Source organism: Balaenoptera ricei, chromosome 19 (assembly GCF_028023285.1).
Source record: "Balaenoptera ricei isolate mBalRic1 chromosome 19, mBalRic1.hap2, whole genome shotgun sequence".
Lineage (NCBI taxonomy): Eukaryota > Metazoa > Chordata > Mammalia > Artiodactyla > Balaenopteridae > Balaenoptera > Balaenoptera ricei.
The window spans coordinates 6,835,933-7,050,267 of record NC_082657.1 but is presented as its reverse complement, the minus strand read 5'-3'; the positions used below and the strand labels follow the sequence as shown (position 1 = coordinate 7,050,267).

The 214,335-nt window shown below is 53.0% G+C and overlaps 11 protein-coding genes and 3 long non-coding RNA genes across 26 annotated transcripts; 7 read left to right on the top strand and 7 right to left on the bottom strand.

The window, feature by feature from the left end:
• Positions 1–9,649: 9,649 nt before the first annotated feature.
• Positions 9,650–23,485, bottom strand: TSKS (testis specific serine kinase substrate). Its single transcript, XM_059905109.1, has 11 exons — positions 23,316–23,485; positions 22,852–23,065; positions 15,242–15,337; positions 14,952–15,035; positions 14,536–14,619; positions 13,682–13,962; positions 13,032–13,226; positions 12,003–12,176; positions 11,191–11,326; positions 9,951–10,075; positions 9,650–9,819 (listed from the first exon to the last, which is right to left on the bottom strand). The coding sequence occupies exons 1-11, from the start codon at positions 23,483–23,485 to the stop codon at positions 9,663–9,665; spliced, it is 1,716 nt and encodes a 571-aa protein (XP_059761092.1). The 3' UTR covers positions 9,650–9,662.
• LOC132353718 (uncharacterized) lies at positions 13,007–15,979 on the top strand. Of its 2 annotated transcripts, XR_009499074.1 has the most exons (3): positions 13,007–13,240; positions 15,291–15,358; positions 15,552–15,979. It is a non-coding gene; the product is annotated as an uncharacterized LOC132353718 (long non-coding RNA). The 2 variants fall into 2 exon arrangements; XR_009499073.1 differs by lacking the exon at positions 13,007–13,240 and having other exon boundaries at positions 14,753–15,358.
• LOC132353719 (uncharacterized) lies at positions 22,098–24,132 on the top strand. The gene is made up of 2 exons (XR_009499075.1): positions 22,098–22,807; positions 23,236–24,132. It is a non-coding gene; the product is annotated as an uncharacterized LOC132353719 (long non-coding RNA).
• Positions 24,133–30,371: 6,239 nt separating this feature from the next.
• Positions 30,372–67,607, top strand: AP2A1 (adaptor related protein complex 2 subunit alpha 1). 3 transcript variants are annotated; one of them, XM_059905102.1, is made up of 24 exons: positions 30,373–30,602; positions 44,327–44,395; positions 44,526–44,668; positions 44,925–45,118; positions 55,366–55,495; positions 56,027–56,128; positions 57,535–57,643; positions 60,693–60,843; positions 61,327–61,495; positions 61,648–61,785; positions 61,924–62,106; positions 62,551–62,648; positions 62,797–63,028; positions 63,145–63,312; positions 63,395–63,558; positions 63,878–63,943; positions 64,288–64,344; positions 64,450–64,532; positions 64,635–64,735; positions 65,942–66,063; positions 66,152–66,268; positions 66,361–66,430; positions 66,662–66,796; positions 67,168–67,607. In XM_059905102.1, exons 1-24 carry the CDS (start codon positions 30,536–30,538, stop codon positions 67,243–67,245), a joined length of 2,946 nt encoding a protein of 981 aa, XP_059761085.1. In that variant the 5' UTR covers positions 30,373–30,535; the 3' UTR covers positions 67,246–67,607. The 3 variants fall into 3 exon arrangements, with proteins under 3 accessions (XP_059761084.1, XP_059761085.1, XP_059761086.1); XM_059905103.1 differs by lacking the exon at positions 63,878–63,943; XM_059905101.1 differs by lacking the exons at positions 63,878–63,943; positions 65,942–66,063; positions 66,152–66,268; ... (1 more) ...; positions 66,662–66,796; positions 67,168–67,607 and having other exon boundaries at positions 30,372–30,602; positions 64,635–65,157.
• FUZ (fuzzy planar cell polarity protein) lies at positions 67,381–72,743 on the bottom strand. 5 transcript variants are annotated; one of them, XM_059905108.1, is made up of 12 exons: positions 72,649–72,743; positions 71,889–72,010; positions 71,526–71,610; positions 71,236–71,304; positions 70,906–71,010; positions 70,189–70,239; positions 69,880–70,077; positions 69,638–69,733; positions 69,181–69,287; positions 69,041–69,105; positions 68,885–68,959; positions 67,381–67,877 (listed from the first exon to the last, which is right to left on the bottom strand). In XM_059905108.1, exons 2-12 carry the CDS (start codon positions 71,969–71,971, stop codon positions 67,651–67,653), a joined length of 1,161 nt encoding a protein of 386 aa, XP_059761091.1. In that variant the 5' UTR covers positions 71,972–72,010; positions 72,649–72,743; the 3' UTR covers positions 67,381–67,650. The 5 variants fall into 5 exon arrangements, with proteins under 5 accessions (XP_059761091.1, XP_059761090.1, XP_059761087.1 ...); XM_059905107.1 differs by having other exon boundaries at positions 72,621–72,732; XM_059905104.1 differs by lacking the exon at positions 72,649–72,743 and adding an exon at positions 72,270–72,577.
• A 5,556-nt stretch (positions 72,744–78,299) lies between these two features.
• Positions 78,300–96,394, top strand: MED25 (mediator complex subunit 25). Of its 2 annotated transcripts, none has more exons than XM_059903890.1 (18): positions 78,300–78,496; positions 78,592–78,637; positions 78,864–78,988; positions 85,315–85,413; positions 85,835–85,955; positions 86,211–86,373; positions 86,511–86,641; positions 86,882–86,969; positions 87,062–87,255; positions 87,692–87,820; positions 88,235–88,320; positions 88,399–88,456; positions 88,558–88,665; positions 90,897–91,085; positions 91,415–91,486; positions 91,614–91,820; positions 92,072–92,255; positions 94,572–96,394. In XM_059903890.1, the coding sequence occupies exons 1-18, from the start codon at positions 78,363–78,365 to the stop codon at positions 94,814–94,816; spliced, it is 2,379 nt and encodes a 792-aa protein (XP_059759873.1). In that variant the 5' UTR covers positions 78,300–78,362; the 3' UTR covers positions 94,817–96,394. The 2 variants fall into 2 exon arrangements, with proteins under 2 accessions (XP_059759873.1, XP_059759874.1); XM_059903891.1 differs by lacking the exon at positions 94,572–96,394 and adding an exon at positions 92,718–92,849.
• Positions 96,395–106,700: 10,306 nt separating this feature from the next.
• On the top strand, positions 106,701–115,944 carry PTOV1 (PTOV1 extended AT-hook containing adaptor protein). 2 transcript variants are annotated; one of them, XM_059903893.1, is made up of 13 exons: positions 106,701–107,057; positions 109,943–110,080; positions 110,219–110,301; positions 110,370–110,427; positions 110,571–110,678; positions 112,227–112,382; positions 112,901–112,987; positions 113,086–113,159; positions 113,236–113,293; positions 113,465–113,569; positions 115,148–115,345; positions 115,460–115,531; positions 115,816–115,944. In XM_059903893.1, exons 1-12 carry the CDS (start codon positions 106,887–106,889, stop codon positions 115,469–115,471), a joined length of 1,248 nt encoding a protein of 415 aa, XP_059759876.1. In that variant the 5' UTR covers positions 106,701–106,886; the 3' UTR covers positions 115,472–115,531; positions 115,816–115,944. The 2 variants fall into 2 exon arrangements, with proteins under 2 accessions (XP_059759876.1, XP_059759877.1); XM_059903894.1 differs by having other exon boundaries at positions 106,702–107,057; positions 115,223–115,345.
• Positions 115,945–116,766: 822 nt separating this feature from the next.
• PNKP (polynucleotide kinase 3'-phosphatase) lies at positions 116,767–123,016 on the bottom strand. The gene is made up of 17 exons (XM_059903892.1): positions 122,899–123,016; positions 122,480–122,643; positions 121,794–121,840; positions 121,136–121,447; positions 120,286–120,365; positions 120,149–120,206; positions 119,949–120,056; positions 119,497–119,568; positions 118,409–118,457; positions 118,221–118,291; positions 118,050–118,142; positions 117,866–117,962; positions 117,728–117,789; positions 117,336–117,445; positions 117,169–117,256; positions 117,022–117,083; positions 116,767–116,940 (listed from the first exon to the last, which is right to left on the bottom strand). The coding sequence occupies exons 2-17, from the start codon at positions 122,628–122,630 to the stop codon at positions 116,823–116,825; spliced, it is 1,578 nt and encodes a 525-aa protein (XP_059759875.1). The 5' UTR covers positions 122,631–122,643; positions 122,899–123,016; the 3' UTR covers positions 116,767–116,822.
• An 817-nt stretch (positions 123,017–123,833) lies between these two features.
• On the bottom strand, positions 123,834–132,156 carry AKT1S1 (AKT1 substrate 1). Of its 2 annotated transcripts, none has more exons than XM_059903896.1 (5): positions 132,059–132,156; positions 127,746–128,131; positions 126,566–126,643; positions 126,303–126,472; positions 123,834–124,889 (listed from the first exon to the last, which is right to left on the bottom strand). In XM_059903896.1, exons 2-5 carry the CDS (start codon positions 128,122–128,124, stop codon positions 124,746–124,748), a joined length of 771 nt encoding a protein of 256 aa, XP_059759879.1. In that variant the 5' UTR covers positions 128,125–128,131; positions 132,059–132,156; the 3' UTR covers positions 123,834–124,745. The 2 variants fall into 2 exon arrangements, with proteins under 2 accessions (XP_059759879.1, XP_059759878.1); XM_059903895.1 differs by lacking the exon at positions 132,059–132,156 and adding an exon at positions 131,417–131,480.
• A 230-nt stretch (positions 132,157–132,386) lies between these two features.
• TBC1D17 (TBC1 domain family member 17) lies at positions 132,387–145,412 on the top strand. The gene is made up of 17 exons (XM_059903625.1): positions 132,387–132,556; positions 132,997–133,095; positions 133,305–133,379; positions 137,868–137,991; positions 138,769–138,976; positions 139,451–139,562; positions 139,666–139,824; positions 140,191–140,319; positions 140,407–140,510; positions 141,049–141,143; positions 141,603–141,719; positions 141,813–141,913; positions 141,992–142,091; positions 143,582–143,679; positions 143,846–143,962; positions 144,510–144,596; positions 144,679–145,412. The coding sequence occupies exons 1-17, from the start codon at positions 132,536–132,538 to the stop codon at positions 144,883–144,885; spliced, it is 1,953 nt and encodes a 650-aa protein (XP_059759608.1). The 5' UTR covers positions 132,387–132,535; the 3' UTR covers positions 144,886–145,412.
• A 266-nt stretch (positions 145,413–145,678) lies between these two features.
• IL4I1 (interleukin 4 induced 1) lies at positions 145,679–191,128 on the bottom strand. 3 transcript variants are annotated; one of them, XM_059904107.1, is made up of 9 exons: positions 191,070–191,128; positions 157,900–158,018; positions 155,286–155,432; positions 151,261–151,499; positions 150,457–150,569; positions 149,642–149,843; positions 147,473–147,541; positions 146,983–147,119; positions 145,679–146,625 (listed from the first exon to the last, which is right to left on the bottom strand). In XM_059904107.1, the coding sequence occupies exons 3-9, from the start codon at positions 155,320–155,322 to the stop codon at positions 145,716–145,718; spliced, it is 1,707 nt and encodes a 568-aa protein (XP_059760090.1). In that variant the 5' UTR covers positions 155,323–155,432; positions 157,900–158,018; positions 191,070–191,128; the 3' UTR covers positions 145,679–145,715. The 3 variants fall into 3 exon arrangements, with proteins under 3 accessions (XP_059760090.1, XP_059760091.1, XP_059760089.1); XM_059904108.1 differs by lacking the exons at positions 155,286–155,432; positions 157,900–158,018; positions 191,070–191,128 and adding exons at positions 151,589–151,623; positions 151,942–151,976; XM_059904106.1 differs by lacking the exons at positions 157,900–158,018; positions 191,070–191,128 and having other exon boundaries at positions 155,286–155,559.
• On the bottom strand, positions 159,384–191,158 carry NUP62 (nucleoporin 62). Its single transcript, XM_059904109.1, has 2 exons — positions 191,070–191,158; positions 159,384–162,099 (listed from the first exon to the last, which is right to left on the bottom strand). Exon 2 carries the CDS (start codon positions 162,033–162,035, stop codon positions 160,485–160,487), a length of 1,551 nt encoding a protein of 516 aa, XP_059760092.1. The 5' UTR covers positions 162,036–162,099; positions 191,070–191,158; the 3' UTR covers positions 159,384–160,484.
• Positions 191,065–194,904, top strand: ATF5 (activating transcription factor 5). Its single transcript, XM_059904119.1, has 3 exons — positions 191,065–191,144; positions 192,400–192,696; positions 193,571–194,904. Exons 2-3 carry the CDS (start codon positions 192,519–192,521, stop codon positions 194,233–194,235), a joined length of 843 nt encoding a protein of 280 aa, XP_059760102.1. The 5' UTR covers positions 191,065–191,144; positions 192,400–192,518; the 3' UTR covers positions 194,236–194,904.
• Positions 194,497–198,045, bottom strand: LOC132353149 (uncharacterized). Its single transcript, XR_009498959.1, has 3 exons — positions 197,025–198,045; positions 196,566–196,659; positions 194,497–195,861 (listed from the first exon to the last, which is right to left on the bottom strand). It is a non-coding gene; the product is annotated as an uncharacterized LOC132353149 (long non-coding RNA).
• Positions 198,046–214,335: the final 16,290 nt, after the last annotated feature.

Here is a 214,335-nt window from a genome sequence, read left to right as displayed (position 1 = left end):
CAAATTAAAAAGAAAAAAAAAAAGGTTAAAATTGTAAATTTTATATTATGCGTATTTTGCCACAATTTATTTATTTGAAGTATCATTGATTTATGTTAATTTCTGCTCTGTATCAAAGTGACTCAGTTATACATATGTACATTCTTTTTTTTTTTTTCCTTACCATGGTCTACTGGCTGAATATCAGCATGTCAGTTTACTTCTATTGTTTTAATTGTTTTCATTTTTGTCTGTGTTGGGTCTTTGTTGCTGCGCGCGGGCTTTCTCTAGTTGCAGCGAGCGGGGACTACTCTTCATTGCGGTGCGCAGGCTTCCCATTGCGGTGGCTTCTCTTGTTGCGGAGCACGGGCCCTAGAGCACTTGGACTTCAGTAGTTGCGGTGCATGGGCTCAGTAGTTGAGGCACGTGGGCTCTAGAGTGCAGGCTCAGTAGTTGTGGCACATGGGCTTAGTTGCTCCGCGACATGTGAGATCTTCCCACACCAGGGATCAAACCCATGTCCCCTGCATTGGCAGGTGGATTCTTAACCACTACACCACCAGGGAAGTCCCCATATATATATTCTTTTTCATATTCTTTTCCATTTTGGTTTGTCACAGGATATTGAATATAGGTCCCTGTGCTGTACAGCAGGACCTTGTTGTTTATCCATCCTATATATAACAGTTTTCATCTGCTAATCCCAAACGCCCAATCCTTCCCTCCACTACCCGCCCCCTTGGCAACCACAAGTCTGTTCTCTGTATCTGAGTCTGGTTTTGTTTCACAGTCGTGTTGATTTGTGTTGTATTTTAGATTCCATATATGTGATATCATACGGTATTTGTCTTTCTCTTTCTGGCTTACTTCCTTAGTATGATAATCTCCAGGTCCATCCATGTTGCTGCAAATGGCATTATTTCATTCTTTTTTATGGCTGAGTAGTATTCCATTGTGTATATATATGCCACATCTTATTTATCCATTCATCTGTTGATGGACATTTAAGTTGTTTCCATGTCTTTTGCCACAGTTTTAAAAGCCAGCCATTGCATTTGCTCATGCCTGGGTTGAGTTGGACTCACTGGCCTTGCTGTGGTCGTTGGCCATTGGTCACTGCATCAAGCTGAAGTGTCAGCTGGGAAATGGGATGGCAGGACTCTCTCTCTCCATGGGGTCTATTTCACAAGCTTCTCTCCTACAGGGCAGCCTGACTTGTTCTATGGCAGCCCAAGGTTCCCCAGGGTACAAAAATGGAGGAGCCAGGCCTTCTTAAGCTTAGGTCTAGAACCATCCTAGCATCATTTCCACTGTATTCTTCTGGTTAAAGCACGTCACTAGGCCAGACTGAAAGGAAGGGACCTACAGAGAGTATGAACACTAGGATTTATGGTTCACTGAGCCTCTAATGAAACTGACTACCCCAGTAGTTATGTCTGTGTTATTATGCTCCTGCAGCCACATGCTGTGGGCTGGGGTGTGGGAGCTCCCTAGTTCCTGCTTTCACGATTGTAGGAGATAGCAGCTACCCTGTAAGGGTGCTTTGGCAGTGCTGTTCTGAGAGACTTTCCCAGAGATGTAGCCCAGGGTCCTCTCCTACAACCCTTCCTGACAGTTTCTGTCTTTATTTCCTTGTATTCAATCTATTCTGCTTAAAAGAACTAGGGTAGCTTCTGTTACCTTCCCTTAAATTTTGACTAACTTGTAAACATTGCCAGGAGGGCTTACTGCCAGAGGCAGGGGAGTATATTAGTTTCCTGGGGCTTTTGTAGCAAAATACTACACACTGGGTGGCTTAAACAATAGGCCTTGATCATCACACAGTTCTGGAGGCCAGAAGTCCAAGATCAGGGTAAAGGCAAGGTTGGTTCCTTCCGGGGGCTGTGAGGGTGACTCTGTTCCAGGCCTCTCTCCTAGCTTCTGGTGGCTGTCTGGCAACTTTTGGTGTTCCCTGATTTGTAGAAACATCACCCCAATCTCTGCCTTTATGTCCACATGGCGTTCTCCCTGTGTGTCTTTGTCCAAACTTCCCCTTTTATTATAAGGACACCAGTCATAATGGATTAGGGCCCATTCTCATTACCTCACTTTTTAAAAAAATTTTATTTATTTATTTTTGGCTGCGTTGGGCCTTCATTGCTGCACGCGGGCTTTCTCTAGTTGCAGCAAGCAGGGGCTACTCTTCGTTGCGGTTTGCAGGCTTCTCCTTGCGATGGCTTCTCTTGTTGTGGAGCACGGGCTCTAGGCGCGCGGGCTTCAGTAGTTGTGGCACGTGGGCTCAGTAGTTGTAGCTCGCAGGCTCTAGAGTGCAGGCTCAGTAGTTGTGGTGCACCGGCGTAGCTGCTCAGCGGCATGTGGGATCTTCCCAGACCAGGGATCGAACCCGTGTCCCCTGCACTGGCAGGCAGATTCTTAACCACTGCACCACCAGGGAAGTCCCTACCTGATTTTAATTTGATTACCTTTGTAAAGACTCTGTCTTCCCATTCAGTCACATTCTGAGATACGGGGATAGGGGTTAGGACACCAAAATATATTTTTGGGGGGACACAATTCAATTTATAACATGGAATAACACTTTTCAGGGGAAAAGTTTGATGAGTTTCACAGATCTACCCCAAGAGGGCTTACTCAAATAAGTTCATTTCAATTTTCTTCTATTTTTCCTAAGATCTATTTGGAATTTATTTTACAGTAATATATCAGAAAAGGATCTAAATTTTATATATTTTAAGCAATAACACTGTGGTTTGATAAAAAGTATTTGGTCTAGGGCTTCCCTGGTGGCGCAGTGGTTGAGAATCTGCCTGCCAATGCAGGGGACACGGGTTCGAGCCCTGATCTGGGAAGATCCCACATGCCGCGGAGCAACTAGGCCCGTGAGCCACAGTTACTGAGCCTGCGCATGTGGAGCCTGTGCTCCGCAACAAGAGAGGCCGCGATAGTGAGAGGCCCGCGCACCGTGATGAAGAGTGGCCCCCACTTGCTGCAACTAGAGAAAGCCCTCACACAGAAACGAAGACCCAACACAGCCTAAATAAATTAATTAATTAATATTTAAAAAAATGGAGTATCATTAATAATAACTAAGTATTAAATGCTTATTCTGTGCCAGGCCTTGTGCTAAGTGCTAATCAAATATTAAAAAAAAAAAAAAAGTATTTGGTCTTTGTCGTTAATGCCTGGTGTAGGAGAGGGAAAAAAACACAACACCTTTTTTTCCTCTACCCTCTTATGTTCAGTACATGGGGCCCTGCAAATTAGACTGATAAAGAGAGAGTAACAGGGAAAAAGTTTTAATATTAAGTATGCATATGGAGGCCTTCATAGAAAAGTGAAGACCCAAAGAAGTGGATAGGACTGAGAGCTTATATACCTTTTTAACAAAGAACAATAAATTGTGGAGATGCTATGTGACAAAAGAAAATGTTTTAGACTAGGGGTGATAAGTTGTGGGAAAGTGACTAGGATATATATATGGGCAAAACTAATGGAAGATAAGACCCATCTTGGTGTCAACTTTCCATATTCTTCATGGTCATAAAACTGCCCTGGGGGGACCTCCCTGGTGGTGCAGTGGTTAAAAATCCGTCTGCCAATGCAGGGGACATGGGTTCGAGCCCTGGTCCGGGAAGATCCCACATGCCGCGGAGCAACTAAGCCCGAGCGCCACAACTACTGGGCCCGTGCTCTAGAGCCCACGAGCCACAATTACTGAAGCCTGCGTGCCTAGAACCCATGCTCCCCAACAAGAGAAGCCACCACAAGGAGAAGCCCGCAAACCGCAACGAAGAGTAGCCCCCGCTTGCCGCAACTAGAGAGAGCCCGCGGACCGCAATGAAGACCCAATGCAGCCAAAAAATTAATTAATTAATTTTTAAAAACTTCCCTGGGAGGGGGATTTATGAAAGTCTTCATTTCTCAGAAATTTCTGCTTTTAGTCAGATAAGAGTAGCTCTGAGAAGGCTTCTTTCTGCATCTGTTGATTCTCATTTGCCTCCAGTTCAAAATAATCCTTATGCCAAAGTGGTGTATTTTGCCCCTTCATTGCCACAGAGGTCCTAAAAATTCCTAAAAGACAATATTCCTTGGAATGTCTCTGAGTGATAAAAGTGTTTTTGGTATGCTAGTGAGATGGCTCTTGGCTGAGGGGCCTCTAGGTAGCTTCAGGAGGGGGCCTGGTCTCCAAAAAGACCAAGCAGTGATTAGAGTGTTGGGATTGTCAGCCCCACCTTCTGGCCTCTTGGGGATGGGAGAGGGACTGGAGATTGAGTTCAATCACCAATGGCCAGTGATTGACTCAATCATGTCTAGGTAATGGAACCTTCATAAACCCCTGAATTGTTGAGCTTCTCAGTTGGTGAACGTATGGAGGTGCTGGGAGGGTGGCATGCCCAGAGGGGGCACGGAAGCTCTGCATCTCTTCCCCCATGCTTCGCCCTATCTATGCGTCTTTCCCCTTTGGCCCTTCCTGTGTTGTATTCTTTATAATAAGCCAGTAATAGTAACTGAAGTGCTTTCCTGAATTTTGTGAGTTCTTCTAGCAAATTATTGAACCTGAGAGGCATGGATCATGGGAACTCCTGAATTTGTAGTTGGCTGGGCAGCAGTGGGGGAAGACTGGGCACCCCATTTGCAGCCAGCATCTGAGGTCTTAACCTGCGGGGTTCGGGCTAACTCTGGAGGGTTAGTGTCAGAATTGAATTGAGTTGCTAGACACCTAGCTGGTGTTGGAGAATCAGAGAATTAGTTAGTGTGGAAAAACTATTTGATGTCAGGGGAGGAAAAAAACTTTCACCCCCCCCCCAATAATATTTTGAATAATTTCACTGTTCTTTGTTGCTTTATAATAACATATTTGTCAGATATTATTGTGTATGAAATTTTAATATGTATCTTTTTTAATATTTTTAAAATTTCTTTACTTATATTTTTTATTTTTGGCTGCATTGGGTCTTCATTGCTGCACGTGGGCTTTCTCTAGTTGCGGCGAGCGGAGGCTACTCTTTGCTGTGGTGCACAGGCTTCTCATTGCGGTGGCTTCTCTTGTTGTGGCGTACAGGCTTTAGGTGCACGGGCTTCAGCAGTTGTGGCTCATGAGCTCTAGAGCGCAGGCTCAGTAGTTGCGGCACACGGGCTTAGTTGCTCTGCAACATGTGGGATCTTCCTGACCAAGGCTTGAACCCGTGTCCCCCGCCTTAGCAGGCGGAGCCTTAACCACTGCGCCACCAGGGAAGTCCATTTTATCATCCTTTTAATCTTCCTTCAGAACCACATGATTAGCGTTACCTTATATTTTAATATATTGGCTTTAGACCCATCTTATTACTCTTCTGTAGAAAAAAAAAACTTTGCTTCTCTCATCTTATTTCTTCAGAAGACCTTTAGAATAATTGGATCAAATTCTTTAAAAAATAATCTCATTGGGGTTTTGATTGAATTTGCATTAAAACCACAATGGAACTTGGATAGAATTAGCATCAGCACAACATTCAGACTAGCTATCCAGGAAAATAATTACTCTCAGGTATTCAAGCATGCTTTAAAAGATATATTTGGGCCTCAGGGGTACGGAATTGGATTACTCATAGCCGCTAGTCCTTGGCACACACTACAGTTATGTGGGCACAGTTATTAAGCTATTATCTCTTGGTTTCAAATTCACTCCCTTGTGAATCTGGGACTCTGGGACTCTGCAAACCGCACTTCTTCTTTGCCGACTGGCTGTGTTCGACTCTGCCAACAGGGGGCGCCAAAGGGACTGAAGAAGCCTGGAGGAAGCAATGGGACTGGGCTCTTCCGGTTTGCTCTCTGCTTATTTCCTGTTGGTTTCTTGTTCTCATCAGCATCACCCAGCACAGCTTCTTTACCCCAGCTGAGGCAGTTCCTTCCTGTAGCAGCTGCTAAATCTAGTTTTCAGTTTTTCCAAATCTTGCACACCCTCACAGATGCCAGCACCATTTCAGGGTGCTTCCAAGGAAGACCGTAGTCCCTGGTGGTCCTCTGAGGTCAGATACACCTGCACCATCTGAACAATCCCCTCCTCCTCGTGGTCTGAGTTTCATCTTCAGTGAGCCTCTCATCCAAGTGTTTAGTTTTCATAATTCTAACCTATATCCTTTGTTTTTCCTGCACCAGTGGTGTTAGCTGCTTCCCATAGTTACTATGACCATGATAGCATAGGGCTCTCTTTTTGCCTTTTCAGTTACCTGGTCACCAACACTTCATACCTAAGTAACATTTCTTTATATGAAATCATCTCTGTGAAAATAACTGGTGTGACTTCTGTCTCCTGAATATATCTTGACTGACCTCAATATTGGCAAGAAGAAGCAAATTGTCAAAAGATGGGGTTTGGAGGTGGTTTAGTTGTTTTTTAGGATTTGAACGCAGTGATGAGCTCCTTGCCAAAAAATGGGATGCTAGTAATCCATACTCTGCAGTGGCATCATGGTAAATCATATATTAGCATCCGTGTTGACTGTGATGAGGTTCCAACTGAAATAAGTGACTTGGGGGATCAAGTAGCTACTGCAATTAACCTTTAGGGCACTAAAAATGGCCACAAGGATAGTGATATTCAGTTGAGTCTTTTACCGTGTTTACCTTTTTTTAAAAAATATTTATTTATTTATTTATTTATTTATTTTTGGCTGTGTTGGGTCTTCGTTTCTGTGCGAGGGCTTTCTCTAGTTGCGGCAAGCGGGGACAACTCTTCATCGTGGTGCGCGGGCCTCTCACTATCGCGGCCTCTCTTGTTGCGGAGCACAGGCTCCAGACGCGCAGGCTCAGTAGTTGTGGCTCACGGGCCTAGTTGCTTCGCGGCATGTGGGATCTTCCCAGACCAGGGCTCGAACCCGTGTTCCCTGCATTAGCAGGCAGATTCTCAACCACTGCGCCACCAAGGAAGCCCACCTTTTTTTTAATTTTTAAAATTTTCTATTTTTTGGCTGTGCCATGTGGATTGCAGGATCTTAGTTCCACGACCAGGGATCTAACCTGTGCCCCCTGCAGTGGAAGCGTGGAGTCTTAACCACTGGACTGCCAGGGAAGTCCCTCAGTTGAGTCTTGACTGCTGTGGTTCTTGGTGCCAAGAGTGACCTCAGGAAACAGATCCCCAAAATGGGATTCTGGGATTAGGTGTTCATCTGCTTGAACTTCAAAGAAATGATATCTATGTAGGGGGAAAATGGGATTACAGTTATCCCTAGAATACATTGTCTCTAGGAGGAATATAAAATGTGTTGTAATTCTGGTTCTTTCACCCACTAACTATGTATCCTTGTGTAAATAATTTATCCTCTCTGGACCTAGTTCCTCCTCTGTAGCTTCCTCAGTTCGGGCTGCTATAACAAAATTCCAGAGACTGGGTAGTTTAAACAATTTATTTCTCACAGTTCTGGAGGCTGGGAAATCCCAGGGCAAAGTGCTGGCAGATTTAGTGCCTGGTGAAAAGCTTGCTTCCTTGTTTGCAGATGGCTGCCTTCTTGCTGTATCCTCATATGGTAGGGAGAGAGATTGTCTCTTCTTAAAAAGGCACTAATCCCATCATGAGGCTCCACCCTCATGACCTCATCTGATTACCTCCCAACGGCCCCATCTCTAAATACCACCACATTGGGGATTAGGGCTTGAACATATGAATTTTGAGGGACACATAAAGTCCACAGCACTATATAAAATGAGAATAATTATTCATCCTCTGAGAGATTTTAGATCCCACAGTTCCCATTGTCATGTTGGTACAAACAAAACCACATTAATAAATCTCGTATCTGCTATCTTCGAATCTATAAATCAATTGGAGAGAAGTAACATCTTTATAATGATATCTTATAAACCATGAATATGGTATAACTCCCCATTTGTTAAGGTCTTTAACTTCTCACAATAATATTTTAAAGCTTGATGTAGAGATCATAACTTATCTTTTGTTGGATTCCTAGACATTTTTTAGTTTTATGCTACTTAGAACTAGCACCTTTGAAAGTTTTTCATTTTCTAAACTTTCATCACTGGCATACAGAGATAATTTTTTTATGTCACCTTTTATTCAGCTTCCTTGCTAAGCTCACTGATTTTTAGTAATTTATAGATTCTATTGGATTCTCTATGATTATATGTACAGTTATGCCATCTCAGAATAATGATAGTTTTCTTCCTTTCCTATCCTATAGTCTCTCTTTTCTTACCTTATTGCAATGCTGTTAGAAGAATAGGGGTTACCTTTGGGGTAGAAGGAAAGGGTAGTGATTGAGATTCAGGGAATGCTGGTCAGGTGTAGTTTCTAAATCTCGGTGGTGGTTACACAAACACATCAATTTCATGATAATTCATTGAGCTGTTCACTTTTTTTTAAACGACTGGCTTTTTAAAAAAATTTATTTTTGGCTGCATTTGGTCTTTGTTGCTGCGCACAGGCTTCTCATTGCGGTGGCTTCTCTCGTTGTGGAGCACAGGCTCTAGGCCCGCGGGCTTCAGTAGTTGTGGCACACGGGCTCAGTAGTTGTGGCTTGTGGGCTCTAGGGCACAGGCTCAGTAGTTGTGGTGCACGGGCTTAGTTGCTCCGTGGCATGTGGGATCTTCCCCGACCAGGGCTTGAACCCGTGTCCCCTGCATTGGCAGGCAGATTCTTAACCACTGCGCCACCAGGGAAGTCCAAGCTGTTCACTTTTAACTTGTGAACTTTTCTGTTTATATTATATTTCAACTGTACATTTAAAAATAGTATTAGTGTGGTGGTTTAAAATATCTCCACAAATTGACATTCTCTTCAAAATATGTCTGCAAATTCTTTGACACACCATGTGAGTATGATCTGGACTTAGTGACTCAGTTCTAGTCAATATAAAAAGAGAAAATGATGGTATGCAACTTCAAAGACTAGGTCATTAAAGGCACCTTAGCTTCCTGCTTGTTCTTAGACTGCTTGCCCTGGGGGAAGTTAGCTGCCATGAGAAACTGAGGCCTCCAGCCAAAATCCATGTGAATGCGCCATCTTGGAAGTGTAACATCCAGCCCCAGGCAAGCCTTCAGGTGACAGCAGCCCCAGCTGACATCCTGACTGCAAACTCATGAGGACCCTGAGCCAGTACCATCTAGCTACACCACTCCCAGATTCCTGACCCTCAGGAATTATGTGAGATAATATGTTATAAGCAGCTAAGTTTTTTGGAGGGGAGGGTACTTTTTTTACACAGTGGTAGACAATATCATTATCTAGTAAAAGTCATCCTAAAAAATGTTGGCTTGACAGGTTCAAACTGCACCACACAACCTTATTTCTACCCTCTGCCTCCTTTTCAAAGAACTGTACTGGACTTCCCTGGTGGTCCAGTGGTTAAGACTCTGAGCTCCCAATGCAGGGGGCCTGGGTTCGATCCCTGGTCAGGGAACTAGATCCCGCATGCCACAACGAAGATCCCACATGCCACAACTAAAAGATCCTGTGAGCAGCAATTAAGATCCGGTGCAGCCAAATAAAAAAAGTAAACAAATAAATAAATATTAAAAAACAAAAAAAACCCCAAGAAATTAAAGAACTGTACCACCATCGACACCCTGTTGGCTGAGGATCAAAGTCATAGTGAGCACAGAGGCTGGTGCACGGTGTGTGTGCAATTTTACTAGCCCTCTTTTGGTGCCAAAAAGGAGATGGAATTCATGCCAGCATGAGGGGCCATTTATTGCTCAGGGGTTGGGCCCCCACGTTTTGGGGGAGTTCCCCCACCACCCCCTCCCCCCATTGTCCCCGTGGACCCCTCAAGTGGTAGGTTGCTGAGTTGATCGTGGAGGGAGCACATCTTCAAGTGTAGATAGTCCAGAGCGGCCACCTTCTCCCTGTAACGAGAGGGTGGGCAGTTAGTGCTCGGGAGGCCCGATGCCTCGGGGCTGGTGTGGAAGCCGGGGGTAACTCAAGCCCTTTCCCCAGGACCTCACCCTCCTCCCATGCCCTCAGCCTCCTTCCTCACTCCGGCTTCATCTTGTCCGTCAGCAGCAGGTTCTTGGCCCGCAAGGCTTCGTCTTGGGCCAGCCGAAGGGTGGAGCTCAGGGCCTCTGCCCTGACATGTTTGGCCAAGGCCTGGCGCTCCAGCTCCTGGGGAGAGGAGTGTAGGTGCTGCTGGGCTTGCTGGACCGGGCTGGGAGTGGAGGGGGATCTGGATCGCGGAGGGCAAGGGGCAGGGTCCCCTAGGGCCCGCATTCCTCCCCCAGAGTATCCCATCATGCCTTGAGCCTGAGGCTGACCCCAGCATCCCACGGTGCACTGGGCCTCCCAAGTCCCACTGTGCACTAGACTTGTGTCTGTCCCACTGTCTGTCCCCTATTGCACTGGCCTTCTTTGTCCCTGTAAGCACTAAATCAGCATCTATCACATTGTCCCCTAATGCCCATGAGCCATCATGCATTTGATGTCTGGGCCCCGGTATCCCATCACATGGTGATCATCTACATCCCATAATTCACATTATGGGATGTGACCCCCACATCCTATCTATTAGGCCAGCCTCTCGGTCACAATAATAGTCCTCAGTGCTCTGGTTCCCTATATCCCACAATGTACCAGCCCCCATGTCCTATCATGTCTTAGTCCTCTAGGTCTGCCACATGACTGTCCGTTACTGCCTCATTTGTCTGTTTCACCCACTACAACTCATATCCCATCATACATTAGGCCAATATCCCATAATATACTAGATCTCTATATTTCAGAATGTACACCAGCCTCAAGTTCCATCAGTTATTGGTCCTGAGTCTGTGTGCAATGCCTCACGAAGAGCTGCGGTTCCATTTCCCATAATGCATTAGCTTACTGTGACCTGCTACTCGCTGGGTCCACTGTCTGATCTCGGTGATCCCATATAATGCACTGCCTCTCTTAAGGCTTATTGAAAATCAGGCTTATATTCCATGACGCTATAGACTGGTGTTTGTCTCCTCTGTCCCACAGTGCACCAGATCCGTGTCCCTTCATGCTTTGGGCCCATATCCATCACCCAAGCTTCCCTAATGATTGACCTATGACTCACTAAACACCAAACAGCTCCCCTCTCACCCTGTCCCGACGTATTAGAGCCAAGTGTTCCCCCAACACCTGCTGCCCACAGCTCATCCTTCCCATCCTGCCACACACCAGCAGTATCCTTGTGCCTGGGGCTCCCCCGCCCTGCCCTGACCAAAAAGTGGGGCATGGTGGCCCATGGTCCTTGGTACCAGAATCTTCTTGTGCAGCCTCTGGCAGCTGGGGCAGGCAGGAGCCAGGCCCCTCTGCTTCACCTCGTCCACTAGCGGGGTCAGCGCTCGCTCCAGCAGCTGCTGCAAGGACTCCGTGGACAACTGCTGTCCCTGGCTGGGGGAGGGGTAGTCACCAGGTGAAAGAGGCCTCGGACCAACTCCATTCCCAGGATACACCATGCCCATCTGCCCAGCCTCCACCCAGGTCCCGTTTCCACAATGCACCCAGGCAACTTTCCCACCATGCACTGGGCCCAAACTACAGTTCATCCGGTATGCTCTGGTTTCCACAGCGTGGGGAGTTACCACAGTGCCTGGGGATTTCCACCACACGGTCCTCGGTTCATCAGAAACTCACATTTCCCACAATGCACTAGTTAAAACCGATCCCATGTTGTATTGGAAGTGCCCTGCACCCTTCCCAATACAGATCAAGCATGGTATCTGTCGGCTTCCAACACCCCAAGGTCTCATTTTCCTACGATGCACTGAGAAAACCTGCCTCCCACCCAGTACCACTGCCCAGCCTTCCCACAATGCACTGGAAATCCAAGATGCTCGAAACATAACAAGTCTTTCTTGCGTTCCACAAGACACTGACTTCACCTTGTGGGGAGGGAAGAAATGTGACTCCCATAATGCCGCGAGACTGGCCCATCCTACAATACGTGGGGATGCCCTGTCTCCCACAATGAATTTCCCTCTCCACTCTTGCTAAAGTCTCATCTCCTTCAATGCTTGGTCCTCAATACGATGCAGAATGCACCTGGAGCCAGGCGCTGCCCCCTTACCTGGCACAGCGGGCACAGGAGCCTTGGGGAGCCCGATCCAGGTTCATAGAGAGGTCAGACCCTCTACGAGAGCTCTGAAATTGCCGCCCAAGCTCCTCCAGAATCGGTTTCACTGGGCCCAGCGCCTCCAGTTCGCTCCTCAGTGAAGCCACAGACACTGCTGACCGCTCCACCCTGCGGTGTGAGAGTAAGCAGTACAGTGAGGTCGCCTCTCCAACAGTATACAGGCATCCTCCGGTTTTTGAAAGTTCGCTTTACCCCACTTCATTTTTACAAAAGGCCTACATTAGTACCTGTTTTCACTAACCAAAAGAAGTCCGAAGAGGATTTTCCCTTTTATGAAGAAAAGCGCAAAGCATTTGTTTTGTAGCAAGCTGTTACCGAAGCAGGACACACTCCAAGCAGCGAGAGTGGCGCCACCAAGCCCCTTCTCTGAGAACTACACTCAGTATCTCAGCACCAAGCCACCATAGCTTTGAATTGTGTTGTCTATGGGCACCTGTGCTTTATCTCAATTTATTTTGTGCATCTGTTAGCAAGATGTATTCTAAGGTAATTGCTTCTTCGCTTTATGCTATTTTGGCTTACAGAAGGTTTCACAGGAACTGCTCTACTTTTGGATGGCAGGGAAACCTGTAGTCCCAGCAAGGCTCCACCCAAAATTAGCCCAGCACCTCTGTCTCCATCCAGTTTGCAATACCCCGCTCTGCCTTGCCCCCTCTGCTCTGACTGGTACCTCCTTTTGCGTTTTATTGTCGGGAATGTACCTCCCTGTTCTCTAACTGGTTTCCCCTGTTCCTACTTGGCTCCGTCCCTTGCTTTTAAGGTGTGGAACTCACCTCTTCTCTAAGTGGCTCCGCCCCTCAGTCCTTCTTAGGTATAACACGCCCCTCCCTACTCTCTAATTGGGGCTTCCACCTGTCAGTATATGCGCTCCCACCCGATTGGCTCCAGCTGATTGACCCACCCCTTTCCCTCAAGGCTCCGCCCTCCTACGTCCCCGCCCCGTGCGCGCATCTGGGCCCTTACATGGTGTACAGCTCGTCCGTCCGGCCCCGCAGCTCTTGCAGGCCCCGCGCGGCCTGAGCCTGCTCGCGCTGCGCCCGCTCCCACTGGCCCAGGAAGCCGTCGAGCCTGCCGCCCAGGCCCCCGAGCAGCCGTAGGGCCTCCTGCACGGCCCCCTCCTCCTGATGCCACCGGGCGGTCAGTGAGGACACCTCCCTCCTGTAGGCGTAGAGGTAAGGAACGCGTCAGGGCTAGGTTTGGACACGCCCCCGGCCGCCGCGCCCCGCCAAGACCACGCCCGTGGCTCCGGACCCACCCTGTCCCCGAATTCTCCTGTCCTGTTCATTTACTGGGATCCTCTCATGTCCTCCAGAACCCTGCCTCTATCCCCTTATCAGGTATCCTGGCCTTCTCTCGGCCTGCCTCCCAGCCCCACATCAGCTCCTCCAGACACTGCCTCCTCAAGATACCGCTCGCGCCAGGGAGTTGGAGCCTCCAAAGACCTGCCACGTCCCAAAACCCGCCCACCTCATTTTCACCCGACGCGGACCTCCCTGCCACCTGCCCTATATTCAAAACTCGGTTCTTCGAAGTCCTGCCCTTCCGGGTCACCGCCCCCAGAACACTCCTCTTCGAGGCTCCACCCCCTGGGCCCATCCCAGGATCCCACTCACCTCAGCTCATCAAGGGCGGCAGAGACCTTCTGCAACTCCTGCTCGCTCACGACGGGGCCCTCCCCTGCCCGGGGCCCCATTCCCCAGCCGCCTGGGGCCACGCCTCGCCGTCGCGGGGGTTCGTCGGGGCTCCCCGGCGGGCTGGAGCAGCCTGGGGGCTGGGTGGCGAGGCCCAGGCCGTGGCGGGAGAGGCCAGCCTCCAGTTTCTGCTCCAGCTCCTGCAGCTCAGCCTCCTGCCTCCTGGGCGTCTCATCCTGCATCTGGAGGTAGCGCAGCTTCTCCTGGGTGGGGAAGGAGGGCAGGGTTACTGCGTCCGGCCCCTTGCCTCCCACCACTACCACCCCCTCCACCACCAAATCCGCCCAGTAAATTCCTGAGGCTAGAAAGTGAATGGATGTGGGGACGGGATATCGGGAAGTCCCACCTGAAGTCTTAATGGACTCCCGCTTGCTGTTACTAGGGAGGGATGCCCCATTCGAAGCCCAGCTGGAGTCCAACTCACCTTGGACTGAATGCCTGCCTCTGTGTCTCCATCTAGCCCTCCACCCTCACTCTAATCCTCGAAGGTATCCAATTCCAGTCCCTCCTGTTTAGGAAGAACAGCTGAAGCTTTTCCAACACTTTGGTGGGAAATGAGTGGGTATGTGGGCAGGACAGGCATTCCCACTCCAAGTCCGATACGAATCTCTCTCTCCGGGACTTGAATATGACTGTGCATGGAAAAGTATGACCATGAACATGAAGGGGCAGTGTGGTGGTGGTGGTGGCAGGGCGGGAAGTCCCACCTGAAGTCTACCTCAAGTACCTCGGTTACTTGAGTACCTTCCTCAAGCCCTTAGACCCCTCCCCCTTACCTCCAGCAGGGCAGAGTTCTGCTTCAGGACGTTGGTTTTTATTTCAGCATCTTCCACCGACCGGGTCACCTTCCAGCAGTTCTCCTGGGTCAGGACACCAGGACGGGGGCCCTGCCTTCCCATTCCAGTTCCGCCTCCCAGCCGTTACCCTCGCTATTTTCCATACAGCTTCCACCCCCCGCGTTTAAGGCACGCCCCCTCCTTCCGCAAGGTCTGCCTTCTGGTTATTGGTCTGCCCTTTCCCGGCTCGGTTCCCTTGGCTAAAGAAATGGTTCTTCCTCGGACCTCTCCCATGCTCCTTTTCCACTTCACCCCACCTCTCTCCTGTCCACCACTCCATTCCTCCCCACTTCCTCTCACCCTCTTCCTACTTCCGCTTCCTACTCCCGCCCCGCTCCTGCCCCACAGCAGCTCACCTTGAGTTGACTACAGTACCCTTCTAGTTCTTCCGCCTCTTGCCGCCTTCTCTCTAGGTTCTCACTCAGCACAGAACACTCACTCTGGAGCATGGAAGGGAGGAGGGGTTAGCCGGGACCTCAAGGAGACACCCCGTGGGGAGGAGAGGCGGGAAGCTTCCTTTCCCTCCTGAGCCTAAGTCTCCCCAACTGGGCTATGGGTGCATTGAGTTGGAGGTTAGCTCTAAGAGGGCAATGTGACCCTGGAGGAAGAGGAGATGTTGCGGGAGGGGGCGGGTGGTCCTCACGACCTGCAGCGTCTGCACGTGCTGGTTAACCCGGGTGGTCTTTTCCTTCAAGCTGGTGATGGAATCTTTGGCGTGGACCAATCCACTGTTGACCCAACTCTGGGGAAGAACGGGAGACAGGTGGGTCAGTGGGTGCATGGGAGCAAACCCCAACCCCAAGAGAAAGTCTAGAACTAGCTTTACACCTTGATTCTGCCCTGGAATAGCTGTGGAATTTGGGGCCAGGGCTGCGCCTCTTTGATTCTTGGTATAAAACCAGGGGGCAGGGGCTTCCCTGGTGGTGCAGTGGTTGAGAATCTGCCTGCTAATGCAGGGGACACGGGTTCGAGCCCTGGTCTGGGAAGATCCCACATACTGCGGAGCAACTGGGCCCGTGAGCCACAACTACTGAGCCTGCGCGTCTGGAGCTTGTGCTCCGCAACAAAAGAGGCCGCGACAGTGAGAGGCCCACGCACCGCGATGAAGAGTGGCCCCTGCTCGCCGCAACTAGAGAAAGCCCTCACACAGAAACGAAGACCCAACACAGCCAAAAATAAAAATAAATAAATTAAAAACCAAAAAAACAAGAAAAACCAGGGGGCAGCCTTGTTTTCTGCTTAGCGGATGGCAAGAAAAATAAGTAGGATCCAGGAGGGAGTGGGGGTGGGAAGCTCAGACATGTGGGAGAAGGAGGATGGTCTTAACCTGAGATAAATGCCTTTGGGGTCCACAGACATAAATAAATAAGATAAACTGTTGAAACACATGCCTTGTCTTTCTCTCCAGGCAGTGGAGATTTCTAAAGATAACCCACTTTCCAGATATAAGCACTCACTATGCACCAAGCCAAGCCCTTACCCACATTTTCCTTTTTATTCACAACCACACCTCTTGAGGTTATTTGCCCCATTTTGCAAGTGAGGCAAATGAGGCCCAGAGAGGTGATGTCCCTTGTACTCCTGGGTACATGAGACAGGAGGTGGCCTTGTCAGAATTTATGCTCAGAGCCTTTGTTTCAAACCATGATGCCATATGGCCTCTGTTCATTGCTACCTTATGTCACCATAAAATGCTTTGTGACTCCTGTCAAACAAACTGGCTCAGGAGGGATGCATGTGACAGGATCTCCACCCTCCCATTTCCACATTTATAGAAGAGTTAGCCTGGTACATCACTGCTCAGCCAAAGACTACAATTCCCAGGTGCCCTTACAGCCAGGTGTGGCCATGTGACTAAGTTCTGGCCAATGGAATATGAGTGGAAATGATGTAGGCAATTTCCAAGTCATGCCTTTTAATAAAGGAAAGTAGGGAGCACACCTCCCTTTCTCTCTCCCTACAATGTTGATGGCTAAAGCCAGAGCAGCCATCTTGGACCATGAGATGGAGGACACAATATAAAAGAAGACTGAATCCTCAACCCTGTGACGCCGCCATACTCAATTCCAACCACTTATGAATACTTTTATACACGTGACCAAGAAAACATTTTCCGTCTTGTTTATGCTACTTTGTGCCTTTTTGTTACAGCAGCCAAACTTGTGACTTAATAGCTGAGCCCCCAGAACACTGGAGCCTCTAACCTACTGCATTTGAAGAGACCTGCTGTACTTGAGACATTTATGGGAGCAACAAACTATCCTGCTTCAACCAGATATTTTGGTTTCTTTCACAGCTGCTGAACTAATACACAAAGAGAAAAGAGAGAACAAGCTTCCTTCATTGTAAAATGGGAACAACTTCACATTTCTTGCATAACTGCTCTGGAGAACAAGTGTGATAAGAAATATTGTATTAAGGTGACATCAGCAAAATGGTGGAGTCAGAAACCCCCAAATTCCACCCCTCCAAACTGGCCAAAACTATGAGTCAAGTCATTGAGGGGATTGTAACAATCATAAATATATATGTACCTAATAGAGTTTCAAAGCACATGAATCAAAAACTGATAGAATTGGGAATTCCCTGGCAGTCCAGTGGTTAGGACTCCACGTTTTCACTGCTGAGGGCCCAGGTTCAATCCCTGGTCAGGGAACTAAGATCTGCAAGCCCCATGGCATGGCCAAAAAGAAAAAAAAGACACTGACAGAATTGAAGGGAGAAATTGACAATTTAACAGTAATGGTTGGAGACTACAATACCTCACTTTCAAGAATGGATTGAACAACTAGAGAGTAGATCAAGAAGGAGATAGAAGACTTGGACAACACTATAAACCAACCAGACCTAACAGGCATCTACAGAACATTCCACCCAACAAAAGAATATACATTCTTCTCAAGTGAAATTAAACATTGTTCATATAGTCGAGAACAGACCATATATTAAGTCACAAAACAAGTCTCAATAAATTTAAAAGAATTTGAAAACAAAGTATGTTTTCTGACCTCAATGACCTCAGTAGAATGAAATCAGGAATCAATAGCAGAAAGAAATTTGAGAAACTCACAAATATATGGAAATTAAACAACACACTCATAGACAGCCAATGGGTAGAAGAAGAAATCACAAGAGAAATTATACTTAGGAATGAGGGAAAATGAAAACACAACATACCAAAACTTGTGGGATGCAGCAGAGGCAATACTTTGAGGGAAATTTAGAGCTGTAAACACCTACATCAAAAAAGAACTTAAAATCAGTAACCTAATCTTCCACCTTAAGAAACTAGAAAAAGAAGAGACAACTTAACTCAAAGCTAGCAGAATGAAGGAAATAATAAAGATTAGAGTGGAAAAAAATGAAATAGAGAATAGAAAACAGTAGAGAAAAATCAACAAAACCAGAAGTTGGGTTTTTGAAAAGGTCAACAAAATTGACAAATTTTAAGCTAGGCTGACCATGAGAAAGAGGAAGAAGACTCAAATTACTAAAATCAGGAAGGAAAGAGGAGACATTACTAGCAATCTTACGGAAAGAGAAAAGATTACAAGGGAACACTATGAACAATTGTATGTCATCAAACTTGATAACCTAGATGAAATGGAAAAATTCCTAGCAAAACACTAACTCAAGAAGAGCTAGGACACCTGAATAGACCTGTAATAAGTAAAGAGGTTGAGTTAGTAATTTTAAAACTTCCAACAACAAAAGCCCAGATGGCTTCACTGGTGAATTCTACCAATCATTTAAAAAAGAGTTGTTGCCAATTCATCTCAAACCCTTCACCAAAAAAACAAAAAACAAACAAAACAAACAAAACAGAAGAGGAGGGAACTAACTCATTCTATGAGGCCAATGTTACCCTGATACCAAAACCAAAGACATCACCAGATAATAAAACTACAGATCAATATTCCTTCTGAAAGCAGCCACAAAATTTTCAACAAAATACTAGCAAACCAAGTCCAGCAGCATATAAAAAGGATTATACACCATGCCAAGTAGGATTTATCCCAGGAATGCAAAATTGGTTCAACGTGAAAATTAACCCATGTAACATTCCATATTAGTAAAATATCGGGGGGAAAAATACAATCATGTCAATGAATAGAGAAATAGCATTTGACAAAATCCAATGCCCTTTCATGATAAAAACACTCAACAAACTAGAAGCACAAGGGAACTTCCTCATCCTGGTGAAGGGCACCTACAAAAAAAAAAAAAAATTAAAAAGCAATAAAACCCACACAAAACCATGGTGGTTTAAAATATGCCCACAAATTTTTTGAGGCTCTTTTAAAATGTGGAGCCTTATTCCCGTCACTTGAGTGTCAGCTGGACTTAGTGACTCATACCTAGTAAATAGAATAAGGCAGAAGTGATGGTATGTGACTTAAGAAATGAGTTCATAAGAGGAACCATGTCTTCCTTCTTGCTCACTCTTAACTCTGGAGAATGATAGTTGCCATGTTCTAAATAGCTACCTATGGAGAGGCCCGTGTGGCAAGGAACTGAGGCCTCCAACCAAGAGCCATGTGAATGTGCCATCTTGGAAGCCCAACCTCTAGCTCCAGTCAAGCCTTCAGATGACTGCAGCCCCTGCCAAAATCTTGACTACAACCTCATGAGAGACCCTAAGCCAGAACCACCCAATTAAGCCACTCCAGGTTTGTTGTTTTAAGGTTGGGAATCATTTGTTTCACAGCAATAGCTGTGATATTTTTAAACTGAAGACCCAACGGTCTTGGATTTCCCATAGGTAGCTGCTCTGGGAAACTAGGGGAGCGGGTTCTGGAGTCAACTCAGTTCTTCCACTTACTAGCTGTATGACCTCAGGGAGGGGACTTCACCTCTCTAAGCCTCTGTTTCCCTACCTGTAAAATGGGGAGGGACTAATAACGACCTTCACAGGGCTGCTGTTGGGAGGAACACAGGCTAATCCAGAAAGGCCCTTGGTCAATACTTGGGAAAAGAGAAAGTGCAGCTGGGGTCACTGGAGGTGAGTTTTAGCTTCACTGAGAGCAGATTTCGGGAATGGTGAAGGCAGAGGCTGCTAGCCTTGGCTAAAAAAGCGAATGGCACGGTGGTGGTGGGGAGCCAAACCTGGGGATAAACGTCTCCTTGGCCGTCCACATGCCATGCAACTGGGCAATCCAATTCCCCACTCCGAGCCTGCCTCGGTTTCCCTTCTTGTCAAATGGGAATGAGAATACCTTGCTCGGATGGTGGTGAGGAAAGGTCAAGAAGATGATAGGATCCATAAGCCAAGCGCAGTGATTAGTGTCAGCATCGTTAAACATAAAAACAACACGACAGGACCTACCAGGAAAGGGCTTAGCACCAAGACCCTACAGCAGCCTCAGGGAAATCTGTAGACAGCAGGACAAGTTCCAAGCAGGGCTCAGAACACCTGCTCTGGCCATTTCCGCATGGAGGCACTGACCTTCCCCCAAAGCAATACTACCTCCTCAGTTGCATCCTTTGGCCTCATAAAGATTTCAGAGCTTAAGACAGGAGCCAGGGAATTCCCTGGTGGTCCCGTGGTTAGGACTCCATGCTCTCACTGCCAGGGGCCTGGGTTCGATTCCTGGTCAGGGAACTAAAATCCCACAAGCTGCACAGTGCGGCCAAAAAAAAAAAAAAAAAAAAAAAAAAAGCCAGGAGCCAAAGCTGTCTGCTTCACCATTCTTCTGCTGACCCTCCATCCAGTCTGGGAATTATCACTCTCTCACCCAGGGTCTCCATCGCTCCCGTGTTCTCTTCCTTTCCTCTCTAGTTCTCTGTCCCACCTCTCTCTCTGGTGTCCGTTCCTTCCTTCTCTGGGTCTCTGGCCCCCTCCTCTATCTCTGGTTTTCTGTCTCTGTCCCCCTCCCCAGGTCCCCGTCCTCCTCTCTCTGGGTCTCTGTCCTCCTTTCTCTCTGGGTTTCCGCCCCCTCCTCTCTGCCCATCTCCAGCTTTCTCTCCCGATGCAGCTCAGATGCTGTGTGTCAGCCTGTGTTCTTCCTGACCACCTCCTCACGGTTCCTGCCTATACCCTAAGGTGTTGACTGACAGTACTTTTTCCATTTTATGGAGAAGCCCCGTAGAGGCTGATTCTCCCCTGCAGCCCCACAGTGAGCCACAGCTGCATCAGACCTTGATCTTGGCCGCCCAGGGCTCTTTCTCAGGCATCACAATCCTCTGGAGGATGTGACTCAGAAATAGCTCCAGTGGGAGGCGGACCTCTGCAAGTGCTGCCTGAGCGATGCTGGAAGAGAAGGGGAGGAAAGTGTTCTGGTGGGAGGGGATGCCTCCCAGGCCATCCATCCCACCTGGACTCTCTCTCTCTGCCTGCTGGCTTCTCTCCACCTGGTCCTCTTACCCTGGACCCTCGCCCGGCCTCCTCTCCGGCCTGCCTGCCTCCAGTCTCTCCCCTCCAAACGTCTCCCACCCGGGGCCAGAGGCATCTTCTAGGGAAAGAAAGCATCACACTCGCTAAGCTTCTTGTCCTGACCCTGCTTCTTACAAGCTGTCTAACCTTGCATGGGGTCACTCCACCTCTCTCTACCTCACTTATTTTTGTTTTCATCTTCCTTGCAGAACCTCTAAGAGGGGAAAATGAGACACCCCCCCACCACCACCATAGGGATGTAGCACAGTGCCTGGAACATAGTAGATGCTCAGTAAATGGATATGGATCCCAAATGCCGAGTTGTTCCTCTCCCCTCCCCAGGAACCCTCAATGGCTCCCCATTGTCCTCAAGAGAATGGAGAATGCCCACATTTCTCAGCCTCTGTGTCCTGTGCCCACCCCCCGCCAGCCTCACCTCTCCCACACACCACAATCTAGCCACAAGGACATGTTCCCCAGGCTCTTTTCAACTCCTGCCCTTTTGCATATGCTGTTCCAGCTAGGTGGAATACCCTTCCCTGTGTTCTGCCTTCCTTATCTTCAAGATCCAGCTTGTGTGCTGCCTTTTCCAGAAAGCCTTCCTTGACCATGGTCAGCTGGGCCAAGGCCTTCTTCTTCAGGGCTCCCACAGTGACCTCTACTGCCCCCAGCAATGCAGGTGCTGACTCCTAAGCCCGGCTCCACTACTTAGAAGCCGTATGACTTTGGATATGCTAATTAACCTTCTAGTCCCTCAATATCTTCATCTGTGAAATGAGGATAAAAATAATGACTAACTATTCCGTGCATACAGCTGACTATTGTGCTAAACATTTTACATGAATGAATTTCATTTCATTGTCATGACAACCTCATGAGATGGGTGCAATTCTCTCCAGAACTCTGTCTTGGGTGCTGCTATATTTCCTGTTCCTAGAGCAGTGCCTGGCACATTGTAGGTGTTCAAGAAATATTTCTTGAAAGAACAAACACATGCATCTCCATTTTACAGATGAGGACACTGAGGCTCCTGGAACACAGAAAGTGCTCAGTATATGCTAGTGAATCTTTTTTTTTTTTTTTTTTTTTTGACCATGCCGTGTGACATGCGGGATCTTAGTTCCCTGAGCTGGGATTGAACCCATGTCCCCTGCAGTGGAAGCTTGGAGTCCTAACCACTGGACCGCCAGGGAATTCCCGCTAGTGAATCTTATTAGTATCATTATGGCCGTGATTATTGTTAGTGTAATTCTCAGTGTCCATGTCAAGCCAAGTTCAGGGTCTGACCCAGGAGAAGCCTGGCAGGGGGTGGAGGTTGGTGGGAGAGTTAAAGGACCAAGCTGTAGCATTCTATGCTCTAGTCAGGAATTCTCTAAATTCTCCTAGATCTTGTTCATCTCCCAGTTTTTCCCCACAGTCTGAGGTGGTCTGCTCAGAGAACTCCTACTCATCCGTCAAAGCCCAGTTCCAACACTGCCTCCTCCAGAAGTTTTCCCTGATACCCCTAGCCTGGTTTGAGGGGCCCTTTTCTTGGATCCCCAGTGTTACCTCCATTATGGAATTTGTCACCCCAGTCTGTATCTGTCACTCCCACCAGACTGGGGGCTTTCCTGGGGCAGGGACCTGGCCTGATTCCTATCTGTGACTCCAGCTTCACCCAGGACATTTGGAAGTGACTGAATGAACAAAAGACCAACTCGCAGGCAGCAGGCAGCATTCACCCTGGATGGAGCAGATTCATGGCTGACTGTAGGGCCTCAAAGGGTGACAAGAACCTTCTCATTCCAAATCAAGAAGACACCCCCCCAAACCCATCCTCAGTATTTGCCTACCACCAGGGTGAGAACCCTCGTATTCCCCAGCCCGGCCGAGGGCCCTCTCACCAGTATTTCCGTGATGTCTGGGTCATCTGGAGCCCAGGGTGGGATGGGCACGGGCAATGCCAGCAGGCCGCAGTCTTCCACAGTTGAGTCTGTCCCCGAGGAGTCGGTGGGCTCCATGGCGGCCAGGTTGAGCAGGGACACATTGGTGCAGGCTGAGGACCGTTTGAGGTTCAGGCACCAGTGCATTGGCTCATGGGACATCCGAGGCTCCACCCTGGGGAGGAGAAACAGGCAGGAGGGTCAAGATGCCACCCCAGCAGGGTACGGCCCCCCCCACCCCGCCTCCCTGTCTGCACATTCCCTACTCTCTCTGACTTCAACCTCGCAGCCTGCTTTCTTCTTTCTCCTCCATCCCTGCTGCCTGTTTTCCTCCCTTTCCAACAGCACCCACAGGGGGACTTGTGCTCTGTCAGAGGCAAGGGCTGGGTGGTGGAACCGCCCCCGACAGGGTGCTACAAACCCACCCGTGGAAGGACACGGCCTTCTTTTTCTTCGCGATCCCTTTGACTGGGCTGGTCACTCCCCCAGGAGCCTCGGGAACCAGCTGGGAGCGACTCTCGACCCCCGCGGGGGGGTCCCCGGCCTCATGGATCTCTTTGGACTGCCAGATCGTCTTCACCACCACGCTCGCCATGGCCTGTGGAGGGCCCGGCTCCCAGGGGCTCCTTCCTCTGAGGCTTTCCACCTACACTGACCACTGACCCTCAAGGTCCCCTGTCCCCACAAGCCTGCCTCATAAAGGACCCAACCACTGGGCCCCAGTAAGGGGGGGGCACAAGGGTGGGGAAACGTGACTTGGCACGTTCCCCCGGGGGCCTCAGTGAACTCTTGTTCAGGATTCTAGTTCTACCCTGATCTGTCCCTCCCCTTCAGAAACACAGTGAAATTCATTCTAGTCCAGAACTTACAGTGGACGGACCCACTGGTTCTTGGGAGGGGTCCAAATTACCTTTCCCTGAAACTCACTGTGGGGTCACCCAGCCCCTCCATTCAGACTTGATTCATCATGTAATACATTGGATTTGTCACTTTCCCAGGATCTGGGGGACGACGGGGATTGAATACCAGCGCTGGAGGATCTTACATTCTATGGGGGGTTGGAAGGGGACAGGTGGGCAATAGAAACAAACCAAAAACACCAGATGTCCGAACGTGATATAAAGGGAATCAAAACTGGGTGATGGCCATGTGGACGTCTGTCAAAGCTTGTCGATTTGTGCACCTGGGATTTGAGCCTTTTACTGTGTGTGAATTCTACCGATTAAAGAATCTAAACAAGCACTGAACTATAGTTCATGATGTGCATGTTGAATATTTGGAGTTGTGTTAGACCCCGGGACTGCTGTAACAAAGTCCTGCAGACTGAGCGTCTTAAACTATAGATAGTTATTGTCTGGAAGTTCTGGAGGCCAGAAGTCCAAGGTCAAGGTGTCAGCAGGGTTGGTTCCTTCTGAGGCTGTGAGGGAGAATCTGTGCCTCTCCCCTAGTATCTGGTATCCTTAGGTGTTCCTTGGTTTGTAGATGGCCATCTTCTCCCTGTGTCTTCACACTATCTTCTCTGTGGAACTGTTTATCTCTGTGTCCAAATTTCCCCCCTTTTAAGAAACTGCACATATTGGATTAGGGCCCACACAAATGACCATGTCTTAACTTGATCATCTGCAAAGACCCTATTTCCAAATAAGGCCAAATTCACAGCTACTGCAGGTTAGGACTTGAGCATCTTTTGCAGGACATAATTCAACCCGTAACAGGGTTGATGAGTACTGATATCTGCAACTTTGTTTTATTCTGTTTTTTACTTGTTTTTTTAATTGAATAAATTTGACTTTTTTGTTGTTGTTGTTGTTTTGTTTTTTGCTATGCTGCACGGCTTGTGGGATCTTAGTTCCCTGACCAGGGATCGAACCTGGGCCAAGTCCTAACCACTGGACTGCCAGGGAATTCCCAGACATATAGTGTTTATAAATTTAAAGTGTGTCTTACTTTGATACATTTATATATTATAATATGATTGCCGTTGTAGCTATATTATCACATCATTATAGTACAATATTGTTATCTGTATTCACTATACTGTGTATTAGATCTCTATGGCTTATTTATTATTTGTTGCAAGTTTGTACCCTTAAACAACATCAATCTTATCTCCCACACCCTACCTGCTGGTAACCACCATTTTAATCTTTTTTTACAGGTTAGACTTTTTAAGATTCCACATATAAGTGAAATCATACAGTACTTGTCTTTCTCTGTCTGGTTTATCTAGCTTAGCATAATGTGCTCAGGGTCTGTCCACGTGGCTGAAAATGGCAGAATATCCTCTTTTCTCATGGCCAGATAATATTCCATTGTGTGTATATACCACCTGGTTGTTTCCATATCTTGGCTATTGTGAATAGTGCTATTTGCAACTTACTTTGAATGCATTAAAAATACATGATGGATTGGGACTTCCCTGGTGGCACAGTGGTTAAGAATCTGCCTGCCAACGCAGGGGACATGGGTTCAAGCCCTGGTCGGGAAGATCCCACACACTGCGGAGCAACTAAGCCCGTGGGCCATAGCTACTGAGCCTGTGCTCTAGAGCCCGCAACCACAACTACTGAGTCCACTCGCCTAGAGCCTGTGCTCCACAACAAGAGAAGCCACCGCAGTGAGAAGCCCGTGCACGGCAACGAAGAGTAGCCCCTGCTTGCCGCAACTAGAGAAAGCCCGTGTGCAGCAACAAAGACCCAACGCAGCCATAAATAAATAAATAAAATTAAAATAAAGAAATAAATAAATTAGGATAACTTGAAAAAAAAAAAAAGAGACTCCTGCGCTCCCAATGCAGGGGGCTTGGGTTCGATCCCTGGTCGGGAAACTAGATCCTGCATGCATGCTGCAACTAAGAGTTCACGTGCTGCAACTAAGGAGCCTGCAAGCCACAACTAAGGAGCCCACCTGCTGCAACTGAGACCCAGCGCAACCAAATAAAATAAATAAATTTTTTAAAAATTAAAAAAAAAAAAACACATGATGGATTGATGGATGGAGGAAGGGAAGGCCAGATGGACCTGTGATAAAGCGAGTGGAGTAAAATGTTAATGCCAGCATTGGGGCGATGGGGTATATGGGTGTTTGCTGTACAGTTGTTTCAACTTTCTGAATATTTAGAAATTTTCATTGTGAAATGTTGGAGAAGAAACTGGGTGATGGGGATGAAATGATATCATGGGGGGGGGCTTGCTTTAAAATAATCCAGTAGGGGGTAGGGAAGTCAAATGCAGGGGATCATAAATGAAAGAATAAAGGTCATATGTTGATAACTGTTGGAGCTGGGTTTATGGGGGTGCATTATACTCTTCTGCTTTGCAGGGGTATATTTGAAAATTTCTATAACACATTAAAAAAATTTTTTTTTGTTTTTATTTTTTGGCTGCGCCGCGTGGCATGTGGGATCTTAGTTCCACAACCAGGGTTTGAATCCAAGCCCTCTGCATTGGGAGTGCAGAGTCTAAACCACTGGACCACCAGGGAAGTCCCTTGAAATTTTTTTTAATTGAAGTATAGTTGATTTACAATGTTTCAGGTATACAGCAAAGTAATTCAGTTATATATATATATATATATGTATATGTGTATATATATTCTTTTTCAGATTCTTTTCCATTCTAGGTTATTACAAGATAGTGAATATAGTTCCCTGTACTATATAGTAGGTCCTTGTTGTTTATCTATTTTATGTAAAGTAGTGTGTATCTGTTAATTTCAAATTCCCAATTTATCCCTCCCCCCTTCCCCTTTGGTAACCATAAGTTTGTTTTCTATGTCTGTGAGTCTATTTTGTAAGTTCTTTGTATCATTTTTTTAGATTCCCCATATAAGTGATATCACATTATATTTGTCTTTCTCTGACTTACTTCACTTAGTGTAGTAATCTCTAGGTCCATCCATGTTGCTGCAAATGGCATTATTTCATTCTTTTTCATGGCTGAGCAGTATTCCATTGTATATATGTACCTCATCTTCCTTAGCCATTCATCTGTTGATGGACATTTAGGTTGCTTCCATGTCTTGGCTATTGTAAATAGTGCTGCTATGAACGTTGGGGTGCGTGTATCTTTTCAAATTAGAGTTTCGTCTTTCCCAGATGTATGCCCAGGAGTGCGATTGCTGTAACACATTTTTTTTTTTTTTAATACTGGATAACGTGTTCAAGTACGACACGGATAGGTCACTTTATTTCTTTATTTCTTTATTTATTGGCCACGATGCACGGCATGTGGGATTTTAGTTCCCTGACCAGGGATTGAACCCATGCCCCTTGGGGTGAAAGCACAGAATCTTAATCACTGGACCGCCAGGGAAGTCCCGAGAGGTCACTTTAAATCCCTAAATCCAGAAGTTCTCTCCTAAGAGGGGACATTGCATTGAGACCTGAAGGATGAGCCAGCCATGGGGAAAGCTGAGGTGGGCAGGGGGCAGGAATGAGTCTGGAGGGTCTTAATGGCCAAGAGGAGGCCAGTGTGTCTGGTGCATTTAAGCTGCGGAAGGACACAGCTGACTGATGTTGCAAAAAGCACCCTGAGTGGCCAGGATGGAAGCAGGGAGAATGGCCAGGGATGTCACTACAAGGTTCCAGGCAAAAGATGATGGTGATGGTGGCCTGCACCAGGTGAGGCAGTGGTGATGGGAGGAGGTGACCGGCTTTGGGGTGTGTTCTGGCTTTGGTTTGGGGTGAAGGACAGGAGGGGGTCTGTCCTGGCAAGAGTGCCTGGGTGATTGATGGCGGGCCCAGCTGCCAAAATGGGAAGACTGGGGATGAGTCCAGTTTTTCTGGAGAAAATCAGGAGTTAATTTGTTCAGGTCAAAATCTTAAAAGCTATTGTGGTTCAACCCCTGAGCAATTCGAGGAGCTCCTGGGGTTCCCTCTTAATGCTCCATCTTTTTTTTTTTTTTTTTAAAGATTTGATTTGATTTTTATTTTTTTGGCTGTGTTGGGTCTTCGTTGCTGTGTGCGGGCTTTCTCTAGTGGGGGCTACTCTTCATTGCACTGCGCGGGCTTCTCACTGCGGTGGCTTCCCACGCTGTGGAGCACGGGCTCTAGGTGCGCAGGCTTCAGTAGTTGTGGCACGCGGGCTCAGTAGTTGTGGCCCGTGGGTTCTAGAGCACAGGCTCAGTAGTTGTGGCGCATGGGCTTAGTTGCTCCGCGGCATGTGGGATCTTCCCGGACCAGGGCTCGAACCCGTGTCCCCTGCATTGGCAGGCAGATTCTTAACCACTGAGCCACCAGGTAAGTCCCAACGCTCCATCTTGAAACCAAAAAGGACTTGTCTAAGCCTCATCTGTACCCCCATATATGAACTTGTTCATGACCTGGTCTTAAAACTTAGCAATGGGTCACCTCCTCAGCCCCTGAACCCCAGAATGGTCTTACTCAAATCCGGTCCTGTAATTTTATCTTTCCAATAATGGCCTTGTGGCTGCTGAGCGCTTGTGACGTGGCATGTCTCAGCTGAGCTGTGCTATATGTATAAACACCAGATTTCAAAGACTTAGGAAGATAAGAATGTCAACTATGTTGAAATGATAATATTTGGGTATACGGGGTTAAACGAAATATATTATTAAAATTCATTTCACCTTTTCTGTTTACTTTTTTTTTCTTTTTAACGTGGCAGGAGTATACTGAAAACTGTATTTGTGGCTCCCACTGTACATCTTCTGGAAAGTGCTGCTCTAACTGGGCAGGGATGAGTCCATGAGCTCCTGTGGGTGGCGCCACATCCACCCCCCACGCAGGATGGGACAGTCTCGGGGTTTTTCAGGTTAGGGTGGCTCTTCCCAATCTGACTCCTCATGTGTGCCCGGAATGCCTTTGCTTTACAGCCAGTCTTAAAAATTAACTTTTGGCTAATTTATGAACTCTAGAGGGGGTTGGGAGAGGACTGAGTTCCCCCACCTACCCATGACAGGACTTAGAATCAGGACATCTTTCACCCCACAACAAAAACCCAGAGTTTACTCTATCTGGCTCCTGGTGGGCTCTGGGTGAAGGGTTAAAGGTGGTGGGTGAGAGGGAGGTGGATAGTTAAAGCTGGGAAGAGGGTCGCTTTTCCCTCTTCCTTAGGGACAGAATTTTCCTGTTCTTCAGACTCTGGATGTCTCTCTTTGCATCCCTTGAAAAGCAGACTAGTACCAACCCCACTACTAATATATATATTTTTAATGGTGTTATCCATACCCCCAGGATTCAGAGTGGATGTTCCCAGCACCCGTGACACTCCCCCAAGGCTCATTCCAAAAATACTAGGCTTCTGAGATTGGAAAAGGCTGGCGGGTGGGGCTTAGTTCCTCGAGGTGACAGAAGGACTCTCCCCGTTCCTTTTGCCCCAAATTTCTTTTTAGCCCTGGTCGTTGGAGTTCCGGAGGCTTTGCCTTCCCCAAAGCCAGTCACCCAAACGTCTCTGGGGCGCCAAGGGGTAGTGGTTGGGCGAAACAAAGCGGATTCACCGATTCCTTCCCTTTAACCAACGTTCTTCATTCAGTACCAGGTCTCCTTCTTGTTCAGGAGGAGCTCCAAGCCCAATTTTTTATTCGATATCTGTTTAATGGTGTTACGGTTGAAAAAAAAAAAAAAGCCATTGTTCATTGAAAAGTGGTTAAAAGCCAAAATATAGTTTACATCCAGGCTCTACCACTTCTGAGCTGTGTGACCTTGGGCATGTCATTCGGGTCCTCTTTGGACCTCAGTTTTAACCTCTGCTTAATGGGAACAGACTTGAATTACTGGGTCCTCCCCTCTGGGATACTTGGTCTCCGGACAAGTTAGGTCCCAACATCTTGGCCTCTAGAGAAGGGAGGGGATGGGGGAAGGGATGTCTTCCTGGAAGAAGATTTAAGGAGTCGGGGGTGAAGGAAAGAGAGAAAGGGGAACAGAAAGACGCTTGCGCAGTAAATACCTCACGCTCTCCTGCCCCTCCCAACCCCTTCTCTGCAGCAAGGAATTGCAGGCGCCACTCCGCCTATCCTAGCCCAGCCGACGGACAACCCCCTGCTCCTTCCTTCTCTACGGATCGTCGCCCTCCTCCCGCCCCCACAACAGCCCAATCGGGGATGGGAGTAGGACCGGCCCGGCGAATCCGCGACGCCTGCGGGGGCGGTCTACCCGCCCATGGGCCTCAATCAACGTAAGTCCCGCCTGCTCGAGCCCGCTCCCCCTCCTTCCTTCACGTCAATCCCTCCCTTCTAAGAGAGCGACCGGATCCAATCAGTATCGGAGCCGGCCGAGCGGAGGGGGCGGTCCCACTGTACGTATCCGAACTCCGCCCGTCTCTCAGGCAACGCCCCCACCCCCACCCGAACGGAAATAGCCGGGCTCTGGGCCAATCGTAGCGGCGTGCCTTTGTCCAGGGACCAATGAGAGAGGGAGTGGGGATGAGCCCGAGTCTGAGCGGCAGTAATCCAAGCCAATAGGCGGCTGAGAGCTCAGGATGGCGGAGGGGAGGGGAGGGGCCGGGGGCGGAGCCGCGGCCTGCCAGCCCGCCTGCCTGCCAGCCCGCTCGCCAGCCCGCCCTCCCCTCTTGGCCGGCTCGGCTCCTCGGCGCCGTCTGGGGTCCTTCCCTCCCGGTCCCCGCCTGCCAGCCCCCGCTGTGCTGTGCCCTGCCCGGCCAGGCCTGGAGCCGACACCACCGCCATCATGCCGGCCGTGTCCAAGGGCGATGGGATGCGGGGGCTCGCCGTGTTCATCTCCGACATCCGGAACTGTGAGAGCGCGGCCGGGGGGACACCGGGCGAGGGGGAGCGTGGGATTGAGGGGTTCGGGGGTTACAGAAGGGCCCAGGGGATAGAAATCCATTGCGGTCTTAGAGTGAGAGGATAGAGAGGCCCTGGGGGTACTTTAGGGTGGGGGGGATGGGAGGGCTTAGAGTGTCATAGTGTGCCTCTTGAGGTGACGACACGGAGTGGCTAGAGGCGTCCGGGAGGGTCTTAAGAGAGAGGAGGCTAGTAAAGTCCCGGGGATGGGGCATAGAGTTGTCCCTGGGAATGGAAGAAAGGTTGGGGGATCGTGTTAGAGATGGGGTTAGAGAAATCCCTGATGTAGATAGAAAGGGAAAAGGGTGCATGGGTGGGTGGGTGGGGGTACCCTGTGGAGAGATAAAGTGGGAGGAGGCCAGAGAGGACTGGGAGGACGTGAAACACAGGAAGCCTAAAGGGACTGGGCTTGAGGGCCTGGGTGAGGGGGTGTCATAGAGGGGAAGGGGCTAGGTAGGTTACCGAGGCTCCCAGCTAGTTCATAGGGAGGACTTGAGAATGATAGAAAGTCCCAGGGGTTTGGGGAGGAGAGACGGGAAGGTGGGGGACTGTAGTGGGCCCCTGGTGAGGGATAGAGGGGCTCCAGGATGGAGGATTGCTTAGGAGACATGGAGGGCAGTGGAGAAGGGGCTAGAGGGGGTACTGAGAGGAGCACAGAGGAGAGGCGCTGCAGGTGGAGAGTCTTGGGAGAACCTGAAATAGGGAGCTGGGGGGCCTGCAAAGGAGAGGACATTATAACGCGGGGTCTTGGGGGATGTGCCAGAATGGGGAGAGCTCAGATCTCAAAGAAGGGGCCAGGGGGCCTTAGGAATTTGTGGGGAAGAGATCTGGAAAGCTGGGGGGTGGGGGAAGCCTGGCCCCAGAGAGGGGTCATGGGTCAGGGAGCAGGACAGCCCTGAATCTGGAGCGCTCTCCCCTCTGACCACATCAACATGGGGGCAGCCATCACCAGCAGGAAGAATGGTCGTGACTGTGGGAGGCCTGGCGCCAAGTCAGCTCCCAGCTCCTGCGAGCGGGTGTTGGTGTTTGGAGCTGCCAAAAGCTTCACAGGCTGCGTCCGCACGGGCTTTGGGGTCAGCCAGACTTGGGTTTGAGTCTGAGCGCTCTCACTCCCTAGCCGTGTGACCTTGAATGAGAGACTTCGCCTCTCAGTTTCCTCATCTGTCAGGAGGGACTGCTGATCACACCTTCCTGATGGGGTTGTTATGATACCGAATGTGAGTGAGGCCTTTCACACGCTCCAGGCACTAGATAGCCTGACTGCTGTTTTTGTTATTTGGACGGATCTGAGGAGCGGCCTCTGCTGGGTGCCCAGTGATGATTTTAGAATTTAGTAGGTATGGAAGGATCTGGCATGTAATAGGTGCTCAGCGAGCAAGAGGGGTGGAAACTGTTGGGTCTCAAGTGGTGGAGAGAGGTTAAGTCTGTTATGAAAGGGGTGGAGCTTTGAGGATTTGTGGGTTGTGGGGGCCAGCTGTTAGCAGCAGGTGGGCATTGCCTCTGACACCTACCTTGTGACCCTTGGCAAGTCATTCAACCTCTTGGAGGCTCCCTTTTCTTGTCGGCTGACTCCCATTGATCAGAACATCTTGCCTCTGAAGGTTCGTTCGTTTGTTTATTCATTTGACAAAAGCTTTTTGATCACTCCAGTGTGCCAGACGCTGTTCTGGAGACTGGGGCTATAACAGTGAACAAAAATTCCTGCCCCTGGGAGCACCCATGCCAGGAGGGAGATTAACAAGTAAACACAGAGAACCGCAGGGTCAGACGATGACTAGTGCTGTGAAGAAAAATAAGGCAGGCAAGTGGGGGAGGGGAGGGACCAGGATTGAGAGGGATCGAGCCCTGCAGATTTTGGAGGAAAGAGGGGTCCAGGCAGGAGAATGGTGCATTCAAAGGTCCTGAGGTTGTAGCACGCTTGGTGTGGGTTCAGATAAATGCGAGGGGGCTTGTGTGGCTGTAGCCAAGAGAGGGAGGGAGGGAGAGTGGTGGGAGATAAGGACAGAGAGGGGACAGGGCTTTGTGGGCCACTAGGAGCACTTTGGCCTTTCTCTGAGTGAAGCAAGAGCAGCGGGAAGGTTTTGAGCACAGGAGGGACAGGAGCTGATTGATGTATTAAAATAGTTCCTCTGGCTGCTGGGAAGAGAACAGAACCAAGGAGGTACGAACAGAAACAGGGAAGGAATTAGAGGGCCATTACAGGCATCCCAGTGAGAGATGGTGTTGGCTCGACTAGGGTGAGAAGGAAGCGATGAGAAGTGTTTGGTTGGAGATAGATTTTGAAGGATCTGCAAAGGGATTGGATGATGGGGACAGGGCAGGAAAGAGAAAACAAGTGGGCGTCACTGCAGGACCCCAGAAGGAAGCCAGAGGACGGAGGGGAGGCTCCAACTTGGGGGCAGTGGAAGTAGTTTAGCCAAATGAACCAGGGCTGGAGAATCAGGGCTTCCCCTTGTCCTTGGTTTTCTCATCAAGTGTAGGTTGAATGACTGGTATGTTTCAAGCCTTATCATGGGCACTGGGGAAACAGTGGTAAATAGGATAGACTTGTCTGTACCCCCATGAAACTCCCAGCCTCTCAGGGAGACAGGTGCTGCATAAAAATTGCAGCTGTCCATCTCCCAAGCACTTGTATACGGATGTTCATACAGCAGCATTCATGATAGATAGCCAAAGAGCGGAAACAAACCCAAATGTCTGCCAGTGGATAGATGGAGAAACACAGTGTGGACACCCATACGATGGAATAGTATTCAGCCATTGAAAAGGCATGAAGGGACTTCCCTGGTGGTGCAGTGGTTAAGAATCTGCCTGCCAATGCAGGGGACTTGGGTTCGATCCCTGATCTGGGAAGATCCCACATGCCGTGGAGCAACTAAGCCCGTGAGCCACAACTACTGAGCCCCCGTGCCACAACTACTGAAGCCTGTGCATCTAGAGCCCGTGCTCCGCAACAAGAGAAGCCACTGCAATGAGAAGCCTGCACACCATAATGAAAGAGTAGACCCCACTCGCCGCAACTAGAGAAAGCCCACGCACAGCAACGACCCAACACAGCCAAAAATAAATAAATAAATAATTAAAAAAAAAAAAAGGAGTGAAGTACCGTAGAGGCTACAACACGGATGAAGCTCGAAAACATCATTTTAAGTGAAAGAAGACAGACACAAAAGGCTACGTATTGTAGGATTCCATTTCTATGAGATGTCCAGAATAGGCAAATCCAGAGAAACAGAAAGTAGTTGAGTGGTTGCCTAGGGCTAGGGGGTGGTGGAATGTGGAGTGACTGCTAATGAGAACAGGGTTTCTTTGGGGGGTAATGAGAATGTTCTGGAATTAGATGGTGGTGATAGCTGAACCACACTGGATCTGCTAAAGACCACAGAATCGTACTATCAAATGATGAGCTGTGTGGTATGTGAATTGTATCTCAATTTTTTTCTTAAATTGAAGTATAGTTGATTTACAATATTGTGTTAGTTTCAGGTGTACAGCAAAGTGATTCCGTTATACATATATATATATATTTTTTGTCATTCTTTTCCATCATGGTTTATTACAGGATGTTGAATACAGTTTCCTGTGCAAATCCTGGTTGTTTATCTATTTCATATATGCCACTGTTAGATGATATATTAATTTTATTTTCTTTACCTAAATTGAGGAAGAAACCTAAAATCAGATATAAATATATTACAAGACATTCAGGGAGGTATGTTTTGTTGCCCCCCAGAAAATTACCTGAAATTTACTTTCAAAATTAGATCTGCTTGTTTAAAAGCCCTATCCTGGCTCCTTTCTTGTTTGCATCAAGTTTTTTTTAAAGTGGAAAAAAATTGTAGCTGTCCTAAGTCCAGTGAGGGAGAGAGCCACGATGATGAGAGGACGGGGGCTCTGTCTGCTTGCGTTGCCCAGACAATGGGGAGGGGTTAGCCAGGCCAAGGGAAGGGGAGAAGAGCTGTGAAGGCAGAGGAACAGCAAGTGCAAAGGTCCTGAGGCCCCGTCGAGACTCTGTGCTAAGGCCTATGTGGCTGGTGCAGAGAGGGGTGGGATCTGACATTGGGGAGGTGGGCAGAGGCCAGGCTGGTGTTTGTCCCGAGAGCACCGGAGAGGGTTTCAAGCTGGAGTGAGGGCAAAAGAAGGGATGAGGGACATGGATGAGGCCGCGCTCGGAGCTGAGCAGGTGGAGGACGGGGAGGAGTGTGGAGCCATCCTGCTGGAGGATCTGAAGGGCATAGTGGAGTTCAGGGGGAAGGAACTAGAAGGAGATGAAAGGCAGGCTTTGAGAAGGAGAGCCAGGAAGGGCAAATTCTGCAGATAAGAAAGGGAGAGGTGAGGCTGGGCCCAGCCTGAGGGCGTAGTCCTGTCCTGTCTGGAGGGGAGTCAGCCTCCCAGACACTTATCTGACTGGGAGCTCCCTAAGGCAGGAGCTGGGGTTGCCTCCTCTCTAGGGCCCAGCTCCCCCCAAGCCCGAGGACAGTGTGAGTGAATGAATGGGAAGGGGGTTGCTGGGCTGCCACAGTGCCCCGAGCTCTCCATGAGGGCACATCCCACTCCAAACTGTGACCCATTCTGTTTGTGGCATCTCCCCGAGCCCCTGGAGCACAGGCCCTGGTCTGATCCCTCCCCAGGTCCCCAGTTCCACTTTCTGCAGGGCCTGGCCCACAAGAGTCCTTGGGAGGTGTTTGCTGATTGAATGGATGAATGAATGGGCAAATCAGTCTTTACTGAGCACTGACTGAGTGCCAGACACTTTCTAGGTGATGAGACTAAAACAGTGAGCAAAAGTCCCCTCCCAATGGTGCTCACATTCTAGGGGGGAGATGGACCAGTATACAGGTAAATATATAGTGTTCAGGTGTTCAGACAGGTAGCAGTGAGTGTTGGGAGGAAATAAAGCAGGGAAGGGGTGTAGGGGTGTAGGGATGGCGCTCTTATATAGGCTGCTCGGAGCGTCTCTCACTGAGAAGGTGACATTGGAGCAAAGAAAAATTGGGTGGGTGAACTGGCCTGCAGAATCTGGGAGAAGACATTTTTGGCAGCGCAGACAGCCTGTGCAAAGGCCCTGAGGCAGGACTGTGCTTGAGGTATAGGAGGAATGCGGGGAGAGGGTGGGAGTTGTGGTCAGAGAGGGAACTAGTGGATCCAGTGACGACTTGTTTTTACACTGAGCCAGATGGAAGCCAGGGAGAGAGTCAGTGCAGAGAAGGGACAGGATTTGACTCAGGTTTTCACAGAATCCCTCTGGCCGCTGTGGAGAGAGAAGGAATGAGTCCCACGTTGGTGGTGCTCCAACATCAGTGTGCCGTTGGGGACAGCGCCCCTGCCCAGGGCACTTAAAGGAACCAGCTTTAGGTTATGAGTGACATCCAGATGCTGGCAACTGACAGATCCAGGCCTGAGCCGCATCCCTTTCTACCTGTGTGTCATCTGTGACCTCGGTCCACAATCGCATTCAGCACCTCCCCTGCGTCAGGACTGCTCTGGACCCTGTGTCAGGATGCTACACGGAACGCAGCCACCCACCCCTGCCCTTGGGGAGCTGGCATTCCCAGCCAGAAGCCGAGGGCTTACAGAGCTCAGGGAGGTCTTTGCAGCTCCGTTCAAGCAGGGGAATGACAGGGTGTGACTTGGTTGCTCAAGGAGAATATTTTCTCTCAGAGATGTTGACAACTTTGATAACATCCAACCCAGGGTTGTCATGCGGCGATCCACATACGTACGTTTTTTTAGAATTGAGGTACAGTTAATTTACCGTGTTATGTTAGTTTCAAGTATACAGCAAAGTGATTCCGTTATACATATATATATTGAATACATATACGTGTGTATATATATCCTTTTTCAGGTTCTTTTCCATTCGAGGTTATTGCAAGATATTGAGTATAGTTCCCTGTGCTATACAGTAGATCCTTGTTGTTTATCTCTTTTATGTATAGTAGTGTGTGTATGTTAATCTCAAACTCCAAATTTATCTACCCCCCTCCCCCCCACCCCTGCAGTTTCCCCTTTGGTAACCATAAGTTTATTTTCTGTGTCCGTGAGTCTATTTCTGTTTTGTAAGTCAGTTTATTTGTATCTTTTTTTTAGATTCCACAGATAAGTGATATCATATGATATTTGTCTTTCTCATGTGATATTTGTTACTTCACTTAATATGATAATCTCTAGGTCTATCCACATATGTACATTTAAATTTTCCAGTAGTCACATTATAAAAGTAAAACCAGGGAAATTAACTTTAATATGATTTATTTCCTTTACCCCAGTATGCCCCAAATATTATCTGAATGTGTAATCGATATTTTTTCAATGATTAACAAGACAGTTTATGTTCCTTTCTCAACTCGGAGGCTACAGTTTCTTTGGAAATATTTTCTCTGTCTTAAGAGTTCATAAAACTTATGGTTAAAAAAGAAGATTCACAAAGGGTCCAGGTCGTTCCAAACATACTTTTCCAGTGACTGAGTGGAGGATTGGTTTTTAATTTTTAACTTATTACACTTAAATAAAATTAGGAATTCAGTCCCTCAGTAGCACCAGCCAGTTTTCAAATGTCCAGTGGCCACATGTGGCCAGTGGCTCCGGTGGTGGACCGCGTGGGCCAACATGTTCTGAACTTTATAGGGGTCCAGAGTCAACAAGCATTATCTCCCAGAACCCTCTTTGAGGACTCAGGGCTGTTGGGACTTGTGTGGGAGACATCAGAGCACATCCTAGTAGAGAGGAACTTTTGTTGCTTTGTATTGTAAACAGTACTTGTCTGGAAGGCAGTGAAGGGTCTTGCAGTGAGGTGCCAGCCAGTGCCTGGGTTACCGCCATAAAAGCATGTCAGTCCCTTCATGGTAGTCCAGGTTTGTTAGGTTGCCTTTTGTGGCAGTGACAGCCCCACCCCGATGCCCCGGGTTAAATGCTTAGGGAAGGCTTATCTCCCCTACCCAGAAGCCCCAAGGTCCCTCTGGAGCGGTCAGCAGTAACCTGCCCTGGCCTGTAGCAAGGGGGTGGCCTCTTTTCCACCTGCACGGCCCTCACAGCAACAGCTGCAGGCAGAATGGGGCCCCCTGCCCTCCCGTGGCTCGCCGGCACCCTCAGAAAAGCCAGGAGGTTGCTCGGTCTGTCCCCGCCTGCTGTGCTAGCCCCCAGGCCTTTGCACAAGCTGGTCCTCATGCCCAGAGCACACCTCCCCTTATTTCTGCTTGGTCCATTTCAGCCTCGTCTTTTGAGCCTGAAATCCCAGGAGCGGGGAATTCCCTGGCGGTCCAGTGGTTAGGGCTCCATGCTTCCACTGTAGAGGGCATGGGTTCGATCGCTGCTGCGGAACTAAGATCCCACGTGCTGCAGCGTGGCCAAAAAGGAAAAAAAAAACAAAACAAGTCCCAGGAGCTGGCCAAAAAAAAAAAAAAAAAGTCCCAGGAATTGGGTACCAGGAAGCCTTCCTCCCCGCATCTGATTCCAGCCTCCCAGCCCCCACTGTGTTTGCCTCTGTGAAAGTTTTCCCCATTGTCCCTGTCAGCCTCTCCTCCAATCAAGGAGCACCCCCAGGGCAGAGCAGGTGTGACTCATCCCTGAGCTTGGCCCAGGGAATGTTTGAAGATAAAGGAATCTCTTTAAAACACCCTGAAATGCTTGCATGCCTCCTGTGACGGGGAGCTCGTCCCCCTGTCGCAGGCTGGCCGAGTGATGGAAAGTTTCTTCCATGAGCCCAGTTCTGTCACAGCTGCCTTCAGCCCCTTTCTCCCATGCGTTACCCCCAGCAGCACCCAGGTGCTGTCTCTGGGCACCCAGGCTCTAGATATTTGCAGAGGTTATGTGCTCTGCTGGGATGCACTTCCTCTAGGGCCATAGAGCATTCTCGTTTGGAGACCTGATGCTTTGTTCTTTCTGTGAATTCTTTTTTGTAGCAAAGTATATTGGTGGTACAGAAGACAATATCAAATAGACGTGGACAATTTAAAGACTAAGGAAAAAACATATACACACACAAGCATATATTCTTTGAATATTCCTTACTTTAAATTTATTTATTTATTTATTTATTTATTTATTTATTTATTTATTTATTTATTTATTTATTTATGGCTGCGTTGGGTCTTCGTTGCTGCGCGCGGCCTTTCTCTAGTTGTGGCGAGCAGGGGCTACTCTCGTTTGCGGTGCGCGGGCTTCTCCTTGCGGTGGCTTCTCTTGTTGCGGAGCACGGGCTTTAGGTGCGCGGGCTTAAGTAGTTGTGGCTCACGGGCTCTAGAGCGCAAGCTCAGTAGTTGTGGTGTGCAGGCTTCATTGCTTCACAGCATGTGGGATCTTCCCAGACCAGGACTCGAACCCTGTGTCCCCTGCACTGGCAGGCGGATTCTTAACCACTGCACCACCAGGGAAGCCCTAAAAATTTATTTTTAATTTTTACACATAGCAGGCACTAATAATGTTTTTTTATTAAGTGAGCGAAACGTCCAACTATAGCATAATAATTAAATAAATTACTGGATAATTCACTCAGCCGACTATCATAAATTCTTTTATTAGGAAACAGATTCTCATACCGTGATGGTGGGATATAAACTGGTTCATTATGGGAGAGCCATTTGCCTTCATATATCAGAAAAATTTGAAAATGGGCATACTCGTTGCTCTAAGAACTTTATTTCCAGGACTTTATTCTAAAAAAAAATTACATACGTGTTATCATTTAGCTATAAAGAGGTGTATTGAAGAACACTTCCAATTAGCCAAAATTTATGAACTATGGCCATTATTTTTCTTTTCCATATTCTCTGTCATGTGCTTATTTTATCTTTGAATCTTTTTTTGTTGGCCACACCGCGCGGCTTGCAGGATCTTAGTTCTGCCACCAGGGATCGAACCAGAGCCAAAGTGCCGAGTCCTAACCACTGAACCGCCAGGGAATTCCTGCATATTCTTTAAGTTGTCCATATCTGTTTTTTTTTTTTTTTTTTTTTTTTTTTTTTTTTTTTTAGAGAGAGGACTAGCTATTTTTTTTAATAAATTTATTTATTTTATTTATTTATTTTTGGCTGTGTTGGGTCTTCGCTGCTGCACGCGGGCTTTCTCTAGTTGCGGCGAGCGGGGGCTACTCTTTGTTGTGGTGCGTGGGCTTCTCATTGCGGTGGCTTCTCTTGTTGGAGCACGGGCTCTAGGTACGTGGGCTTCAGTAGTTGTGGCACAAGCGCTCAGTAGTTGTGGCTTGCGGGCTCTAGAGTGCAGGCTCAGTAGTTGTGGCGCACGGGCCCAGTTGCTCCGCGGCATGTGGGATCTTCCCGGACCAGGGCTCGAACCCATGTCCCCTGCATTGGCAGGCGGATTCTTAACCACTGCGCCACCAGGGAAGTCCCATATCTGTTTTATATTCTCTTCTACATCATTGATATACTTCACTATAAAAATGTATTAACTTGTATATTCACATATACATATATAGTAGATCTATAAAAAAAGCTCACAGATCAGAAGTGATGAATTTTGATGAATTCGTCATCAAAATCTGATGAATTTTCCCCGACTGAACACAGCTGCGTAACTGGCTCCCAGGGGCAGAAACAACATCCCTAGCTCCCTGGCACCCCCCTCCCCACTGCTCAGTCATCCAACACCGTCAGTTAGTTTTGCCTGCTTCTTGAAACTTTTAATAGAGGTAAACGAAGGCCAGAGAGGGCTCTAGGCTCAGTAATTTAATTGCCGTTCAGATATCCGTCTATCTGTGGTAAAAGTTAGGCAGCCGCTGTGTGCTATATGGTCCATTTATAAAAGCTGTTTGGTTTTTTTTTTTTCTCGTCCCTACAGAATAGCTTTAAGGCAACTGATTAGAGCAATTGTGTGGTCATCCTCAGGTTAGGAGGAGAACGGAACATGCGCACCAGTTTTGCGGAGCTGCCATGCTGGTCACTGCCCCTGCCCTGCCCCCAGAGGGAGGCGCTGTCCTGACCCCCTGGCCACCCTCCGGTGGGCACACCTCAACAGTGTGACGTAGTTCTGGCTCAGTTCTCGCTGGTGAACTGCTCCTGAACCCTCCTCATCTTTCACGGTCCTCCTCAAATGTCCCCTATTCTTGGCAGCCACCAGCAAGGCCCCTGGGGGTGTCTGGGTGACCTCCAGTCGCGCCCATCTCGCTCAGGTGTGGGGACAGGGCCCCGCTGCCTGTGCCCCACCAAGCCAGGAGTCCCTGGGGGAGGATCAAAAGTGCCAGATCTGCGTGGGTCCTGGGTGCCCAGCGTCGCCCCACTCAGGCCTGGCCCACAGGGCTTAGGAAACGTGTAATTAATAAATGAAGCATCAGATGGCCTCTGGGCCACAGAGGCCAATTCAGCCTCATCACTGAGGTACTGGCCCTTCATTGCCTGGGTCCCAGAGACCTCCCACCCTCCCTGAGGCCTGGGAGTGGGTCACTCTGTACCTCTTCAGACCCTTTTTTTTTTTTTTCACATTTTCATGCCTTTCCTGAGCTCAGGCACTCAGTAAGCCTGTGGAAAGTGGAGTCACTACCCAGAAAAGTGGCAGACGCCGGCCCTACCCTCAGGGGGCTCTGGTGTGGTCTGGGGACAGCAGGAGACCCAGACATGCACAGCAGCACTGAGAGAGGTGACCCGGGCAGTGTGGGAGCCCAGGAAAGGCCCAAGAGCAGCGCTACCCAGAGTGCAAGCCGCAAGTGTGGTTTTTAACTTCTTCAGGAACCACTTTTTTGTTAGTAGAAAGTAGAACGGAATGGACCAAATTAATTTTAATAATATATTTGTATAATCTGATACACCCCCAATATTCTGTTTTTAATATTTATTTATTTATTTATTTATTTATTATTTTATTTATTTTGGCTGCCCCAAGTCTTAGTTGTGGCACATGGGATCTTTTTAGTTGTGGCATGCAGGCAACTAAATATTCTCATTTCAACATGTATTCAATATTTAAAAATTTTTTTGATTAAAAAATTTTTAAACAGTTATATTTTTAACTTTGTAATGAGATAGTTTACATTTCTTTTTTAAAATTAATTAATTTGGTTGTGCTGGGTCTTATTTGCAGCAGGCAGGCTCCACAGTTGTGGCATGCATGTGGGATCAAGTTCCCTGACCAGGGATTGAACCCGGGCCCCCTGCATTGGGAGCACAAAGTCTTAACCACTGTGCCACCAGGGAAGTCCCTACATTTCTTTTTTTTTTTTCAACACACAATCTTCTAAATCCTGTGTGTCTTTGCCACTTACTGCCCATCTCAGTTGGGAACAGCCACGTTTTAGGTGCTTGAGAACCACCTGGCTGATGGCTGCCAGGACACGGCAGCTCTAGCGTCTATTTGGAACTGATCAGGAGGTGCTAATCAGAAGGGGCTTCCTGGAGGAGGTGATAGCTGAAGTGAGGCTTATGGGAGCTTCCCCGGAAGTTGGGAGTAGGTGGTGAGGCAGGATTTCTAAAGAGAAAGAGAGCACATACCCTCGCTTTCTCCTTCATTCATTCATTCATTTGAACCTCCCAGTTGCCTGGCCACATGTGGATGACACAGCCATGGGTCAGAGCAGACTCCACCATTCAGGTGACCAGACATTTGTTAAGCACCTGCTGTATTCTGGGCACCGTTCTACAAGCTCCCCTGTGATGCTTATAATCTGAAGAGGGAGCCGAGGTTTGACAGTAAAGATAAATAAAATAGTTACATGGTATGAAATGAGCCAGGGAAGACTTTTTTTTTCTTTAATATTTATTTATTTGGCTGCACTGGGTCTTTAGTTGTGGCATGCAGGGTCTAGTTCCCTTACAAGGAATCAAACCCGGGCGCCCTGCATTGGGAGCACGGAGTCTTTTTTTTCTTTTTCTGTTTTAATTTATGTTTTAGAAATTTATTTTATTTATTTTATTTTTGGCTGCATTGTGGTCTTCGTTTCTGCGCGTGGGCTTTCTCTAGTTGCGGTGAGTGGGAGCTTCTCATGGCAGTGGCCTCTCTTGTTGTGGAGCACGGGCTCTAGGCACTCGGGCTCAGTAGTTGTGGCTCGCAGTCTCTAGAGCACAGGCTCAGTAGTTGCGGCACACGGGCTTAGTTGCTCCGCAGCATGTGGGATCTTCCTGGACCAGGGATCGAACCCATGTCCCCTGCATTGGCAGGCGGATTCTTAACCACTGTGCCACCAGGGAAGCCTGGGAGCCCGGAGTCTTAACCGCTGGACCACCAGTTAAGTCCCAGGACATTTTTTTTAAATGATGGAAACAGAAGAAGAAGGCATTGACTTTAAAGAACTGGCCAAGAGGGAATTTCCTGGCAGTCCAGTGGTTAGGACTCCGCACTTCCACTGCCAGGGCCCCTGGTTTGATATCTGGTTGGGGAACTAAGATCCCGCAAGCTGTGCGGCACGGCCAAAAAATAATAATAATAAATAAATAGAGAACTGGCCAAGAAAGGCCTCTTGGAGGAGGTGACAAGAGCTGAGACCCAAGTGGTGAGAAGATAACTGGATAGATGGGCAGGTGGAGGGCACAGCACGTGCAAAGGCCCTGGAGGTGGGAAGGAGTGTGAGTTGTCCCTGGAACTGACGGAGGCTTGCGAGGTGGGGACACACAGCAAGATGGTGAGGGGTGACACTGGTGGGGTGGCCAGGGCAGGGCCAGAGGGCTTGGTAGCCACGGGGTGGAATCCCCCCAGTGGGAAGCAGGGATGCCAGGAAGGAGGCTGCCACAGTGATCTGGGTGGGCGGGCATGGGGTCTGGATGAGGGGGTCGTGGTGGAGGTGTGTGGTTACATGTTCTGAAGGTCGAGCCAAGAGGACATGGCGACGGCTTGAGTGACGGGGTGAGCACACCCAGGTTTCTGTTTGGAGGAGCTGTGTGAACAGTGGAGCCTGTCAAGGGAGAGATGGTGAAGTCTGGCTCGACCTGGGGGGCGTGAGGAGGGACATAGCCAGTGGTGAGGGCGGCCGAGACCCGATCACCATCTAGTTGGATCTCGCTCTGATGGGGACACCTGGGCATCCGGGAGCACAGAGGAAGTGTGGGACCTGGCCTGTGGGACCCCGGAAGGACCTCTCGAGTCCTCCCTGGGTGGATCTTGTCAGAAGTGCAGGGATGTCACAGACAGACGTGTAGGGGAGAGGGAGGAAGTGGGTCTATGGGCCAGGCTGGAGGCAGGTGGATGGAGAGAACTGCAGGTTGTGAGCAGGGATGGGGTGGGGGTGGGGCAGAGGTGGGGAGCCGGGAGCTCAGGACCCAACGCCTGGCAACTGGCTAGAATTGGGAAGGTGCGGGCCGAGCAGTTTTCAAGAGACACTGAGCTCTGGGGGTGTGGTCAGGGTGAGGGTCCAGGGGGCCAGCTCGAAGGCAGCCGATCTCTTCATTCATTCATTCATTACATATTTCCTGCCAGGGGCGTATTTCAGCTGGGGGCTGGTGCAGTGGTAACCGGAGCCATGGGTGGGCTGGAGGAGGGAGGGAGGCAGGGAGCACCCCACAGTGTGTGCTGGGCTTCTCCTCTGGGTGGTGGGGACCAAAGAGCCGAGGTTCCCACCTCCCGGAAGCTCCCAGCTAGAGACAGGGCCCAGGCCTTGCCTCAGCCCCCTGGGCCTGGAGCCCCAGGCTGGGGAGACTCTGCCCTTCCAGCCGGGAGGGACCTTGCCCAGGAAAGTGAGGGCAGGCAGCTCAACTCTCTGGGACCCTCCTGACCTGTCCTGCCTTCTCCCTTCCAGGTAAGAGCAAGGAGGCGGAGATTAAGAGAATCAACAAGGAACTGGCCAACATCCGCTCCAAGTTCAAGGGTATGCTGGGGGCCCAGGCTCCTGGGTCTGTGGGAGGAGCGGGCTGTGTGCTGGGGCTGGTATACCTGGGACTTGTAGGTATGATCCTTCCTCATTTTTGCCTCCCCTTTCTTCCTTCCTCTGGCCCCAGGGGACAAAGCCTTGGACGGCTACAGCAAGAAAAAGTATGTGTGTAAACTGCTCTTCATTTTCCTGCTCGGCCATGACATCGACTTTGGGCACATGGAGGCCGTGAACCTGCTGAGCTCCAACAAGTACACGGAGAAGCAGATAGTGAGTCTGAGGGGGGAGGGGCCGGGCGTCTGGATCCTGGGTCTGAGGGGGGAGGGGCTGGGGGCCTGGACCCCTGGGTCTGAGGTGGGAGGGGCGGGGGGTCTGGATCCTGGGTCTGAGGGGGGAGGGGCCAGGGGTCTGGACTCCTGGGTCTGAGGGAGGAGGGGCCGGAAGTGCAGACTCCAGGATTGAGGGTTGGGGTCTAGGGCCAGTTAGCCACAAGGCTCCAAGCCCCCCACCTCCCTCCCCAACCCAGGGTTACCTGTTCATCTCGGTGCTGGTGAACTCCAACTCAGAGCTGATCCGGCTCATCAACAACGCCATCAAGAACGACCTGGCCAGCCGCAACCCCACCTTCATGTGCCTGGCCCTGCACTGCATCGCCAATGTGGGCAGCCGTGAGATGGGCGAGGCCTTTGCCGCTGACATCCCTCGCATCTTGGTGGCTGGGTGAGGCACTGGGGACCCAGGTGGGGGGATGGGGTAGACAAGACCCAACCCAGTTTGAGGGTCAGAGAGGCTCTGTCACCTGCCCAAGGTCTCCCAGCCAGGCTTGGCACCGCCGTGATTCCAGTGGCAGCCCCATGGTTGTCTCTCGTCATCTCACCAAAGTGACTCGACCATGTAAGGCAGCTTCCCAACAAAGCCAGTGGGATGTCTATCTGATTGACCTTTAACATCTAGTAAAGAAGAGGTGATAACCTTAAGTTATGTCGGTGACAGCCCTCCAGAACTTCTGCCTCTTCTCCATTCATTCATTCAACAAACATCTGTTGAGCATATATGTGCGAGGCGCCATGCTGGTTGCTGGGGACGTAGCCATGACCAGAAATGGACATGGTCTTCCTCCTCCCAGCGTTCACGGTCTAGCGTGGGGGATAAGCATCGATTGAATAATTTCAGGATGAAACATATATTTCCTCTCAGAACCATGCTGTGGAGTGCAGAAGCCCATAGGGCACGTAGTAGACATGCCTGACCTAGCCTGGGGGATCAGGGAGGGCTTCTCAGAGGAAGTGGGATCAGGCTGAGACCTGGGTGAGGAGGAGGAGTTGGCTGTGGAAAAGGGAAAGGCGTGAAGGGTGGTGGATCAGCCTGTGTGATCTTTCTGAAGCAGGAGGTTGTTCAGCAAACACTTCTTGAGCACCTGCAATGTGCCGGGCACTGTTCCGGGCGTGGGAAGGCAGGAGGGAGCAGCGGAGACAGTCATGCCCATCCTCGGGGAGCTTACATCTCGGGGGGAATCCAAAGAGCAAACACATAGGCAAAGAAGTGAGTTGAGTTCGGATAGTGACAATTCCTCTGAAGAAAACAAAACAGGGCAGTGGGGGGCAGCAGAGATGGTGGGGAAGGCTACTTAAGTCAGACTCATCAGGGAGGGTCTCTGCGAAAGGTGACATGTAATTTGAGACTGGAATGATGAGGAGAAGACAGTCATTCAGAAATGTTGGAAGGTATCACCTCACACCGGTCAGAATGGCTATCACCAAAAAATCTACAAACAATAAGTGCTGAAGAGGGTGTGGAGAAAAGGGAAACCTCTTGCACTGTTGGTGGGAATGTAAATTGATACAGCCACTATGGAGAACAGTATGGCGGTTCCTTAAAAAACTAAAAATAAAACTACCATATGACCCAGCAATCCCACTACTGGGCATATACCCTATGCCCAGAAAACCATAATTCAAAAAGGGTCATGTACCACAATGTTCACTGCAGCACTATTTACAATAGCCAGGATATGGAAGCAACCTAAGTGTCCATCGACAGATGAATGGATAAAGAACATGTGGCACATATATAGAATGGAATATTACTCAGCCATAAAAAGAAACGAAACTGAGTTATTTGTAGTGAGGTGGATGGACTTAGAGTCTGTCCTACAGAGTGAAGTAAGTCAGAAAGAGAAAAACAAATACCATATGCTAACACATATATATGGAATCTAAAAAAAAAAAATGGTTCTGAAGAACCTAGGGACGGGACAGGAATAAAGACGCAGACGCAGAGAATGGACTTGAGGACACGGGGAGGGGGAAGGGTAAGCTGGGACGAAGTGAGAGAGTGACATTGACATATATACACTACCAAATGTAAAATAGATAGCTAGTGGGAAGCAGCCGCATAGCACAGGGAGATCAGCTCGGTGCTTTGTGACCACCTAGAAGGGTGGGATAGGGAGGGTGGGAGGGAGACGCAAGAGGGAGGGGATATAGGGATATATGTATACGTATATCTGGTTCACTTTGTTATACAGCAGCAACTAACACAACAATGTAGAGCAATTATACTCCAATAAAGATGTTTTTAAAAAAAAGGTTGGAGTAGTGCTCCAACTAAAAGGAGCAGCAAGTGCAAAGGCCCTGAGGTAGGCGTGAGCTTTGTACATTCAAGGAACCAAGAGATAGTGTCTCTGGCTTGACTGTGGTGAACAAGTGAGAGAATAGGGGGAGTATGGATTTATTCTAATTGAAATTGGGAGGCAATAGGTGTGTTTTGAGCAGGTAAATGACATGCTTGGCTTTGTTATTTTATTTTATTTTATTTTATTTATTTATTTACTATTTATTTATTTATTTTTTATTTTTGGCTGCGTTGGGTTTTTGTTGCTGCACATGGGCTTTCTCTAGTTGCGGCGAGCAGGGACTACCCTTCATTGCAGGGCTCGGGCTTCTCATTGTTGTGGCTTCTCTTGTTGCAGAGCATGGGCTCTAGGCACGTGGGCTCAGTAGTTGTGGCTCGCGGACTCTAAAGTGCAGGCTCAGTAGTTGTGGCGCACGGGCTTATAGTTGCTCTGCAGCATGTGGGATCTTCCTGGACCAGGGCTCTAACCCGTGTCCCCTGCATTGGCAGGCGGGTTCTTAACCACTGTGCCACCAGGGAAGCCCCTGTATTTTTTTTTTTTTTTTTCCGGCTACTTTATTTTTTCTTTCTTTCTTTCTTTCTTTATGAAGCCCCTGTATTTTTAAAAGATCACTCAACCTGGTGTGGGAGAAAGTAGGACTTGTATTTCTGGCAGCTTGTGGGCTAGATTCCTGCCTGAGGGTCTCCCCAAAACCCAGTTATCAATGTGGGTTAAAAGAGGAAAGGAAATATTTTTCAATGTATTCATGAGCTAGCAAGAAAATAAGGAGGCACACAGGCCACAAGCCAAGAGGAGCCTGACACCCAGGGAGATGAGCAGAGTGCCTAAGCTGGATTTTGCTTAGGGCATTTGCTGACCTGGATGAACTTAGGTATTGGTTTTGGGGCCCTGTAGCCTCTGGGAACAGAAGACAAGCTGGTTCAAGCAGGGGCTCCAGAGGCCACACTTCAAAGTGAGGGTGACCTAGAAATAAATCCCCTTAGGGTCTATAAGCAAAATTATCCTTTTTGAACTTTGGCATGGAACAGCCCACACACTGGTGTTCAGTCCGATTTTCCCCTTTCTGGGTCATCCGTAGAACCTTAAGCCAAACTTTAGCTTAAGTGACACAAGCTGCTAGTACCCCAGTGCCTGACAGAAGCAAACAAGTCTTTTTGGGAGAAACCCACTTTCATCATAGGCCTCAATGATTTCCACAGATGAAGCTCCAAGTTACATGAGTAGCTCACGGTCGAAAATCACTAGACACAAGACGCAAGGCACCATGAGGGAGAACCAGCAGAAAGAAAATGGAAAATAACAATTGGATTGGAGTTTTCATACAGAATGTAAGATGAGTATGCTTAATATGTTTCAAGAAAAAAGAGAACAATTTAAAAATGGAATGAAGTGTAAGCATTGTTTAAAAAGAAATGGACAACATTTAAATTAAAAAAAAAAATTAAGTGGTCTAGTTTAGCAGCAGAGTAGACAGAACCAAAGCAAGGATTGTAAATAGGCAGAAGAACTGGAGAAATTAATCAGAATGCAGCCCAGAGAAACAAAGAGATGGAAAAATTTAAAAGAGAGGTTAAGAGTCAAGGGAGATAAAATCTAACAACACTGTTTAGAGTTCTAGAAAGAGAGAAGAGGGAGAATCGTAACAGATGCAGTGTTTGAACAGATTATTCCTAAGAATATATCAGAACCAATGAAAGAACATGATCCTTAGATTCAAGTAGCCTAGAGATTGTCGGGGGCGCCAAGCGTGGTAGCAGGGAGACCATTGAGATGTCTCTTGCCGTCCTGGGCAGAGCTGACGGTGGCTGGGACCAAGATTGTTGCAGAAAATAGTTACTAGAGCTGTATGTTTTGGAAGGAAAGACCACAGTACTGATTGTATATGGTGTAAGAGAGAGAGAGGAGTGATGTTGAACAGGTGGATGAATGATGAAGGAGGGAGTGGGGGAGAACCAAGTGAAGGAGGGGGAGGATCCAGAGTTGGGTTTGGCCATGTTGAATCTGAGATGCCTAGTAGACAAAGTAAAAACAAATAAGTAGGGACTTCCCTGGTGGTGCGGTGGTTAAGAATCCACCTGCCAATGCAGGGGACACGGGTTTGAGCCCTGGTCCAGGAAGATCCCACATGCTGCAGAGCAGCTAACCCCGTGCACCACAACTACTGAGCTCGTGCTCTAGAGCCCGTGAGCCACAACTACTGAGCCTGTGCGCCACAACTACTGAAGCCTGCACGCCTAGAGCCCGTGCTCCGCAACGAGAGAAGCCACCGCAATGAGAAGCCCGCCCACCGCAACAAAGAGTAGCCCCCGCTCAACGCAACCAGAGAAAAGCCCGCGTGCAGCAATGAAGACCCAGTGCAGCCAAAAATAAATAAATTGATTAATTTTTTTAAAAAGTAAAACTAATTTCTTTTTTTTTTTTTTTTAATTTTTGGTTGCACCGTGCAGCACGTGGGATCTTAGTTTCCCCACCAGTCATCGAACCTGTGCCCCCTGCAGTGGAAGCTCAGGGTCCTAACCACTGGACTGCCAGGGGAATTCCCCATCTAATTTTAATATTTTAATCTCACCTGATCCATCCAGAATCATTTTGACATTGGATCAACATACACATTATCCAATATTTTTTGCGTTAAGTCTTTGAAACCACTGTGTAATTTATACACATGGCATCTCAGTCTGGACTCACTCCATTCAAGTGCTCGGTAGCTTTGTGTCGCTGGAGGCCACCAGATGGGACAGCGCAGGGTGGATGGTAATTAAAGCCACAGCCGGATGAGGTCCCTCAGGCAGGATGTGACCAGAGAAGAGAAGAGACCAAAGGCTGAGGGCTGGGGTGATCCAGCGTGTGGAAGTCTGACCAGGGAGAGGGAGGAAAATGCAGAATGGGCTGTGGCGCGGAGCTGGGAGAAGAAACTTTCACGGAGGAGGGAGTGGTCAGCCATGGTGAATGCTGCTGACAGTTTCTTTAAGATCAGGACAGGCGGGCTTCCCTGGTGGCGCAGTGGTTGAGAGTCTGCCTGCCAATGCAGGAGACACGGGTTCGAGCCCTGGTCTGGGAGGATCCCACATGCCGCGGAGCAGCTAGGCCCGTGCGCCATAATTACTGAGCCTGCGCGTCTGGAGCCTGTGCTCTGCAACAAGAGAGGCCGCGATAGTGAGAGGCCCACGCACCGCGATGAAGAGTGGCCCCCGCTTGCCGCAACTAGAGAAAGCCCTCGCACAGAAACGAAGACCCAACACAGCCATAAATAAATAAATAAATAAATAAACAAACTCCAATCTCTTTAAAAAAAAAAAAAAAAAGATCAGGACAGGCAGCTGGCATTGGCTTGGGTGAGTCAGGTGGCCAGTCACCCTGATTGGGGAGAACTTGGCACCTCTGAGAGCTGAGAAAGAAGCCAGTGTGACAAACATATATGAGCACAGGTGATGTCCCCGTTTCACACAAGGGTCCCCGCCCTGCCAAAGTCACAGGCCACGCTGGGCTTGTCTGACTATAGGCTGGGCTCTCAGCACTGGAAACTTGACCTTGACAGTGACTGGGGCACAGAGGAGCTGTTTTTATGTTTTTGGTTTTTTGTTTTGTTTTGTTCTGGTTTGGGCTGCACCGCGTGGCTTGTGGATATTCCCTGGCCGGGGACTGAACCTGGGCCATGGCAGTGAAAGCCCAGAATCCTAACCACTAGGCCACCAGGGAACTCTGGGTTACTGTTTTTTTAGGTAGTTTTTTTTTTTTTAATTTGAGGTAAAATTCACATAACATAAAGCTCACCATTTTAAGCACTTTGAAGTGTACAGTTCAGTAAAGACAGTGGTCTTTAGGCCATTCGCAGTGTTGTTCAAGCATCCCCACTACCTAATTGCAGAACATTTCCATCACCCGAAAAAGAAGCCCTGTGCCTATCAGCAGTCATTCCCCAGACCCTCTCTCCCCAGCCCCAGGCAATCTCTAATATGCTCTCTGTCTCTAAAGATTTGCCTATTCTGGACATTTCAGATAAATGGAATCACACAGTATGCGGCCTTTGTGTCTGGCTTTTCTCCTGGCATAATGTTTTTGAGGTTCATCCCTGTTGTAGTATGTGTCAGGGCTTCATTCCTTTTTTATGAGCCAATAAGAACATTCCACTGTATGGATGGACCACAATTTATTTCTCCGTTCGTCACCAAGATTCCACCTTTCGGCTGTGATGAATAATGCACGCATTTGTGTGAACTCTGTTTTCGGTTCTGTTGCGGAGCTGCCTGGGCATGCAATTGCTGGGTCATAATGTATTACGCCTTGTTTCAAAAAAAAAAAAAAAAGAAAGAAAGAAAGAAAACAGCTGCGGTTGAATTTCCCCTTCGGGTCCCTCATATCATCTCTCCATCTGGACTTCCTCCCGGTGCCCTGAGTCTGGTGGTGCTTATTCCAATGTACGTTTTGTCCTTTTACACCCAGGCACGCCCCCCTATATTATGTAGCTTTCAACTTTACCTACGAGGTATCACAATCTCTGTGTAACTTAACCAAGTTGGTCAATCGCTCTTATTCTTTTTTTTTTTTAAATATTTATTTATTTATTTAATTTATTTGGCTGCATTGGGTCTTAGTTGCAGCACGCGGGATCATCGTTGCGGCACGCGGGGTCTTTCGTTGCAGCACGCGGGTTTCTCTCTAGTTGTGGTGCACGGGCTCAGTAGTTGCTGCGTGGGCCCAGTTGCCCCACGGCATGTAGGATCCTAGTTCCCTGGCCAGGGATCGAACCCGCGTCCCCTGCATTGGAAGACGGATTCTCAACCACTGGACCACCAGGGAAGTCCCCACTCTTATTCTTTTATTTGGGATTCTCCTGGACGTTTCCTTACCTGTCACGGAGATGATAATAGAATCCACCTCCTCAGAGGGCTGTCCTGAGGATTAAACGTGTTAATATGTAGAAGCTCTTAGAGCCTGGGCCAGAGGCAAGCCTCATGGGGTGTGAGCTATGATGATGATGGTGGAAAGACCACCATTCATGGAGCTCCGCTGTGGGCAGACCTTCTGCTGGTTTCTGGTTTTAATATGATCTTTCCTATGCCATGACCTTGAGCACGTGTGTGTGCCTTTCCCCAGGGCAGGTGTCTGGGAGCAGAATTGCTGGTCTAGGTCTGCATCCCTTACAGAAGCTACCTGACCAGGGGCAGCCCAGCTCCTTTTCTGACGGCCTGTGCCCGTGTCTACCCGTGGCCACGGCATCCGAGGGCTCCCGTCTCCCCAGCCTGGCCGACACACACGAGTCTGCCTAGCTGACGGGAGAAAACGGAGCTGCCATGTCCATGCAATTCATGTTTCTCCTGCACGTCCAGTAAAACATCTTTTCACCTGGCCTTTGACTCCTGCAGTTTCACCCACCCTTCCTGGGACCCTCCCCTGTGCTTCTGTTGGGTCCTTTCTGGGAAAACGTCACTGTAAGGCCCAGTCTGGGCGGTCGAGACAACTCCTAGGACCCATTCTGTGCTTGAGGCCGCGATACCGAGGTTCACTTCTTCATCCCCCAGTCTGTGGGGGTCCTCATTTTCCCCAGGAGGAAATTGCCAGTCAGAGAGGGTCAATGCCTTATCCCCAAATCACTCCCCACAAGCAGGCGTGTCTGACCCCAGAGACCGGGGAGTGCTTTCTAGAACACTGTTACGCTTCACACTCTTTGTGATGCTGGGACCTGGGTACTGACCGGGCCATGAACTCAGCGCTCTGGGATGGGACACTGCTGACTGCCAGGCTCTGTGCTAACGCAGTGCCTGTTCAGTCTCCTGTGGCCACTGTAACCCACGACCACAAGTTAGGGGCTTAAAACACACATTGATTCTCCCACAGTTCTGGAGGTCAGAAGTCCACAGTGAGGCTCACTGGGCTGAAATCAAGGTGACAGCAGGACTGGTGCCCTCTGGAGGCTCTCAGAGAGAATCTGTTTCCAGGTCTTTTCCAGCTTCTAGAGGCCGCCTGCATCCCGTGGCTCATGGCCCCTTCCATCTTTAATCAGCAGGGTAGCATCTTCTCTCTGATCTCTGTATCTGTCCTTGCCTCTCTCTGACTCTGATCCTCCTCCTTCTCTCTTCTACGGACCTTGTGATTACATTTAGGGCTCACCTGGGTAATCCAGGATCATCTCAGGATCCCTGATTTCATCATATCTGCAAAGTCCCCTTTGAATGTAAGGGAACACATTCACAGGGTCTGGACATTAGGATGTGGACGTGTCGGGGGTGGGGGGCATTATTCAGCCCACCACAGTGTTTGACAGGCTTCCTCTCCTCTGAAGAGGGGAGTAGGGTTCCCATTTTATGAAGGACATTATGGAGGCTCAGAGAGGGAAGGGCACTTGCCAGAGGCCACGCAGCCCTGTGGGTCCAGGGCCCCACTGGGTGTCTCGTTAGCATGTCAATTTCGTATCTGTTCGGTATCAAACTTGGGTCCCACTCGGCGCCCCACCTGCCATCTTGCCCCAGGTCCCCACGCAACAAATGGTCTCACCACTTGCCAGGTCCCTCAGGTCAGAAACTTGAGGGTCACCTTGTCCCCTCTTCTGTCCCCACCACCTCATAGTAAAAATGTGTCAGAACAGAGCCACTTCTCACCTGCACGGCTGCAGCGGGGTGTGAAGCACTGTCATCTCCTGTCATCTGCTGCCTGGACTACTGCTGTTACCTCCCGCCCCCGCCCCAGCCTCCCACAGTCTCTTCTCCACACAGTAGCAGAGGGACCTTTTAAAAACATAAGTCAGATCTGGGGACAGTGGTCCATAGTAGTACCTGTTTTCTCAGTTTGTTGTGGAGATAAAATGAATGAGCCAGTGCCTGTACCGGGGCCGAGCAGATCGGAAGGGCCCTGGGTGTTAGCTTTTACCGCTGTCGCCTTAGTATCATAGCTTCCCTGCTTGTCACCTGCAGCGGCTCCATCTCCCGCTGGGTGAAAGCATAGTCCTCGCCGTGGCCTGCAAGGCCCCGCACGGTCTGGCCCTCAGCCCCCGCTCTGTCCTGTCTCCAGCCACACAAGACTCCTCCAAGCTCCTTCCACACACAGGTCTGCCTGCCTCGAGGCCTCCACGGCCCCTTCTCTCTGCTGGGAACATTCTGTGCAGATTTCTAGTCTTTTCTCTCAGTTTTCTGTTAACCTGGCGCCTTGATAGTGAGACCTTCATCCAAAATAGCATCCCCAGGGACTTCCCTGGTGGCGCAGTGGTTAAGAATCCGCCTGCCAATGTAAGGGACACGGGTTCGAGCTCTGGTCCGGGAAGATCCCACATGCCGCGGAGCAACTAAGCCCGCGCGCCACAACTACTGAGCCTGAGCTCTGGAGCCCTCGAGCCACAACTACTGAGCCCATGTGCTGCAACTACCGAAGCCCGCGCACCTAGAGCCAGTGCTCCTCAAGAAAAGAAGCCACCGCAATGAGAAGCCTGTGCACCGCAACAAAGAGTAGCCCCCGCTCGCCGCAACTAGAGAAAGCCTGCGCGCAGCAACGAAGACCCAACGCAGCCAAAAAAATTAATTAATTAATTAAAATAAAAAGTTAAAAAAACAAAAACAAAAACCCAGAGTGCCTGCCCTAGTTTGCTCTGTAGCACTGAACCTGGACAGTATCTGTTGTAGGATGCCGGCTGCCCTGGTGAGAATGTAAGCTCTGTGAGGACACACTGTTTTTGTGTTTTTTTTTAAAGAAAGAACAACTTTATCTGATACTCTGTGGATTATTTATTTATTTATTTATTTATTTATTTATTTTGGCGGCATCAAGTCTTAGTTGCAACATGCGGGATCTTTCGTTGCAGTGCGCGGACTCTTCGTTGCGGCGCAAGGGCTTCTCTCTAGTTGTGACACATGGGTTCCAGAGCACGTGGGCTCAGTAGTTGCAGCGTGGGATCTTAGTTCCCCGAGCAGGGATCGAACCCATATACCCTGCATTGGAAGGCGGATTCTTAACCACTGGACAACCAGGGAAGTCCCTGTGAGGACACACTTTGGACCAGTTTGTCCACCACTCTGTCCACGGAGCCGACAGCAGTGCCTGGCTCCCAGTAGGCGCTCGATAAGTGAACGGTAACTGAATGAAGGTGCAGAGCCACGCTTGACATTTTGCTCGGCCCTGCCCATGACCCCATGAGGTTCCTGGGAGGCAACCCATTTTGCAGATGAAGAAACCGAGGCCCGATGGGCAGTGAGGGCAGCGCCAGATGGGTTCCTGGGTCTGCCGGGCTTTTTCCGCCTCTTGTTGGACACCCTTCCTGGGAGGAGCGAGAGAGGAGGGGGGAGGTGTGCAGGGCCGTGGTCACGCTGACCCCCCACTCCCACCCCACATTGTGTCCCGGCAGGGACAGCATGGACAGCGTGAAGCAGAGTGCGGCCCTGTGCCTGCTGCGGCTCTACAAGGCCTCGCCCGACCTGGTGCCCATGGGCGAGTGGACGGCCCGCGTGGTGCACCTGCTCAACGACCAGCACATGGTGAGACCCCTGCCTGGTGCCCAGGGACCCTGGACCACTGCCCCCAAGACCCACCACCCTTGGCAGCCAGCTGATGCCTGGGGCCCCCCACCTCTGCCCTGCTTCCCACCTGGATGCCTGGGGACCCCTCCTCTGCCCTGATTCTTACCTGAATGCCCAGGGCCCCCCCTTCTGTCACTGACACCCACCTGGATGCCCGGGGATCCTGTCCAGTGTCCCCAACACCCGTCACTCACCCAGCCCCTCAGAAAAATCCCAGCCTCTGTTTCCGACACCCAGAGATTCCCCCATCGCCTGCCCAACCAGCACAGAGACACTGACCTCTGTCGCTACCCCCAGTGCTCCAGTCCCTCAGGGTCCCCAAGCCGTGAAACAGCCACCAGGACACCTGTACATACCCAAGCGCACCCCTCAGGCCACCCCAGCCCCAAGTGCTCCTGCGCCTCTACTCTCAGAACCACAGCCTGGACACTTGTCCCCAGTCTGACCCTCCCCCGAGGGCCCTAACCTGCCACTCGTCTGCCCCTACAGGGCGTGGTCACAGCCGCTGTCAGCCTCATCACCTGTCTCTGCAAGAAGAACCCAGATGACTTCAAGACATGCATCTCCCTGGCCGTGTCTCGCCTGAGCCGGGTGGGTGTGGTATCAGTGCCAGCTGCGGTGTCCCTGTCCCCTGGGCACCTCTCTGGTCCTCACTGTCCCAGAGAGGCCATCTCGCTCAGTGGTTAAGGACTCAGGCTCAGAGCTGGGTTCATCCCAGCTCCGTCACTTCCTGGCTGTGTGGCCCTAGGCAAGTGGCTTCACCCCTCTGGGCCTCGTTTGCCTCATGTGTTCAAAGGGGATTATTCCAGTGCCTGCCTCACAGCATAGCTGCTGTGAATTAATCTGTATAAAGAGCACAGGGCCGGGCACACGATGAGCACCCAGGAAGTGAGGTTGCTCTCCTGTCTGTCTCCCTCTCGCCCCCCTCTCTTCTTCCTGCTTCTCCTGCTTTTCCTTCCCTCCTTTTCTGCTCCTCTCACCACCTTCGCCCCTGTCCTGGGAACATGCCTTGAGGCCTCCTGTGGGCCCAGCTCTGTGCGGGCTGACACTTGGGGACACGGATGAGTCAGACCCGAGCCTGCCCTCAAGGAGCTCCCTGTCCTGTTGAGGGGAGGGATGTACAGCAGGGCCAACTCAGGCACAGATTATCATAAAAGGGGCAGTGTGTGCAGTCGTGGAGGTAGCAAGGACATTGCAGGCCCCCCCAAAGGAGGCACTTCACCCAGCCTAGAAGTCCGGGAAGGCTTCCTGGTGGAGGTGATCCTTGCCTGAGTTGAGACTTGGAATAAATATAAATGTTTCCTGAGCAGGTCAAGAGAGGCCTGTGTTCTCAACCAAAGAGAACAACACACCAGCTTATTCATTCGTATTTTCATTCATTCACCACGCATCCGAATTCTCTCATGGGCCAGGCTTGGTGGGGGAGACACAGACAGTGACAGCGGGGGCGGGGCACCTGCTGTCATGGAGGTGGCTCAGAGCAGGATGGGGCTTGCTTCCTGGAGAAGGGGTTTTCAAGGTGGCGTAGGAGTTTGCCGTGAGGAAAAAAAGTTGCCTGCTCTTTTACTAATTCCCCCACCTCTTCCCTGATCCCTTCTCGTGTCTGACCTCGTAGTAGGCCCGGGGACCCAGGAATGGGTCAGACCCAGTTCCTGCCCCTGGGTAGCTTCGGGTGTTGGGGGAGGGCCACAAGGAAGCACTCTCCAGGGAGCCGTGGGGTCCAGGTGCTAGTGAAGGCAGCCCAGGGCATTGTGAGGCGCAGAGTTGGAGTCGCCTTCACAGAAGGGGATCGGGTTGGCCGAGAGTTCCTGCCCACCCAACGCCAGCTTTACGTGGAAAAACCGACCAGTCCCAGATCCAGCCCGTCACTCGCTGTGTGCCCGAGGCTTCCTCACCACCCTCCCTGAGCCTCAGGTTTCTGCGCCATAAAACTGTCACGTCACAGCCACCCCTCCCCGTCCCCCCACCCATGCCTCACCTGCCTCCTCTGCCCCCAGATCGTCTCCTCGGCCTCCACCGACCTCCAGGACTACACCTACTACTTCGTCCCGGCGCCCTGGCTCTCGGTGAAGCTCCTGCGGCTGCTGCAGTGCTACCCGCCGCCAGGTACTGCCGAGCCCACCGGGGCTGGGGTCTGGGGGCCTCCGACCCCATGGCTAGGCAGGGGGGCCGGGTGCTGGGGGTCTGTGTCAGGAGTCCTCTGAGGCTGGGCCGGTGCCTCTAGCCCCTGTTCCGAGGCTGCAGTGGGGGCAGCGCTGAGCCCAGGGCCCACGCTGGGAGGCCCCGGGATGAGAATGCTGTATGAGGCTGTTGGAGATGGGTTGGGGGAGGGTGGGCAGCAGAGAGCAGGGCGTCCTCCCGGCTCAGCACAGAGAATGGGACAGATCGCTTGTTTGTTGACTCCCCTGCTGTGGGCCTGGGTCCCTGCAAAACTAGACTCACGCTCCAGCCCTGGAATGCTCCAGCCCTGGAATGTCGGGGCTGTCATCTCATCTGTTACAGATGAGGAAACCAGGGCTTGGAGAGGGGAGGGCCTTGCCCAAGGTCACCCAGCAGGTCAAGGGGCGATTCCAGGCCATGCAGTGGGAGTTAGCATAGCTCTGCTAGGGGTTTTCTTGCCCTCGTTGCTCATGGTCATGACCACCGGCGTGGACGGAGGGTACTGCAGTGAGCTGGTACTGCACCGGGGTGTCCAGGTGCCCCCAGCAGAGCTGGCGAGGGGCAGCTGTCCCTGAAATAGACACACCGGGCAACTGAGGCTTGGAGAGAAGACATTGCCTTTCCAGGGCAGCAAAGGAAGAGCAGAGCCTGACTCCCGAATCTATGCTCTAAACCCTTTCCCTCTACCACGTGGGCCGTGGCTCCCCCTGAGCTTCTGTATCCTCGGCTGTCTGACCTCACAGAGCAGTTTTGAGGGACCCAGTGCTGAGGTGCTCAGCACACAGTAGGCGCTTGATAAACTAGTGCCCTTCGATTCAGCCAGGGTGCTAAGCACCTGCTGGGGGCCAGGGAGCTGGTGTGTAGCCCCAAATCTTCACAGCCAGCTGGGTGCGAGCGTATGTGTGTGTGTGTGTGTGTGTGCACGTGCACGCACGCACACACTGTAATGGAGTGTATGATGTAGGTGACACCCAAGGCCCCTCCCAGCCGGTGAAAGCCAGAGGTGAATTTTGTCATGAGGCCCTGGGGAAGCCTCGTCCCCACTCTGGGGCTCTTTTCTCATCCTGTAAGGAAGGGCATAGTTAGAACCTAAGCCCTCTTGCATCTAGAAGCCCCGCCTCATAATTTTGGGGTGTGCCCTGGGCAAGCACCTCACCAACTCTGATCCCCTGCCCTGTGAGAACTGCAGCCGTTCCCCCACCCCACCCCCACCCAGTGCTGGGCAGGGAGGGGCTGCTCCAATTTATTTCCAAGTAAGTTTTTTTTTATTCAGTTGCACCAGGTCTTAGTTGTAGCAGGCGGGCTCCTTAGTGGCAGCACGTGGACTCCCTAGTTGCAGCAGGCGGGCTTCTTAGTTGCAGCTAGTGGGCTCCTTAGGTGTGGCATGCAAACTCTTAGTTGCGGCATGCGTGTGGGATCTAGTTCCCTGACCAGGGATCGAACCCGGGCCCCCTGCACTGGGAGCGCAGAGTCCTAGCCACTGTGCCACCAGGGAAGTCCCATAAGTCTCTTTTAATCTCGAAGAATTCCCCCTTCATTCCATGACACTGGCTTTCACTGCAACCTTTGGTTAAGAAAAATTTTGGACATAAGGATAACTTGGGAGAACAACAGTAAAATGACCACACCCAGATGCCCCCCGACCCAGACTCAGCGGAGCTTTACCACTTTGCTGGATTTGCTCCCTTGTTCCCTCACTGTCTCGGACACCCAGTTGCTGAATTACTTGAAAGTAAGTGGCAGGGACGTCCCTGGTGGCGCAGTGGTTGAGAATCCTCCTGCCAAAGCAGGGGACACGGGTTCGAGCCCTGGTCTGGGAAGATCCCACAGGCCGCGGAGCAACTAAGCCCGTGCGCCACAACTACTGAGCCTGCGCTCTAGAGCCCGCGAGCCACACTACTGAGCCCACATGCCACAACTACTGAAGCCCGTGCACCTAGAGCCCGTGCTCCACAACAAGAGAAGCCACCACAATGAGAAGCCTGTCACTGCAACGAAGAGTAGCCCCCGCTTGCTGCAACTAGAGAAAGCCCGCGTGCAGCAACAAAGACCCAACGCAGCCAAAAATAAATGCATAAAATAAATAAATTTATTTAAAAAAAAAAAAGTGGCAGACATCATAACACTCCCCCTCACCCCAAGATATTTCCGCAAACGTTTCTTACAATGAAGAACACTACAAAACCACAATGCTCTTATCACACCTAAGAAGATTTAGAATAACCTTGGGGTCATCAGCTACCCAGGCAGCAAACTGCCCTAATTGTCCATAGCATATTTTTATGGCTTAAAAAATACAGTCTAGGACCACAAATTAACTGATTACGTCTTTGTCATTTTTTTTTTTCCATCTGGAATAGTCCCACCCCCACTCCCAGTTTTTGAAGAAACGGGAGAGTTTTGGGTTGCGGTGTGTCCCATGTTTTGGATTTGGCTGATCGCTGCCTGTGTCCTTTAGCTGGTTCTCTATCTCGTGAATTTCCCAATAGATTTGGGTACAACATTCTTTGCCAGAACACTTGACAGTTGTTCTGTCCACTTGGAGTTGCCTCACAGGTGAGGGAATGGCAGTTCCCGGGGTTTGTGTGAGCTCCTAGCTGGCACCTGTCTCAGGCACTCAGACCCCTCCTTGGGAAGAGCCGGGTTTGGGGGTGTCTCTGGGGAAGGTTCCTACAGCTTTCTTTGCTCTGTGAGACTCCTAAAGTGCATGCGTGCTGCGGAAGGGGAAACAGGGGCTCCCAAGGGTGGAGCCTCTGGACCAGCGGAGTTAGAACAGAGCAGGACGAGAGCTCAGGTCTGGAGTCATGTCCTCTGTCAGCCTCCCCTGGTCACCTGGGGACCCAGGAAGGACTTGGGGGAGTAGAGGCCCCAGCCTGAAGCTGCAGAGCCCGCACTCTTCCTCTGGAGGATGGGAGCCATGGCGTGGCCCCTGCCCCTGGCACGCGGGCCGGGCCGGCAGAGAGCTCAGCCCAGGGCGTGCCCTCTGGTTTCCCAGAGGACGCGGCCGTGAAGGGGCGGCTGGTGGAGTGTCTGGAGACCGTGCTCAACAAGGCCCAGGAGCCGCCCAAGTCCAAGAAAGTCCAGCACTCCAACGCCAAGAATGCCATCCTCTTCGAGACCATCAGTCTCATCATCCACTATGACAGGTGCCTGCCTGCTGGGGGGCAGGGAGCCTGGCCTGGGAAAGGAGGGCTGAGGGCCTGGATTCCTGGGTCTGAGAGAGGAGGGGGCCAGGGGCTGACTCCTGGGCCTGAGGGAGGAGGGGCCTGGGGCCCGGATGCTGGGTCTGAGGGAGGAGGGGCTGGGGGCCTGGGTTCCTGGGTCCTAGGGGAGGGGGCCTGGGAATGTGACTTCTAGCTAGGAGGATGATGGAAGTGTGAAACGCTGCCCTGCCAGATTGGCACTGGGCCCCTCTTGAGGGGCAGAATTCCCAAATATCTGTATTTGGGCCGGATGCCCAGGTGTCTGGGTCCCCGGGAGTGGTCATGACTGGGACAGAGGGCAGGAGTTAAGAGCTGGATCCTGAGGCGGATGTGAGCTGGATCAGCTGAGGCCCGGTCCTCCATCTCCTCATGTCATCTGGGTGTCTTCCCTGCCCCCACCCCGGTCTCTTCCTCTTTTGCCGGCAGTGAGCCCAACCTCCTGGTCCGGGCCTGTAACCAGCTGGGCCAGTTCCTGCAGCACCGGGAGACCAACCTGCGCTACCTGGCCCTGGAGAGCATGTGCACGCTGGCCAGCTCCGAGTTCTCCCACGAGGCGGTCAAGACCCACATTGACACCGTCATCAACGCCCTCAAGGTGTGACCTTTGGGAGCCTGCCCCCGGCCACACTGACCTGGCCTGTGTCTCCTCTGCTCCCTCAGAGAGGCTCGGGGGGTCAGAGGCCCTGGGGTGGCCGGGCCATGCCAGGAGGGAGCCTAGAACACACCCTGCCTGCTCTCCTCCCTCAGACGGAGCGGGACGTCAGCGTGCGACAGCGGGCGGCCGACCTCCTCTATGCCATGTGCGACCGGAGCAACGCCAAGCAGATTGTGTCAGAGATGCTGCGGTACCTGGAGACGGCCGACTACGCCATCCGCGAAGAGATCGTGAGTCCTGGCAGGGGCAGGACGCCCAGACTCCTGGGTCTCCAGATCGGGCTGCGCTGAGCCCAGATGGGGTGAGTCCACACCCCGCCTCCCCGCCGTGGGCACACTCGCACGCCCGACCTCCCTCCTGGCTGGCAGGTCCTGAAGGTGGCCATCCTGGCGGAGAAGTACGCCGTGGATTACAGCTGGTACGTGGACACCATCCTCAACCTCATCCGCATCGCGGGCGACTACGTGAGCGAGGAGGTGTGGTACCGCGTGCTACAGATTGTCACCAACCGTGACGACGTCCAGGGCTACGCTGCCAAGACCGTCTTCGAGGTCAGCGCCCCCGTCTCACCCCCACAGAGGGGCAAGGCAGAGCAAGGACAGCTGGGGCGGTGGGCCAGACGGCCCGGGCCTCCATGCTGCTTCCTCCTCCTCAGAGGGGCCTTGGCCTCCTGGGGCCTCCACGGGCTCATATGTATGAGGGTCAGCAGGGCGTGGGGTGCCTAGCGTGTAGCCCCCCGTCCCCAGGTCCCGGCAGTTCCTCACTCCCTCTGCCCCAGCAAAGAGGGCCCATTCTGCCCCGTTTTACTCCCTGTGTGAGCTCCGGCCAGTCACTTAACTGCTCTGTGCCTCACTTTCCCCATCTATAAACCCACGCACAGCAGAGTCACGAGGCTTCTGCAGTTAATAGGAGTCGAGGGCTCAGCGCTGCGCCTGGCACATGCTGAGCGCTCCTGAGTCAGGATGGTGCCACTCACCGCTGTCCCCGCCCCCCAGGCACTCCAGGCCCCCGCCTGCCATGAGAACATGGTGAAAGTTGGCGGCTACATCCTTGGGGAGTTTGGGAACCTGATTGCTGGGGACCCTCGCTCCAGGTGAGGGGGTGAACGCACACCCTGGGGTCCGCCTGCGATCCCGGGAAAGGTCCCTCTGAGGGAGGCGGCACCTCTCGTGGGGGCTTCTGGGAGAGGGTGGTGGAGCTGGCCACCTGCTGACGCGCACCCCCGGCTCCGCCCCCTGCAGCCCCCCGGTGCAGTTCTCCCTGCTGCACTCCAAGTTCCACCTGTGCAGCGTGGCCACACGGGCCCTGCTGCTGTCCACCTACATCAAGTTCATCAACCTCTTCCCGGAGACCAAGGCCACCATCCAGGGTGTCCTGCGGGCCGGCTCCCAGCTGCGTAACGCCGATGTGGAGCTGCAGCAGCGCGCCGTCGAGTACCTCACCCTTAGCTCGGTGGCCAGCACGGACGTTCTGGTCAGAGCCCCAGCCCCCACGCGCCCCTCCTCTGCACCTCTGTCCCCTCCTCCTCCCCGGGACGCCCGTCCCTGACCTGCTCCTGCCCCCCCAACCCCCCCACCCCGACCCCGCAGGCCACGGTGCTGGAGGAGATGCCACCCTTCCCCGAGCGCGAGTCGTCCATCCTGGCCAAGCTGAAACGCAAGAAAGGGCCGGGGGCCGGCAGTGCCCTGGATGACGGCCGGAGGGAGCCCAGCAGCCATGACATCAATGGGGGCGTGGAGCCCACCCCCAGCACCGTGGTGAGTCCCGTGGGGCTGGGCTGCGGGGGCGGGGCCCCGCCACGCCGTCCTCTCTTCTCACCTGTGCCTGCATTCCCTGCAGTCCACGCCCTCACCCTCCGCCGACCTCCTGGGGCTGCGGGCAGCCCCTCCCCCAGCGGCACCCCCAGCTCCCTCGGGTGCGGGCAACCTCCTGGTGGACGTATTCTCCGATGGCCCGGCCGCCCAGCCTAGCCTGGGGCCCACCCCCGAGGAGGCCTTCCTCAGGTACCGCCCGCCTTGGGCCCAGGGCTGCCCCCTTTCCATCTGCCCTCTCCCAACTCCCCCCTCCCTCCCTGTCCCTGAGCCTCTGTCCGCCCTGGCTGCCGCCTCCCCCGGCCTCCTGCCTCCCTCTGGGCCACTCTGGACTCTCGGCTGACCCTGGCCACCCTGTGTTGTCCTTTCCCATCACCATGTCTCAGCCTGCTCTTCCTTCTCTCCTTCCCTCCTCCCCCCTCCGTCTCTCTTCGCCCTCTTGCTGCCTCTCTGGGATTGGCTGCCTGCCACGCCTGTCTTCTCTTGTCTGCTCTGGGATTGGATGGCCCAGCGAGCTGGAGCCGCCTGCCCCTGAGAGCCCCATGGCTTTGCTGGCTGACCCAGCTCCAGCTGCTGAGTAAGGGGTGGCCTCAGGGGGTTGGGGGGCAGACTCCCGTGTCCCCAGGGAGGGTTAGGGGACTGGGAGCTCTCATCAAGCTCTCCTGATGAGCTGCAAGGAATTGGAAGGGAGTGAAAATCAGGGCCGTCTGATACAGGGTAGGGGGGTGCTGACGGTACCTGCCAGGGTCCTATTCCCACTAGAGGCAATTGCCAGTCTGATTCTGGGGCTCTTTGGGGAATCTGGGTATATGGATTCTGGGCTTCTGTTCCTTCAGGGCTTGCAATCTCCCACCACTAGCTCTGGGCCTTTACCTCTAGCCCCCCAAGCCCCTTCCCATCTCTCTCCTTTCCCACCTGCAGCCCAGGTCCTGAGGACATTGGCCCGCCCATCCCAGAAGCCGATGAGCTGCTGAATAAGTGAGTCGTGGGTGAGGTTGGGGAGGGCAGTGGGGACAAGTGGGAAGCACAGAGCAGGAGCCAGGCGGGCACCCGTCATCTTGAGCTCCCACCGCCCCCACCCAGGTTCGTGTGCAGGAACAACGGGGTCCTGTTTGAGAACCAGCTGCTGCAGATTGGAGTCAAGTCAGAGTTCCGGCAGAACTTGGGTGCGTCCAGGGGGCGATGGGGTGAAGTCTCGGGGAGATCTTGGCTTCGGGAGGGCGTGGAAGGAACTCAGATGGAGCCCTACCTCTCCTCATCCTCCACAGGCCGCATGTATCTCTTCTATGGCAACAAGACTTCAGTGCAGTTCCAGAACTTCTCTCCCACCGTGGTCCACCCTGGAGACCTCCAGACTCATATCCTGTCGGCCTGGCTCAGCCCCCTGGCTCCAGCCCCGCCCCTCCAGGTCCACCTTCCTGGCCGCTGGGAAGGAGATGGACCCAGGTCCAGACCCCTGTTTGGCCCTCTTACTTGGAAGCCTGAGCCCATGGTACTTCTCTGAGATTTAGTGTCATCTGTAAGATGGGGTGGGCCTCTTTAACAGGACGGGAGATGACAGTGACAGGTGATAGGGATGCAGGAGGTGTTACTTCTGGAATCACAGCTGCTCTGGGCCTCAGTTGGTCCCTGTCAGGCCCCTCCCGTGTCCTGACCTCGTCCTCCATCGGGCTCCACACCCATGATCCCAGTGCCTCCTGCCCCTGAAAGCCAGGCCTGGGGGTCTTGTTGCCAACCACGGCCTTCTCCTGTGTGACCTGGGCCAGTCACTTGGCCTCTCTGAGCCTTGCTATCCCTTCTGTGAAGTGTAGATCCTCCTCCTCCTTTTCACAGGCTTGTTTTGAAGATCAGTTTGGTTCGAAGACCCTGGAAGGGTGGCTGGCATAAAGGAACTGCTTGAGCAGTGTCGTCAGTCCCCTGTCCCCCTTCTCTGGGCCTCAGTTTGCACAACTTGGAAATTAGAGCGGTTAGACCCCAAAACCTGATGACCTTTTCAGTTCTTTGGTTCATTCAACATTTCCAGAGGCCTCCTGTAGGCTCAGCTCTGTGCTGGGCAGGGCCCGGGGGAGAGAGACATAAGACCCCGTCCTTGCCAATGGGTTGTTGACACAAAGGTAGATGGTGACAACACTAACTGCTACCATTTTGGTGAACCTACCTTGTGCCACACACACTGACAAGTACTTGTGCTGGATGAGAGCACTTGTGCTGGATGAGGCTAAGAGAGGTTAAGTGACTTGCCCATAGTCACCGAGGTGCTAAGAGCTGGGATTCAAACCCAGGTCAGCCTTCAGAGCCACGGTGTGACCTGTACCGTAATGGAGGTGGCTGAGCCCACTATGGAAGGCTAGAGGAGGCACCTAGGTCAGAGGTTTGGCTTAGGAAGGACTTTGGAGCTAGGCCATGTACGATGAGCCCTGGACGGCAGCGCCGGGTCCCTGAAGGGCCGGCAGGCTGGGGTTCCAGGAAAGTTCTGAACCATCAGGTGATGATGGTCAAGTCCCTTCCCCATCACCACCCCCCCCCACCACGGGTCGCTCCTGTTTCTGGCTTCCTTGACCACGAGCGGGCACAGCTGGCCGTGCAGACCAAGCGGGTGGCCTCGCAGGTGGACGGTGGGGCGCAGGTACAGCAGGTGCTCAACATCGAGTGTCTGCGGGACTTCCTGACGCCCCCGCTCCTGTCCGTGCGCTTCCGGTGAGTCAGGAGGCGGGGCGCTGCCGGGTGGGCGGGGATTCCGGGGCGAGGGTGTGGTCTGACAGAGCCCTCCCTCCTCTCCCGCCAGGTACGGGGGCGCCCCCCAATCCCTCACCCTGAAGCTCCCGGTGACCATCAACAAGTTCTTCCAGCCGACGGAGATGGCGGCCCAGGACTTCTTCCAGCGTTGGAAGCAGCTGAGCCTGTGAGCCGCGGGGGGGCGGAGCCAAAGCAGCCCTCAGGGTGGGCGGGGCTGGGGCTTCCAGATCCCTGACTTGAACCTTTCCCGGCCCCCAGCCCCCAACAGGAGGCGCAGAAAATCTTCAAAGCCAACCACCCCATGGACGCGGAAGTCACTAAGGCCAAGGTGAGAGACAGGCTAGACAGGAGAGGCACCGGGGCTAGTTTCCCAGCCCTGCCTCTCTCTCCAACTCTGGGATTTGGGGAGCAGTGGCTGCTCAACTTCTGAGCCTCTGTTTTCCCATCTGTAAAGTGGGGCCAATTTCCACTCCAAAGGGTTTGGGGGAACTGGTGTGCCACTGTCTGGGAGTTAACAGAGATCGGGCACCCTCTGACGGCTACCCCCCTTCCTCCTCAGCTCCTGGGGTTTGGCTCTGCTCTCCTGGACAATGTGGACCCCAACCCAGAGAACTTCGTGGGGGCTGGAATCATCCAGACTAAAGCCCTGCAGGTGGGCTGTCTGCTCCGGCTGGAGCCCAATGCCCAGGCTCAGGTGAGTGGTGGTCTGCGAGGCTCCCTGCTTTGTGTGCATTCTCTGCACCCGGCCCCCTCCTGCCTCACTGTGTTCTTTTAATCACGTGCCTCTGCTCTGTGTCCCTGTCTCCTCCCTCTCCTGTCTCCCTCCTGTCTCTCCATCCTCTGGTCTTCCTCTCCCTTTTCCTCCCTGATTTTCATCTCTCCATATCCCTTCCACCCTTTGTGGCCTCTTTTTTATCTTCCATCCTTTACCTCTGTCTCCCCTGTCCCTTCTATCACCTTTCTGATCCCTTGATCCTTTTTCTCTCCTCTCATCATTTATCTGCCCTGTATCCCCCGGGCTCGCCATCCTCTGTGCCTCCTCCCTGAGTCCCCGTGTCCCCCCAGATGTACCGGCTGACCCTGCGCACCAGCAAGGAGCCTGTCTCCCGTCACCTGTGTGAGCTGCTGGCCCAGCAGTTCTGAGCCCTGGACTCTGCCCCCGGGGATGTGGCCGGCACTGGGCAGCCGCCAGGACTGAGGCAGCCGTGGTGGATGGGGCAGCGAGGGGACCTCCGCTGGTGACAGGGAAGACCCCGGGGTCGAGGGGTGCCTAGGACCTTTCTCCAGCCTTTTGTATTTTTATTTTTGTTCATCTGCTGCTGTTTACATTCTGGGGGGTAAGGGGGAGCCCCCTCCCTCCCTTTCCCCCCCAAAGCACAGAGGGGAGAGGGGCCAGGGAAGTGGGAACCTCCTCCCCTCCCACCCCACCCTGTCGTAGCCCCTCCTGCCCCCTCCCTGTCCAGGGGCTGTGTATTATTGTGAGCGAATAAACAGAGAGACGCTAACAGCCCCATGTCCTTGTCTGTCTCTGGCGCTCACGCCCAGTGGTCAGAGGAGTGGGGTGAGGGCATGCAGAGTGTGGGTGGCTAGGCCCCGCAGCCCATGCGTGGGGCTCTGAGCAGACAGCAGCAGCAGCAACCGCCGTGGCCCCAACTGCAGGGCCACCAGTCGCCATCCTGTGCCTGGCTCCTCAGCCCCCAACACCAGGTAGCAGGCTCTCGGTACCTGGGCCCGATGGACCACCTCCTCCGCCTTCTCCTCTGGCTGCCCCGGCTCTGAAGGAAGGACAGGGAGGGCCGAGGTGACCAGTGGGGCCTGGACAACTAGGATGCCGACCTCCGGGAGCCACCCCCGATCCTGGGCCTAAGTTTGACTCCTGACAGAGGAGAGCCTTACAGCTCCAGCCAGCTGTCAGGACCTGAGAAGATCACGGACTTTCTCCCCCTCTTCCCACCCAGCCTCAGTCCCCCACTTTCCTGGGGACACTGCGTGTGCAGCCCTAGGTAATCTGCTTAGCAATACAGATCATAAACACGCAGGAGATGTTTCCCAGGTGCCGGGCACTGGGCTCCAGGGAAGACCTCCCGTAACCCTGCTGAGGGCCCTGCCCCACTTACAGGTGGGAGGCAGGTTGGGAGGTGGAGTCGCATAGCTAGGAAGGGACAGTCATCTGCCCCTTCCAGGTGGAGCTTTTTACCATTTTGTTACATTCATCAGAGTCTTCGCTAGTGTGGTAGTGTCACTCTAGGTCCCTTCCTTTGTCTCTCTGGGCCTTACAGGTCGTATATGACAACTTTTCCTTCCGGACCTGGGCTCTGTGGAATCTACCACCCCTCCTCCACCCAAGACTATCGGCAAAGCGTGTACTTGCAGCACTAGAGCAGGAGTGTGTGGATGTGGGAGCCAGGCTTGCCTGGCTGAATCGTGGCTCTGCTGCTTATTAGCTGAGCCTGTTTCCTCATCCATAATATGGGAATGATGACATAACAGGAGATAGCCCTCACCTATGAGGATGAAGTGAGTCAGTACACAGAAAAGCACTTTGCAGGACATGAGGCCTCAGTGTTAACTATTAGGATTAGCCAGGAGGTCCTGAAACCTGCAGATTGGGACCTCCCTGCCCCTCCCTTGCCTTCCTGTCAGTGTGCACTGCCCAGTCCTCACAGACAGCCACGCCCACTTCACAGCTGGCTTCTCCTACCAGTTTCCCCACCACCACCTTGTGAGAGCTGGGACTCAGTGTCCCAGCCTGTGCAAACGGGGCGCTGTGCCCGCCGCTGACCTGGTGCAAAGTGCGTGGCGGTGACCAGGGTGTAGAAGGAGCGGAAGAGGCGCCGACGCTGCTCAGAAGACGGTTCTGAAGGGGGAAGAGGGACAGGGTAACAGAGAGCCCCTCCCCAGCCCACGCCCCTCCCGGCCCCGCCCTCCTCTCAGTCACCTTTATCCCCCGAGGGCTCCACCGTGAAGAGGCAACGTTTCAGTTCCAGGTGGAGGAGCAGCAGCCTGTGGGAAAAGAGGTGTCACGGCCAGAAAAGAGGGGATGAGGACCCCCAACCCACTCCCCCGTCTGAGCCCTACCCGAGGATGTCCGTGTGCAGGGGGAAGCCCGCGGGCAGCGCTCGGGATCCCAGCGGCAGGCAGGCCCGCAGCGGGTCCAGCAGTGGCTGCCACCAGCGCTCCAGAAGCTGCAGGGGGCGTGGTCAGCGAGAGAGGCGGGGCCGGTGGGTGAGGTCGGGGGGATACCAAGAGAAGGCGGTTTGGCTAGAGCAGGGGAGGAGACCACAAGGGCAGAGGGCAGAGGGGACCGTGGAAGGGGCGAGGCCTGGAAGGATGCTGTAAGAGGGAAAGAGGGGCCGAGCTGGGGGGACGGTGATAGGAGCACAGTCCGAAGGGGGCGGGGCCTAAGGGGCGGGGGCGGGGCCAAGGGCGAGTCAAGCGTAAAGAGCGCACTCGCGGGTCAGGGTGCTCAGAGAAGGGCCGGGGCTCGCGGGTAGCAGGTGAAATAGGGGAAGAGCGGGACGTAGCCCAGATTCACCTGTGCATCCAGCTGGCTGAGGGGAGGGCGCGGCCCGCAGAGCAGACACAGCTCCAAGCCCGGCAGGAGCGTCAGGGTCAGAAGCCGGTGCGGCACCTGAGGCAGCCCGCAGGGTGGGCTGGCCGGAGCTCCTCCCCTTCTCATCGCAAGCCCCGCCTCCTCCAGACAGCCTCCAGGTCCCACCCCTTGCGCGCTCCTCCCCGCCCCCACCTTCCCCCTGCCCGCCCCATCCACTCACTCACCGTGGGACTCCCGTGAGGCAGGTACACCGGGTAGTCGCGAGCGGCCTGCGGCGGCAGGGATCCCACCAGCCAGGGGAGCAGCACGGCTTCCGGCATCCCCAGTCGCCACCAGCTCTCTGTCGCTGCCACCACCCGGCCCGACACGACCAGGCTGACGAAGGCCGTGCCCGCAGCCTCCGCGAACCCAGAGAGGGCTTCCTGGGTAAGGGAGGCAGGCCGGCTGCGAGTCAGGAGACCTGAGCAGGGCCGACAGTGACTTCCCAGGTGCGTAAGGGGTGGGAAGAGACGGCCATACAATTCAAAGCTTGCCTGGTGGCCATGCTCATGTGTCTCACCCTCCCTGGGCCTGAGTTCCTTCATCTTCACATGCAGGTACCATCCGAAGTCACAGTGTGAAATTAAACAGGTAGGGTGATTGCTACATAGCCTGACACGTCCTACTGAAGCTAATACTTGTAACAGCAGCAGCTATGGTTTATCGCGTTGTATTATATGCCAGGTAGTCGCAATCTACAACCTACTGAAGCTCAGAGAGGTCAAGTCACCTGCCAAGAGTCACAATGCTGGGAGGCAAGCCATGCCAGATGAATCCAGAGCAATATTTAAGGAAGGGGAGATAGAGATCCCCGAGGCAGAAGGAACAGGATGTGCCAGGGCAGGGAAGCTGGGAAGTTGTGCGGATTTGCGAGACTCATGAGGCAGCTGGGAGAGGGTGGACTGTGGAGTTAGTAGAGATTAGGGCGAGCAGGCTGGCGGGCTCAGATTCCTCAGGTCCTCAACACCAGGCTGAGGGGCTGAGACCTTGTCCTGGGGGTGATGGAAAGCCACGGGAGGGCCGTGACCAGGGGAGGGGCAGGGGCAGCTCTCAGTGTAGAAAGATCCTTCCGGGGTCAAAGGGAGGGGGGGTGTTGGACTAGAAGCCAAAAGGATAGGAAGAGGTTGACGCAATGGTCCAAGGGTAAGAGGATGCGGACTGAGCCAGGGCCAGAGGGACAGTTCTAAGAGTTTACAAGGCATTCCCAATACCTGCAGCAGGGACCCCTCTGGAGGAACCACACAGTCCACACACTGGGTCAGGTCCCCGATGAGCTCTGAGTCCCCAAGGAAGCTGTCGATGAGGCGGTAACTGGCCTAGCAGAGGGAAAATGAAGAAGCCTAGGACCCAGGTGGTACCCAGATCTGCTGCCTCCTCCTCAGAAAACTGGCCCTACTGGGCCTTGCTGAGGGGTGTCATACAACCAAGCTGCCCCCTGAACCCACTGGGTTAGGCTGCCCCAGGGGCTTCTGGGAACTATAGTTCCCAAATATCAGTAACCAGGTATCCTAACTTCCCATCCTCACGTCCTGCAGCCTCACCCTCAGCTCCTTCTTCAGTCTCTCTACGTTGCGGATATTGGTCAGCTCTTCAAGTCCCACAAGAAGAACCTAGAAGAACCATATAGACGAGCAGGGGACCTGGATAACTGGTTATAAGACAGGAGGGGCTGGGACTCAGACTCCTGTGTCTGCAGGAGGAGGAAACTGGGGATCTGGACTCCTTAGTCCAAGGCAGGAGGGACTGAGCTCCAGGATTTCTGGGTCCTGAGGGAGAAGGATGCTGAGAGTTCAGACTCCTGGGATTGGAAAAGAGGGTTGGGGAGTCTCACCATGGCCCCAAACACCATCTGGAGTAGTCTCTCCAGCCTCAGCTCCGAGGTGCCCTCCTCAGATGACAGAACAATGAGGGTGATGCTGTGAGAAAGGAAGGTGAGAAGGAAGAATGAGTCCAGGCCAAGGAAACAAGGCAGGGAGGAGAGTAGGGTCTGCCCTTGATCCTGGATGCCAGCTACATCCATGCCCGAGCACAACCCGCTTTTCATTCAGAGAAACTCAGGGATCAGAGAGGGTAACTGACTTGTCAAAGATCCCACAGCCAGGTAAACAGCTGACGTTGGAGACCTGGATGGCCTCGGGGTCATCTTCAACAGGGGCTATCACCCTGGCCCTGCCCCCAAGCTACCCTTGGAGACCTGTCGTGGAAGCTCTTCCACACCACGGTTGTGTCCTCCGTCTTCGCAGAGCTCAGCTGCACCTCGAGATTCTGCCCAAACATGTGGACGCCATTGAGGGAGCCGATGACAGAGAATGGGAGCTGGGGAAAGATTGGGGACTTTAGACAGGAGCCCCCAAATCCCGTCCTCTATGGGAACAAATGACTCAGGTCCCCAACCCCCTCCTCTCTCTAGATCTCCTGGCCCCTCCTCTTCGGGGAACCAGGATCACTGGTCAATTGCACCCTTGACCCTCCAAACCCAATTCTGAAACTTCCCCAGCCCCTACTCCCTTGAAGACCCAGAGTCCAAGCATCTAAACCCCTTCTATTTCGGAGATCCAGGCGCCCGGGGCCCCACCTGTTGGCGGGCAGGGGCGCCGCCACGGCTGCTCCTGCAAAACAGAGGGACCCCGCTGGATGCCGCGAGGCACAGCAGATGTACGGTGCCTTCGGTCCCCTCCTCCCCCATTTGGAACCCCCGCTTCCCAGTCCCTTCGTGGGGACAGTCAATGGCCGCCTTGGAGCATGCCGGTAGTCACACTAAGTCAGGCTGCGGTCCGAAGCCGACAGAGGGCGAGATGGGGAGCTGACTGGAAGAGGAATGGATTCTCGCCTTCTTCATCCAACTCAAACCCCCATCAACTCCTATTCCAGCACCTCCCCCAAGCCCCGTTACGCTCTCTTCCGCCCCAGCCGGAAGTCACAATACCCCTAACAAAGATGGCGGCTAATTGTACTTGCGAAGCTTCCTAGTCGCTCCTTGAAGCGGTTTGACTCTATTTAACTAAGAGAATTAAGAGCCCGACTTGAAGGTAGTGACTGCGCCAAGGCGTTGCCTAGTAACCATCACGTAAACTAGTACGTTTCACATTCTAAATTGAGAAAGAGTCGTGCCACACTCAAAGATGGCGACGGTGCCGAGGTGTTGCCTAGCAACCGCTTTGGCTTGGCTTTCCGTTTTGTAGTGGCAAACACTATGCCACGCTCAACGATGGCGACAGCGCCTAGGCGTTGCCTAGCAACCGCCATTCAGTCCTAGTTCCCTTCTAAAGCTGGAAACAGCTGTGCCCCTCTCAAAGATGGCCGCATGACGAATCCCGAGCACTTCCTTAGAGCAAAATCTCTCCCCTCACCCTCGAGGATGGTTTGGTCCGGCGAGCGTTGCCTAGTAACACACAAATGGCATGGTTGTTTTTGCTGTTAGAAAAAGAAAGATGAAATCCTTTATTTTCCAGAATCGGAAAATAATATTATTTGTAATGAATTTATACATGATAGTGTATTGTGCAGAATGTGAAAATACTCCTCCCAAAATCCTTTCCCTAAAATAAAAGCTTTACCGTTTAACAGAATATTCACGTTTTCACAAGTATGATTATTGTGTTAATGTTGTTTTCAAACTTTATTTTTCTCATGAAACCGTATAAGTACACTTCGTCTTTTTTAAATGTCGTATTCTAACCTATATTATGGATGTAACAAAATAGATTTAGCCTATCCTATGCTGACATGCGTTAGGGTCTCACCTCTGTGTGTTTAAAGTGATGAAGTAAATCTTCATTAAGTTATCAATTTAGTCAGCTAGATCTTTTCTCTTTTTTTTTAACATCTTTATTGGAGTATAATTGCTTTACAATGTTGTGTTAGTTTCTGCTGTATAACGAAGTGCATCAGCTACATGCATAGCTACATCCCCATATCCCCTCCCTCTTGCGCCTCCCTCCCACCCTCCTTATCCCACCCCTCTAGGTGGTCGCGAAGCACCGAGCTGATCTCCCTGTACTATGCAGCTGCTTCCCACTAGCTATCTATTTTACATTTGGTAGTGTATATATGTCAGTGTTACTCTGTCACTTCATCCCAGCTTACCCTTCCCCCTCCCCGTATCCTCAAATCCATTCTCTACATCCGTGTCTTTATTCCTGTCCTGCCCCTAGGTTCAACAGAACCATTTAGATTCCATATATATGTGTTAGCATACCGTATTTGTTTTTCTCTTTCTGACTTACTTCACTCTGCATGACAGTCCATCCACCTCACTACAAATAACTCAATTTCGTTTCTTTTTATGGCTGAGTAATATTCCATTGTATAAATGTGCCACATCTTCTTTATCCATTCGTCTGTCGATGGACACTTAGGTTGCTTCCATGTTCTGGTTATTGTAAATAGTGCTGCAATGAACATTGTGGCACATGACTCTTTTTGAATTATGGTTTTCTAGATCTTTTCTCTTTTGTGAGAACAGTTGCCCTCATTTATCCAAATATATTTACAAAATATATAGTAATATTAAAAAACATTTGTTTCTTTTATGTTTTATTTATTTTTTATAAATTTATTTATTTATGGCTGTGTTGGGTCTTCGTTGCTGTGCGCGGGCTTTCTCTAGTTGTGGTGAGCGGGGGCCTCGTTGCGGTGTGCGGGCTTCTCATTGTTGTGGCTTCTCTTGTTGTGGAACACAGGCTCTAGGCACACAGTCTTCAGTAGTTGTGGCACGTGGGCTCAGTAGTTGTGGCTTGCAGGCTCTAGAGCTCAGGCTCAGTAGTTGTGGCGCACGGGCTTAGCTACTCCGCATGTGGGATCCTCCCGGACCAGGAATGGAACCTGAGTCCCCTGCATTGGCAGGCAGATTCTTAACCACTGTGCCACCAGGGAAGCCCACATTTGTTTCTTTTAAACATGTTTTGTCTGCACTCTGGATTTGATTTCTAATAGCTGATAGGAAATATTAAGACATTTACCCTGCACATTAAATTACATTAAACTAGAGGAATAAGCTGCAATAAATAACAAATGAACTAAAATATCAATTTCTCCCTGTAGTTCTATGAATTTTTTCTTTAGTCCACTTATATTTATTTTCTACTGATATATTTAGATTTATTTCTATCATTTTATTTTTATATTTCTTGTTCTGCCTTTTCAATGCTTTTTTCCTCCATTCTTATCTTTTACTGGATTTTTTTTTGTTTGTTTCCTCAGTCCATTATTTTCTCTTTCTTCTGGTTTCAAATTTATACACGAATTCTCTTTTATTTTTATTGGTTATCCTTGAAACTTTACCTTACATATTTAATTCAGCAAAAAGTTAAAGATCTTAAACCCTCTCTCAAATAATACAAACAGAATATAACAGCTTAACTCCGTTAAACTCCCTCCCAGACTAACCAACTAGTGTTGTCAGCATTTTAGTTTGACTTTTTTAATGCCCTCGTTGAATATATTTCTTATTTTATGCAGGCAATATTTATTTGTAATTACGTAAATGTTTATGATTCATGTTGCTCTCCCTCTTCCTTCTTGTCTCTCAGATCATCTTTCCAGGTTAATTTAAAATTTTCCTACTTCCTGAAGTACTGCCTACCGAAAAACTGTTTCTCCCCTCACCCCATTTAAGGAACCGGCTTGCTCCCCGTCACGGAGCAAACAAGGGCACCTCTTTCTTGTTTTCACTCCCTCCTGCTGCAGCAAGAGTCCAAATAAAGGCTTGCCTGAATTTCTTGTCTGGCGTCTTATCAATTTTTATTGATTAAAGAGTCCAAGGGGGCTTCCCTGGTGGCGCAGTGGTTAAGAATCTGCCTGCCAACGCAGGGGACATGGGTTCGAGCCCTGGTCCGGGAAGATCCCACATGCCGTGGAGCAACTAAGCCCGTGCGCCACAACTACCGAGCCTGCGCTCTAGAGCCCACGAGCCACAACTACTGAGCCCATGTGCTACAATTACTGAAGCCCGCACGCCGAGAGCCTGTGCTCCACAACAAGAGAAGCCACTGCAATGAGAAGCCCGCGCACCGAAATGAAGAGTAGCCCCTGCTCGCCGCAACTAGAGAAAGGCCGCGCACAGCAATGAAGACCCAATGCAGCTAAAAATAAAATAAATAAAATAAAAAATTTTAAATTATTAAAAAAAAAGAGTCCAAGGACCCTGGTGGGTGACACGTGGAACCTCTGGCCAATAGCCTGTGAAGAACTGAACCCTGGTAACAATGACAAGAATGAGTATGGGAGCAGATCCTTTCTAGTTGTGCCTCGAGGTGATTACAGCCCTGGCTGACACTTTGATTATAGTCTCTGAAGCAGGGGACCCAGCTAAGCCATGCCTGGATTCCCGATCTACAGAAACTGCGAAGTAACAATGTTGTTGTTTCAATCCACTAAGTTTTGGGGTAATTTGTTACACAGCACGAGATAACTTAATGTCCTTTATTTCTCCTATTATTTTGCATAGTGTGGTTCATTACGAACCTGACAATTCCAGTACCTGGAGGTGGGGGACCTACATCTGTTAACTGTTGTTTCTGTGGACTCTAATTTCAATCTTTGCCTCTGTGCTGGTGGTCTTTGTGATATTAATCAGAGTCCTCTAGGGAGGATTCACTTCTACTTCTGTAGGTTGTCAGCAGTGTTACTATCCTGGAACTAGATCAGCTGCCCTGGACGGCTCTTGCTTAGCTGGGGAACTACACTTAAGTTTTACAAATCACAGCTGCCTTCAGGCTCTTGGTAATGCCAGTGCAGTCCCATCTGGGGCAGGAAGTTCGATTCCAACTGCATCTTTTTTAAAATTTGTTTCCTCTGTGGGGGAGGGAAGATACTTGAAGACTACCCCTACCTCTTATGAAACCACCAATGTCACAAAAACAATGTCATATCACCTAATGTATCATAATGCCAGAAGCTGAAGTCCAGGCTAAAATAGCTCATTGTTTAACTTACCGTTTATAATACATTAATGGAAATGGTTAAAAATCAGTTAATGGAGCCAATCACGCATTCAGCTTATCTAAAGAAAAGTTTCCTTAGGGTTAGGAGGGAATTTTAGGTACCATTTTAATCTCCTTACCAATTTATCATTTTGCCTTTCTCCAACTTACTTTTATCTTCCTTATAATTTTTTAAAAATTTAATTACACTAGTATAAAAAAGAAGGGAGCTGCTTTAGATTAAAAGAAATTTAAGCCATCTAAATATGTGTTTGGTCGTTGTTTGGATCCTGATACAAATAAAACAATTGTAAAAAGGCATTTTGAGAGAATTGGGAAAATTTGATTATGGATTTAAGTGTTCAATGATACCAAGAAATAACACAATTTTGTTAGGGGTGTTAATGGCATAGTGGTTACGTGCAAAAATATCCACCTTTTTAGAGATGCCTGTCAAGAATGTAGAGGTAAAATATGTTGGGATTTGCTTTAAAAGGGTTCATCAAAGAAAAAAGAAAAAAGGGATCGATAAAGTTCATGTGACAAAATGGTGATACTGCTGAGTGCAAAGCAATGCACTCTTTACCTTGAAATATATTGACAAACTGCATTGGAGCAAGTCGTTTTGGTTTCCACCCCCACTAGATCACCTCTGAGCCGGCTCATTTCACCCAAACCCTCCCACCCTCATGGACTTATTATTTCCAACTTTAATTAACATGACAAAGGTAAAATGCTATGTCATTGGACCCTCTGTTAGCACTTTTTAATTGTTGAAGATGAGCGGCTTTCAGATATTTGCTATTTTTAATATTTTTTGCGTGTGAGAAAAGCCTGCTTAGTTTCCTTCCCCATTAAAAAAATAAAGTATTTCTATTTTCCTTAGTTTTTATTGATTAGTAACATGTATTTATGTAGTTACAATGACTTTCCCAGTTTACAGTATCGTTTTCAACTTGGTTCATGGAGTCTTATGCAAACAGTTCAATATTTTACGCTCTCTGGCTTTGCTGTAATGATAAGAAACTCTTTTTCCAGTCTTCAGGATTATACAGTGTTATGCTTTCATTTGTTACATTTACATTTTTAATCCACCTGGAACGTATTTATGTTCTAGGCCAGTTTCTGGCTCTTCTCCCAGAAAACAACTAGCAAGTGTTGCTCAGCAACCTCCACTTGGGTTGGAGTTTGGTTTCTTTTCGGCGTGGGAAAAACAGCTGCACTCCCTTCAGAGTTGATTGCAACCTTAAAGCGTTGCCTAGTAACCCCGTTTCGGATGATGTGATTGGACCCTTCGCACGACCCACCCCCCCATCCCCCCAAGCCAGAAAGAACTTAACTAGAAACCTAATCTCTCTTTTAGAAAACAAGGGCAGCGTACGCGTTGCACAGCAACCAGGTCTCCAGACCCTCCCATTGAAACTAGCGTCGGAATGGTCGCCCCGTTCAAAAATGGCGGCTGCGCACCGCTTTCAATATATTTCTCTCTCGACAGTTCTGCCAATAATTCAGTCTTCCACATCAGGCCCCCGAAGGGGTTCGCTAGGTCCTTTTTGAGTCTTGCACACACTGGGTGCGAAAGAGGATGGAGATAAACCCACCAGCCCTGGGTGCCCCGCACAAACATGGCCACTAGAGCGTCAACAGCGACGCAAGGCCGTCCGGCGCGGGTGCGCGCGCAGCGCAGGCGCACTTCCGCTCATCCCACAGTGGCTACGGCGGCGGCGGTGGTTGCGGCGCGGGGCATGGTCCCCGGGTCGGAGGGCCCGGCCCGCGCCGGGGGCCTCGTAGCTGACGTGGTGTTTGTAATTGAGGGCACGGCCAACCTGGGGCCCTACTTCGAGGGGCTCCGCAAGCACTACCTGCTCCCGGCCATCGAGTGAGTGCCGTTTCCGCGACTCCAACCCCGCCCTCCGACTTTAGTCTTCCACAGTCTTTTGTCTCACCCCGACCTTTCACCTCCGACCTTCACAGGTATTTTAATGGTGGTCCTCCTGCCGAGACGGACTTCGGGGGAGACGTGAGTCTTGGGACTCTTGAGTTTGAGGGAAGAGGGAAGCTGGGAATCCGGACTCCTGGGTCTGAGAGAGGAGGGGGCGGGGACCTGGACTCCTGGGTCTGAGGGGGGAGGGGCTGGGGTCTGGACTCCTGGGTCTAAGGGACGGGGAGCTGGGAGCCCCAACTCCCCTGAGGGAAAAGGGAGCTGGGGGTCCCAGATGAAAAATTTCTCTGTCCTCTCCTTCCAGTATGGGGGGACCCAGTACAGCCTCGTGGTGTTCAACACGGTGGACTGCGCCCCAGAGTCCTACGTACAATGTCACGCTCCCACCAGCAGCGCCTATGAGTTTGTCACCTGGCTCGATGGCATTAAGTGAGCTCTTTTCTGGGCTTTGGGAAGGGTTGGGGGACCCTGTGACGGACCGCGGAGGAATGGTGGCTTGGATTTGAGCTGCAGGATCCATCCCCTCACATTAGTTGGCTGAAAAGGGCTGTGATGGGGATTGTGGTTTTATCCCGAAGTCACTTCTGTGGTCGGTTCTGTGTGCTTAGCTGATGTTGCTGTCTGGCTCGGAAGTAGAAAGAACTTCCCAGTCAAGGAGGCCTGTGGAACTCCAGCACCCACGTGTGATTCCTCCCTTTTCTGCCTGTTGCTTCTCATTTCTACTCTAGTTCTCCATTTTCAGATGGAGGCATTGAAGCCTGACTGCAAGAGGGGTGGGGCTAGGCCAAGATAAGCTAGGCCTCTGTGCTTTGGAGTGAATTGTGATAGTTGACATTGCAGGCTCTTGCAGGTGCAGACAGACTGGGGCCACAGCACGGCTCTACCACAACAGAACTCTCTGTCCCCTGCGTCTAATATAATTTGTCTCTAAAACGGGAAGGTTAATGGTACTTACAGTTATTGTGTTACTTATTCACTATTGGGTAACATTAAAACTTAGCAGCTTGGGACTTCCCTGGCGGTCCAGTGGTTGGGACTCCACACTGCCCCTGCAGGGGGCACAGGTTGATATCTGGTTGGGAACTAAGATCCCACATGCCTGGAGGCGTGGCCAAAGGAAAAAAAAAAAACTTAACCGGTCTAAGACAACAGACATTTATTATCTCATGTGGTTTCTGTAAGTAAGGAATTCAGGGGTGGCTTCGATGGGTTGTTCTAGCTCAGGGTCTCTTGTGGGATTGCAGTCACCATGACTTTGGGCTGCAGTCATCCAACAGTGTGATTGCGACCGGAGGATCCATTTACAGGCTGGCTCACCCTATGGCTATTGGCTAGAGGCCTCGATTCCTTGCCAGATGTTAGCCACAAGGTGTCTCCGTGGGGCTGCTTGAGTGTCCTCCAACAGCTGGCTTTTCTCAGCCTGAGCAATCCAACAGAAAGAGCAAAGAGGAAGCCACAGAGCTTTTTATGATCAAATCTTGGAAGTCACACATCATCACTTATATCACATTCTGTTTAGTACACAAGTCAGTCCTGTCCAGTGTTTGAGGGGGGCGTGAATACTAGGAGATGAGGATCATTGGAGACATGGTTACCGTGACTTTGTAGGGATACTTCGTGAATTAAACGAGTTGATGACTATTTAAAACAGTGCCTGACACGTATTAAGTGCTACCTAAGCTGTTGCCGTTGTTTCGTGTTTCGGTTTCTTGGATTGCAGATAGATAATGGTAGTCCATGCCTCAGGACTCCTGGGAGGATGACAGGACCTGATTTTCATACTGTGTTCAGCTCAGGGTCTGGTCAGAGTTCATTAAATAACACCAGTTCGCTGTTTTCTTTGTACGTCCCTGCAGCAAATGTTTGTTGAACACCTGCTTTGTTCCAGGCTGTATGCGCTGGACTGGGTGCTGCACGTTCACTGCAAAGTTGAACACTGCAAAGTTTCCCCCTCATGGTCTTTAGAATTCATGGTCAGGGTAGAGCAGGGTTTCTCAGCGTCAGCACTGTTGACCCTTTGGGCCATATGATTCTTTGTTATTGGGGGGCCGTACTGTGCATTGTAAGGTGTTCAGTAGCATCTCCGGCCCCTACCCCCCAGATGCCAGTGGCTACTTCCCTCCCCCAGTCTGACAAACAAAAATGTCCCCAGACGTTGTCAGATATCTCCTTGGGGGCAGAATCCACCCCATTTAAGAACCTCTGGACTAGATTGTGGTAAGACTTGAATAATGTTGAATGGGGGCTCCTTGAGGCCCAAGTCCAAGTCTAATGTCCCTCAAGTCTCTAGCACCCAGCACAGGGCCTGGCACAAAGGAGGCCTAAGGAAAACTTTGTTGAACAAGTGAGTAAATGAATGAATGCCCAGAATGCACTTCATACTCTGGTTCCCCCTGGTAAACTCCTATATAAACATCAAGACCCGACTCAGATGTCCTTTCCCTGATTCTGGCAAGCAGCCAGTTGCTCTCTCCTCTGCCCCCATTGCCCCCAGGTGTTTCCCTGTCACAGCTCTACACCTCTGGACTGTGAATGTCCAGGACTTGGGTGTTTTCCCTGCTGTTTGCTTCCAGCTGGGGCCTGGGACCCAAGAGGCCTTAGGAGACCTTTGCTGAATAAATGAACGAGTGAAAGCTGTGGGGAAGATAATCACCAGGAAACCAAACCTTCTGGTGGGTGTCAGGAAAAGCAGTTAAACCCCCTTACTTAAAAATGTCAAGGGCACTGGGAAGATAAGAGGGAAATGCTTTCGGAATACTTTCATCCCGTATTCGCCCTCCCCTTTAACCAACCTAGAATACACTGCACCTATAACCAAATAAAAAAGCTTTGTGTGCTGTATGCTCACCGGAATCCTCCCAATCAGCTGATAAACATTTTAAGCCATTATTTAATATTCACAGTCGTCACTGTTTTATCAAGTCCTATGTAACCATCTAAATTCAGTTTCTGTGGCATTCAGGGCCGGTCTGTAACAGAGATCACGAAGAAAGTCAGCAAGTTTTGTTCACGCTTGGAGAAATCTTATCTTTTCCTGGAACATCCATCACTTATGGAACAAAGCAGGCAGTGTGATTTTTGAAACGTCCTTGCTTTGGAGAGGTTCATTTCTGATGTTAACATTTTCCTTTCTGACAAGAGGGGCGGTTCCCCCTCCCGCCTACAGCTAGTGACCCAGCATCAGAAAGGCTAGGGTAGGGACTTCCCTGGTGGCTCGGTGGTGAAGAATCCGCCTGCCAACGCAGGGGACACGGGTTCAAGCCCTGTTCCGGGAAGATCCCACATGGCACGTAGCAACTAAGCCCGTGCGCCACAACTACTGAGCCCGTGTGCCACAACTACTGAAGCCTGCGGGCCTAGAGCCTGTGCTCCACAACAAGAAAAGCCACTGCAACGAGAAGCCTGCGCACCGCAACAAAGAGTAGCCCCCGCTCGCCACAACTAGAGAAAGCCCCCACGCAGCAACGAAGACCAATTGTAGCCAATAAATAAATTAATAATCAAAAGAAAAAAGAAAGGCTAGGGTAGAAGGAAAATAGCCCAAGTGTCTCCCCCATGGCGTTGTGACAGTGCGTTTGTGCATTCATTCATTCATCTGTGCATTCATTCATTCAACAGATGTTTGTGGGGCAAATTGTTCCAGGCACCGAGGAGTCAGGGGGTATGAGGCAGGCAAAGTCCTGGCCCTCTTGGAGCCAGTGTTTCCCTGGGGTGATGGGCTGGGCGGGGATCTGGCTGTAGGAAGTCCTTGGTCGGAGCTGGCTGCTGTTCATGTTCCTTCAGTCCCTCTGGGGGGCTCCCGGGGCCTGTTAGCCCGTGAAAGTGGGTGGTGAGGACTCAGTGCTGTGACATCGGGCAGAGCAATTGGGGGCAGAGGCATGAGGATGAGGAATCATTTCATTTTTACTTTATGTTTATTACTTGAGGGGTTTATTTAAAACTTTATGATATTTAAAACATATTTTGCAACTGGTCATGCTTTCTCCCATTCCCCATTTTTTTTTTTTGGCCGTGCCACACAGCTTGTGGGATCTTAGTTCCCCGACCAGGGATGGAACCTGGGCCCTCGGCAGTGAGAGCGCGGGGTCCTAACCACTGGACCACCAGGGAATTCCCTCTCCCACTGCCCATTTTTAAGTTTTTCTCATTTCTTGGACAAAATATTTGTTATGTGTCTCTCTCTGAGCTGGCAAAAGGTGGCTTATGCTTACTGTTCAATAAGAAAAAAAGCCAGCTTTGGGATCTCAAAATGGTCAATCGCACTTTCCCTCATAAATTATTTTTTAGAAATTGAGGTGAAATTCACATAACACACAGTCATTTTATTTTATTTATTTTTTAATATTTATTTATTTTTCGCTGCGTTGGGTCTTCATTGCTGCGTGCGGGCTTTCTCTAGTTGCGGCGAGCAGGGGCTACTCTCCGTTGCGGTGCGCAGGATTCTCACTGCGGTGGCTTCTCTTGTTGCGGAGCAGGGGCTCTAGGTGCGTGGGCTTCAGTAGTTGTGGCACGCGGGCTCAGTAGTTGTGGTGCACAGGCTTAGTTGCTTCGCGGCATGTGGGATCTTCCCGGACCAGGGCTCGAACCCATGTCCCCTGCATTGGCAGGCGTATGCTTAACCACTGCGCCACCAGGGAAGTCCAACTCGCAGTCATTTTAAAGTGAACAATTCAGTGGCGTTTAGTACATTGAAAATGTTGTGCAGCCACCTTCTCTATTTAGTTCTGGAACATTTTCATCACCCTAGAAGGAGACTCCGAATGCCTGAAGCAGTTGCTTCCTGTCTCTTCCCCTACCCCCTCACCCCTGTCTCCTTAGCCCCAGCCATGAAGATGGCTTGATTTCTTCCAGCACAGGAAGCTGGCAGTAGGGTGGATCCAGAGTTGGTTCATTTATCGGGGTCTCCCCCAACTCTGTGGCATTAAAATTCCTGTGCAAACCGGAGTCTCGATGGTGAGGAAGAGGAGGGCTGGGGAGTGGGTCATGGGGAGGAACAGTGGTGTGGCCTGAGCACCCTGAGAGTGGGAGCAGAGGGCAGAAGTCTACACCGGGAAAGAATTCAGGTACGGCACAGAGGGGTCATGCTCCGGTGGCTCACTTACTCAGCAGGCATTTCCCGGGACTCTGTGTGTACTTGTAGAGCTGGCTCAGACCACTGGGTCTCCCTCACTGAGGGCTGCACCGTCTGGAGGGGAGGTGGGCTGTGGAAGGAAGCTTGACATTCGCAGTATTGGGGGACACGTGATGTGATTGAGGGTGGGCCCTGAGATCAGGTGGCAGGTGAGGAAGGCTTCCTGGAGGAGGATGACCCTGGGCTGGGTGTCTGGTTAGGTAAGCAGGGTTTCCACCTGCGCCAGAAGGGGCAGTGGTATGTGGTCTTGGGGCGGACAGCACAGGCAGAGGCCTGGGCGCGTGGCTGATCACGGAGTCCAGGGACAGCCAAGAAGCTCTGGAGGACTTGCACCCAGAGAGGATGGAGTGGAAGGTGGGCAGGGCCCCAGATGCCCAGCTGAGGGCTTGGCTCTATTCTGGCCTTGATGGCCAGGGTTGGATTTGAAGCCATTTGTTTATGTAACACACAGTTCCCAAGGCCTCCCTTGTGCCAGGCTTGGCGGGTGGGGTTGGTGAGGCTGGCGACAAGGGAGGTCTCAGACCCCGTCCCTGCCTCGTCGGGGAGACAGGTGCTGACACAGACACAGGGGCCACGGTTCAGAGCAACAGGGCCCTTAGGGCTCCCAGAGCGGGGCCCAGTCTGCACAGATGTCCCCTGCGGCAAAGGGTCAGCCTTGCGACCACGTGACCCGAAGAATCATGGTGACAACAACTGCAGTCTAGCAGAGGCCTGCCACAGGCCACACGGGGATGGACACTGGTGACCCCTCTGTAGATCAGCTGGGGGAGAAACCCAGATCTGTGTGTAGTAGTTTCCTGGGGCTGCTGTAACAGTACTAGAAACAAGGTGGCTTACAGCAACAGAAAGTTATTGTCTCGCAGTTCTGGGTCCAGGAGTCTGAGATGGGGGGGGGGCAGGGCCGTGCTCCCTCTGGAATTTAAAGAGAGGGTTCCTTCCTTGCCTCTTTCAGCTTCTGGTCGCCCCAGACATTCCTTGGCCTGTGGCAGTGTCATTCTGATCTCCACGTGGCATTCTCCCTGTGTCTCATCACATCCACGTCGCCTTTCCTCTGAGTGTGTCTGTCTCTGTGTCCCAAGTTCCCCTTCTTATAAGGACACCGGTCATATTGGATTAAGGCCATCCTAAGGACCTCACTGTAGCCTGTTTACCTCTGTAAAGACTCTGTTTCCAAATCAGGTGACATCCTAAGGTGTGGTGGAGGGTTAGGACTTCAGCATACCTGTTTTGGGGGACCCAATTCAACCCATAACACTGTGGGAAGACAGAGGAGGCCCGTGCACCAGGCTGGGAAGCTGGGGTGAGGCCAGGGCGGATGGCCCAGAGAGGGCAAGGTGCACAGGCACTGGGGCCCAGCACAGGATCCTGGGCTTAGAGTCCTGGGCCCTTTCTCTGTTCTGTCCTCTGATGGGGCCTCTTGCCAGAGGGACTGCCTTGCAGGAGATGACAAATGTCCCCTGTCCTCATGCCAGCACTGGGGATAGAGCAGGGAACTCTGCAGTGTCCCCGTCCCAAGGTGCACAGTCTACGAAGAGGGATGGCACAGGTTCGGGCCCTTCCAGGGTGGCCCAGGGGCTGGGGAGCCACAGGGCCCCCCGGAGGCTGACCGCCTGGCCCCCTGCAGGTTCATGGGCGGGGGTGGCGAGAGCTGCAGCCTCATCGCAGAAGGCCTCAGCACAGCCCTGCAGCTGTTTGATGACTTCAAGAAGATGCGGGAGCAGATGTGAGTGTGCCCACGTCGGTCTCGGTCCACCTGGCACGTAACCTGCTTTCCCTGTCTCGGGGCTCCACCCCCAGCCTCTCTGTGGGGAGGTGGGTGGGCTCTGCGTGCCGGACACTTGGGGCCAGGAAGCAGGCGGTGTCCGGGCGGTGTTCTGATGAGGACACCTGGCCTGTGCCCAGTCTCGGCGTCCTCACCAAAGGGGAGCCAGCTCTGGGTCTGCTTCCTGCCTTCCCTGCTTGCCGGGTATCTTAGAGTGAGTCAGGAGCCTCTTCCGGGCCTCAGTGTTCTCAGCTGTGAAGTAGGGGCCTGACTCCTGACTTCCTGTGGGGCGGAGGACTTGCACCTCTGCTGGTGCTGGCTCTGGGTCTTTTCTCAGGGCCCCTGTTGCCACACGCTCCACATCTTTCCTTGTCCTCGGCAGCGGCCAGACACACCGAGTCTGCCTCCTCATCTGTAACTCACCCCCGTACCTGCTGCCTGCTGTCGAGAGCACCACATACTCTGGGTGCACGACGGAGACTCTCGTGCAGAAGATTGGGGAGGTGAGGACTCCTGGGTCTGAGGCGGGAGGGCTGGGGCCTGCCGTGCTGGGTCCCAGGGTCGTCACAGACTCCGTGGCCAGCGCTGCTGGCTCCTGTTGGAAGAACTATAACCCAGAGTTCTCTGGGGCAGCTAATACAGGTCTTGGGGTCTCCTGTCCCAAAGCCTGATGGGATTTGGTTTTAGGGCCAAGCAGGTGTGACAGCCAGGGCTTGGCCTGGTGGCTTTGTCCTGACTGCTTGTCCCCTCTCCGGTAGCGAGGAATATACTTCTCCATCGTGTCTCCCCGGAAGCTGCCTGCCTTGCGGCTTCTGTTCGAGAAGGCGGCTCCCCCGGCCATGCTGGAGCCGCTGCAGCCGCCAGCAGACGTGAGCCAGGACCCGCGGCACATGGTGCTGGTGCGGGGGCTTGTGCTGCCAGGTGAGGCCCGGGTGCTGCTGGGGGGACGGGCGCGGGAGGGGCGTCCTCCCGGACTCCCTCTGACCTCTGACTTGGACTTTCTTCCTGTCTCTCAATCCCCTTCTCGTGGGGCTCGATCGTCCATCCTTGGCTCTCAGTCGGAGGTGGCTCGGCCCCCGGCCCCCTGCAGCCGAAGCAGCCTGTGCCCCTGCCTCCAGCACCACCCTCGGGGGCCACGCTCTCAGCAGCCCCCCAGCAGCCTCTGCCCCCTGTGCCCCAGCAGTACCAGGTGCGAACATCACCAGGGAAGGGACATGCTCCTGGGGCCTTGCGGGAGCCCTGGTCCCTTGGGAGAGACCTAGTTGGATGTTGGGCCTTGGGGGTGATGGGCATCTCCCTTGAGACACCTGGAGGGTAGAAGTTTTAGGGCTGGGGAATCACGTCCCTGTGGGGTGATGGGAGTCACGAGCTCCTGCGATATTGGAGCTGGGGAGGGTGGTCCTCACCAGCCCCTCCCCTGTATCACCAGGTGCCCGGGAACCTGAGTGCAGCCCAGGTGGCTGCCCAGAACGCAGTGGAGGCCGCCAAGAGCCAGAAGGCGGGGCTGGGCCCTCGCTGTGAGTCCCGGGCGGGCACGCGGCGGGGCCGGGGGCGGCCGGGCCACTCTCCACACACCCGCCCCCACCGCTTCCCTTGGTCTCGCCCGCAGTCTCGCCCATCAACCCCCTTCAGCAAGCCGCTCCAGGAGTGGGTCCCCCCTACAGCCAGGCCCAGGCCCCCCCGCTGCCCCCAGGGCCCCCCGGTGCCCCCAAGCCACCTCCTGCTTCCCAGCCCAGCCTGGTCTCCACTGTGGCCCCTGGCCCGGGCCTGGCCCCCCCTGCGCAGCCCGGGGCACCATCCATGGTAGGTACCTGCCTTCTGGCTGCTAACACAGTGCAGGGGAGGAGCAGCTGGCCTTTCTGAGGAGGGCCCAAGGGCACGTGGGTCTTGTTGTTCGGGGTCCTCAGGGGCTCATGGAGCTTGTGCTAAGGCTACACTGAGTAGCGGGTCCGGGAGCAGAATCATGGGGTTTGTGGTTCCGGGTGGGTGAAGACTGTTCTGAGGAGCCCGAGGGGTCCTGGGGGCGCAGGACATCAGGGGCTTGAGAGTCTTTGAATCCTACAGGGTCAGAGCATTTGTGGTCCCAGGCACGGCCCAGTGGTTGGTGTTCTGGCCCTGGGGGTGCAGAGGAAGGGACCTCCGTCCCGTTCTGCTTGTTGGTTTGTCCCTCTCTCAGGAGACTCCCTCCCAGGAGATGGTCTGACCCTGCCCCATGGCCCTCCTTCCTCCCCTCTGTCAGGCGGGCACCGTGGCCCCAGGCGGGGTGAGTGGCCCTTCTCCGGCCCAGCTCGGGGCCCCGGCCCTCGGCGGGCAGCAGTCAGTCTCCAACAAACTTCTGGCCTGGAGTGGGGTCCTTGAGTGGCAGGAGGTGAGTGGATCCATAGGGCCAGGCCTGGTGGGGTGCAGGGTTAGGCCGGGGCCCCCATGGGGTCGTGGGACTTGTGGTCCTGAGGATAGTCCCAAGGACACGTGGGATTTATAGCCCAGAATTCAGGATTAAGAGAGGTCTTGGATTCTCGGTCCAGGGAAGATCCAGGAGATGGTGGCATCTAGGGGACAGAGGGCTGTGGGATTCGGGGGCAAGAGGAGGAGCCCCAGCGTTTGTGGAATTTGAAGGCTAGAGGATTGTGGGATTGATGGTCTGGCGGAGGGGCCCGGGGCTCGTGGGACTTAAACTGGGGTGGGGTTCCTGAGCTTCAGGGCTCCCAGGGTAGGGCAGGAGAGGTCAGGGGGATGGAGGCTCGGGACCTTTCTCACCGTGACATGCCCTTCTTCTCCTCAGAAGCCCAAACCTGCCTCCGTGGACGCCAACACTAAGCTGACTCGGTCACTGCCTTGTCAGGTCTACGTGAATCACGGCGAGAACCTGTAGGTGCCTGCTGGGGGTGGGGTGGGCGGTGAGCTGGGGTGTGCGTCTTCCTGACGCCCCTCCCGTTGTTGCCCCAGGAAAACAGAGCAGTGGCCCCAGAAGCTGATCATGCAGCTCATCCCCCAGCAGCTGCTGGTGAGTGGCAGGAGAGGACAGCCGCCCACCCCCTCCCGCCTCTGTCCTCCCCTCCTCACGTCCCTGCTTCGCACGCTGGCTGACGTCAGTGTCTCCCGCAGACCACCCTGGGCCCTTTGTTCCGGAACTCAAGGATGGTCCAGTTCCACTTCACCAACAAGGACCTGGACTCTCTCAAAGGCCTCTACCGCATCATGGGCAACGGCTTTGTGAGTGGGCTGGGCGGGTGGGCGGCCACTCCCCATCCTCCTGGGCCCGAGGGAGCCATTTTTGATGGTGGGGCTGCCTTTGTGACCTCGGGTTCCTCAGCCTTAGATTTTTTTTTTTTATAATTACAACATGCACCAGATTGAGGTCCGTTCCACGTTAAAACCCTTGGCTCTGACGGGGGTTTGCTGGGTTGGCTTCCTGGGGCCGAGAACAACAGAAATGTATTCTCTCGCACTTGCGGAAAAGAGAAGTCTGAATGAAATCAGGGTGTCAGCAGGGCCGCGCTCTCTGAAGCCTCTAGGGGAAGACCCTTCCTTGCCTCCTACAGCTGGTAGCCCCTGGCGGGGTTGGCTTTAGACAGCAAAACTCCAGTCTCTGTTTCCATTGTCATATGGCTGTCTTCCCTCTGTGTGTTTCTTCCCTGTGTGTGTGTCTCTGTCATCTTATGAGGACACCAGTCATTTGGATTGGGGTCTGCTTTAATGATCTCATCCTAACTTGTTACATCTGCAAACACCCTATTTCCAAATAAGGTCACATTGACAGGTGCTGGGGTTTGGAACTTCAGCGTGTCTTTTTGGAGGATACAGTTCAACTCATAACACTGAGGGAGGCTCTCTAAATAGAGCAGAACCAGTTAATGAGTACATCCTGTGGATCTGGCACTTTTCTAGGAGAGGGGACTTTTGGTGGATTACCTCATGGAATCCTCAGGAAAATTCTACAAAGAAGGTGATCCTGAGAGTTGGGAATACCTCCAACTGCAAATAGCAATACACCCAACCAACAGAGTTTTTAGAACAGATAGATGATTGGGGTGGAGGCTTAAAACAACAGTTTACTCTTTCTCCTAGTCCTGTGTGTGTCAGCTGGGCTCAGCTGGGCTAGTCTTGCTTGGGGACTCTTGTGGGGGTTACTGCCAGGTGGCGGCTGAGACTGTGGTCATCTGAAAGCTCACCTGGGCTGGAGGTGCAAGATGGCCCACTCACATGGTGCTGTCAGCGGGGTTCAGCTGGGCCTGGCCATCGGGTGCCCACATGTGGCCTCCCCGTGCGGCTTGGGCTTCTTCACAGCATGGCAGCTGGGTTCTGAGAGGGATGTCCCCAAAGCGAGCATTGTACAAGCAGGCATTCATTTGTGACACGTAACAGGACATCCAGAGGTGAGCAGCTCTCGGGGTTAGTTATGTAGCCCCATGACGTCAGGGCCAGGATCTCTGGGGTTCTCTTGGCTTCTCTCTCGTGGTTGTAAGATGGCTTTCGAAGCTCGAGGACTCTTGTTTGACTTGCTGTAGGAAGGCAAGAAGGAGGCGTGGCATCAGCTGTGTATTTCTCTTTCTTTAGGAAAGCACTTTCCCCCACTCTCAGGCAGGCTTCCCTTCACGTCCTGGGCCAGACCCAGGCCACTGGGCCACCCTTGGCTGCATAGGAGAGCATCGGGGAACAGGCACCCATGAGTGCACTGGGACCCGGACGTGTTGCTACCCAAACGGAATCGGGGTTCTCTACGCAGGGGAGAAGGGCAGATGGTAGGCAACTAGCAGGGTCTGCCTCGCGTGAGAAAGCAAGGCTGACTTGGCCAGGGTTCTACAGCGGGGACCTCAATCTTACCAGCCCCTCCTCCCCCAAGAGCCCACCTCCTGAACACCCCGCGTATTAACGGCCTCACCTGACGTTCGCTAATGTTTCCCGGGTACTTCCTGTGCGTCCAGCCACGGGCAGGATGCCTGATGTGTATCGGCACGTCCCAGAGTCGCATCCCTTGGGACGTTAGTGCTGCTCCCCGAGGTTCTCACTGCAGGTACTGAGGCCGAGAGGGTGTGGCGCCCCCAAGGGCCTCTCGGATTCCCAGTCAGTCGTGTATCCGCCACCACCCTTGCTCACGTGATTCCAGCATCAGCTCTGTGTTGAAGCCCCTCCCTCTCAGCCGTGGGCCCTCCCAGTGGGGCTTTGAGGAGGGCAGCCTCCCGCGGTGTGGCAAAGTTGGGGGGACTTCCTCTCTGCTCTCCTGCCCAGTGGTCAGCAAGAATCCCAGCCTCGCCCTGTTCCTTTGGCCACCCAGCTCTCTGGAGCAGCCTCAAGCCAAACCTTGAGTCTCCTCAACCTTTTAGAGCAGAAAGCTTGCCACTCCTGGCCTGTGGGGCCTCTAGAACCATCTGAAACGCTGGGGGGGGTGGGTGGGAGGCCTCCTCCTGGTCACTGGGGTGACCAGTTGCGACGCTCTCCCACAGGCGGGCTGCGTGCACTTCCCGCACACGGCCCCCTGCGAGGTGCGCGTGCTCATGCTCCTGTACTCGTCCAAGAAGAAGATCTTCATGGGCCTCATCCCCTACGACCAGAGCGGCTTCGTCAACGGCATCCGGCAGGTCATCACCAACCACAAGCAAGTCCAGCAGCAGAAGCTGGAGCAGCAGCGCGGGGTGAGCGCCGCGGCCCCCCGGCCCCGAGCTCGCGGCAGACCCCGCGGAGCCCTCCTGGGGCGCCAGTGCTGGGCGCTTCCTCCTGCCAAATTCAGTCCTATCCCCATGTTGCCGTGCACCATTTCTCTCCTTTTTTAGTGTTCTCGTTGAATCTCCAAGGCACAGCCCCCTCTTGGGGACCTGGGAACGTAAGGTTTACCTCCCAGACCCGCCCACCCGCCACAGAAAAGGTCCCCAGCTCCTGACAGGTTCCCTCTCAGGGCGCAGACCCTCCCTGACATGGGGACACCCCGCCCAGCCACTGATCTGCTCCCTCTCTCCCCACACAGATGGGGGCACAGCAGGCACCCCCGGGGCTGGGCCCCATTCTGGAGGACCAGGCAAGGCCCTCGCAGAACCTGGTGAGGACAGGGCCAGTGGGGTCAGGGCCCGGGCGGGGGAGGCCCCGGAGGAGGCTGTGATTCTGACCCCACCGCAGAGGTCAGGGTGTCTGGGGGCTCTGTCCTCACCCCCGTCTCTTCCCGTCAGCTCCAGCTCCGCCCGCCGCAGCCCCAGCCACAGGGTACCGTGGGGGCCTCTACGGCCACGGGGCAGCCGCAGCCCCAGGGTGCCGCCCAGGCGCCCCCGGGCGCCCCGCAAGGCCCTCCTGGCCCGCCCCCTCCCGGACCCATCCTTCGGCCCCAGAACCCCGGGGCCAACCCCCAGCTGCGGAGCCTCCTCCTCAGCCCACCACCGGTGAGCTTTGGGGGCGGGCGGCAGATGGGAGCTGTGGGTCCTGGGCCTTGACAGTTTGATTCCTTTCATCTTGGAGGCGAGGTTGGTTTGATCGAAGGGTGTGACTGGCGACCCGCCTGGCTCCTCCCCACGTGTCTTACGTGGGCTTCTGCTAAGATTCCTTGGGAGAAAGACCAGAAGCTACCCGAGGGGCTGGGGGAGGTGGGGGCTCCCCACCAGGGGCCTCTGAACTGCTTTCCTTGTTCTCCCAGCCCCAGACTGGGGTGCCCCCGCCTCAGGCCTCCCTCCACCACCTCCAGCCACCAGGGGCCCCTGCACTGCTGCCCCCACCGCACCAGGGCCTGGGGCAGCCCCAGCTGGGGCCCCCGCTCCTGCACCCACCGCCGCCGACCCAGTCTTGGACTGCACAGCTTCCCCCGAGGGCTCCACTGCCAGGTAAGGGGGTTCGGGGGAGGCCAGGTCCTGGACTGAGTATCCCAACAGCCCCGGGACCGGAGCCCCAAGACCAGTGACTTCTGGGAAGTAAAGTTCTGGGATTGAAGAATAGTGGGTCGCCCGTGGCTCTTGGGGCTCTAAGGGCTCCTGGGAAATACAGCCCAGGGGACCAAGGAGGCAGGAGCTCTCCCCACCATTCCCTTCCTGTGTGTCTTCCTGGGGTTGCTGAGAAACGTCTTAGGGCCAGAGAGGTATGTTGGGGGATGGGCTCCCAAAGGCTTAACGGGAAAAGGACTATCTGTGGTCCCATGGCGTCAGAAGGCGCCTCTGTGGGTCCCCCCAGGGCTTCCTAGACCACTCAGTGCCTTGGGCTCCCAGAGGAGGAGGGAGGAAGCAGGCCCAGGGCCCTCCAGGGCCCCAGGGACTACTGGGAGATGCAGTCCCTTCCCCACTGCCCCCCAGGTCAGATGCTGCTCAGCGGGGGTCCCCGGGGCCCGGTCCCCCAGCCGGGCCTGCAGCCCAGCGTCATGGAGGACGACATCCTCATGGACCTCATCTGAACCCCCGACACCCAATAAAGTTCCTTTTAACACACGCCCCGGCTCCCGTCACTGACATCCCCCAGGACTGGGCAGGAGGAGACGGGGGGAGGCACCTCTGTCCTTGTTCTCGCTTCAGCAGACGTCCCTGAGGCCCCGGGCTGGTGAGGCCAGGGCTTGGCGGCGAGTCAGGCAGCGGGTGCAGCCTGGCTCCAGGGAGATGTGCAGGCAGCGGGCAGGGCTCCCAGGGCCACGTGCGCTCGTGGAGCTAGAGGGGGTACCAGCTGGGCCCGGAGGAGGCCTCTGAGCCAGCTGGGCTTGGCAGCGTCTGTGAGAAGCAGGAGTCAGGGAGGCTGGGAAGGAAGGCAGTGGCGGTCTAGGTGCGGAGACCACAGAAATGAACGTGTGTGGGGGCAGGAGGAAGCTTGGGGTGGTCAGAGGAGCAAGTCAGTCCATGCTCCTGGAGCACGAGCATAAGGGAGGGAGGGCCTAGAGAGGTGGGCGAGCGCCAGGCGGGGACGGGGCTCGGATTCCAAGCCAAGCAGCTGGAGGCTTGTCCAGGGGATGCAGAAGAGCTGCAGGAGGCCACGAGCAGGGGCCAGGCCTGGGTCGGCTGGCTCTCAGAAGGCCCCCTCTGGGCTGTGGGATGCGACAGGGCAGTACGGAAGGCAGGTAGGGGTCCGGGGCAATTTCCCTGGGGAGAGGAGAGGCCAGAGGAGGGGCTGGGCCGAGTCGGGGGGCAGGAGGGGTGAGGCTAGAGACTAGTGTGCTGTGTGAAGAAAGCTGGGGGTGTACGGGTGGGGTCGAGGGCGGTGCCCAGGACCTGGCCTGGGTGTGTGGCAGACAGTGGGCCTCCCTGAGGCAGGGAGCTGGGAGAAGGAGCCAGTAGTGAGTGCTGATGGTCCAGGGACACCCAAGTGACCAAGGCCGTGTTGGGAGCCCAGGATGTGTGTCCTTAGCGACAGTATGTGTGTGGTGGTTGAAGACACCAGAATGGATGAGGTCTCATGTGGAGAGGGCAGGCTCCAGGTCCCAGGCAGAGACCTACCTTCCAGGGCTTTGGACAGGGTGGACGGTGGAGCCGTCCTGGTGATGGGAAACCCAGCAGGAATGTAAGGAGGATGTACAGGTTTGGGATGTAATGAGGCAAAGGGCCTCAGGTCGTCCTTAGAGAGACGTCCAGGGGACGGCTGGATACAGACACGTGGCTGGAGCACAGGGGTGCTCTGGCCTGGGGGCAGAAAATTAGTTGTCCGTTGTCAGACCCTAGAGCAGTGTTGCTCAGAGCGTGGTCCACGGCTGGACCACCAGCATCCGCATTGTTTGAGACGCCGGTTAACATCAGATTCCCGGGCGGCGTCCCAGGAGAGAGGTTGCAATCTGGTGGCCCGTGGGCCACTCTACAGATGAGTTTTGTTTGGCCTTCCCTGTGTTAGCATATGTGGCATTTTTTTTCCTAACAAGTTAGTTGTAAAAATCAGGATGATTCTCACACACACACACACACACAAAATCTGCAGTCTTGGCTTCTCTTGACAAGTCAGAAGATCTGGCACCCCTGGGCCCGCCCTTCTGCCTAGCAAACAACGGGCTGGAGCTGCCCCTTTCCATGGGGCGTGTGCTCTCTGGTTCGCCACAGTCCCCACCACTCCCTCTTGACTCCCCCACCACGAGGCAGGAGGCTGTTGCCTTTGGCACGGGGCTTGCACTGTTGTTGTTCCTGTGGTAGCGTTCGGAGACAGTGAAATCTTTCTTGTACCCATGTCTCTACCAAAAGTGGCAAAACGAAAGAGAGAACGAGAGGGCCACGTGTTTCGAGAGAAATGGGAGCGAGCCTATTTCTTTGTGGAGGTGAAGAGCATGCCTACCTGCTTAATATGCAAAAAAATCGTGTCTGTGTTGAAAGAATACAACCTGAGGCGTCACTATGAATCCAAGCACAGTAAGAGCTTCGACCAGTACACAGAGCAGACGCGAGACGCGATACTCAATGAACTGAAAAAGGGCCTCAAGTGTCAGTAGGGCTGGTTTTGGGAAGCGGACGGGAGCAGTGGCACGGCTGCCACGCACGGTTCCGGAATCATGTGAAAAGAGTCACCTGGGCATTCCAGCCTACCGACAGCGAGTTTAAAAGCGAGCAGAAATGACGCCTCCTGAACAGAAACTCATGTCTGTCTGGACCATCCTCTAAGTCTAGCAGGCGTCTGCATCCCATGGGGAGGTGAAGAGAAATCCGAAGACTGACAAGTCCGGTTGCTTGAACGAGTCAAATCAATCGTGGCCTTTTCTATCGCTGCTCATGAACTGTTGCCACCCAGTTAGCTTTATTTATTTGTGGTGTGGAGAATCTCGATGTGACTGAAGAAATCTGTGACACGGTGCCAAGGCAGGCCCGACACTGGGAAGTGACCTGTTTTCTGTGTGTTGAGAGAAATGCACAGTTTCATGGAGACTGGTCAAAATGCCTGAGCACAGCTACAGACCGTGGTGGTGATCAAACGATCAGTGTCACAGGGGACCGACAGGGGACGCCTTGATCCAAGCACTCAAGTCAGGTCGTTGCATCAATCACCAGGCACTGACCTTACTAAGAAAGTCAATGGAACACACGACACGATGTCCGTGACAGACTCGTGTACCTTAACCACGGGCAGGCTGGTGATGAACTTGACCCGATGTATTTTATAGAAGCTCTGTGACCTGGTCGTCACAGGATGTGTGGAAGCAGTCTGAACCGTTGCAGTCCATCCACTTGGTTCATTTCAGATGAGGCAGAAGCCACACCTTGGTTCCCCTGAGAAGGTCAGTCGGAGACTTTCGATCGAGGTTCCAACCCTTCTGAACACTCTCTTTTCTCCGCAAAGACGTACACAAACAGCTACTTGAATGTATGATCGTGTTCACCCAGTCCTGGCAAAAATGGGGAAGTCGTTGGCAGGGAATATTCTGACTCCCTTTCGTTGCTGCAGTTGGTTTCCAGAAACGAAAGACATGGCCCAGACCATGTTCACCCAACTCGCGGGGTTAAAGACCAAATTCCCCCAAGGGCTCTCTGCATCCAGACTTCATGAAAACAAACTAACACTGTCCAGTTTGCCTTTGTTGGTTAATGTCGATCATGTGAATGCAGACCGCAAATAGTAGTTATTGAACGAACTACAGGGCAGTAAGCTGCTGGTTCCTAAGTGGGTTCCGTCGGAAGATGACAGCCCTACACCACTCTCCAGTGGTTGTCCTGAACCTCCGTGTTTGGAAGCGGCCACGCTTGTGAACAGCCGTTTTCCGTTACAAAACTGAATCAAGTTCAATATCGCTCCCAGCTTCAGGAGTCCAGGTTGAATTCTCAACCACCCATCCCACCATGACAGCCAAGGCCTGACGTTGACATCTGGGGGTGGCAGGGATGACGTCCGCCTGCCGGCTTCAAGTCAGGGAGCAGAAGAATTATGACAGAGAAAAAAATTTTAGTAATTAAATATTTCTATTTTTCAATTTGTATTTTTTCAATTTTGGATTTGAAATATAAACTCCGGTATCATACATGTTTGTATTATGTTCCATGCATTCACCAGAGTTCAGTAAAGATTCCATTTGATTATATTTCTGGCCGTCGACTTTTCTTATACCTGTCAAGTTCACTCATTTATGTGGCCCACCTGGCTCCTGCCGGCATTTATGAGTTTATGATCTCTGCCCTAGAACCATCTAGAACCATCTAGAACTGTCGAAGCAGATCCATCCGGGGGCGGGAGGGAGGCTGGGCGTCGGCATTTGGAACAAGCTCCCTCGGCGATTTTGACGCAGATGAGAGATGGAGCAGGAGATCCCAGTGGCGGTCGAAGGAGGGAAAAGCGGGTGAGGTTTCCCAGGCAGCGTGTGTAGCAGGGGTTTTTGAAAACTCAGATGGCTCCAGGGACCAGGCAGGTGATGGAAATGTGTGACGCGGACGGGTGTAAGACGACAAGGATTGATGGGGACTGTGGCGAACTTGGGGACTGCTTGCCCCGCCTAACTGCATTCAAATTAAAACCAAAAAACACTGTGAGGACCAAACAAAATCCGCTGGTGGGTCTCACGAGGCCGCCGGGCCGCCATTTTGTGACCTCTGGAAGAAGAAGACGCGAGGACAAAGGACAGAGGCCAGAGGAGGACCCACGCGTGAGGGTGGGGTGGGGGCCGGGGGCAGGAGGAGCAGGCAGGCACGTGTGTTCTGGAAGCCGAGTTTTTGAGGAGAGGGTGATCGACTGTGTCCAAAGCCGCTAAAAGGGAAGAAGACTAGCGGGGAGCAGCCCGTGCCGTTCCCACCAGGGTGGACGTTGCCCTGCAGGGAAACACAGGCTCGAGTCCATCTGGGACAAATTGATCAGACAAAGAAATGTTTCCAGTCACTGGTTTGGCCGTTGTGGGCCTATGAGGCCCTCTTGACCTCAGCGCCCCATTAGAGGAACCAAAGGGACTGTCACAGTGTCATCACGGGTGCCTATCATACACAGGGTGAGGCAGAAGAAAGCCCTTGGTTACGGGCGGGCCCGGAGAGTGGAGGTCTAGACACGGAGAACTCACCTCCACATTTCACAGCCGGGGTGTAGACAACAGCCTTTAAAGTACCCCCGAGAACCGGCCAACGCCAATAGAGCAAATCTTTCTGGAACATTTTTCCCTGAGCACGAGGTACTGTTAAAGCTGCTGAAGTGTAGAAGAAATGGTGCAGACCTTAGCACCTCAGTGTTGAGACTCCAGCTTCTGAACCAATGAGCTGTGTGGCTTTGGGCAGGTCCCCAGGCCTCTGTGAGCCTCAGTCTCCCCACATGGCAAGTAGTGACTTCCTCGTAGGATTGAGTACCTGGCGGGCTCAGCACAGCCCTCCCCTCAGGAGAGCTGCTATTAGCCATGGTTGTTATCACTGGCCAAAACGCACTCTTAGAGGGCAAAACTGCTTCTAAAAATGCATGCCAGTTTGTCAGTACCACCAGGGCATCCATGAAGGTTGTAATTGGATGAGTGACTGGTTGGAAACATTTCATTTCTGACCAATTTGCTTTTGGACCATGCGTTTAGAGCTGGAAGCAAAACTGGGAATTGAGAATTCTTCCACAGGAACAGATCTGGCAAAAGTGGCAGAACATAACTGAAAAAAAAAAAAAAAAAGCTAGAACACTGACACGTTAATGGTTGGAAACCTGTCTTGGGTGAGAGCATGCCCACCTACTACCTCTATAAAGAAAATGTATGAGAAAAACGACACCTTCTAAAAAAGGTATATTTGTCTCAAGGTACACAATACTCACTAATATATATTTTCCCACCATCTTGGCTTTTTAAAAAGTTAACCTTAAAAATGTATTGCGATATACAGGATTCTAGTTTCATAAAGGTGAAAAACCACTGAAGTGTGTAGAATAAAAAGTGAAGTACCCTTTCACACTTCATTCTCCCCTCTCACCCCAAACACTGAGCGAACCAGCATCCTCCCCAGAGGCAGATACATCAGTTTGGTGTTGGGTTTACATGCATGTGGTTGTAGACACGTTTATAGTTTCTTAAATGTTTTATGTAAATGAGGTCAGTTTCTGTATGTTCTTTATCTTGCTTTTTTTTCACTTGAGTCATGACCATTTGTCCACATCATTCGTTACATGAGGCTTTATGTCCTGTTATTAAACGGTTGCTTTCCCTAGTCCATTAAGTGGACAAATTCCAATCCCACAGACCATCTCGGCTGCATAAGCTGTCTGTCTGTCGATATGTAACAAACCCCATCACTCAGTGGCTTAAAACAATAAGTGTTTATTGTCCTGCAGTTGCTCTGGGTCAGGAATCCGGGCCCAGCTTAGCTCGTGCCTCTGGCCCAACGTCTCTCAAGGTTGCCGTCAACTGGGCTGGGGCTGTGGTCTCATCTGAAGGCTCCACTGGGGGAAGGCCCACTTCCAAGATCACTCACATGCCTGCTGGCCGGATCTGGTTCCTTGCAGGTCCCTGGACACAGAGCCTCAGTTCCTTGCTTGCTCTTGGCTGGAGGTCTCCCTTGGTTTCTCGCCATGTGGGCCTCTTCATAGGGCACCCAAGATGGAACCCACAGTCTTTTTGTAACTCAATGGTGGAAGTGATGGCCTATCACTTTTGCCGTATTCTGTTCATTACAGCTATCGCTAGGTCCAGCCCACGCTGAGGCTGAGAAGATAATACAAGGATTATAATACCAGGAGGTGGGGGTCATGGGGGCTGTCTTTGGGTAGCTGTGTAGTTTTCCACTATTATCAAAAATGCCACAGAGAATCAGCATATACATAACATCTTTAACCCCTCATTTGTGCAGGGATTCCTGTGTGATACAGTCTCAGCTGGAAAATTTCAAAATTGAGGAGTATGCCAGTTCTATTTCTATTTATTTGCCTTTTTAAAGATTGAACTTATTTTTTGCATAAAAAAACTTCTATGGTTCACACTCTCAGAGGCTCCAAAATCAACCCAATGCATGGTCTCTCGCAGCCCCCTCTGGAGACCAGTAACCAATTTCTTGTGTATTCTTTCAGAGATCTGAACGAGCAGGTAGAAGCAAACAGAGAAATATACTCATTTTCTGGCTCTTCTATCCAGTGGCAGCCTGCTTTATATTTTTGTAAGCAGCTTTATTGAGGTATGATTGAGTTTGGATATATGTATACACTCATGAAAGCATCACTACAATTAAGGCAGTACGCATCCATCACCTCTGAAAGTTTCCTTGTGTCTCTTTGGTTTTGTGTGTGTTTGTGGGGGGTGGGTAGTAAGGACACTTAACAGATGTATCCTCTTAAATTTAAGTGCACAGTAGAGTGTCAGTAATTATGGGCACTTTGTTCTACAGAAGATCTCTAGAACTTAGTCTGCTTTATTCTGTAGATTACTTTTATCATCTGACAGAGTATCTTGCACGTTATACCAGGGCAAAAAGCCCTCTCTGTCCCTTTTTTTTTTTTTTTTTTTTTGGCCATGCCCCACGGCATGTGGGATCTTAGTTCCCCGACCAGGGATCGAACCCACGCCCACTGCATTGGAAGTGAGGAGTCAACCACTGGACCGCCAGGGAAGTCCCCCTCTGTTTTTATGGCCGCATAGTATTCCCCCATGGAATGCCACAGCTGTCTGAATCAGTCCCCTATTGTTGGCCATGTAGAATGTTTCTGATCTTTTGGGGTGCCCGTTTTATTTTATTTCTATTTATTTTTTTAGTGGGGTGCCCACTTTAAACTGCAACAGAACTGCCAAATTGCTCCCTCCAAAAAATATCTGGCACATCCGTGATTGTACCAACTCGTATCTTGCCATTTCACCAGTGTGGATCATACTGTATCGGAAGAGGCTGGGCAGGACACGGCCATCTCAAGGCACCTTGCCTCTGAAGGCGAGGAGAAAGGCCTCTGGGCTTAGAGGTGGGCGAGGTCCGGGTTTTTCCAATCTGGGAGTGTTTGGAACAGTGCACGTTGGGGGGGGTAGGTGGTGGCTGAGAGGCAGATGTGAGAGGTGTCGCAGTGACAAGGACGGGAGGGTCGCAGTGACGAGGACGGGAGGCTCCCAGCTCCTAGCTGATGGCCCTGGGTGGGCCTTGGGCAGGAGCGACAGAAAGTTGAGGTGGTCACGCCTAATGCCCCTCATTTTTTCCACCAACTAGGGGCCAAGGGCTTCTGCTGAGATTAAGAACGAACCTGGGGGACTTCCCCGGCAGTCCAGTGGTTAAGACTTTGCCTTCCAATGCAGGGAGTGCAGGTTTGATCCCTGGTCGGGGAGCTAAGATCCCACATGCCTCACGGCCAAAAAACCAAAACATAAAACAGAAGCAATATTGTAACAAATTCAATGAAGACTTTTTAAATGGTCCACATCAAAAAAATCTTAAAAAAAAAAAAAAGAACAAACCTGGGCTTGTGATCTCTCTCTGCCTCTCCTCGGCCTGTGACCACAGGCTCCTGCCTCACTGGTCCTTGGTTTCCCTCTCTGTAGAATGGGTTAATAAGATTTTCACTCTCATGGCCTGGTGTGTAAGTCTTCGGTGAGCTCAGACATGAAGTGCTTAGCAGCGTCTAAGACATGTTTATTATTATTGCTTTTCCAAGAGTGATATATTTTTATTTATTTATTTTTAATTTTATTTTTTTGGCCGCACTGCGTGGCTTGCAGGATCTTAGTTCCCTGACCAGGGATAGAACCCGCGCCCCCTGCAGTGGAATTGCAGAGTCTTAACCACTGGACTGCCAGGGAAGTCCCTCCAAGGATGATATGTTTTTAAATTAAGTGATACAGGCTGGCACCAGCTCTAGCAACCAGTCTGACCCACTCTGGTGTGTATGGCTGAGGATCAACCAAACTCTAGGAGGTAATCAAGGAACTTTATACAATACGAAGCAGGAAGCAGGGGCCAGTTGATATTGGAGGTCGAAAATTTGCAGTTCATTTGTTTGGGAAATATTTATTGGATGCCTGGTAGGGGTTAGGGCTGTGGCAGTGAAAAGGTGTGGTCCCTGCCTTCCTGGAGTTGGCAGGAAGAAATCAGGGAGCTCACCTTGCAGACCCTGTTCTCTTATATCTGTAAGTTGAGGCTCTCATAAGCCAACCTTGAAGGGTCCTTGTGGGAATTAAATGAGAACTCCCAGTTTCATGCTTAATGAAAAGTATATGCTATTATGGGTCATTCTTTGATAGGTACAACCAAAGGGAAGGGCACAGTAGGTAGAGGGGACAGTTTAAACGAAGGCCTGGAGGCTACAGACTACAGAGCGCATGGGGTGGGTAGACAAATAGGATTAAAGAGCCGTGTGTGTGTGTGTGTGGGGGGGGTCAGATCAGACTATGTTATGTTAACAAATCCCTAAATCTCACTGGTTTAACAGAGGGTTTACCTCCCTCCGGCGCTGCCCCACCATGATAGCCTGGGTCAGGCTGTTCCCTCTGGCGGCTCTTCTCCAACAGTGACTCGGGGGTCCTGCTGCTTCCATCCAATAACCAAACCCTCCTTTAGTCTCCAACACTGGAAAGAGCAATAGAGCAAGGGCACGTGGAGCGTACACTGGCTCTTACCAGCCTGGGACCGGAAATGACGCTCGCTCGTGACGTCATGACGCTCATGCATACGCTCCCATGGGTGAGAATTCAATCGTCCCCTCCTACTGCAGGGAAAGCTGGGACAGGTGGTTTCCTGGTGCGCCCCGGAAGGGGAAACGGAAGAGTGAACACATTACAGAACCTCTCTAGAGGTGTGGAGGGTGTTCTAGGGGGTTGTACACTTAGACCCAGAGAGCTGTGTGCTGGGTTCTTGGGATATAGCTGTGAGTACGCCAGACATGGTCTTTGTCCTTAAGAAGCTCCCAGTCTAATGTGGGAGACACAAATAATTACAAATCATGATGAGAAAATTTAAGGAAGAATGTATAGAGCTTGAAGAGTGTGTATTAGGCAGACCCCTTTTTTTTTTAAGAACATTATTTTGTAATTGCAAAAACAAAAGAGAAACTTCAAGGTAGAGATCACCTTACTCCCACTTTGTAGTATAAAGTGTTATTTGTCCATGTTGTCTTCATGTCCTTGTCTATGCCACACACGCATCTATTCGTACTCCCAGCTTGCCCTTTCAGTAAAAACAATCAGATTGGTTAAACAGGATTATTTGAAAAGGACATTTCTATGTCAGGATAGGCTGGGTTACGCTGCAATAACAAACAACCCCCAAACTGCAGCGACTTAAAATAGAAAAGGCGGATATTCTCACTCGCGCTACATGGAGGATCAGCTCGGAGCCCATGCTGAGAGATCTTAAACATTGCCAAGTGGCATGGGAAAGGCATAGAGTGCTCTGGTGTGGCACCAGTAATTAAATGCTCCAGACTGAATTCACATGTGTCATTTTCGCCCATACCTCGTTAGCCAGAATTAATTACATGGCCCCACTCAAATGTAGTGGGGTCAGGAAGTGCAATCCTTTCAATTGCTGGGCCAGTGGGGAGTTAGAAAAATAGGGCAAATAGCATTAATGAACATCTAAACACTTTAAATGTTTTATTTTCATCAAGAACATTTTAGAAAGACATTCGTCTCTTCCCTCTATGTAGAACCAAGACCTTTTTGTTGTTGTTGTTTTTTTGCTGCACTGGATCTTTGTTGCTGTGTGCGGGCTTTCTCTAGTTGCGGCCAGTAGGGGCTACTCTTCGTTGCGGTGTGCGGGCTTCTCATCGCGGTGGCTTCTCGTTGCGGAGCACAGGCTCTAGGCGCGTGGGCTTCAGTAGTTGCAGCACTCAGGCTCAGTAGTTGCGGCACACGGGCCCTAGAGCGCGCGGGCTTTAGTAGTTGTCGCACATGGGCTTAGTTGCTCCGCAGCATGTGGGATCTTCCCGGACAAGGGATCGAACCCGTGTCCCCTGCATTGGCAGGCGGATTCTTAACCACTGTGCCACCAGGGAAGTACCCAAAACCTTTTCTTTAAGTGTAAGTCTCCCAGTTCTCATACGTCACATGCTTATATAAACTGCACCCATAAACCACAAAGTCATTTATCATTTCCAGTTCTTTTAAAAAAGTGACCTGAGAGGGACTTCGCTGGTGGCGCAGTGGTTAAGAATCCGCCTGCCAATGCAGGGGACAAGGGTTCGATCCCTGTTCCAGGAAGATCCTACATGCCGCGGAGCAACTAAGCCCGTGCACCACAGCTACTGAGCCCGCGTGCCTAGAGCCCGAGCTCTGCAACAAGAGAAGCCACCACAATGAGAAGCCTGCGCACTGCAACGAAGAGTAGCCCCCGCTCGCTGCAACTAGAGAAAGCGCATGCACTGCAGCCAAAAATAAATACATTTATTTTTTTAAAAAAGTGACTTGAGAACCTAAAAACACTTATCAAGCAAACTGAAGGCTGGACCTTCCTAGGTTTTTATGAGCTTTTCTGTTTAATCATTTACGGTTGCTTTGCTTGCATCTAATTTGGCAGCATTTTTTTTTTTTTTTTAAGTAGCTCACTTTTATTCTTTCCAATGCAGGCAACCTGCTTTGCATACAAACAACTCTCTTGCATTAATATTTCATTTATCTGATAGGGTTAAGTTATTAACTTAAGCATAGCGGGCATAAACAGGTTTGGTAACAGCTACTCCTCAGGAAGTGTACAGCTTAACAGATGGGAGCAGAATTGCTTTGTCATAATAGTAGCCAGCTAGGCTGGGTAGGTTTTACAGATAAATGAACAGTGGCTTGCAAACTGGCAACTTGGGTAAGCTAGATGGTTTCAGAGAGCTGTACTGTAATATTACTAATGGAATTTCAGCCTATGTTTTCATTTCACATTCTGATGTGTTGCCATTTTGCTCATGCTGGAGTGTATCCTGGCACACCTTTCTCCATGCTTAGACAATCCTAGGAATTCATACCAACACATGTGTCCTGATGGGATCTGAGGGATGGGAAGGCATCAAGTAGGTGGAGAACAGAAAGGGCACAGAAGAGATCAGCCTGGAGAGAGCAGTAGGGGTCCCACCATGCAGGGCCTTAGAGAAAGAGTTTGTATTTAATTCTAAGGGCATTGGGAAGCCATTGGAGTGTTTTGATTCGTGGAATGAGAGTCAAGGTGGCAAGAATTAGGAGGCTGTTACCCAGGCAAGAGATCACAATGGCTTGGACCGCTAAGAATGGTGAGAACTGAGGATTTAGGGAGATTAAGGAAGAGAAGGAGGCTTCTGTCCCTACAATTCTTTCTCCTTCCTGCTGCCAGCGGTGGGGTGTCCTGACATTGTCAGGGCTCTGGAGGTAACTGTTGATATCAAACTTGCAGTCTGGGTCCAGTGAGCACTGGTTCCCTATTTGGCCACAATCCAGGCCAGATTTGGGGCTCAGGCTGGGGCACCATCAGCCCTGGGAAACCCTTGGGCAGGCAGCTTAGTGGGTCAGGCAAGCAAGGATGAGAAATATGACCTTGCCTGGGGCTTCTCCTCAAATTTCACGCGTCTCTCCTCTCATTTGCTGGTTGCCCCTCATAGATCTGACCTCTAAAGGGATGGAGTGTCCAGTCTTTGTCCACACACACCTCCGCGTGATCTCTCATTCATTCTCATCAATTCCAACACTGAAGGCTCCCGAAATTCTATCTCCAGACTCCCTATCTACATTGTTTAGTCAACATCTTAAATGTACCACATAGAAACAGAAGTGATATTTCCATCTCCCCCCCACTCCCACTCTCTCCTCCCATAGTCATTTCCCTTTCACAAAATGACACTTCTGTACAAGCAAAAACCTTGGCATCTCTTCACCCCTCTCTTTCATTCACTCTCTGCACAAGTCCTTTCGGCTCCAGCTTGAAAATAAATTGTGAAAGTGACCACTTCCACCGCGGCCACCCTGCCTGCGATCCAGCCCACCTGTGCCTCTCACCTGGATTATTGCCATAGTCTCTTCTCTGCCCTCCTGCTCCACTATCCCCTACAATCTTATATTCAACACAGCCAGAGGGATCCTTAAAGATGTTAATATATCAAAAATTATTTTCCAATAGGCAACATTTGTATATGGTAAGAATTCCAAATAGTCTAAAAGAATAAACTGAGTCTCCTTTCCACTCCTGTGACCCCTTCCCCACTCCATCTGCTGCCTTCTCTCCTCAGAGGTGACTCTGGATCCCAGCTTCTTCTGTAGACTTGTAGAGACATTGTGTGCATGACTCTATGCATTCTGTGAATGATTTGTTTAAAATGTAAATGAGACTATGTCCCTTCCTTGGTAAAAACCTTTCCCCAGCAAAGTGAGACTAAAATCCAAATTGCATCCCAAGGCTATAGGACCCTGCTTGTGGCACCTGGCCACTCTACACTTCCACAGCTCTCCTCCACTCTCACTCTGCTCCAACCATACTGGCCCCCCTTGTTTTCCTTCCACTTTCAGGATTTGTGCCCTGGCTGTTCCCTCATCTTAGCACACTCTTCCAGCCTACGTGGAGTTGCAGGCTGCCTAAAGGTCACTTTCCTGACTTCTCATGGTCACCATCCCACCCTTCTGTGCATTTTCTCTATAACACTTATCACAAACTGCGATTATTTATTTTTTCCAGTGGACCTGGTCTGTTTGGTCACCACGGTATACTCGTTGCCCAGCACAGAACTGGAAATGGTACTAATAATGATTTTAAAAGGAGAAAAACTACCATTTAGGTCGTTACTGTGCCAAATATCGATACTAATACTTTATTAACTCATATGATCCTCATAACCATTTTAGAGTTAGCTATTATCCACATTTAAGAAACAAGGAAATTGAAGCAGGAAATCTTACACAACTACTAGTAAGTGAATACGCAGTCCTTTAATCGTTGAGTGAGTGCGCGAATCAATGAATGGCCCCGAGAGGCGAATGGCAAGGAGATGCAGAGGGAGGCGGGCGGAGCCTAGGGCCCGGGGGCCAATGGGCACGCAGCTGTGACTGGCGGCGTCTCCTGGGGTATCTGGCTCCGCCCAGGCCGCGCGGCGGCCGCTGGGAGTTGTGGTCCCCTGCCCACCTAGCCACGTCACTGCCTTCAAACCCGAAGTCCTCTCCTTAGGCTTTGTACGACCCGTATTCCCGAACCTCTAGGTAGGTTCCCCGGCCCCTAGGCCTGTTATTTCTCCTTTTGCTTACATGTCTTGATGTAGTCTCCCGGCTCCACAGGTCTGGGTCTCAGGGCACGGTCTTCCCTGCCACCCTCCAGCCCACTTGGTATCACCCTCTACGTTCATCTCCTTCGGTGACCCTTCGGTCTGGTGTTTCCAGCCACGCCCCCCTGAAGTGGTTTCTCTCACGTCCTCTCAGTTCCTCCCCTCCGTGCTCGAGCGGCCCATAGTATCTTCCAATTGCCGTATTCCCCGCCCCACACACCCTTTTCCCGGGGCTCCCCCAGCCCTATTTTGGTACACCCCGGCCACGCCCCCTCGCGGACGCTGTTGGTACGCGCCGCACTCCCCTGCTCGCCGCAGTGGTTTGGCCGCGGCGACCCTCTCCGGCGGTGCGTCCCCCGCGCTTGGTACAGCCCAGCCTGTCTCCCCCCCGAAGCCGCGCGCCCGCGTCACTCAGTCGGTGGAGCCCCCAGCTCGCTCTGTCCGCGCCAGCCATGGTCCGTCCGCGCCGTGCCCCGCACCGCTCCGGCGCTGGGGGCCCCCTCGGGGGTCGCGGCCGCCCCCTGCGGCACCTCATGGTGCGCGCCGCCCGCTCGCGCTCCTGGCCGGCCAGCCCCCGGGGCCCGCAGCCGCCGCGGATCCGGGCTCGCTCGGCCCCTCCCATGGTGAGCCCCCCGCCCTTTTTCCAGAGCTTTCCACGGCCCCGCCCCCGCCGGCCCCTTTCCCGGACTGGCGTCTTTGTCCGCGGCCTCCCCCCTCGGGGGTCTCTCCGGTGACCCGAAGGGTGGTCCCGCCTGGGGCCGGCTTCCCCGTGGAACCCCCTGGGTGGTACGCGTCGGGCTTTCCCCTTTGTTTCGTATTCGGGATGGGGTGGCGGGGGTGGGGTACGGGGGCGGGAAGGGCTCAAATTACTGCTGACTCCGCGACCCGATTTAAACGCGGGGTGGGGGGCGGGCGGGCGGCCGGCGTGTGTTGTTGTTTTTCCAATTGGAAAGTTGCTCTTTTTCCGGGCAGGAAATCTGGAAATGGGGGAGGGGGCTGGGGGGACGGCGGCGAGAGGGCCCCGCATCGCGCACTGGCGCGCCCAGGTGTTGCCCCCGGGGGCGTTCTCCCTGGGCCCGCACGCGTCTTCACGGCGCCCGTGGTGTGTGCGCCCAGGGTTTATTTGCACGCTCGCCCAGATGTTGGGTGCCCCTACTGATGGCAGTAGGCCAAGTAAGTCTAGATCTTAAACATAAACATCTAACTTTGCAGGTATGCTAAGTTACATATGCTTCCCGAGACCTAAAAGATGCACATACTTGTCAAAAATCTTAAGGTTTTTCTGGAGCTGTAAATCTACATATCCCGACGTTTCACGCACAGCCAAGCCGTGACACGCTTGCCCAGATGCGCGTTTTACCCTAACCTGGCGCTCAAGCTCCCTTCTTAAATACCCTGCCCCAACATTGTGCGTGGCGGGGAGCTGTGGCAGCTCCACACTAGCCTTAACCAGGTTTTCTCGGATCTTGTATTCAGGTACCCGGACTCTGAACATCTCTCTAAACTTAAACATCATCCTTCACTCCATTGCCTTCTCCGTTCCTTAGCGTTCATGTCTGCTTGTTCAGAAGCGCCTCCTGGGTCCTTAAACGTACATCTTAAAGCTTTCATTCTTCTTCCAGGTACTAAATAGGCTTCCAATGCAGTGAGCAACAGAACAGGTGTGGGAGGCATTTTACACACGCCTGCCCAGATGTGAGATTTCCTTTAGGATTGCACGTAGGTCTAGCCCTTAAACATGGTCCTCCACCTTGACATGCATCCTGCTTTCGGGGAGACCTGAGCTTAAGCATCGCTGGTTTTTACACCCAGGTTAAAACGTGGTCAACCTGGTCTCCAGACACAAGCAGAGTTTAAACAGGTGTCTCTGGTGCTCACATTAACTGGGCCCTAAAGTGAGTTCACCTGGATCCCAAAGTCTCCTCCAGGTGTGTGATTTAACTGGGTTTTCTCAGACGTTATGGGCTTTGGCTGTGGTACCTGCACACCCAGGGCTACAACAGTCTTTCTCCGTCTCAGACGCTCCAACCATGTTCTTACACCAGGATGCTCTCTGCTTTTCTTCTGATCTCTTACGGTTGCCTGAATCCCAGAACCTCCTGCCCAGGTGGAGAGTATGCTTGCTCAGGTTTTTTTTTTTGCTTTTTAAGCTTCTACAAAATACAGTTTTTCCTGCCTGTTGTTATTCTGGGGTAGAAGACACCTGTGTGCTTTATAGGAAATTTGGAAAATACTCATTAGTAATGAGATGAAAAGTAACAACTATTATTTATTTCTGCTGCCTGGAAGCACCTACTAGGGAGGTTTTCAGGGTTTCCTGCTGTCAGGCTGTTTCAAAGCCTTGTTTGCTTTGAGATGTTTTGGGTTTAAAAAAAAGACAACTGGGGAGTGCCTTGTGAGTAAATTGTGTAGCTTTCCTTGGCCTTATTGATGGAACTTCTGGTGTTTTGCAGATGCTCTCAAGACGTTGTGTTTGAGAGACCCTTCCAGGTGTTGTCAGATTCCCTGTTGTAAATGTGTCCCCACCTCCCTGGAGAGTTCTGTTCTGTGTGTGCTTCTGGTTCCTTCCCGCCTCCCCGTGGTCAGCCTGATGTGGCTGCAGCCTGGGCTGTGCTAGGGAAGGCTGGCAACTGCCTGGGGAGGTTGGCGGGAGCCAGAGAGGAGAGTCTGGATTTTCTTTCTCCTTTTTTTTTTTTTTTTTTAAATTAATTAAATTATTTATTTTTACGGCTGCATCGGGTCTTAGTCGCAGCATGCGGGATCTTTTGTTGTGGCACGTGGGCTTTTCTAGTTGCGGGCTCCAGAGCACATGGGCTCTGTAGTTTGAGGCACGCAAGCGCGGTAGTTGTGGCACGTGGGTTTAGTTGCCCCGCAGCATGTAGGATCTTAGTTTGCCGACCAGGGGTCGAACCCGTGTCCCCTGCATTGGAAGGCGGATTCTTTACCACGGGACCACCAGGGGAGTCCCTGGATTTTCTCTTGAGGGCCTGGGAGAGCTTTGGAAGGGTTTTGAGCTTGGATGGGATGGGGCAAACCAGTGTGCCAGACAGACAGACACAACCCAGGCTGGCTTGTGCGTCGAGGGGGGAGCTTCAGGGAGGCTCTGGACCCCCAGAGAGCTGCTTCTGAGTTGTCTCAATAGAGGAATCAAAAATTGATCAGCTCGGGAGGATGAGTGGGGAGCATCTCCTGAAGAAGGTGGGGGGGGATGGCCCGCTAGGATGCGAGCACAGCTGGAGCAAAGGCTGGAAGGGACCCTGCATGGGCCAGTGTTGAGGTGACAAGTAGCCTTGGGGCGGGGAAGGGTCCTGGGGTGGCAGCAGGAAAAGGACATGGGGGGTCAGCCACTCAGGGTCTCGACCCTGGGAGAAAGGGTTTGGAGATGGCCTTGGGGGTTTTGCAGCTGGGGGTCGGGGTCTCATCGTTGGGATGTCCCTTCTGGGGTATGTGGGGGACAGCTCCCCTAGCGGGCCCCTCAGCCTCAGTTTCCCTACCCCCTCTGCCACAGCAAGGTGCTCGGGTCTTCGGGGCCCTGGGTCCCATCGGGCCCTCCTCGCCCGGGCTCGCCCTCGGGGGCCTGGCCGTAGGTGAGCACCGGCTCAGCAACAAGCTGCTGGCCTGGAGCGGCGTCCTCGAGTGGCAGGAGGTGAGCGTCCGCGTCAGGTCCCCTTGTGAGTCTGCGGGGGGCTGGGGGCTGGCCCCAGGGGTCCCTTCTGCCCCTGCAGGTGGGGGGCAGGCCTGGGCACCCAGGCTGTGTCCAGTGACCCCTCCGCTCCCACCACAGAAGCGCAGGCCCTACTCGGACTCCACGGCGAAGCTGAAGCGGGCCCTCCCCTGCCAGGCCTACGTGAACCAGGGCGAGAACCTGTGAGTGGTGGGCAGGGGGTGGGCGGGCGGGCAGCGGGGGCGCTCCCCTGACCCTCTTCTTCCCGCAGGGAGACCGACCAGTGGCCACAGAAGCTGATCATGCAGCTGATCCCGCAGCAGCTGCTGGTGAGGCCCCACGCTCTGCTGCCCACCCTGGCCCCAGAGCGCCCGCCTGGCCCTGACCCAGCTGTCCCCTTGTCGCCCCCAGACCACCCTGGCCCCAGAGCGCCCGCCTGGCCCTGACCCAGCTGTCCCCTTGTCGCCCCCAGACCACCCTGGGCCCCCTGTTCCGCAACTCCCAGCTGGCGCAGTTTCACTTCACCAACAGAGACTGCGACTCTCTCAAGGGGCTCTGCCGCGTCATGGGCAACGGCTTTGTGAGTGGGGCGGGGGTGCTGGGGGCGGGCGGGCGGGGACAGGGCGAGAAGGGCCCCTTGGAAGCACCGTGGTGACCAAGTACGGCGGGAGGCAGAGCTCTGCTGGGACAACCCAAGGCAGGTGGCAGGGTCCGGGTGACCTCTCCTGGGGGGCATCCCCGTCCCTGGAGAGCAGAGGAACCCAGCCCGCCTCCCGGCCAAGCTGGAGCCGCCCCCGGGCACGGGAGCGAAGGAAGGGGCCTGGGCCAGCCCTCCTGGGACCCAGGAGCTTGTTGGGGCCATAGCACATGGCAGGGACTTGGCATTTGGGGGCGGCCAGGGGGAAAGAGGGAGCCAGCAGTGGAGATGGCCTGCTGGGACTCAGTTTCCTCACCTGCGGTCCTGGGGCCACTGGGAGGAGTGAGTAAAGCACTCGAGGCGGTGATTTGGGGGCGTTGTGAGTGCTCAGTAAATGCAGCTGGTGAGATTGTTAGAGTTGGGGATTCAGACACAGGATGCAGTGGGCGTGGTCCCTGCAAGCCTCTCAGGTCTGGGCCACAGCACCCACGTGTCTGGGACCAGGATTCAGCCGCTGCCCACACCCCCCAGGGCTCGGGCTGTGGGATGGCAGGTGCTGGGAAAGGGTTGGGTTGAGGTGGGAGGAGGTTGTCTGCCTGGAGGACTCAGCTCTGGGGTCCTCTCCCTTTCCTGGTCCCCTTTGGGACAGAACCCCCTCCAGCTCCTGGCTGCTGCCTCCGGGGGGCGCTGTGTGCCACCGTTCGATGCCTGGGCGGATCCCCTTTTCTTCTGGGTTGTGACTGGTGTGGGGTCTCTTGTCTGCTCGGTCACCCCTTCATTCAGCACCGTCTGCTTAGGGCCTGGGGCCCCCAGGCTGCAGGGAAGGTGGACGTCAGCACGCGCCCTCCATGGCCTGTCCGGTTACGCTCCGGGTCCGGCTAGTAGCTCTGGGAGAGCCGATCGCACATGGGTCCAGGAAGGCCAGGGGTGGGGTCCCTGAGCCAGCGGACCCCAGGGCTGAGAACGCGCATGCCCCTCTGTCTAGACACCCTGGGTGGGGACGTGTGTGAGGCTCAGGTTCTCCCGCAGTCCCACCAAGGAGGCAGTAGCAGCTTGTGTAATGAGCGTTTATGTGGAACTTACTCTGTGCGCCGTTGTTGTGCCGTTTTACACACGGGGAAACTGAGGTGCACAGGTGACCTGCCTGAGGTCACACAGCTAGGAGGTAGCAGAGCCAGGTTTACGCCCAGGCAGTCTGGTCCTGCGTCTGTGCTCTTAACCCCCGGGCCTGGTGGCCTCCGTCAGAGGGGCCCAGCAGCAAACTCCCCAGGACAGGGCTGACCTCGGGGCACGTGGGCGGGAGGTGGAGCCCTCTCAGGACCCTCACCCGGCACATGGGGCCCCAGCCCTGACCCCAGAGTCACGGTGGGGGGGACACCGAGGTGCACGTTCACAGGCTCCCAGAACGACGCGTTTTGGCTGCACGCCGCTCCTTTAGGGTCCTGGTGTTAACCTTGAGGACTTCTGTCCCGTCGTTCCCCCCACCCACAGGCAGGCTGCATGCTCTTCCCCCACATCTCCCCCTGCGAGGTGCGCGTGCTCATGCTCCTGTACTCGTCCAAGAAGAAGATCTTCATGGGCCTCATCCCCTACGACCAGAGCGGCTTCGTCAACGCCATCCGGCAGGTCATCACCACCCGCAAACAGGTGTGCCCTTGGGCCCGGCCGCCGCATGTGTCTGAGGCTTTAAAGGACGAGGGGCTTGAGGGGTCCGACAGGGTGATTCCCGGCAGGAGGGGTGCCCGTGGGGAGCAGGGAGGCAGACGGGCAGGCGGGTGCACTCATGGCAGGAGGGTGCCCTCAAATCCTGGCTCACGCCCCACCGGCTGTTCACAGTGCCCCCTTCACCGGAAAGTGTCCCAGCTTGTGCGGCAAGTTATACAGCTGCCCAGTTCTTAGAGGCAGACCCTGTGAGCCATGTCCCCCAGGCTGAGGGCGGGGGCTTGGCCCAGGGCATGGGGGGCGGGGGTGGTCTGTGAGGGGCAGGGCCCGCTCTGGGGAATCCTCTGGGCCTGTGGGCAGACTGGAGGCCGGAAGCCAGGCAGGAGGCCGGGCCGGGCCGGGCCCCGGGGGCAGCAGGTAGATAAGCTCGGGACTGACCGACTGGGGGCATGGAGGGCTCCGGGGAACTGCTGGGGCGCCAGCCCACCTGTCTCCTCCCCCAGGCAGTGGGACCCGGTGGTGTCGCGGGCCCCGTCCAGATGGTTAACAACAAGTTCCTGGCATGGAGTGGAGTCATGGAGTGGCAGGAGGTGAGCCCTGGGCGGGCCCGGGTGACCTCGGGACCAGGGCATCCTCGCCGATGTGGGGCCCCTCCCACTCCTGACGTCTCCCCTCTTCTTCCCAAAAGCCCAGGCCTGAGCCTAACAGTCGGTCGAAGAGGTGGCTGCCGTCGCACATCTACGTGAACCAAGGGGAGATCCTGTGAGTGTCGGGCAGGGCCCAGGGGCGGCACTCGGTGAGGCCTGGCCTCCTGACCCTCGTCCCCGCATCCCTGCAGGAGGACCGAGCAGTGGCCGCGGAAGCTGTACATGCAGCTCATCCCGCAGCAGCTGCTGGTGAGTGGGGAAGGCGGCACTCGGCTTGCCTCGGCCTTGGGGCCCTGGGGGAGGCTGCCTGTCAAGCAAGTGGAGGTAGGCGGGGCGGCGGGGCGGGGCCTGCTGCCATGTGGGCGTGAGAGGCGGCGTGGCCCTGGCGCCCGGCCGAGCCACCTCGGGGCCTCCCCGCAGACCACCCTGGTGCCGCTCTTCCGGAACTCCCGCCTGGTGCAGTTCCACTTCACCAAGGACCTGGAGACGCTGAAGAGCCTGTGCCGGATCATGGACAACGGCTTTGTGAGTGGGCTGGCGGGGCCCAGGGCCAGGTTGATGGTGGGACAGACAGAGCTAGAGCCGCTCGGTGTTTAAAAACTGAAATGAGATTAAGAGTGGACGATTCCCCAAAACTGGCTGGGCGTGATGGTAGCCGTGGGAAAGCGTGTTTGCTCTGTGCCTGGACACTGGCTCCCCTGGGGCTCTGGGCGGTCCTGACCCCATTTTACAGATGGGGAAACTGAGGCTCGGAGGCTGTGCCGGCAAGTGCTGGGCGGGAACTTGGACCAAGTCTGGTTCGGGCCCCCGGGGCTGTTCCCCGCTGCTGTCTGGGTTTACTCAGCTGAGGAGGCTGACATCACCCCGAGCACCGACTCTGTGCTGCCAGGTTTTTACCTGCCGCCTTCCTCTTGCTCCCTTCCCCTGGGACAGGGTGGAAAACCTGAGGCTCCCAAGGCCCTCACCAGGCAGGGCCATCTGTCTGCCTCCAGCCCGAGCGAGCTCTGAAAGCCCCCGGTGCTCATCTGCTGGTGGGCCTTGGCCAGTTCTCCCCTCTCTCCGGGCCTCGGTCTCTCCATCTGTGAAGTGCGGAGGTCGGGCCTCGTGCTTCTGAAGCGCAGCTGTCTGTGTCCGCTTTGTGGGTGTTCGCTGTACCGGGTCATAGCTGTCCCCGAATTAGCTTAATGTTTCTCTCTAAGTCAGCCGAAGTCATCATAGCTGTGCCATTGTGCGTTTGAGGGGCTGGTTGTGTATTTTTTTTTGCGTTAAAGAGTTTAAAAGTGGGATTCCCTCAGGGAAACTGAGGCCTCGAGGACCGTGGCCGGTCCTCCCTCGGCCCACTCGGGCTCCCCTCATGCTGTCAGCTCAGGGGGGTGCTGTGAGGGGCTTCCTCCTCGCTGCCTGTCACCACTGTCCCCTGCGGTGGCACAGAGGCCCGAGGGCAGGCATAGCCCCTTCTGGCTCTGGGGGCCTGCGAGTCCTCGAGCTCTCAGCCTGGGTTTGCTCACCTGTAAGATGGGGACGGTGACCCCTGGGCCCTGGAGAGAGAGGATCCTGTGAAAGGCGTCAGGGAGCGCTTGGTGCCTGTCGGTGCTGCGGTCGCTGTGACGCTGAGCCACGTCCCAAGCCGCGGTGACCGCATCGCCGTGGGCCAGCACCGCCCAGCCTCTCCGCCCTCGGCTGCCCCGGGGGTCGCAGAGTGGACGGAGCCCTGGTGCCCGGCCTCCTGGGGCCAGATTGGCCCCTGGTGTTTGTCCCCCGCCGTGGCCCTCGTGCGCAGTCGCGGTCATGGCTGTGGCTGGTCCTGTGGGCGTCCCGGGTGCTGGCTGGCTGGCTGGCTGGCTGGCGTGGGGGCCGCAGTCTCGCTGGAGCTCGTCGAGCAGCCTCCTGGGCTCGGCTCTAGAGCCCGCTGGTGCTTGCGCAGGCGCCTCTGGTGTCCTGTGGGAGTGGTGACGGGGCTGAGGATGGCGGCGGGGAAGGCCCGGCGTGCCCCGTGGCGCCCGTCTGCCAGGGCGCTGACCCGCGTGGTTTGCGCCCGTGTCTCGATGGGGAGGAGCGTCTGCGCCGAGGGCCCGCCCGTGACCCCGCGCTCCGCGCCGCCAGGCGGGCTGCGTGCACTTTTCCTACAAGGCCTCGTGCGAGGTGCGTGTGCTCATGCTCCTGTACTCCTCCGAGAAGAAGATCTTCATCGGCCTCATCCCCCACGACCAGAGCAACTTCGTCAACGGCATCCGGCGCGTCATTGCCAACCAGCAGCAGGTCCTACAGCGGAACCTGGAGCAGGAGCAGCAGCAGCGAGGGGTGAGGCGGCCGTGGCCGTGGCCTTGGCCTACCTGAGCCTGTCCCCGCCCCCCGCCCCCCACCCCACCCCACCCCACCCCACGGCTGACGCCTCCCTGGCTTCCTTCCGCACAGATGGGGGGGTAGTGGCCACCCCCCCGGGCTGGGCCTCTCCAGGAGCCACAGACGAGGCCCCCGCCGAGACTGGTGAGTGGCAGCTGGGCCAAGGACAGGATGGACCCTGGGAATTGCGTGGGGTTCGGGAAGTAGTGTGACCCTGGCCTTGAGAAGACCAGAGCAGAGAGAGAGAGGCACGCGTGTCCCCCACGGTCCCAGGCCTCCTGGGAAACGCCAGCCCCGCTCCCCACCAGGCGGTGACAGGAGCAGGGGTTTCCAGCCAGGGGCAGGGAGGGCAGGGAGAGGCTCTTCTCGTCCCCGGGGCCCTGGAGCCTCACCTGCCCAGTCCCTCCCACTATGCCCCCTGCCCCCAGGTCAGATGCTTCTGAGCAGAGGCCCGTGGGGGCTGCACCTGCCCAGTGAGATGGAGGACAGCGTCCTGAGATATCTCCAAGGACAGTCCCCACCCTCGTACGTTTCCCCAATAAAATCTTTTAAAAGCCCTTTGGCCACTGCGCTCTGTCCAGACACCCTGGCTCGGGAGAGGCCAGGCCCCTCCCAACAGCAACTGTCCTCAGACCCAAGTGCCGTCCCCAGCCCACCCCTGAGTGTGGACACGGCTGAGGCCTGGGAGTGTGCATTTCTACCATTCGCAGGAGAGGGGTCACCTCTGAGATCACTGTCACCTGAGCCAGGAGGGGACGCTGCAGTTCACGGAGCTGCCAGGTCTGCGTGGTGCTTGCTGGGCCGTGTCTTCCAGGGTCTTTGCACAGCTGGCTGGCTGCTCCTGGGGTGCAGCCCCCGACTCCCGGCATTGCCAGGCTGCCCTCCTTGCCCTGTGGGTTCCACAAACCTCACTTAGCTGGAAGCAAACACAAGGCAATGCTAGGCCGGTTCCAGTCCCGTGCTGTTGGTGGCGTGCCGCAGGCCTGGCCGGGCTCTCAGGCGCCCTTTGCTGCTGCAGGTCCAGGCCATAGCCCCGGGGTTCAAGTCCAGCGTGCAGAGCACCTCACTTCTCACGGAATCTGAGCTCCAACCCTTGGCCTCGGGTCACGTCTTGCTAAAACTCTGAGCTTGCTCTGCAGCTGGCAGCTGCGTGCAGCGAACTCCACTCGGGCCCTGCCAGCCAGGATGCCCTGGCGGCCATCTGGAGCGCCAGCAGCCGCAGCCTGGAGAAGCCGGAACCCCCGTCCACAAGAGGCAGTTGTCCCCAAGGTGGGCTGAGTGTTTAGCTTGAGGCAAAGTTCCCAGCAGTGCCTTCCTGGGAGACCGGGCTGGTGGGCCTGTGCTCCCAGCCCGGCTGGGAGCAAAATGCTGGTCAAGCATGAAGAAAAAGAACATTTATTGTGGGGTGGGGAACAGGCGGGGGGTGGGCGTCGGCTCAGCCCTCTGAGAACTGGCGGTACAGCCGCTCGAGCTGCGGCGCCACGTGGAGCCGGAACGGGATCTCCAGGACGGCGGCGAAGCCTTCGGCCAGCGTGGGGGCCTCGAGCTGCTTCCTGGCGGCAGAGGGTGGTGGGTGGAGGTGAGGCCCCACGTACAGGCTCGACCTGGCGTCCCTCCCTGCCCCCGGCGCCTACCTGTAGCCGTAAATGACGATGTCGGTCACGGGGATGTGAGAGGAGTCCGTCATGTCCCGGAACTGCGGGGGGCGGAGGTCAGGCTGGCCAGGCCGGGGCGGGGGGACGGGGCATGTGGGGGGGCTGGGGAGGCAGGGGCCGGCTCACCCGGTTGTTGTGGCGTGCCTGCTCCAGGGTGGCGCTGAAGAGGAAGCAGCGGCAGGGGACGCCTGCGTCTCGGGCACACTTGATGTACCTGTGGGGGCCGGGGAAGTGGGGAGCTGGCAAAGGGCCCGGGGCCCACCCTACAGAGGCCTCCCCTGGGACCCCAGTACCTGGCCCGGCTCTGGACGTCCGGGTTCGTATTGTCAATCACGACCCGTTTCCTTTGCTTCAGAGCCGCCTCGCACATGGTCACGCAGCGCTGCCACGAGCCCAGAGTGTCCTGGGGAACCCAGAAAGAGTAGGTCACGGATGGGGGCCAGGAGACCCAGGGGGACAGCACCAGAGAGGAAGACCCAGAGATACAGGATCAGGGATCCAGGGTAGGGGTGAAAGGCAGAGAGAGGGGGGCAGGGACCTGGAGAGAGGACCTGGGGGCAGGGGGCAGAGCCGGAAAGAAGGACAGATGCCGGGGGAGCAGAGACCTAGAGGACAGCTCTGGGGTGGGGGGGGGGCGGAGGGGAGGGACTCAAGACCAATGGAGGGGCTGCGGATGAGGTCCTACCCTGTTCACGTGGACGTATCCGGCCGACACGAGATGCTCCTGGAGGAAGGTGGACTTCCCAGCTGTGAAGGGCGCAGCATTAGTGGGGGCCTGAGAAGTCGGAGCAGGGCTGGGGCTTCTGGTGGGCAGGAGTCTCACCCCCAGGAAATCCCACGGCGACAACCACCTCGGGGTCTGAGCTTAAGAGGGAGCTGGACTCAGGGAGGCAGAGAGGCCCAGAGCAGGAGACGGTCCTCTGGGAGGGGCAGACATGATGAGCGAGACCCCCTCCCCATCCCTGCATGCCCCCCACTCTGCCCCCAGCCCGCCCCTCGGGCCTCACCGGGTCAAAGGCTGGGAGCTCGAAGCGGGCCATGGGCCATTTCAGAAAGAACTCCTCTGGCGTGGCGAAGGGCAGGCCCAGGTTGAGGGCAAACTGGGGGCAAGGGCACACGTCAGACTGGGTAGTGGCTGGGCTCGGGGGGGGGCAGGGACTGGATAGAGCGGGCCTCACCAGGCGGTCAGCGCAAGAGAAGTCTTTCTTCTTGCGCCCAGGGGCCCAGTTGGCTGGGCGTCCAGCTGCATCTGGAACACATGGGAGGATACAAACCCGTCTCCACCAGGAACCTTGGGGACGGGGGTCCCCAGCCCACCTGCATCAGCCCTGCGGACCCACACATTTCCCCACCCCCAGGCCCTTACCTCCCACAAAGACGCTGTCCCCGATGGAGATGGGCACGCCCTCGTTGGCCTGGGGAGGGACAGGTGATAGACGACAGGCAGTAAGGAACCTATTCACACATCTATCCCCCCCAGAGCACTAACGGGTCCTGCCGGGATGCTCAGCTTGGTCTGTGCCCCACATGAGGCCTATCTCTAACCTCTCATGCTCCACACCCAATCCATCAGCGAATCCTGTCGGCCCCGCCCTCCGGCCACTTCTCACCCCCTTTGCCGGCACCACCAACTCGATCCTGGCCACCAGCACGTCTCTGGAATATTTGGTCACTCCGTCCTGGTCTCCTGGCTTCCACTTTCGCCCGTCTGTTCCCCAAACGGCCGCCAGAGGGCGCAAGTTCCCACTTACCGCGGCTCCGGACGCTCTCCTCCCAATCCTCCCGGTGGCCACGTCGCTGTGGCCCACGAAGCCTGAGAGCCTGACCCCTGCTCTCTGACCTCATACCCCTCACTTTCCCCCTCACCCACTCAGGTACAGCCACACGGGCCTCCTCACTGCCCATGAGCACACCAGGCTCGGTCCCACCTCAGGACCCTTGCTCTTGGCGTTACTCCTACCTGGACCACTCTTCCCCTCAGATACACACATGGCTCCCTCCCTCAGCAGCTTTATATCTTTACTCAAGGGCACCTCAGAGAGGCTTTCGCTGAGCTCCGTAGGTAAACCAACACCCTGCCTCATCCTCACTCTGCTATTTTACACATCCGTCAATGCATTTATAGTCTGCACCCTCCCTGATTTGGCAGCAGGCAGGCTTGTCTTGTTCACTAATATTTTCAGCTCAAGAAGCTGTTGAACTTCAGAACAAACGCACACCCAAACGAATGAATGGATCCATGAGTGACTTCTCTCTCCACCACTGTTTTTCACAGTTTGTGAGCACTGGCCTCACATACCAACACTAGGACATGATAGCAAAGAAACTGAGAAGGCCAGCCCAGGGTAGGGGATTAGAGGAAGGTCATGCACCAGAGACCCAGAGTGGGGAGGCAGGGCAGAGAGCAAGGGGCCACAGAGGGAAAAGGAGAGCCATTGGGAGTCCGAAGCTCACCTGCTCCTGCAGGTGGTCCCACATGCCGATCACCGGCTTCCGGTACAAGCCTGCGTGCGTGGCCACCAGGACCTGTGGGTGGGGCAGAGGTTAGACACCATCCTTGGCTCCTCCTCCAGCACCCAGAGTCCTTCAAGGGCACATGGGTCCCAAGGATGCTACCCTGACCCTCACCAATCCAAGGAGAGCGCCCGGTGCCCTGGAACTTGCTACTTACAATGGGTGTGTCAGCATAACCCCACCCGGGGCCCACACCCCACTCACCCAGGGTCTCTGTTCCCCCCACCTCTCCAACTTGCTCACCATGTCATACCTTCTCCCTGGGTCTCTGTTCCCTCTGTCCCATCTCGCTGTCTCTGTTCTCCTCTCTCTGGGTCCCTGTTCCCCCCCCCACCCCTGTCTCAGAGTCTCTGTCCCTCCACATAGCCCTTCAGCCTCTCTTACAGCCATACCTGAAAGGGGACCCCCAGCTTCTCCACCACAGCCTCCACCTTGGCCTTGAACTCCTCCGCTGGCAGCTTCCCGCGCCCAATGCCCATCTGGTTGGTGAAGATCACCAGCTGGGAAGCGGACGGGTGTCAGCCGGCGCCCTCCTCATCAGGCCCGGACCTGCCCTGTGAACCCGCCACCACGCGCGCACGCGCACACACACCTTGTAACCTTCGGCGGCCAGTTCCCAGAGCTTCTGTGTAATCTCTCGGTACAAGATCCTAGGGCGGGTGTGGAAGAGCAACGTGACGTGGAGCCCGGAGTGCACCTCACCCACCCCCTCCTCCTGTCTCTTATCACCTCCAGTCACTGGGGCCAGTGGGAAAGACCTTCCCCGAACGTGTGGTGATGAGGGTCCCATCCAGATCAAAACCGGCCACCTGGCGTTACCCAGAAAAGAGGAAGAACAGCACTGTTACACCTCTGATCCCCCTCACTCACAGGCTGGTTCACATCAACCCTGCAAGCTGGGGACTATTACCACCCACCCCTTACAGATGGAGAACCTGAGTCACAGCGGGCCTACACATCTTATGTAAGGACAAGGCACAGCAAAGATGCATCTCGGACACTGAGTTCAGAGAGTGAAATCTTCACTCTACTACCTCCTATTCCTCCTGAGCCCCTCAGTATTCCAATCTTTAAAATGGGTTTCAGGGCTTCCCTGGTGGCGCAGTGGTTGAGAATCTGCCTGCCAATGCAGGGGACACGGGTTCGAGCCCTGGTCTGGGAAGATCCCACGTGCCGCGGAGCAGCTGGGCCCGTGAGCCACAATTACTGAGCCTGCGCGTCTGGAGCCTGTGCTCCGCAACAAGAGAGGCCACGATAGTGAGAGGCCCGCGCACCGCGATGAAGAGTGGCCCCCGCTTGCCGCAACTAGAGAAAGCCCTAGCACAGAAACGAAGACCCAACACAGCCATAAATAAATAAATAAACAAATACTTAAAAAAAAAAAAAAAAAAGGCAGGCCTTCCTCTTTAAAATAAATAAATAAATAAAATGGGTTTCATATCCGACCCAGTCTCTTCCCCTGGCCTCTTTCACCTCGGAGGGCTAATAGCCATAAAAATCCAAACAGGAGCTAAGTTTTGTTTGGGTGTTAACTGCATATAAGGTGCTGTGTTCCCTCAGTCCCCAGCGTGGGCCTCACCTTGCCCCGGGGCTTCACACCAGGTGCCGTGAACACTAGCAGCTTCTGGAAGCTCTCCCAGCCAGGGGATGACTTCCTTATCCGCTTTTTCTGCTGTTCATCCTCCTCCTCCTCCTCCTCCTCCTCCTCCGGGGCCACAGGAGGGGTGCCTGGTGGAGTGTCTGGCTGGGATTCTGGCGTGCGAGCCTCTTCCCAGCGCAGGGTCAGCGGGTGGAGGCCATTGACCAAATACAGCGTGTCCCCCACCCCCAGAGAACCCTCCAACCCTGTTCTCAGCTCCTGAGTCCCGGCAGTTGAGGGGTTAACTCCCAGCTGGAGAGAGAGAGAGAGAGAGGGAGGACTCAAACTGGCTCCACCCCCAGCGGCAACCTCCTCCAATCAAATAACCCGGGAAAGGACTCGCCTTTCTCCACCAGCCAATCAGATCCTTAAGTCCCGCCTCTTCACCTTGTACCACCAATCAGGGCTCTGGGAAGGTTATAAGCATCCAGTCTTACCCAATTTAAACGGGGATGGATGTTTACCACATTGAAACAGGCACACCTGTTCCCCTCCCAGAATCAGATTTTCCCAATTGGGCCTGTTCCCCGCTGGGTGGCGATTCTCCACACCCCCCACCGCCACTCCACCCCCAGGCCCCTTGCTAACGAACTGGTACCTGTTTCACTGCCACCGTCCGAGTCTCAGGGTCAGCGACCAGCTCCACTGAGGATTGAGGGGGTGGAGTCAGGATTTGAATCCTTGTGTGACTGCTTCCCTCCTTACTGGGGAGCATGGCCAACTTCAGACCACAGTATGGGGCTACAGCACCCATCCGGCAGGAGGAAGCAGTTTATTTCTAAGTAGAATTGGCTCACTCCTTGACATGCAGTACCCAGATAAAGGCCTTAACGATTGCCTGTGTCACTGGTCCTCGCCTAGGGGCAGGGCAGGTATTTTTCCGTATAGAATTGGCTTCTCCTTGACAACGCAGACCTTGGCAAGATGCAGGTTCTGGGCTTGGCCCGCTACCACCCATCTCTGCTTAGCAATATGCACTTTTCTCCATAGGATCGTCTCTCTCCTTGACAAGGGTCGTGGCCTGATTCAAGCCTTCCCGGTGGCCTGTGAGTATCGTCTTCCCAGTGACAAAGTGTCTCGGGATTGACTCCATCCGCTCCCGCCCAAGGTGTCTGGCTAGTTCCAGGTCAGGCACAACCTTTTTCTTCCTGTGCTCCCCACATGCCACCTACCAACTTTAGGACTGGCTGCACCACGCAATTCCTGGACTATCTTTCCCATTGATTGTGTTCCCGCTCCTGAAGCGGACCACACCCCCTCCAGCTCAGGCTCCTCCCTGCCCACCTTGGTTTCTGGAGCACTTCCGGTCGGTAACCTGCGTCAAGGGTCCCCGGCCCAGCACCAGGGCTTGCCCACCCAAGGGCAGGAAGATGGGAGGCGCTCCCCCAGGGGGGCTCTCCAGCCACAGGCGGCCCTGGGCCTCCACCTTGGCCATCCTGGGAGCCGGCCTAAAGGAAAGTAGGTTAATAGGTTTGAGCGGCAGCCCTCAGTTGCTAAAGGAAGTCCCGCCTCCTCTCACCCTCTACACCAGGAATTCCCTTCATCCGCTAAAGGCTCCGGAAATCCCACCCACTCGCCGGCCTGGGGCTCGCGCCGTTTCCCAGGCGACGACGCCCCACTCCTTCCCTCCGGAACCCCGGACTCCAACTTCCCACGGCAAAGGCTGAGAAACTCTAGCGCTCTCGCCTCGGCCCCACACTCACCCTTGCCCGCCGCTTGGCTCACTCGCCGCTTCCGACCAGGGAGGGCCTGCCGGAGGCGCTCTGCTCGCAACTCGGCCGGCGGCTGCCTCTGTTTCTCCGCGGACGGAAATGACTCGTCCTACCAAAGTGGGCGGGGCATTGGCTCCGCCTGGCCATAAGCCCCACCCCTTCCCAGACACGGTGCCCCTAAGGTCCCTCCGCTGCTCTGACCTTCATCTCTCCTGATGCAGTATGAGACGCAGGCCAGTAGGGGGGGTAGATTCCCTGTTCACACATTTTTTCCTCTTTCCACGTTGAACTCTAATTTTCATTCCCTTTGCCGGAGACAGTTATAGCGGGAGGAAATTCTCGTTACGATTATTGTCAGTCGAAGAAACCCCGCCCCGACAGCAACCCTACCCTGGATGCTGCAGTTTTCTCATCTACAGTGTGGGGATAATCGTTTCCACTTTGTGGGGTTACTAGGAAGATTAAATGAGTTAGTACATGTAAATAACTTATAAAAGTGTCTAGGTGATAGTTTGCCCTACGTTTTGTCTGTTGTCAGCATTCCATCGGTGGTGGTCTGATGGGACATGGGGATTCCGCGTTTACATCTTCGGACCAGGCGCCACTTGTTCTCTAACCTCCAGCTGTCTTACGTTAGTCAGAAAACTCCCGGCCTCAGCTGGAGGTTCCTGGCTTTCCTGGGCACTATGTGGGCTCAGGAGACTGACTCATTAAACTATTCCGATCCCAACACTCAAAGCCCTGAAGATTGGGACTCCACGATCATACAGGAATGGAATCCTTCCTCCCACCCCGTGAATCTCTCTTTTCTTGTCCGTAAAATGGGGACGAGTCCCATTCCCAGCGTTGCACTGAGAAGCAATGAGACGCTGCTAATTTGGCTCCAGAAAATGTTAAATGAATACCCACAACACACCTCATACTCATTTGTCAGAGGTAAAGCTCTTTAATCTCAGAGCGCCCCTCCCAACTCCCGATCCCGACCCTCCACTCTCTCCCCCACACCAGGGCCGGAGAGTGAGGCCCCCTGCCCCCCACCTTGGGTGGACGAGGGCCCTTTAAGGCACCTGTGGGGGTGGGGGGAGAGGGGCGGGAGCTGGTAACGTCCTGGATGCAAGGACGGGTTTGATTGGCAGGCTGTTGTGGGATGGAACCAATGAGAGGGTGTCAGACGCAGGAACAGGATCGGGCCATCCCTGAGGGGGCCAGAGGGACAATTGTCTGGACTTCGGCAAAAGACGACCCCCAGCCCCAGTAGTGTAAAGAACGTAAATTTAAGGCCACAGGCCAATCCTGGGCACAGGAAGAGGGTTGGCCACGCCCCCAGAAGTGGAGCCAATCAGGTGGGGGAACTCAGGAAGGGTGATGGCTCTCTCGGGAGATTGGTCAAGCCCTTTACAGTGTTCGAGCCAATCAAGTGAAGGAGCTGCCCGTTCACTGTGCTGAAGTCGAGGGCCACTACCCAATCCTGGAGCTTGACTGTGCTCTTTCAGGAATGGAGCCAATGCCGTGCGAGCAAAGCCCTTGTTGCTAGGCGGAAAACGACGGAGTTGGCCAACTAGCCACGCCCCGATCGGGGAGCGAGACAATCCCTTAATAGAAAGAATCTGTCGCTGGGCAGAGAGAAAACAGACCCAATCGGGAAACTGGACAGGCCTCGCTCATCCGCGCGGGAGCGGTCGTGGGCTGGAAGGGCGGCGGGGGTTGGCAGGGGCTGGTCAATCCTGGTGGCCCGGGAGGCCGGTCCCGGATCTGACTCGGATTGGCGGGCCCCGGGGGCGGGGCAGGGGTGTAGTGTGGGGGTGGGGCGGACGCCGGGCCGGGAAGCTCCCTGGGCCTCAGTATTTCCGCTTCAGCTTCTGGAAGTCGCTGGTGTTGAGCCGTGGCCGCGGCAGGTCCCCGAAGACCTGAGTGTCCTCGGCCTCCCGCAACACCAGCGCGCGCATGCTCGCCGCGATACGGTCCAGGTCCGGCGAGGAGGGCTGCGGGAACGGCGACACGGACGGGGTCAGAGCCTACACCCTGGGCTCCAGGTCCCCTCCTAGCACTTTTGCCCCTGCGATGCCTACGGCCAGGAAGGCCCTTCACCCTGTCCTGCTCCATTTAGGGCTCTGCCACCCAACTCAAAACACCACCTCCTCCAAGAACCTTCCTGCTCCTCTCCTCCCCCCATTCTCGGCCTCCTATCTGCACACACAGAGGCCTGTCTCACCGCCGTCCTTCCACATAGTGGAAGTGCTGCCTGTCTGCTGACCATCACAGCTGTGTGCACCCAGAGGGTCTCACATCTAAGGATCCGGGTTCGGGATTCAGTCAGGTTCTAATCAGGCTTCTGCCACCCACTAGCTGTCAACAGGGATTTTACCTCCCTAGGTTTCAGTCTCCCCTTCGAAAAACGGGGCTGATAACAGGGTCTGAGATAATCAGCATAGTGATTGCTAAAGAAGGGTGAACGACCATGTCACCAGCGTCGTAGAGAAAGGAGCCCTCTCCCTGTCAGTCTCCACTGGGGAGGGGTCCTGTCATTCTGCCTGCAGCCCCAGCACCTAGTACTACCTCCCTTAGGGCCCCTGTCACCCTGAGCTGGGCCTGACGTCCAGCGGAATGGGAGAGGCCACGAACAGAAGCTGGACCCGGGCCCTCTCGGAGGCCAGCCCAGGACCCAGCACTCAGGCCTCAAAGGTTCAGTTAATTAACTGTGTTTCCACCAATGACAAACAAGGACAGCAGCAGCTGATGGGCCCTGCTAGTCTGTAAATGAGGACACTGAGAGGTGTCACAGGGAGGGGGAACCATGGGATGCAAGGCCTCCTCCCTGCAAGTCCATAGCTCTTTTCCAAAAGTAAGCTAGGTTCCAATCCCAGCGCTGCCCCTTACGGGCTGAGTCTCAGGAAGTCATGTGTATTCTCAGTGCCTCAGTTTCCCCTCTGCTTCAGGGAGCTTTAGTGATGGGAGATAAGGACCCACCCAGGCCAGCCCAGGAACTCCATGTGTAGGACAGTGTGGGAGGGAGGAACAGAGGACAAGGGAGGTGGCACAAATTCCAGGAGGGGCCAGGAATATGTGGGGTGGGGGTGGAAGGTGACCTGACCCCTCTGAGCCTCAGTTTCCCCATCCGGAGGGGATACTAAAATACTTGTGCCCTGTGCAGACCACGTATTCTATAAGTGGAGCTGTTCCTGGAAAGGAGAGGCTGCTTTCTCTACAAGGCACTGGGGCACATTACAAGGCTGCGATAGTTAAAACTGCAGGGCTCTAGCCCAAGAGCCAGCCTTATGAGTAGGAGGGGAGGATCAATCCTGAGAAACGTGGCATCCACGTCCGAGGGCTTCCTGGAGGAGACAGCTCTGAGCCCTTCCTGACATCCTCCTCCCCACCTCCCATTTGCCCCTCACCGGCCCGTTCTCCTCATCGGATGACCGAGCTTCTGTCCTCTTCTCCTTGAAGGCCCAGACGGGCACGGACACGGGCAGGGACTTGGCGTACTGCTGTGTGGGCAGGGCTGAGGCCGGGGGCACTGAGTAGGCTGGGGGCCCAGCGGGGGTCTCCTCGCTCAGGCTGCCATCTGGGAGAGAAGGTGGACTTCAGCCTCTGTCCCTGCCTTCCTCCCAGCTCCCCACCCCCCTCTCCAGGGATGGGGACAGCCTGTGACACTCACCATCCGTGCTCTCAGGGTCTGACTCGCAGAAGGGGGGCAGGTCCTGGAGCGTGGTATCCTCGTCCATCACAAAGAGTCCTGTGGATGGCATTAGAGGCCCAGGCCAGTTGAGTCCCGCTGGACTCCATGCGCTCTAGACTCCAGCCACTGCCACCGCCTCCCCGTTCCCTGCACTGGCCAGGCCCTTGCAAGCCTCGGGGCTTCTGGAATAATTATTCCCTCTGCCACGAACACCTTTCCCCTGGTTATCTGACTGGCCTTCGGCAGAAATAAATCCAGTTTCTCTCTATGTGGTACATCCCCAGGTGAAAGCAACTGGCTGGACGAACATGAAATCTGTAAGATCTGTTTGGGATAAACTGACTCAAAATACAGGCTGAGAGAAATATGAGATGATTATGATCCCTGTTTGACAAATGGGGACCCGGAGGCACAGAGAGATTCACTCACTTGCCCTTAGTCCCACATCTAATAAGTGGTGTCACCAGGATTTGAACCCAGGCCACCTGGCTCCAGAGTCTGTGCCCTTAACTCTATGAGGGTTTCTCCAGCAACAGTGAGGAAGTCAGCCATTGGTAGTAGCAGTAACAAATGAGTAACTACTTACTGGATCCCCCACCCACCCACTGCCAGAGAACTCCTACTCACTCTTCAAAGCCCTAATGTTACAGTGCAGTCTCTGGGAAGCATCCAACCTCCACGTTTCCCCCAATGCAGCTAGTTGCTTCTTCAGCTGTTGCTTGTATCCCTGACTCCTCTTTAACTCCTGTCTTTGCTCTCACAGGCATTAGGCACCCCAGATTTGGAAACAAGTTCTGTTCTACTCATGCACCCGGCTCAGGAGGCTCCCTCCCCCGCCATGGCCTCCACAGGGCACTGCTTCATGTCAGGACTCCAATTCCTTGGCCAGACCCAGAGTCCCTAGAGAAAAAACCCCAAGTTGGCTTTCTCTGTGCCCAGCATCTCCCAGCACAGAGCTGGCCCCCGGACGTGCTGGAAGGAAACTGAAGCTCAGAGAAGAGAAATGATTCGCTCAAGGTCACAGAGTGAGTCACAGGCAAGCCTGCAGCTTCCATGAACATTAGGGCTCAGAGACAAGCAAGCTGTACCCCTCCAGAAAAACCCACTGAGGAGGCAACTTACCAAGAACCACCCCGGCCCCTGCCCCTGCCCTTCTCACCTCCATTATCGCTGACGCCCAGCCGCTCCCCAGAGGTCTCTGTCTCCGTTGGCTCGTCCTCGTCCTCCTCATCTTCCTCCCTGGCTAGGGTAGGCCGGGGTGGGCTCCGTGCAGGGCTGGGCGGCTGCGGTGCTGGTGGGGGCACGGGGGGCCGGGCGGCGGCGGCAGCCCGGTGGGCCAGGGCGATGTCGTGGAGGCAGCGGCGGGCAGCCTCGGCCAGGGCCCCTCGACCGTGGGCTGCATAGGCGCAGGGGCCCGGGCGAGGGGGCGGGGGGGGCGCAGCCGTCAGCAGCACCAGCTCCGTGCCCGTCCGGGCCCGGAAGCGCTCGGCAGCCCCCACCACCGCCTCCCACAGCTCCTCGGGGCGCCCCGACGCCATCCGCGCCCTGCGGGGCAGAGCACGACACAGTGGGCTGAGGCTTGGCTGACTTCGCCGTCCACACCCAGCCCCGTGTGTCCACCAGCCCCTGGACTCCACCCCCATCCCTCCTCTCCACCTGATCCCAGCTGAGCTCCGCATCTTTCCCCCAGCCCCCTACTCCCCCAGGGCTCCTCCCCGTCCAGCCCTCCAGGCCCTGTCCTCAGCCCCCAGCCCCATCACTCGTCCCCACAGCCCCGCTCTCTCCTCTTGGCCCTGCCCTGTCCAATACGGGAGCCATCAGCTACATGTGACTAGGGAGCACTTGAGATGTAACTGATCCAAAGTGAGAGGTGCCACGAGTGTGAAATCCACTCGGGGTTTTCGAGACTTAGCACAAAAAGGTAGGATGTAAGATATCTCATGAGCAATCTGAAGTTGATTAAATGTTGAAATGATCATATTTATTTATGCTGGCTAAATAAAATATAGGGTGAAAGTGAATTTCATCTGTTTTCTTTCCACTTTTTTAATGTGGCTCAAACAAGATTTGAAATTATGCAGGTGGCTCAGATCATATTTCTGATGGACGGTGCAGCCCTGGACCATCGCCCCAGCCTCCAGTCCAGCTGGCACACAGCCCCCCAGGGGGTCCTTCTACCCCTGGAGCTGCCTCAGCTCCTCCCCCGCATCCCCAGGACAAGGTCACAGCCCCTTAGCCCGACACTGGAGGGCCTGCCCCCGGCCTCACATCCTTACACGCTCCTTCAGTCAAGGTGGACCCCCTCTACCTGGACCACTTGTCGTCCATGTACTTGTCACTCCTGCACTCACCCCTAGCTCAGGTTGGCCCCTCCCCACCTGTGGGCTCCCACAATGTCTGAGTGACCCCCGTTCTAGCATATATCCCCCTGGGAGCACTGCCTAGATCCACATCCATTTCCCCAGCCAGTGTGGGCGTCCCCTGTCAGATTCATCTCTGAGACACCAGCCTTGCCCAGCACATGCCAGGTCTCAGAGAGCGGGGGTTGAGCAGAAAATGGGGTGCTGGCTGTCCTCTGCCCACAAAGCTCTTGCACTTCCTACAAGACTGTCCGGCAGGTCCTCTGGAAGTCTTCCCTGACCCGCAGGATGGATCAGATGCCTTCCCTAGACCCACAATGCCCTGGGCTACCTCCACTATAGCTCATGTCACACGAGCTTGTGACAGCTGTACCTCTGGCTGCCTCCTCCATCAGAGTATGAGCAACCCGAGGTCAGTGATCCGTGGCCCCAGGACAGGTCTGCCCTAAGCAGATAATCTGCTTGGATGCATCCCCTTACAAGGTGAGAAGAACAAGGGACAAGGGGCCTGGCTTCCTGCCCTGACTGCTGTGTGACCTTGCACCACTGAATGGCCTTCTCTGTGCCTGTCTTCTCCCTGTAAACCAGTGGTTGAGCTAGGCCTGCTGGGCCGCTGAGGAGCCTCCGCAGAGAGGCAGCAAGCTCCCCGTCACTGGAGGGATTCAAGCAGGGCTGTGATCTAGCCCTCCAGGGCTGTAGAAGTTTGATTTCAATTCACAGGCCCTTTGTGACTCAAGATCATAGAAGCCAGTGTTTGCTGAGCACCTACTCTGTGCAGGAACTCTGTACCTGTCATCTCCCCTCCTACCTGACCCACAAAGGTGGGAGCTGTTACCTTACATATGAGGCAGTTGAAGCTCACTGAGTACAAAGCCCTTGCAGTGAGGCACAACCAGTACCAGTCCTGACAGACCCTGAAGCAAGTTTATACCACACCTCCCACAGGCTATGCAGGGACCCGAGTGTGTCATCAACAATCTCATTCCACCCTCCCACCAGCCCTATGAGGGAGGAGCTATGATCACCCCACTTTACAGTTGCAAATGGAGGCCCGGGGAGATTCAATATCTTGCCTGGGGTCATTCAGCTAGAGAGATGGACGGCTGGGACCTGGATCTGGCAACCTGTTCTTAATCCCAAATGCCATCCTGCCTACCTTATGAGGAAAGATTTATGATCTCCTAGTCCAGATGGGAAAAGTGAGGCTCAGAGAGCTTAAGGCACTGGTCAGAAGGCACACAGCTAGAAAGGGCAGAAGTGGGGTGAAACTGCTGTCTGCCTGACTCCAAAACCCAACAGAACTGGGAGCTGCACAGGGTCTCACAGCCACTCCTTGGGTCATCCCCATCTGATGGAGGAAACTGAGGCTCAGGGCAGGGAAATGACTGGTCCAATGTCACAAAGCCTTGTAGTGCTAGGCCAGGGGGCTCTCACTCCCTTGGGACACCAAGATTCAACTCCTCTCTTAGACGACATCTCTAAGAGCAGATCAAACTCCTATAGCTTAGAATAGCTGAAAAGAGTGAAGTGGGAGTGAGTGGGTCATGAGGGTCCCACACACCTCAAAGAGGAGAAGGGTGATTCACTCAGACCTCTCTGCCTAGGCTTGGGAGCTCTCTGGCGTCGGTTACCCAACAGGAGAGTAGCCAAGCCAAGTACCCCACAGGAGAGTCTCCCACCCCTTCAGCTTCCGGAGGAAGTCCTGTATCTTCCAAGGAGCTTAGAGATGGAAGATCCCCCCTCCCCGCAAATGGAGGTGTTCAAGATTAGGGAGAGAGGGAGGTAAGACCTGTCCTCCACAGGAGGAGGAAGGGACAGGTAAGGTGACTGGCCTTTTAGGATGAGGTGAGGAGATGAAGTGAGGAAAGTGACTCCAGGAAGAGACGAGGAAAGAGGAAAAGCCCCCCAAGGAATGAGGGATGCTAGCGAAGTCCCCTCCAACCACCTGTCAAACTGGAAGTAAACCCCTCCCCCGCCCCAAGGTGGGAGGAACTCGAGGATGCACCCAGGGGCCGGGGGCAGGTTAATGTCTGGGGTCTTTCTCTACCGCTCAGAGTCCCCACTTCGCCCGGGGGTCCAGGGAAAGACCCACTTCTCTAGGAAGAAAACAGGAAAGCCCGCCCAGGTGGGGGCCAGGACCGGAAGTCCCTCCTTTGGACGGGTGAGGGGCGCCCCGAGGCCCCACCGAGTAACCCCCCGACCCTGTGGACATGGTCCACGGCCAAAGTAAAGATCCTAGTGGGTCTAGAGACCGGAGGATAAGGCTGTCTAAGCGTTGCCTCGGGTCAGACACGACGGTTCCCGCGGGGGACACCTTTCCAGCGCTCAGCGTAGGGTCACTGGGCGATTTCTGCCCTCTGATCTACGCTGGCTATACCCCTCCCGCGAGCGGCTCGCCCTCCCTGCGCCCCTCTCCTCCGGACTGCCAAATTCTCCCCACACCGCGGTTCACAACGCCGCCTCCACTCACGTGCCCGTAGCCAGCATGGCCGGCCCGGCACCGTCGCCGCCCTCAAAAGACATGGCGGCGCCTTGCGTCACTTCCGCGTGGTTGGCCCACCTCCAATCTGCACACTCCGCCTCCCTTATCCCGGCCGCCCGAGACCAACATGGCGGCCACGGGGGCTTCGCCGGATCACAGTGGGGCAATAGCGACGGCAGGGTGCCCATAAGAAAGATGGTGAAAGAAAAGCTTCAGCTTGCTCGGAAACATTTCCCCAATAAATACGGGGAAAATGCGCACGCACACTCAGGACCACAGTATACTAATGCAAGCGACCTAACGTCCCTCCCCCATAATAACCTCTTCCACAGAACTGGTGGAAAGCAGGGCCCGTTAATGACATGGCAACCAGCCTGGCATCATTTGCCCATAATGTATATATGGGCTCTCTCTCCAGCCTATCCCCCTCAGCACCAAGGCTGGCAAAGATCCAACATGGCATCCTTTCTTGCTTCGGTTTGCCCAGCTTCAATATGGCGGCTCAGAACGCTTTCTCTCGCCGGTGACTCAGGAATTCGTCTGGGACCGCTTCGTCCCCGGGGATACTGACGGCTTCATCCCGTTAACCCGAGTCCTTCGGGGCCTCGTGGGATGTACAGCTCCTCTCACCTTTTTCTTTAACTGTTTCTCTCTTCCAGGACCTTGCTTTCGCGCCCCGCAGAGAGATGGGACTGCCCCGCATTAACATGGCCGCAGCTGACCGGCCTTGTCCGTGCCCTCGAGCAAAATGGCATCTCTTTGGCTTCGATGCCAGTACACAATATGGAGAAAGGAGTAGGCCTTTCGGAGCCAGTTTGAGCGAGGGGGTGGAGCTCTTGGACCCGCCCCCTTGTTTACTTCTCCTTTAGGACTGTTTTACTGTGCCTGCGCACTGGCCGCTCCACCTTTAACGTCTGTGACGTGACTTGAAACCTCGTGGTTCAAGTTTAACCACCCCATTCTGAAAAATGGTTACACCCATTCCTATTCCAGAACAGATGGGGACGCCACCACTGTCTGGGCTTGAGGGGAGTCTCCTATCCGGATGTGACAGCACGCTGACCCGGAAAAGGAGGGAGCCGGGGCAGTGAGGCCTCGGCCGCGGCTATGGAGGGCGCCGGTTACAGGGTAAGCACTGAAGACGCATTCTTTCGCTTCTGTCTATGCGAAACACCGCCCTCCGGTGGTCTGCTTCTTTTTCAGGCCTTGCAGGGACTCTGGGAGCCCAGCACCTCCTTAACAAGCACACCATTCCCTTAATAAACGCGCTGTCACCCTTCCTTCCACTGCCCTAGGGAGACCCATATCATTTAGCCCTGCCCCCTGGGCCTCGCCCAGTTTGGAATGCACTCCCCCTTTCTCCCCTCCCCATCCTTCGGAGTGCCAGAGAAGCCTGGATCTATACAGGCTTCACTCCGGGCCCCATCCCCTAGGTAAATGTACCCGGGCCCCGCCCCCTGGTGAATAGCTCCTCCCCCGAGTCTGCTCCCATTGGCTCTCTTTAGGGCCCCACCCCCTTGAGTGTCTTCCCACGCTTGGGCCCTGCCCCTCAATGGTCCCGTTCCTAGGTGGTATTTGAGAAAGGAGGCGTGTACCTGCACACCAGTGCCAAGAAGCACCAAGACCCGGACTCCCTCATCGCCGGCGTCATCCGTGTTGTGGAGAAGGTAGGCCAGGAGAGAGCAGGGCTCGAGCAGGCCCAGAGCAGGATGGAGGCGACATCTGTAGGAGTATAGTGTGGAGGTCAGCAATGAGACATTAGGAAGGAGAGGTGGCTTTCTAAGGCTGAGGGTCCAGAACTGGGAGGAAGTTTGGAAATACGGTTTGGGGAGTTTGGAGGGAAGCCCCCCCCCCAACCCCTCTTTTTTTCACTCAGGACAATGACGTCCTCCTGCACTGGGCTCCTGTAGAGGAGGCTGGAGATTCCACCCAAATCTTCTTCTCCAAGAAGGTAGGCTACTCTTGCTTCCCCTTTGTCCACTTGCTTTTTTCTAGGTCGAGGCAGTGGAAAGCATTTGAAGGACTTGAATACAATTCCAGACCAACCCTAGGAGCATGTGTGGTCCTGGTTGGGACCTAAGTTCTCTCTGTTCCTCACTTTCCTTTTCTCCGTGAAATGGGGCTGAAGATCCCCATTCACGGAAAGAAAGTAGACGCTATGAGATTTGTGGCCATGGGGGTAGCTGCCTGCCTCCTCACCCCCTTTGCTTCTTGGGAGAGCTCTGCCAGGGTGCAAGAGGACAACTCAGCCTGTGGATTCAGGTTCCACGGGCTCTCAGCCCATAAGGACTTGACGGAGTGTGGCATTTTCTCTTGGGCAGTCCTGCCATCATGTCCAGAGAGGGAACAAGACCCGACAGAGGCTACTCATCCACTTCGCCAAGATTCCTTCTTTCCCTGGGTACAAGACCTCGCCCTTCTCATTTCCAGATGTCTCCTTGTCAGGCCCTTGTGCTGGATGGTGCTGGGACCCAGAGATGAATCCAACCCAGACACTGCCTAAGTCCTCCCTCACCCCTCATTCTGTTTTTGAGAAATTGAGGCACGATGAGAGGAAGCCTCATCCTCTCCTGAGGTCAGAAAAGCTAGGAAGTACTGGAACTTGGATTTGAACCCAAACATACTGATTCCAGAGCACGTTTCTTTCTGGGGAGCAGACATTTGGGCTGGGACTCTAAAGTTGAGAAGCAGGCAAGAATATATTTCAGCGGGGACTTCCCTGGTGGTCTAGTGGTTAAGACTCTGTGCTTCTACTGCATGGGGCACGGGTTTGATCCCTGGTTGGGAACTAAGATCCCACATGCCACGCAGCACGGCCAAAAAAACAAAAGAATATGTTTCAGGGACAGCAGGAAGAAGGGTGTTTCAGGGCACAACGGAACGTGGGACATCTCTGTAGAGGGTTTTGCTGGAAAGATGGTTGGGCCTGAAATGCCTGGCTGAGAAGCTTGGACTCTGTTCTGGGGACCAAGGTGAGCCTTGGGAGGGGAAAGGTATGGGTATGGAAAGCCCCATCTGGGGGGTCATGTGGGAGATGGATGGAAGGACCAAATGGAGGGAGATTGGGGGCTGGGAGGTCGGGGAGGAGGCCAGTGTGATGGGCCAGGAAGAGAGGATGAAGCCTCAGCTGGGGCCCTGGGGTTTCAAATGGAGATTCCAGAGCCTCCCCTATGGAAGGTGAAGCAGCAGCAACCAGGATTTTGCATTTTCACCAACCTCACAGGCAGTCTGAGTGCCTTTCTTGAGAATATTGCTGTTCTCCTTGGCGCTCTTATTTTCAAATAACAGAAACCCACTGAGATGGGCATCAATGGGAAGGGCACATATGAATTCAGGATACATTCAGCTCCAAGGAACACAAAACTGAGCTGACAACACAGTGAGCAAACAAGTTTGTTTCTTTCACCTCATAAGACTCCAAAAGGTATGAGGCTGCTGTCCTTGGTTAGTGATATCAGGGCCTGGATTGCTGAGAACCTACTGTGCTTGCTCTAGTGGTGTTTAAATGACCACTTCAGCTGCAGCCATTGCGTCTGCCTTTTAAGGCAGGAAAAAGGGGCCAGCAGGGTACCAATCGTATCTGTCCTTTTTATCAGGAAAAACAAGAGATTTCCCAGAAACCTTCTCATGAGTTAGGAGTTGCATTTGGTTGTACGTAATAGAAACAGGAATACCAGCGACCTAAACAAGATAACAGCTCATTTCTCTCTTTTTACAAAGCCCAGAAGTCAGCAGTATAGGTTCATATGTTATCAATGACTCAGCTTCCTTCCAACTTTGCTCTGTGATCCTCAGCATGTGGCATCCATCCTCAACATGTGGCATCTGTCCTTAAGGCTGCCTTCTGGTCCAGAAGGGCTGCTGGAGCTCCAGCCTTTTTAACTGTTTTTGTTCACTCTACATGTGCATCTCAGGTTGGCAAAAGAGCTCTGCTCATCATGATTACTCAAGGAAGCATGCTGCTAGAGCAGCCAGCATCTTAAAGGTCTCATTCCTTGTGGCAGAGGGAAAGAGATCTCTAGAAGTCTTTCCCTGGCAGTTAAACAGTCCATCTTGGAAGTGATATATCCCAGCCCTTTGGCCAGAACGAGTTGCATGTCTCCACTCAGCCAGTAGAGTTCAATGAGCTGTAATCCTACTGTATGCCGAGGGGCGGAGAGCTGCAAATATTTGACAAACAACACTACTAATTATCATTATTTTGTGTAAACATTGGCAAAGTTATCAAATTCTTCATGTCACAAAACAGGGAGGGCACAGATGGCTTTGCCAGGGGCTGGTTTGGCAGCTTGTGGACAGGTGTCCCTGCCATTCCTTGGCCTTCCTTTCATGGCCCTGGTTGGCTGCCACAGTTCCAAACACCATGTCCTCCCTTGACAGCACATAGAGGCTAACCTGAATAGGGTGTTCACTCCTGTAGGTGCCCTTTTTATCAGGAATTCCCTTCTGCAAACTCCCTGCAGATGTGCCCTCAGCTTCCACTGGCCAGAGTTGGGTCCCTAGGCCACTCAGAAATGCAGGGAAGGCTGGGAAAGTGGATATTGGGATATTTCAGCTTCTGTTGCGGGAGTGGCTTGTCAGTCTGGAATATCCAGCAGAAATGGCTGTTGGGTAGACTCACAGTCTTGAGTCTTTCTAATCATGCAGGGTTTTACTGCAGGAGTCACAAAACACTCCAGTTACTTTAAGCAGCAAGGGGTTAAATGCAAAGACGTGGAGGCTTACAGAATTTTTACAAAAGCTGGAGGAATAGAACTGACGCTGCAGAACTGACCTGCCAGGGGAGCTGCCATCCAGTGAGGGCAGGGCTGTAGGGAATGGGACTGTCACTAGAGTTGTCAAATTCGAGAATACTACCATCAGAGCTGCTAATCGGCCCCACTGCTGCCCCAGTTACCGCTCTGTGTGCAGGAAGATGAAGACAGAGATAAGACTCCTCCTTTTTCCTTGTCAGCCAAACACCAGCCAGAGTGGCAGGAAGTTGCCCTTATCTAATTTCCACTTTGTAGATCTGAGTGCATCTGATTGGTAGGCTCTTGTGCCTGGAACGCAACTTCAGGGGAGCCTGGGAAATTTTTACCTTTCTAGCCTTTCCCATAGAGGAAGAAGATACATGAGCTGTGAATTCTTTCACAGTTGCTGCAATCCTCACACATTTTGTCCCCTCCCTGCCCTCCTCCATGGCTCATGGCCAGCATCATCGGCTTTTACTGCACTCTGACCCTCAGCATGGCCCTGCTCTGCATGGTTTCCCTGAATCTGCCCAACAGGCCCCTGAGCTCATGTCAATAAAAGCAGCCACCAGCTGGCCCCATGCTGGGCACTTCATGTTATTTTCATAACAAAATGCGAGCCAGCTATTTTTTTTCTTTTATTCAGATAGAATTCACTTACCATCAGACTCAAAAAAATTCAAGCTTTATGAAAACTTAAAATTGTCAAAGTGCATAATTCAGTGGTTTTTAGTATTCACACACGTTTGCAACCATCACCACCGTTTAATTCCGGAACATTTTATCATCCCTGAGAGAAACCCTGTACCTGTACTCCCCTTCTCCAGCTCCTGGCAACCACTAATCTACTTTCTGTCTCTATAAATTTGCCTATTCTGGATATTTCATATAAATGGAATCATACTCTGTGTGGTTCTTTGTGACTGGCTTCTTTTATTTAGGTTGCTTTCAAGGTTCATCCGTATTGTAGCATCAATTGGAACGTCCTTCTTTTTTATTGCTGAATAAAATTCTATTGTATGGATCTACCCATTTTGTTAATTCATCAGTTTGATGGACAGTGGGTTGTTTCCACTTCTTGGCAGTCATGAATAATGCTGCTGTGAACATTCATGTGTCGGTTTTTGTGTGGGTGTTCGTGTTTATTTCTCTGGGGTGTATACCTAGGAGCGGAATTGCTGGGTCATATTAGTAATTCCATGTTTAACTTTTTGAGCACCTGCCAGACTGTTTTCTACAGTGGCTGCACCATCTTACAATCCTACCAGCAGTGTAAGAGGTTCCAGTTTCTCCACATCCTCACCAACACTTGCTATTGCCTGTCTTTTTTTATTCTAGCCATTCTAGTGGGTGTGAAGTGGTATCTGATTGTGGTCCTGATTTGAGTTACTCTAGTAACTACTACCTACTTATTTTAAGGACAGCGACCTCCGGCAGTCTGACTGCAAAGCACCCCAACCCCTGCCTAGCTGTCTGCTTTCCACGTGGGGGTGCTTTGGTTAGAGCCACCATGAGACTTGGCTTCAAGTCCTGGCACATTCCCTGGCTGCACTGGGTGACCGACCCTGAGAGCAAGTGCTGTGCCCTCTTTGTGCCTCAGTTTCCCTCTTTGTTCAATGGGGCTATCTCCCAGGGTGGCCTCGAGGCTCAGATCTGGAAACTCTGAATCCACAGTCCCTCAGTCTCTTTTCCTGTCTTCCCCCAAGGACACCAGTGGGGGAGACTCCTGCACCTCTGAGGAGGAACCAACCTTTGACCCCGGCTATGAACCCGACTGGGCCGTCATCAGCACCGTGCGGCCACGGCCCCGCCACTCAGAGCCCACGAGAGGTAGACTAAGCTGGTGCCCCTGGGGGGGCAGGTGGAGACACGACTTACCCTCAGTGGTCATGGCTTCATGGGCTTTGCTGCCCACGGTCAAGATGGCCGCCCACACTGGCCTCCAGTCCCAGGAGAGTGGGTGAGGGGTGCAGGGCGGTCCCCAGCCCAGGTCCAGCGTGGCCGGCGTCTCTGGGGTTTGCAGCTTTGCTCATCAGGCCGGGCTCCCTGATTGGCTGTGGGCACCTCCACGTAAGTCCTGCCCATGGAATTTTCCAGGCTGTGGCGGTGACGGTTGCAGGGTGACAGGGTAATTCGGGCCACCCTGGAGTCGCACAGGGTGCTGGGGGCACCAGAGGAGGTATCTAGCCCCCTAGGGGGCAGAGAAGTCTTCCAGGAAGAGGTGGTGCCACAGCCTAGCTCTGAAGGCTGCTTGAGAGTTTTCTCTCCCTGCAGAGAGCAGCGGGGGGCAAGGCCAGAGGTGTGGGGCACTAGGTGTGTTTAGGAAACCACAGCCTTTTTGTTGTGGCTTGAGAGGGGTCTAGAGTGAAGAGAGGGTCAGAGGTGAGACAGGCAGGGTTGGGGGGGGGCAGGGGACAGATGTGGGGAGCCTGGGGAGATTTGGGGGCAGGCACGCGTCCCCCAGGCTCCCCTCCACTTTTACTGGGTTCCTTTCCCAGAGGGCCTGGGGCTGGCTCGCAGTGGGCTCTGAGGAGATGCCTGAGCCGCCTCTGGCTCCCCGCCCCCGCCCCCGCCCCCCGCCTGCTCCCGACGCTGCTGTCCCCCTAGGTGCAGAGCCCAGCTCCCCCCGGGGCTCCTGGGCCTTCTCCGTGAGTCTGGGGGAGCTCAAGTCCATCCGCCGTTCCAAGCCGGGCCTCAGCTGGGCATACGTCGTCCTGGTCACGCAGGCCGGAGGCTCCCTGCCCGTCCTGCACTTCCACCGCGGGGGCACCCGCGCCCTGCTCCGCGTCCTCAGCCGTTACCTGCTGTTGGCCAGGTGAGCCTTGTCCCAGGCCCCACCAGCCTGACTCCCTCACGGCTGTGAAAGTAATACAACCCAGACTGATTGAAAGGCAGGAAAAAGAGACTTGAGAGGCGCGTGTAACCGTGAAATCAAAGGGCAGTTTGACATCAGGCGGGACCCGGGTCCCAGAACGCAGAAGGAGTTGCCCTTTTTCCTTCTGAGTTTGCTGTCACTCTCTGGGGGCCCCGGTGGGTAGAAAGCACCTCTTTCCCACGTTCCAGCAGCATCCTGGGGCTGCTTCTCGTTGGCCTGTCCCTGAGTCAGTCACCCCGGCCAGGGAGGTGGAAGGCCCTCGTTGACCAGCCCTGGGCCCTGTGCCATCCCTGGGGTCCAGCTGTGGTCTCAGGCCTGAGACGAGGGATTCCCCAAGGGCAGTCGGGACACTGAGGAAAAAAAAAAAAAAGCGGGGCACCCTGCGTGTGTGTCACCCAGACGCCCTGCCCGCAGCTCCCCGCAGGACTCCCGCCTCTACCTCGTCTTCCCGCATGACTCCTCGGCCCTCTCCAGCTCCTTCCACCACCTCCAGCTGTTTGACCAGGACAGCTCCAACGTGGTGTCTGTGAGTCCCCGGCGCCGGGCTGGCCGGTGTGGGCAGGGAAGGGCGGGCCGTGTAGGCCCGGCGGGGAGGGTGGACGGTGACCGCCCCTCGGTGCTGTCCCCAGCGCTTCCTCCAGGACCCCTACTCCACCACCTTCAGCAGCTTCTCCCGTGTGACCAACTTCTTCCGGGGAGCACTGCAGCCGCACCAGGAGGGGGCCTCCCCTGACCTGCCTCCGGGCCCCGATGACGAACCCGAGCCTGGGTTCGAGGTCATTTCCTGTGTGAGTATCAGGGTGGACGCTGCTGCTCTTTGGCTGTCACCATGGGCATGGGACTGCATTTCCCTGGGCCTCTGTTTCCCCAGTGAGATGGGGATAATAACAGCACTGCCCTCATCGGGTTTCATGAGTGACTTGGTGGAAGGTGCTTGTAGCCTGTGCACCTGGTGCCTGTTATTACTGGGGGGGCTTTCCTGACTTGGGGGGTGACTTTTTCACTGACCCACCCAAGGAGATGCTTCCCGCCCCGAACGTTCTGTCCGTCTGTGCAGCTAAGAAGGGCTCTAAGCTGACTCGGAGTGGCCCGCGGTGGGGCTGGGGAGCGCTGCTGGGCCGAGGCCCTGGGCTCACTCGTCCTGTGTCCCGCAGGTGGAGCTAGGGCCGAGGCCGGCTGTGGAGCGGGCGCCTCCGGTCACAGAGGAGGAGTGGGCCCACCACGTGGGCCCCGAGGGCCGCCTGCAGCAGGTCCCTGAGCTGAAAGCCCGCATCTTCTCGGGGGTGAGGAGCCGAGTGGGGCGGGCAGGCCTGGGCAGGGTTGGCGGGCAGCCAAGAAGAGGCCCATCTGAGCTGCCCTCTGCCCTCCAGGGTCTGAGCCCCAGCCTGCGACGCGAGGCCTGGAAGTTCCTCCTGGGGTACCTGAGCTGGGAGGGCTCAGCCGAGGAGCACAAGGCCCACGTGCGCAAGAAAACGTGAGTGAGACGCCGTGGCTCCTGCCCTGCTGCGCTCCAGCCTCTGGCCTCCTGAGTCGACTGGAGGTTTTTGATCAACAGCATATCCCAGTGGGCGGCCCGGCACCGGCGCGCTACGCATGCACAGACGGGGGCCGGCCGTCGACCTGAGCACAGCGGGGACAGAGGCAGTGGGCCAGGCCCCGCCCCTGTAGGGCCCGTAGCCCACCTCCGATGCCGTTTTCATTCGGGCGCCGTGCCGTTTCAGTGGTCACCGCTTTGCAGCGGGCTTCCTAACCCCATGGGGCCGCCTCTCGTCGCTCCTGGTGTATCCTGTGCCTCTGCCGTGTGTCCCGGTCCCTGCCCCTGGTGCTCTCTGTCCAATGGGGGTGACAGACTTTGAACAACAACAACAACAAAATCCCACAGGGTGTTCTGTGTCATGAGAGATGTGGGGAAGGGGAAGCACAGGGGCGGTGACCTAGGCTGAGCCCTGTAGGATGAGGAGGCGGGTGGGGGGTGGGGGTGTCCCTACATCTCACCCCTCCCCTCCCCTCAGGGACGAGTATTTCCGCATGAAGCTGCAGTGGAAATCTGTGAGCCCGGAGCAGGAACGGAGGAACTCACTGCTGCACGGATACCGCAGCCTCATTGGTTGGTGGGGGGGCAAGGGTGGGATGGTGAGACCAGGAACAGCCGGGAGGGACCCGAGGGAGCCCCCTGTCTCCCTGAGAGCAGGAGCGAGGCCATCTGTAGGGATGGAGGGGGAGTGAGACGGGGGTGAGCAGGGAGGAGTGGCCCTGGGGTCGGGGATGGGGGGAGCACGGGAGGGGAGCCAGGCCCCGTGGGTTCAGATCTACCACCTGCTCACTGTGAGATCTTGGCAAGTGATTCTGCCTCCCTGGGCCGCAGTCTCCCCATCTGTTGATGGTTTAGTAACTGTCAGCTGCTGGGAGGGTGTGGCGAGCTGGTGAGCGTGAAGCACAGCACTTCACGTGAGAGCGTTCGAGATGGTCTCTGGACGACCCACACCTGCCTAGGTGTGCTGGTGGCCGGCCGGCAGGGACAGGGCGCACCTTTCACGCCTTTGCACTTTGCCCCCTGTCCCCACAGAGAGAGATGTGAGCCGCACCGACAGGACCAACAAATTCTACGAGGGCCCCGAGAACCCGGGGCTGGGCCTGCTGAACGACATTCTCCTTACCTACTGCATGTACCACTTCGACCTCGGTGCGGCACAGCCCGGGGGAGTCGCTGGGGGCTGGCCTTGCGGGGGGAGCGCACTGCAGGCCTCGGCTGGGACCTGACCCCGTGTCCCCCCAGGCTACGTCCAGGGCATGAGTGACCTTCTCTCCCCGATCCTCTACGTCACTCAGAACGAGGTGGATGCCTTCTGGTGTTTCTGTGGCTTCATGGAGCTCGTGGTGAGGCTCGGCAGGGGTGGGAGACAGGCCCCCTCAAAAGCTGGGGTCTGGCTCCTCACGTGGCCCTCCCTCCCACAGCATGGGAACTTTGAGGAGAGTCAGGAGACAATGAAGCGGCAACTCGGGCAACTCCTGCTCCTCCTGAGGGTGCTGGACCCTCCGCTCTGCGACTTCCTGGGTACGTGTCTCGGCGGGTAGGCAGGGGATGATGGTGGGACCACAGACCTTGCTGCAGAGTCTCTGGGAGTGGCCACAGACAATGTCCAGGATGTTTGGACATAGTGCAAACAAGAGAAACATCCCCACAGAACCCAGAATTGATATGTAAAAGCAGGACTGCGGTTTGGAGCAAAACCTCAGCGAATGCAGATGTGGGTCCCCTACCCCTGCCAGACGCGCCCCTGCTGCCGGCTGAGGTGGCTCCTTCGTGTCCTGTCAGACTTTTCAGATGAAGGACCTGGGCGCAGCTCCTCACACTCCTCATCTCCAACCAGCTCTTATCTCCAATCACCCCTGAGCTGGGATTGGAAACTGGCTCTCTGGGCTCCTGGGGCGGGGACTGCTGCATTTCGGCTTTAAAATTTGACTGCATTGCTTGTTCAATGTAAAAAATGCAGGGAATTCACGTAAAGAAAAGAAAGTTAAAGTTGCTGTTGCTCGTACTATTTTTTTTGAATGCAGATAATGATAAGCTAATTTATTTATTTATTTATTTATTATTTTTGGCTGTGTTGGGTGTTCGTTGCTGCGCGCGGTCTTTCTCTAGTTGCGGCGAGCGGGGGCTACTCTTCATTGTGGTGCGCGGGCTTCTCATTGTGGTGGCTTCTCTTGTTGCAGAGCACGGGCTCTAGGTGCGTGGGCTTCAGTAGTTGTGGCACGTGGGCTCAGTAGTTGTGGCATGTGGGCTCTAGAGCGCAGGCTCAGTAGTTGTGGCGCACGGGTTTAGTTGCTCCGCAGCATGTGGGATCTTCCCGGACCAGGGCTCGAACCCGTGTCCCCTGCATTGGCAGGCAGGTTCCCAACCACTGAGCCACCAGGGAAGCCCTACATCATCAGTCTTATCGACTACATGGTGTTCTGTCCATCTTAATGATGTATAAGAATAGATTTAACCTGATCTGCTGGACTTTTAGGTTATTTGTAGTTCTTCACCATGATGAATCTATATTCGTGGATTATTTTTTTAGGTTAAATTCCAAGAAGTGATACTGTATCCAGTGCAGTACATATTTTTACATCTTTTGAAACATTTGTCTCCATCACTGCTTTCCCAGAAAGTTCTACCAGCTTACGTTTTTGCTAGCAGTGTACACGAGGGCCAGTTTCCTCACAACTCCCCCAGCTTTGGATGTTGAGTAGATTTTTCTCCCTGAGTGGACTGGTCTTACTGCCTCCCTTCCACGTGAGGGTGGGGACCACGGGGCTAGCTCACTTCATCTGGAGCCTGGAAGGCAGGATGGGAAAGGTTCCTGCTGACGCCGAGCATCCCTGCGCCCGCTCTGAAGCGCCCCCTCCACTTGCCCGGACTGGTGCGGGTTCTTACAGCCAGGGTGACTTCTTAGAGTCCAGTCCGACCACCGGGCGCCCTGTGAATTAGAGCGGGGTTGGAGTCGATTTTGAGCTTGCTTTCAGCTGAGTGCTGCCCCTCCCACCGCTGTCCTCCCCTAGACTCCCAGGACTCTGGCTCTCTCTGCTTCTGCTTCCGGTGGCTGCTCATCTGGTTCAAGAGGGAATTCCCCTTCCCGGATGTCCTTCGGCTGTGGGAGGTGAGCCAGCCAGTTTGGGTGGGAGGGCTGACAAGGAGAAATGGATTGGCTGTACTGCCAGTGGGTGGGGCAGGGAGGTTGGTGGGAGGTGGGCAGGGCGTGGGGCAGACCTGGTTGGGACCTGAGGCAGAGGCTTTGCAGTGACCCCTCCCCTGGGCACCGCTAGGTGCTGTGGACGGGGCTCCCTGGCCCCAGCCTGCACCTGCTGGTGGCCTGCGCCATCCTGGACATGGAGCGGGACACGCTCATGCTTTCAGGCTTCGGGTCCAATGAGATCCTCAAGGTGAGACCCTGGCTCCCTCCCAGTCCCCTCCCTCCCCCTGCCCATCCTGACCTGTGTGGAGAAGACACAGCACCTGGGTGTGAACTCCATGGAGGCTGGCCTTGCCCCTGTGCCACAGTACCTTTCGTTAGTAGGCACTCAGAATAGGATTGTTGAAAGTATGATTGGCTAAGCTGCGAGCACGGTGGCCAGGAGACGGGGTCTGTCCGTCTCCTACCCCATCTTATCCCTGGCTCCCTGCAGTGTCCTCACAGAGCATGTGGCCCATGCATGAGTGGGCCACCTGCCCCTGCCCCAGTGCATTAATGTGGGGCGCGGCCGCGGCGGTGGGGCTCGGTGCCCTTTTCCTTCCTTGAATACTGCGCCTGGCAAGCAGCCGGAGAGAACATGACCTCTCCTGATCCCCCAGCTCCACTGTGAGCCCCAAGAGGGCCAGCCCGGGCTGCCTTCCCTCAATCGTATCCCGGCACGAGGCACAGAGTAGGCGCTCGGGCGGTGGTGGCTGGGTGCTTGCAGGCAGGCAGGCCTGACCCACCCCCGCCCGCAGCACATCAACGAGCTGACCATGAAGCTGAGCGTGGAGGACGTGCTGACGCGGGCCGAGGCCCTCTACCGGCAGCTGACCTCCTGCCGGGTGAGTCCCTGACCCCTCCCGATAGCCCCCCAACCCCCAGCAAACCTCTTGACTTCTCGCTTCCTACCCGCCAACCCTCCAGGAGCTGCCCCACAACGTGCAGGAGATCCTAGGCCTGGCGCCCCCCGCAGAGCCCCAGAGCCCCTCGCCACCTGCCTCCCCACTGCCGCTGTCGCCCACCGGCGCCCTACCGGCTCCGCCGCCCCCCGCGGACACAGTCCCGCAGCCTGACAGCAGCCTGGAGATCCTGCCGGAGGAGGAGGAAGAGGAGGAATGTGCGGACTCTTAACTGTGTGGGCGAGGCGGCCTGCTCAGTACCAGACACTTTATCCAGCTCCCCCCCACGACCCCGCCCCTCCCGGAGGCTGGGGAGGGGAGGCGCAAAGAGGGGCGGGGCTCTCCACCAGGCCTCCCTTCTCTTAGCTGGTTTCTTGAAACTCACACTTTCCTATCTAGTTGGCCTCGAGTAGGTGGAGGAGGGAGGCCACCATGTTGGCTTGGCTCTGGATGGAGAGGGGGTGGTGGCTCGTGGTCTCCTCTGACCACTGTGCAGAGTCGATGTCTGACCACTGTGACCCTGATCCGGCCAATGAGGCCTAAGAGGAGGCCCCCTGGGGGTGAGTGGTGGCGGTTTGTGGAGGCAGGGCTCCCTTACCTGCCTGAGTCTGGGGCTTTTGGAGGAGTTAGGATGGGGTGCTGGGGTGCAGGGGCACATCCCGGACATAACCGAGATGGAAGGGCCTGCGGGGCTGTTCCCTCTGGGGCCCTGCCTACCAGCTTCTTGTTATGAGAAAAATAAACTCGTGTTTAACCCAATGTCGGCTGGGCTTTTTGTTACTTACATAAGGATCCCGCTGTGTCGTGACAGCCGTGGTGGGCACTGTGATTAACGTTTACCAGCGGCGCAAAGCGGTGTCCATCCTGTACCTCCTACTCCCCCAAACGGAGCCCACGGCCCAGGAAGAAGTAGGACAGCTTCTGGGACTCCAGGACAGGCGCAGCCCTTTCTACCAAGAGGGCTAATGGTTTTGCTCCCTGCAAACTGGGGAAGCAACTGAGCCAGGGAGGGGGCGGGACCACACTGCTGTTTCCAAAAATACTTTAATATTGGGTCCTCTTTTAGGTCGTGTGCGGAGCGGTGACCGCATGTAAGGCTGGAGAGTGGGTGCCCCGCCCCCTTTCGAGGCTGCACGGGTGGTGGTGGGCGGGCGCCACGTGCACACGCCCCATGCTGTTGATGGTCCGGGGGTCGTTCCAGCTGCTGGTCCGGCCGTTGATCAAGACCGCGGCCCGCAGTGCCGACTTGACGGCCGTCTCCACCCAGCCGTGCGGGTAGGCCGTGTGCTCTCCAGCGAAGTAGATGCAGCCGTAGGGGGCCGCCCAATCGTGCTCCTGCCCCTCGTCCTTGTCGGTTCGCCAGAGCATCGGGGGCTGCACCACGAAGCCGCCCTGGCTGTGCGGGTCCTCCGCCCAGCGCTTGACGATGCCGCTGCCGTCCCAGAGCCGGTACACGATGGGCCCGTGAAGCGCCGCCACGTCGTCGAGCGCCAAGCGCAGGGCTTCAGACAGGCTCAGGCCAGCAAACGTGGCAGCCGCGTCCGACCACGTGTACGAGGCGAGCAGCAGCGCGCCCTCGCCAGGCGGCGGGTAGAATATCACGCGCGACGGGCGGTCGGTGTTCGAGTGGCCGCCTTCGATGTGCTCGTCGTGCCAGAAGGGCCGGCGGAAGCTCAGGAGCACCTTGGTGGCCGGCATGTAGTGCAGCGCGCGCACCGCCTCTTGCCGCTTGCGCGTCAGCGGCGGCGTGAAGGTGATGCGCTGCAGCGCAGGCCCGCTCACCGTCAGCAGCACCACGTCGGCCGTCAAGGACGTCAGATTCCGGGCCCGGCGCGAGGCCTCGATGTGCACGCTCACCTCGTGCGTCCCCTGCTTAATCGCCACGACGGGCGAGTGCAGCAGCACAGGCCCCGACAGCGAGCTCAGCAGCGCGCGCGGCAACAGGTCCCAGCCGCCCACGATGCGGCTGTACCTGCGGCGGGGCGGGTGCGTGACGGGCTCTCGGGCCCTGCATCTCCACAGCGGCCCCTCCCGAGACACTCCCCGCTCCCTCCCTCTAATCCCACCCCTTCATCTACCCCCGCCCTCGTCAGTCCCCGATGGCCCCCGAGGCCCGGGAGCAGAGCGGTGTGACCCGGGAACCCCGCCTCGTCCCCTCAGGGCCACGCCACTCTCCAGGTACCTTTCTTCCCCTGGAGGACCCAGGATGCGGGGGCGAGTGTGGCGGGACGAGCGCGCCTCTCCGCCCCCTGGGCCCCTGCCCCCACCTCTACAGGCCGCGCCCACCCCGCCAGCCCCGCCCACTCCGTCTGTCCAGCCGCCGCCTCACCGGAGCCGGTCGCTGAGGCAGCTGTGAGCCCGCAGGGCCTCGGCGAAGCTGAGATAGAAGAAGCCGTCCTTGGACATCACGTCTCCCAGGAGCTGAACGGCAGGCTGGCTCAGGTTCCCCTCCCCGAGGAGGTATTCCTGGGGGACGGCGGGGCCCAGGTCAGGGCCCAGGCAGGCTGCACCTGCCGGCTCCGTACCCCCTCCCACGGGGCCGCTCCCCGCGGAGCCTCTTACTTAGTTCAGTGACACGACCGCGCTTAGTGCGGTTCCCTGCACCTCAGCGATATGGCGGCCCCCCCCCCCCCCCCCCCGCCCTTGTGACAGATGAGGGAAAACGAAGCCCAAAGAGGGGCGTGTCCAGCCCCGTCAGGCAGGGAGGAGGTGGCAGGCCTGGGATCCCAGTTTCCTGCCCTCTGACTCCCCGCCCAAGGCCCCATGGGCACCCTCCTTGTCGTCATTTCTCAGACAGCGACAGCGAGGCCCTCACTCACCAGGAGCGTGTGCCTTTCAAACTTCATCATTGCCTTTCTGCAGCCCAGTGTCCTGAGATCTTTGATGGCCTGTGGCGGGACAAGCAGATGGCGCTGAGCTGTGGGGACAGGACCGGGGAGGCCCCACCCGGGGTCCAAACCTGGCTTCTCTTCCTGCTCCTGCCCATGGCCGGCCATTTACCTCTCTTGTTCAAGCTGCCAGGATGTTGCCCACGCTCGGCCCTCAGCCTTGCCCTCCACTGCAACTACATCGCCACCCTGGGAAGTCTTCCTGAGTCGTTCCTACCCCTCATTCCCCGGGCGCTCGGTCCACCCGGACAATGTCACACTCATCCTGGTTGGGTGTTATTTTGCCTGCCTCTGTCCCAGCCTGTGCGCTCCACGCGCTGTGTCCTTATGGACGGTAATTATTTGTCTCAGTCAGCGCTGTGTCCTTATGGACGGTAATTATTTGTCTCAGTCAGCGCTGTGTCCTTATGGACGGTAATTATCTGTCGCCTGGATCGTTGTGGGCGCAGACGGAAGTGGAGTCCCTTCTGCCACCCACCCATCAGCCCTGACAGGGCATGACTGCTCACGGGGGTTTATTCACGGCACCGTCCCTGCCCACAGGCTTCTGTGGCTCCCCAGTGCCTGGAGCCGCAGAGTTCCAGCCCTCAGCCTGCCGTTCAAGGCCGCTGCCAGCCCCTCGGTCACCATCTCTTAGGGCAGCTTCAGGTCTACAGCACAGTGTCCAGTGCCCGGACCACCCTTGAGTCTCCCCCGCCTCCATGCCCCTGCACTTGCTCATCCCCCTCATCTTCGCCGGGCATCCAAGTGGTCATCCTTCACTGCTTTGTTCAAGTCTCATCCCCTCCCGGAAGACTCGCTGCCCTCTGTTTTCAGCCCTCTCCTTTGTCCACCTGGCTTCTCTCTTGTGGCCGGGGAACTCCCTGAAGGAGGTGTCCCTTCACTCACTCACTCACTCACCCTTCCCCTCACATTTCCCTAGGCTCCTTAAACTGGGCACTGGCAGGGCACAGAAATGGCCTGGACTAAGTGCCCACCCTTGTCCACAAGAGGAGATGGACAATTAGGAGCTCCCATAGGAGGCTTAGGCTGGCTCCTCCCTGAGGGCATCAGGGGAGGCTGCCTGGAGGAGGGGACACTGGAGCTGGTTCTTGAGGGATGAAAAGGGTTCCCTGGGTGGGAAAAGGAAAAGGCCTTCCAGGCAGGGTCAGTGGCATGGGTGTGGGACGGCGGACAAGCATAGTGCATACGAAGGAGTACAGAGCCGAAGGTGTTTGGGCCACCATGAGAGTTTGGGGTGGGCAATAAAAATTTCTTGGAGAGAAGATGGGGCTAAAGGAGTGGGAGAGACCAGACTGCTCAGGGCTTGAACCTGAGGCTGAGGCGCTAGGGAGCACAGGGGGTTGTGAGCAGGGTGGGCCAGGGTGAGGATGCAGGGAGCGGTCCAGGCCTGAGCTGGGGCTGGAGCTGGGGGGACAGAGAGGTAGGAACAGTGTGAGACAGTTGAGGGCAGGACGGATGGAGCTGGGGCCTGACAGGGAAGGCAGGAAGCGAGGATGGCCCCTGGAGTTCCGCTTCGTGACTGGGGGTGGTGATGATGGCACTGTTGTGAGATGGGGAACCCAGGAATCTGAGTAGGTTCAGGGAAGCTGCCGCCGAGCTCAGTGGGAGCTGGAGGGTGCTGGGGGATGGCCAGGGGGAGACAGACATAGGTCTGGGTCTCAGGAGATGGACTTGGAAAACATAAGCCCACAGATCATAGTTTAAACCAAAGGTGTAGAGGGACTTCCCTGGCGGTCCAGTGGTTAAGACTCCGAGCTCCCAATGCAGGGGGCATGGAGTCAATCCCTAGTCAGGGAACTAAGATCCCACATCCCACGTGCCGAATGACGCAGCCTAAAAAAACCCAAAACAAACCAACAAAAAACCCCAAAGGTGTAGAAAGGTGAGGTTGTCCCGGCCAGTGTGTGAGTGAGAAGGGGATGGGAGATGGGGATCAGCAGGGCTTATGGGGAAACTAAAGATGGAAGAGCCAGTGATGGGAGACCAGAAGGAATGGGAAAAGGAAAGCTAGGCCAGGAGGAGGAAAGGGCATGGGACACAACAGCGTGGAGGACGGGGGCAGGGGGACAGGGCTGCAGGGCTCGCGGACGCGCCTACCCTGTTGAGAGCCATCTGGTAGATTTCTTCGGGAGAGTGGCCCTTCTCCTTGGGATGCAGCTTGTAGCCCAGCTTCTCAGGCATCTTCTCCACCACGTAGTTCCGCAGCTTCACCTCATTCACCTCCGTCCACGTGTTCTCGTCGTACTGGGTGAATTTGGTCAGATTGAGTCCCAGGCTCTTGCAGAGCTCATGGAGGATCCTGAGGGAGTGGGAGCCGCTGGTGAGGGTCGGGCGGGGGAGGTGGGGGCCCCTCTCCCCAGTGGGGCTTGGAGAAGGGAAAGGGGTGGGTGGGGCAGCTGGGGACGGGGCTTGGGGCTGGGCATGAGGCTGGAGCCGGGCTAGATTAGGGGTCGTCAGTGCCAGGGATGGGAATGAAAGGGGAACAAGGCTGGAAGGCTGAGGGCGGCAGCACTTCAGGACTGGCTTTGGAGGGGGAGGTCGCTTTCACTGGGGATCAAGTAGGAATGGGGACAGAGTTGTGTTGGATGGGGGTGGGAGCTGGGGATGGGGAAAGGACCAGGGTCGGGGAAGATAGAGCTGGGGGTCTGGAAGGGCTGGACACAGTGGCCTGAGCACTTCAGGGGTTCAGTGGTGGGGCTGGAGCCGGGAGGCCTGGAAGTGTCAGTCAGGAAAAGGACAGAGCTGGAGGCTGGGTCTAGGCCTGACTTGACTGGGGCGCCAGGTTTGGGGTCAGAGTTGAGGTTCGTGCTGGCACTGGAGCAGTGATTGAGCTGGGAATCTGGCTGAGTCTGGGCTCAGAGGTGGGGGCTGGGGTGGCCCCGCGCCTGCCTGGCCCCCAGGTCAGGCCCCACCTGTGCGAGCTGGGCATGCGCATGGCTCCCAGCTCCCCAGTCCAGCCGGTCTTCCGGTCCCGGTAGGTGAAGATTCGGCCCCCAATCCTGTTGTCTGCCTCCAGGATGGTGACCTGAGGGACGATGGGCAGCAAGCAGATGCTTTAGCTCCTCCCACTGACCCCCCATCTCAACCCTGTTGCAGCCCCCGCCCCGGGCACCCACCCAACCTTCCAGCCCCACAGCAGCACAGATGAAGATGAAGGAAGGATCTTTTTTTATGGGGAGGTGGGAGGGGCTGGTGGGAGAACAGAAAGTCATAGTGAACATGTACAATGTGACAATTTCCAGACTGCAGCAGGAAGGCCGCTGGCCAGATTTCAGAGGGATTTCCCAGCTCAGGGAGTGGGGAGATTTCTCGTGTGTACTGAAGCCACTGGCCTGGCCCATACTCATTCTTGGATTTCAGCGAGAGCGACAGGGGTTAGACTTCAGGGGGCACTTCCCCTTGTGTGGAGTTTCCACCTCCACCAACACATGTTCCCCCCAGGAGGTTGGAGGAGGTTTCAAGGGACTTTCCTCCAGGATGAGAGTGGGGCAGGGAAAGTCAAAGGCCCCCTCAGCACAGACACACGTTCCCTCTGGGTTTCATGTTAGAGCAGAGGGTTCCAGGCCTCGCTCCCCAGACCACAAGGAAAGCATAGCTCCCTCTCTCCGCCTCCCATCACCCCCACCCCTCAACAGGGACGTAGCCAGGTCCCTCTACCCAGGACTCCCAGCCGCAGCAGGAAAGACTCAAGGTAGACAGCAAGCAGCACTTCTCACCTTGTGTCCAGCATCGCTGAGCACCTTTGCGGCCAACAACCCAGCCACGCCCGCACCAACCACAACCACCCTCCGGGGCTTCGAGGTCCGGTTGAGGCCCAAGGTCACGACTCTGAGCAGCTGCTCATAGTCGGGATCCTGCATGCACTTCTCGAAGGGGTCGTGGCTCTGGGCAGTTTGCCAGTCCAGGGAGGCCGCCAGGCTGAGGAGGACGGGGACCAGGGCGAGGAGGCGCCAGGCTGGGGGGAAGAAGGACAGGGTCAGCGGGCAGGTCAGCGGGTATGTGGGGAGAGAAAAGCGGGTTCTGCCCCCTCCCCTGCTTACTTACCCAAGGAGTGCATGTCTCTCTGGGGGGAGACGTGTCTGGGTTGGAGGGGAAGCAGGGCCACTGTGACAGGAGCCTGTGTCCCCCCCAGCCTGGCCCGCTGTGGGCTGCCCCGCGCCCACCTCAGCCCTCCCCACTATGGCTCCGGTCTCTCTAGACGTGTGTGTCCCCTGATCCCGGGCTAGCCGGCTCCTGGTCTCTGCTCGCCTGTCTCCCCTCCTCTCCTGTCTCTCTTCTCTGTCCCCTCTTTCTCTCACCTCCTCTGGGTCTCCCTGTTTCTCCCTTATCTGCCCTGCTCAGCCCTGTCTCCCCGTCTATTTCCGTGGGGCCCAGTCTCTCTGCAGCCTCCTCGCTACCTCGGCCTCCGCACGCAGCAGCACCTCCTCTCTCCTCTGTCCCCTCCGCCTGTCTGCCGAGTCCCCCCTCTCGGTCCTTAAACCGAGCCGAGCCCCGCCCTCCCCTCCCTTTTGGGTAATCGAGCTGTGGGAAACGAAACTCCTTTCCTGGGCGGCGGGTCAGATGCTCAGAGTCTAGTTGAGGCCGGAGGGGGCGCGGCGGAGGAGGAAGGGGTCGGGAGGAAGCAAATCAGTCTGGCCTGCCCCGAGCCCTTGGTCCCCCTGATCTGATCGCAGGGCCCCTGTGTCTGCCCTCTCCTCTGCCCTCTCTGCCTCTTTCATTCTCAGAGCAGGGGGAGAGGCGGCCTCTGGCCTTGGGGCTGCGTGTGCCCTGCGACAGCCTCTGAGTCCTTCTCTGTGTCAGCCGTCCCTGTGCGCTGGAGGGCCCTCGCTGGCCCCCGCCACATGGCCGCTCTGAGCTCAGTGAAACGGGCACAGCAGGGGACTCGCAGGCAGCAGCTCGTGGTCGGTGGCACGAGCTCTGGGCCAGCCTGCCTGGGTCCTGAGTCTGGCACCTGCCAGCGGGGGACTTGGAGCAGGCCTTCCCCTCTCTTTGGCACCGGTGTCATCTGTCAAGGGGGGTCGCTCCTGTGCTGGCGGGAGTAGGCAGTGAATCCAGGTCGGGGCCCTGGGAACAGCAGCCGGGTCAGTACTAGAAGCTGCTTCTTAGGAAATGCCAGCTGCTGCCGCCGCGCGGGTGCTAGAGGGATTCAGTGAAGGCCCCCTCAACCCCAGCCCTGCGCAAGGAGCCCGTCCCCCCTGCGCTGAGAACCACTGTGGCGCTCGGCTCAGGCTAGGGCTTCGGCGGCAGGGGGGGGCACCTCGGAGAAACTGTCCAGTGCTTCTGTCTCTCTCCCTGGCTGTGGCCATCACCACCCGCTGTCCGTGGGCCCTTTTCTCCTGAGGGGCGAGGGGCAGGCAGTGAGAACAGGGTGACCCGGCTCCAAGGAGACCCTGCGTGGCTCATGGCTTTGGGGCTTTAGCCAAGGGGACACATGGTGGGTCCCTTGAAGGGGGTGGGGAGAGGCATCTTGGGGATTTTTCTTGGGGTTGGAGGAGAGAGCACCAGGCGAGTGGTAAGGAGGAAAGCCAGAGGGCGGCAGGTCCTCTGCAGCAACCAGTTGGGAAAATCCAAACAGTAAATGAAAGAGGGATGTGGTTTGACGGAGGTATGGGGTTGGAGGGGGTGCATACCAGTGAGTCAGAAAACATCTGATGCGGGTGGGGAGGCGGTGGCCAAGAAGGGAACAAAATCAGTGAGCTGGACACTGAGAGAAAGCCAAGGGCGAGAGTCAGCAAAAACCAGCAGCGAGAGGCTTGCCGCTCTCTGAGGTGGCCTGTGCTCAGAGCTCTGCCCTGGGTAGAGGAGGAATCTGAGGCCCAGAGGTGGCCAGGGGCCGGGCAGGGGCGGACCCCAGGACTGGCACAGGCCTTCCCATCGCAGACCCCACCTGCTTCATTCACGATGACGTGGAGGGTTGGCGTGCCATCTCGTCGGGACCTTACACACCTTGTGAGGGAGGGGGAACCTGGCCCGCGGCGGGGAAGGCACTGGCCCCGGGTCCCACAGTGGGACACAGCAGAGCTGGGAGTCCACCGGATCCCAGGTCCCTACCCCCACCCCGTCCCCTTCCCGGAGGCCCCTCTGCTCTACGGCCTCATGGCAATGTCCCACACAGAGAAAGGGAGCAGCAAGAACATGGAAGCAGAAAGGGATGGAGGCGGCAGAGCCAAGGGGCTCCCAGGGCACGTCTGGGCAAGCAGTGTTGGTCCGCAGAGCATCTGGGTTGACCCCCTGGTCTCTCCTGCACAAGGTCTCTGTTCACAGTTCTCCTGGCTCCGGGCACACCCCCAGTTCACCCCCTGGACTCTATGGAAGGCGTGCAGCCTTACCCCAGAGACCCCATGCAAGGAGTCAGGTGGGGAGGCGAGCAGGACTCACGGAGGCTACGAGGGCAAGGCCTGCTCGGTCTCCTTGATGCTGATAAAGTGACGGTGGGTCCTGCTGAGTACTGCGTGCCCGACACGCTACACGTTCTACTTCACTGACTCCAGTGACAAGTCTCACAGGGTGGGTTGAGCTGTCCCCATTGTACAGTGGAGAAAACTGGGGCCCAGATCAGGCACCGGCTAAGAAAGGGCAGAACCTGTGTTTGATCCCAGCGGCCCGGCTCCAGGATGGTTAACACTTGGTTAGCTCAGGCTCGTGGACCGGGGATGGGGCCCGGGCAGGGGCTCCCCGTCTCGGTGCTATGCAGTTGGGACCATTTTTGTGAGGAAGGTCCTGTGCATTGTAGGATGTTGAGTAGCATAACTGGCCTCTACCCACCAGATGCCAGTAGCACTTGCCCCTCAAGGCTTAACAGCTACCAATGTCTCTAGACATCGCCAACCATTCCCGGGGGAAGGGGAGGCAGACTCGCCCCGGCTGAGAAGCACGGGGCTAGGGTTTGGTTGATGTTGGGTGGAACGCCCAAGAGCGGCCAGATATGGTCCACGGTACAGTTGGCAGGAAAAGAAATGCTGGAAGGCCATACACCAAAGGTTGTTTTGGGGTCAAGAGATTATGAGTAATTTGGGGGTTGCTTTGGTAGAAATAACTGGATCTTCCAGACTCATTCCTGATAAAATCAGAGATTGGTGTTAGGGTTGAATTTAGGGTATTAGGGTATGAATTAGGGTCATGAGAAAGAGTGGTTTGGATTAGGTTAGGTTTCCTAAGCTTGTGAGTAGGAGATATAGGACACACAGCGAGAACTGAGGGTGGGGGCAGATGGTGGGAAAGACCTGGGGCTTTTTCAACCCTTTCAGGTAAAAATTGTCTCTAGGGAGAAAACCCTACCTTATTTGCCTGGCTTCTAGAACCACAATGACAGTTCTAATGGGGTTAGGTCACATCCGAAGCAGCCAGAGACCTGGCCCCACTCCCCCCCCACCCCGGGGGGGCCTCTGTGGCCCCTCAGGGCAGCTACTAGTGATGGTGGCCACAGAGATGGGCAACGGACAGGGCTAGTGCCTTATATATATTCTTTCCTCTGAGTCAGTCCAAAGACCCTGAGTGGTCAGTATTAAAACTTTCACCAAGTCTCAGAGGAGGGCAGGGCCTACCCAGGGCATGCCAAGGGCTCCAGGCAGAAGTTGGGGGTCCAGAACTGGATGGGGAGGGGTGCAGAGGGCAGAGGACAGACCTACTTGAGGCCCTGATCTCTGGCCTGACCCCTAGACAGGGGCCCCCTTCCCTCAGAGCCCCCTTGCCCCTCCTTCCCCAGTTTCCAGAATCCCAGGGCTCTGATGGGGGCACTCACTGCATGGCTGGCTCTGGTGGGCTCTCTCAGCGCCCATGGCCTTTCTGGTTAGCCCGGGACAGAAGTCATCGTTGGGTGTGTGCGAAACCGGGCTGAGTGGTGCTGGCTCTGTCCCGATTCCCTTGTTAGACCAGAGATGCCAGGGTCCTGGTGTGGGGTCAGAGCAGTTGGGAGGCCGTGGAGCGCAGATGCCCCCTTCTCGGAAGCTTTTTATTACGGAAAATTTCAAACACATATAAAAACAGACTAGGATCATGAAGCCAGGTGCATTCATCGCCTCATAGCCTATCTTGTTTCATTTACACTTTCTCCCTCCCCCACTGATTATTTTACAGCAAACCCCAGACATATTATCATTTTTGTAGGTGAATACTTGAGGATGTTTCCGTAAGACAGAAGTTGGCAAACTTTTTCTATAAATATTTGAGGCTTTTGGGGCCACGTGGTCTCCACCTCGCCTACTCAACTCTGTCCTCCCAGCAGTCACAGCATGTAAATGGATGGGTGTGGCTGTGTTCCAATAAAACTTTACTTACAAAAACGGGAAGTGGGGTCACAGTTTGCCAACCTCTGCGCTACAATAACAGAACTTGGTGGGAGGGATAAATTGGGAGCTTGGGACTGACATATATACACTGCTATATATAAAATAGATAACTAATAAGGACCTACTGTACGGCACAGGGAACTCTACTCAGTACTCTGTAATGACATATATGTGAATAGAATCTAAAAAAGAGTGGATTTATGTATATGTATAACTGATTCACTTTGCTGTATAGCAGAAAATAACACAACATTGTAAATCAACTCTACTCCAATAAAAATTAATTAAAAAAGATAAGAACTGGGCTTTCCTGGTGGCGCAGTGGTTGAGAATCTGCCTGCTAATGCAGGGGACACGGTTTCGAGCCCTGGTCTGGGAAGATCCCACATGCCGTGGAGCAACTAGGCCCGTGAGCCACAACTACTGAGCCTGCGCGTCTGGAGCCTGTGCTCCGCAACAAGAGAGGCCACGATAGTGAGAGGCCCGCGCTCCGCGATGAAGAGTGGCCCCCGCTCGCCGCAACTAGAGAAAGCCCTTGCACAGAAACTACGACCCAACACAGCCAAAAATAAATAAATAAATAAATAAAATTAAAAAAAAAAAAAAAAGATGGCTCATGGCTGGCAAGCTTACCTTCCACCAGCTTTAAAAAAAAAAAAAGATAAGAACTTATTTGCTTTTTCAAAAATAAAACTCCAATACCATTATCACATTTAAAAATGATATTAAATCAATGCTTACCCTTCCCTGATTATCTCAAAACGTGGTTTTTTTTTTTTCTTTGGGCCACGCCATGCAGCATGCAGGATCTTAGTTCCCCGACCAGGGATCGAACCTGTGTCCCCTGCACTGGGAGCGCGTAGTCTCAACCACTGGACCACCAGGGAAGTCCCATCAAAACTTTTTTTTCTTTTAACAGTTGGTTTGAATCAACATTCACAGAGCCCACACTGCATCTGAGTGATACTGAGTATCTTTGTCAGGAAGTGTCACTTTCAGTTCAGTGGATTTGGGGGTCTATGTTCTTAGAACCCAGGGGTGGGGTCTGATGTGGCCCCATGGCCCCAGGCTAGGCCTGAGCCTAGCAGAGCAGCACACCTGGGCTCTGCCTCGGGGAAATCTCAGCAGGTCATGGGGTTGAACCAGGATGGTGTCTGGAGGTGAGGTGTGGGCAGTGCCCAGATGGGTCTCTGGAGTGTGAAGTGACCAGTGCCAAGGTGTGTGAGGGCTGTGGGACAGGCCCAGTGGTGGCTCAGGACAGTTAGGTCTGGCTGGGGGTTGGCTGGTGTCTACAAGCAGACCTGACTTCAGAGGGTGAGGGATTTTGTTCCTGGGAAGTTCTGCAGAGAGCTGCTGGTCTGAGGGCAGACTTTTAAAGCACCAAGGCAATTTTGAGGTTGACTGAAAACCTTGGGAGCAGTGGTGTGCTGGAGCTGGCTCACACCTATTCACGAGAGCCGACCATTTAATTTTCGGATCTCTTTTTTGGTTTTGCTTTGCTAGCCATTATTAAAAATTTAAAATCTTTACGATTAATTTTATTAAAAACGAAGATAATACTCAAAATTCATCCCGTAATTATCTGATTACGTTTTACTATTACATATATACTCTCGAGGTGAATTAGTTGCATCTACACAGTGTGTGTCAATTTCCCAAATTTGTGTTTGGTGACTTCACCTTAGTGGCTTGAAATCAGCCATAGTGGGAGAATTTACACCATGGGGATGGGCATATGCTGTCAGGGCTTTCCCTGACCCTGGAGGGCCGACTGCTACCAGCACACCACTGCTTGAGACTCATTTGTTTCAACTTCCCTTTGGAGATCAAGGCTGCTCGACCTCTGGAAATCTCTGGCTGTTTCAAACATCTGACTCTCTGATGCCCAGCTGTGCCAGATGAGGCTGGGGCATCATCCTGGGGAAAGGGCCAGGCCATAACGGAGGCAGTTGTTTGAGGGTGTCCTGGAGATGAAAAGTGAGCTGTAACCATAAACCCACAGTTGCCACTCTTACCCCTAAACAGGGAGAAGAAATGCCGTAACAGCTTACTGAGAGAGAGATTCACCTTTAAAAGCCTCTGACTCCGAATTTAGTCACCACGCTTGTCTTCATGCTAATTAATGAAGAGGAACTTAAGGAGAGGCCATTTGTTTGGACTGAGAAGGAAATGCATCTGTTTTCTTCCTAGAAAGGGAAACTGCAATTACAATGAAGCCAGCATCCGTGGGGTGGTACCCAGTCAGCTGCTGACCCTGTTGCAATCTTGGGAACGCCCCTGGCTCCCCCAGGAAGCCACTGAAGCCATTCCCATGGTGCCCAAGCACTGGAGCCCCCACTCTGGCACGGCTGTTGTGTCGATTTATTATAATCGCTTGTGTCCTTCAAAGTGGGGTGCCTGAGATCCCTTGGGGTGTGGGAGGAAAATATTAGAACTTCAATTTGTTTTTATTTAAAAAATACAACTATAAGAAAGCAATTAAGCTCCACTAATGTTTAATATGCAAAGTAATAGGTATATGCATTGGAAATGCAAGCTCAAGGAATTTTTTTTTTCTTATCGAGATTGTGTGGCCCCTGCCAGTGACCTCATGCGCAGAGAATTATCGTCCCATTTTTGAAACCCCAATGCTAGATCAGGATCTGGTAGGTAGCAGGTGCTCCAAAGAAGGGTGCTGAATGAATACATGTAGGTAAAACACTACTTCCTACTTTCTAAGAGGACTCAAGGCCTCCCCATCTCTCCTCACCTCAGGTGAGGGAGTCAGATACAGGTCCCGGATGAAGTCATGGTTCACAGATGGCACAAAGGGCCACTGTCGCAGGGCTGGAGCCTTTGGAGAGAAGCAACTGGGGTTGCCGGGGTCTCCCTCTTCTAGCTCGTTCCCCTCCCTCTTCCATGGCTTCTGCTTGGATGGGACAGTGGCTCTTAGAAGCCCAAGATGGCCTGAGGAAATGACTCATGATCATGACTTTGGGAAGCTGGCCCATACATGTCCAGTGTCCTTGGGCCCTCCTTAGCCAAAACACGGCTTAGTGTGGCACAGGCTGCGGGAGGGTGGAGGGCAGACTTCCAATGCCCTGCGCCAGGAGCAAGACCTGAGCGCTCGGCATCACTGGCGCCTACAGGGGCCAGGGTCAGAGGGAGAACGTCAGGCCAGTATCTGGAAATCACCCGATACAAAGCTGCAGCCCAGCTTTACCTGCTGACCACCGTTGAAGCACAACTAGAACCCTCCGGCCAGCCCCAGGTAACAGGGAGAGGAATGCTGCTGATGACACGCCTTGGGGATGGTGACAGATGACTGGATATTTACGTGTACTGGAAGATATGACCCAGCTATAACGGGTTTCCCCACCTGCTCCTCTCCTGCCATCAGCACCAGAGGAACCCACGTTGTGAACATGTGTATGTGTGCATGCACGTGTATGCACGCCTTGGCAGTGCATTTAGGTGTGCTTGCTTCTGAGTTTCAGACAAATGGCATCCCATTTGATCTGGAACCTGCTCTTTTCCCAACCTTCTTCTAAGTTATCCACATTAACAGCAGCTTTTTTATTCCACTATAAACTTTATTTTATTTAGAAAAGCAAAAGACAGCCGTAGGTATTTCAGAGAGTGCAGCAGAGTGTAAAGACAAATACAAAAGACACCTGGGATACAGCTGGCTGGATTCTGCCTTCTGGACACCGTGGATCTCACTGCAACTGACTAGGTTTGCTTTGGCTTTGGGAGGTTCAGAATCAAGTCTGTGGCCGCCTCTGGCACCCCGGCCACTTCAACAGGCATCCTGTGGACTAATGTTTTATGCTGGTTTCATCTCTGTTCATCTGTTTGACAAGTGTGACAGGAATTGTGCCGAGGACACAAGGGGAACAAGAAACAGTCCCTGCCCACAGGGGCTTACGACCTAACGGCGAGGCAGAGAAATAAACAGTCGGCACAATACAGTGTGACGAGTGTAACCAAAGATGTGAGCTCGCAAGCTCAGTGTGGTGTGGGGCCCGCAGGATGCAGGACGGCCACCTGACCCAGCTTCAGGGTGGCTGAGAGGGCTTCCCGGAGGAGGTGGAGCCTGAGATAAGGAGACGAGGACGAGGTGTGTCAGCCAGGCAAGGTGAGACCTCTTTTCTCAACACCTCATTCAAGTCCCTCATCTGACCTATCTTTCCTCCTTTGAAATTCTATGTCCCACTGTCCGTTCCATTCACAAGTCACTGCTCTATACTGGTTACACTTATACCAGGCTGCTGGCTCCTTGAGGATGGAAATTCTTCAACCGTAGTCTTTTCTCCCTGCACCTATGACTGTGCGTTGGACAGAGTGGCCGCGTGGCACCCCGGCTGGGAGACAGGTGGTTCTCAGGCGGCTCAGTGCTTCTCCAGCTCTTGGAGGCGGGTGGTCGTAGTAGATGGAGAGAGTCTAGGACACACAGGCGATACACACAGAAACCACACCTGCGAGGCTGCTGCCTGGACCGGAGCGCTGAGAATCCTTTCTATTCGCTAAGGTGGAAAGTCAAACTGCAGAACAGTTCTCTCAACAGCACGACTGTTTGAAAGAAAGAAAGAAAGAAACACGTATTTCATTGCAACCCCCAACGGGACAGACTCACGTCCCCAGCCCCGCTGTGCACCCTCGGGGCAGCCGGCTCAGTCGAAGGTGATGCGGAAGCTGCGCTCCTGCTCCTTGCGGCGGCCCTCGCACACCTTGGTCACCTCCTCCACCTTCCTCTGCAGCAGGGCCGAGTTCTGGTCGATCCACTGCAGCGAGTCCATGTGCGCGTTGAGGATCTTGCAGATCTGCTGCAGCGGGTCGCTGGTGTCGGCGGGGCCCCCCGACGTGTTCAGGTGCTCGATGATGTCCTTGAGGTCCTGGGCCATGCGCTTCAGCTGTGCGTCGATGTTCTCAGCCAGCTTGTAGGTCTTCTCTCGCTCCTCGTCGGCGTGCTGCAGGTACACCGTCCCGCTCTGCTCCTTGACCGACTCCTCCAGCGGGCTCAGCAGGTCCTCCAGCTCCTTCTGCTGAGACAGGATGAAGTCGAGCTCCTGGTCCAGCCTCTTCTGGTCCAGCTTCACCTTCTCGACCTCGCGGTGGAGGGTGGTGATCTTCTCCCCGTTCTCGATCAGCGTGCGGTCCCAGGCGTTGACCTGCGTGGCCTGCTGTAAGAAGTGCCGTTCCTGGTCCTCCAGCTCCAGGCTCCACTTGTTGATCAGACTCTCCAGCTGGGCGTAGGTCATGGCGGGGCTGGCGGACACCCCGGTGGCTGCACTGGGGCCGGCTGGGGCGGTCCCGGAGGCCGCTGTGTTGCTGGGGATCCCAGCTGGAGCCAGTGGTTTTATATTCAAGGAGAAGCCGGTGGCGGCAGTGGTGGCGGTGGTGGTCGTCGCCGTGGAGGCGGTGGAAGCTGCTCCAGGGGCCTTCAGGCTGAAGCCCAACGTCCCCACTCCGGGCGTCCCCGCCGTGGTGGCTGGGGCACAAAGGGAGAGCCCGGTGGCAGCAGACGAAGTTGGAGCGGTTGCCAGTGAGGCAAAGAGCGAGGGCCCAGCACTGGTGGTAGCGGCGGCGGGTGTGGAAGCAGCCGGCTGTGTGGCCCCTGCCCCAGTGGCCGCTGGCGTGGCCGGCGTGAAGGGCAGCCCGGTGAGGGCCGTGGGCTGGGCCGAACTCCCCATGGAGCCAATGTTGAAGCCGGAGGTCCCGGTCTGGGACGTGCTTCCACCCGTGAACGAGAAGCCCCCAGGTGTGGTGGACGGGGCAGCAGACGTGGTGGTGGAGCCAAACACAAAGCCGGTGGGCGCCGTGCCCTGGGCTGACGTGACGGCGCTCGAGATGGCATTGGTGAGGGTGCTGCCGCCGAGCCCAAAGCCGCTGGGCTGCGTCGTGGCCGGGGTGGCAGCCGCGCCGCTCAAGTTTAGCTTTGGGCTGTTGATCCCTAAGGAAAATCCAGTTGCTGCTGCTGTAGGAGTTGTGGCTCCAAAACTGAATCCTGGGGTCTGTGTCGCCGGAGCCTGGGTGGTGAGTGAGAACAGGCTGGTGGAAGGGGTGCTCGCGGCTGGCTGGGAGGGAGTCCCAAAATTAAACCCGCCGGTGCCAGATGTGGAGAAGGAAAACCCCGTAGCAGGCGTGGTTGTTGCTGTCTTTGCAGCGCCGAAGGTGAACCCGCCTGTGGGGGCCCCAGTGCCTCCAAAATTAAACCCGCTCATGGCTCCAGACTCTTGTGGCAGCAGCTACTCCGGCTCCCAAAGCAAATCCACCGGTGTCTGCAACCTTGGAGAGATTTTTTAAAGCAGAGGAAGTGACATGATCAGATGGCGGTTTTGGAAAGGCAACCTCGGCGGCACGACGGAGCCGTCTGCAGGGTGGCAGGACTCGATAATTCTGATTAAACAGCCACCCTTCCTCTTCTCAACGTGTAGCCTAACCGGGCCCTGCTGAACTAGGAAAGAAGGACCGGGGTGCACAGCCCGTCCCGGGGGTCAGGCACTAGGAGCTGGAGGTGCTTGGGCCGCTCATGGCCACAGCCAGCACCAGTGGGAGCCCTGCTGCCAAGGAGGGGAAGGCCGAAGAGCGGGCGCCTGAACCGACCTCAGCCCCTGAGGAGGTCGGATTCGAGGCGCTTCCGGCGAGCGGGGCTAGAGGCACACAAGCACCTTTGGGACCTGCTCCGCAGGCCTCCCTGCTGACTGCAAGTGGGTGGGGGTAGGCTGATTCGGCACAGTGCCACCCCACGTGCCCTTCTGGACCTCACAGAGAGACGGGCCCCGGGAAGCTGAGCCGTACGCCAGGGCCTTGGGTGCCAAAGGCCCCCTCTGTGCACACCCCACACCATTTAGGAGGATGGAGGGAATGTTGGCGCAGTCCCTCACCCTCCTTCTAACTCAGGGGTGGGCATGAGACCCGAGTGCTCAATCAGAGCGCTTGGCACCCCCGGCCGCAGAGACTTGTTCAAGGGGACATGGAGATGCGAGTCGGCCAAGAGATCTCCCCCGGGTTTCTCTCCAGGTGCTACAGAGGGGCCTCCTCCACCTGCAGGTGCAGGGCACAGAGGATGAGCACCGGGAGATGATGAGTTGCCACCAGAGAGCGCACAGGAGAGAGGGCGGGGGAGAGAGCGCGAGAGCCCCAGGAAATCCAGTCCTGCTCACCTGCCCCACTCCGTCCTCCTCAGAAGCGCCATGAGCCAGCACGCCCCTGTTCAGTTTAAGCTGACTGAGTTCCATAATTTCTAACTGAAAAAGCCCTGAGCAGAGCCGCCTGTTAGCTGGAAAGTCAAAGGTGACTCGGAGAGGAAAAGGTCAGTGGGTGCGAGTGATCACACGCTGAGCACCAACCCTCAGGCGGGCTGCTCACGGACACGATCTCTCACTACTGTCTGGCGGCAGGGGTTATGTCCCCACGTCCAAGATGAGGAAACTGGGCTCAGAGGGCTGTGGTGACCTACCAGGAGCTGACCCCAGGCCATGGGCCTGATCCACGAAGCTCCTCACCCAGCGCGGGCACCAGATGACAGGGCATTTCCCTGCACCGAACTAGGGGATCAATTAGGTATCAAATATAAGGGAAGATCTGCATTATACCCACTGACACGGCCTCTAACTATATTCAAGAAATGCAGGAAATGACAACAAAGGGAAGCAGAATGCAAATTTACTAGTTCAGTGTGATCTTAGCTGTGGAAAAACAGAACTACTCTGAACAAAGAGAGTTGGAAAGAAATACACTGACATGTGACTGGGGGCTGTCTTTGGCTGGTGGGACTACAGGTGGATGGTCTCCTTGCTAATTTGCAATAGCTTCCAAATGTTCATTCCATCTGTATAATAGACACATAATTGATAAGCTTGGTTTTTGAAAGAGACCTTCGTATTACAGGGTGTAAATATACTCTGAAGAACCAGAGAACTTGTGTAGCCAGATTCTAGAATCACAGTTCGAGCGGGACAGATGGGGACACTGAATTAAACAAACCTCCCCTAGGCTGGTGCTCAATCACACCTTGTCTTGCCCCAAAGGTGCCTTGGGTGTGGGGAGGGGCTGGACACCACAGGCTGGGCTCAAGGAAGCAGGGGAGCCGGCATGTGTAAATACCACCATGCCAGGTCAGGACCAAAGATGTGGTCCTCTAGAGACACCCATGTCGGACTTCCCTGGTGGCACAGTGGTTAAGAATCCGCCTGCCAATGCAGGGAACATGAGTTCAAGCCCCGGTCTGGGAAGATCCCACATGCCACGGAGCAACTAAGCCCGTGCGCCGCAACTACTGAGCCTGCGCTCTAGAGTCCGCGAGCCACAACTACTGAGCCCATGTGCCACAACTACTGAAGCTCGCGCACCTAGAGCCCGTGCTCCGCAACAAGAGAAGCCACTGCAATGAGAAGCCCATGCACTGCAACGAAGAAGTAGCTCCCCGCTCACTGCAACCAGAGAAAGCCCGCGCACAGCAATGAAGACCCAACGCAGCCAAAAACAAATAAATAAATAAATTTATATATAATAGGGGGCTTCCCTGGTGGCGCAGTGGTTGAGAATCTGCCTGCCAATGCAGCGGACACGGGTTCGAGCCCTGGTCTGGGAAGATCCCACATGCCGCGGAGCGACTAGGCCCGTGAGCCACAATTGCTGAGCTTGCGCGTCTGGAGCCTGTGCTCCGCAACAAGAGGGGCCGCGATAGCGAGAGGCCCTCACACCACGATGAAGAGTGGCCCCCACTTGCCGCAACTAGAGAAAGCCCTCGCATAGAAACGAAGACCCAATACAGCCATAAATTAAAAAAAAAAAAAAAAAAAAATTTAATATATAACAAAAAATAAAGACACCCATGTCCTACTCCCTGGAACCCGGGAATATACTACCGTATGCGGCAGAAGGAATTTTCTGATGTGATTAAATTAAGGATCTTGAAACGGGGAGATAATCCTGGGTTAAACAGTGGGCCCTAAATGTCACCATAAGTGTCCTTATAAAATGGAGGCAAAGAAAGATTTGACTAGAGAAGAGACCACCCGAAGATGGAAGCAGAGACTGGAGTAACGCATTTTTAACTTGGAGATAGAGGAAGGTGCCATAAGCCAAGGAATGCAGGTGGCCTTTAGAAGCTGGAAAAGGCAAGGAAATGGAATCTCCCCTGGAGTCTCCAGTAGGAACCAGCTCTCCTTGATTTCAGCCCAGTGAGAATGATTTTGGACTCTGATCTCCGTAAATACAGAGAATAAACGTGCATTGTTTTCAGGTGCTAATAAGTTTGTGATAATTTGTGAGAACAGCCATAGGACACGAATACAGTTGGGGAGTAGAAAGTGTCTGACGGATACGAAGGGGGACCCCGTGACTCCCTAGGGCGCCCTGAGACTCAGCGTCCTCATCAGGAGAGCGGGGGTGGCCCCTGCGACGCTGAAGCATGGCCGAGCCGGGAGGGAGCTGGGTGTGGTGCTGATGGCCTCGGTCGGTGCTGATGGCCTCGGTCGCTGCGCACAGGCACGCACTGCGCCGTCACTCTGGGGCGAAGCTGGAGAGGAAGGAAGGGAGGCCGGGGGTGGGGGGGGTGGTGGAGGTGGGCGTGAATCCAGCTGTGAAGTGCCCAGGAAAAAGACCTGGAGGTTGTGGCTGACCTCAAGTTTAACACGAACTCACGGTCAGCTGCCACTCTTCAGCGGGCCTCAGGCTGCATGACCCATTCCAGCGTCGAAATGAGCATGGTTCTGGGGCAGCCGACCCCGGCCCCGACAGCACTGTGCTACGTACCCCCTCCTCAGCCAACTTCACACCTGTGCTACGAGGAGGTCGGGACGATGGCCCCAGCGCACAGATTGGGGAGGAGAGGCTCAGACGGAAGTAGCCTGCAATTCCACCCCACGGTGGGCCCTAGAGCCCCGCCCCTGCACTGAAAAGCCCTCTGCATTTCTACTTCATCAAATGCGCACCCCCCGCCATCCCGGTTACAGGGCAAGCAGCCCTGCTTTGGGGGCATGGCCGCTATTCTGCACCCCAGCTTCCACCCCACACCCTCATGTGCTTCTTTTCCTTTCATTTAAAAGCAGCTGCAAGACGGCTCCCTGCTTTCAGGCACGAAGCTGGTCTCTAAGCCTGAAGAAGAGACCCGGGCTGGGACTCTGCTCCCGCCACTCACTAGCTGTGGGTCCCGGCGCAGGTTGCTCCTGAACCGCTCTGCGCCTCAGCTTTCCCACCTGTAATGAGGATACTCCCCTCACACGCTGAAGAATAAACAAGGTCATGACTGAGGGGCCGCGTGCCTGGCCCAGAGAAGGCATCCGCCAGTCCTGTCTCCTCTTCCCTCTGCCTACGTAGCTGCCCCTCCACCTTCCACCGCAGACCCCTGGTTTTGTTCGGTCTCCTCCACACAGCCATGTGCTTCTGGGGAGAGGCGCCCGGGGCCGCCCGCCCTGAGCCAGCAGACCTCAACTGGCTTCCTCCGACCCACCACCTCCTGGGACATACACTCAAAATGTAAGCTGATCAGATCACCAACACCAGTCTCTCTCCAGGGGCGGGATCATGACCTTGGCCTTTTTACAAAGCTCTTCTGGGGGCTTCCGAGAAAGGCCTCTCACTCTCGCCACCGCAAGTGCCTAAGCCTCCGGGACCACCGGCGCCCGGCCCTGCACCAGTTCCCTTCTTGCTCAGAGACGCCCACGCCCCCCAGCTCACTGCAGAGCCACCTCGAGCTGGGTCTGCTGCCAGCAGCCAGAAGCATCCGAACTGCTACACCCACGTGCCTCAGTTCTCAAGACCTCACTCGAGAGAGCTTCTGCTATTTATAAGCTGCAGCTAAAATTTTTCAGAAAAGCATTTATAGAAAGCTCTTTGCGATAAGATTAACCAAGATGGCGGAGTAGAAGGACGTGCTGTCACTCCCTCTTGCGAGAGCACCAGAATCACAACTGACTGCTGGACCATCATTGACAGGAAGACCCTGGACTTCACCAAGGAGGACACCCCACGTCCAAGGACAGAGGAGAAGCCACAGTGAGACGGTAGGAGGGGCGCAAGCAGAGTTAAATCAAACCCCGTAGCTGCTGGGTGGGTGACTCACAGACTGGCGAACACTTATACCACAGAAGTCCACCCACTGGAGTAAAGGTTCTGAGCCCCACGTCAGGCTTCCCAACCTGGGGGTCAGGCAACGGGAGGAGGAATTCCTAGAGAATCAGACTTTGAAGCCTAGTGGGAATTGGATTGCAGGACTTTGACGGGACTGGGGGAAACAGAGACCCCACTCTTGGAGGGCACACACAAAGTAATGTGTGCATCAGGACCCAGGGGAAGGAGCAGTGAGCCTGGGGGAGACTGAACCAGACCTACCTGCTGGTGTTGGGGGGTCTCCTGCAGAGGCGAGTGGTGGCTCTGTTTCACCGTGGGGATAAGGACACTGGCAGCAGAGGTTCTGGGAAGTTCTCCTTGGCGTGAGCCCTCCCAGAGTCTGCCATTAACCCCACCAAAGAGCACGGGTAGGCTCCAGTGTTGGGTTGCCTCAGGCAAAACAGCCAACAGGGAGGGAACCCAGCCCCACCCATCAACAGTCAAGTGGATTAAGGTTTTACTGAGCTCTGACCGCCACAGCAACAGGGAGGGAACCCAGCCCCACCCATCAACAGTCAAGTGGATTAAGGTTTTACTGAGCTCTGACCGCCACAGCAACAGTCAGCTCTACCCACCACCAGAGCCTCCCATCAAGCCTCTTAGATAGCCTCAACCACCAGAGGGCAGACAACAGAAGCAAGAAAAACTATAATCCTGCAGCCTGTGGACCAAAAACCACAGTTACAGAAAGATAGAGAAGATGAAAAGGCAGAGGGCTATGTACCAGATGAAGGAACAAGAAAAAACCCCAGAAAAACAACTAAATGAAGTGGAGATAGGCAACCTTCCAGAAAAAGAATTCAGAATAATGATAGTGAAGATGATCCAGGACCTTGGAATAAGAATGGAGGCAAAGATTGAGAAGATGCAAGAAATGATTAACAAAGACCTAGAAGAATTAAAGAACAAACAAACAGAGATGACCAATACAATAACTGAAATGAAAACTACACTAGAAGGAATCAATAGCAGAATAACTGAGGCAGAAGAACGGATAAGTGACCTGGAAGACAGAATGATGGAATTCACTGCTGCGGAACAGACTAAAGAAAAAAGAATGAAAAGAAATGAAGACAGCCTAAGAGACCTCTGGGATAACATTAAACGCAACAACATTCGCATTATAGGGGTCCCAGAAGGAGAAGAGAGAGAGAAAGGACCAGAGAAAATATTTGAAGAGATTATAGTCGAAAACTTCCCTAACATGGGAAAGGAAATAGCCACCCAAGTCCAGGAAGCGCAGAGAGTCCCATACAGGATAAACCCAAGGAGAAACACGCCAGAGACACATAGTAATCAAAGTGGCAAAAATTAAAGACAAAGAAAAATTATTGAAAGCAGCAAGGGAAAAACGACAAATAACATACAAGGGAACTCCCATAAGGTTAACAGCTGATTTCTCAGCAGAAACTCTGCAAGCCAGAAGGGAGTGGCATGATATACTTAAAGTGATGAAAGGGAAGAACCTACAACCAAGATTACTCTACCCGGCAAGGATCTCATTTAGATTTGATGGAGAAATCAAAAGCTTTACAGACAAGCAAAAGCTAAGAGAATTCAGCACCACCAAACCAGCTCTACAACAAATGCTAAAGGAACTTCTCTAAGTGGGAAACACAAGAGAAGAAAAGGACCTACAAAAACAAACACAAAACAATTAAGAAAATGGTCATAGGAACATACATATCGATAATTACCTTAAACGTGAATGGATTAAATGCCCCAACCAAAAGACATAGACTGGCTGAATGGATACAAAAACAAGACCCATATATATGCTGTCTACAAGAGACCCACTTTAGACCTAGGGACACATACAGACTGAAAGTGATGGGATGGAAAAAGATATTCCATGCAAATGGAAATCAAAAGAAAGCTGGAGTAGCTATACTCATATCAGATAAAATAGACTTTAAATTAAAGAATGTTACAAGAGACAAGGAAGGACACTACATAATGATCCAGGGATCAATCCAAGAAGAAGATATAACAATTATAAATATATATGCACCCAACATAGGAGCACCTCAATACATAAGGCAACTGCTAACAGCTATAAAAGAGGAAATCGACAGTAACACAATAATAGTGGGGGACTTTAACACCTCACTTACACCAATGGACAGATCACCCAAAATGAAAATAAATAAGGAAACAGAAGCTTTAAATGACACAATAGACCAGATAGATTTAATTGATATATATCGGACATTCCATCCAAAAACAGCAGATTACACGTTCTTCTCAAGTGCGCACGGAACATTCTCCAAGATAGATCACATCTTGGGTCACAAATCAAGCCTCAGTAAATTTAAGAAAATTGAAATCATATCAAGCATCTTTTCTGACCACAACGCTATGAGATTAGAAATGAATTACAGGGAAAAAAACGTAAAAAGGACAAACACATGGAGGCTAAACAATACGTTACTAAATAACCAAGAGATCACTGAAGAAATCAAAGAGGAAATCAAAAAATACCTAGAGACAAATGACAATGAAAACACGACGACCCAAAACCTATGGGATGCAGCAAAAGCAGTTCTAAGAGGGAAGTTTATAGCTATACAAGCCTACCTAAAGAAACAAGAAAAAGCTCAAGTAAACAATCTAACCTTACACTTAAAGAAACTAGAGAAAGAAGAGCAAACAAAACCCAAAGTTAGCAGAAGGAAAGAAATCATAAAGATCAGAGCAGAAATAAATGAAATAGAAACAAAGAAAACAATAGCAAAGATCAATAAAACTAAAAGTTGGTTCTTTGAGAAGATAAACAAAATTGATAAACCATTAGCCAGACTCATCAAGAAAAAGAGGGAGAGGACTCAAATCAATAAAATCAGAAATGAAAAAGGAGAAGTTACAACAGACACTGCAGAAATACAAAGCATCCTAAGAGACTACTACAAGCAACTTTATGCCAATAAAATGGACAACCTGGAAGAAATGGACAAATTCTTAGAAAGGTATAACCTTCCAAGACTGAACCAGGAAGAAATAGAAAATATGAACAGACCAATCACAAGTAATGAAATTGAAACTGTGATTAAAAATCTTCCAACAAACAAAAGTCCAGGACCAGATGGCTTCACAGGTGAATTCTATCAAACATTTAGAGAAGAGCTAACACCCATCCTTCTCAAACTCTTCCAAAAAATTGCAGAGGAAGGAACACTCCCAAACTCATTCTATGAGGCCACCATCACCCTGATACCAAAACCAGACAAAGACACTACAAAAAAAGAAAATTACAGACCAATATCACTGATGAATATAGATGCAAAAATCCTCAACAAAATACTAGCAAACAGAATCCAACAACACATTAAAAGGATCATACACCACGATCAAGTGGGATTTATCCCAGGGATGCAAGGATTCTTCAATATACGCAAATCAATCAATGTGATACACCATATTAACAAATTGAAGAATAAAAACCATATGATCATCTCAATAGATGCAGAAAAAGCTTTTGACAAAATTCAACACCCATTTCTGATAAAAACTCTCCAGAAAGTGGGCATAGAGGGAACCTACCTCAACATAATAAAGGCCATATATGACAAACCCACAGCAAACATCATTCTCAATGGTGAAAAACTGAAAGCATTTCCTCTAAGATCAGGAACGAGACAAGGATGTCCACTCTCACCACTATTATTCAACATAGTTTTGGAAGTCCTAGCCACGGCAATCAGAGAAGAAAAAGAAATAAAAGGAATACAAATTGGAAAAGAAGAAATAAAACTGTCACTGTTTGCGGATGACATGATACTATACATAGAGAATCCTAAAACTGCCACCAGAAAACTGCTAGAGCTAATTAATGAATATGGTAAAGTTGCAGGATACAAAATTAATGCACAGAAATCTCTTGCATTCCTATACACTAATGATGAAAAATCTGAAAGAGAAATTATGGAAACACTCCCATTTACCATTGCAACAAAAAGAATAAAATACCTAGGAATAAACCTACCTAGGGAGACAAAAGACCTGTATGCAGAAAACTATAAGACACTGATGAAAGAAATTAAAGATGATACCAACAGATGGAGAGATATACCATGTTCTTGGATTGGAAGAATCAACATTGTGAAAATGAGTATACTACCCAAAGCAATCTACAGATTCAATGCAATCCCTATCAAATTACCAATGGCATTTTTTACGGAGCTAGAACAAATCATCTTAAAATTTGTATGGAGACACAAAAGACCCCGAATAGGCAAAGCAGTCTTGAGGCAAAAAAATGGAGCTGGAGGAATCAGACTCCCTGACTTCAGACTATACTACAAAGCTACAGTAATCAAGACAATATGGTACTGGCACAAAAACAGAAACATAGATCAATGGAACAAGATAGAAAGCCCAGAGATTAACCCACGCACCTATGGTCAACTAATCTATGACAAAGGAGGCAAAGATATACAATGGAGAAAAGACAGTCTCTTCAATAAGTGGTGCTGGGAAAACTGGACAGCTACATGTAAAAGAATGAAATTAGAATACTCCCTAACACCATACACAAAAATAAACTCAAAATGGATTAGAGACCTAAATATAAGACTGGACACTATAAAACTCTTAGAGGAAAACATAGGAAGAACACTCTTTGACATAAATCACAGCAAGATCTTTTTTGATCCACCTCCTAGAGTAATGGAAATAAAAACAAAAATAAACAAGTGGGACCTAATGAAACTTCAAAGCTTTTGCACAGCAAAGGAAACCATAAACAAGACGAAAAGACAACCCTCAGAATGGGAGAAAATATTTGCAAATGAATCAACGGACAAAGGATTAATCTCCAAAATATATAAACAGCTCATTCAGCTCAATATCAAAGAAACAAACACCCCAATCCAAAAATGGGCAGAAGACCTAAATAGACATTTCTCCAAAGAAGACATACAGACGGCCACGAAGCACATGAAAAGATGCTCAACATCACTAATTATTAGAGAAATGCAAATCAAAACTACAATGAGGTATCACCTCACTCCTGTTAGAATGGGCATCATCAGAAAATCTACAAACAACAAATGCTGGAGAGGGTGTGGTGAAAAGGGAACCCTCTTGCACTGTTGGTGGGAATGTAAATTGATACAGCCACTATGGAGAACAATATGGAGGTTCCTTAAAAAACTAAAAATAGAATTACCATATGACCCAGCAATCCCACTACTGGGCATATACCCAGAGAAAACCGTAATTCAAAAAGACACATGCACCCGAATGTTCATTGCAGCACTATTTACAATAGCCAGGTCATGGAAGCAACCTAAATGCCCATCAACAGACAAATGGATAAAGAAGATGTGGTACATATATACAATGGAATATTACTCAGCCATAAAAAGGAACGAAATTGAGTCATTTGTTGAGACGTGGATGGATCTAGAGACTGTCATACAGAGTGAAGTAAGTCAGAAAGAGAAAAACAAATATCGTATATTAATGCATGTATGCGGAACCTAGAAAAATGGTACAGATGAGCCAGTTTGCAGGGCAGAAGTTGAGACACAGATGTAGAGAATGGACATATGGACACCAAGGGGGGAAAACTGCGGTGGGGTGGGGATGGTGGTGTGCTGAATTGGGCGATTGGGATTGACATGTATACACTGATGTGTATAAAACTGATGCCTAATAAGAACCTGCAGTATAAAAAAACAAACAAAACAACTAATACTAAACTTTCATTGGGTTATTTGTATGGAAACATGTTAATATAAATGTTTCAGACATTACATGAAATTTCTAAAAATCTTATATTTGTATTTGTATGGAAATATGTATGGAAATATGTTAATATAAATGTTTCAGACATTACATGAAATTTCTAAAAAAAAAAAAAAAAGAAAGCTCTTTGCTTTTTATACCACAAGAAAAACAATCTCCCGTGGGGCCTTGTCTGGTTTGACGGTTCTCTATTTATTAAACGCCTCATCTGTTTCCAACACCTCGGATGCCAGGGACCTACTGAGAGTGGTGAACACATACTGATCCAGCCCACCCTGTGTGTTACGGCTCACTTATTCCTGAAAGCAAGTCCATTTGACGAATGGGGAGAGTGAGGCCCAGGAAGATGACCTAAACCCTGAAGGCAGCCAGAGACGCAGCAAACGTCGGTTTCAGTACCAGGGCTGCAGGCAGGGGCAAGGCTGGGTCACAGGTAGTGGGAGCAGATGCCTGAGCTGAGCGCTGAAGGACGAGGGGTCAGCCCTGAGACAGGGAGGAGGGCCCGGGTGGAGGCAGAGAGAGGCTGACCAGCAGGTGTGGCTCTGGGGCCTGAGTGCGCCGTCGGCAGGGGCTGGAGGGAGAACGGCATGGGCTGGAGGGAGAACGTGCACAGGGCAGGGCTGAACCCTGCACATTCCAAAGAGAGGGCTGGCCCTTGCCCGGCTCTGGGGAGGGAACCTCCAAGCCCTTGGACCATCCTGCCTGACAGAGTCTCTCTAAGGTGGGCCTTGGGCCACACGGCATCAGCTTGCCCCGTGAGGGGGCTAGAGACTGCATAACGAAGGTGACAAGGTGCCTGTGTGACTGTAGCTAAAACCACCCCGGACAGCAAGGCTTCTCTGGTGGGCAATGTTCCGCGTGTGCTCACATTGCTGCTGGAGGATTAGCCCTGTCTGTGTGACTCCCCTGGGAGAAGACAACTGGAAGCTTCCACCTGGTCTCTCCCGGACTCTGCCCCGAATACCTTTTCCCCTTGCTGATTTTAACCTGTTTTGGTTTTGCTGTAATAAACCATAACTATAACAGCTTTGCTGAGTTGTGATCTGTCCTTCCAGCAAATCACAGAAGCTGAGGGTGGTCTTGGGGACCCGTGACCACATTCATGTATGGTGCCACGTGATGTGAAGGGAGAAGCTGGCAGAGCCACCGATGTCACGATAATGGCCAGGCTTTATCCTGAGGGAGCCACAGAGGGACTTTAAGGCGGGGGGAGGCGGGGACTAACATGGTGGGGGACGGACTGGAGCAGTAGAGGCTGGAGGTGGGGCAGCTGGGAGGAGGCTGGGGGACGGTCTAGGCCAAGAGCCCAAGGCCTGAGCCAGGACCCTGTGGATGGAGAAGAGAGAATCCCAGGTTGGGACATGTATATATCTGCATCAAAATGAGACAAAACCATTATATAGATAGTTCTGCAGGGTCTGTCCCAGTTAACAAAGCCACCGACGACCAGAACTTTGGGAGTTTCTCATAAAACATGGCTGAACAAATACACACTATTGTGAGCTGTGAAAAAAAGAGAAGCAAAAAAAGCCCTCTGCCCTCTGTGAGGGCTTTTCTACTTTTACCAAAGGGGTGAGCTTTCCTAAAAGAGAAGCTGATGCTGCTTGAGGGCAAGCGGGGAGGTACAAAAACTGGAGAAGTGGTGCCTTTTCCTGGGAAGAGGGGAGGGTGTGCCCGGGCCAGGTGCTTGGAACTGGGCAGCTGCGGCTGGGGTAGTTGGTCCACGTAGGACCCAGGCCCCGAGTGAGAAGTGGCTGCCTTGAGGTCACTGAGGGTGTTACTGGCAGAGCCACCAGCCCCGCATTTGCCCTCATTTTCCAAACCACATCCGGCCACCTGCATGGCCCTGGGGCGTCTGGGATTCCCACCTACAGACACAACTCACCCCCAGCTTCGAGGACCAGGGTTCTCTGCCATCACCTCCACCTTCGCTCAGGTCCACTAACCTTTAGTTCTTCTGCCTCTCCAAACCCGAACTTCATCTACTTTATTCACTCTAGCATTTACTCAGTCCTACCCTGTGTACAGTGACGACAACACAGAGAGGAAAAATGGTCCATCCCCCGAGGGGGGAGTCACAGAGAGCACACAAATTCTTTGCAGTACAACAGTCGTTCATACAACAGGTATTGTTGATCACCTGCTATGTACAGACACTATTCAAGGCCCCGAAAATATGGCTGTAGATGAGACAGAGGAGTCTCTGCTCTCGTGGAGCTACATTCCAGCGGGGGAGACAAACAGGAAAACAAGACACAACAGAGAAATTACATGGCGTGTTAGAAGAGGATCAGTGTCACGGAGAAAAGACCAAGTGGGGCAAGGTAAGGGGAAGAGGGGGCCCGGCGCAGGGGTGAGGGGATTAACAGAGGCGGCCAGAGGGAAGAGCATCTGAGACCAGAGGGAGGAGCCAGAACAAAGTCCTGGGGTGGGACCAAGACAGCAGGAGGCCAGTGTGGCTGGAGGGCAGGCAGGCGGCACTGTTACTGAGCCCTGGGCTCTCCTTTCCCTCCCTTCCTACCCCAGCCCCTTTTCTTAGACACCAGGAACAGGGGTGTTTGGGAATGAATATGGGGGGACCTCAGCCTTGGACCAAGAGGAAAAGAAAGATTAAGAAGGGTATGGGGGAGGGGTTGTGTGTGGTGGACAGAATAACAGCCCTGAGACATGTCCACACCCTAATCCCAGAACCTGTGAATACGTGACCTCACATGGCAAAAAGGGACTTCACAGATGTGATTAAGGATCCTGAGATGGGGAAATGATCCTGAATTATCTGCGTGGGCTTTCAATGTAATCACGAGGGTTCTTAGTGGAATCAGGAGGCAGAAGAGGACAGCCAGAGGGACCGTGACCGTGGAAGAACGTTCCGAGAGCTGCTACATTGCTGCTCTGAAGACAGAGGAAGGGGCCATGAGCCAAGGAAAGCAGGTGGTCTCTAGGAGCTGGAAAAGGCAACACCCAGGGTCTCCCCGAGTGTCCAGAAGAAACACAGCCCTGTGCACCCATTTCAGACTTCTGACCTCCAGAACTGTAAGAGGAAATATTTGTGTTGTCTTAAACCGCTAAGTTCGTGGTAACCTGTTACAACAGCAATAGGAAACTAATACAGGGGTGGGGGACAAATAAAGAACAGGGCGGAACTCAATAAAGAGAAATGGATGGGAAACACATCCTGGAGTTGGGGTTGAGAAAGGGGCAGGAGGGAGGGGCGATGGAGCCAGGGCAGGCCTGCCTCTGTGCGTCGGGGCCGAGGACACAGGGGTGTTGCGATCGCGGGACCCTAGCAGCTGCGGAGCTAGTGGGGAAAGAACAGCTGTGATCCTGAAAATCCAGACATCCCCGGCCACTGGGGCGACCTCTTCGGGGCGTGGATGTGACACCCAGCAACGACAGGCCACGTATGACGGAGGGGAGGGCCAGGGTGGCCTGGGAGCAGCAAGGAGGGCTTGCGGTTGTGACGGTGTCAGCCCCACAGGGCGGGATTTCCCTCTGTTTTGTTTATGGCTGTACCCCCAGCACGTAGAGCAGTGCCTGGCATGCAGCAGGCACCCAATAAATAATTGTGACTGACCGACGGCCTGAGAACTGATACTAACTACATTTACTGAGTGCCACCTATGTAAGCGGTACCCGGCCAGGAGCACTAGGGAGCAAGCAGCACACTGAACCCTTCCTGGATGGGAAAGAAGCTCAGAGAGGTGAAGTCACTTCTTCAAGGTCACACAGCGGCGAACACTAGTCCCAAGAAGGGAATCGAGCTCCTTCTGGGGCAGGGGAGGGGGAGATGTCAGAATTAAGTCTTAATGGAGGAGTGGGGTGCTCTGGGCGGACACGCGGCCGAGCAGCCGAGGGAGAGACACAGCTCCAGGGCAGCTTCTGCACAGCTACGGCCGGAGCAGCAGGCTGAGGGGGAGTGGGGTCGAGGGCCGGGTCACAGAAGCAGACTGGCAGCCAGCCCACACACCGGACACAAAGCCGGGACCCCGCTTCCCTCCCAGCCCCACCGCGGCCCGTCACCTCCTCACCTCAGAAGTGACTCTCCCACCACGAGGCTCATCCACCGGGGCAGAGGCAGCTGCCCCACATCCACCCCTTCCTTCGTAACAGAAACTCTCTTTCACTGGGGGCAGCAACGAGTCCAGCCAAAGGACTCCATGTGCCATGGCTCCTTAATGGGGCCCAGGTCTGTCTAGTCCACTGATGGGCCGGGAGGAGGGCAGCAGGCCTGCAGCGGTCATGAGAAGGCCAGCCGTGCACTTCCGTGAGCTCTGCGCACAGAGGACTTTGCCCATCCTCTTCTGCCAGTCGCCCGGCAGGACACAGCCCAGCAACGACAAGTGGGCGCTGCAGCCTGTCGGCCCGAGCGCCTGCTCCTCCACTCCTAGCCCTGGGATCTTAGTTCTAAGTTCATCCCCCAGGCCTCAGTTTCCTCATCTGAAAAAAGGGGATGACGGCTCCAGAATCATACAGTCTCTGTGAAGATGAAATGGTCTAATCCGTGTCAAGCACTTAGCACCGTGTCTGGTGTATCCTCGGGACCCAGGAAATGTTAAATTAATGCGGTTCTGGGAAGTAACGGCAGCAACCGCTCCTGGCATTCTGCCCACAGCCACCTGGTGGCGCCAACAACGCTGAGCCCAGACAGTGCCCAGGCAGGGCAGGAGCTGCCTGTACCAACTACATTTTCCCTTTGGAATTAGCTATTTATTTAAGACTTGGAGGAAGTGTGGCCACGGGCTCAGAGAGACCAGAGGAGGGGAGAAGACATGGGAGAGACAAGGCAGGAAATCAGAGACTGAGGGAACCGCTGCCCCTGGTCGTCATCAGCCCAGCCCAGCGCTGCTGGGCGCGGCCCTGCCTGGGGAAATGTGATGCCCGTTGAGGCTCAAAGGCCCGGCCCGGCCGGTACCTTTGCTGTGTTAGTGCAGGGACTCCCTGTCCCCTGCCCCCCACCATCATCTCCTCTGGGTTGTCTCACCAACATGTGAGACACTGACTCTTGCTTCTTAAATCTCTCTTGAATCGGATCCCCTACTCTCCCTTGAGTCAAAGAAAACCCCTCTAAACCTCAGGGAACGGATGAGCCCAGAGAGCCTGCCCTTCAAGAATGGAAATCAACTGATCAGCGACGAGCAGCTTGCCAACCAGACCTTAGACAAGGCAGAGTCTCAGGCTCCAGAGCGGCGAGGAGGCCAGTGTGGCCAGACCAGAGCACGGCGTGAAGCCTCGAGAGAGTTCTGAAGTTCCAGGATCTGATTTACGTTTTGAAAGACTTGCCCAGGTTGCTGGGAGGTGGGGTGGGGCAAGACGCCAGCAGTCGCCTGGCGGGGGCCGGTGGTGACCTGGGCCACTCTGTCTGGCTCTTACACAACCACCCTGCCTGGTGGGCCCGGCCAACCCCAGGCACAGGAAACGGAGCCCCTGAGAGGGGCAGAGAGGCTTTTCTAAGCCAGTCTGCAGCAGGGAAACCTCAGCGCTCCCCTCCATGTAAAGGCCATCTCTCTTCCCCAGCACAAGGCTCCCCAGCTGCGAGGGTGGGACAGAGACCAGGCAGATGCAGCTTTCAACTGCCCTCTCACCTCCTTAAGCCGCCTGGGGTTCCGGCCCTAATTTCCTCGGGCCTGTTCCTCCCTGTGGATGGGCACACTGCAGGTTTCTCACCCTCCCAGGTATCAATATAACGAACCCATGTTAAGCATTAGAGACCTGTCTGGACAAACAGGAGGTGTGTCTGTCTGTCTGCTGTGGGGAGGGGAGGGGATGTGGAAAGCCTCACTGCCTGTCCTGGTCACATGAACTGATCCCTAAATGTCCCTGCATACTAACTGACCAAGAGACACTGTCACATGTGTTCCATTTCCCAACCCACCCAATGACATACTGGTCATTTTTTAAAATGAAAATTAAATTCTTTTTGTGAAGAGATAGTTTGTTCACATGGTTCTATGTTCCAAAGGTATAAGAGGGACTTCCACGGTCTCTGTGATCCTCCCCTGCCCCACACAGCTATCTTTCTTCCCTGCAGACAAGCTTTTAAGTTTCTTTTGCCTCTTTCCAGAGATTTTCTTTTTTTCTTTTTAAAAATAAAAAAATAAATAAATAAATTTATTTATTTATTTTTGGCTGTGTTGGGTCTTCATTGCTGCGCGTGGGTTTTCTCTAGTTGCGGTGAGCGGGGGCTACTCTCCGTTGCGGTGCGCGGGCTTCTCATTGCTGTGGCTTCTCTTGTTGCAGAGCAAGGGCTCTAGGCGCACAGGCTCAGTAGTTGTGGCTCGCAGGCTCTGGAGCGCAGGCTCAGTAGCTGTGGCGCATGGACTTAGTAGCTCCGCGGCCTGTGGGATCTTCCCAGACCAGGGCTCGAACCCGTGTCCCCTGCATTGGCAGGCGGATTCTAAACCACTGTGCCACCAGGGAAGTCCCTTTCCAGAGATTTTCAATGCGTTTAAGTAAATGCAGTTTGCACTCTCCCCCGCTGTACACAAAAGGCTGCATATGCCAGGAGCACTATTCTGCACTCTGCTTCTTCACTGACTATACCTTAGAAGTCATGTTAAGCAGGCTCATCATCCTCACTGGATGGAGGAGGAAACGCTCTCACAGGGGGACTGCCTTGCACCCCTCGGCTGTTTGCTCCTCGGGTTGCCTCCAGCTGGTACCTAAACACTTCTTGGTCTCAGAGGTTCTCAGTCATCCCTCTTCTTCCTTCTTTCACTGGAAAATACTCTCTCTACCCCAAGAAGTCACCTCACGGCTAAAGAGCAATTACATTCTCCTTCTCACTCCTGAGGCCCAAACCTGCACCTGAAGGAGCTCAGGTGGGGGGACAAACAGCAAATTTCCCCATGGGGAAAACGAATCAGGTTAGACGTATGTGGAAAAGTCAGGAAACAACCAGAGGAGTAGATTTTTAAGGAAGATTCTAGAAGCACTCTTAATATAAAATAATAGGACTGGATGAGATCTGAGGATTACTCAGGTACTGGGTCCCTTACCTTTTTTGCCAAGAACTGTTTTGTTTCCTTCTCTTGTACTGAAAGATATTTTTTCCCCCTCTACCTCACCGCATTTTGCGTGTGTGTGTGTGTGCGTGTGTGTGTGGCCGTGCTGCATGTGAGATCTTAGTTCTCTGACCAGGGATGGAACCCGTGCCCCCTGCAGTGAAAGCGCAGTACAGTCTTTACCACTGGACCACCAATGAAGTCCCCCTAACTGCATTTTTAACATTTAAATTTTAACTACACAATCAATACATCAGTCCTCTCTTTAAAATATTGTTTTGGCCACCACCAACAAAGCTAAGCATCCCCTGGTCACTATCCTTGATCCTGGTCCCCACACCCATGAGGCACCCCGGTTAAAAGCCGCTGTGTATCTCTTATCTACGTACTTGTGCGTACCTTCATAGCCAGAGGAAAGGATTTTATTCATATGTTTTCTCTACTACACAGGGGATCATACTGCATGTGTCACTCCAAAATTTGTAGCGTTTTCAACAGGTTTTCCTCTCCTTCTAGCTGCTGTAAACCAGTCCACAGTGTGACTAGACCACATTTTATTTATCCGTGCCTCTACTGATGGACATTTAGAATGCTCCTGATTTTTTCTTTATTATAAACAATACTGCAACAAGCACGCTCACTCATGCTTTCTCGGGCACAGGCACAGACACTTTTCCAGGGCAGATCCCAGAAGAACTGCTGGCCACAGGTACCTGCATTCTGGTTTTGCTAGGGACAACCAAACTGCCCTCCAACTTGCCTGTATGTGCTTTTATTCTAACTGGCAGTGCCTGAGACAACCATTTCCCTACAACCTGCCAGCACCTGAAATTAGGAAGGTATTGCCAACCTGATGTATGAACTGCATTAAAAAAATAATAATGATAAAAGCACCAACCATTCAGCACCACTGTATGTCGGCATGTGTTGGGTAATTCACAAATATACCTCATTCATTCAGTCAACAAACATCCACTGAGACTTAGGACAGGACAGGCCTTGGGCTGGGCAAACAAAGACAATATGGCATGGCCACCCGTCCTCAAAAACCCAGTGTTATAAATGTGATGAAGGAAAAGCTACCAGAATTGAAAACAGGTAGTCAAACAAAAACCTGTGCACAAACATTCACAGCAGCATTATTCCCAACAGCCAAAAGGTGCCCCCATCTCTAACCACCCTTTGCCTCCATCACTCCACTCCAGCCCCACAGGCCTTCTTGCTGTTCTTCACACACGCCTAAAGCACTCCTGCCTCAGGGTCTTTGCACTTGCTGTTTTCTCTCTGGAACACTCTGATGGCCCCATAGCTCACTCCCTTACCTCCTTCAGGTCTTTGCTAAAATGTCACCTACTCAGTGAGGTCTTCCCCAGCTATCCTTAGGACCCAGCATCATCTGAAATACAATATATTCCATTTACAGACCTCGTTTGTTGTCTGTCTCCCCATTAGAACGATGGCTCCATGAAGGGCAGGATTTTGGTCCGTGATCTCCACTGCTGTACCCCAATGTCTGTGACAGTTGCTGGTCACTGGGGGCACTCAGCAAATGCTTGTTAACCCAATAAACAGATCCAGGTTGCTTTGTGCCAGGTACTATTCTAAGTGCTTTCCATATACTAATTGGTTTACTTCTCACTGCTTCTACCACAGGGTAGGTGCCATTAGCATCTCCCTTTTAGAGTTAAGTAACGTGCTCAATGTCAACATAAATGTCAAAGTCAGGATATGACAAGGTTCCTGCCCTTAAATAATTCAGAGTTTACTGAGGGTAACAAAGAGATAAATTGTTGGACGACAGGTAGACACTATGAAAGAGCTTTGGTTAGAACCTACTGGAAGCCCAGGGGAGGGGCAAGGACACTGTCCTAGAGAAGGAAGGGATGTTTCAGCCTGTTTTGAAGGATGTGGAGGAGTTAGTCAGGGTGGGAAGGGGTTAGATCAATAGGTCATTCCAGGCAAAAGCTCAGATGGGCAAGGGCTGCCTTGAAGAACAGTGTTAAATGCCCTGTGTGAAAACCACAAGATGCCAAAGAAGATACACAAATGGGTGATAAGCATGGGAAAAGCACTGTTAGCCGTCGGGAAATGCAAATCAAAACCACAATGAGATACCAGTTCACTGGTGCCGCTAGGATGACAATAACAAAAAAGGTGGACAATATCAAGTGTTGGTTAGGATGTGGAGAAACTCGAACCCTCATCGCTAGTGGGAACGTAAGATAGTGCAGCCACTTTGGAAAACAGTACGGCAGTTCCTCAAAAGGTTAAACACAGAGTTATCCTATGATCCAGCAATTCTACTCCTAGGTATCTCCCAAGAGAAATGAAAACATATGTCCATACAAAACTAGTACACACATATTCCGTAACAGCCCAAAAGCAGAAACAACCCAAATGTCCATCAATTGATGAATGGATAAAATGAAATATTATGCAGCTTTAAAAAGGAATAAAGTATCGACATATGCTACAAAACAGATGAACCTAGAAAACTAGACACAAAGGGCCACCTATTGTATGATTCCATTCATATGAAATGTCCAGAATAGGCAAATCTACAGAGAGAGAAAGCAGGTTAGTGGTTGCCTAGGGATGGGAGCATGGAGAACGACCACTAAGAGGTACGGGGTTTCTTTCTGGAGTGATAAATATGCTCTAAAATTAGATTGTGGTAATGAGTACACAACTCTGAATGTATAAAAACCACTGAATTTTACACTTTAATAAACGGAGGTGAATTATGCTTTTTTTTTGCAGTATTTCAACAAAGCCATTAAACCAACCAACCAAGCATGGGATGCCAGGGAGGGGCTGAGAAGGCAGGGGCTGGGCAGAGCTGCTTCTAAAGATAGGATCACACTTTCTTGCGGGGATGAGTACAGCTGGTTGAGAATGGGTTGGGGAGGAGACTGTAGTTGAAATGCTCCAGTCAGCTGAGGCCAACAAGGGGCTCCAGTGGAAACGCAGCTTGGCACAGATACACCACAGATACAAGACTCAGTGAGGGGCTGAAGCACCAGGGCCAAGGGACTTTAAGAGCACCACAGGTGGACACGTGTTCTGTAGACAGAACCACACCACCTGTGCTCCCTCCCCAGCCTCTCTCTTGTAATCAACACCAGTGTCCCAGGGGAGAGGCAGTGATGTCAGTGGGGGAGGGAGGCAAAGGTCCAGGTTGTGGCAGAGGCAGTTGCCATGGAGATGGCTTCTCTGGGAACCAGGTGAAAACCACCAGAGGTGGGGGGCAGGGTGGCTTTGACTCTGAGATTAGAACCAATCACAGCCCCTACCTATCCCTGGGTATCAACCACCGCACTAACACTTCTGGACACTTATTATGTGCCGTGCCCTGTTTGTAGTGCTTTACCTGTACTGACTACAACCCAAAGAGGCAGGAACTACCAGCGTTCCCATTTTACAGATGAGCAAACTGAAGTCAAGAGAACTTCAGTAACCTGCCCAAAGTCGCCCAGGTGGTTGGACTGACCGAGGCTGTCTGGCCCCAGAGCTAAGCTGGGGCATCAGGAGCCCCTCCAGTGTGACCCTTTTCACCACTACGCCCCCCCATCGCGTGCCATGTCCAGCACCCCCTTCCTGTTCCCTAATGACATCCCAGGCCATCTCTGTCACCTTCCAGACTAATTTAGTGGTGCAGGTTTCACTCTCAAATCCAATTCGGTGCCGTCTGCTTTCCCCCACTGCAGGCTAGACTCCTGACGGCTTGGAGTGAAGTGGGGGCCTCAGCTGCTCTTTCCTGCCCCGCGTTCCCCCCGGCCCCTGCCGGAATCTGTTCCTGCTCTGGGTGGGGGCGGGCAGGAGAAGACGGGCAAAGGGCTACTGAACAAACCTAACAGCTCTGAGGTCTGGGGCCCTGCTGGCTGCTGGCCCTCAAAGCCCCCCGTGGGGCAGTCCTGGGGGACCTCTCAGGCCTGTGACGTGTTCCTGCTGTGGTTCCCTGCCTCTGCCTCAAACCCCCTCTCTTGCTCCCTCGGCTCCCCCTATGACTGGCCATCCCAATGGGTGCCAACCGCGTTCATTCAGGCCCTGCAACTTTCCTTTGTGCCCAAGCAAACCTGGGGGTGTGGCGCCTCCAAGGCCCACCTCAAGGCAGGGGCACAGGCTGCGCTGCAGCTGCCCTCCACCTCCCATCCCCCACTGGGCACGAGGAGCAGGTGGGCTGTGAGAAAGGGAAGAGCAGCCCTGACAGCTGGCCCTGCTACTCTCCTGCTGGGCATAAACAACTTAACAGAACACATCAGGCAAGGCCACCCTGACTGTGATGGATCTTGACACGTCTCAACACAGACAGAAACACGCTGTCCAAAGCACAAAGGTGACCAAACATCACTCTCCTGGCTCAGAGCTGATGGCTGCTTCTTAACTAAGCACAGCATCAACTCCACTGATAAAGGATGCTGGTCACAGACTTGCCCCTGCTCCCTGCCGGCCTCCAATCCAGAGCAAAACCCCTCTTCCCTGAACCCTCCCCAGTCACCTAACCCAGCCCAGACCCTAGAAGTCCTCTCTGACACCCCCTTCCTGAGCTGCCCCATGGGCCCCCAAGGTGGGTGGTCCCGCAGCTGCGACAAGCAAGAAACCCAAATGGTTTGACTACATGTACTGGTGGTCCTGGGGGCATGGATGGCTGATGAAGGACACCAGCCCCCCTTCAGCAGGAACCCAACCTTCCCAGATGATTCCCTAGAGACCCCCTTCCCTACTCCCCACAAACACTGCCCTCCCCAACTGCACATAGGCTGGGCAGAGTCTAAGTGAGGCCGGCACCCTTTCAAGCTGGGTCAGTCCGGTGGGGGGTGGGGGGAGCAGCTCGGGGGTGTGTGTGGCCCTGCACCGAGGAGTCCTCAGTTCCTTTAGTTCTCTGCTCTGAGCAGAGGATGACAGATGTGGGGTTGGGAGTAGGGGGGTGGGAATCACTGCACACAAAGGTCAGGGAGGGCCCTCGGCCCCAGCCTATCCACACTCGTGGTTTGTTGAGGTTTCTCTGAGTGACTCACCAACCTTTTAAAACTTGGATCTCATGGAAAAGTCTGGATTTCTCACTTCTATAAAACCCGAAGCTCTGTGCTGCCAGGCCGGCATTGTTGCAGGGCACGTGGGCCGACCCTGAGCAGCACCCGTGCCTGCGGGGACAGCTCGCTCGCGGAGCCAGGCATCGTTCCAGGCCTTTTCACACGTTATCTCTGGTCCTCACCACTGCCCTCTGCTATTGTCCCTGCTCTTCTGATGCAGCACGTGGGGGCACAGCACCTTGCTGAAGGCCACACGGTGGTAAGTGATGTGTCCTGAGCTCCAGGACACTATGCTGTCAATTACCTTCAGTTTACCCTGTCCACTCCCTATGGGCACATGAGGGAGGGGTATGCCAGGGCTGGCGCTAGCCTTTAGCTCCCAGATGAGGAAACTGAGGCTCCGAGAGAGGAGGCGTGGTAGGATGGACAACGCTCCCAAAGATGTCCACATCCTAGTCCTTAGAATCTGTGAACGTTACCCTATACGGCAAAAGGGACTTTACAGACGTGGTTAAATTAAGGATCTTGAGATGGAGACACTATCCTGGATTTTTGGGGTGTGCCCTGACGTAATCACAAGGGTCTTTATAAGAGGGAGGGCAAGAGTATCAAAGGAGGAGATAGGGGACATGATGATGGAAGCAGAGGTAGAAGTGATTCAAGGAAGGGGCCACGAGCCAAGGAATGCAGGCAGCCTCTCGAAGCTGGAAAAGGCCAGGAAATGGATTCTCCCCTAGAGCCTCGAGAAGGACCCCTTTTAGACTTCTGGTCTCCAGAACTGAAAGGGAATAAACGCATGTTGTTTTAAGCCACTAAGTTTGCAGCAATTTGTTACAGTGGTCACAGGAAATGAAAACAGAAGATGACCATCGAGGGTGCTGGAGCTGGTGCAGCAGTATGGGGCCTCGCCAGGCTCTGAGAGCTGTGGCTACCTCTGCTGAGGAAGATGTAGCAGGAGCGAGGGGAGGGAAGGGACTCTGGAGGACTCTGAGCTGCTGGGCCACGTGGCAGACCTGTGTTCTGTGTGCCTGGCCCCTGCACTGCCCTTTCCCCAGCTGAACTGGCCTTGGCCTTCCGGCCCTTGTTTGCCAAGACGCCCACCCCCAACCTCTGCCCTCCTGGCCTGCATGACGCAGACACCTGCCCTAGTGCCCCCTCAGAGGCCACAGGATTGAATTCCCCAGTCTCTGTGCCTGAGCAACTCATTTAAAAATAAACTGATGCGGGACTTCCCTGGTGGTCCAGCAGTTGGGACTCCGTGCTTCACTGCAGGGGGCACGGGTTTGATCCCTGGTCGGGGAATTGAGATCCTTGCATGCCCCACAGCACGGCCAAAAAAAAAGAACTGATGCCTAGTGAGGCTACAGCACAGGGCTGGGGGCTGTGAGGAATGATTCTTGGGAATGAGGAGGGTCCTGACTTACCCTCTAAGTGCTCAGGGAAACAGTCACATACACAGACGTCTGCCTTCGAGGTGGCTCTGAAAGCAGAACAAAGTGGGGTAGGAATACGAAGAGAAACAAACATGGGTTGACCTTGAGTTCTTAGTGAGAGCTGGGCTTTACCTACATCATTTCATATAATCCCCTCAGCACCTAAGCCTTAAAGAGAAATAATGAATGCTCATAATTAGGCAGGCTCCGTTCTAGGAATTTTACATACATTTACCTATTTAATCCTCACAATAATCCCAGGAGGTGGGTCATCTTATCCCCATTTTATGGATGAGGAAACTAAATCACAGAGAGAAGATGTCACTTGCCGAGGGTCAAATAAGTGGCGTTGGGAATATGAACCCAGCAGGCTGGCTCCAGAGTCAAGGCTCTGAGCCACTTTTCACTTGATCTTAGCCAAAAGGTTGAGAAGTGATCTGAGCCACTTTTCACTTGATCTTAGCCAAAAGGTTGAGAAGTGATCTGAGCCACTTTTCAGAAGGCAGCTGAGGCCAAGGCAGAGTAAGGGCCTCGTGTGCACCCTTGGCCAGAACTAGGTGGTATGGGCTTGGGATTGAAACCTGGGTCCATCTGATGGAAAACTCGGTGCCTCTGCCATCACGGCAGGCCCGTCACCTTGACTGGGAGACCAGTTTGAGGTTCTGCGATAGGACAGGTGAGGAGGGCCTCCTCTGGGACAGGGGATGGGGAGGGGCAGGTCACAATCAATACAATTTGGCAATTGTGAGCAGCAGCAGACCCGAGGTGAAGGTCCAGGCTTGGTGGCCTCCCAGCAGGCTACATCCTGAGCTGGGGGTCAGGGACCCCACACATCTGAGAGCGGACAGGCTCTCCCTGGGACCAGCAGGGCTTTGGAAGCTGTATGGCGGAGGCCCGGGCTCTAACCAGCAGTGTGACTGCACACGACACCTTGCCCCCTGCAAGCTGAGCGGGTCAGCCTCTGTGATCTGAGTCTGTTCTTGGTAGTTCTTGGCATCGAGCCTGATTCTCAGGGTCCTGCACAGGTTGCTCTCTCTCCCCCTCCCCAAACCCCTCCCTTGCTGTGCTGGGGCCTCTCTCCAATCCAGGGCTCCACTAACCAGGAACCGTTGCCAGGTGCGCAGGGGGGCCCCCAGAGAATCCCCCCGCTCCCCCTCCCCATCAAACAGCCAGGGTGATGCAACCTGCCTGCAATTGCCACCTCACTCCCCAAGCCTGGCTCCTCCGCACTGAAAAAGAGTCCCCAGCAGCCCCACCCATGCTCCCAGCCCCAGCTCAGGAGCTGAAGGGCCTGGGGCAGCTGGACCCCAGAGGACTTTGTGAAGCTGGGGGAGGCCAAGGCATCTGAGTCCTGGATGGGCAATAGGTCCAGAGGTGGGCGTGGGGAGAGGGCTCAGGGTGCCAAGACCTGGGCTCACAGGCACCACTGATGACCCACCGCCCATAAATTCGAATATGCCCTGAAGGGCTAGGGAGCTCAGTGTGCAAGCTGGCACCAGCTCTGCAGGACTGAGTCAGGCCGCGTGGGTGGGGTAATTGGCACCAGAACTCAACTCTATGGGACCCAACAGATGGAGAGAGAAAAAGGCACAAGGGGCTGGGACAGGGGGACCAGGGTCTTCTCAGTCAGCAAACACTGCAATCTACTGGCAGCAAGATTCCCACACTAAGTTCATTCCCAGGTATTAAAAAATTATCTTACCTGGTCATCCTCTCAAAACCCCATAATCCCCGTCTATGAGACAAAACCAAATGGAGGGACATTCCATAGAATATCCAACCTGCACTCTTCAAAACTGTCAGGGTCATGAAAGACAAGGAAAGTCTAAAAAGCCTTCGCAGACCAAGGGTGGCTAAAGAGACGCGACGACTAAGTGTAAGACAAGACGGCATCCTGGAGGGGATCCTGGAACAAAGGAAGGGCGTTAGGGAACAACTGGTGAAATCAGAAGACAAGGTGGCGTCTAGGTAATAGAAACGTACTGATGTTGGCTCCTGAGCTGTGACAAATGTACGAGCGTAATGCAAGATGTCCAGTGACAGAGACTGGATGAGGGGTATAAGGGGACTCTGCACTGTCTTTGCAGCCTTTCAGTACATCTACAATTATTCCAAAATAAAAAGTTTATTTAAAGAAAAATACTCTACCTAGTCCACCTGTTATAATCTAGAAGGTCTTTTCGAAGAAGACTGGGGAGTGACTGTGCCCCCTCACTGCCAGCGGCCTGTCCAAGACTCCCCTAATCCCACCTGCTATCGCTCAAATATCTACACTGAGAGGAGTGGAAGTCGGTCCTTACTTCTTACTTAAAAGAACTTTAAAAGCACTACTGCTGGGCTTCCCTGGTGGCGCAGTGGTTAAGAATCCGCCTGCTAATGCAGGAGACACGGGTTCGAGCCCTGGTCTGGGAAGATCCCACATGCCGTTAAGCGACTAGGCCCGTGAGCCACAACTACTGAGCCTGCGTGTCTGGAGCCTGTGCTCCGCAACGGGAGAGGCCGCGACAGTGAGAGGCCCGCGCACCGCGATGAAGAGTGGCCCCCACTCTCCACAGCTGGAGAAAGCCCTCGCACAGAAACGAAGACCCAACATAGCCATAAATAAATTAATTAATTAATTAAAAAAAAAAACCAAAGGAAAGGGAAAACTCTCCTTTAAAAAAAAAAAAAAAGCACTACTGCTTAGCAATGGAGATAAAACATACCCACCTCAGTAACAGTAATAATAAAAACCCCTTATGTAGCACCTACTGTGTCCCAAGCACTAGTCTAAGCGCACTTGACCTGGATTAACTCATTTAATCCTCAAAACAGTACTAAGAAGCAGGTACTATTAACGGCCACGTATATCAGTACGTTTCTATTAACTCAACTCCATGCTTTATTCTGGTACTGTTAATGGTAACCGAGGCACAGGGAAGGGAAATTGCCAGTTGGCTAGTAAGTGGGGTGTACTCAGCGTTTGAACCCAACAACTTGGCTCCAGAGACTGTGCTCTTCACCACTACTCCATGCTGCCTTGGTAATAACGTAGCCCCTATAGGGCAAGAGTTGGCAGAGTGGACAGTAAGTATCCTAAGGGAACACGGTCAGATCCCGTGGAAGACTTCCTGTACGCAACAGCAGCCTGCACGAGGGATATAATGTACAATACGATAAATATAATCAACACTGCTATATGCTGTATATGAAAGTTGTTAAGAATGTAAATCCTAAAGTTCTCATCACAAGGAAAAACGTATGTATTTTTTCTATTTCTTTAGTGTTGTAACTGTAGGAGGTGACGGATGTTCACTAAACTTATTGTGGTAATAAATTCACGAGGTATGTAAGTCAAATCATTATGTTGCACACCTTAAACTTATACAGTGCTACATGTCAATTATATCTCAATAAAACTGGGACATGCGTAAAAAAGAGCACACGCGTTTGGAAGGAAAAAAAAAAAAACCTGTGCGTCTTCACTCCCAGATAACGCTCAAGATCAGGGTCCCCCACCTTCTTTGGATCTTGATTCAGTCTCATAAGCACCACAAAAGTGATGAAAAGCTGAACTCCAGGTGTAAGGTCCTGATGTGGATGAATGCAGGGTGGGAAAAGGAGGGGTTTCTGCTGCACAGGAAAGACCCACATCCACTTGGGGCTGGTGGAGGGTCCAGTGCAGGGGGAGGGGATGGCTAGGAAGACCCATCTCTTTAAGCAATGGAAGTACAGATCTCCCTCTTTCTGGCAGAGTGTGAAGACTGATCTAGTGGCAGCGGGCGGGGTGGGGGGGGGCAGCCGAGGTAGAGGATCCTTCGAAAGGAAGTCTAGGGGAGGGGCAGGGACAGGAAGAATGAACCAACGGGCCTGAAAGGAGTGCTAAGGATAAGGGCTGAGGAGAGGTAGGCAGGGGATGGAGAAAAGATAAGACTGAGGGCGATGACAGACTCCCTGCACCAAGATGGGGCTGAGCGTCCATCATGTGAATGGGAGAGGGCGGGGATGGCTGGAAATCACCTTGGAGGGGTGAAGGAAACACAAGAACGACCTATTAGCAAGTGTTGCATGTTTAAGTGTCTGGGGCTCCGGCCACGGGGTTCGGAACGGTTGACGCTGGGGCCCAGAGTTCCCTCCTACTTATCATAAAAGAGGCTGAGCGAGCATGTAGGTGGTGGGATCTGGGTTTCACGGGAATGGACTTATTTCTCACAAACGACCCCACCAGGTACACTTGATTATTCTCCTTACTTTACAAATAATCCCCTATCTAAGAGGCTAGAGAATTTAAGTTATTTGCCCAAGGCCACCCTCGCCGGTCTCTGATTTGAACGGAGCGTGCTCTGTGACTCACGCCAGATTCTAAGCCACAAAAAGTGTTGTTCTCACCGTGGGACGGCAGTTAAGGATAAAGAGATCAACATGTGGCTGACCGGAAATTCGCGAAGCAGGGGAAAGGAAAGGAGAAATAAACTAGTGCGGGTCTCAGGGAAGAGGAAGGGCCGAGTTACCAAATCAGAGGGAGCAGAGAACCGGACCCCGGACCACAGGGAGGATGGGGCCGGACCCCAGAGTCAGAGGAAAAGAAGGGTCGGAACCCCCGAGGTCGGGAGGAAAGCGGGGCTAGATCCACAGGTCAGAGAAAGGAGAGGCCCGAACTCCCGGGGTCGGAAGGAGGAGGGGGCCGGATCCCGGGATCCCCGAGGGCGGGCGGTGAGGCCCGCCGCACGGTTGAGGCCGCGCGGGGCGGGGCGCGGAAGGATCCGGGCAGGCCGTGCTGCGCCACCCCCGGTATATCTGTCCCCAGTCCCCGGGGTCGCCTCATTCCCCATCCTCAGATCATGATCTCTCCTCACACTACCGCGACGCCACCTCAGCCCGCGTAGCCCCGGCCATGGCTCTGTAGCCGCGACCCCTCTGTGCCCCCGGCCAGTCTCCCCGCTCACCGCGCCTGCGCTCTCCGCTCCTGCCTTCTTTCTTCAGCCGAGGCCGCCGCCGCCTCTCCTTTGCGCAGCCATGGAGTGAGTAACCGCTCGCCTCTCCCTCTCCAACGGCCTTTCCCGCCCTTTCGAAGCTCGCGGCCCTCACGACCAGACCTGGGGGGTAGGGAGACGAGACTGAGGAATCACGGTCGCGCAGGCGCAGAAGAGGGAAGACGGGCCGTTCGCGCGCGATCGAGCATGCGCACTCGGCCCGATTGGGGGGGGGGGAGGGTGCGTTCTTCCAGACAATGTTGGTGTTTAAAGACAGCCCCTGTGCGTTTGCGCCTGCGCACTAGTTCCCAGAGGGGGTGGTGGTCCCCCCCCCGCCCTGAATGAGTCTGCGAGCGATTGCTCATGCGCATCTGTCCACCAGCGGTAGTATTTCTATGCAAAGAGCGGGCAGTAAGCAGCCGCACGTGCGCACTGACCCCCAGGAGGGCGGAGGCCTGAGGGAGCAATGGGGCCGCTCCGGCGGTGGAGCATGCGCTTTAGCCCTCGGCGAGAGAGCCGCGTGTGGATGGTGGAGAGTGGGGAGCTGTTCTCTGCCTGCAGGCTCCACCCGCCGCCTCCACTTTGCTCATCTTCCCTCAGTTTCATTCAGGCACCTGCTGGGGGTGGGGGGGCTGGTTTAGATTGACAGGGGAGAAGGCGGGACTTAGAAACGACCCGTTTAAGGGGATGGAGCTAGGATAAGAGGCGTCACGGAGGGTGGGGCTGGAGGGGGGGGGGTAACACACCGTGAGAAGGGGCGGGACTAAGAAAACCGTTAGCTGAGGGGATGGGGGCGGGACTTGGAGGGACAGTGGCGATCACCGCAAAATTCAAAGGGAAGGGTGGGATTCGAATGGATGACATTGATGAAGGGGCGGGACAGGGGGGAATTCCCCTGGGAAGAGATTTGAGATGGACTCTAGGGAGGAGGTGGGGCCTAAAGGTTGTATTTTAGAGGAAGAGGTGTGGCTGCAAGAAAATTCCCCTGGGATTGAGGTTTTTTTTTAATGAAACGGAATATTATGCAGTAGGTGGGAGGGACTTAAGGAAATTCCCCTGGGAGACCATAAGGTTTCTGTATTGGAAGAATTGGGTCTGGGGAATTCTGAAGAAAAGTAAGTCGGGCCTAAAGAGAATTCCCTTGGGAGTGGGTGGGGCTCAGATTTGGGGAAAGAAAGGGCAGATTTAGAATTCTGAAAGGGCAAGGAATCCCGGGGCCCTGGGGGTATGGCTTGGTTTCCCCGTGGCTTTGGCAGTAGGTGAGGCTGGCCCCGACCCACTCACTTTTGTGTCACACTCGTAGGTACTCCACTTGTGTCTTGGTGCCTGTCTTCGTCCAGCTGAGTAACCTCCAGAGCCTCCTCCCAGTTGTTGGTGCAGCCTTCTCCATTGCCATCCGTGCCCAACGCCCGTGCTGCAGCCATGTCACTCCTGGCGACCCTGGGGCTGGAGCTGGACAGGACCCTGCTCCCAGCTAGCGGGCTGGGCTGGCTCGTAGACTATGGGAAACTCCCCCTGGCCCCTGCCCCCCTGGGCCCCTATGAGGTCCTTGGGGGAGCCCTGGAGGGCGGGCTTCCAGGGGGGGGAGAGCCCCTGTCAGGTAAGGGCAGGCAAAGAATGGAGGTGGGGTGAGCTGGGCTGTGGGGGGCAGGGGAGAAGAATTCATTCATTCACTTTTCATTCATTCAGTAAGTATCTATTGAGCATGTATAATATGTCAGGCACTGTCTTAGGTGCTGGGGATACAGCTGGAAACAAGACTGACATGATCCCTGCCCTCTTGGAGCTCACACTCTACTGGGGAGACAGACAAGAGACATATTAAATGATGATGCATGGGGATACGTGGGAAACACTTAGTAGCTGAGCTTAAAAATGACAACAAGGACACGTTTAGAGCGGGGAGCCAGGAAACCCTCTCCAAGGCAGTAACATTTTGGCTGAGACCTAAAGAATGGTAAGGAATGAGCCATGAAAAGGGAAGAGCTTTTCAGGTGGAGGAAACAGCATAGGCAGAGCTCCTGAGGCAGGAAGTGTTTTATTCATTAGTGTATCCCAAATGCTTGGTACATAGTGGGTTTTCAATAATTAATTAAAGATGAAACAGGGTGTGTTTATGTGTGATTTAGTTTGCCGTTTCCAAGTAAACTAGAGGGTAAATCAAGAAACCACAGATGCAGGCTAATCAGTAAAGAGGATGTTGGAATGGTTGAAGAAATGGCTGGTTGACTGTTTTGTTGTTTGGGTCATTGGTTGGTTGACTGGTTCATTGATTGTTTGGCTAATTGGTCGGTTAGTTGGCTGGTCTGTTGGTCTGTTGACTGGTTTGATGATTCGTTGATCGGTTGGTTGACTGATTGGCTGGTTGGTGGTTTTACTCAACGAATGGGACGAATGAGGTAGTTGTGAGTGGGACCTGGCTGGGTGGAGGATTAGGAACTCAAGGAACTTTCTGTCCCTCTCCAATCCTCCAGGCGACGGCTTCTCTGACTGGATGACCGAGCGGGTCGACTTTACAGCCCTCCTCCCTCTGGAGACCCCCTTGCCCTCAGGTGCCCTCCCCCCACCTTCCCCACCACCACCTGACCTGGAAGCTATGGCCTCCCTCCTCAAGAAGGAGCTGGAGCAAATGGAAGACTTCTTCCTTGATGCCCCACTCCTCCCACCGTCCTCCCCACCCCCGACACAGCCAGCACCGGCACCCTCCCTCTCCCTCCCCCTCCCCCTGCCCACCTTTGACCTCCCCCCGACCCCTGACCCGGACACCCTCGACTTGCTGGCCATCTACTGCCGCAGTGAGGCCGCGCAGGGGGACTCGGGGTTGGCGCCCCTGTCCCCCCCACCGCAACCCCCTCCTCCTCCCCCTCAACCCTCCCGCCCCACCCCCTACCCCAATCCTGCCGCCACCCGAGGGGACCGCAAGCAAAAGAAGAGAGACCAGAACAAGTCAGCAGCTCTGAGGTACCGCCAGAGGAAGCGTGCAGAGGGCGAGGCCCTGGAGGGCGAGTGCCAGGGGCTGGAGGCCCGGAACCGGGAGCTGAGGGAGAGGGCTGAGTCGGTGGAGCGGGAGATCCAGTACGTCAAGGATCTGCTCATCGAAGTGTACAAGGCTCGAAGCCAGAGGACCCGGAGCAGCTAGCTGGGCGGGGTCTTCAGGCCATAGCGGGGGTGCTGGTCTTCAGCTGTGGCTCACTCTGTTTCTGGGGCTGAGGTGGGAGGTCCCCAGTCATCCCCCTGCCTCTGGCTGCCTTCCAAACCTCCCCCTCCCCCTCTCCATCCTCCCGCCTTCCCCCTCCTTCTCCCTCTCCCTCCCTCTCCCCTCCCCCTCCTCCCCCCTTCCTCCTCCTTCTCCCTCTCCCTCCCCCCCTCCCCTTTTATCCTTGCCTCCTTTCCTGTCCATTCTGAATTTGCTCCCCTCCTCCCTCCCCAGAATCATGGAATGTTTGGCCTTAGTCAACATCTATACCCTTCAACTAACAGCTGAGGAACAGAGGCCCATGGGGAATTGGGGGGGCAGGGGAGAGCTTGGAAACCTGGTCTCTCAAGCAGGGAAGTGAGGCCAGGAATCTCTGCAGAACGTCTATGCAAAGGAGGACAGGGAAGCCATCTGGAGACTAAGTCAGGGAGGGCTTTAAGAAAGGTGCCCGTAGAATACAAGCAAAATAAGCCAAGTGACCTTGGGGAACTACATTTGGGGGTGGAACCAAAAGGTGGCCGAGTTCACAGAGCAGGTGGATAAGTGGGCAGCTGGGGAGGTGGGCGGGTGAGGGGAATGGCCATAATGGGTGACTGGGTGTTCATTTTAGCTCTGGGAGGAAATCAGTGTTTTGTGAAGGTGCTGGGGGAGGGGCTGCATCTAGGTGAGGGAGGGCGGGGACTGATCCTTTCTGGGGGTTGTGAGTGGAAATAAAATGAAGAATTTCCTCTGGCTGTGCGTCTTGTCTTTGAGAGGAGAAGTTGCTCGGAGGGCAGTCTTAGACCAAAGATGATAATGATAGTAACGGAAATAACATAATACTTACGGTCAAGCACACACACCGACACACGGTCAAGGCCAAGATGGGACTGACTGACTGGTAAAGGTACAAGACCCACTTTTAGCTTCCATTTGTTACTTACGTAGACAGGGAAAAGAGAGAATAGCCAAAGGTGCAAGCTCCCCGTGGTCCTTGTCACCAAAAAGGGTGACACCAAAAGGGGCTGGATGGCTGCAGCACAGTTGTGGGGTACCCTGTGATGAAGAGCCAGCTGTCTGAGCAAAGCTTCCCAGGGGAAGTCGGGAGGAAGTGGGAGGTGGCCTGGTAGCCATGGCGGAGACATTCAGCTACATCTGTGTTTTGAAGGCTTACTGTGTACCAAGTGCTATTTTAAGCATTTTGCATGATTATTTCAGTCAACCCAAAAGGAAGGTATTGTTAGGTTTTGGATGAATAACCACAAACACTCATTCCATCTGTGTGGTGTCTGCCGGGCGCTGGCTGGGAGAGGAAGGGCTGGTCACATAGTGGTGAACAAAGTCATGTTTTCTGCCACTGTGGAAGCTACATTCCGGTTGGGGAGACAGAGGTGATATAACTTGACCAAGTGTATTAGTTATAAATGCTTTTGGCTGCAAGTAACAGCAGACCTGCCCATCAGTGGTGCGCACGTAAGTTTTTTCCACAGAAGTCTAGAGGGTGGGTGCTGCTGTTACCGAGGTCTCTCTGATTCTCTTGGCTTTTACATCATGGTCACAGGATGGAGGCCGCAGCTCCAGGCATTGTATCTAAATTTGAGACAGGAAGTCAAATTTGTCCTAGCTGACTCTGATAGATTTCTGCTTACATCTCATTGTCTAGAGCTATGTTACATGGGTACTCCTAGCTGTAAGAATGGAATATGATTCAGCCTTAAAAAGGAAGGAAATTTTAACACATGCTACAACATGGATGAACCTTGAGGACATTATGCTAAGTGAAATAAGCCAGTCACAAAAGATAGTGTATGATTCCACTTATATGAGGTACCATTCAAGGTCCTCAAGTTTCAACCAGAAGTAGAATTGTTGAATCAAATGGTAATTCTATTTTTAATTTTTTGAGGAAATGCCCAGCTGTGTTCCACAGTGGCTACACCATTTTACATTCCCACCAACAGTACACAAGGGTTCCAGTTTCTCCAATCCTTGCCAACTTATTCTTTTCCTTTTTTTTTTTTTTAAAAATATTGAGTTGGCCAAAAGGTTCATCATGGAAAAAACGCAAACGAACTTTTTGGCCAACCCAATAGTAGCCATTCCTGATGGTTGTGTGGTGTAAGCCTAAAATTTTTAATTCAAAAAGAATCAAGGAGTGTATTCAAATATACTGTCAATTAAGGTATTGACTTGATTTACCAAAGACCACATAACAGAGGCTTTAGTGAGATGGATTGATTTTCTCATGTAAATATCCACACTGGTAGATGGGGCAGGGAGTAGGTCGGCCCTACCTGCTGAGGTGATCCATGGACCCAGGTTCCTTCTATCTTGTTGCTCCACATCTCCCAGCTCTGGTCCTCAAACTTGATTGTGCATCAGAATCCCCTGGAGGGTTTATGGAAACACAGTCCTGGGCCCCATGCCCCAGAGTTTCTGATTCAGCAGGTCTTGGATGGGGCCTGAGAATTTGCCTCTCTCACAAAGCCCCAGGTGCCACTGCTGCAGCTACAGTTGGTCTGGGGACCACAATTTGGGAACCATTCTCCTAAAGTGTCAGCCTCTTCAAGACGGTTGAACCCAAGTCATCATCACTATAACTTTGTTACGGCAAGCAGGAAAGGGCAAAGAGATACTGGAGAGCAAGCAGCCTCCTTTTAAGGACCCTCCTTTTAAGGATGTGAGCTGGGAGCTTTCCACATCTTTTCTGCTCCTTTCCTTTGGCTGGAAATTTGTCACGTGGGAACACCTACCTGCAAAGGAGCCTGGGAAATGTAGTCTCTAGATGGGTGGTCATTTTCTCAGCCAGAGCCTAGGTGGTCCTTTTACCAAAAGGAAAAGGGGAAAATGGATGTTAGGGAGTCTGGTCATTAAGATAGAACTAGGAGAGTCAGCCAGGGTCAGGAATACAGGGACACAGGGGCTTCTAGGCCAGCAGTTCCCAATGCTGTCTGGGGACCTCAGGGTCCCCAAGGCACTTTCAGGTATTTTACAAAGTTAAAACTATTTTCATAGTAATTGTAAGATGTTATTTGCCTCCCTCTCTCCCTCTCCCTCTCCCTCTCTCTCTCTCTCTCTGGAATTTTCCAGAGGTTATGTGATGTATGACATCGTTACTCTGACGGCTAATGGAATATGTGTTTGTGTATTCTCGATTTAAAAGTTTTGCAATTTTAATTGATAAAACTGAAACAGGAAGGAAAGGAACAGGGCACAACCTTTAAAAGGATGACATAACCATAGGACATGACAAAAACTGGTTAGAACTAACCAGGTCCAAGATGGCAGAAGATTTGACTTTCAGTGGACCTTGGGCCTCATTATATGCTCATTGTAATACATTAGCATATGCTAAATGACACACCCACCAGGGCCATGACAGTTCAGAGGCTGACCATAAAAGGCCAAAAAGTGGGGAGTGGCCCAACTCCTGGAAATCTCCGCCTCTTCCCCAAAATACTTGGAATAATCCTGCCACTCAGCCTGTGAAATTACCCAGCCCATAAAAACTAACCACCCCATATTTCAGGGCTTCTTGCCTTCTGAGATGGTCCACACTCTGTCTGCGGACTGTGTTTCTCTCTAAATAATTCCACTTCTTACCTATCACTTTGTCTCTCACTGAATTTTTTCTGAAATGAAACATCAAGAACCTGAGCTTCATTAAGTCCTCTGAGACCAGGTGTGTGATCTCAATTAAAAGACTGTGGGGGGCTTCCCTGGTTGCGCAGTGGTTGAGAATCTGCCTGCCAATGCAGGGGACACGGGTTCGAGCCCTGGTCTGGGAAGATCCCACATGCCACGGAGCAACTGGGCCCGTGAGCCACAACTACTAAGCCTGCGTGTCTGGAGCTTGTGCTCCGCAACAAGAGAAGCCATGACAGTGAGAGGCCCGTGCACCGCAAGGAAGAGTGGCCCCCGCTCGCCGCAACTAGAGAAAGCCCTCGCACAGAAACGAAGACCCAACACAGCCAAAAAAAAAAAAAAAAAAGACTGTGGTTTCAAGTCCCACTCTGGATTTTGGCTGGGTTTGAGTGCTGGCACGTGGGACTATAAATATTGATAGATATAACCCATGCAGACAAAAGTTCTTTGGGGTCTCTGTTATTTATTTAAGAGTGCAAAGGGGTCCCTGAGACCCAAAAGGGTGAGAACTGCTGTATTCGTATTTATTTCTACTTAAATTCGAGTCTCGACACTTGGGCCAGCCAAGTGTTGTGAATTGGGGCTGAAATTCCACCTGAGGGCTGACCTGTCCTAAGGGGCAGGTTTTGCCCTTCTCCACCCGACAGTAAAGCATATTTATTTGTGACAGTGCTGACATTTACCTGAGCCTTATGCATCTGGACAACACAGAAGAAATCCCCTGCCCTGCACCCACCCCCAACTTTTGTTTTCCAGGAAGTGGCTTACTGCAAAGAAGCACCCTTCCCCATATGACTTAGATAAGACCCATGGATGAGCCCCTTGTTGACCTAAGACAAGGCAACACACAGATCCTCCTAATTTCCATTTTTTGGACTCATAAACGATTAGCTGTTTTGCCCGCCATGGATCAGTCGGCACAAAATGCTTGTTAATCAAACCTAAGTTAAGTCTCCCACCACATCCCTTCCAGAATTTTGGTCCATCCTTAGCCTGAGCCCTAATACAACCTCTGAATAGGGTGGCCTCAGGATAAACCATTCTCTCTGATCTACTGTTCTAGCAAGCTATCTTGTCATCCCACTTCCCCACATCTCGTTCTTTCTAGCCTTGTTTACTCCTCTCTATAAAAGAAAAACTCTGTTGCCTGACCCTTGTGCAGCTTGCAAATCTTATGGCGGTTTTCCTGATTATAATAATGCCTCTCCCATTGCAATAGCCCCTCCTCTGCTTTGCAGTAATCCTTTCGAAGAAAGTCTTTCTTTACCAAGTCTGAATTGTTTTTCATTGAGGTGAAATTCACATAACATGTAATTAACCATTTAAAAGTGAACAATTCAGTGACATTTAGTTCACACAATGTTGCACAACCACCACCTCTATCTAGTTCCAAAACATTTCCATCATGCCAAAATATAGCCCCATGCCCTTTAAGCAGTTACTTTACATGCACGCTCTCCCTCCAATTTTTTTTTTAAGTTATTTATTTATTTATTTATTTTTGGCTGCGTTGAGTCTTCGTTAGTGCTTGCGGGCTTTCTGTAGTTGCGGCGAGCGGGGGCTACTCTTCCTTGTGGCGCAAGGGCTTAATTGCTCCGCGGCATGTGCGATCTTCCCAGACCAGGGTTCGAACCGGTGTCCCCTGCATTGGCAGGCAGATTCTTAACCACTGCGCCACCAGGGAAGTCCCAAGGGTCATCTTTTAGATGCCCCACTTGGGGACCTCTTTTACTTCATTATCCTTCATCTCTTGGTGCTGAGCACAGCAAGATTAAAAAAAAAAGAATACGAAAAATACATCTCTGAGAAGCTGTGGCCACAGCCCAGACTTACTGTGGATATTCATTCTGGGTACTCGTAGTTGGGGGGACAGGGACCCTCAGAGCTCGAACTTAGTTTAAAGCATCCCTGACTGGTGTTGCTACCTAGTAGAAGTAAACACAAATGTCAAAGCCCAAGTTCGGGGCTTCCCTGTGGCGCAGTGGTTGAGAATCTTCCTCCTAATGCAGCGGACACAGGTTCGAGCCCTGGCCTGGGAAGATCCCACATGCCGTGGAGCAACTAAGCCCGTGCACCACAGCTACCGAGCTTGTGCTCTAGAGCCCGCGAGCCACAACTACTGAGCCTGCGCGTCTGGAGCCTGTGCTCCCCAACAAGAGAGGCTGTGATAGTGAGAGGCCTGCGCACCGCGATGAAGAGTGGCCCCCGCTTGCCGCAACTAGAGAAAGCCCTCGCACAGAAACGAAGACCCAACACAGCCAAAATAAATAAATAAATAAATAAAATGAGGAATCAAAAAAAAAAAAAAAGCCCAAGTTCAAGTTTGCTTGGAGCAGCCAAGGCCCTCAAGACAAATTATCTTTAGTGCTAACTCCCCTCTGGCATTCCTGTGGATTTTGGCTTGGGCGGTCCTTGACAATTGTTGCTCAGAAGATGATTTTCATATTCTATCTGTCACCTTTATGCAGATTTAAGAAGGATGGTTTGTTTGAACAATCTAGAATAGGCACAGACTCTTGATCTCCATCTCTGATTCGTTTTGTTACCTATGAAGACTTGCAATTTTAAGGCCAGAAAAAAAAAAAAAGCCCGAGCTCTGGAATGTCAATAATTTACATTGTACATGACAAGAAAACCACAGGCCAGTGCAGCTCGATCTTATCAGTAAACAAGGAGAAAGAACTAAATTAAACTTGACTTAATAACAGTGAAATTAGGAGAACTTAGTGCTTTTTCTCCTCCAGAAATGAGGCAGAAGGTGGCACTGCACATCCAAGCTGTGTGGCCTTGAACAGGCGTCTTTGCCTCTCTGAGCTTAGGTTCCTTATCTTGAAGTCAGGCATGGCAATGCTGGACCTGAGAGGTAGTACAAATGTGGAGAGAAATCACGAGGAATTTGGAAAGAGTTGGATCTGGGAACTAACCCTTTCTCCATCATAATCTTTCTTTGTGAGCTGAAAAAAATGGTGCAGATGGGCACCCATTATAGAGTTGGATATCAATTTAAAGGATTCTGACCAGTGTTTAAAGATATGAATAGAACAGAATATAAAATACCATGTATCACAGAGTGGTATTTTGTGAAACTATGTTGATGTGAAATCATATCTTACTTTGCATCACGGTCAGAAAAGTTTGGAAGCCAAAGTTATGAAGCACCCAGTATCAAATACTGATTTTCAGACAACTGCCCACCCGCTATCAACTCCCTTTCAAAGATGCCGATTCCACCACGCCCAAAGCAAACGGTCCTGGTCTCCCGGCGGCTCTGTCTTAGCAGGACTCCGCCGCCAGGTGGCGCCCGTGCCACGCTGTGAGGGGGTTAACCTCCAACCTCGATTCAGCCCAAGCCCGTGATTTCCTTGGGGTCCCCTCTCGCCCTGAGGATCCGGTTTACTGGGACTAGAAGCCCTGACCACGAATAGAATTCCCAGAACAGAGAGCGGCAGGAGGGCGCAGGTGGTCAAGAAGGGATGTGGCCATCCTCAAATATCCACTCATCTCTTCATTCCACAATGTTTGTTAAATGCCTCTGTGCACCTCCCAGAGCTCACATCCCGGTATGGGAGGACGGGCGAGACCTCAAATTCACCACCCTGCCGGTACAGGAAGGCCTCCCCGCCTAGTCTGGTGCGGGACAACCCGGGGTGGAACCCAGGCGGCTGTGTGACCTTGGGCAGCTTGCTTAGCCTCTCTGTGCCTCAATTTCCTCTGCTCTAAAATGGGACTAATAGCACCTACTTGATAGAGCTGTCTGAGCATTAAATTAGTTAATATTTGTAAATCACTTTGAAGGGCCTGGTGTGTTTGTTAAACCAATTGCTAAAAATTCCCACTTTACAGAAGAGAAAACTGAGGATCAGAGTAGGGGAGTGAATCACCAAAGCCACATTTCCCCACCTAGGGAGATCTCTGAGTTGAGTCCAGTGATCTTGATTCCACGCCCAGAGGTTTTCCTCGGCATTGTGCTTGGGGTAGAAGTAAACCCAGTTCCCTTGGCATAGTTGGTGGGGGCGGGGAGGGGGGAGCTGCCAAAGCCAGTGAAATACTCCAAAGGAGCCCAGGGTCCAACCAGACAACAGTTAGTACTGGAGTCACAGCTGAATCTAGCATTGGGCCCTGTCTCTGGGTCAGTGGAACAGCCAGACAAGTAAATAAATCATTTTCTTACAATGAACGACATCCAGATTGCAGTAAAGACATAAAGAGAAAGTAGTGTGAGCTCGTCAATAAGTGTTATGGAGCTACACTGCCTCTTCAGTACTGAACTGTGATGAATTATGAAGTAAGGTTGGGCGTGGCATTAGCCCTCCTTCAGGAGAAGGGATCTAACAGGGCCAGAAGGCAAAGGTCAGTTACATTAACAGGTCCCAAGATTCCTGTATCACCTACGTATGCGGCTCTGTGGTCTTGCCCTGAATGTTCAACCATGTTCAAGTTTCACTTGGAGTTCCCAATGACCATCTGACCAAGTGTACTGGGTTGGATAGTGTCTCCTCCACATTTATGTTCTTCCCAGAGCCCCAGAATGTGACTTTGTTTGGAAATAGTGTCATTGCAGATGTAATTGGTTAAGATGAGGTCACATTACAGTAGGGTGGGTCATTCATCCCATATAACTGATGTCCTTACAAGAAGAAAAGAAACACAGAGACAGACATGCAGGGAGAAGGCCAAGTGAAGACAGAGGCAGGGATGCATCCACAAGCCAAGGGATGCCAGAGATTGCCAGCAGCCACCAGAAGCTGGAGGAGGCAAGGAAGGGTCCTTCCTTAGAGACTTCAGAGAGAGGAGAGCCCTGCCGACACCATGATTTTGGACTTCTAGCCTCCAGAACTGTGAGAAAATACATTTCTGTTATTTTAAGCACCACAGTTTGTGGTGCTTTATTACAGTAGTGCTAGGAAAATAATCCACCAGGTGGTAAATGACTCAGTCCTGTTTCATAGCTAGTTTGACTTACTATGTTGACAATAGCCAGAAATGTGCTGTTTCTGTATTAGTGGCCCTGAGGACTTAAAAAAATTGTGTTAAAAATACAAAATATATAGCAGCACTGTTTACAGCAGCAAGACAGGGAAGCAACCTAAATGTCCATCGACAGATGAATGGGTAAAGAAGATGTGATATATATATACACACACACAATGGAATATTACTCATCCATAAAAAAGAATGAAATAATGTCATTTGCAGCAACATGGATGGACCTAGAGATTATCATACTAAGTGAAGTAAGTCAGACAGAGAAAGATATCATACGATATCACTTATTTGTAGAATCTAAAAAAATGATACAAATGACCTTATTTACAAACCAGAAATAGACTCACAGACATGGAAAACAAACTTATGGTTACCAAAGGGGAAAGCGGGGTAGGGATAAATTTGGAATTGGTAATTAGCAGATATACACTACTATATATAAAGTAGGACCTACTGTATAGCACAGGGAACTATATTCAATATCTTGTAGTAACCTATAATGGAAAAGAATCTGATAAAGGATAGATATATATGTATAACTGAATCACTTTGCTGTATACCTGAAACTAACACAACATTGTAAATCAACTATACTTCAATAAAAACATACATAACATGAAATTTACAATTTTAACCATCTTAAACTGTATAATTCAGTGGCATTTATCACATTCACAGTGTTGTGCAACCGTCACCACTATCTCGTTCCAGAACTTTTTCATCCCCTCCCCCACCCCCAAACAGGAAGCCTGGACCCGTTAAGCAATCACCCCCAAAACCACTCTCCCCTCAGCTCCTGGAAACCGCTAATCTGCTTTCTGTCCCTGTGGCTTTGCCCAGTCCGAATACTTCATGTAAAGGGAATCATGCAATATTTATGTGCAAGAACAAAGCCCTCAAAGATATCCAGTTCCTAATCTTTGGAAACCTGTGAATGTTAATTTCTATGGCAGAAATGACTTAGCCTATGTGATTAAATTAAGCGTTTTGAGATGGGACAATTATCCTGGATTCCCTGCATTGGCCCTAAATGTAACCACAAGCATTCTCCTAAGAGGGAGGTGGAGGGAGATTTGAACACAGAAGAGAAGCCCGTGTGATGGAAAAGCAGATGAAAGCAGAGGCAGACAGAGAAGAAGCTATGCCATTGGCTTTGCAGATGGCAGAAGGGGCCTTGAGGCAAGGGGATGGATTCTCCCCTAGAGCCTCTCAAGGGCGTAGGGCTTCAAGTTCAACTTAAAACAACCCAAATGCATTCTCTTACGGTTCTGGAGTCCAAAAGGCCAAACAGAGTCTCAGGGAGATAAATCAAGGTGTCAGCAGGGTTGGTTCCTTCTGGAGAATCTCGAGGTGAATCTCTTTCTTGCTTCTTGCAGGTTTTGGCGACGGCATCACTACAATCTCTTTGATCATCATCTATCATTTACCCCTGCTGTGGTCCATGCTCCCTCTGCCTTTGTCTTATAAACCTGTGATCAAAATGAGGGTCCACCTGGAGAATCTTTCCACCCCAAGAGCCGTAATGTGATCACACCTGCAAAGGCCTTTTGCCCTGCAAGGTAACACGTATTCACACGTTCCGGGGATTAAGACGGGGATGTCTCTGGGGGCCATTATTCAGCCGATCACATACACTGTCTTCTGGAATCCTCCACCTGGAATGGGACCTAAGAAGTGGCCAAATCGGGCAGGTTTTATGCGTTTTAGGCAAAGAAACAAATCTGTGAGGAATTGACAGGACAAAGAGACTTAGGCTTTGGGTGCCCAATTAGTGAAGAATCTAGTGAGAATTTAGGCTTGGGGTAGTAAATTAAAGAAGTAACGAGGTTTGTTTACACAGGCTTCTCGCCTCGAATTCCCTAGGTCTGCTGATAAGGGTGTCCTTCTCCCTCCAGATGTGGGGAGGGCACCTTTCACATGAGAGATTTATGTCCTGCTCTCAGGAAAGCAGAAAGGAGGGTCAGTGTCCTCTTGAGTTGGCCGTTTGTATTTATTTATTTATTTGTTTATTTATTTTTGGCTGCGCTGGGTCTTTGTTGCTGCGCACAGGCTTTCTCTAGTTGTGGTGAGCGGGGGGCTACTCTTCGTTGCAGTGCGCGGGCTTCTCACTACAGAGGCTTCTCTTGTTGCGGAGCACGGGCTCCAGTAGTTGTGGTGTGCGGGCTCAGTAGCTATGGCTCGCAGGCTCTAGAGCACAGGCTAAGTAGTTGTGGTGCACAGGCTTAGTTGCTCCATTTTTCCCGGAACAGGGCTCGAACCGGTGTCCCCTGCATTGGCAGGCAGATTCTTAACCACTGCACCATCAGGGAAGTCCTGGCAGTTTCTTGAGTAACTATAATGCAACATAATCAATATGCCATTGAAGCACATTTTGAGATGGCCTGCTCTGAGCCCCAAACACACTTGCACACATACACAAGCTGACACACACAGATTTGGGTGTTATTCATTGTGAGTCCTGGGGTAAACTCTCCACCCTACTATTTCTCCCGGGAATGGTGGAGCTCTATATCCAGGCAACTGGACCTAGTTTTCAGGCCAAGGAGGCCCAGAGGCAATGACATCTCCCATGGAAGAGAAAGAATAGTGTTCCTGACTTTGGGTGACACCTTGGTCCTCAGCACTAAGTGTCCATGCCGTGTGGTCCTGGGTCTCCCAGAAATCCTACCAGTGGCTAACCTCCCCACCCCCATTCTTTCTGGCCATCTATTGGAAAAGCAATGAATAGTCTACTTGATTTGAAAGAAGGGAAGTTTTCGGGGCCTGTTTTGCAATTCTGTAGAAACTGGAAAACTGACTCAAACCAAGACAAGGCAGAGCGACTGAGTCAGAGACAGAGATCCTGGTTTCCCTTCTCCTCAGATCCTGCCCCCAAGACCTGCTCTCCGTGGGGTTCAGGCTGGGCTGTAGACGACAGTGTAGCAAGTGCAAGAGGAGGGATGGGCACTTTGGTACCAGCTGGGACCATTTAGTTAAAAGTGATGTTGCCTCCAGGGACTTCCATGGTGGTCCAGTGGCTAAGACTCTGCACTCCCAGTGCAGGGGGCCCTGGTTTGATCCCTGATCAGGGAGCTGGATCCCATATGCTTCAACTAGGAGTTTGCATCTTGCAACTAAAAACAAAACAAAACAAAAATGTCACAAGGAAGATTGAAGATCCTGCGTGCCTCAATTAAAAACAAAACAAAACAAAATGTCACAACTAAGATCGAAGATCCGTGTACCACAACTAAGACCCCAAGCAGCCAAATAAAAAAAGTAAATATTAAAAAAAAAAAAAGGGATGTTGCCTCCTCTTTGAGAGACAAGCGATAGGGAAGTAAAGTGAGAAACTGGTTGTAGATGAAAAGGAACTGAGGGTTTCCTCTGTGCATTTTCTGTGCTTTTCAGGCTGCATTTATCCCATTTCCTTTTTATGTATTTGTGATAAACTCAGCAAATTTCCCGGTCAGCAACTTCCCATCCTAGACAAGTTCTGGGCTCTTTGAGAGCTGACCACTGCAGGTCCACCAGAGGGCGCTCAAAAACGCAAGCGCTGGTCCCCAGGATGGGCAGACCCAGGCAGGTGGGTACCGTCGCCCCCACTTAGGTAAACAGTGGCTTTCTGCACCACAGTCTGAGGAGGAGGAGGGAAACAGACTGTTCTGGGGATGCCCAAGACCACCCTGAAGTTTGATGATTCATTGGAAGGACTTAAAGAATTCAGAGAAACTGTTATACTCAGGATTTGTTACAACAAAAGGATACACATTACAATTTGCCAAGGAAGGAATTCCCTGGCTGTCCAGTGGTTAGGAATCCGCACTCTCACTGCTGGGGCCCCGGCTTCCATCCTGGTGGAGGAACAAAGATACCGTAAGCCACGCTGCACGGCCAAAGGAAAAAATTTAGAATAGAATAAAATAAAATCTGCAAAGTTCATAGGACAGGGCCCAAGGGAGACCAGGCACAAGGTTCCAGTGGCCTCTCCCAATGGAGTCATGTGGACAGTGCTTAATTGTCTGAGTGCTAAGGACTGAATCCCCCCATCCTCAATTCATATGTTGAAGCCCTAACCCCTTCAATGTGACTGTATTTGGAGATAGAAACAAGGGGGTAATTAAGGTTAAATGAGGTCATAAGGGTGGGACCCTTATGCAATAGGATTTGTGCCCTTATAGGAAGAGACACAGAGACACCAGAGTTCTCTCTCTCTCCCTCTCTCTGTCTCTGACATGTGAGGGCACAGTGAGAAAGCAGCTATCTGCCAGCCAGGAAGCAGACCCTTGCCAAGCTAACACCTGGATCTTGGACTTCTGGCCTCCAGAACTGTGAGAAAGTGTTGATACATTTCTGTTGTTTAAGCTGCCCAGTGTGTGGTATCTTATGGCAACTCAGAGCTGACCAATACTCCCAGCGATGATGTGTGATGGCATTTGTGGAGTATAAACCTTGGTGTCCAGCGTTTTTACTGGGGGCCTGTTATGGGTTGAATTTTGTCCCCCCAAAAAAGATGTTCAAGACCTAACCCCCAGTACCTGTGAATGTCACCTTATTTGGAAACAGGGTCTTTGCAGGTGATGAAGTTAAGGTGAGGTCATTAGGGTGGGCCTAATCCAATATGACCGGTATTCTTATTAAAAAATAAAAAGGAAATGTGGACACTGAGACACACATGCCAAGGGCTTAGGATTCCCTCCCAGGAGCTGGGTAAAGCCCACGCCTCTCTTTGGATGAGGTTAATTCTTTACTACATGCATTTCCAGTCACTTGAGGAGTTGGGTTGGATGCCAGCAGAGTGGTCCCAGATATGTGTCCTTCATTCCTATGTTGTCCCAACCCTCAGGAGAGGGACAGATGCTCATCAACCCAGCCCCTGGGCAGTGCTGACTGCCTCTCGATGACTTAGACGATCATCATGACCCACATAGGCTTTTCCTCATGGACCCTATCAACACAGTCACCCAGCCCAGTGACCTGGGAGTGCTCTCCCCTCTGCTCTCTGTCTCCTCTCTCAGAGCCAAGGACCACCACCCAGCCATCTTACTGATTGTATTCAGTTCCAACTGGGCCTTCCCTACCCCCACCTCCTCCTTCCTCTCTGGACCGCTGACCCACTTTCCCCCCACTTCCTACCTCACCTCCCCAAGACAGGATGCCACAAGGCTCTCCCCAAAATAATTATAGTCTACTACCAAGTTTGGGGGTCCCCAAGACAAGCTCAATTTCAATAACTCACCAGAAGGACTCACAAAACTCACTGAAAGCTTTTATACTCATGGTTATAGTATATTACAGGACAAAGATAGAGATTAAAATCAGCTCAGGGAAAAGGCACGTGGGGCAGAGTCCGGGGGAGACCAGGCGTGAGTATCCAGTTGCCTCTTTCAAGTGGAATTGTGCAGAAAGTGCTTAATTCTCCCAGCAATGATGTGTGATAACAAGTATGGGCTATTGCCAGACAGGGAAGCACACCTGAGCCTTTACATCCAGAGTTTTTTTTTTTTTTTTCTTTTTTTTGGCCACACTGAGCAGCTTGTGGGATCTTAGTTCCCCGACCAGGCTTCAAACTCGTGTCCCTGCAGCGGGAGTGAGGAGCCCTAACCACTGGACGGCCAAGGAATTCTCCCATACCCAGCGTTTTTATTGGGAGTTGGTTACGTTGGCATGGCTGACTGCCCACATGGCTTAACTTAGTGTCCAGTCTCTGCAGAGGTGTGATACTGTGTGACCCAAGGCCCCCACCATCTGTCACATTGTTACACCACCTAGTGTGGGCCAAGACCCAGGTGAACAAAGACACTCTAATCAGGCAAGACATTTCAAGGGCTTAGAGGTTCCCTCCCAGGTGCTGGGGCAAAGGGTCAAACTTTCTTTGGGCAAGGTTAACCCTTTCTGGCACAACAAGATCCTTTGATTTTAGGGTTCATAATGCAATTGGGTGATTGTGTTTGCCTGAACCTCTGAAATGCTGAGTGGTCCCTGAAGGGCCATCCAGGTCTGAGCAAATCCCTGTACTCACACCATCCATCCCATTTTTGTCCCATCTTAATGTGCAATTATATAGTAACATAATTGACTACTGCTTTAACGCCTGCTCCCCGCCGTCTCCCCCCCCCCCGCCCCCCCCCCGCCCTCCCCGCAAGCTGCAGGAAGTCAGGAATGGTGTCTTCTTTGTTCCTCACTGAATATCCAGAGCCTGGCACCAGGGGAGCTGTTCCATAAGGCAGCACTGGAGTCAGAAAGATCTAACATAAATTTTGACCTTACCAATGACTAAATGTGTGATTTGGGGATATTTACTTAGCTTCGATTTCTCCACCTGATAAATGGGGATAACAGTGTCTCCCAAGTAGATTGTTGTGAGGAATCTAGGAGACTGGCAGCTAATTACCAAGGGCCAGGCATTATTACTCTCAAGCATTTGTTGAATGAATGAATGAATGAATGAATGGGGGCCTCAGCCAATGTCTGGAATGAATAGATGAAAGACTGAATGTTCAGTTTTCAGGTTTACTTGTGGACCCCCCTTGCTCTCTTCCAGCCCTGTTATCCTAATCTGACCCCCTTCTTTCCCTCCACTCAGGGTTACCAGCATGAGTGTCCTCCAGGCAGCCCCCTGGACCTCCCCCCACCAGTGGTGGCCGCCCTCCACCTCTGGGGAGGAACAGGAGCTCCATTACGCCTCCCTCAGTTTCTATGCGCTGAGGCCCTGGGAACCTCAGGACCAGGAGGCCACCAGCACCACCGAATATGCTGAGATCAAGATCCATAAATGACGACCCCCAGCTCTGGAGACCTCCGGCTGGAGGGCCCAGGGCTTCTCGGGGAAGGGAGACATCAGAGAATAGTTTTCCAGTTGGAAACTAGTGTCTGGGGGTTCCGCTGGTGGAGTGATGGGCAGAACTGGGCTCAAATGTCACCCCCGACACCGATGATGAGAATGAGTCAAAGCATTTTCTTTCTCAGTCACCCCCCTGGAAAACGGACACAATAAACCTAACTCACAGGGTTGTCGTGGGGTGTTAAGGCAGTAATTGACGTAAAGTGTCCCACACCCGTGAATGTGCAGAGGGCATTGTGCCCAAGGTCAAACCTCTTCCCAGGGCAGCCCACCTGGGATAAGGGTCCGGCATCCTGGCCCAAATGGAGACCACTCTGCAGGGCTGTCTAGCTCCAGAGCTCCCCAAAGACTCGGCTGAGGCTGTCGTTGGGCTGCATCGCGTCCCTCTGCCCCACCTGCCCCCTCCCCCTCCCCTCCACAGGGACCCACCCCTGGGGCACTTCCTCCTCCCAACACATTGCATACTGGCCTCTCTCTGAGCCTGCTTCCTGGAAACTCAATTTGTGTATTTTCTCAGACAAAAAAAATCATTCACTGATTATCTGAAATCAATGATTCAAGGGTACCTCTGGAATTCTGTGTCCTTGATATTTTGGTTCTCCTTAAGTTTCTTGTTTTGCAGAATCTGCTTATAAAATTCCTTGCAGGGCTTCCCTGGTGGCGCAGTGGTTGAGAATCTGCCTGCCAATGCAGGGGACACGGGTTCGAGCCCTGGTCTGGGAAGATCCCACATGCTGCGGAGCGACTGGGCCCGTGAGCCACAACTACTGAGCCTGCGCGTCTGGAGCCTGTGCTCCGCAACAAGAGAGGCCGCGATCGCGATGAAGAGTGGCCCCCACTTGCTGCAACTAGAGAAAGCCCTCGCACAGAAACGAAGACCCAACACAGCCATAAATAAATAAATAAATAAATAAATAAATAAATAAATAAATAAAAAGAAAGTAAACTTAAAAAAAAAAAAAATTCCTTGCAGTTCCAGTGTGGGTCCATTTACATTGTAACATAGTTTTTACGGGGGTCACATCCAACTGATTTTGTTCTTTTTTCCATTGCGTGTCCATTTAATTTTTTCCATTGTTTCCATTCACGAGGAAACACGCCCAACAATAGCATTATGAGCCAAGATAGGGAATGTGTTTTTGGCATAAAGTTAATAACTTCATGCTGAGAACTGTTCTTCAAAGTGGAGGTGTTGAAGCATGTAATTCCATCTTTCACAGCAGATTTTGCTTTGCCATTTTTCAGGATCGTGTTGCATCTCTTGATCAATGACCTTTAAAAATGGTGTCCACCGACAAAACAAGAGCATGGTTGCCACTTTCTACCCCCTTCCTCAACATGACACAAGATGGTTCCATGTGTTCTCGTGCTGGCAGAGTATTTGGTAACATCTGTGTAAAAGAATCACATTCTCCAAGGGATGAAATCTTTTTGAAAATATCATCATGGGAATGCCACAGTAATTATCCACTTCAAGTCAGCATTTCTTCTCACAGACATTGAAAACAAACAGATGGTTACCAAAGAGGAAAGAAGGCAGGGAGGGATAAATTAGGAGTTTGGGATTAACAGATACACACTACTATATATAAGAGATAAACAACAAGGACCTACTGCATAGCTCAGGGAACCATATTCATTATCTTGTAATAAGTAATAAGGGAAAAAATCTGAAAAAGAATCTACATGTATATATGTATAACTGAATTACTTTGCTGTACACCTGAAACTAACACAACATTGTAAATCAACTATATTTCAAATTAAAAAAAAGAATTTCTTTTCCTGTTCTAAGTCATGTCTCTTTTAAGAATAGCCTTGACACGTAAAGAAATTTTCCATCAATTCTTTAACACATTCAACAAGTTCTTATAAACAACAGAGCACTTAACATTCTTTTCTGTTCTTTTTATTTATTTATTTATTTTTGGCTGTCTTGGGTCTTGGTTGCTGCGCGCGGTCTTTCTCTAGTTGCGGCGAGCGGGGGCTCCTCTTCATTGTGGTGTGACGGTTTCTCATTGAGGTGGCTTCTCTTGTTGCAGAGCATGGGCTCTAGGCGCTTGGGCTTCAGTAGTTGCAGCACGCGGGCTCAGTAGTTGTGGCTCACCGGCTCTACAGCGCAGGCTCAGTAGTTGTGGCGCATGGCTTAGTTGCTCCGCGGCATGTGGGATCTTCCCAGGCCAGGGCTTGAACCCATGTCCCCTGCATTGGCAGGCGGATTCTTAACTGCTTCGCCACCAGGGAAGCCCTCTGTTCTTTTAATTTGCATAATTCTATGGCTAAACAGACCCTGGAAATCATAAGTAAGCAATAAAATATGCTTCCCCCCATGGATTATTTTATTTTTTTTATTTTTATTTTTATTTTGGATGTGCCATGTGGCTTGTGGGATCTTAGTTCCCCGACCAGGGATTGAACCCGCACTCTCAACAGTGAAAGCACCGATTCCTAACCACGGGACTGCCAGGGAATTCCCATGGATTATTGTTATCTTCTTCTATAAATTTTATTTATTTATTTATTTATTTATTTATTTATTTATGGCTGCACTGGGTCTTCGTTGCTGTGCACAGGCTTTCACTAGTTGTGGTGAGCGGGGGCTACTCTTTGTTGCGGTGCGCGAGCTTCTCATTGCAGTGGCTTCTCTTGTTGTGGAGCACGGGCTCTAGGCACGGGGGCTTCAGAAGTTGCAGCACGCGGCCTCAGTAGTCGCCGCAACCAGAGAAAGCCCACCCAGCAACGAAGACCCAACGCAGCCAAAAATAAATAAATAATATAAATTTAAAAAATAAATAAACTAATAGCAACTCAGTTAAAAAAAATATCATCTACGTCTTTCACAAACACCCATCATAATTTGCATTTGTAGACTCTCCACCAATGCAGTAAAAATTTCCCCATTAACTTCCAACTGGGTGTTAAAAATAAGACAACAGGCCCAAAATGGAGTTGCTTATGCTACGCCCCACGTCACCAAACAGAGACTCCATGACAGTGTCGGCTCTTCCGGAAATGGCATCTTAAACCACCAATCAGGAATTGTCTGATCAGAATTAGTTAAGCCATGTGCCTGACAGACCCCTGCCGTCCCCTGAAGAAGAGCAAGTTTGCAATAGCCAACCTGATTTTTTTGCCTAGTAGAACTTCCTTGTTCTTGCTTCCTTCTGCCTCTAAAAGTCTTTCAAGATCCGTTCTATCTGCTCGACAGGATGCCGCTTAGTTCAGGAATCACTGAACAGAGATAATTAGATCTGCAAAAGGCACTCAGCTGAATTCTGTTTAACATCCATAAGAAAGTCTCTGCAAACATTTGCTATTGTTTCTGAGGTCTCATCCGGAAGGAATTTTACTTGCAATAGCCTTAGAAGCAATCCTTTTTCACAAGAAAAATATTTCACAAGGGAAGGGAAGTGATTTGTCCTTCCCAGCTGCCTACTGGGCGGCCCCTCTTGGAGATGAAACCCCACACCTTGTTAGGGAACCACTGACCGAAACTGCCCGCCTTGGCCAAGCATGATAATAACCGCTTGCATGAGTTGTCTCACGACAGGAGGTCCTGATAAACAACACGGTCCTTGCGGGAGAATTCAGGAGGGGCCAAAACGAGGGAGGAGACGCCAGTTGGTAATATGTCCTGCCAACCTCCCAGAAATCCTCATGCTAGAATCCATCTTGGCTGAGAGATGCGTGCACCACCAGGAAGGACCCTGAGTCAGACCAAATATGGGCACAAGCAAGACGCTTGGCCAGAAACAACCCGGAAACTAACCCCATCACCATAAACCCTGAGACTGCAAACCACGTGGCAGAGCAGTTCTCCTGGGTTCCCTTACCCTGCTGCTCTCCGCCAGGGTGCCCCTTCCCAATAAAGTCTCTTGCTTTGTCAGCAAATGTGTCTCCTTGGACAATTCATTTCTGAGTGTTAGACAAGACCTCACTCTCGGGCCCTGGAAGAGGTCCCCCTTCCGGTAACAACTTGAGTTTACTGAAGGCTCAGAGGTGCCCTACAGTAAAAATTATTTAAAAACCCACACCCCCAGCACCACAAATGTCTGACTAACATTGAGCCAGGGTTTCATTTTGGGGCAGAGGTGGGGTGGAGGGGACAGAGGGCAGGTTCCAGCCACTGTCGGCCGCATGGCGGCCTGTGAGTCACTTCCACTCCCCTGGGCCCTGGGATTCTCATCTAATGCCCATGACCACACCCTCCTTTTTCAGAGGCTGGGGAATGAGCTGCCAAAACCTGGGCTCTGGAGACAGATTAAAGCCAGCTCACTGACAGGGAGGGAAACTGCCCACGTTCTCGCTGCTCCGCCCGGACGTGGGGTTCTCCCACTGTCTCAGCAGCGCTGGGTCTCGCTGCCTTTGCTCGCTCAGAGAGGAGGGTGGAGGACAGGGGGCTGCCGGACCTCGACGCTGGACTGGCCAAGGGCACCGAGGGCAGGATGACGGGAGGGGCAGGTGTTGACTGTGACCATCCCTCTTGCCTGATCTGGGGCCCTGAAGCGTGGCTGACGTCCCTCTTCTTTTGTGGCCTCATAAACACAGAGGGGCTGTAAGTAGGAGATTTTCTGATGGGTTTTCTCTCTCCTTAAGGAATACCTCCTTCT

Bases quoted from the DNA above. Each gene is read 5' to 3' on its own strand.
- TSKS (XM_059905109.1), bottom strand. From the start codon at position 23,485: ATGGCGAGCGTGGTGGTGAAGACGATCTGGCAGTCCAAAGAGATCCAT. The intron at 23,066-23,315 runs GTGGGTTTGTAG...TCTCCTCCCCAG, and splicing joins AAGGCCGTGTCCTTCCACGG to GGTGGAGCCTCGGATGTCCC. The intron at 11,327-12,002 runs GTAAGGGGGCAG...CCCCTCCCCCAG, and splicing joins TCCTGTGCCCGCTGTGCCAG to CCAGGGACAGCAGTTGTCCA.
- AP2A1 (XM_059905102.1), top strand. From the start codon at position 30,536: ATGCCGGCCGTGTCCAAGGGCGATGGGATGCGGGGGCTCGCCGTGTTC. The intron at 44,669-44,924 runs GTGAGTCTGAGG...TCCCCAACCCAG, and splicing joins AGTACACGGAGAAGCAGATA to GGTTACCTGTTCATCTCGGT. The intron at 66,269-66,360 runs GTGAGCCGCGGG...CCCGGCCCCCAG, and splicing joins CGTTGGAAGCAGCTGAGCCT to CCCCCAACAGGAGGCGCAGA.
- FUZ (XM_059905104.1), bottom strand. From the start codon at position 72,380: ATGGGGGAGGAGGGGACCGAAGGCACCGTACATCTGCTGTGCCTCGCG. The intron at 69,734-69,879 runs GTGAGTGAGTGG...GGGCTGCCTCAG, and splicing joins TGCCTCACGGGAGTCCCACG to GTGCCGCACCGGCTTCTGAC. The intron at 68,960-69,040 runs GTGACTGAGAGG...TTCCCCCTTCAG, and splicing joins GGAGCCCTCGGGGGATAAAG to AACCGTCTTCTGAGCAGCGT.
- MED25 (XM_059903890.1), top strand. From the start codon at position 78,363: ATGGTCCCCGGGTCGGAGGGCCCGGCCCGCGCCGGGGGCCTCGTAGCT. The intron at 87,821-88,234 runs GTGAGTGGATCC...TCTTCTCCTCAG, and splicing joins GGGTCCTTGAGTGGCAGGAG to AAGCCCAAACCTGCCTCCGT. The intron at 92,256-94,571 runs GTAAGGGGGTTC...CTCTACCAAAAG, and splicing joins CCCGAGGGCTCCACTGCCAG to TGGCAAAACGAAAGAGAGAA.
- PTOV1 (XM_059903893.1), top strand. From the start codon at position 106,887: ATGGTCCGTCCGCGCCGTGCCCCGCACCGCTCCGGCGCTGGGGGCCCC. The intron at 113,294-113,464 runs GTGAGTGGGGAA...GCCTCCCCGCAG, and splicing joins TCATCCCGCAGCAGCTGCTG to ACCACCCTGGTGCCGCTCTT. The intron at 113,570-115,147 runs GTGAGTGGGCTG...CCGCGCCGCCAG, and splicing joins GGATCATGGACAACGGCTTT to GCGGGCTGCGTGCACTTTTC.
- PNKP (XM_059903892.1), bottom strand. From the start codon at position 122,630: ATGGCCAAGGTGGAGGCCCAGGGCCGCCTGTGGCTGGAGAGCCCCCCT. The intron at 120,366-121,135 runs GTGAGGCCCACG...GGGTAACGCCAG, and splicing joins GTGTGAAGCCCCGGGGCAAG to GTGGCCGGTTTTGATCTGGA. The intron at 116,941-117,021 runs GTAGGCGCCGGG...CTCTGCCGCCAG, and splicing joins ATCGTCATTTACGGCTACAG to GAAGCAGCTCGAGGCCCCCA.
- AKT1S1 (XM_059903895.1), bottom strand. From the start codon at position 131,469: ATGTCTTTTGAGGGCGGCGACGGTGCCGGGCCGGCCATGCTGGCTACG. The intron at 126,473-126,565 runs GTGAGTGTCACA...CTTCTCTCCCAG, and splicing joins AGACCCTGAGAGCACGGATG to ATGGCAGCCTGAGCGAGGAG. The intron at 124,890-126,302 runs GTGAGGGGCAAA...CCGTTCCCGCAG, and splicing joins CCGATGAGGAGAACGGGCCG to CCCTCCTCGCCGGACCTGGA.
- TBC1D17 (XM_059903625.1), top strand. From the start codon at position 132,536: ATGGAGGGCGCCGGTTACAGG. The intron at 141,144-141,602 runs GTTGGTGGGGGG...CTGTCCCCACAG, and splicing joins CGGATACCGCAGCCTCATTG to AGAGAGATGTGAGCCGCACC. The intron at 141,720-141,812 runs GTGCGGCACAGC...GTGTCCCCCCAG, and splicing joins CATGTACCACTTCGACCTCG to GCTACGTCCAGGGCATGAGT.
- IL4I1 (XM_059904106.1), bottom strand. From the start codon at position 155,559: ATGAATGCACCTGGCTTCATGATCCTAGTCTGTTTTTATATGTGTTTG. The intron at 147,120-147,472 runs GTGAGTGAGGGC...GCCGTCCCCCAG, and splicing joins TTGAAAGGCACACGCTCCTG to GAATACCTCCTCGGGGAGGG. The intron at 146,626-146,982 runs GTGAGGCGGCGG...GCCCCGCCGCAG, and splicing joins TGCCTCAGCGACCGGCTCCG to GTACAGCCGCATCGTGGGCG.
- NUP62 (XM_059904109.1), bottom strand. From the start codon at position 162,035: ATGAGCGGGTTTAATTTTGGAGGCACTGGGGCCCCCACAGGCGGGTTC.
- ATF5 (XM_059904119.1), top strand. From the start codon at position 192,519: ATGTCACTCCTGGCGACCCTGGGGCTGGAGCTGGACAGGACCCTGCTC. The intron at 192,697-193,570 runs GTAAGGGCAGGC...CCAATCCTCCAG, and splicing joins GGGGGGAGAGCCCCTGTCAG to GCGACGGCTTCTCTGACTGG.